This window comes from Anas acuta, chromosome 12, assembly GCF_963932015.1.
Source record: "Anas acuta chromosome 12, bAnaAcu1.1, whole genome shotgun sequence".
NCBI lineage: Eukaryota > Metazoa > Chordata > Aves > Anseriformes > Anatidae > Anas > Anas acuta.
Genome location: NC_088990.1, coordinates 20,412,627 through 20,700,984, shown reverse-complemented (window position 1 = coordinate 20,700,984; position 288,358 = coordinate 20,412,627). Strand labels below are relative to the sequence as shown.

Sequence of the window (288,358 nt, the reverse complement as noted above, 5' to 3'; positions counted from 1 at the left end):
TACAAATATGTTCTGCATTATACAGTTTACAACGGGACTTTTCAAGAGAAAGGACCTAAACCTGGGCAAACCATATATGTCTACATTGTGCCCAAAGTGATTCAATATCCATGTAGATACACACACAGAGCACATACTGCTGCTTGAATCAATTAATCACTGCCAACTTATGTGAAAGCAGACCTGCTCTAGACATCCACCAGCAAAATTATTATTCTCATACTCAGTAGGAACTTCTGCAGAGAGTTTCTGAGGAGAACAGAGCAACAAGCGTCTTCCTTTCAGGAATTCTTTTAAATTTCTCTGATGCAATGCTCCTCTGTAAAAAATTTTCTCCTTTCCTCTCCAAGTCAATTCCCAAAGAAATGCTGCACTTCACCCTTTGTGAGATGGATTTTTTTTTTCATTTTAAACAGCTGAGAAGGTGGGCAAAACAACACAAGAAAATAGCTTCCACATGTGTAAATGTTCTGTTAAAGTAATTAAAATAAAAACCAGAAGTCAATGATACAGACTCCAACATTTAGATCCAAAGATTTCAACTCTACTGTACAGAAAGAAGGGCCTATTGATATGAACAGAGGCTGTTGGAAAGGCTCTTTCCTATTCTGCTAACATTTCCATGGTGTTTTGTTATTCTAAATAACATGGCACATTATAAAATGGTGGCAGCAAGCTCTTGCTGAAGAGCTCTAATCAGCTCAACAAGCCTAATCTGTTCCAATTGCTCGTGTCTCTAATGCTTTTCATAAAGCTATCAGTTAAAACTGAGATTTAATACATTTTTGGCCTACAAAGCAGGTACCAAGTTAGTGTGAGATGGTTTAGAACTACTTATCAAATGGCTTATTTGGTTCATATGCAACAACAAATTTGCTGAGTGCAAAGAATCACTTGACAAAGTTGTGCTTCAAACTATCCCCTTGCAGTCACCTCCACAAAACCAGCGTCTCTTTATTTATTGGCTTCAGGACAAGGACTGCATCAGCATATTCTTCTTGGAAGAAGTGCTTGCCTAAAAGCAGATTCTGCCCATGAGAATGATTAGGATTGCTGTTTTGCCAAAGTGCAACTATGTTCCAGACATTGCTTGGTGGGGATTTTGGTGAGAGACTCAAATATTCTCAACCGTCTTAATCGGGCTTTTGTTTTGCACTGACTATCCAAAGTCTACTTACTGTATTAACAATTTCAGAACACTGGGGTGATACAGAATTCAGACAGCCAACATATGACTGACAGGTGTACAAAAGGATTTGCATGAATGCATGAATTACTCAACATGGTTCCATTAATAATTTGAGATCAAAATTATACTTTTAGTAATCCACATCTATCAAAGTAGAGTTTTGTATGTGACAATCTGTTTTCATGTGTGTAATGACTTTCAATCAGATATTGGCATTTACTGTTACCTCAAAAAATTCTCTTATGCTGTTCCAATACTCAAAATAGCAGATTGCTCAAAATACGTATGACATATGTATGACAACATAATTCTCCAGTTTTTAGATGCGATGTAAACACAAAGCTGTATTTTACCTTCCTAAAAACAGCTTATTGACATAAAGCTTACATTAGAGTAAGTACCAGTTAATATTCCATACCTGAATTTTGTGCTGGACAGGGTTGACAAGGCTCCCCAAAGGCATAGTCAGTGCTGGCACAACAACATTCCGATTTTGTAACTGCACCGGTTAATGGTCTTACACATTGCCCTCTCTTGTAGCCACCATAGCACGTGCTTCGCATATGTGTATCTGAAGAAAGAAATCCCTCTTAATCCTATCATTATCAACTATAGTGCCGTAAGTTACAACAGCTATTAAATATGGCTTGGTTGTCATAAATACTGTCAAAGCTGTCAAAACAAAATATTTTTCACCATTTCCCTATGTTTCTCAACCACCTATACCCTTACTATACTCAGGACAGGAAATTCTTCTTCCTCATGCTCCTTCGAGTTCAGACACACAAACTAGTTACCACATTTAATGACTTAACAAATGAACTACAGAAACTGTTACTATGGGCTCTAACATGCAGAAAAGGCAAATGTGTAATGCATTAGCTTAGAACTCTTTTATTGACCCTATAATGCATTTTAAATTCCCACTTCCTTTGCAACAAAAGTAAAGAAACAATTACTATAGCTCTGCTGACCACAGCTACTCTGTCAACCGGGATAAATAAACTACATATCTGAGCAAAATTTAGTGAAAAATCCATATTTTCATGGCTTCTGAATGTCAAAAGAGGTTTCCCTAATGACAATACTTGTGGCACATTACCGAGACGGCTTTTTAAAGGCAAATTGTAAACTGAGGGACTGGGGGGCAAATATTAAAATATCAGAACACCTTATTTTTCTACATTTTTGCATTACTGCCTTTCAGAATACTCAGAGATGAAACCTTACAATTTCTGAGTGTACCGTTAGTTTTCTGTTGTTGTTTACCTTTTCAGGATCATGGTTGACATTTCTCACATTTTAAAAACTGGCTGATAATGGCCATCAGACATACATGTATTATAATTTTAAAATCAAAGATCTCAAACCTCCTTCATTTAATAAGAAATAGATGAAAGGAGGAAAATTGATATGTCCAACTTTAAAAAGAGATGAAAGCCTAACTAAATCTTTAAGCTTAGTGAAAAAATGAAGTAATCTAGACTGACAAAAACGGGGCAGATTCTCACCTGCTCAAAACTGATACAATTTTCATTCCCAACAGCACTATGCTATATAGTCTACCTGATCTTGTAATTTGGCCCATACATTTTTTACCTTTAAACACAAAAAAAAAGTCAAATGGGTCATCAACATAAATATTCCAGAAACCACTAATCCATGAAAATACAGTAAATTCTACGTTCAAATTCCAATCTATCACTTTAACTTTAATGCCTTAACATTGGTTGTGACTCGCCTCACATTGAGCTTGTCTTACCAACACACACACGTCCATCCAGTCCTACTGCAAGGCCAGGGAAGCATTCACATCTGAAAGAGCCATCAGTGTTCACACAGCGCCCGTTCATGCATATTCCAGCTGTCTCACACTCATCGATGTCTGTTAGAGAATAGAATGAGCTTTATTAGAAACTAAGTTACATAGAGTTCAATGCTTGGCTGAAACTTGCATTTGTGCAGCCTATTTTCAGCTGAAACACATTCACAGCTGCTTTCAATGCATCGTATAGAAAAATATCAAATGAAAATGGAAACTAGTTCACATAAAGGTCTTATTAAGAATATCGATTAATTAATTCTGTAAAATAAAAGAAGAAAATTTAAAATTCAGGAGAAATGACAACAAATCAGAACAATTTGACTCTCTTGGGATTTTTCTGCTGCTCAGAGGTCTACACTTTCCCAACTTGTTCCCAAGGGGTACATATTCCAAAATAAGGGTCATTCAAGCAAAACCATAACAGAGAAATGAGGAAACTGTGACTGCTAAGACAAAAGACTTCTGTAGTGTGCAACTGCGTATTCCCTTTCTGTGTTAACAGTTGGTTTGCACTGTAAGAAATCAGCCCAGGTTGCAAACTGGATCTCTCACACCCTCACTGTGCTCCCCTCTATCAGGAATACCTTCATAGGGACACCAAAGAATTTCCCTTCCTCCTGCTGTGGGTTCAGTTTTTGCAAGCTCATCTGAATGTTCACAGGCAGACCCTTCCTGCACACAGCATCTCTCTGGTTATCTGCATGACAATTACTTTTTCCTATCAGATGCTCGTTACAGCCCATTTTATAAACTTTTAATGGGTGGACTATACTCCAGTCTTGAAAGGAATTTCCTAATGATCTGAGCACCAAGCAATTGCCAAGCACAAGCTATCATCTTTGCCCAACAACAGTACACTAAACAATAAGGCCCTTAGCAGTGAAATATAAGAGTAAAACCTCACAATATTGGACTATCACAAAGGGATGTCAAATTAGCAAAAAAAAAAATTTATAGGCTTCCTGTCCTAATAGTAAGATCATTCTCTAGACATGGAGATCATGGCATTATTTTATAAGTGATTAGAAAAGGAGTGTTTAAAATATTGTTTGGAAGTATGTATAACCTTTATAAAATAATCACTTCATAACAACTCTCCATAACACATACAAAAGACAGTGTGTGTGTGACAATTTCCTTTTTTCTGACCTTAAAAGGGCAAACTGAGAGTGAAACACCTCTATGTTTTACTTAGTTTGTGTTGTTTGGCATAAAACATGGCTTGTATGATCCAAGATTCCTTTTTCAAACTGCATTTTAAAATAGAAGTTATAGTTGAGTATATGGGCTCAATTCATTTCAACTTCATCCTGCAATCTTTCATTCTGTTTCAGGCAAATTTTAAATGCTTTTCCCTCTTCAAATGTAGTCTTTACTCAGTCTAAGTAAAACTGAGTCAGGAACTCAAAGTATGTCCATATTATTTAAAGGTGCAGACAGTTTTTGCTAACAATAATGAACTCCTTGGACAGATACATGTTCTTCAAAAATAAAAAAAAATAAAAATTAAAAACACTTTCCTTTTGCAAGGTTACTTACAGAAACAGAAAGGCAAAATTGCCTTTTTTCTTTTTCTTTTTATTGTTAAAAAAAAAAGAAATTGTAAAGTAGTAAGGGATGAAACGTCAATGTGTTTTGTTTTATACTCATTTAAAAATGTGTCTAAAATACCATCATTGATGTTTTATAGAAATATACACTTGGTCACTCAGCATTGCAGAGGTAGCTGAAATCCTGGCTCCAGTGAAAAAGAGGCAAAAATCCTCTGCTTTTACCAGGGCCTGGATTCCACCCAGTAAGTCAACTGCACATGCAGTCCAAATTTCTAACCCTGACAAGGGTCCACCGTCCTCTGTGGTAAAAGCCACCATTTTGACAACTTCAGAAATACTCACTTTTCTGCCTTCTGCCAGAATACCTCAACCTGGTTCTGGAAAACAACCTAATATATTAATTCTCCATGTCCAATCAGTTTTTGCCTTTTCTGCTTAGCTTGCTCAGTAGTGCCAGCTGGGTACACTAAGTCCTCTAATTTTAACCAGGAAAAATTTACTCAGACTACTAAGCTCCCACTTCCAGTTGCCTTGCAAGAGCTTTCAATAATGCTTTAAACCTCTGCCTGCCTGATATAAGTATTTCTGAAAAAGCTTCAGCAAATCATCAGTGGAAGAACCTAATGGTGAAAAAGTTTAATATGTCTTGTATTACAGGGAATACACAAGACTGTGGTGTAACATTCTTTTTTGGCATGTTACTTCATAAAGACTGAGTGGAATTTTTACCAGACAGCCAAGCATATGCCCTGTACTTATACTTAAATTCCAGTTTTATGGAACTGTCAATTACAGTATTCCTAACTTTGGGTTAGAAATTCTTAACATTTCCAAATTCAGCTTACAGTGCATCAAATGAGATGTTTGTACGAGTAACATGTTTCACACTGCAATTCTTGTATTCTTTTGTTGATCTCCTGAAGAATTTGGCAAAAATACTTGTCAATTCCATATCAAAATTGCTCAGGCAGGTAGCCAACTTGTTGCAGAAACGTCAGTTTGTGCATACACATGTTCCCAAAATGCGTGAGCACTAACTGCATGTTTAAGCTTGTGTAAGATCTTAATGCATTCACTTCACAAACAAATTCAGGATACACAGTGTGAAAGATGAGGGTTTCAGAACCTAAATGTTCTGTAAGACAGGAATTATTTACTCTACACATGTGGTATATACAGAGAGGACTCTACAGGGAGTAACACTAAAATGTAAAAGGAAAAAACATTATTAAGGATCAATTTTAAACTTTTATTAATGTGACTAGAGACATTTACCACAGAGTTGTGCTCATTCTAGCCACTACTTTCTCCTGGGACTTTCATGATGCTTTGGGTGAGTGGAAGAAGGAGACACATATGGGAATTTGGGAATATGTGCACTTTGGGTGTCAATGTCTCAAAATCTGGTTTGATTTTCACCCAATAGCAATTTCATACTTAATGATTGTTTGCATGCTCGTTCATAGAGAACAAGGCTTACTGTAAGTGTTGAAAAGCAGTGGGAGAAATCCTTTATTTTACTATAACATCTGTTCCAACTTCCAGTAGAAATCAGTTGAGTTGCCTGCAATTTTGGATAATTTTCAAATATTCTCCCTTTGAAGCACAGAAGTAACATTTCTCTAGGGCCAGAAACCCCTTTTTGGCTGTATCCATAGTCCTGTTTGGCCAGGAGGCATGTAAGAGAGGCTATGAAGTCAAGTATCCCAAGTTTGATTTTGAAAGAGTTGAAGCAATTTATGTACCAGTTTCTTGGATGGCATTTCAGTGAACAGACTGATGTAAAAAAAATTAAATAAAATAAAATAAAACTAACCAACAAACAAACACAACCTATCAACAACAACAAAAGGCCATACCAAAAGGTGATAAAGGCACAAAACAAGTTTTTCGGCTGAGTTTTCATGAGTTAGTCACATCCCTGCTAACAACACAGAGAGCAGCCAGTGAGTGGTCTTTGGGAACAAGACTGTCTGATGTGCCAAGGCCTGATAGGCATTGAACTCTTCCCTGCCAAGTCTGAGGCCAAGTCTCATTGCCTTCCCACACACAGATCAGCTTGAAAATAAGCCTTGGCAAAGTGCAGACATACACCCACTATTTGGAAAACAGGTAAGAATGTAAATACAGCTGATTGCTGTTAAGTGTGTGAAAGTTGCTGCCAATGCAGACAGTAGCTTGTAAACTAATTGGACACATGTACAGATCCATGCATTTGTTTGTCTGAGAAATTAAAGGACAACTTATTTTCCCAATCAAAACTATGAAGCAAGAATGGGGTCTCCTCTTGCTATAATATATGAATCCCCTGCCTGAAAGCTGGGTAGCCGTGGCTTGCACATTTAGTGCAAAAGGTAACAAATGCAAGAGAATTTCTGGATGTTTTACCAATAAATCATTGTCCTAGTTTGGATCCAAAGTCTAAGTCTAGGTACCATGCAGCTCAGATCTAAGACCCATACAGTGTTCAAGAAGCAAAAGGATCCAGAGAAATTCACCTTTAATGTCAGTAACTCTCAAAAACAAATTAATTCAAACATTTAATTTTGTAACTGGTCCACAAGATGCTGATGTATAATGCACTGTTCTTTTTTTGGTTTTGTTTTTTGTTTGTTTGTTTTTTTAATTTACTGAAGCGTAAATACTTTAGTTACCTCGATTCCTAGAGCTGAAAGATTTTAAATTTTTCAAAAGAAAAATCCTATGTAACTTGGCACAGCATTTGCTTATTCCTTATTTCAGCTTCTGTAAGTAAGTTGGCACAGCACTTGTTTGTTCCTTATTTCAACTTCTGGTTTGCGCCTATAAAACGCACTGAAACACAAAGATTTATACACACAAAACTTGCAGTTCCTGATGGGACAGAACAGGAACTCCAATGACATAACTAGCAACAAGAAGACTGCAGTGTCTCCCATGGCAGCTTTTACTGAGCTAGTGCAGCAAACACAAAAGACAATCTCGCTGTGGTGCTCATGTCTGCATCTCGGTCACAAGGGGTACTGCACGCTCCTTGGAAATACTGTATTGACTGGAGACACCCAGTCAGGAATGGGAGACAGACCCCAGGAAGGCAGTGAGCCAGGGTGTTTGGGTGGTCAAAGGCAGAAAACTTGAAAACACCAAGCACAAGAAGTGCTGGAGCCAAACTGCAGAAGACCTCATAGGCAAAAAAAAAAAAAAAAAAAAAAAAAAAAAAAAAAAAAAAAGAGTTAAAAGAGTTGAACTAGGTCAGATCACACAGTTGTTGATCAAAAAATATTTCCCACTTGTTGGTCAGGGCTGCTGCTCAGCAGTTTGAAGAAGACTGAGTGCTGTCTTCCACAATAACAAATCATTCTAGCTAATTAAAAAAGCATATCTGATGAGAACTCTGCCCCGTGTTTCTTGTCGCCAAGGATCACTGTAAGGAAATTGAAGCTACAAGAGTAATATAACTCTCATGCTTTGGGAATCCATTACTTATAGTGCTTACCTCTGCAATAACGTCCATCAGATGCTAACTGGAACCCTGGTTTACAAATGCATTTAAAACTGCCGTCCTCATTGATGCACATCCCATTCAGGCACATATTTCTTATGCTGCATTCATCCATATCTGAAAATGCACATAACAGATGTAATCCTTATACTGTTTACGTAAAAGAACTCCTACTAATTATATCCAAAAGGTAAACCTTAATTTCCTTCTTGGTTGTCAGGAGTACATGATAAATGGGAACATACAGTGGGACACAGTGCACTGCCCTCGGTTATTCATGAAAGCAGTAACTCCAGTTTTTCATGAATAGTTAACATACAAAGGTATGCATACAAAAGAAGTAAAGAGAATGACAAAATAGATGAGAGACTGGACAGTTTAAGAACTGCCTGTTGGTAAAAACCTTTAAAAGATTTTTTAGAAAAAAAGGGGGTGGGGTGGGATGCAATTGAAGAGAGCCTGCAAACTTGATGAAAACGGAAGCTAGGTTAGAAGCAGATTGCATTTGGAATGGCAAACGTATTTTTATATTACTAAGAACACCTGAATGGGCAGGAGTGGATACCTGTGTTAGAAGTAAAAACTTCTGTAACCTCTGTTTGATGAGTTTAAGATTTCCAGTGTGGGAGACTTCCCACCACTGCATTCAAGCATGCAGGAGCACATTGAACTCTGCTGCATTTTCATCATCAATTTCCATTTAAAATAAAACTCGCACCTTCCTGGATTTGGCATGACAGGTCACATAGTAGAGGTACTTACTAGCTTCATGCTGGTATTATTCACTCTCTGACCTAATGGCATAGAATAAGAATTCAAATAAGAACAGCATATACTGCTATTCTGAACCCTGCACAGTCAGTCAGTCTCTCTCTCATGCAAAGACAAGAAATTTCTGTGCTTGATTTGAGTAATATATTATGTGCTCTTAGTCTTTACTTCATGCTGGTGCAAATGAGATAAATTTTGGACATCGCATACAAGAAAATCAGTATTACTTAGCAATTTCATATAAAGGACTATACACAGTTACATTGAGGGATGGCACACGGTCTTTACCGGTAAGTGTGTGCGTACGTATTCCTAAGAACAAAACTCAATGCATTACAATGCCAGAGATGAAACTGTTTCATAAGCGGATGCAACAGACATTCTGGCAACATGTGCAATGGAATTAAAAATATTTTACCAGACTACCGATGTCCTGGTTCTTATTACTATTAGCACATGGTATTTGGTGGGAAAGGAAGAAATCAGAATCAAGTGTTTGTTTTTTTTTCCAAAATATATTCATTTTCAAGTACCTTTAGTCGATACAGATCCATAATTAGATATTTAAAAACTAACTTATAGTGCTAAACTGTGTCTAAAAAAAGAGTCAGGTAAAACAGTCTTAAAATGTCTGTCTCTACCAAGGATTAACAGAATCACTACAAGCACATAAAATCACTGGATCATAATGACATTACAATATATTCGGAATCGTGCTATTTTCCTTAATATTGCAGCTGTCTTGGACAGAAATTACACTTCTAGACATGGTGTGTTTTCTTTTTACTTACAGGCTAAGTCAGACAAAAATAATTTATGATTAAAAAAGAAAAAAAAATCATGTATCTATCCCAACCAGGAATTTTGGCATTAAGTCTTTGAGCTGAATCACTGAGATAATATTCTGCCAAAAATGTTTCTAAGAACAGTGCTTGAAATTCCTTTAATGTATGAATAGATCATTGGGAACCCTCCCAAGGACCTTGAGAAGCATGATAAAGAACATTTTCCCCCTCCCCCCCAACTTTGCTAAAGGTCTGGGAGGTAGGAACACATCAATTATGTTTACAAATTTTTCTTAAAAACAGACTTTATGGGTCAGCCCAGATTGCATCTGCATAAAACACACTGCTAGTCACACAGTTAGATCCCATAAAGTATGCTGTTAAACATACAGTAAAATTAGGCAGCATGTGACTTGTACTCCATTTTAAAATGTACCACTCCCATCAAAGAAACTGCATTTTGCCATAGTGGTATGTGCTATTTCTCCTGCTGGACAGACATCCTGTTGAGGTTTGCCAAGCCAAGGCTCCAGAACTGGCTGCAAAAGACAGTTTACTTGCCCTCCCAGATACAGCAAAAGGTATATAGAAATTTGATTCCTTGCTCCTTTCCTTTCCCTCTCACCAAAGGTCCTTTTCTTTTTTATTGATGTGAATAACCTCTTTCAACTGTATATTATTGCAACTAATATGGAGTAACTTCAGAAAAGTCTTACCTTCACAGTTTTTCCCATCAGCTGCCACTTGAAATCCAGCATTGCACACACAGTGAAAACTGCCATCTGTATTTATGCATCGTCCATTATTGCAGATACGACCATTCTGTAAACATTCATCAATGTCTGAAAGCCAAACAAAAAGAAAAATAATGTTTTAGGACTTTTTTATACTCAAGAGGATTTTTTCCCATTTTCCTTCCCCCAAGATTTTTAACCCTACATGGAAACAATATTCACCTGAGAAATAATTTAATTTGATTTCCACAACCAAATGCTACAGGTATGGAAAATGTTCTGTCAGCTTGAAATTTTAAGTTGCTGTGAAAGAATTTCAGTGAACATTACCCAGCAGCTTGCTCAAACAAGAGTCAGACCCATTTAACTGTTGTTGTTTGGTTTTGTTTGTCTGTTTTGTTTGTTTGTTTTTCCATTTTCAATCATCATTAAAATGCTTTTACTGAAATTTAACTTAAGAATAGCTAACTACCGAAGGAAAGACAGGGGAAGTTTGTTTTTTGATGCTGCTTTGTAAAGTAAGAGGAGAGTTTGAGACTTTTCCACCTCAGAAGGTATTTTTCATGCTTTATATTTGAAACATCAGCTCCTCATTTCCCTCTCTCTTCAGGAGGTGCTTGGCAAGTGCTTTGGAGGACCTGAACAGTGATATCACACAAGGCTGGCAGCTCTCCCTTGCCTCCAAACGAGGGGAGAGGAGATGCTGAGACAGACTGTCTAGACATTTTTCAGATTGCTCAGTGTTCTCCATCAAGGCCTGGACCATCTCCCAGAGATTCCTGCACACAGGGGACTCTGTTCACAGAGATTTCAACCAGCCTATGCAAATGCATCTATAGTACAATCACATCATCTTCCCAAATATTCTGGAGGTGCCCTTCCCCAAGCCCTCTCCACAGAAGGACATTGCTGTGCTTGAAGAAGGAACAGAGGACAAGGAGTCCTCCTGAACAGTGCCCCTGCTCTCTAGACAGGTATCTGAGGGGAAACTTATGTCTCTTGAAATTGTGATCCTAGATTTGCCTTCCCAGCAGCATGGTACTTCTAGGAAGCTAATAAGAAAGCCCTTAAAATACCTGTTTTGCCAGCATGCAACCAGGCCAGCAGAGGCAAGAGCTGCTTAAGTGGCAGTGGCAGCTAGCATCCCTCTTGACAACCAGCAAAAGCGTACAGGCTTGATAAACCTCTTCGCAATTGATAAACAAGCATCATTGATCAGTAATGCAGAAAGCGAGTTTTCTCTGTGCTCAGTCCCTTTTCCCCACTTTTGTGGCACTCAGTTGTACCTGAGCCTGACTTTAGTTACTCTGCCAGCTTTCTTCTTCGGGGTAGGCTGAATGCTAAATCAAGATTTTTCTGGCCTTTTAGTTTTTAGAGTTTGTTAGGATCTCTACCTTCATGGATCTGATAAGGTAACAGTTTTACATTGAAAGAGAGTAGGTAGTAGGTATGGGTTAGACAGTAAGAAAAATTTCTTTACTGTGAGGGTAATGAAGCACTGGAGCAGGTTGCCCAGAGAAGCTGCGGATGCCCCATTCCCTGCAAGTGTTCAAGGCCAGTTTTGGATGGAGCTTTGGGTGCCCTGGTCTGGTGGGAGGTGTCCCTGCCCATGGCAGGGGAATTGGAACTAGATCACAGAATCACAGAATTTCTAGGTTGGAAGAGACCTCAAGATCATCGAGTCCAACCTCTAACCTAACACTAACAGTCCCCACTAAACCATATCCCTAAGCTCTACATGATTTTAAAGGATGATTTTAAAGGTCCCTTCTGATCCAAACCTTTCTATGTTTCCATCTAAATCATGGTACAGGAAATTAACACAGAATTTTGGTGTTCTTTACATTCAGAAAGCTGACTGGAGACCCATCACTTGTTTCTGTTACCTTTAGAATTTTCAAGTTGCGAAATATCATTACGGATTTTTCTTTTTCCTCAGGGAAACTTCTAAAACTCAAAGTTCCCCTCTCACTGAAATGCCTGAAATTGCTGCCACCTCTGTGTGAGGTATGATCTCTTCCTTTTGAAAATATCAGGTAGATTATAAAAAGCACTTAACTATTAAAGCGTTGATTCCTGAAAATTCATAGTTAATCACCATAAAATTTCATTTTTATGGAGGTCCATTTTACATCTACTCTTCTGCAATTGAAAAGCATTTTTCATTTTGATCATTAATCATAGCTCTAGTAACCTTATTTATCTAAGTTCCCAATTAACATATTAATTTAGTGAAACTCCTACTAAAATTAAAAGGAATGCTATTAGCATTTATATTAGTAGCTTGTGTTACGGACAGCAATGTTTAATCAGACACCTATCAAACTTATCATGCAGAAAACCTTCCATGGAACCTCAGAGCAAGGAATAGATAAACATCTGGTCATTAAAGAGGTTTCATTTTTCAAGAACGGATGTAAGGAATACATTTGCAAAAGTGTATCGCCACAGACACATTTGTATATGCAAAAAATAGAACAATTTACAAAGTAGTCACACAAAGTAATTCTACAGTAAATGCTGATTTTGGCAGGCTCCAGTGCTATATGCATATTTTGTCAAATGTACCCCACTAGCCCTTTTCTTTTCCCTAGACTGGTCCTAAAAATTCCTTCAGAAAACAAAGATTCTGCATATCTTAGCACTTCATGAACTGTCTGTCAAGCAAGTACAGTTCCCATAGACTGCAAAGGAACTGCTAAGTGACCACACGTTAATGCCATTAAGCTACTGGGCTTCTGACAACCATGTGTTTGTGTAATGAATCAGTCATATTAAAAGCGTGTGACAAAAATGACTCATGAGTGAATTCATCACCACTGAGACTCCACTTCAGCACTCCTTCACCACTAGTCAGCTGAACTATGAAGATGCTTCCACAACTTGGCTGTTTGGCAGCAACTAAGTCAAATATTCCCAGCAACATGCAGCAGAGGTGCTGGCTCTGCATGTCCTCCTGGATTGGAATAAGCTTCTGTACCACAAATACCTTTCAGATTCACAAAGGAAAAAATAAATAAAAATCACACATTAATATAGATAGCTTTCTTCTGGCTCTTTAAGAAACTCTGCTTCACGATGACTGCATGTTCAGGGAATCCTTCTTTTACTCCAGAAAGCAAAATATTATAACAAGCTAGGACTTCGGGCATTCAAATTTATCCTACTCCATTTAGATGCCTCCTTTCTTGTGGAATATCAAAGTAGTCATTAATTCTTCTGCCCAAAGTCTCTCATTATGACTTAATCATAAAGGACTGCATCCACCTGTGTTGTCTAATTACCACCTCAGGGCAGTTTGGAAGTCACAGAGCCTTGACAGAGGGCTGAAAACTGAGGAGCTACACCTTCCCCACTTCTGAAGACAGGGTGAAGACCATCAGGACTTTTGTTGCCCTTGTTCTTCAAAAACACAAATGGGGATTCTACAGCTTCCCCACCTAGCCTTTTGTGTGCTCTGTCACTTCTTCACACCTTAGTGAGCTGAAATTTATGCTGATTTCTTCCTCTGTCAGTGCTTATTTTATCTCCTACCTGTGTTAGTCTTTTAGCAGTAGGTAAAGTGCTGTTTCAAATAAGGTATGTTTATTTGTCCTTGAGATCCTTGAGATGGAGCAAAAGAAGAAACGACTGAACACTTTTTTGTTGTTGTTGTTGTTGTTTTGTTTTTATTTTTTAAAAAAGTCTTCCAATTCAAAGCCACAAATGGTGCCAACATACTTTCAGCACAGGACAAAATGTCTGTTTTCATAACCCTGTCTGAGGAAGGCAGGTTAATCATTTTGGAAGAGCTCTTTTTACTGCTGTATTTATTTTCTTTTAGATTTTTTTTTATATCATACATAACAAGTGTTAAATGTTGCTTAAAAACTGTTTTCCCTCCTGGTATGTATACAATAAAACAGATATGTCTGTAAAACTGTGATTTACCTCGGCACTCTGTTCTCGTTGGTGTGCTCTGATATCCTATACGACACTGGCATATGTAGGATCCCTGGGTGTTCACACAGTCTCCACTGATACATGGATTCTTCTCACATTCATCAACATCTGCAAGACACAGACAGTATATTTTTATTAAGACATTGGTTGAAAGACATTCAGGTCCATAGGGTTATTTTACTGTTTTGTAGTTGGAGAAACAGTGTGCTGCAATCTAAAATGAGAGGGGATACCACTGAATTCCCACTAACAGGATCCCATGTTCTAAGCTAAGCAGGACCTGGGAAACTGGAGTACTCAAGACAAGATATTGTGGTAGAGGTCTTGATCCCACATGTCTGTATTCCCAGCACCACAGGACGGATTTTGACAGAAGCAAAATCTTGTAAGACAGCTAATCCTTGCTCCTTTCATCTAACTCCAGCTGAGTTCCAAAATCAAAGGCCTCAAGAGTCCAACAAGGTACTCCTGATCAGCTGAAAGAGGACTTGTTAATTTTACTGAGTTTAAGATCATGGCTGCTTTTATTTTTTTTTATTTTATTTTATTTATTTGTTTACAATAATTCTTTTGCATACTCAAAGAGATCGTAACTTTTTAAAGATGTCATTTTAAATCACTAAGAAACAAATTACAATCACAGATTAATAAGAAATCCTTAATTTGGTATAATTTTGTGACAAGTTACAAGATTTGTTATATGCTGTCTTAAGGACAAAACTGCTGTAAAAGTAACTCTGCTGTTGAAAGAAGTTTTGCTGTCTTTTTAAATATGAAGTTATTTCGGTGTGTTGTTGTTGTTTGTTTGTTTGGCAGGGGGTTATTTTATATAAGAACTCGAAGTTATTACATTGTCTAGAAAAGAAAAAAAGTTTAATAAAATTCCCTTCTGTGATTTACAGCAAAAAAAATCACATACCAATGCATTCCCCTCTAACATCCAATTGGAATCCTTTGTTGCACTCGCAGCGGTAGCTCCCAGGAGTGGGAATACAGCGCCCATTAAGGCAGAGATGTCGGAACAACTGGCAATAGTCAGTGAAGTTCACCGGCAAGATCACTGAAAAAAGTTGGAAAAATATTTTAATAGCTCATCATAATCATTTTTGGTAATCTGCAACTTGGACAGCATTTTCCGTTAAAAATAAACATTTACCTTCCATCACAACATGAATTACATAGTACAATCAGCACTGGAAGAGAGAAGACAGCACTTTGTCTCTAAGAGATCTGTCTGAAACCCGCTAACAACCACTGCCTTTTTCATTGTGGCAAATCTGATACAGTTTTCCTCTTTTGCAGGACAAAAATGGCCTAAAACTGCTTGGACCCAGGGGAAAAGCAGGTGTGTGGAATTGCAGGGACTCTGTCAAAGGCCAGCTGTAACAAGGAGAAGGAAGACTGGTTCAGTTATCTTCATTTTCAAACACAGCACAGCAACAGAGAGCAGGAATAACCTTGGAAGGTGCCTATACGGACTTTGGCAGACAGACATGAGCGGGTTCTATCCATGCTCCCAGCTGACCAGAAGCTGTGCAGCTACATCAGTGCAGTGTCAGGCCTGAGTTAGTATACTTTGCCTCTTAGGCTTATTACCTCAGATTGGAGCTGAACCAAGACTAAATAGTTTCAGCTGGTGTAAGTGCAAAGGGAGCCTGCCTGCATCTGCACAGAGCATGGGTCAAACGAACTTGTGTTTACTTGCAAAAGAAAATGTGGTTAGGCCAAGTGATTTTAGGTGGTACATGCCTACTGCAAACTATCTGGGTACTCAGTAAATTCCCTGAGAAAGGGCAGAATAAGGAATATGTCATTATTCAGCTCTGGCTTCTATGTTGTTCTAGTGAAACCGTACCTATCTCATGTGTATCACTGGAACAGTTCTTTCTTTACATTGGGTCCGCCTCAGTGCCCACCAGACTAGTATTTTTACCTGTATATCACCTGGCCAAGTGAGAGTGAGGAACACAACCTGAAAGAAGCTGCTTTCTCATAGACAAACTCTTTAAAGTAACTATCACAACTTAGTTCAAAAGCTATTCATGTTGCATGATGTTGTCATACAGCAAAGCTCACAATAGCCTTAAAATGACAGTAATGTAACTATTATAATACATACATCTCAGTACAGACAGTAAAGATACGATGTTGGAATCCTATAGAAAGGAGGAAGACACTAACAATGAGGTACACTTGCTGTAAGATACATGTTAACCAGGCTACAATTACAAGGATATCTAGAAACTATATGGCCACATAAAATATGTGATAACAGTTGAAGAGAACAAACTGCTCCTCAGAAATGCATGTTTGTATATAAACTAAATGCAAATGGTATAGGAAAAAGTCAATACTTCCTTCTTACCATGAGGTGGTGGAGCCCGAGATGGATAGACAATTTCTGGCTGTTGAGGGACCAGAGGAGGATAAACAACAGGTGGAGGCATGACTTCAGGACGACCCGGAGGAATGTCAGGTCTTGCTGGCAGCAGAGCGGCTACTGTGCACAATTTGCGATACTCATCTAAAATGTGAAAAACACGGCTGCTGTTTTAGACTCTTGTAGCTTTTCCATTTAATCCAACTCCCCCCTTTTCACAGCATGTCAGATTAGTAATACCAAACTCTAAATAATTTGGAAACTCTGAGCCTATAATTTTCTTCATAACAACAAGCTTTGTTCTGTGAATCACGTCATTAATCCAAAGAAGGGTATTAATGCTGCTTGTCAAAAGACTGCTCGTACAAAGCTAACATAACTGACTTTCTGGATATGAAATTGAACGGTCAAACTGGGACCTGATCTTAATTTCATCTTAATCTGATTTCAATCATCAAATCTTTGATGAACTCAGTGAAAAATTTACCAAAAGAAGGACTTTTGGACTTGATCCCAAGTTAATTTAACACAAAACCTCCCATAAAGCTATAAGAATACTGGACTGGTAAAAAACAAGCAAGCAAACAAACAACAGTTTCTACTGTACTTCTTAAAAGTTAATCCCCTAAAACAAAGAAATATAAACATAAACCATGAGGCAAAAGCAATTAGAGAATGAATACACTAGTGCTATTTCATTGTGAAAACAAAGTTTGCCCTTAAAGCAGAAATCAAATGAGGTGCAATCTAAGGAATGTAGTCAAAGAGAAACTGAGTCAGATCCACACCAAATTCATCCTTCCCTTAAGGGGAAAATGATTTGTTTTGCTGTAAACGCTATCTATACTGAGCGTTACACATTCTTCTATTGTTTATCTTTATTAGTGGCATCTGCCCTACTGACTCACTTTTCCTTGTGCCCCCAGCCCTTTTGTCCTTGGGAAGTGTGGGTTTGGAAGATGTGATGCAAAAAATGCGCACAATTAAAGACCACATTTCCAGCTGACCTGATTCTTGCCGACAATTCATGTGTACACAAATAATTATTTGTGCAGCCATTATATTTGAACTTCAAAATTGTACCGTTTATGGCAGAACTGGAGGGAGGAATTATATAATGAAAACAAAATGCTAATGATGCATGAATTTCTGAACCAATATAAAAAAATGAGAACTGAAAAACAAATCCAGTGTTAGAAGATCTAGGTTGAGTATTTCAGCCTTCAACACTTTCATCCTGCTTTTATTTTCACTTGTAAAATATGTTAGAAATTCTTCCTGAATCACGGAGGTTTTGTTAAATAAATACGGTAGCACCAAATTCTGCTTTTCCTGATTGTGTTTGTGTTTTGTCTTTGTGTTTATTTTCATATTATTAGGTGATCAGTTTGTTTCATACATCACTGCATTCCCCTCTACTGTTTCTTAGTGTGACTTAATCTTTAAATCGTTCATAAGATTGTATTGTATTTTGCTTGTTTTGTTCTAGTTTTCTATTTTGCCTATTCATAAGTAAGCTGAATCCATTCTCAGTCAGTGATCTGTGATAAAACAGACACAGAGACATTCAGAAGGAAGTGTCCACTTAAGTACGTTCACAAACAACAGCGTGCAATTTCTTTCTAACAACAGTAGTTTTAATAGTCAATTTTCTAATCATCCATTTTCTACAACCTAGTGATTAGTTTCTGTGAAAGGAAATACTTTATTTCTTTTTCACTCCAGATTGGTAATGCTCAAGTACCCAAAGGCAATTGACCAAGAGCTGAGAATTTCCACGCAAAAAGAAGTCACAGCATTGGGGCTGCCCACGAATACAATCAGCACACACGAGCGAATGGTTTAGGTGAGAATTGAACACACACGTGGCTGGGTGCCTGACACACCACTTTTGAATTATTTGCAGTGTCAATGCGAAGTGTCACTCCATATAAACAATTATTGCTGTGTTATGCAAAGAAATACAGTGCAAGCCTTTTTTATTGCAACTTTAATCTCCATGTATAATTTCCAGCAATAAACAGCCTATTTTATAGTACCATCTGGTCTGCTGCCCACATTGAAAATGCAGCTACTTGGTTACATTATGCAACCAGTACTCCACTTCATATCGCTGTGTGCTTCCATTTCAGAATTAGAGAGACTTTGGGCCATTGGTACTCTTCGCTGATAGCTCTAAATTCTGCATCTTGCTTTCTCAGGCTATATTGAGGAATAAATGAACATGATTAAATAATGACAGCAATACCTTGCACACAGGTAAGGCTTTTCAAATATTTCAAAGCACCTTTGAAAAGAGAAAGTTCAGTCTCAATCTATATCCCAAGTTAGAAGAAAAAAGTGGAATATAGCCATGATCTGGGAGACCTTGTATGGCTTTTTGCATCAGGAAGTCTGAGTTCTAGCTCTTTTTCCACCATATGTCTCAGTCTGTGGCCTGTGCCAAATTACTTCACTTTTCCACCCAGCTTATTCAGCAGTTAGATATGAATAATTAGAAAGTATGTAAAGAAAACAGGGACTGCGTTAAGATTGAGAGTTGTCTCGTCCTCTTCCAATTTCAGGTGATCATCGATAGATTATACTATGTTCTTAGCATTATTCTAGTCAATCTTGGATATTTAAGATGTTTAAATATTATTAACGAGATAGTGACAGAACCAGGAAGATACCTCCCACAGTTTTGATCTTATCTTTCTGCTTCAGTATTACAGTTTCAGTCAAAGGGTTAAAAACAAGAATAATAAGCACTCCCATATGTATTCTTTGACAATTTCTTCAGAGTTATACTGCAGTAGTGTTATGACCCCAAACCCTGCACCTCCCTTGAGCTCCTCCTAGCAATCCTTAAGCTTCTTGTGTTCTTCATTTCTAAAGTATTTCATTAAGTCTCCACTCCTGAACAAACTCAAAACATCTTTCCTCTACCCCCTCACACTTAGTTTCACAATCTGCTCACCATCTTCTGTAAATTCCAGATTCATGTTAACTGGGGATCTCAATAAGCAGTGAGGCACTAAAGCACAACACGTTTTGATGGCAGACAGAAACCATGTTCTGTGTCAAATTCCAGAATGGCACCTCGAACAGCTAGACATACGAGAAAGAAAACCAGTTTTCCAATGAGAATGAAATTGCAGATGAATCTATTAGAAAGCTCTGGACTAACTTGAGCCTAAAGAGGATGTTGAAAACAACACCTCAGTCAGGTAGGGTCAGAATATCCAGGCTACAAAACATCAACTAGCTACTGATAAAATCCTCTGATAATGTTTGCATGCCCTAGCCTATTGGCATTCCTGCCATAGGAGACCACGCTTTGAGCAGCGGGGCTGGATAAAACAATCTCTCAATGTGTCTTCTAGCCTCAACTGTTGTGTGTGATCCTGTGACAAAAATATTACTGATGAAAGAAAATGGCTGCCTAATTCAATGTTCAATCACACTCAGAATACAGGTGGATTCATACCAGTGGATCTGATCGGACACATTTCAGGAGCACCAGCTGCACCAGAAGACCAGCATCGGCCACTGTCACAGCAACACTGCATTTTGGACAAAGGCTGGGGGAGCTGATTGCTGCAGCGCCCATTCGTCAGGGAAGAGAAGCAGTATCCAGGACGCACATCTACCAAGAGAAAAAAATGGATACATAATCATCAGTTCAATGATGAATGTGACTTTAACAAAAAAGACATGTCCCATTTTTCTTCTTTGATTACATGATCAATGATATAGCATTTTCAACATTAAAAAGGAAAAAGAAAACCAAAGGCAGAAACCCGCAAAAATCTGGATAAAATTTGGTCTACGTGGGATTCAACACAGGTGAAATACCTCCTGTGTGAAAGCCAAAGTGAAATGTGGTAGCAATGAATTAGAGGAGGAAAAACAGAATGGAAATGGGTATTCAGTATACAAAATATGCAGGGCCTCCAATGAAAAATTCCAGTGTCAACTCTATAGTTAGTACTATATAGAGATAGATAGATAGTACTAGATCAGTTGAGTTTAAGCTTTATTTCAAAGCCACTGATACATAGCAAAAATTCACAGCATTGCAGATCTCTTTAAAAGAGTAATTTATATTTCATTTGTCACGCCTTCCCCAGCTGAAGTAGGTAGTGATTTGACAAGATATAGGCTTGCAGGCAAAAGAGAGCAGCACAGCTTTAACTAGTACTGTCACATTGTTTAGGGAAACATACTGTCTTCTTATCTGAAAAGGGTAAGCACGTGCTGTACAATGAACATCCCATACCCAGATTTCGTACACTCAGCTCTAACAACATTGTACAGAAGATACCCTACCTTAGAAATGGGAAATAAAATGTATATGGGAGCAAAAAATTAAAATAAAATAAAGTAATCTTGTGATAAATACAAAGCTCTGAGCAATTGTTTCACAATACATCATACCACGTCAAATTCAATAAAAACTGTAGAGTGATTTGATGCTGCATGATAAACCAGATCAAGTTTGTTTTTAAAATGCAAACATTTGCTGTCAAAATGTAGTGGAAAAAGTCACAGATAAAACCTTACAACAGCAGACACCATGCACAAAAGAAACAGTATCTCAGTTATACAAGGCATTCATCTGTCTAACCAGTGCTTTCCAGAGTTTACTAGATATTCTAGTAGACAAGTAAAAAAAAAAAAAATAAATGCAGGGAAGTTTCTTATTATTCTGAGGAAATTGATATATAGTGATATGTTGGGAGAGCCTGTGATGGTTCTTCGTTTTATTAGCTGGAACCATGAACACGGATATTACTGGCAGTACAGCTAAAACAAAAACAAAAACAGTTGGTCTTTGTTTTCAAACTTCAGTTTACTCTTGTTATGATACAATGGAATTCTGAAATAGACAAAAAAATTCTATTCAGTTCTGTTACTGGCCTCCTGGTACCCAACTAAACTGTGAAGCACACGTAGTCCTTGATCTACCATTTTGAAATCAAAGAAAGCTCTGATGCAAACTGTTCTCCACTGCGTTTGTTACACAGTCTCCTCTTCACACAAAGGAGAGGTACGCTCAGATGTTTGGTGTGATGGTGGGGTGCATGGGCAGAAAGGGAGGACTGTAACCACCCCTAACCCCTGTCATTCAGTCTTACCAGTTTTGGTCAGTACGAAGTTCTGAAGCAAGTGAATGCAGTAATGGACAGAAGTGGGAGAAGTGTCTATGTGGGTTCTGTGCAAGCACACAACGTGCCATAAAAAGATAAACAAAGAGCAAACATTTTTGTCTGCCTACAGGCATAAGAGCTTATCCAAAAGCTACACCACTTTCAGAAAAGGAAGGTAAATTTGTGAGTTTTTACTTATTAGGAGTATTTGCCATATTCCTAATAAGTAATTCTTTCCTTATTTAGTTCTTTTTTCTCTTTTATTTTCTGTTGCAAAAGGGAAAACACGCATAAGGTCAAAAATAGAGGGAAAAACATTTTTCTATTCACAAATACATTTTCAGAATTAACAATTATAATATTTTTCACTAAAAACTATTTTGAAAATTAAAAAAAAAAATCACTGAATATAGGTGTCAGGAATTTCTGGAAGGAAAAAAAAAAATGTAATCTAAAAGTAACACAGAGCAAACAAATTTATGAAAGCCAGAACCAGGTTTATAAGCTTTCTTAATAGCACTCTCGATGTACTTTGGTTGAGACGTTCCGCTTTTATTTCTACTCTCCAGCTCCATTTGCTTCATCTATTCTAATTTTTAAGATTTGTCATAATGGAACTCCCAGTTCTCCCTTCGGATATTTGGCTTCAGTGCTGCTCCATTTGAGTCCCATAAGGGATACATTTCTCAGAAGCATTTCCTCATCTCTAACAGAATAGACACGTTCAGCTAACACTTTTCACTTAAGACAGGCATGTTGTAATTAAATCAAGATTAAATGTTTTGCCCATCTCTAATACGGATTTGGGTTCCATCCCTGTTAATATAGCAAGTAAGCAGTCTGCCTATTAGACAAAATCCAAAATATCTGCAGCTAATTAACAATGCTTCCCATTTAGCACGTTTTGCCTTGGACACGAAGCCAAAATTTCAATGATGGTTCATGGTCTGGCATATTACTTAACATAGCCTGTCATCATTTAAATACCCCATTCTTTAGCTAAACTATTTCAGACTGCAAATACAGTGGGTAAAAAAGGCTGGAAAACTGCCGGAATGGAGGGGAATGTTGGGCAAACCTGACTGAGCAATGAATATAAAAAGTAAAACGCAAATAGCAGTTGAGCATCTCCACAGAAGTTTTTGCTACATAAAAGTGCAAAAATATCTTTCATAAATATTAACTACAAATGGTAATCAATGATTTAATGATTGTCATTTAGGAGCTATTCATCTGAAGCAATAAGAGTAATGCTCAGCCAGAATTTTAAGCGTATATAGTACGTCTAATCTACTAAAATTCTGTTCTTGATAATGCAAGAAACAGTCTATTTCTCACAACCTGCAGAAATAGAATGGCACTTACATAGAATGATTCAAAATGAATCATAACCCAAACTACTTCCAGAACTCTTGGGAAAATTAATATCATTTGGTACTTTTCTCTGTGAAGTTATTTTTGTTCAAATTTTTCCCAAATCATTATATACCAAAGGTACTAAACAACAAAGAGCTCAACCTGTTCCAATGCCTCACCACCCTCATAGTAAAGAATTTCTTCTGATTATCTAATCTAAATTACCCTTTTTGAGTATCAAGCCACTACTCCTTGTCCTATCACTACACTCCCTGACAGAGTCCCTCCCCAGCCTTTCTCTAGCCCCCTTTTAGGTACTGGAAGGCCACTATAAGGTCTCCCTGAAGCCTTCTCTTCTCCAGGCTGAACTACCCCAGCTCCCTCAGCCTGGTTTCACAGGAGAGGTGCTCCAGCCCTTAGATAATCCTCGGGATAATCCTCTGCCCATTCTGGACTCACTCTAATATAACATGGACTAAACCAAGTACAAACACAAGAGCAAGAATATCAAGTATAATTGTTAAATATGTTCTGCCTACTTAAAGAGAACAAACACGACATGACAGAAAAATTCTAATACAAAAAATTAAACAGAAGGTCACAACAAAGAAGGAAAGAGGAAACATCTTGTAAATGAAAGCCTCATTTTGGAATACAAATATAGGCACATTATGTACTTTTATATAAAAGAAGGATTTAAAGATCACAAGGTGAAATATGTTTCTGGTACAATGTTAACCCATTTCTGAGATTCATGAATGCTCATGACACCTACTGTATTATGATTTACAGTATTTTACTCACCTATGCATTTTAAACCATCAGGAGCTGTATAAAACCCTGGAGGACACTTGCAGAAATAACTGCTGACTGTGTTTGAACACTCTCCTCCATCACAGATTCCAGGAATGGTGCTGCATTCATCAATATCTTAAAGCAAAAAAGAGAAGCAGGGTCAGATTAGCTGTATTAGGCATGAGAAAAGTTGTTTTATAATTAACATTAATCATCAAATTCATAATCAAATTGATCATTAATGATCAAATTCAAGCCTGATACCCCTCTCAACTTATGTACTAGGGACACAATCAGCAGTTTCAAACCAGGATCAGGATCTTTTGTTAGCTATCTTATATATGCAAGTGACACAGAATCTAAGGTCATATTATATCTATAAACTGCAAAAGGTCGGTGTGTTTTGCTGCTTAATAATGATGAATGAAAATCTAAAGCTGCAGAAAGGATTTACTAACTGTAAGTAAGCAATAACTGCCGATTTGAATTCTGCACACTAGGATTAAGAAAATCAGTAGCGATCAGGAACATAACTGTTACGTCTTGTGGTATCTCCAGCTGCACAGCATCTTCTGGCACCAGACAGGCAACCCTGATTTAAAGGGATCTGTGGCACCTACTAAATTGCCTACCCTTACTGTATTTGTTTTTTCCTTAAAAATCCCCCATACAAAACTGACCAGATAGGTACTAGTTAACTAATGCAATCCAACGGGATTGTAGCACAAAGCACAATGACTACAAGCAACAAAAAGTACCCTTCTGTTCCTCACCTGTTTCTCTGGCAATAAAAAGCCACTAAGTGAATGTACTGAAATTTCAACAGATTACTTGACACTACAGATTTCTAGAAACTGAAATATCTACCACAGAAAGCACGTCAGATTTCTTTCTCTCCAGATTTTGTCAGTAATTAAAAAAAAAAACAAAAAAAAAAACCGTACCATCACTAACAAATTTTAAACCATATACTAAATCATCAGCATAGATCTATGCAGATTTTTTTTCAATTTCTGTTGGAGAAAATAGCACACATCTTATACCTGATCATTGCTGCATACATGAACAGAGGGAAGGTTTCTTCCATGCTTAGGAGTTCATGTCATTTACAGTCCTGCAAAAAACAGCCTATGCCAGTCTCAGCTGCTCCTTAATTACCATCAATAGCCCGCCTGTGCTGTGTTGTTACTCCCCCCCTGGTTTTCAGTGACTGTCTTAACATTGCAGCTGTATCTACTTAGCACTGCTCTCATCTAGGAACCTGGAGTCCAGCTGAGCTTGAAAAGAACTCACTTTTTTCTCTGGTACCTACAAGAAGAATTAGTAAAGCAGACCAGAAAGGCAGGTTACTTTTAGAGTGATCAGTGACAACTCGCTGTCACAGCCATCTAAGATCACTGAGCAGCTAGCTCTCCTGAAAGGGAGAATCCTGCCAGAAATCATGGTATCACAGGACTCTCCCTATACAACCTCTTCTCCAGAGATCTACAAACAGATAGACACATGGCTATAATAATGATTTCACCAACCACAAAAATTTCTGAGATGAAATACTGCAACACCACCCAACACGCCAAGGCAAGGAATGAATAATATTGTAGTCATTATAAATGATTTGAAGAATTTAAATGTAACGCCTAAATTGGAATTTGGCCCCAACAGATGGGGGAACACCCGAAGTCCCACAGGCCCATTAATGTGCTTTTTATCAAGTAGAGAGGATTTCTCTTTTCCTTTTCCTGGGAAGATAGTAATATAAAAATGATCAATTCTTTTTTCCCTAGGTAAAGAATTGGATGGTCTGCTATCTTTCCCTTGCCTTTCCGGGAAAGGAGTAAAGATTGTCCCATCCCAAACTGTGCGGGGCCCTGGACCCCCTGTGCACACATTCCTCCCTAGCATCTTGCTAGCTGTCGTGATGTGGGTCACATTCCTTGCTTGGGTGTGTGAGAGGGGTGTGACTTTTTGTTCAGTGCTACTTCAAGGGTGTTGCCAGAGCCTCCAGCCTTACTGCCCTGGGAGCACTGCTAAGAGACTTCTGGCTTCTGCTCCAGGATTATACTCTGCAGGAGTCCCAAAAGTCTCAGTGACAAAAAATGTGGAAATTGAATTTCGGTCTGAATAGAGCCCTTAAATAACAGAGAAAAATGCAGTTGTAAATGGATCAGATTCAAGCATCTTCTGACTCAAATTCACCAATGTTTATCTAAAAGTCAGTGTTGCCACTGTTTATATAGAGTCTGACCTTTTTAAAAGCAAAATCACCACTCTTTATTTTAGGGTTGAGCCTAATCCAAACAGTATTTCACTATTTATATTAGTGTTGACATTCATATAAGCAATATTGTCATTATTAAGCATGCAAGGTAAGTACACTCAAAGTACTCACAGACATGAATGTCACTCTAGGAAAAATTACTCCCTCCAATCACCACAGAAATATATCTATTTCAGCTTTAATGCAACTGCAAGAGGAATACTGATTTGAAGCAGTGAAATAACATAACACCTAAAATCTAATTTTCTACCAGCTTTGATAATAAAGAGGACTTTGTCTGACACTTCTCTTTTTCCCATCTTGCTCTGATGTCTCACTGTACCTTATGATTTCTGTCATGATCTTACTTGAGCTGGGACCCACAATAAAATGGTGCTAGTAATTCAGCAGGTAGCTCCCAGGTCTATGAAACCAGGGACCAAGGAGACGTTACACCTGCCAGAAATCCTATCTGCTGGACAAGAAGTTAAACCAAGTACATGATCATATGTTTATTATTATGTTATAGAATTAATTATAATTAATTGCAATAAGCCAAACACCTTGTCTTATAGTGGAAATTTCAACTTAAAGGGATAATTCAGGAAATCAGAATGGATATTCAGCTGTTACATCACTATGTTCTTAACTATCGAATCACTGTCCTATTTCATGCTGCTGGTATAGGGCTGCTACTTTCAATTCTTTCAATTTTATTAATACCTACAAGGCTTTCATGAAAATTGCATGGTACATTTTATATGAAAATGTACTGGAGGTAAATCTCTGTCTGCTGAAGTTCAACAATGCACAGGTATAAAATAGAAGAAAGGAAAGTCTATCCCATCTTTGCAGCTAAGAAATTTCACAAAGAGATTTCACATGATGGTGCACAAAATTTGTGGCAAGGCTTGGAAATGAACCAAGTTATCCCAGGTTCTTGGGATAGTCAATCATTCTCAACTGTTAGAAGAACTGCAGGCTCTGAAGGTGTTCTTTTCTTTTTATTTAAAAAAAAAATAAAATATGATTTCACAATCAAAAAACACCATAGCAATGTTTATACAATGCAGCAAGCCTGCGGTTCTCAGTTTTAATACTTAACAGTATTAACACTAGATGTAAAAGAGCTCAGTATTAATACTTAACAAGGCACATGTTCAGTCTTTCCTATTCGTCCTGTTCTCGATACTTCATCCACTGAAGGAAATACTTGTAATGTTGTTCTACCCTGAAGCTGGGCTACCTTCTGCCAAAACCATTGGCAGTCAATATGAAAGCCATGCTATGTACACACTCTTCTGAAATTGCTTTCCCTAACATGTAATTGAATTATGATTTTTTTCTTGAAATACGGATTTTCCTTTTGAAAGACTGTCATAATTCTTCCAAAATGACTACAAAATTTTGAGTACTTCCTTAAAGACACCTGACATAAGAAAGGGTGGTGGATGCACACCTCCCTTTCACAATCACCTTAAGCTGTAGTGGTCATTCTTCATCATTTCATCTTTCTGAAGGCTTAATCTGCAAGGTGCTAAATGCTTGTCAAGTAACAGAAAAGTAGGACATTCAGAAAATACTCTGAGGACAGACCCTCTGCCGCCAAAGTCAGTGGGACAGTAAAGAAGCCAGTGATTAATACTCAGATTTTCCCCTCAAAAATTAGAATTGCAGTATCTATGCCTGATTATTACACTACAGAGAAGAAAAACCATTATCAAATCACAGTTAAAAATTCTCAAGATTCAATAATCATGCAGTGCAAATCTCAACGCTAATATCTAGCACCTGCTAAACTTCCAAATTAGGATTACCAATAAGGAAAGACAAAATGTTTGCCCTTCTTTAATATCTGCAACCATAAGGATGAGTTTAGACCATAGTCCTGTGGTCTTCACTCAGCAGTGTAAAACTCCCATTAATGTCACATACAGTTTAACTGAGTAGGTGGGGATGTGTTGAACCTTCCAGTCATATATACTTTTTGGTTAAAAGATCCACAGAGAGACATGTGCCTCAAGCATTTTAAAAGTAACATATCAGTTAAAAACATTTTCAGCTTTAATGTTTAACTTGTTTCAGATGTACCTTTAAGTCTGCAAAATGTTACATGAATAAAAGGCTGGAAAAAGCTGCAGGGCCAATATTTAAGATTCTCTGTTTTAGAAGGAGAAATGACCATTATTCATATTTGCTGTGAAGAATGCTGTTTGCATGTTCATGGCAAAAGAGACTGGAAAGTTTGTAACAAACTCCTAAACAAAGTTGGCCCCAAAAAGAAGACTTCCCCCCTTTAGTTGCAGAAGAAAGTTCTGAAAGTTCTTACCATCACATTTTTGTGTCACTTCATTAAACTTGTGTCCAGCTGGGCATTTGCACTCAAAAGATCCAACAGTATTAATGCAATTTCCCCCTTGACAGATCCCAGGGATGGCTTGGCATTCATCCACATCTATCATATAAAAAAGGAAAAAACACCCACTTTAAATTTATTTCTCAAGAATAGCCATAATAATTTGTCTAGATAGAAATTAAAGTAAATATGCCTACATCCATCATTCACCCATGATAATATTATGATACTTGCTTGTGAAGTCAGACACTAATTTTGTAATTACTCTATGCAAAGTATGATTAAGTACAGTAATCTAAATATTTTCTGCAAGAAATTACATGGTTATTATTGTTACAGACATTAAACATCTAACTGTTATTGCTTTGTTTTTCCAAAACATCTGGGGAATGGTGATGCAGAGAACACAGCCTGCCACAACCCAGGTTCCTTTAAAGTGTCTGAAGCTGGGCACCCAAAATCACTTGCAACTTTGAAAATCTTGGCAACTCCATACAGCATATACCTGAGTGCTGAGATGCAGGAGCCCCAAATCAGTGGTGGGCAGTGTGTGATGTGCATGGAGAGGCCTCACAGAGGGAATTGCGCGGTCATTATTGATGGAAATGATTAACTCCTCACACTCCAGTAAGTTCAGCATCAATGACCTTAAGCTGTGGTTAGGATTTGACTCAAGGAGTTCCATAGCCATAATTAATGTCTCCAGAGGCATTATTAATCACCTACTTAGACATTCATAGCTTTGTCTATTTTTTGTTGTTTCTTTCTTTCTTTATAGCTTTTTCATTTACTTTCCTCTTCTTGCTTTTAATTTGTCACTTAAGAAAAAAATGACAAAGATAGTACCACAGGGTAGGTAGGAAACACAAGACAAACATTTTCAAGAAGCCCCACTTTCTGGCCTGACAGCTATTTTAGCACAACAACGTGTGTCATCACTAAGCTGCAGAAGTATTGCAATGGCTTAGGAATAGCTAGAGAAAAGAGATTAAAGGAAGAGGACTAACGTTGCCATAGGAGACAAGGGAGGTCTGGCTCCCAGTCCCCTGAGGGCTGCCCTGTGTCTGTGGCTCCCTAGTCCTTTGGGAGCAAGCAGAGCAATCACCACTCTGCACCCCAAACACCTGTGCTTACACACAGCTTCCCAAGGGGTACTAGCTGCTGCTGGCAAAACCCCATTTCTTGAAATCTTGGGCTTCAAGCTAGGATCAGTTTCTACACAGGACCACAGGCTGAAGGAGATGATGCCTTCCAATCTCCCTGTATAAATCCCAGAGAGTCAGCTGCAATGTGTCTTGCAGTCTGAAAAGCAAAGTATTATGTCTGTACAAAAGGCCAAGAGGCAATTTCCCTGGGAGCCACGAGTAGGAAGTTTCAGCAACGCCATGGGGCATATCTGTACCACATTGCAGAGCATTATGTAAAGATCCCCCGGTGACGAACTGGGTCACAGAGTGCCACAGCAGAGCCACAGCAGTGCTGTGCCTGAGCTAACCCAGGCGCTAGGAGGCACAGGCAATCAGCACAGCACCCACTGACACAGTCACACTGCTGCTGGAACCTGAGCTAAACCAAAATGCTGTGCTACAATAACAACCGTCAAGCCAGACTTCATGGCACTGCCCTGAATTTAAAATAAAAAAATAGAACTTATGCTCCTGAGTCACAATGTCTGTTTCAAAATCCCACGTTTTGTCTTTCATTTTCATAGTTTGTATCTTTAAAAAATCTCATCTGTAATACTAATTTAACTTTTAGTCAGACAAAGTCAAACTGTAGGCAGTGATATTCTATTTATTTTTTAAAATAAACTTGTCCTCCCCTCCATTTTATTTCTTCTGATTTCTCTACACAATAATAATGGTTTCTTTTCTCTTCAGAGAACCTGGATTTTATTTAACCTGCTTTTCTTTACTTAGATTGAATATGGATGTGAAAGCCCTGAAATGTCTTCAGTCTGAATGGATGTTATCTGATTTCAAAAGGATTGGATTTAGTACAATTGTATGAAAAATAAAGCTAATATGTGGTTCCATAGCAGATCTGTTGAAATTATGAACACATTACAAGAGAAAAGAAAACTGGAAAGTACAGGTCAAATATACATGGCCAAAACTGTGCTGGCACTGCATACAGATTAGCATAAATGTAGCTGCATGCAAAGAAATGTGCAGCAAGCAGAGGTAGCCTTATTGTGAACTGCACAAAACCATCGGAGAGGTCACCGCAACTTTTCCATGACACAAACAAGTGGGCTATAACTAGGTGTGGCATGAGGTCAGGGGTGTGGGCCACATATTTATGCACATAAAATCTCAGAACTGTCCAGAATGTTAATTTACAGATTTCTGCACAATTTAGTTCTGACTTTTAACAGTGAGAGGAGAACAGATTGGCTGAGGTCAGAATACGTACACATGCAGCATACGCAAACATGCCCATCTTGAAGTTCAGCATGCCTGTCTGCAGGCACCAACCAGGACTTAGCCTGCGACAAATATCTACATTTTTTAATACAATGGAATGTCTTAAAGTCCTTCACAAGAATTTGATGATTAAATAAAATTACTTGTAGATTTATAATCTTTATCTTCCCTATTTTAAAAAATACTGTAACTTATTAGAAAACGTTAGACAGATTGAAATAAACTAGTCCCAAAGATACGGCCCTGGGAATTTATAATCCACATCAGTTTAATACATAGCTGCCCCTGTTAACTTTCTCCTGTTTCCTGCCAGACATCCAGACAATAAAAGAATTTATACAGCTGGAAGTACTAGAATAAAAGCCAAAAGCAGAGTAAGGACTTTCTATGGCAAGGCATGCTTAGAAAGAAGTAAGCAACATCTGGGTGGATTTTACGATTTGAAACAAATGCAAATGCATTTCCAAAATTGTATAAAATTTACAATAAGTATAACAAGGCATTTGAAAATGTCATGATGTGCACTTTTCTCCAGGTTGAAGCAGTATAGCTCAAGAGATAAGACACCTAAGATGAATCCAAACCCAGCAAATTTTACCTAAAAAAATCCCACACCAGATAAATGGAACAGTATCACCACAGATTGATGCATGTTTTGAGCACTTCTTGAAACACAATAAAATCCTCCGTGGAATGGCTGAGTGGTATACTCTGAGAAACATGCTACAGAACCAAGGGAAAGGGCTGCTGGCAGTGAGAAATTCATTAAGATGCTGGCTGCTCTCACATGACCTAAGTTACTAATGTACTCACTTGAACATCAGACACTCACTGAATCATGAAGTAATGCATTTGACAACGTTTTTCCATACTTCACACGTATAGCCGAGAATGACTTAGGACAGGTTATTCACAGCAGTGCAACTCAATTAAGATTAATCCAGTAACAATTTCAGCAGCTTTCGGGTAAGCTTTGCTGCTAACTTACCTTGACAGGCCCCCGTTCGAATGTTTGGAATGAAGCCTCGGCGACAGGGATGCGGCTGGGCAGGACACATTTCACAGGGGTGGCCCCACGCTCTCCCAACAGTTGCACAGCAAAGGGTTTTTGTGCAGACTATTCCACTGAGCTGTCCCTGGCACATCTGGTTGGTTACCAAAGTGAAGCAAGGGCCGGTCCTGTAATCTGTGCCAAAGACAGGAAATGTAATCAGCATCACAGTAAAAATACACAACAAAACTTATAATAACTTACAATAAAGCAACAAGATTTAAGCAAGTCTTCTGCACATAAATTCCCTACTACCCCAATGATTTCACTTAGCAGTGCTCTGCTACAGGTTTTTCTCAGATTTACTTCTCATTCAAATCCAAGGAAAATACGCAGCTCCACGAATACATTGTGACTATTTTACCAGGGGTATTATATATTGAAGATTCTCCACATCCCCTTTGCAGCTTGGTTTAATCTCTAGTAACACTATTTGGGAGGTCTTTACACTACTTTGTTTTAAATATTCAACACATTAATTAAAATAATACTGATAAAAAGTTAGGATATGTTTATTTCCACAAGTGTTATTCTCAAATAAGCCTCAAGGGAAAAGAATACAGACTGCAGGAAGTTTTTCGAGGACAGCTTTCACTGTTATTGAGGCATATGCTGTACCAGATACATGGGTAAGCTCTGCCTACAGCTGAACGGAGGGCATGTGGAACACATCTGCTTTGATTTGTTTAATGGTAGGACAGGCCACTTATCCAACAGAAAGAATTAAACTAAGATGTTAATAAAATAGTGGTAGACTTTATTTTGTTCCATCCTCCAAGGGCAACAACCAAACAGTGGTACTGCCAATTCAGCTGTCTCCTGCACATCCGGGGTGCGCACTCCAGCTAATTTTTCACAAGTGACCCTAAAATGCTTTTCTGTTATGGTGCACCAGGACAGAGTCCATCATCCTGTAAGCACAGCCAGCAAATTCTAAGCCTGACGTTTGTCTGTACTGAAATAGTTACCAGCTGCATAAGCCAAGGTCACTAAGCAATCCACACTGCCTTGTAGAGATGACATTATAAATGCCTTCAATTTTCATGCCACTTCCAAACGTTAACAGTAAGATGTTTCCATTAAACCACTGATAAAAAGCGTTAAATAGGGCAGAAGTAAGAATGGACACTTTTTCCATCTGCCCCCCAAGTACTCTTGTCAGACAAGTATTCCAGGATTGCTCCCCGAACCAGGTGCACCTTGAAACTGACCACAAGTCCTATATGCCATAAAACAGTGCTGTATTACTACTGCTATCTTCAACAATTAAACATGATCCTCTCAGGAAGGACAGCAAATTAATTTGAAAGAATTATTTCTGATAAACTTGTACTAAATGCCACTCACTATCAGTGACCTCACATTCAGTAAAGGATGGAGATCCTCCTTAATCTTCATTTTGCTCTTGATGTATTTATAAAAGCATTTTTCATCATCTTTCACTGCACTAGCCAAACGGAGCTCCTGAGCTTTGGCCTTTACGATTCTGTAACTGCACAGCTTGCCAACAGCTCTAGAGTCCTCCTGAGTTGCCTGCCTGACTTTATATTAGGGGAGACACTGGTCTCCCCTGATTTAATGTAATCCTTATATGCTATTGGATTGCTAACACAAAATTTCTGTCCTATCCCCTCCAAATAGTGCGGCTACATTTATTGAACACTTCTCCATCGCCTTCCCCAGCAATTCTGTAAGACTCATCTTGAAATGGGTCAGAATCTCTCTTACCTCTGATTACTAAATTCCATTTCATCACCCTAACTTTTTTTTGGGTTGGCATTTCTCTTTCTACCCCTTCAATTCCCATATTTTTCTGCTCTACAACTTCTCTCCAGTTCTTTTCCTGTTTTTAAGCATTTTTGTAGCTACCTTCATTTTCCTAGTTAGATGGCCTTGTTTTGCGTTTGTCAAAACTAACACAGCTTTCTTTCTCATTTCTCATCGTAGAAATGAAGCTTTGGAATCACACAGTATTACTAACTTTATCATATTTCATCAGCCTACAATGAATACAAGTGAGTCAGGACAAATTACACCTAATCAATCAAAAAATTTTAGTTCTGAGATCATTCCTTCAACCTAACACAAACCAAGGTCTACGACAGATATCTACTTTACTGTATGCAAAACTCCTCATACTAGAACTCCTAATATTAAAACAAGAGATGACAATTTATTTAGAAACACCACAGTCTTGTGTTGGCAACATGAAACCTCCAGCGCACCTCCTAAGAATGAAATCCCTTATTGTAGATTGCCCCTATACAGTTTAAATATAGACAGTTAAAAAAGGAGGCATTTTGTTCTCTGTCACAGTGGGAAGCAAATGTCAGACAGCCCATCTTGTATTTTATGTTATGTTATGAATGGATCAGCATTTACAATTGTTTGATTTCAAATTATAAATGGCTTATCAGTGGCTAAAATGACTTAGAAATATTGTTAACCCAATGAAGTTCACTTCATAATCATGCAAATTTCCCTGAGGTTTGAGTAACAAGAAGTAGGACAAATATGGACTCAAAACCAAGCAAATCCATCTCCGATTTGTTATTATCCGATCAAAAGAGCTCTAAAATTAAAGTATTCCTAATGTTGTGTTTAATATCTTTTACATATTAAAAGAATAAGGCATACAACAAGGAAATGTGTTTCCGTTAAAATGATGGCAGAATAAAAATATAATAGTATAGCTAGTAATGAGGTACCCTTGGATTTACACCATCTTCTTTAAAACTGTTCAGATTTATGAATTATGTTGATTTCAGAAGACACTGTAACCCATAAGGCCTATGTTACAAAGCACGGATGTGGAATATGAGCTTAAAAAATCATTTTTATTTTGTTACAATAACATTCCCTTATGCATTCATGATTACTCAAACTACTTTATGAGTAAAGCTCAAACACAAGATGCCAAGTGATCAGTAAGGAGCTGAAAAAAGAGGCATGGATACTACCAGAAAAATTTGCACTTTTCCAGAGTAATTTTACTTTAGCTAAAAAAAAAAAGTTGAGGTTTGAAATTAATTTACTAAAATTATTTTTTAAAGATGTGCAACTGATGGTTCCAATGTTCCACATAATTTCTAATGTAATTTTCAGTATGTGCAAGCAGCCTTCAATAAGGCATTAATCATGGTTATCTAACAAATTTATCTGCTTCTTCACATACTTTTTAGCCATTTCTACAAGGAATAATTCCCCAGGGGGCCTCAGACAACTGAGAAAACAGCACAAACTGAAAGCACTTTAAGTTCATATACGTCAAAAAGAAAACAAGGGCAATGGAATGAAGCTGGTGTATACCACATAAAATCCTGTTTATTAAGTCCAAGGGAAAGAAGCAAGGTGCATTTTGATCCACAACTTGTTCCTGTTTTAGCAATAATGATCGGATAATTTTAGTTATCCTTTCAAAAGATCCCTTATATTCCTAAATCCATCAGAGAGGCTGCTGAAATATGTAGCACAGGAAGGCTTTGACCAAAACAAAGTACAGCAATAAATAATGGTAATTGTTCCAAGTAATGCTGGACAGCACCAAGGAGACTCAAACACTTGGTCAGTGCAAGACTTTCTACAGTATGCACGCTTCTTAAGTCCTCAACTCAGAAAACCCTTAAACCTTCAGCTCCCGCTAACCTCTGTTTTCAAGAACAATACATTTTTTAATGTTAAGATACGGTTTAAATATAATTTTGAACTAAGGGAATACAGATTAAAGAATTATGATAGTGCAAGGATGCTGGATGAAATTATGGTCACTCTCTCCTCAAAATTCATTCCATAGAAACATCCTAGAAAGAGTTCTTGATGGTTAAATTAACTGGCTGATTTCACAAACTGATAACCACCTATTGTAGAGGTTGCCAGACTCTTCCAGCCCTGTTAGAATGAACTGCAACTGAGTAAGTGCAGAGAGAGCAGGATCGGATCCTAGCAAGTCAGCATTTACCTTACTATGATGCTCATTTGGAACCTGATTTCAAACAACCAAAGAATAATGCTAGCTAAAAGATTGCCAGTCTGATTTTCAAGTAGCTGAATCCTTTCAACAGTACACAGCTTCATAGGTAAATAAAGTTTCAGGTATCTCCAGAGTTATGGATACCATGATACAAGTTTGTGCTTCTACACCCAAGAAGGTATTTGGAAAATTATCTTCATATTTTAGTAGCAAATGAAACTAAATACACCAGTCTAACTGAATGGAGAGACTACAAGAAAGGGTTTACTATGGTTTATTGAGAAACAAGATAGACGGAGAAGACTGCACCACATAACTTGCCTAGTGCTGTATTGCAAGGAAGAAAAAGAAAGAGAAAAATTGAAGCAGAAGCGAAACAGGTCACTTAATTGTAAGACTGGCCAAAAGCAACTGCTCACCAGATCATCAACCAATTTTTTTCAGAAGGAAATGCAGGTCTACATTACAATTTATTTAACAACACCTTTTGTAACCTGGACCATGAGTTTTCTATCATTATCCAATTCAGTAAGGAAGATACCACACTTATAGACTCCCATGTAATGGTGTCACCAAAAGCTCTGTAAAATGTAACAGACTGAACAGAAAAGACAGAAGAAGGTGAAAGGAAAAAAACAACTGAAGGGAGCGTCTTCAACTATTTAAGAGGTAAATTTCAACTTTATTTTATTTCAGTTGTATAAAATACATATTTCTAATGGGAAAAATTAATTTTACAGTGATTCTGTTTCTCAATGGCATTCCTAAAGTACAAGAGGGAAGCACAAATTTCAGATTAACAAAAATTAGGATCAGGAAAACAGATGATGGGAGTTCCAAAGGAGTTTTCAAAAATGTCCCATGATGGGACACTTGCATATAGCAAAAATTAATGGGGGAGAAAGGAACTCTGAATGCATCAACTCTAGCGTCACCAGTAAGAAAGGTATGAAAATCACATCAAGCAAATTATGTTTTTGAGACATAAAGACAGTATTTTATAAAATTAGCTTTCACTGAACCATGAATGAAGAATCTTAAATGAATCCTAAAAGTATGCACACATAATCTCATTTACCCGCATCAGAGATTCTAAGCTGATCCAGCTGTGCTTGCACAAACAGAGCTCCTATCATTTTCCCAAGTCTAAAAGCCAGGAATTGAATAAATGTATGTCTGCTACTCTGATATAAAATTTGAAATAAATGGTGACCTCACAGCAGTAGGGATATAATGAGAAGCACCAAATCTGAAAGTCTTAGTTCTTTGAGGAAGCCATGTTCCTTGACTGGATCAGAAACCATACAATACCTCCACTTCGGTACACTAACAACTGCACTGCTGACAATTAAAAAAAAAAAAAAAAAAAAAAAAGCTTCACTCACTGTATGTTTCACTGTACTTCCATCATTTCACACTCTTCAGAGTGTGAAATGCAGTTAAAGATGATGGGGAAAAATATCACACATTCTGCCTCATCTCAGGAGGCAAGATGCATTGTGCCCAAAATGAGTTTTTTTTTGCAGTAAAGTTCCAAGAATTATAGGGAGACTCCAAAGTGGCACCAGAACACAGCAAGGCCACGCTCACTGCAGCAGTAAGCAACACCATAGCACAGGGAGTTATTGAAAACAGAGGTTCAGCATTTCAGGCTCAATTTCCAAATGTCCTTTCAAGGGATTCTAGGTATTTCTATGCAAAAATCTCCTGATAAGGACAGAGGGAATAAACAGACTGCTTTATACACATACGACTCCCAAGACACTAATGCAAACTCACGTGTGCCACTTTACCAGAGGAATAGGAAAGGCCAATGTGCTTGGACTCTATTTGCACTTGTCCAACGTTCCCTTTCCATTGTGTGTAGGCTATCATGAAATCATGTTTTGTATTTATACAGGATTTCATGGCTTTTAAGCACCAGGCAGAAAAGTGAATGACCACTGTCAGGAACCCATGGGATAACAATTATTTACCTCCATTTTTCTTACTAGGGGACAGGCCACATATCTCGCTTCACAGACTGAATCGAGACCAGACATACAGCACCACGTTCCCATGTTAGCTTGATGTACTGACTTCCAACCATTTAAAAACTCAGACACCGTAAGTCTCAGTTCACAGGTGAGACGGAAATGCCAGTTGATAAATGCATTCAATCCCAACACTTTTTTTCCACATGGGCCATTTCCTCAAATAATTACTCACTGTTAAGCTCTCCCCTGTCCCCTCCTCCCTCCAGTCAGACACCATTACTCATCCCAGTCAGATCACAATGTGTCATCACTGGAAAGTACATGGCAAAGATATCTGAGGGTGTTCAGAAGGAAAGAAAACAAAATTTTGTAAACATTTTAAACATTACTTCCTACAATGTCCAAAACTTCTTACTAATGAGGCTTGGTGGATTTAGCTGTGGTATGTGAAGAAATTATCACCATGTCACTTCTGTCTGCTGCTTTCCAGTGCCAGAGGTGGTTTCACATATTAACAAGACTGTTTCTTGGTTGCTTCAGTGCACAGTCCAGCCCAGAACTTGAACTGCTGAGATTTAACACTGGTTAGTGCTGCAATGTCACTGGAGCTGGGGACCCAGAGTGCACTCAGTCAGCACTGTCTGGCAGGGGTATAAATCTGGCAGCAGGAAGGGCTCAAAATACCACAGCTGTGCTGTGGACAGATCAGTGCTCCAAGTTGCCTCTCATTATTTTAACGAGAGTAAAAAACATCCATGGAGGCATATCCAACACTTGCAATAAATAGCTTCCACTGGTATCATAACTCTTTATTCTGTATTAGTCAACCACAAAAGTTAGTTCCAGCCTCATATATTCCAGACCTAGGAATACTATCCCCTCATTCATGAATCTGATGACCCCATTTCTGCATGTCTTCCTCACCTTTGCTTGTTGCAAATTGTTCTCATATATTGACTTGCTGGCACACTTCAGCCCAAATTTATTTTCCATTCCGTAAGCTTCTTCACAAATCACTTTCTGCACAGATGATCTGTTTAACATGTCTATCTAGCAAATATTATCTAGTCTTCCTAGGATACTGGTTAAAGAACGGGACTTTTAAATAACAGTTTGCTAACCACATCAGACTACCATTATCAGCTGCACTGGATATAAAGAACAATTCAGGCTGGCCATTTAAAAAAGTATTTTGGCAATTCATTTTCAAGAACAAATATACAACTTTTTCATGCCAATTTTGTTCTTGCAACTGACCCAGTTCTTGAAGTCTGTGACTGAAAAGTAATAACATTACAGTAATAAAATAAAAAATAATAATGTTCAAAAAAATATTATAGAATTGGAGTGATTTGTTGCACACATTTTAATCCAACACGCAGACTAAGCATTTCACCAAAATCAAGGCTTTAGCTCTGTTGTTCCCAATTATGTGCGGCAGCAGTCCAAATACAGAAAATTGTTACCACATTTTATTCTTTTCCATGATGAAGAAAACAGTAAGCAATGCAGCTAAATGCAGAATAACTTCTCATTTCTGAATAATCAGTTACCTGACAAACTCTTACCCACCCTACTTTGCTATGTAAGCTACAAAGGAACATTTCTTCACAGATTTTAATTTTTCCAATTTCTTTCACAGGCTAACAAAAATGAAATAAAATTTTGAATTGATTTCCATCTCTCTTTTTGCAAAAAAGTAACTAACGTTGGTGACATATTTATTGTCAAGACCGGATGATTATTAAGGAGAATGGATTCAATTGAAGAACTCTGGAAGTTTCACTTAAAAAGCACAAGTTGGCTGAAGTTTATTACTACTTTTTAAAAAGTAGAGCTCTTAAGAAGTGCCACGTTATAATAACAGTCTTAACATACCACAAAGTATTAACCATTAAATAACAAGGTAAGGACAAAGCTAGTAGACGGGCTCTGTAGATTTTTTCTCTTTGGCTCCAGAAGACACTGACTATAAAATAGCTAAGACTATCCAAAAGTAGAGCAAACTGCGTAAGAAAAATAGATGCTAATGAGTTATAGTATATTAAATAGAGTGACATCCAAAGAAAGGGCAAATGCTTTCAGACAATGCAACATGCAGCATTTAAAGACATACTGCTCATATTTTAAAAGAAGGAGTGGTACAATATATTAGGAATAACTGTGTGTGGGTTTTTTTTAATGTAAATGTTTCTCTGCAGTGTCATGAAACAAAATACAATTGCAGAGCACTGGAATGAAACTCAGTCCAGGACCGAAGACGGGTTATAAATAAAAAGGGGAGGTGAGAGGAAGGAAGAGAGCCAATTTCACTGTTCAAGCTAAGTGAAATACAAAGAGTAAACATACAGCAGGAATGGCAAGAAGTCGACTCTGTTTCAGTGTGGATAACTTAAAGGGAAAGCAGTAAATGTAATAATGGTGTTTTGGGTGTCAGTAAGTATATATTATCATAATGACACATGGACAAATGTTTGTGGTCCTAACACAATGCAGAATTTCTAGAGTCCTGGCAGCTCTTTAACGAGGTAATTAGAGCAATCGACAATTTCTTCTGACTTGGTTGTAACAGCTGCCAGGAATCATCTAGCTTGTCCTAAGAAAGCTCTCTCTTTTCCATAACTGAAAGGGACCAGCACTCCTGAGAAATTATGGCAGTGGAAAAGCTTCCACCCAACACAAGCAAGGATCATGTTCCTGTGAAGATACTCGTCTCCAAATGGCTGCCAGCTCCCTGACCAAAGGGTCAGGCAGCCACTGGCCTGGCTTTTTGTATTTTCAGTACTTCTTGGGTACGTGTAGTTTTAGAGTTATGATTTTAGTTATGACAGATTTGATATAATGTAAATATTGATTTATTTATTTTACTAGTCTGAAGATTTTCAAATAACTTGCACTGTTCTTTTTTGAATAAGTTTATAATATGGAGTTTTATATTGTAAATAACCAGTTTAAAGCATTCAAAGTATCTGAAGAACAGTGATAACATACAAGACTTTGATTTTCACAGAAATATTTTAACTATGATTTTCCTTCATCATTGCACTATACTCTCCTCAAATCTCATAAAGTGTTACAAATTTAAACTGATAATTACCAAAATAACTTCAGACACGAATGTGTCACTTCAAACTCTGCAGCGAAACACATCAACTACTTAATTGAAATACCATGCAACCCTTTGTGTTAAAGGATCTGATTCCTTCCTCAATGAAACTGTGGCATCACTCTGTGTGTACACCACTATAATCATGACAAGAATCTGTCTCATTTTGCATAACCACATATATGGGATTCACATTAAGACCATGGTTCCAAAAATAAACACGGTAATAGCATGCACTAGTTAACTCTGTAAGTCTGATAGTATCTCTGTTGAAATGTTATAGAGTACATGCCATAACTCTGCAATTATCACATGTACTTAATACCTATTTCTAGAAGTAGAAAGCGTCGCTCTCCAAGAAGGCAAATGATCTAATCTTGACTGACAAGTATTTTCAGCTATGCAAGTATAATTTTAAGTGTTTGTGTGTATGTAAATGGGTGTGTGTGTATACATATCTATCTATCTATAACACCTACCAAAATACATTTTTTTTTGTATAATCCTGTAGATATCACTATGGACTCTACTTCTCAGTTGCCATTTTTCTGGTCTTTTGATTTATCAGGTTTTCAGAGAGCCTATGGTTCTCTCTTCTTTACTGCTTTCCTGTATTATCTACTAAAGCATTAAATTGTTGCTATCTGTGAATGAACTGCAGAAAATCTAATATATTCAGACAGCTTATAGGCTTCTATATTTATTGGAAAGAGACAATGAACATCAGTTATACTAGTATTTAATGAAAAGAAGTAAAGTCATTCCCTTCTTCATTGACAGCTTGGTTGGAGAAGTGTTCTTGCATAGCACTAACTAGGAGGTGAATACCGCCTCCAGTCAATGAATGACTGGCCTCAAATGACTGAGGACTTTCTGCATATACTACGTTTTTAATCTAAAGATCAGAAAAACTATTTATGGCAATTCTCCATTAAATAGTCTTTGCCAAAACCATATCAAAAGTCTGTTTTTCCCAAGAAGTAACAAAATACAATGCTAATTATAATTAAGTATCCTAAAGGAGAGAAATAAAAAAGAAATCGACCATTAGCACACTTAGGGTCAGATTTTCTTCTTGCATGTATGCTGCAGGTAGGAAGAGCAAAAGGTCTTTACTGACTAAGATTTCATTTGTCCTCCAATATGTGGCATAGCATGAAAACTTGGGAAACAGCCAGTGGTCTTGAACATTTAACATTCAAGCTCTGAAAGTTAAAATCCTTAAATCCAGGTTTCTGTTTCCTCCCTATTAGAAAGGACATGATGGCTTTTTAGGTACCCAAATGTGGACATCCAGAAGGAAGTCCAGGCCTCAAATACAAGTAAATGGTTAGACTCACTGACTTTGGTGAGACAATGACAATTCTGGAAAGAGCCTAGCAGAGGGACACCAAGATGATCAAGGGACTGAAGTACCTCTCCTATCAGGAAAGGCTGACATGTTCAGCTTGCAGAAGAGGAGGCTCAGGGGCGATCTTATCAATGTGCATAAATACCTGAAGGGAGGGTGCAAAGAATACAGAGCCAGGCTGTTTTCAGTGGGGCCCGGTGCCAGGACAAAAGGTGGTGAGCACAAGCTGGAAGTTATAGCATCAGGAACCTCTTCTGTGCTGTCCAGGTAATGGAGCACTGGCACAGACTGCCCAGAGAGGATGTGGAGTCTCACCCCTTGGAGATCTTCAAAAGCTGTCTGGACATGGTCAACCTGCTCTAGGTGTCCCTGCTTCAGCAGGGTTTTGGGCAAGATGACCTCCAGAGATCCCTTCCAACCTAAACCATCTTGCGACTCTGTGGGGAATCCCATTGCCTGTGATTGCACATGCAAACCCACACACGGAAAACAGCCATCACTGGGAGGTGACAGTAAGAGAGAGATCCACCCAGCATCAAAGGCCTCTTTCCAAAAGCTAGCCCATACTGGCTCAACCAAAAGTGACACACTCCAGTTGTGTTTCACTAACAATATGCTCACAGGGAATAGCATCAAACTCTTGGAAACCTCAGTTTGCACTGAACCGATCATTGTACCATTTGGGGTGATTTCTCACTACTTATTTTAGAGATTGTGTTGAAAAACAAGGTTTCTCTCACCTCCATTCTGCATAAATCACAGTGATTTTTATTTTTTGACTTGACAGTCACTGAAATTTATCAATGTAAATGCACAGAACATCTGGAATTAATAGTTTCAATTATCTGAGTGCATAACAGTGGTGCTCCAGAACATATGTCAGTGAGAATCAGATAAGTGATTTTTATTTGGGTGCTATGGGAGAAAGGAATCAGGGGTTCAGCAAATAAACCAGGTGTCTGTGAATACCTAATTATGGCACAGAGGGGAATGAACAGCTCTGGCCTCTTCTTTGTGTGCTTCAGCAGAGCACTGCTGATTTCATGAAAAAAAAGAGGGTGGGAGGAATATCCCTGTTGAATAAGGATGATAAGGATGATGCATGTCCATGGAGTTGCCCCCTCACATACTTGCACCTCCATCTGAGGTACAAAAGAAGTTTTATAATACTCTGGCTACACAGAGATTCTCCAAAAGATAAGAATATACTCCATATAATAGGAATCTCCCAGATGTAGGTCAGCTAACTGCTAGCCTCACCAGCTCCCAACACAGGAGTCCTTAACTTCTGAGGAACAGGGGTGCCTTAGCCTGTTATGCCCCTGCATCCCCCCCTCAGTTTACACTGCATGGTGTAACACCCCACAGCCTGGCGCTGCACATCACTGCCAACACATCATGATAAACGAGTAGGACCAGAACCTAAAACATATGAAAATTAAGAGAGCCAAGGAATGCAGAAGTCCTTTAAATATGTTTCTCATTCTTAAGAATCACTGAAATGCCTTGTAATTAAGGATACTATTTACAGATTTAACTACGCAATTTATAGATAAAATAATAATTTATGTTAAATTTACAAAGCCCTTACAGGCTTTGCTTCTGTTTACAGATAAAAGTATCTGTAGAAACTGCTGTTGATCCAGATGCCTGTCTAGTACATAATACCTCACAGCCTTACAAAATGCTGTGTATAAAAGGATGGAAATTGCTTTTTGGCCTACTTTCTACACTGACATACAGAAGAGGAGGGATAGTCTTGTGGTTGAGACACTTGGCTGGGATTGAGATGACCTGGGTTCAGTTTCAGACTCTGCTACAGACTCCCTGTATACCCTTACACAAGTGACTTAATCTCCCTGTATATTAGCTCCCCACATGTAACATGGGGCTGCCAATACTTCTGGACGCTGTTGGGTTTTTTCCTCTTCAGACTACACAGCCTTTGGGACACACTGTGTGTTTTGTGAATGATAAAGGGAGCCTCAAGCCAAGTTCAGGCCTCTTGGCATTACTGTAATAAGATGAGAAAAGATTTTTCACATAACGTTTTTTGTACTATGACCCTTCAAGTTATATATATATATATATACATATATATAATTAATTGTCTGTTTATAGTAAAAGACCAGAGGAATTAGCTCCTGAGATTTTCTGTGCTGGGCAAGCGCAACAGCAGCAGAACAAATTCCACAGAGGAACTCATGCACAATCAATTAGGTCGTCTAATTAATTTTCCAACTCAATAGATGCTATGAACTATTTTTTATGCAGAAATATGTCTTTACGGGACACACATGTAAAATCAATCCAAAAACTTTTAAAATCTTAGAGGAGAAGGATAGATGCTATTCGCTTGAAGGGAACAATGCCCTCTCACATGGGATTCATATTTCTGACATGAGAGAACACATATGGGGAATAACAGTATTTTCCAATTGACAAGGTTGTGTATTTAGCATTACAGACTGACTTGTTAATCACTATTTAGAATGATTTATGATGTTATGTACCCCATAAGTAGGGAGAATGAAAACACTGGCCATGTGGAAAGAAAAAGCAAAAGATGTGCTTAGAAAATATGTCCGAATAAAACAGGGACAAAATGTATGGATGTTTATGGGATTTTTAAGCTGAGACGACACGAGGCTACAGCATCTAACAACAGAGATCTGTTTATCCAGTCCTAATGCAGACAAACCTTCAATTAACATCAGCAGGAACTGTGTCTGATTAAGGACTGCAGAACAAAGTCTGAAACAAGTTGAAGAAGAGTGGCCACAGAATTTTATGTCTTTTCTCACAGGGTCTTCAGCAGCAAAATTTTAACTGCTGTGTGTTTCTCCTGCACTGCTTCTCCCATCATTGTGATTACCCCAAAATACTTCTTCCCCACTAACAGAATAAAGCGTGAGACTACAGTTATAACTGTGAAGTCTGGGTTAGAAATGTGAGTTGTGGTATTTCTAGAGTCCTAAAGGAAACAACGTAAGTTATAGACATATACTTGGTAATCCATAATTATAGGAAAGGTGGCACAGAAGCGCAGCAAGACACATCAGTCATGGTTTTATCATGGGCATTTCTGTGTAAACATGCACTAGGTTTATAAATGAACTTAAATATCCTATAGCAAATAAAAAGCAATAACCCTAACCATCTCTCCAAACTGTAACGCTAATCAGTTTTCAGTTAGTGACTCTACAATGTCCTCTGTTTCAAATGAAGTGGCTCCTAGATCAGACAAGTGGACAAGAATAAGAAACGGCAAGCTCTGGAAAAGATGCACACTGCCTGTAGGAAGGGGAGAGCCAGTGCAGAAAACTTGTAGGGAACAAGTGTGCAGGGAACAAGGATCCAGCAAATCAAAACAGCAAAAAGAGAAGAGGGAAGAAAAACAGGAAGGCAGCAAAGACAGGATGGAATAAAGTGAATCTAACACATGAGTGGGAGGCACAGAGACACAGAGAGATAAACAGTGGGAATCAGCAGACACCATGTGTGAAAAGGGTTGGAAAGGAAGGGAGGGAAAAGGCCGGCCGGCAGAGAGTTTCATCAGCCAACCAGGAGAGGGAGGTTTGCCAGGACAGGCCAGCCAACTAACTAGTTAAAAATGAGGTCCAGGGAGCCAACTAGTGAAGAGCAGCCAGCCAGGCAAAGACATCCAGGAGAGCAATGTCTATCGAGTAGGATGGGAGCAGTCCCGGCTCCACCCAGGATGTGGGCAACCTGCCACCAGCACCGTGACTTGCAGGGAGCGGCAGGTGTGAGCGGCGCTCACCTTCATGCTCTGAGATGCAAAAAGATGCCTGGGAATTTCTTAGCCGTGTGATAAGAGTACCGCTGATGCAGTACACAACAGCCTCCCATCTGGCAATAAACTCTGAAATATTATGTATTAGCTACCACTAGGTGACTACATGAATAAACAATGATTACATAAATTACAGATATTATCCTCATTTTTTTCCCAAATGGCTTTTTCTCCCTGCATCTTTTTCATATTCCGTATTTCCAGTTGATTTCCATATTCTTTTTTGCTATGATATTTTCAAGCTGCTAAGGTAAGAAGTATGTACCCCGACATTATTTATATACATCAATGTCATAACCCTAGATCAAGCAAAACAAATACCAGGCCAGTGATAAATGAGGATATTAGATTTAAAAAAGGTTAGAAACCATGTCAAGGATGGCCTAATCCAGCTGCACTGACAACATACTGCTTAGCTGTTAAATTAGGCAGCTCTTATGTATCCATCTCAAAGAACAAAATTGAGGCAAAATTAAAAGCTGTAGCTAATGGATTGCCAATACTTGTGCTGTTTTCTGAAACGTTTTTATACTGAAAGAATAATTGTATAACTGAGTTGGAGCTGAATAAACCATGGCAAGACCTAATCATAAGGTTTAAAACTCATTATTTCAAACCAACAGTCACCTTCTCCTTGGGAGAAGAGAACAGTATAGAATGGAGAGCACCTCAGGGTTTCCCTCAACTGCTAAGAGGGGAGAGAAGAAGGGAAGCAGGATGGACCTCCTGTCTGCTGCTGGGAGTTAAGATGGGCAAGCATACACAGTACAGCACAATGCTGTTTGAAGTTCCTCTGTGGGAGTTCCTGCATCTATCTGAACTGCACGGTTTAGCAATTCCAGTGCCAATTTAAAGCTGTACCTAAAAATATAGGAAATATTTTCTTTTAATATTTGATAGAATGGGTGTATTTAAAAATCTAGGTTGTCACAGATACACATAAGCATCACTCCCAGCAATGTTAAAGGAACAGCAGACTGTTCTGAGAGGTGACTAAACCTTCAGCTGCTTGCAAACCAGAATTGTGGAAAACTTTTAGGTGGTTTTAAAAAAATTCCCATAAAACAGTAGAAAGCTCATAATTTAAGACACGTTAGTGGGAGTGAAAACTTCCTCACAATTATCAGAGGTATTGTGCACTATATCCAAAAGGTAAGTAAGATTATTTCCAGAAATAATGTCTTTCATCCACATCACCCTTGTAAGGAAATATTTGTTTTAATAATTAAGCTTCGAGTTTCAGCTACACTTACAATAAATAAAATTTGAATTAGAAAAATGTTTTTAAAGCACTAAATAGTTTAGTCTTATAAAATAAAATAAGACTGTAGTGGTTAAGCTGCCTTACACATGAATGTTTTATTAGTGTGTGAGTATACTATAAACCTAAATTATAAAGATAATGTAAGGTAGCCCTCATATTTCAAATGAGATAACCACTGGAAGGAACTCTTGCCTGGCAGCACACCGGTCTCCTACTTTCCTCCATCTCATTTAATTAAGAACTGCAAATTGGATCCACATCATCTTTTAAACAGCTGATTAAAAGCCCTGTTCATAAAAGCGATATTGTTCATTTTTTCACACGAGCATCAAGCTAATGCCCTGCAGGGCAGAGTGCCTGCTGCCCACCTGGGATCTGATTCTGCTTAGAACGAGGTGCAGAGAGCTGCTGGCATCCTGTGCACTCCATCTGCACAGGATGGCATTCCTTGGAAAAAGAAAGGATGGCCCAAAACTCTTCCCAATCTACTCAAATTTGGGTACAACCTAAGTCCAGCTGAAGCAAATGAAGAGCCTCTTTGGATTTGAAAGAGGCTATTGGAGGACATGTACACATGTATTTATCCATGCATTCACCAATGTATATTGACACATCTTGCATTCAAGAAACATTGTAGAAATGAGAATATCAAAGAAAGATTGTGCATACAGCACATAAGCCCAAAAGAAAAGGCACACTGCATTTTTAAATAGAAAGAGACATCATATATTTTGTTTCTTACTCTATTAGAACCTCCATATTCATCACCTTGAAATTCAAAATTGCTGTTAAATACTATTTCAAATAACAGTATTTCTGTACCCTACAGCCAGAGATAATAGCCTTCTTTGCTAGACCTCGCTCATATTTGTGGCTTATGTCTGAGCACTTCTATCCAAAATTACTGATGGATAGTAATGCATGGTACTGCAGCACAGAGCTAGCCACTTTCTCAAAAACCTCTTGCTCTCTCTTGAAACCTGTCTGAAAAAAGCCTGCCTGTGTCAATTCTGAGGAAAAGGAAGAGAAAAAGAAGAATGATAAATGAATACACAAAGTGATGCACAACTCAACCGCTCACTACCCGCTGACTGATGCCCAGCCAGACCGTGAGCAGTGGCAACCCCCCACCAGTTTTCACACAGAATCACAGAATTTCTAGGTTGGAAGAGACCTCAAGATCATCGAGTCCAACCTCTAACCTAACACTAACAGTCCCCACTAAACCATATCCCTAAGCTCTACATCTAAACGTCTTTTAAAGACTTCCAGGGATGGTGACTCCACCACCTCCCTGGGCAGGTTTTGTTGTTCAGCAGGACGCCATACAGTATGGAACATCCCTGTGGCCAGCGTGGGCCAGCTGTCCTGGTTGTGTCCCCTCCCAGCTCCTTGTGAGGCACGCCCAGCCTCCTCACTTGCAAGGGCAGCACAAGAAGCTGAGTCCTTGACTCAGTGTAAGCACTGCCCAGCAACAACCAGAGCATTGGTGTGTTCTCAGCATTATTCTCGTCCTAAATGCAAAACACAGCACCATACCAGCTACTAGGAAGAATATTAACTCTATCCCAGCCAAAACCAAGACACCCACCCAAGTCTTTGGGTGTCCCTTTCTTTGACTTCAGTAGGGTTTGGATCGCTTCCATAGTTACTGAGAAGTTTAATCCAGGCTTTGCTTCCGTGAACAATATAAAATTTTCACCCCCAAATCTAAAATACTGCCCATATATTTGAATGTAAAACCAATATGCTTTTCTTGTTATTGTTGTTATATGTGAAATATGTGCATAATCTACCCTCTGGTCATAACAAAATGCAAAGTTGTGGAATAAATGTAATAAATGCATCGCCTGCAGGGTTTTGGCAACATTTTACAGTAAGTGGCAAATCATTACTGGTTTTGACATTCCCTGTGAGGTTAACCATCTTGACCTCTGCTGATATTTTTTGGATGCAGTGGCAGTTTCGCAGAAATTTTGTTTGTGCTCTTTAATGCAGAGTCATTACATAACATTTTATAAGATTACCCAAGTAATTATGAACAGGGAACAAAAGTCACACATGCGTATGCACAACAAACATCCTGTTTGTTTGAATGATCTCAGACACTAAAAAACACTATTCTCATATCAAGACTTCCTTCAGAAGACAAACACAAAGAACAATGGCAGTCTCTCAGCAGCGGCAGATGTCAATAATGGCTCCTGCAACCACTCTCTAGGCAACTGTAAGTAACGAATCAAAACTATCTCCAGTCTTCTAAATCTGTCCTAAGTCTGTCCTCCATCACATTGAATTCAAAGGAAGAGTTTCCACTGATTTCAACAGGACCGGCACACCACTCCTGGTATGTTTCAAGGTTAGTTGAATCATTGGAACAGCAGCAAGACTTTGCATAGGAGTAACAAAAAGAAATTCCTCCCAGCTTGAGACTGAACCAGACATCAACGATATAAGCTGAAGGAAGTTGTTATTTCTATTCAAAATTCTAAACAGCTGTTTTCAAGACAAATTAAAAGATTTTTCAATGTTTGGATTCAACTCAAGAGCTTTATCTAATGCATACTTTGTATTTGAGTATTTGTTGAATTAGAAATTTAATAGAGCAGCTGAGTATTTTAAAATCTTTTGGAAGATGTGAAAAAGGGATGTGAACTCTAGCACACCCTGTAAAACATAAATTTCTTAGCAAAATAATATGTTATTCATGTGCTCTGTACATTAGGTCAATTATTACTCACTTTCTTTGGAGAACAACCAAGTGCCTCCACCCTTTATAACAGAGAACTGTAATCAACTGTAGTAAGAATAGCAGAATTATTCTAATACACATTGGTGGCTCAGGCCCTAGCTGAGGAAGGCTTGAACAGTGACAGACTAAGATTGATTTCCGATCTTTTTATTTTTTTGAAATTGGGAAAGAAATTAATGTTTTCTTATATACCCTAGTAAATAATTTTAATTTAAAAAAAAAAAAAAAAGAAAAAAGCTTCTTAAAAAAAAGAAAAAAAAAAAGGAATGCTTTAAATTAGCCCTCCAATTTAAACACTTGTTACTTAATGACAAATTCCATAAACATTCTAATACCAATACTTATTCCACTGCACGTCTTTCCTTTCCACTAACCCAATTTAACCTCTCATCTTCCTTGGAGTCAGCAGCTGTACAAAGAAATTTTTTAATACTGGCATCAGCAAATGACTTAAGTGCTAGTGCTAGATTTAAAATGCCTTCTAAAAACATGACTTTTTGTATTGAATTTGGAACTGAGTCTGATACAACTTGTACTGTTAGTTTAATATAGTATCACCTTTCATGAAGCCATATCTTGTTGGGTTCCTGCTGGGACCTGAGAGCTGAAATAGCAAAAGGTTTAATGCATGGCACTTCATTTTGCCCAGCCTGGCTCAAGCCAAGAGAAGCATTTCAAATTATTTAGATAACCACACAGATTAAATACCCAGCAAGGTAGCTTGCTAAGTCATTCATCATTTGCCATTCCTGGACTGTGCTTGCGTCTAGCAATGTTTTTACTAGAAAAGCCATTCAGATGAATGGAATGCACATCTCTGCTGGGTTTCCCCTGCCTAAGAAGCAGTCTAAACTTCTCAACCTGCCTTCAATGCTCGCTTCCTGAGTGAAAGCATTTGAGGTGGCAGAGGGGCTAGACCCCCTCTGCCACCTTCCTCTCTCCTATCTTCTTCCCTCACCTGCTTCTCTTGTTTTTCTTTGTAACTCCTCATAAATTTATGTATTAAGAAATACCTCTTCTTATTTCAGCCCCTCAAAAAGCTCACAATAAATTGTCCTCTTATTATTCCTTTACTTTTCACCTCAAGGAACAAGTAACTGGGATAGTTCACACTGCGTGGTGCAATTCAATTCCAGACACAATATCTGCATCATTAAATTATACCTTAAAGGTTACTGGAGTGAAAGTGATCTAACATTGACTCTCCTTTCACAGCTACATATCAGTTCTCTCTTTTTTAACTGACCATTTCAATGGTAGGTCTTTTTGCCTTTAAAGCCTGCAGTCTGGAAGTCATTTTTGACCCTGTGGTTTCTTTTGAAGCCTGTATTAATCCGACTGTAAAGCTGTCACACTACCATTTTGTGAATCTCTCCAAGTTACCACCCATACTGTCCCACCAGGATGTGGAGGTTCTCATAAAGGCTTTCATCATATCCCAGCAGGACAATTATAATTCATTGCTTGCTGGTTTTACTGTTACCTCTTATAAACATTTCAAGCTCAAGTAGGACTCTGTCACTGTACTGCTCAGCTGAACTAAGATATCTGGACATACTATTCCAGCAGAGACTAGTTCAATGGCCCTTGAAGAAGCAGTTCTCATTTGAACACTGTTGAAGAAGATGTCTCACTTTAAGATCCATCTTGAAAAGAAATCATGATGGTGAATTATTTAAATGCAGCATTAACAATGTAATACTGCAAGCGCAGTAGGCATAACATGACAAGCATGAAGAATTATGACTGAGTAAATTACCTCTGGGGATTTCAACTAATCGAACAAGTCAATCAATAAGCAAGAACAAAGAGTATTTTCCTCACTTTCTTGTTGGCTTCTAATTTTAACTTCTTTAGAACTTGAGAAAAGCTGAAGAAAGTAACCAGTCATATTCCTTTGTGCAACATCTCATCTTTTCTGATTTGTGATAGGTTTTCTTGTGTAACAGGCAAAGGTAGTGCACTACTAAAGGCCTGTGAATTAGGTTTGGTCTCCCTATTCTTAGGGCTAGGACCTGAAGTAACATCAAAGCTCTTACAAAGCACCACTGAGTTAGCATAACAAAAAATCTAAAGAAATCTAAAAAATCTAAAATCTAAAATCACTGAAAAAAATGTTGGACAGAAGACTTTATTTTCCTTATTCTCCTATCATTTTTGAAGAGAATAAACATGAAGAAGTTTTTTGGAAGTGTCTAAAGCACAAAAGAAATTGTTCTTTAAGCATATATGACTAGATTGCAGCAGCGTCAGTATGAAGCCCTACATAGGTTTGATTCTAGATTGGACTCTAGCTAATGGATCTTCCCATCTTCTAAGTGACAGAAGTATAGAGAGTGTCAAATGAAAAGAGGAAAATCCCCCTGCTAGTTTGTCTGTAGTTACTAATGCTACTAGAAATTAAAACCATTCCTATCCCACACCCCATAAACCAGTGCAATTTTGTCAGCTTATATTTTTAAATAAACTGTTCCATTTTTAGAATTTTAGTAGGCAAGTCCACTAGAAATTATCAGCGTAACATGTGCTTTCATTTCATAGCTCTCAGTTAATCATTGCCACAGGACAAACACCCTCCAGACAGCAGAAAGCACAAATAAATAAAACAGACAAACAGAAACAAACAAAACATGCAAAAGATCCAGGATTATGAGTGCTTTGACACTGTTAGCCCTGGATCTTCCTTAAATCCCTGGCAGCCAGGAGGCCAACCACATCCTGGGGTGCATCAAGCATGGCATCGCTAGTCGGTCGAGGGAGGTGATTATCCCGCTCTGCTCTGCGCTGGTGTGGCCTCACCTTGAGTACTGTGTGCAGTTCTGGGCACCACAAGTACAAGGACATGAAACTGTTGGAGAGTGCCCAGAGGAGGGTGACAAAGATGGTGAAGGGCCTAGAGGGGAAGACACATGAGGAGCGTCTGAGGTCACTTGGCCTGTTCAGCCTGGAGAAGAGGAGGCTGAGGGGGGACCTCATTGCAGTCTACAACTTCCTCGCAAGAGGGAGTGGAGAGGCAGGTGACCTGTTCTCTGTAAACATCAGTGATAGGACCCACGGGAATGGTGGTAGGCTGAGGCAGGGGAAGTTTAGGCTGGACATCAGGAAGAGGTTCTTCACCGAGAGGGTGATCACACACTGGAACAGCCTCCCCAGTGAAGTAGTCACTGCACCAAGCCTGTCTGAATATAGGAAGCGATTGGATTGTGCACTTAGTCACATGATCTAAATTTTGGGCAGACCTGTGCGGTGCCAGGAGTTGGAGTTGATGATCCTTATGGGTCCCTTCCAACTCGGGATATTCTATGATTCTAAATGGCTAACAGGTTTGAATGACACAATTGGAGGTGCTACAAATCACAGCTTAACACACATTTTAACACATTTTCCACAAGGTGATTGGATATAGGCCTAGGCAACCTGCTCTAGCTGATCCTACTTGAGCAGGGGTGATCTCAAGAGGTCCCTTGCACCCTAAAGTGATTCTGTAAGGTGAAAAAATCTTAGAAATTATCCCTTCTGTCTCCAGTACTTCTTAGTAATTTTTCTCCATCCAGCCCATGGAGTAAGGAGGAAATAACAGCAGTACTGAAACTCCTGGGGATCACCAGGTAAACTTGGAAAAACTTAAGTGATAAGGACAGGGCCATTATAAAACAAGAGCAGCACCATTCAGTAAGGCAGGCCTACTCGAGTGAAATGCTCTTTAAAAAGTCACTCACTAAGTTAAACATTCAGGAAAGCAGTGCGAGGCCCCTCCTTCTTAATGGGACCTGAATTACATCACATGAAAGAAAATTAAGACTATGGCAGAGCAAAGTGAAGGTGAGGCTGCAGTTATGTTAACCTACCTGTGCTAGTATAGCATGGTTAATACCAGCAACAGTCACATAGTAAATGTGTAAGATCACAACCAAAAACCAGGTGCCCACAGGTTTCATATTTCTGTTCTTAACATACCTGAATATATAAGTACGTATATGTGTATATATACCCACACACTTTTAATAACTTTCATGCTTTTTAAAAAATTGCTTCTCCATAGCCTTTACATATCTTTTTTACAAAGAGAAATGTTGAATCTTTGTTTCTTACATAAAGAAATTCCCCCCTTTTCCAAAAGAGATTTTCTGGATAAGGAGTGCAAAGCTAGACTCTGTTTTACAGCAGAGCAGAGTTTGGAAAGTGATTCTCTCTCTTAAGGCTCCTTTCTTTTCAAACCTTATTTAGGCCTCTTTTCTTTTCCTACAGCGTTTCTCCAGAGTGCCAAACCGTACAAGCTGTCACAGAAAAAAAATTATGAAAACCACTCAGTCATTATTCCTGAACTTCTTAAGGCCAATTGGAAGCGTGAATGTGACTGTCCTTACAACTGCTCTTAGGTAGTTATTTCCTATAACTTTTTGCCACTTTCACGCTGAGATAGAATATAAGATACCTTTATAAATGTAACAGAAATTTCAACAATTCTGTTAAGAACACGTTGCAAGAAAAATTATGTGTGACAAAACAGTTACACTGACCATTTTGAGCACCTCTGCTTAAGATGTATTTTCATTAGCATTTTGTACCTGACCTACATAAAAGAATTGTTTTTCTTGGAAATGCCCTTGTCAGTTTATCCTTACATTATGTATGATCTATGATGTTTTTAGAAGAAGTTTTCTTTTCTTTGTTAGCACTGAGCATCATGAAGGCTTTAGATCACTTAAAAACAGAGGAAAAACAAACTCCCAACACAAACTTGACTTAAGGAATACTGTGTACTGATATTTCATTTTTGCTGTTGCAATTGTAACAAATTTTTTCAGCTTACCAGCTGAAAAAGGGTATGAATGGAAAATATTCATATAAATTTTCAGGGTGATTCACAAGGAAAACATTTGTTTTCACTTTAACAAATCAAAGAATTTTAGCTAGCTCTGCTTTCTTGTATCAAAATATATTGTGGTCCAGACAAAAAGGAACACTTTTCTCCATAAATGGCTAAGTCGGCACTGTTAGAATGAGTTCTCAACTTCATTTACTCATTCTTTGTATCATGTTCAGCTCCAGGGTCACCATTTAGGCAGCACCTCCTCTATCGAAAGCTCCATGAGAAATTGTTTGTGCTCACTACTTTATGTTCTAAAAGTTTTGTAGTGACCCACTGTTGTGGTTTAACCTGGCTGGCAGCTAAACACCACACAGCCGTTCGCTCACCCTCTCCCCTCCCTCTCTGGGATGGGGGAGAGAAATGGGAAAGAGAGGCCTGTGAGTTGAGATAAAGACGGTTTATTAAGACAGGAAAATAATAATAACAATAATAATAACGATAATGATGATAATAGTATCACAGAATCACAGAATTTCTAGGTTGGAAGAGACCTCAAGATCATCGAGTCCAACCTCTAACCTAACACTAACAGTCCCCACTAAACCATATCCCTAAGCTCTACATCTAAACGTCTTTTGAAGACTTCCACGGATGGTGACTCCACCACCTCCCTGGGCAGCCTGTTCCAGTGCCTAACAACCCTTTCAGTAAAGAAGTTCTTCCTAACATCTAACCTAAAACTCCCCTGGTGCAACTTTAGCCCATTCCCCCTCGTCCTGTCACCAGGCACGTGGGAGAACAGGCCAACCCCCACGTCACTACAGCCTCCTTTAAGGTATCTGTAGAGCGATAAGGTCGCCCCTGAGCCTCCTTTTCTCCAGGCTGAACAAGCCCAGCTCCTTCAGCCGCTCCTCGTAGGACTTGTTCTCCAGGCCCCTCACCAGCTTCGTCGCCCTTCTTTGAACCCGCTCAAGCACCTCGATGTCCTTCTTGTAGCGAGGGGCCCAAAACTGAACACAGTACTCGAGGTGCAGCCTCACCAGAGCCGAGTACAGGGGGACGATCACCTCCCTAGCCCTGCTGGTCACACTGTTTCTGATACAAGCCAGGATGCCGTTGGCCTTCTTGGCCACCTGAGCACACTGCTGGCTCATATTCAGCCGACTGTCCACCATCACTCCCTGGTCCTTCTCTGCCTGGCAGCTCTCCAACCACTCCTCTCCCAGCCTGTAGCTCTGCTTGGGGTTATTGCGCCCCAGGTGCAGGACCCGGCACTTGGCCTTGTTAAACTTCATGCAGTTGGCCTCAGCCCATTAGTCCAGCCTATCCAGATCCTCCTGCAGAGCCTTCCTACCCTCGAGCAGATCGACACACGCACCTAACTTGGTGTCATCTGCAAACTTACTGAGGGTGCACTCAATGCCCTCATCCAGATCATTGATGAAGATGTTAAAGAGGACCGGCCCCAGCACCGAGCCCTGGGGGACGCCACTAGTGACTGGCCTCCAACTGGACTTGACTCCATTTACCACGACTCTTTGGGCCCGGCTATCCAGCCAGTTTCTAACCCAACGAAGCGTGCGCCAGTCCAAGCCAAGAGCAGCCAGTTTCTTGAGGAGAATGCTGTGGGAGACGGTGTCAAAAGCCTTGCTGAAGTCAAGGTAGACCACATCCACAGCCTTTCCCTCGTCCACCCAGCGCGTCACTTTGTCATAGAGGGAGATCAGGTTCGTCAAGCAAGATCTGCCTTCCATAAACCCATGCTGACTGGGCCTGATCGCCTGCTTGCCCTTCAAGTGCCGCATGATGACTCCCAAGAGGATCTGCTCCATGAGCTTCCCTGGTACTGAGGTCAAACTGACAGGCCTGTAGTTCCCCGGGTCAGCCCTCCAGCCCTTCTTGTAGATGGGTGTCACATTTGCTAGCTGCCAGTCAGCTGGGACCTCCCCTGATAGCCAGGACTGCTGATAAATGATGGATAGGGGCTTAGTACTACTACTAATAATGTGTACAAAACAAGTGATGCACAATGCAATTGCTCACCACCCACTGACCAATGCCCAGCCTAACCCCGAGCAGTCCGGCCCTCCTCCCCCGGCTAGCCACCCCTATATATTGTTTAGCATGACATCAGATGGGATGGAATACCCCTTTGGCCAGTTTGGGTCAGCTGCTCTGGGTCTGTCCCCTCCCAGCTCTTGCTGCACCCCCAGCCTGCCCGTTGGCAGGACAGAGCGAGAAGCTGAAACGTCCTTGGCTTGGTGTAAGCACTGCTCTGCAACAATTAAAACATCAGCGTGTTATCAGCACTCTTCTCATCCTAAGCCAAAACATAGCATTCTACCAGCTACTAGGAAGAAAATTAACTCTGTCCTAACTGAAACCAGGACACCCACAAATTGGGAAATTGCTGAAATTTGAAAAATGGGAATGCTTCAATGGCACTAAGATCAAGAATGGTTTGAAGACACTTGTTCTGAAGGCTTTAAATGCAACGCTATGCAGCAATGATAACTAAAATCAATAAAAGCTGACTCAGTCTTTCAGGACAGAAAAAAATCTCACTTTCATGATACATCAGACAGATTCTTCCCATTTCTCCTTGGAGCTCTGCAGAGCGCAAATCTGGCAGCGCAGGCCATTCAGGGAAGTTACATCTTTCAACTGCCTACACTGCGTATATAAAAGTCATATATGTATTAGTGTAACATCCCGTAATCAAACAAACATAGACATCTCTTTGTGTATGCAACTTCAACAAAGCCTTCTGATGAAAGCACGGGCCTCCACTCTTTATTTCTTAAGACACCACAAGGCAGCTTGCAAGCACCATGCATGAGCAAAGCCAATGCAAGGTTCTATCTCTGACTGCAGGAAGCAGAACTGAATTTCTTGTGCAGCAAACATGTGCCCGCAGGCTGCCAGCACACCTGGATGTAGGCGTTGGGTGCAGCAACCCAGCTGTCTACAGGACGGGGAGAATGATCTCAGTGATTCTCATGTGAGTCCCTTCAGGACCTACATGCAAGACTCACATCTCACAGATTAAAACAATGCAACTATTTAATTCAAGCATTTGCAGTGTTATTTATTAAATCTATTTGTATTAACATATGCCATTACCACTTGAAAAACGTTTTTAGTTCTACCTCAACCAAAGCATGTGCTCCTCAATTTGTCATTAAATTTGTATGCATCTCCATTGTTACAGCTAAAATCAAATCAAAACAAAACACAAAGTCCAAGTAATACCTTACTGCACATCTAAAGGTCAGTGCCCTTAGCAGCCAATCAAGAAGGCATGGAAATACAGAGAGGGCTGCCAAATAGTTGAATGAAAACTTTGGATTTGGATTTGTTTGACTAAAATCAAAACTCAATTTGGAACAAAATGTAAATGTTCAGCTTCGTGTACAAAAGTTGGAGTCCTTACGTCTCACAAGAGACCTAAGCCCATATGTACTGAATCATTTATGGATCTTGATTAAGTTTTAAGCATATATCCAAAGGAACGTTTTAAAACATGCTATGTGGTATTTTCAGATGCACAAAGGATCATAACATACAGCTGGTTAGATAGGGTATTTACAAGGAGCAGAACAATGAATAAAAGCCTTCACATACAAAAGACCCTAAAAATGCTTTTTGGTCTTAAATAACAGACTGAGCTTAGCACTGAGTTCTGATCCAAAGATCTATTGATTATATTGCTAAGCATTATAAACATCCTTAAATCACACACAGTAATTCTGTAAAGACTGACTTCCACAGCATTAAGCTGCAGCTTCAGTTTTAAGACGCACAAAAATTCCTCATCCATTTAACTCAACTTCTTTTATAGGAAAGATAATCCTAGGTGCTGATACTGACTTTTTTGTTTTAAAACTCAAAGATATCAAGGGTGGCAACATGTATAAAAATTGTGTTAAAGAAAGTAAAACATGACTGTGACTGAACATATTAAACTTCAGCCTGAAGCCATGTTTCATAATCAGGTTATAAAATCAGGGGAAAAATAGTGTGCAAGAATACTTATTCCAGGCCTTCAAGCTTACGCATCTTTTAGTTTGCTGTTATAATACTGTACACACTGTATTCATGTTACAGGGCTGCAGAAACTACATGTCTGTGTCAACAGATGTGTTTCTTGGAAGACATCTACAAAAATCAAGTTTATTCAAATGTTTGCCAGCTACCATATGCTGCAATACTACTTTAAATGCAACATAAGGCTTTGGGAACATACTTTTACTGCTATCTACACTTTGTTATTTACTTTCCATTTAGACTAAATACCAGAGACGGGGCACACTAAGGGGTGCAGTGTCCTCTTTGTAAAAACATTCTACCCGTTGTAGTATTTAGAAAGAAAAAAAATATACACGGCTCTACACTGCTCTCGACCACTTTCAGCGGCTGCACTTTCATAGTGAGGCTCTGGGAAAGATATTTTTACATATGGCATTAATTCTGGGAACTTTTAATAATGGCCAAATATAATTAAAAATTAGGCAAAAATTCCTGCCATGGAGAGAGCAGTACAGAAACAACTCTGTTTGAAGAAAAAGCAATCATTTGCTCATATTCTGAGTCCAGAAAAAAAAACAAAACAAAACAAAACACACGTGGTACATTTTTAATATTTGAACTACATCAGGCCCAATTCAACTCCTATGTGAAGCGAGTGGCAAAACTCCAAAATGCAGCAGGATTGAGCCCCTGATGTTGTCACAAGCATTCAGATAAACAAACAGGGCTGTAACACATTCTAAGCTTCCACTGTGTTCCTCTAACTGGATCCAGACAGAAAAAGAAAAGCACATTTCATTGCATTTTTTCAATACCAGAACAACAACAATATACAATTTTATATTCTATGGAAGTGACCCTTTTATAGTATAATTATCCAAATGCCCAAAGAAAAATAGATTTGAAGAAGTCAAGTTTTTATGCACTCATTTGAAAGACATTGTTCTATCAAATCCAATAGGGATATCTGATCTCTCTGAGGTTGGTAATATCAATTCTGCCTCTGGACTTTTATCAAATGCATGATATAGCGATGTTTTAGATGCCCACTTTGGGGTCATTTGAATATGGCTAGCAAAATCCCCCAGACTCTTTACAGACAATAAAAAGTGCTGTCAATGTTCTGAATTATCCTCATGGGAACCTAAGCTAAGCCTTTGCCCTCATTCTCTTCAGAGACTCTAAAAGGGACTGCAAAATCCATAAGTAACTCATGTTATTCTGTGTTAAAAGACAAATGGTGTAAAGAAGACATCCTTTTTTTTTTTTTTAACCAGCAGAAGAAATTGTGCTTTGCTTGCATCTCAGTTTTTCTATTACCTGATTTCTTTTCATTAACAATATGACTAAATGATATGCTTAAACCTGAGTGCACCTCTTGGAATTTAACTGATTCTGAAAGCTTTGGCCAAAAGCCATCAAGACCCTTAAGCATTTGCGTTATTTTAAGAATACTGACATCTCAGTTTTGCATTTAAATGCATGTCAAAGCCCGTCATTGGATCACGGCCAGAGAACTCAGCACCTTCCAGAATGAATAGTTGAAGTTCAAATTTTAACTGAGTCAATATCCATGAAATATTTTCTTTTCTGGACTAGGCATATTAAATGTGTCTTAAATTGCTGTAGGAAGCATTTCCAACTCCACTATATTCTTACTGTATAGTTTACATCAAGTTCACCTTTTTGATGAACACTATCCCACAGAAAAAAAAAAAAAAAGAAAAAAAAAAGTCTATTGTATTTATAATACGCCTGCACATACTTGACGGTATGCCCAAGAAGCTTCCCCTACTCTGGAAAGGCACCAAACACCATTCGTGACAGTGTAGGAATTACAGATACATGTGTAAGACTTGACAATAGCGCAGCTACAGATCCAGCTCTGATACCATGTATCACACTGATAACACAGTACGCAGTCTCCCAGAACTTGAAGAGGAGTTCCACTGATACTAACGCCTCTAAATATTCATTTTGCTCATGTAAATAGTGTTTTATGACATCATTAACACTTCTAGGCCACACAAAAAGTAATTTGTACGCTGAAATTGTACCATGCTATCCTCTGAAAGAATGACTGAATAGATACATAAAAGTACTCAGGCCACAGATTTGATGTCACTCACTGCACTGTGAAAGAAGCAGGTCTTTTACCAGATAAGCTCCTTCATTACACATGTATTTGAAACTACTGACCTACACAGAAGTCCTGCAAATCTTCATTAACAACCATATGGTCAGCATTTACTGAGGTAATACCAATTAAGCTAATTTGTATTACAAATATGGGCCAAACATATGGAAAAACTAGTTAAAACAGTAGACAGAACACTGCAACATGCTGCTGGACTTAAGAAGCTGGCTCAAACTTTGATACAAGCAACTGGAACATTTTCATTGTTTTCTGTATTGGATTATTAGAATAATTCCTATGAATTTGGTTGTCTCAACATTGTTTTATTCAAGACAGTTCTAAGCTATGACACATCAGCAACGGCTGGAATATTCCTTGGTCTGTGACATACGTGCCACAAACACCCTGTGACTGTTACTATTAGTCAATGTTCACAGAGAAAAGCACTGCGTGATATGCAGTAGTAAATTACTTACATCACTGTTAGCATGTGGCATGGCACAGCCTAGAAGTCAAACCACAGCCAAACACATGGGGAATGTGTATGCCACAAAAGCGTATCACTTCACATCACATTTATACCCAGAAATGGTATTTTCACAATAATCTGCCCCTCCTACTTCTCCCAGAAATGGGATAACATAAGAGACTAATTCTTTTATTTATTTTCCATTTTTTCCCCGCTCCACATTCAGAAAAGCTTTAGTTTTGTTACTTTTTTTCTATTATCTATTTACTGGATAACATCCATATACATATACATCAGAAGCCCACTAGGGAATGTCACAAATCCACATAACATTCCAGAGCTAGATTCAAAATATGGACCTCTTTTTTAGCTGACAGATGTGTAAAATCATACGCAGCCAGCCAAAGCCCTAATGACTACACAGGTGCATGTGCTTAACAATGCAAGTTATTCCTACTAAGATCAACATTAGCTTATACTTGAAGTTATCTTCAGAAAACATTTTTCTGATGGCATAATGTGATTCTGCAACCAAAAACCACCACACCCTTTTTAGAGGAGGGGAACATATTAGCTCAGCTAGGTAGAGAGGCTGGAGGAAATCTCTGTGAAAGAAGCCAACTTTCAGAGGTTTTCTGGGGAGATATCACAGAATCACAGAATTGTAGGGGTTGGAAGGGACCTCGGAAGATCATTGGGTCCAACCTCCCTGCCAAAGCAGGTTCCTTACAGCAGGCTGCCCAGGCTGTCCAGATGGGCCTTGAATATCTCCAGAGAAGGAGACTCCACAACCTCCCTGGGCAGCCTGTCCCAGTGCTCTGTCACCCTCACCGTGAAGAAGTTCTTTCTCATGTTGGTGTGGAACTTCCTGTGCTTCATGTTGTGGTCATTACCCCTTGTTCTGTCCCCGCAAACCACTGAACAGAGGTTGGCCAAATCCCTCTGTCTCCACACCTCAGGTATTTATACACATTGATGAGATCCCCTCTCAGTCTTCTCTTCTCCAGGTTGAACAGACCTAGGTCTCTCAGCCTTTCTTCATAGGGAAGATGCTCCAGGCCCCATATCATCTTTGTGGCCCTCCGCTGGACTCTTTCCAGGAGATCCCTGTCTTTCTTGTACTGGGGAGCCCAGAACTGGACACAGTACTCCACGTGAGGCCTGACCAGGGCAGAGTAGAGGGGGAGGATCACCTGCCTTGACCTGCTGGCCACACTCCTTTTAATGCATGCCAGGATCTCATTGGCACTCTTGGCCACCAGCGCACACTGCTGGCTCATGGTCAGCCTGTCGTCCACCAGGACCCCCAGGTTCTTCTCCTCAGAGCTCCTCTCCAGCAGGTCATCCCCCAGCCTGTACTGATACATGTGGTTGTTCCTTCCCAGATGCAGGACTCTACACTTGCTCTTATTAAACCTCATTTGGTTTCTTTCTGCCCATCTCTGCAGCCTGTCCAGGTCTCCCTGAATGGCAGCACAGCCTTCTGGTGTGTCAGCCACTCCTCCCAGCTTCATGTCATCAGCCTGCTTGCTGAGGGCAGACACTATTCCCTCATCAAGGTCGTCGATGAAGATGTTGAACAAGACCGGACTCAGCACTGACCCCTGGGGAACACCGCTAGTCACAGGCCTCCAGCCAGACTCTGCACCACCGGTCACCACCCTCTGAGCTCGGCCAATCAGCCAGTTCTCAACCCACCTTACTGTCCACTCCTCTATCCCACACTTTCTCAGCTTTGCTAGCAGGATGTCACGGGAGACAGTATCGAAAGCCTTGCTAAAGTCAAAGTAGATGACATCCACTGCTCTTCCCTCATCAACCCAGCTGGTGATGCCATCATACATGAAGAAGGCAAAGAGGTTTACTATCATTTGGCTTCAATACTGCAATGAGCTTTAACCAGAAATACTGCAGCTCATTAATGCCTAGTTATCAATAAAAGAGAAAATACAGAATAAAAAAATGTGTTCTAAGTAAAATCTGCTTATGGATGATGCATTTAAAATACAGGTTTCCACCTCGTTCCATGGTGGTATGATTTGGCTCAAATTGCTTTGTGCCATCAGTTTCTTGTTCCACCTGACACAAAGCAGGAGCCCTGAGGGACAGGACTGAAGCTGATAGCAGGCTTCAGCCTTGAAACTTGCCATAAGTGGGTCGAGTGAAATCAGCCCGAATTCAGGCAATGTAAAAGCAGCTTTGAACAATCCTTTTTAGAACTTGTGCACTGTAGCTCCTCACCAGACTGAAGGCTCAAACCCTTCACCCACGGAGAACAAACAAGCACTCACTGCTTGAAGTTCAAAGCCTTTGCAATAATATTCAGTACGATCATTACCTATAAAGCTTTTATTCTGTGCAAATTTCAGACTTTTAACCAAAGACACTTAACATTTTCCATTCCTCTTATTCCTCTCTCCAGTGATGAGATCAGAAGGCTCAGAACACAGCTGCTCCTCAGTCTTCAGAAAAACTTCGGCATCAGTTTGAACTACTACAACATCTGAGTGGACAACTGGCAAGACTTCAAACAATGCCAACAAAACAATTTTATCTGCTGTAGGGAGTGCAGCAAATACCTGCTTCATCCTACTGTCTGCTCCAGCTCAGAGCGAAACATTTTTGTCCCCTACCATTTGTTATTCTGCATCACCACCTACGCTGCCCTTTTAGAAATGCCAGCCATCACTCCAGCTGCAGTACCAACAGCAGTGAGCACCTGGCATACTCACTGCCAGAAACTTTGTGTGCTAAACACATCCTGTACATGCAAGCCCAAAATCAGGTCAGTACTACCCATACTGTCCCAGGTTTGCAGATATGTAACACAACCTCTTGTATGGGTAGTATGTATGAATTTCCAAAGAAACAAATCAATCAATAACTCTATCAAATTAAAAAGTATTATTTTTAAGATTACAAAACTCAACAGAAAGCTTATCCCTAAACCTTGATTGCTGTATCTCTCTCAAATGAACCATTAAATTGGTTTTAATTCCATGGAAAAAAAAAAAAAGAAAACAATATACCAGTTGAGGTAGTTGGTATATCTGTCAGCTGTGATTATCACTATGGATACATACACACACACAAAAAAAAACAAAAAACAACAATAACAATAAAACTGTACAAGATGGAAATAAAGATTGAATGAACTCTGCCAAAAGACATGCCAAACACAGAGGCAACATGCTGCTTACCACTGGTAAGTAAATGTATCAGAGAGATATGAGCTTTTCTGATGACTTAAAAATTATTCAAAGTTTGTACAAAAACACTTATCAATATATATATATTTCACAGCTCTCCCACTGAAATGTTTTCATAGCAAAAAATGAACAAAACAAAGACCCTAAGCAGTAGCATGTTTATTTCATCCCAGTTTGTTACATCTGTACTTCACATTCTACAAGAATGCCAGTCCTATTTTACCTTACTGATAGACAGCAATACAACATTACTACCTAAATGTGTGGTGGCACTGGTATTTTCAAACTATTATTAAGCAAGTTTGAAAATCAAAATTTTTTCCACTGTTTTAGGACACATACCTCTTTCACACTGGGGTCCTGTAAAGCCATAGGTGCAAGCACATCGGTTCGGAGCCACACATCTCCCTCCATTTAGACATCCACTTTCACAGACAGCTGTATCAGAGGGGAGGCAAGAGTAGTCTTTATTGAGTTATTTCCAGAAAGACAGGAAACTACATACTTGACCAGCTCAGGTAAACTAGCAAACACTGTAAACATAACAGGCCAGGATACATTTTTTCCAGAATCTGCTTCTGATCTTTTGCTATTTCCTGGTCTCATTAGTATAATGAATTCATCTTTTCAAGGGAGCATAACATAAACATACTAACAAGCACAGCTTCTCCAACCTCTCAGAGCCTCTTTGATGACTAGACAATACCGTAACTGCAAAATAACATCTTTCAAACTTCCAATGAAACAACACTGAAAATGTAGAGATTGCAGATAGGAACTTCATTTCTGAATCCTCTAAATTGTTGCCTATTCAAACACATTAAAAAAATGTATTTGCTCCTCCACCATAATAAAAAAAAATAACAATCCAGTGTTAAAAGGCTTGTTGCTGATGCTTAATAATTCATATCAACTACAACAGCAAAACATAATCAATATCTATTTTGATTTAGTTAATCCAAGATATTCTTCCCTGTACTACACTGTGATAAAGTACAATTTTTTCTCATAATGAACTTCAAAAGCAATTGCTCTCAAAGATAATCAGAAAAAGGAACATTCACATGAAAAAAGGGTTTTTTAATACAATTTGATGCTCTTTGAGTAATGTTATTCTTTGTTCCATTTCACATTTCACTTTAGTAGAAAGAACGTTTCCATTTGTCCTCTTTTATCCACTTGATATTTCACAGAGAAGGCAGAAATACAATTCTTAATCCTTTCACCATGTGATCCTCTTCCAGATTATTAACGTAAATTCATGGTCTTAGTGAAGTTCATTTTAAGTGTGCCATTGACTTTGACAGAGCAGAGCACAAAAGGTTTTCATTAAATAGGCTAAACACATTTTCCCTGTCAGACCAATAGTTCACTAGATAGCAACATGACAGCCTTGGTTAAAAGCAGCGCCTGCATCCTTATTTAAGTTTCTTCACAGCATTCCAGCCAAGAAGAACAACACTACCAGAATCAGGCTGGTAGAGGGTTTATGCAATGGATCCAAGAATGCTCTTGGCTCAGGATTCATTGAGGAAGTAGATCAATTTGAGAGTCTTGATTACTCCATCAAGATAACATCAAAATAAGCAAGATTCCTAAAGCGTAATAGCTAATTCTGAGGCAAACCCTTGAAACAAAAACAAGGATTTGTATTAAGGAGCTCAATTTTGTCTATAAGACAAAAACTGAATCCTATATAAATTCTTTATTCATGGCCTATTGCCCTCAAGAATGTAAGGCCCTGTAGATCAATGGGAATTAATGTAGAGTGAGAACTATAGGATCAAGTTATATCCAATTATTATGAATTCAAATGATGTTTATTTTAATAGTCCTGATCAGAAAGAATTCACTCGGCACTCATTACAAAGTCATGTGTTTTCCTGTAAAATTCCACTGCACCCGATCAAAAACAAGCTCAACATCAGCTGAAATTTAGTGTTAAAGGGTGCCCAGTTCACACATCCCTAAATTATTTAACTGTATGAAGTATCTATACAAATAAAATATACTTACGCTGTCCACAGTGTGTTCCTGTATATCCCTTCTGACAGAGGCAATGGTCATCACTGCAGCTACCTCCGTTCATGCACCGGATGTTACAGTGTTGTACTTGAAAGGAAAAGAGATTTTCCTCAGTTAAGCCAAGACAGGAAGAAACACTTAACTATCTGCTAAGGGATTTTTAGGGATTGATTATATGAACTAGAAAGCAGTGCTAGAAACAGAAGATGCATATTTTAAAACAGATATTTAAAATGGCAGTACAGAAAACAATACGAATTTACAGTTCCTCAGGAATACAGGACATTGTGCAAGAATTTGAAACCACCCTTATCCATTGAAGTCAGCAGCATTTCATATGAGCATAGATGTGCAGAACTCATCTTCTAGTTTGCAATGGTAAAAAAAAGACCATCAGCAAGGGGAAAGTATTAAACTTCTGGCAGATACCACCAAGCAGAGAAACTTATCATCTGAGCAATGGAAAAAGGAAGCATTAAAGGGAAGGAAATAAGAAAGCTCCTGAGGACAGCCTGGCTCTGCCAGGACACATAACACAAGAAATGGGTCTGCCCAGGTAGGACTTCTTGCACAGAAAGGAAAAGTAACAGGGCACTTTCTTTCTGTGGGCTTACCCCATCACCACATAACGCTGCCACCAGGTCAGTGCCTGTGGCCTGAGGAGCTTACAGATAGCGCTTCCCCTAAGTCCTTCCTGCAAAGAGGAGAGACCAGGGTGTGACACAGCCCTCTCAGCAGCAGCCCAACCGTTTGTTATGATTAACAAACAGCCCAAGTCCCAAGCCAATAAAGCATAAAAGCACGTGCTGTGTTTTTCTAATAACAAGGACAAACATTTTTCAACCAGAGGTCAGGAACAACTTAAAGTATGTCAGACTTTTCATCAGGCACAGAGAAACACGCAGGTCTCCTGATGAAGTCCTCCTCACAGCTCCTGCTGCCTGACACAGCTGCTAACAGGGGCAGACACTCAGTACACAGCTGGGAAATGGTTTCCCTCTTAACAGGAACCACATGAAAGGCTCCTCCCCAGACAGGATTACAGGCAGATCGGCATTTTGGTAGGTTGTGATGGAGTGCTGGATACCTACACCATGCTGTCTGAAATGTTCAGGACTGAAAAATACAAATCACACGTACTGCCAGAGCCTGTTGTTAACAGGTGCTGTGCCAGCCACTGAATTTTTCCTGTTGCACAAAGCCCTTAAGCATCATTTGGCTTTTTACAGTTCAAAAGTACGTGTATGGAATTTAATTTTAATTTTTAAGCAGAATTAATAATTTTAGCAGAATTGCCATCTATAGCAATATGAATCCACAAAATATAACTTGAACATGCAATTGTAGAAATGATTTTAAATAATCTCTAGCATTTAAAACAATAGTACACTTGATTCTTCAGTTATAAAAGTAAGACTATCATTTCTTATGTGTCTCATATTTATGATACACCTTTGTTCTGCTTTGGATGTACTTCATGAAACAAAAATGTGCTAACATTCCTTAAAAAAAAAAGTAAAATTGTCTGCAAATACAGAGTAAGTATCTGGTGAAGATTTTTGGACAATGTCCTAAGTAGGTCAGAAAAAGGTATATAGTTACTTTAAAATGTGTAGTTCAACTTAGCTTTATACAATCTTAGAAAAACAGAGGGGATTACAAAAAGCATAGGAAATGATATCATCTGTCAAGCAGGGAAGGAACTTGAAAACCACAAACTGATTTCAATTAGAGCAAGCTATGCCAAGAGCTAATTTCCATTCCCACATGAAGACCAAAGCCATTTAAATACTTTGAACTACATTTGAGATAAAAAGGTTAACAGTAGCTTATATGATGATTTTCATATTATTTGTTCAAGTAACAGTAAAGTATATTTCCCCATTTTGGGATAAGGAAAGGTTTTGCACATAACACACACACACGTTTCCATAATTTGTCTTACTGCTTCTCAAAGAAATTTTTCCAAGGTAAAATATTTCTTCCTCCTTTTTAAACTAAAATCATTATGGGAGATTGCTGGGATACCCAATCATAATTATTAAAATGAACCATTCAAATCAGTGAGCTTTCTACCTTATAACTATGTAATAAAATCAGTGACATAAAGTCAGTAAGCTATTTATTTTCTGTCCTCTTTCGTGGGAATGTCCAAAATCATACTGACTATTCTGAAATATTAGCCTTCCAGAAGTTTATAGAAACACATGCAAAGGCTGTCTGGAGCTTAGATAAGGATTTTAAGATTGCATTTTTGACAAGTATCATATGAATGCAGGTGCAGTCTATTCTCAGTTATATGAACAATTCCATTAATGGCAGTGGAGATATTCCATTAAATGAAATAACCTATTCCAAGGTATCACGTTGACCGAGACTCAAGCAAAAATCACAGGAATCACCATAAGGCTGGTAAGTCAATTCATACAGCTTTGCACATATAGGAAATGTTAACAACATTAATAATTAATTGCTCTTAATAAATTTTCGTTCTCTTTCAGGTCCAAGTTGTAAACAGCCTGCACTGGAAATTTCTGAAGTCAAAACAGAGGTAACTGCAGGAATGTAACTTTATAAACCTGCAAAAAGATCCAGCAAGATCTAACATACACATACACTTGGTGTGTGGGCGATGTTTGTACTGACTATCCAAAGTGAAACAAACTACAAGCTGCACACTTAAACATAATAGTTTCTGACTTTCTTAGTAAATTCTCAGCAAAATTGAGTAAAAACTTCATCATACGGAATGTACCACATGACAACCACTCATGAAACATTCATGAGCTCACTAAGCAGCCAACAGGTAAGCTACACACTGTCAGCTCAGCAGTCCCAAACTAAAAAATACAAGGGTCTGTGATCATGACGTGAAGAAACATAATGGAGCAGCACTCTGGCACCTGGGGCCCAGGGCACCCTACAGCAGAGGGTACTGGCAGGAGCGGCTGCCACTTGTCTCTCTGTGCCACTGAAGAGGAAATGCTCCCAAGTCTGGTCGTGCATGACACAGAGCTTTGCCTGCCAGGAGCTGTAAACAAGGAATGATGGCCTCATCGCATCCCAGATGCTCAGCGTGCTTTCCCTGTCGAGTAACTGACTCAGGAGATGGCAGCTAGCAGCAGGCTGGGATGCTGGGCTGCGTCCCTGTGAGACAGCAGCTGCCTCACTGCCCAGGGGGCTGTGTAAACCCACAGCAGTCTTGAAAACTCTGGAAATGAGTTCAAAATTCAAGACCTTTTACCACCTCTGAGAGCAGCAGAATAAGTGAAGGGGCTGCGCTCTGGGGTTTTGATCAGATGTCTTACATCCCATCCCAGAGAGTGGCCTCCTGGGGGTACAAACCTTATGGCCTGGGCTTGGGGCCCCCAGAAATGCTGGGCATTCCCATTCACAGCAGGCATTTTCTGAGCAAAACCTCAGTACTATGGCTCCACCAACGCTCATGGACTTATCACCCAAATTGGCTCTGTTCTCTGCTGGTGCCTCTGAAGCCACTGGCAGGGGGAGCGGGGCAGGCCCCATTTTACATTCAAGTGGTGTAACTGGCCTGACAGGAGGCAGCTCCCCTCAGCTGCTACTCTCAGTGCCCACTGCAGCCCTCACTGCCTCTGCCATGGCTTCCACCTTCTGAGGCAGCCGTGTCAGCAAAAGTCTGCTCTGCCTTGGCCAACCCAGGCCATTCTAACTTGGAACACATTTGGAAGCAAGACCAGTCTGACCTGACCCATAACCCTGTGAGCAGCAGAAGGCCTGCAGCCAAAGGAGAGACCATTCTGTTCCTCACTTCCCTCCTCCCTCCCCCCCCCCCCCCCCAGCTTCCACAGGAACAGAGCAACTACTCTAACAACAGGGCAGGATCTAGGCATGTGTCTGCAGCACAAGGAGGTGCCAAAGCAGCCACGCCCTGGGTGGTTTGGGAGACAGTAGTATCCATCACAGAGCCAGCACCAAACAGGGCAGATGACTTCCTCCATCACTGCCGCATCAGAGCCACACACAGCAGGTTGGGGGATGCCTCTACACATGGCAATTTTATCTCCATGCCTACTGTAAACATAACCAAAATATCAAGAATTACCCAGAGATAACCCCTGCCCAGCCAGCAAGTTCACTGATGTCATGAAAATCTATGCTGAGAAAACCACACATTGATCTTTTCAACCATTAATCAAATTCCTAAAGCTGGTTAGTAACCAGGGAAGTCCCAACAGTTGACCTGCGTAGGCATCAAAGTTGGAGGCTATGTTTTGCTTTCCAGTCTGCATTAATTATTTGAGTTCAGCAGGTTGTCAGAGCTATCATGCATCTGGTGTCTGCTTGCAATTGTACACAATTCAAAACCTGTGACCATTACTAATTCCTTAAGTAATGAACACAGACGTAGCTTAAAATATCCAAAAGAAGACTCAAACATGTCTCACCTATCAGGACCCATTATTTTTAATTGTGTCAAGTCCCATTATTTTCACTTGTACCTGTTATTTCTATTTTAAATGTAACAAACTTGTTGAAGCCTGAGCTGTAATGTAATGTCTGCACACAGAAAAAGACAATCAGCATTCATCTATCTGCCAATATTCAGGACAACACACATAACAGCACTCTTTCCATAGTGTCACCTTCAGGTCTGAAAGAAAAAGAAAAAAAGTATCTATGGCACTACCCAGATTTTTATGCTGGATAAAAGGAACTTATAGATCATTTGACGTGATTCATTCAATCTGGTAATCACACTAACGTATTTGGTATCATTCACTTTAATTTTTTGTATTACTTTAGAAGAACTTTTTCCCATTTGTTAAAACATAATTAATAAATTGGTTTATGAATGCATATTCTGACAAAATATGAGTTGTGGCCAATGCAAGCTGACAGTAACCCTTTGATGTCAAACAGATTTTTTTTATGTTTATGTTTCTTTTGTTTCCTAATAGCATATCTAAGCCATTGTGGTCTGTTGTGTAAATATGTATTCATGGGTTTTGTCTACAGTGCCAGCAGACCAAATGACTTTCAAAAAGTGTACGTTCTGTAAGTCCTAATGAGGTGCTGGGTAATAAAAGTTATTATACAATAGTGCACAGAGGCAGTACAGTCATTTCTCTCTACAACAACTGAAGACACTTTTCTTTTTAGAATTGGTTTGCTTTACTAAATAAAGGATGTGACCACACAAAAATATATCTTAAGCTACTGCATATATAAATGAGAAATAAACAATGTATTTTTTACACCAACTGCTGAATGTATTGGTATAGTGTACAGAAAAGCAACATCTTAATGTAGGCCTTATAGACCTAGGCAGCAGTATAAGGAAGATGATCTTAGCACTGGTTAAAGCATTTCATTGGTAGAACATCTATACTTAGAAGTAATTAACAATTTCTGAAATAGCTAACAGGTATAATCTTTAGAAGCTGCTTCATTAAGAACTGTAGTGAAGTCGTTTTGGGACCATTTATCTATGCACACAACTCCAATAAAAGCTAAAACTAAAGAAGTCAATGGTAGAATATGTCAGAAGAAGAACCACAAGAACAACTTTATCTTTACTCATACTCTATTTTTCTTTTTAAGTCTTGACTCATAAAATACTTCATTGTGACCTAAAACAAAATGAGGTAATACTAAGGCCCACTTATTCCAACCTTTTACAAAGGTGCCAAAACACAAAATAAACATAGTAGTAGCAATATATCTCTTCTGTACTCTGAATGGGACTTGGGAGAAAGTCATGCTTTCCTTTACTAGATTACAGGCCTAAGGATTGTGCACCTGGTAAAACAGTAGCTGCAAACCCAGGCAGGAATGAACAACATAGACATTTCTTCAGCATTTTGTACTCTTTCTCCTTCCAGTACTCTATGGGAGCTTCACAGCTCCATACTCTCCTCATGCCAGCCTCTCACTAACAGACATCACAGGAGCATGAGAAAGGGGTTGAACTATGAACAATATTTACCATTTTAGTACATGCCATTCCATTACATTCCACAGTTGTTATAGTTTTTCCACTGTTAACTGCATGAAAAGGATGCTAAAGCCTCAAACTGAAGTGGTCAGTTATATAGGAAAGCTTTTCAACCAGGAAAGCAGAAAAATGGCAAGGTAAAATATGGGGACCAAGCAGACTACACACTGAGTCTGAAAAGATATTCAAAATGAAAAGGATGACAGCTTTTCATAATATTACAGATGTCAGTTGAGTGCATTCCTCACTGACTTTAGTCAGTATCTTGTTCAGATACTTATGGACATTTGCACCAAAAAAATTTCCCTCACATTTCATCCTCAAAACTACCTAGTTTGTACAAAGATCAAAGACTTCTATATCTAACAGACAAACACCATATTTATATGAGAACACAATTGAGATTACAGCTCAGATACAGGCATCTCAGATACAAACTGAGACACTATCCCAACCAAGATCCTACTTCATATCAGATACTCTACCCATGATTAACCATTGAGCTCTTTGTTTCATTGTATTAATTGCATTTAACTTATTTTATTATGGATCTAGGAAACCTTCCTTGAAAAACTGAAATTCAAACATTTCTAGACAAAGTCACCTCTGAAAATTCTCATTTTCAACATATCTGTTTTTTTTGCTGATGAAAAGTTGTTCCACTCAAAAACCTTGCCCAGTTCTGTACCTCCAGCATCTACAAAACCATCACTTCAATAAGCTCAGCAACATTAGATTCAGAAGATGCATACTGAGCCTGGCAAGGAAATGCTATAATACTCGATTAATTCATTGCAAATCAGTAGGCCTATGTCTGTAAAAGACGGCATAGTGTCTGGCTTAGTAACCCCCAAAATTATAGAAGAATTACAAAGCAAGATAAATTTAGCCAATTGCCAACAGTGACCTCTCTATTATTACAACTTCTAAATGGTGTGTCTATGCATATCTAGTGTTGAATAAAGATAAGAGATTTTCCAGCAAACAAAGACTGGAATTAGTGTTACAAAATGGCAAAAAAATATAACATCTAATAAAACTAATTTGGCAAAGAAGAGCATCTCCGATAGCTAGTTTCTGAGTCATTATTCAGTTTCGTCATAGGAGGCTATACTTTCTTTCCTGTGATCAAGTACATCTGGTAACTCAGAAGTAATTTGTCCTAAATATTGAGCACTGAACTATCTTACATACCTTACTAGTTTCACAGACACAAAACAGTATCAAAGACACAGAAGAAATACTTACTAGATTTTGAACCACAGGAGGGGGCTATCTGACCATTTGGGCACGTGCACATGTTTGGTCTAGAGCAAAATCCATCCCCACAGGAATGTCTGCAAATCGCTACAAACAAAACATATATGCCTTTAAAACATGCTTAAAAAAAACCCAGACACATAAAAAAAAAAAAAACACCACATAGAAAATATTCATTCAGTTCCATGACACCCAGTTATAAACTCATTAAATTGTGTACAACAGAATCCAAAAGCGTTCCTGCCATTCATCTCCAACTCTAAAACAACTAAAATTTAAACATCCAGTCTCTTATGAAAAAGCCTGGGAACATGCCACAGGCTGTGCTAGATTATGTAGGGAGATTTCCTTGGAAAAGGAAAACCGTGGTCCATTTTACCAAATGACTCCTGGAGGAAGGATGGCTCTTATGCAGCATTACAATGCTCTCTTTATTGCTGCACCACAGACACAGCAGTGTAATAATTACCATCTGAGAGCACATTGCCTCAGTATCTCTTGAGAGGGTCTTATCAGACTTATGGAATTATCCCTGGGACAGTGTAATATTACAAGTGATATGTATACAGCAACATGATGTACGTATGTATACACTTACGTTTCTGCATATATATTTCAGGGATATGGTCCAAACAAGCAGAGCAAATCTACTTGCTGGCCCAGTGCTGTTGCCTCCTTCCATTTACTTAAATAGATTAACGTATTCCACAGCTACTCACTCCTGAGAGTCCACACACCCCTTGAATCCCTCTACCACAGACTTAAACAGAACATGTGGATGACATTAATCCTTTGTTAAATATTGGTATCACATCACTATATTGTAGCCCACAGAACTCTGTATATTAGTTTAATATATTTGAAATGGTAAAGAAATGATGTGCAGCTGTTATTGAAACCATATAGAAACACATTTCCGTTCTAGTATACAATTAAAAAATATCCTGATATACAGGGACAAAGATAAACCCTCAGTCATAACATATAACTAGATTAACTTACGGACTATGCATTGGTTCCCACCAGGTAAAGTTTTCCATCCAGGGCAACAGTAAGCATTGTAACGTGATCCACACACATTTGGTCTGGAAAAAAATATATATATAACTTATTTTTACGCAGAAGTATGCTCTGTAGTAGAGTTATAAACATGGAAAAAGTAAATCATTGTAATATACATTTCAATAATTAAAAGCATTGTATGTTTTTAGCAGGACTGTATGCCTTAGATTGTTGTGCTTTTTTTATGTGACACACTGTTACAAATTGAAGATGACATTATAAAGCATGAAATCAAATCAGTAACAACTGAACAACAGGAACAGAATGGACAAAACTTGCCTCTTTTCAATCCATATCTGAAAAAGTAACTCAGAGTTTTCTAGCAAAACACCCACTTAAATACAAAATGAGGGATCATAACCATCATCATTAATGAATACAGAAGAAATCCAGTGCCTTTTGAACAATAACTTTTAAGCTTATTGTTGTCTTCTCTGCTTTAGTCTAAAGCACTGTCATTGTTTCCTGTTTTAACCCTGAGCAAAACTACATGTCTATGTATGAGTGAGACATGCCAATCATGACATTAGCCAAATGAGCCAAAATATGCAAACGCTTCATTAGCAAAACTGACTTACTGTCAAAAAAAAATCAAGGATGTGGGTGTATGTAGACAGATAGGGCCACATGAAATAAAAATGAAGGGCTACTGCAATGAGTATTTCTTGCAGTTCTTAAATTATGGATCCATAGGAATTTTTCTTTCCATCCCATCCCTCTCACCCATATTTCCTTTTTTTAAAAGTATACAAAAAGAGTTTACAACAAAAGCTGAAAGGATGTGGCAGTATTCCTATGATTTCATTGGTAAAAATAGAAAAGTTTAAACTGTTCTATGCCCCTCACTAATAGCTTTTTTTTTAATGTAAGTTGTCCCATTTACTTAATGCATAAAACGCATCCACGCATGTAAAGCTAGTAAGGCATAGCTACAAAAAATGAAAAAATAATGAAAAAATACGCTTCCTTTTGTTGTGTGTCTCAATCTTATCAGATTAAAATTTTACAATATATTACTATTATGAGCAATTACTCAGTAGATTAATGCAACTAAAGCTATCTATAAACTAGTACTTCCTAGAAACTGCTTTATTAAAATATTATACACAGATTAGAGACAGATTTAAAGTGTTTATTGTTTTAGGAAGGGGTTTTATTATTGTTTTGTCCTTGGTCGTTCAGAAAGTTTTTCATCCCTAGTATTGCAACTGCTAAGTAAACAACAGTTACCTCATATGGTGAGGCAACTTAAGAAAAACAGTCTTGGTATACACAAACATTTATTTATGCACATTTTCTAAATAACAAGATTTTTATACTGTATTTATTTAGGGATTTGCATTGTTAATATAATTTCAGGTATTCTGATTACAGCAACTTCAGTAACACCTAGTCCTCTCATTAAGTGCTTGGCCAGAAACTACTCAAGTCAAAGCAAACTACCATTATCTTTCACGAGATTTGTATAATAGCTAGGTGGTAACTGAGGCCGTGAGCAACACAACTGGGCATGTTGCAGGGCCCTTTTTCCTTAATGCACTCTTCTTATTCATATTATTCCGATATATTCAGTTTTAGTAATGTCAGCTACTTCCCTGCAGGGCTATAACCATGTAACTTTCCTAGAGTTCCCTGTTCATCAATGCCAAATGTTGCTCCATGATCATCTGCCAAGTAAGACTGGCAAGCAGACAAGTGAGATTGCTTTTCACCTTCTCCGGTCAGAAGAAATAGTGGAACTTACTAAGACAGACAGAATGGGTTTGTTGCTACCTGTTACAACCCCAGGTATAAACCACCCATTTCTGATCCAAGTTGGTAATAATCTATAACCAGCTGACCATAAAATGATACACAGACACTCTGTCAAATTTCTGTCTCAGCAAGCACGTGGTTTTGGGGACCATCTGGACCAAGTTAAGAATCAGGAGCAGACATCTGTGCCATGAAGAAACACAACTTTTAAAATCTGTTTCCAAAATGGGGTTCTGGAAAACCTAGATGTGCCAGCAACCGTGAAGTCAGAGACCCTGAGAGCCTTGAGGCTGTCCACATGGTAGACTACACCATATATCCCAAAAGCTCCAACTCTGGGGCAGCTTGCTTAGCTTTCAAAAAAGAAAATGAAAAAAAAAAAAAAAAAAGGAAGAAAAAAGTCACCAAACTGTACTTCCATGGAACAGTTTGAGTCTGACAAGTGCATTTTCCAGTGGAACAGTTTTTCGTCAGAAAGCTGCTGTCTTGCTCATAAAAGAAACCTGTATTAAATTCTAAGCTCTACTGTAGGCTCCTTTGAGAAGGAAAGGGTTGTTCTTTACTTGTGTCTACTTATAAAATGTCTTCAAAAGGAATTAAGTTTGAAGGTTAAATTCATTGATATTTCTGAGGTGATCAAACACTATAGCAATAAATGCCTGTAAATAAAGTATTTGAAAGGATAACAATTTACCTCATGTAAAATCATGGACGCTACCAATCATATTTCAAAAGGTTCTATCGTAGTATTTAATTTAAACAGTTAACCACCACTGGGTTTAATAGAACATATTTTCCTGCTGATATTATAGACTATGAATAAAAAAGAAGCATTTTATATTGTTATAAAACTGATTTCCTGAACAGCACTACAGAGCTCAGTAATAAAATAAAACCTGATTTGTAATGGTAAAATATGTAAAAATGCACCCACAGCACCTTCCTGTCACTCCCAAGCCAGAAGAGGGAGGAGGAGAGATGAGGGATCCTGAGATCCTCTCAGGACCAAAGGAGGCAGCAGCCCTACACCCACTTCCTAAACCCCAGCCTCGCTCCTCTTGCAGAGTGGAACACATTTCCCATAACACAGCGAGTTCTCAACATGGTGCCCGTCATGAAGACAGGGATGGCGAGGGTGAGTAAATTCACTATGTCTCACTGGGTGTTTATTAAAGCTCATGGGGTCCTGACCATTGTAGAAGTTTTAGGAGACAAGGAGACAAAACACTGAAAAACACAGGTTCAACATGCTCTCTTTTTTTTTTTTTTTGGGGGGGGGGGGTAGGTTGAGGTAGGGAGAGGGAAAGGAGGAAGGCTTTCCCTTTATTTTGGAGTCACTTCTGAAGTTGTAAACCATAAAGGATTTCTGTAATGGTACAGTGCTGAGAGACACTGACTGATCCAGTTTCATCAAAGGCATCCAAAATAAACAAGATATTATATCTCTGATGACATGCAAGTACAAATTCAGTAGCAAAATGAATTAAATAATTATCAAAGGATGTTAGTCATCAACTAGAAAATGACTGCAACAGTGAAAAGAAAAACATTCATCCAGAAATTCCAGTAATTAATGCTTAAGAATGACAGTTTTGGCTGACAGCATCTGCATGCATCAAAGTAGGTTTCTTCAGGAACAACTACAGGGAACCTCTACCCCTGTTAAGAAGAAACCACCCAGCACAGGAGCAACGGAGACACCTCCACCATCACGGCTGTCCTCTGCAAGGCCCCGACAGACACACAGCCAGAGTCCAAGCTGTAGCCTGCCTGGGGCTGTGCTAATGCTGTGCATCCCTCTTCACCCTGCCTGTGACCTCTCGAGGAAATGACAACCCACTCCTGAAGAAAGCATCACCCCCCAGCTGCTCCCACGGCAGGAAGAGTTTCCAGCATTGCTGTGAGTGAGGTTTCAGGCCAAAATTCCATCAGCAGCACTGCCATGTACTGACCAACGCTGGCGTAACCCAGGCTGAAACAAACCCAAAGCATGGGTCTCAAATTAGGCGGAGAGAGGAGACAGCGTGGGCAGGAGACAGCTGATCTCCAGATACGACTGAGCTGAGGTGCAGGGACGCAGAGGAAGGTTTCTCATCACTCCCTCAGCCCACTTTTCCTCTCCCTGTAGAAACGTGCAGGGATTCTTCACTGCAAGAAAATGCCTAATGAAGGACTTCAGTTAACTCCTTGGCTGCAGCAGCTGGCCTATGTTTAACATAACATAGGGACACAGTTTTCTGTCATGAGAGAGACAATTTAAAGCAATATCATCAGCCATCTGTTATTTTCAAAGGCTTTGCCAACTTTTCTTCTTATGTGGCTACAACTGTACCCAGAACTATTTGCTGATCATTCCCACCTAGAATTTGGGTGGTGTTTCCAAGCTTGCACCAGGAGTTCAAAAGAATGAGAAACAGTACCTGAAGAAATGGTAGTGTAGTCTGAAAAACGTGGCCCTCTAAATCTGGAGATAACCAACATACCAAGAAATAGTAGCCAAGGCTCCAGAATGTGAAAAGGAGTAACTTTCACAAGCTTTTTTTGCAGAGAAACCATCAGATCTATACCTTTTGTCATAAAGCAGCTTTCCATACCTCCCTAAACTCCTCAGCACTTCAGAGTAAATGCTGACAGCACAAAATGGCCCCACTCCGTTGACTCCACTGGAGCTAACACAAGACTCAAGAATTTCCATCCTTAGAGATGTCCTTGACTGGACAGAGCTAAGTGTCCAGTCAAGTCCTTAGAGATGTCCTTGACTGGACCCAGCCTAAGTTCACCTGCCCTGAGCAAGGGTTGAACTGCACAGCCTTCAGAGGTCCATTCTCACCTAAACAACCTAGAAGCCAGATATTTGGTGCACAAATTAGAAATCTTCTTGCTGCCTGACTGCTAGGAGGAGGAGTCTGGAAGCTACTTATTTCATCTGCCTAAAAGGAAACTCTAGGAAACAATGCAAGACTCAGAGTAAACAAACAAAAAATCATTCCTTTTATCCTACAAAGGATAAGTACACATTTTTTAAGCAAAATATGCTTTTTATATAGAAGGGATTGCTTCTGATTGCATTTTTGCCATGCAATAAGTGAGGCTGGATGTTTGTGCCACGCAGAGAGCCTAATATGATAACTATTTCTCACTCTGACAGTCAGGATACCACTGTCCCAGAATCCTGGCTCAGTTCAACTAAAAAAATAACATGCTGAGGAGCTCTATGAGTGTCTTTGGCTCTGGCCTATGTGCATGTCAAGAGTTCAGAATGACATGCAAGTTTTCTGCAGCAACACTGAGCGCTTTTCCAACCCTAACTTCCATCACACTGTGACAGCTAAATACAGCATTTTAAAACTGTCACAACCTGACAACAATATTTGACATTAAGTGAATTCTTCTGCACTTGCTCTGAAAATCTGCCTGTGTCTTTTCCAGGGGAAGACCCATCTAACTTGACAGTCAGGCATTGTTCTCAATCATAGCCAGTGACAGACATGCTTCTGGCACGTACTCCCTCCTTGTTCTGCATGAGAATGTCAGTGGGTCCAATTTGACACTCAATTCACATGGCTGCATAAGACAACAAGTATAAGGCGTGAGTACACCACCATAAAAACTATCTGCTGGGCCAGACAAGGATGGCTAGTCAGCAGGAGGGATCCAGCAGGTACTCTACGGTGCTACCCGCCATCCCCACCTTGGAGCACATCCCAGCACTTACGGAGAGTCTCATGAACCCGACAGCTGTATCAATGCTTGTCAGCAAATATCCTCAGGTGTTAAGCAATGCCTTTAACTTGTCTTTTAAAATGCTCTCCTTTAGGCTACTGGAAGATTTATTTTAGCTAAGACAGAAGTGTTCCTCCTCCTCCCTCCACATCATTCTGTCTCCTACCCTCTGACTCTTTCCTTGCCTGGACAGCAATGCTGTTCTTTCAAAAGGTCAGTTAACTGTATGTCTGCTGTCATGCAACAAGAAAACTGATCCCACAGTTATAGCTCACCTTGTCCCTAGCAGTCACTCGTAATTTACTCTGTATACAGGGAAGAGAAAAAGATGAAGAATCAGAGAGAAAAAACAAAGAAGGAGAAAAGAGAAGGAAAAAAAATGTTCCTGAAAGGAAACAAATCTTATTTTGAAACCCCAGCTGAACATCACTGGATACTCTGATGTCCTCCAGCAAAACATGAGAGGGAAGCTTGAAAAAGGGGATGAAAATGATTAAGACTGTAGACAAAAGAACTGTGGCTTTAATTTGGTATTTCTGAGGCTTTAATGGTCATGAATCATTTCACAAAATGAGAAGTAGAAAGGAAAACAACAGATTCTCCAGCAAGTCAACATTCAAAGTATTGTTCCAGATAAAAGCTAGAACTACTTCATACCTCAGTGAAGATATACGTGCAAAAAGAGAAGGCATGGGTTTTGATTTAACAGGCTTCATTTTACCTTCCAATGTACCTTCCAGAGAAGAGCCCAAATATTACAGAACAGTCACAAAACCAGAAAATGATTCTTCTCATGTCTCTATTTACACATCAGCCTTAACATGAATGAGGTTGTTCTGCAGGTCTGAAATCCTAAAAATAATAAAACAACACTGAAATGGGATAGTCAGAATCGATGTGAAAACAATCAAAAGAGACGTCCACAATACAAGACTGAAGAGATACAAACATATTTTCCAGCCCAGTGTGATGGATAATCAGAAACACTCCAGGCCACAATTGTTTCATTTTACAAAAATATTTACTGAGTCTGGGGAGAAAGACCAAAGTGACACACATGCATCTATGTCCTGTTCATCTTTAAGGATCAGGAGGGAGATAAAGAAGAGGAACGAGTTGGAAGGTGATCTTACTGCAAGCAAAAAAGCTAATGATTAATCGCTTACTATTTCCATACATACACAGGCAAAGATCCCTTGCTCCCAAGCTTTGTTTAAGGAGAGAGGGCCTCCAGTGAGCCAATATCTCCTACGCATCTATCAAGAGGAAGTTTTTCTGGTGATCCATGTAGCTAAATCGTTTAGGTCTTGGGTACTACTATTCTAATAGTCAGAGGCTTCAAAGTCAACATTTGCAGGATGGAAGATGAATGACAATAAATAAGACTGTCCTAAGTGAGCAGCACCGACACATTGCAGGAAAGGAAAACAGGCATCCAGGAAAACAGAAGCTGCAATTTTATTCAATAAGAATCACTGTAAACGAAGCAGACAGATAGACTGTCCCTGCCAAACCCTAACCAAGTGATCCTCCCATTGCTCCCAAAGAACTGAGAGAAGCCCTGTGCCTACTTCAAAGTCTGCATTGTCAAGCCCAGCACAGTCCCAAATGTTCTGTCACTGCAGTACTGTGCAGTTGCACGCAGAGGAGCTTATCCAGGTAACATGGCAAACACACCCAGATCAGACTGAATCTGGCGAACAACTTGCAGAACTGCCACTGAACACAAAATGTATCTTGTGTTGGCTAACAAGAAGTTTAGTTTTGCAAGCCTTAAACTGGCCCTTTACTGAAGAAAGTATTTTCAGAGCCACAGCTTGGCTTCTTTGGTCTCCTCCAAACAATTCTTTTTGGAAACCTGTGCTGCAACCTGAGGATTACTTCTCTGCACTGTGCTGCAATCAGATGCGCTCTCTGCAGGTGCTCTTCTTCCCCCCAGTCCTTTAAGTATCCAGTTTCTAAAGAGTGAACACCACCTGTCTCCCTCAACATAAGTTCAACAGAACAACTACAGACTGAGAGGCTCCAAAAGCTCCAGACAGATAACACCACACAAAATCTTAGATAATCCCATCTTATAACTGTGGAAGAAAATGATTACCTGGAACATGTGGGAAGAAACTGTGCTATCCACAGCATCTCTTGTTTTCTGAGTAAGAGCTGTAGCATAAATCTCCTTCTAACTGGCCAGCCAGGTAGTCATAGCCACAAACAGCCTTGCACTGGACATCTCCAGAATGGAGAACAGCAATGTACCCTCCTATGATGAGACACAAAGTGGCAAACCCAATGGGAAATTCTCCTCCCCTTTGGACACAAAGTACAAACCGATTACACCCCAGCTGTGCCTTACCCTGCAGCACCTGGGTGGTGTATCAGGCCAAGCTGGTATAGCTAAGGACTATGCAGGCCAAAATATCTAAATAAATACATAAATAAATAAAAGAAGGAAAGAAAGGAAAAGAACTATATCCAACTCCCGATTTCCAACATGTCATCTTGGCAAAGTGGGGCTTGGTGACAGGAAACTTGTTTCATCCGAGCCCCCTAAGCCAATTTTACAATAGTTCCAACACAACCATGTTTTATACAGCATGTCAAGAATATTGCCATATCATTTACTGTAGCCTGTTCCACTGTCTGCTCTAGCAGGGACTTGCTATCATCAAATGGGAAATAAATACTGAGTACATCAAAAGTACTTTTCTGATGACTACTGTCAGACAGCTTTCATTAAAAGTATCAAATGTAAATAAAAATTTACATGTAGTGGTTAAACTAGTATATTCAAAAACAAAACACATCATGGCATTCAGGAAGACATCTATCTATACAACCAGAATTGAAAATCATACATTATTCCTTCTTTAAGCATTAGCCCTTCAGCAAGCATAGATAACAGCTATTACCACCTGCAGAATAAATTATGTGCTGGCTTCTTGCTAGTCCTAGTCCATACATCCCACTCCCCAGAGAAAGTCACACCTACATCAAATCACATCATATGGCCCTACTGGGAGACAGGAAACATGTACACGAGACACGATGCCAAGATCTATGAACTCATTTCACTTTTGAATTAGATTTCCAGTACAGGATAATGTAACAATAATGATAAAAAATAAAATCATGGCCATTGGAAAATAAACCAGAAAGGTGCAGAACCTTACGCTGCGTGTAGCTGCCAAGAAGACCTCCACAGAGGCTTTATGCCGTGAGGTGCCGAAAACTGGAAGGAAGTCTGCCATTCCACCTGGAAGCCAGCTATTACAGTAATTTACATGTATTCTTAATTGCCCTATATTAAAAGTTATTGGCATTGCTTTTATATCTGAAAATTCACAGGGCTGGCAGGTGGCAATCCAAAGGGCTCTGTTTCTAGTGCATTTTTAATTACTTTTTATCCCCAAGTATCCAGGTTCCCTCCTGCTCCCGCATGACACGGACAAGGTGTGGCACCAGCAGCCAGTCAGAGGTGTGCAGGCCAAAAAGTGGCAAGAAAAATGTTTGAGGTTTTTCAGTATAAACCAATATTTACCGGTATGGAAAGTCTGCTTTTCTTCAGCAAGCTTTTAGTGGTAAATATTGGTTTAAAACGAAAACCAGAAGCCTTAATTATATAGTTGAATACTGGAATTATATTATAGATTTAGAAGATTTATTTTATTTCAGGGAGCAGTCATGCATAAAAAGGATCAAATCCAACTGAGTTTACTCAAGCAAGCCTATCAGTAAACCTGTGAACTTTGTTTTGTGAGTACAACCAACAGAAATTGTTCCAAAAGCCCAATCACCTGTTGAATAGCTTTAATCCAAGTGTGTTACGAATCTCACTGAAGCCAACTATTATGTTCTGCAATATTCACTATCATTTCAACTTCATAACAATTAAATTAAATCACTTTTACACAAATGTATTTAATGGTGTCTTAATTAGAGTCATGCCAAAATTTGGATATCTTGAAGAAATTTTAGGTCTCTCAAAATTTCTGCTGAGCTATTTGTTAGACAAATAATTGCTTTCTTTGGTCATTATATGGATAAAAAGGCAGATGAATGTGCTTAAAATATTATTAAGAACTGATTGATCATCATTAAATTTGAGGTCTTTGTCTAGTGTCATCAGAAAAAGGGAAATCCTAATTAATTCTAAGATACTCAAGCACAATATTTCTTGTATGCAGTAAAGCACCAATCAAATCACCAGTAAATTACTTTTGGTTTATATTCAAATGATTGAAATGTATATAAGTGGTTCACTTCAAGAATGTATTGCTTAGAAAGAACTTCCCATTCATGGCCCGGTTTTGTAGTCTTTATTTCTTCAAAAATTGATGCTATATTTTTCGGTGTTTAAGGAATAGCGGGATAACAGCTTGATGCCACATTAATGTTTGTGTTAAAGCCTTGGGGGTTCTGTGGATAAAAATGTCTCAATAAGATGCTTATTATTTTAACTTGCTGAACCACACCAGATTCCAGCAACATTTCTGTGAATGGGGAATATGCAAATGATATATCTAGTTACATGCTGAAATTAATTACTGCCTTCTTTTGATTGCTTTCTGTTCACTTAGAGGCAGCAGGTACCCGCACATAAACACACGCTGCCTTAGACCAAATGTACCAGGCACTACAAAGACTTCAGTGCTAATGCCTTCATAGTTGGATCAGTTCTAACTACAGGAGCAGCAAGCTCCAAGCCTTAAAGTGAGTACATAAAAGGCTTTCCCACATAATTTATAATTATTAAAGCTAAAAATACTTATAGAACCATATTATGTGCTCAGACAGCTAACAAGTATAAACAATGAGGCAAAGGTCACAGGGAAGAAAGCAAACATCTCCTGTAATCAACAGCTTGCAGTAAAAAATGTTAAGTGTGAAAAATCACCAGAATCAAATCAGATCTTAGACTTCTTCATTTTTACATAAAAGACCAGTATTCACATACAGGCTTTCCCTGATACATTAAAATGCTAAGACCCTTTCAACAGTAATTACAATCAAGCAAATAAAAAGTCTAAACTTAAAAGAATTTGTCTAAAAATGTAACCCCATGCTCCTACAATCAGGGCAAGAGTTCATTTCAAAAAAAGAAAAAAAGAAAAGCAGTCTTAGTCAACTACAATAACATCAAAATAAAGTTTCCCAGCATCTGTTATGATTTGCATTACAACTCTCAGATTCCCAAGTGTATTTGTACTGATGAACAAGTTAAAAAAAAATTAAAAATCTTGTAAAATCATATTTTTAGTGTTTTAGTCCATTCAATAGCAATGAATTTTCCCTGTCTAACATATGTACAGTTCCTGTACATTCAAAATACACTTTCCATCTGGGTTTCCAAAGAATTAGTTCCAACCTTGTCTGATAAAATGACAATTCTTTTTATTCATACTGTACAGTACACTACCACACCTAAGGAAGCACTCGCAATTTCTGAATTGGAAATGTCCTGCAGGGTTCTCCCAACAAAGATAAAGATGTCTGGATGTTAACAAAGGGATTTCCATCTCCTCCAAGCAGCTTATGCACTCTACTCTAAGCCTTGAATGAGAGTTACAAAAAAAGTTATCAATCGAACTAATGGTTCGTTTTGTCTTTACTGTATCTCAGAACATCTGGCAATCATATTTTATTTAAGAAGTTGCCTTCCAAGGGCACTCATTCAGAACTCTAAAATTCCAAATATTTGACCAAGACATAAAATACCTAAAATTGATATTAGCATTAACTGTAGATTTGCAGATCACTAAGCTGATATAGAACTCACAGATAATATACAACAAAAGGATGGGAATGAATCACTGCAAAGTACACAAGCTGAAGGTTTCAGTTAAATATACAAATCAACCCATAAGACTGAATACTTATCCTAACCCATCCTGGACTTCAAAAATTATTAAAATTGAAATACCATCTATGAAGCAGTACTATTACTATCTAAACAGCACAGTCATATTCAACAAAGAAATTTTATCCTCAGCTGCTTGCCTCTAACTCCCACTAAGTCCATCAAGGCAGCACACATGTTCTAGGTGGCATACTTTATCCCACTGATCAGAAAGTGATGCTTTTCAGCCTGATATTAACTCAGAGTTCTAAAATGAAAAAGTTTTTCAAAACATCATGAAGAAAAAAAAAGGTTCGCTCTAGAAAATACTTTTCCTTATAATTTTTTATTACTTACAATTAGTCCCCAACTAGCACAACCCAACAACCCCAATAGCCCCCGACTTCAAGAACAGCTTTTGTCAAAGAAAAGACCTACTCTGTCCAACTGTTCCTCTGGTGACAAGGTTTGAGGAAATGAAATAAGAGAGTCTGACCCTACAAAATCAGATCCTTGAAAAACAATACTGACAGCTTGCATCCATTTTTGCAGAACAAGGACCCTAAAACTTAAACCTTCTCCAATTAGGCAAACATTAAAAAGGCCAGGATTTCCAATCTGTATATAAATAATATGTACTACGTAAGTGTGAGGAAGTTAGCAAGAAATTAAAGCATATCCATCAAGGCCTCTAAAAACAAAGCTGTAATAGCTCCTCTTGGGGAAGTCAGGAAAACAGAGAAAAAATCTTGCATCCCTTACTGAAACATAACTATCTCTGTGTAATTTTTGCTACATTTGCTCTCTGCCTGATGAGTGAAAAAATCTTGCTATGGGCTGAAACAGGGCACCGGAACCCCTCAGGAAGGAAACCTCCTTTTTCCTTCCAACATTGCAACCTTTCACCTTTACCGTGAACTACGCTTCCAACTGCGCACACACGCAATGCCTTTCAGCTGTCTTAACAATTATTTTTGCTCAGGAAAGGTGTTCCATTAGGATTTGCAAAGCATTTTGCCTGATCGGATTTGCCCCTCAAAAAAACCACCCTGCTAAGCGTGTGCCATGATGCCCGATCATGAGTTCTCACTCTTGCATGCATTGCTCGCTCGCTCGCTCTAGGTACCGGGTAGCTCTGACACAAGCAGCAGCGCCGGGGCCAGGAGCAGCAGCGGAGAAGCAGCACAAGTCCAGAAAGCAGAGGCGCAGCGCACAAGGTTTAGGGGGTGAGGAGAGCCGGCAGCAAGCAGCGGGCCTCCCCGCTGCCCTGCTTTCAGCAGAGGGGACGCGCGAGGAATGCAGGAGCCTGCAGCGAGCCTTTATCTGCGCCCTTCCCTCGAGCCACCCGAGCAAAGCCCAGCCGCAGCCCAGCGAAGCCCTCGTCCCCCCGCACGAAGCACGGCTCCCCGGGGATGCTGCGGGCGGTGCCCCGGCCCTGTGGTGGGGGCATCCCCGAGCCTCCTCGGGGCCTCCCCTTTCTCCCCTTCTCTCAGCCACCTCCGCGGTGTCCCGGGGGCCCCGGCCCGCACCTACCCTTTGAGCGCGTCGTGCCCGCCGCCGCCCTGCCCTCGCCTCTTGGCCCTGCTGGCCCGCAGCTCCTTGCCGCTCGCCCCCTCGGCGTGCCCGGCGGCGGCGGCGCCCCCCTGGGACGCCCACAGCACGGCAACTCCCAGGGCGATCCCCAGCAGCCGCCCCCGCCACATCGCGTCCCCCGAGCCCCCGGGCTGCGAGCGGCCGTCGCCTCCTCCTCCTCTTCCTCCTCCTCCTTCTCCTCCTCCTTCTCCTTCTTCTCTCCGCCGCCGCCGAAGTCCGCCGATGCCCGCCGCCCTGCCTCCGCAGAACCGCCTGCGAGGCGAGCTGTGAGAGAGAAGGGAGGAAGGGGCGTCAGGGGCAGGGCGAGAGCGGGCACGGCCGCCCCGCGCCCGCCGGCGCTGCCTCCACCTCCCTGCCACCGGGACCCGCTGGGAGCCTCCCCCGGCCGCGACCCCTTTCCTTTTCCCGGCTCCGCCGAGCGGGTACCGGCGGCTGGGAGCGCCGGGGCTCGCCGGCAGCCCGGGGGAGAGCCCCGCGGGCAGGAGCCTCCCGGCCAGCCCGCCCGCCCCGCTCGGCGCCCGCACCCGCTGGAGCCGCCGCCGGCCGCCGTTCCCGCTGCTGTTCCAGCTGCGGCCGCTGCACCCACCGCGGTTCCAGCTGCGGCTCCAGCTGCCCCCTCCCTCCTCCTCCTCGTCCTCCTCCTCCTTTTTCCCCTCCTCTCACTCCCTCCCCCCCCCCCCCCGTCCTCTTCAAGGACCGCCCGCGCACCGCTTTCTCGCGAGAGAGGTGACAGAAAATGTTCCCCCCCCACCCCCAAAACGCCACCCCGGGGGGCTCCGGGGCTGGGGCCGGAGGTGCTTCCCCTTCCCCGAGGTGGGAGTGATTCGGGCAGGGCACCTGCGGCCAGCCGCCCCCCTACCCCTGGGCCGGGGGCTCTGCCCGGACCCCCCAGACCTCCGGTGCCTGCCCGGGCTCCCGGGGAGCCCCCGGGCTTGGAGCAGGGGGCAGCAGCTCAGGGTGTACCCCCAAAGCGCAGGGACAGGCACGGAGCCCTCCATCTGAACCTATGTAGGCGTCAGAGAGCTACAGCATCGCTGCGGCGACTTAGCGGCTTTAAAAAAGTAATGCAGAACATCTCTGTTTCCCTTATAAGGAAAAATTGCAGCGATGCTAGCTTCACCTTAAAGGCTGCTGCAGGAGGAATAATACGCGTGCTAGCAATTAGCAGGGCAGCGACCGCTGCAGGGATGCAAAAACCCGAGGGCAAGAGCTGAGCCTGGAAGCAGTGACAGACCAAACTTGCAATGCCTGCAGTGGTGGGCTAAGAAAGAGGCCTCATTTAAAGGGGAGAATTCACTTATTAACTGGAAGCCCTTAATTCCATAGTTCCATTATTGCTTTATCCCACTCTAGGAAGCAGCATAAGCATAGATTTGATAGATTATTTTTTGTTAGCCCCCTATCACAAGGAAACTGATTTTGGAGTAAAAGAGGCATAGTGAATATTTTGTGAATAATTACTGCTTTGTGTCTTATAATTCTGAATTTCTCTCTCTCTCTCTCTTTTTTTTTTTCTTTTTTTTTTTTTTTTGATCTCTGGGAACTCTTTGTCATTGACAAGAAATTGTAAATCCTGTGTGGAGTGGAAGTTATGCACTCCACCCCTTGCAAGGGAAATTCAGACACTAGGATAACAGCTCATCCTTCATTACAGAAAAACAAAAACAGTAAATGGGGATACTTCTAGAATCAACACAAATAAGTCCAAACTGTTAGCGGAAATCCAGTGGAACAACAAGATCTACACCAAGGAATACCCAGTTGAAACTAAAATACCTGCTAGATAGTAGGGGTACAAGGAAGCTCCAGGAATCAACTTCCAGATTTCAGCAGGAGGTGCTTTTCTGCTTTCAAAAGTACAAAAGTACACAAAATTCATGATAACATAGCTAATAACTTGCCTGTTGTTAACATCATCTTCTAGACCAAAACTTACTTAAGTCAATGAAAAACTCTCCTCAAACTCACTGGACTTCAGATCAATTCTTACAGGACTAAGGAAGCTCGAGCCATAATCCAGCCTTAATAAATAACAGATTGGTAGCATTCTCATGGAGAGCCTGTACATGCGCCTAATTCTGTACATCCAGTTCCAGAACAACTGCATGTCTCATCCTTATCAAGGAAAGAAAAAAAAAAAAAAAAAAAAAAAAAAAAAAAAAAAAGAAAAGAAAAGAAAAGAAAAGAAAAGAAAAGAAAAGAAAAAAAAAAAAGATCCTGCAGTTTTTACTTGTACTTTTGTGGTGTTTTTTGAAATTCTGAAGAACAAACCCCACTACGACCCTGGAAACATAAAAAACTGTAATATTGAAATTAGTGAGTGGTTAATAGAATTCAATCCCAGACTACCTACACGGGTAGTAGTCTACCTACAGGTAGACACATATGAGAATTATCCTATTTCAATGTATACAGAAAATACAAAACAAGGAAAGCAAGCATTGTGGACTGACAGTAAATTATATTTATGCATTCAGCTACTCTTCATTTAGAAGTATTTTGGCAGAAATGCTGGATTTCTTAACTTACATGTATTTTCAGCTTTTGTTAATTTCAGGTAGGTATTGATTGTGAATGGTTCTGTATCAGTGAGTCGATGTTGCAAAAGCTTAGCTGTATGATTTACAGAGTAGCTGACCATTCACCCACAGCAGCTGCCAAAGCACTTGCCAAAGGGAAATGGAGAGTATATACAGTGTGCCAGATTTTGATGCTATTTGAAATAAGTAGTTTAAATATCTTTTTTTAGCAATTTTTTGTTTTAAAAGGATAACACATATCTATCTATCTATCTATCTATCTATCTATCTATCTATCTATCTATCTAAATGTACATAGTATTTAAGCTAGCACAGGAAATGCAATGTTTGTATACTCGACCCAGTAACAGCATTCTGAGTATTTAGGCTGATTTTTATCATCAAGAAAATTGGTAGATGCTGTAAATTGTAAAATGGTTATTTGATTTTAGCCATTCCAGTGTCACCACTTAATATTTTAATGTGACAATACAGGTAAAATGTAGATACACAGTGAAATAATATGGGATATTGACAAAAGAAATAAGTAATGGGATTCAGAGTGTGGCTCTTCAGTTCATGTGAACAAGGCCCAAGCCAGTAGCAACACAAAACTTATATCCCTGTTTTGTAGCTTGTACAAAAGGAAACAATGGAATTAAAGTTGATTTTGCATGCAAAATAGAATTATAGAATTTACCTGTAAGCAAGTGTAAGTTATAAAGGGAATTCTCATCTACTATTTATTTAAACATTCTTTTGTTTTCAACATTTTCTTTTTCAATTGCTTGAATTTTCTAGATAAAGTACCAGAAAAAAATATCCACTTTATGTAACAGTTTAATAGGGTGGTTTTGTCATATCTTCTAGGACATTTTATGATGTATTATTTGGTATCTTGCATGGTTGCAGAAATATGGATTACACTATGTGAAGTAATGCTACATGATATGTGGGCTGTCCACTAATTAATCTAGTGAACTATGCAGCACTTCATCGACTTCTGGTGTGTCATTCTAAAGAACATGTTTATATACTAGAAGTATTTAAATTTTTCACAGCTTTAAAATATGCCCACCTGGGTTCTCAAACCACTAAAAAAATATACTGTCACAAGCAAAAGATTTAAAACTTCTGCTCTCTGCTGCTAAACAGAACTACTACTAAGGGTCATCCACAAAAGTTCCCACAGGCACTCGAGTGTTTTCAAATGTTTGGACTCTGAAAAACATCTGGACAAACAGATTCCTATATGGCCTCCAAAAGATTGGTCAGCCATTCAGAAGTTTCATTCAAGAAGACAAAAGAGTAATTCTTTTCATCCAGTTGATAACCATTTCTAATGAGAAAAAGCTGAACTCTTGGATTAACTGAGAATCAGAAGTTCAGTGATATTATAACTCCTTGGTCAAATATCAGGAATCAAATCCAGAAATAAAAGATACTGAAACAATAATGTTATATTCTTCGTTTATGTGCCTAGAGGAATTTGACATAACATATAAGCAACTGTTTTCAGTGGGAGTCCCGGCGGATCTTATTTGGAAGAGTAAGAAGATATGTATGGTATGGCTTATCTTGGAAGATATGAATGGTATGGCAGGGTGGCAGGGCCCAAAATCAGTGGAAGATAATTACAGTTCAATGAATTACATTAGCAAACATAGACAGACCACCTTTTGCAGTTGGGTATCAACTTGGAAGCAATGATCCCAAGATTTTCCATAGGTGCACATACCCTTTAAAACAAATTGGGTACATTCCTCTAATAAAAGACAAGTCCAGAAAGCAGGCTTGTATAGCTAGCCACGTCATAGAGCACTGCCCTGTGCTTATCAACATTAAAGACAAATATGTTAGTTAATTGTATACAATATGGGAATTATTACAATTTAATTGATTTTCAGAGGAATACCTGTTTATCCTGCTGTTTGATTTTCATAAAACCACAGAACTGAAGTTTTCAACGCTGATGCTCTATGTTCAGTAGCAGTGATATGACGGTTCTTACCTTTTCCTGGCTTTTACCAACCTGAACCTTTTTCTATTAGGCAAATACTCCTCCCTCTTGTTCTGTAGGATGCTGATCAAAATTTTCATATTCATTAGACATTTAAATTGTTTTGAACTTTTGCAAACAAAATATCTTACCATAATGAAGTACTAAGATAGAGCTGGGAGTTTATTTCAATTAGAGTTTATTTCAATTATATGAACTTTTGCTGTAATTGTAATTTTTAGATCTGTAAATTTACTCCAACCCACGTGAGGAAAAAATATGCCCATCTTACATTTTTCTTAATAAAGTCTTAATTATGCCAATGAAAAGAAATGGTGTGGGAAAATTTTGGCGTGCGTATTTTTTTAAGTACCTTACAAGCACAAACAGTAATTGCATCCAGACAAAAGCTGAGACCAATTAGCTGGTCTAAATATATTAAAAAAAAAAAAAAAAGTAACAAAACAAACTATCACCTTTTTTTTTTTTTTTTTAAACACTGTTTGATCAGATAAGCTGTGATAGCTAGCTACAAAATCTATTAATGATAGATTTTGGGGGACAAATTTCACTTAAGACTTTTGTTTTATTTTTATAAATGAAATATGTTTACTCTGTAAACTGAGTTTTTACGTGTAAGGGAGGAGGAAGAAATCTAATCTACATTAGAATGTAAATCCATAATTTGTGAAACTGTGTGCAGTGTTGGGGTAATATTTCTGTAATACAATAAGAATTAAATGAAAGACTCTTTTGGCTCAGCCACTAGGGGCCTATGTGCTCCTGGGGAAATTCCAGCATTTTATCGCAGTTGCATCCTAGATGACCAGAAAGCTACTAATTTTATATATATTCAGTACATCTCTCTCCTATTTATGCAAGTATAGAACAGTTTTAGTACAGAATTTGTCACCTTAAACAAGACAATTCCTGTAATCTATAAGAATTAAGCAAAATTTTGGTATCACCCCACTAGAGTTTGGAGAATAATTCAAACAATAACTGGATTTGTCCTTCATGAGGTCTGAATGAAAGGAATGTTCTTAATTCTCTAAACTACCTGGATTTTTAAGTATTAGTGACAAAGAAATCACAAGGAAACCGTAGAGATGCCCTAGCTCAGACACCTCTTTCTTAGTACTAACTTAAGGATGGTTCTGTACCATACTCATAGCTCTTTTCTTTTCTAGAACTGTATTTTATTTTAAATCAATCTTAATATCTCATATGAGTGACCTTTTTACGCTATATCTCCATTTGCTAAAAGTATATGAGATAATATTAACATGTATCCTTTCTTTAGGACACATACAAACAGCTAAGTTAACTATAAGAAAACCTGTGGCTTCTATTCTGTCCTCCAGGAAGGGGAAGCACAACTTATTTTTGTAAGACTAGTGCTGAATAGCAATACAACTAAATTAAAATGGAATGGAAATTTTTAATAAAATAAAAATACCAGCGTAATACAATACATACATGACATATATTTAATTCTATACACACAGCTCAAAATTTTTCAGTTTAAAATAGCATTTTTTCTTTGATTTAAATATTAAAAACCAAAAAAAAAAATCCAACTCTGCAAGAAAAGGAAATACACATTCTTGTTCTGTCAGCTATAATCCTGTCAAATTTAATGGGAATTCTGCCAGAGTAATGATTGCAAGACTAGTTTCTTCAATCTTACGTTTGTCCCTAATGACCTTTTAAATCCCACCTGTAAACTCAGAAGCAAAGTGGAAGAAATTTCATGGCTTAGCATGAAATGCCAACTGCTGGGTGTATTCTGGGGCCAAGACATTAAGCAAAACGGATACAACTTTTTATGAGAATTAGTACATTCCAAGTGGGTGGAAATCAGTAACTAGGAGCCTCTTCTTGTAGTTCTCATTTATGCACAACTCCCTACTGACTTGAACAAAGACAGCTGAATCAGGCCCTACATTCCTTCAGACATTGTGTCAGCAAGGGATTGGGTGGCTCTGCCTCTGTTTTCCATCCCAGTGTTCCTCTAGCTATGAGATGTCTCAGTTGATAGGGAGTTCCCCCATGATGCAGTTGAAATAATAAAATAGGTAATAAGAGACCAGGGATTAGACTCAACCCACCACATTCCATTTACAAAGCCCTTCCATTGAGAAATAACACTATCGTAGCATCACTTATGGACCTCTCGTAAAACCAAATATGAATTTAGATGGTAGTGACTTGTGGAGGTTACCTGGTCCAGATCCCTGCAAAGAGCAGGCCATTCAGGCCCAATCCAGCCAAGTTCTGAGCATTTCCAAGGATGGAGACTCCACAGCCCCTCTGGCATAACCTATTACAGTGTTTGACAGCTCTTATCGTGATGAATTTCCCTCATTATAACTTGTGTCTGTTGCCTCTCATTCTATCACTGCTCACAATCACCCAGCAGTCAGGCTCTGTCTCCTCTAAAGGCGTCACTAAGATCCTTTTTAACCTTCGCTTCTTAATATTGAATGGGCCCTCCCCTAAGAGGTCCTTGCTTTAGCTCCTAAACATCCTGGTGGCCCTCTGCAAGGCTTGCTTCAGGTGCCAATGCTTTTGTTTTGTTTTGTACTATTGGGGTACCCAGCGCTGAGTGCACTACTGCAGATACGGTTTCCCAAAAGCCAAAGGAGTGGAAGAATCAGTTCTCTCCACCACCTGGTTATGTTCACACTAACACAGCCCTGTCTGCAGTTGGCCTTCTTCACTGTAAGGGCACACTGCTGACTCATGTATGAGTGACTCCAGCCAGTGAAAAGTTCAGTACAGCTCTGCTCTGCACTTTCCTTTATTCAGTAACTTTCCAAAAGGCTGACTTCATTTCCTCAGGTTTTCTAGATACCAGTAAACTAAATGAGACAACCTCATCTGGAGTCTGTGACTCCTTACAGGGTATAATATCATTCAGGAATTCCTTTTTTTTCCACCCCGTCTGTTCAAAGTGCTAAGATTTACTTATTGAGAATCACTGAGGGGGCTGCTTTATCAGGCTCACTAGTATCAGCAGCCAGTCTTCATTGCTTCAAAATGCCCATCAGCTGTAAAGTCTTTTATACACCACACTGTATAGAACACAATCCATTTATTAGTGTATACTTCTTTAATATACTGCATGCCACAGTTCCAGCACTATTACTATGGTATATTCAGCTTACAAAAGTCAATAGGAAATGTCCTATTACCTTTTAAATTGTTTCATTATAAGCCCCTTCTCATTTATGTACTGACTCAGTGGGCAACAAGCTGATCATGTCCTAAGCAAGCAGCTATAAAGCACATAAATAATACAAATAATCTAGTTGCCTTTCTTTGTAAGGAAACACAGGAAATAATAATTTCAGTTAACCCAAAACCATTTTACAAGTAACCAAAGAAGTTAAGGAAGCCATTTGAGTAGGAAATTGCAATAAATTCCAAATACTGCAGCTCAAATTGGAAACAAGAAGGGACAGGAGGAAAGCTCTATATGTTTTTGAAATATTTTTTTTCTTCCCTACCAGGAGGATTAAGATAGAAGGATAGTTTAAAATTCATTATTTACAACACTTGAAATGTGAATGTTTACTTGTGTTTCTAGTATCAATTACAATAGACTACAGTTTAAAAGGGGGAAGAAATTCTAATATTAAAAAAAATAAATCTTTAAAGCTTCTTTTGTTTGTTTGCAAGTTATCAACACCAGTCCACCCAAAATTGCTGTTACTGTGGTGAATGGGGTGGAGTTCAGAAAAGATTGCTTTGTTACTTTTTTTTTTTTTTTTTTTTTAAATAAGATACAAGCTTTTGACACTACAAATTTTAAATAAAAATGTTGAAAACCATTTTTAGCTGTGTGAACTCCTTTCCACACACACAAAAAAAAAATCCACACAGCTAGAGACAAATAAGAACAGAGGTTGAACAGGCACACAGTCAAGTAGAGGAAATGTCATCTGACACCCATAAGGGAGAGACAAGGAAAAATACTCATAGCCAGGAGATGGTTAGGAAAAAATGGTATCTATATCTTATCTATCTGGAGATATATGGATATACAGTAAGGCTGACTTTTCCCACTCCTGTTCATCAGTAAGAGGAAGGAAGTCTAGTTTTATGGATGAAACAGTAGGTGATGTAAGTAAGGAGATTCATGCTGCCTTTTCAAGATAAGAAAATCTTTCAGAGGCTCCAGTCTGGACGCATTTTATGATAAACTATTGGGAAAACAGTTTCCCTGCACTGAAATGATCTGGAGAAACTTCCGTTGACAGTGTAAACCTAGTCCAAAGCCTGAGATCATTTTTTTCCCTCCATTTATTTCAGTGGTCTACAGAGCATGCTCTGACTTCAGTGTGGTGAATGCCTTTCCATCCAGTTAAGCTAAAATACAGCAGTGAAATTTCTGAAAACAGCATTACATAGATTCTGATGCATTATGGAGAACTGGAAAAAATTCCCTTCACACAATTGGCTACAAAATCTTTCTTCCTTTTCTACATTCTTTGGTCTACAGATGAGACTCTTTACCTACCTGACTTTTTGTCACTAATAGCAAAATAGCAACAAATCTACACAGTCCTGCTGACTAAATATTCAGAGTTCTGCATGGTGAAAATACAGAGAGAAATTTTTGCAACATTGTCTAAAACAATAAATTAATTAATTTTTTTGAATTGACTCCAACTCATAAAAATCAAGTATTTAGAGCATGATACATACGCACATTCTAATACATGTTTGACAATAACAAATTCAGAGGTAAATGTGTTAGAAAAACAACTGCACCATTATATCAGTTGAATGGATCTCTGATACTCATACGTGTTGACAATGATCATTCCCTATGGAAAACTGAAAAGGGTTGCTTTTTCTAGGGAATCTCAGCATTCGAGATCTTATTAGTCTTTTCCCATTTCTGCTTGCTTATTTTCCCTGCCTTTTTTTTTTTTTTTTTTTTTTGGGGGGGGGGGGGTAGGTATCATTATTCCCCCAACAGTATAATAAATTACATTTTAAGGGTGAGTTAGCCTAAGTAAAACCAGTAAGCTGCTTACCCTCCTTTGATAGGTTTGTTTCACATGTTGTCCTTCCTCTTTCTGTGGTGAAGAACTTTATCATGCTATTTGCAAGAGAAGGACGAAAACCAAAAATTAAACGTTTTCAAGAAATTTTTGTAATTTATGGCACTAGCTAAAGCCCATTGCAAGGGAAAGGTTAGCCCCATGCTTAACCCCAGTAACATTCTGGAGAAGACAGCTCTTCTAGCTTATTTAGAACTTAATTCTGTGTTCTGTTAACTGTGGTAGAAGGATTGTAATGGAAAATGTATGGAACTTCTTCCACTTATGTCAAATACATGTACATGGGAGATTTAGCCCAGGAAGATGCTAGGAAGTGCAACAATGTGTTAATCTGCAAATCCCAGCTATAAACCTGTTGAGTCTGCTTTGTTCAACCCTACCGCTAAGCCATCAGCAAATAGCCTTGTTTCAAGAAAAACAGTTGCCAGGTGTGTAAGGTGCTGTTCTTAAGGTGATCAGCAAAATACATTCCACAGTTGCCAGCACTTCCGCAAGAAAACATTTAGCAGGCAGTGTGGAGATTTAATTTATAGGGTTGTTCATATTCCAGAAGCTCTAGGAATATCTTACCTCCTTTCCACTTGCAAACGTGAATGATTTTTGTTTTGTTTGAAGAAGAGTTGAGAACAAGTTAAAGTCCCTGGCTGATGAATTGGTCACAACTTCCCCCAGGGACTGCTCAGGCATCCACAATAATAAATAGAGTCAAAGCCTTTACTGGCTAAGCTGATGTTTATGAGTACTATCTGCTAATGACCTAAAGGCAACAATGTTGAGAAATGTAGGAAATAGCTTCACCAGCTATTGGTTATTATAATATACATCACTGATAGGCAAAACATCTCTTGCAAGAGCAGGGCAGGAAGACAGAAGTTATGTTTTATGACGAATTTTACTTTCTACATTTGATTTCCTTCCAGCTTGGAAGGAAACTGAGGTATTTAAGTTTTCCACAAAAGAAAAATCATGAAGGAAAAGAAGACGGCTGTGGGTCTCTTAAACTGACTCATTTCAATTTTTACTTTTTTAAATTTGAAAAAGTTTTCAAGTTGAGACTCATTTTAAAACAAAAGGTTTCACTCAGATCACATTAAAATGTTTTGATACTTGGAATGTTTCTATTTTTTCCATAACTAAATATGAAGACAAACAATTTTGTGAAGTATTTTAAGAGAACTGTATTTTCTATTAGTAAATTGACAACATTTTCTTTATTGACACAATGCCCTTTTAATTCCCCCATATTTTCTTCCAAATAGTTCAAGACATTCTAGAAAAAAAACGGAAAAGTTCCAAATGTTTGAAAAAAGTTCCAAATAGTTTGAAAAGAGCAGCTAGCTTCTGAAAACCAAATCCTCTACATACATTTTTAGTATTTTCCTGATCAGGAAAAGGAGAAAAGAGGCAAATGTTTAATGACATAACCTATCCTGTAATAGCAAGTCATTTCAAAGCCTTTAAAAACAGACCCTAGAATGCAAAGCACTTAACCATTAACTATTGCTTAATTAAGTCTGTGCTGAACAACTCCATTGTGTTGATTACAACCTCAACAACTTGAACAAAGAGCAGCAGTTTCCATTCTGATCTCAGCTGTTTTCTAGCTAGTAGAAGCGACATCCTACATGAAAATGGCTATTGGCTAGCTTAAAGGCAGATAAAAACTAACCTGTCTCACAATGGACAGTCTAATCCCAGCTCATGTTCCCTATTAATGGGTGAACAATCCAATGCTTGGTGAATTCTGCTTCACAATGATAGAAAGAGCCGACATTGAAGGATCAAAAAGCAATGTCGTTATGAACATGTGGCCACCACAAGCCAGTTATCCCTGTGGTAACTTTTCTGACACCTCCTGCTTAAAACCCAAAAAGTCAGAAGGATCATGAGGCCCCACTTTCATAGTCTGTATTCATACTGAAAATCAAGATCAAGCGAGCTTTTGCCCTTCTGCTCCACGAGAGGTTTCTGGCCTCCCTGAGCTCACCTTAGGACACCTACATTACGCTTTGACAGGTGTACCACCCCAGTCAAACTCCCCGCATAATGCTGTCCCCGGAGCGGGTTGTACCCGACACGTGCTGGACACTTGGCGCCAGAAGCGAGAGCCCCTCGGGGCTCACCCCCCCACTTCACCAGGTAAGTGAAAACACGATCAGAGTAGTGGTATTTCACCGCCAGCCGGAGCTGCGCTGCAGTCATGTGACCACAGAGCCTCCCACTTGTCCTACACATCTCATGTTTCTTTACAACACCAGACTAGAGACAAACTCAACAGGGTGTTCTTTCCCCATTGATTCTGCCAAGCCCATTCCCTTGGCTGTGGTTTTGCTGGACAGTAGGTAGGGACAGTGGGAATCTTGTTCATCCATTCATGCACGTCACTAATTAGATGACGAGGCATTTGGCTATATGAAGAGAGTCAGTTACTCCCGCCTATACCGGTGCTTCATTTGGTGTACGCTTCATTGGGTTAAAAATTGGCTGGATAGCCAGACCCACCATGAGTCTTGGTGAATGGAGTCAAATCCAATTGGAGGCCAGTCACTAGTGGAGTCCCTCAGGGCTCAGTACTAGGGCCAGTCCTCTTTAACATCTTTATCGACAATATGGATGAGGGCATCGAGTGCACCCTCAGTAAGTTTGCAGATGACACCAAGTTAGGTGCGTCTGTCAATCTGCTTGAGGGTAAGAAGGCTCTGCAGGAGGATCTGGATAAGCTGGACTAATGGGCTGAGGCCAACTGTATGAGGTTCAACAAGGCCAAGTGCCGGGTCCTGCACCTGGGGCACAACAACCCCAAGCAGAGCTACAGGCTGGGAGCTGAGTGGTTGGAAAGCTGCCTGGCAGAGAAGGACCTGGGAATATTGGTTGATAGTCGGCTGAATGTGAGCCAGCAGTGTGCTCAGGTGGCCAAGAAGGCCAACAGCATCCTGGCTTCTATAAGAAGCAGGGTGGCCAGCAGGGGTAGGGGAGTGATCGTCCCCCTGTACTCGGCTCTGGTGAGGCCGCACCTCCAGTACTGTGTTCAGTTTTGGGCCCCTCGCTACAAGAAGGACATGGAAGTGCTTGAGAGAGTATAGAGAAGGGCGACGAAGCTGGTGAGGGGCCTGGAGAACAAGTCCTACGAGGAGTGGCTGAGGGAGCTGGGCTTGTTCAGCCTGGAGAAGAGGAGGCTCAGGGGTGACCTTATTGCTCTCTACAGGTACCTTAAAGGAGGCTGTAGCGAGGTGGGGGTTGGTCTGTTCTCCCACGTGCCTGGGTGACAGGACAAGGGGGAATGAGCTAAAGTTGCACCAGGGGAGGTTTAGGTTGGATATTAGGAAGATCTTTACTGAAAGGGTTGTTAGGCATTGGAACAGGCTGCCCAGGGAAGTGGTTGAGTCACCATCCCTGGAGGTCTTTAAAAGATGTTTAGATGTAGAGCTTAGGGATATGGTTTAGTGGAGGACTGGTTAGAGTTAGGTCAGAGGTTGGACTAGGTGATCTTGAAGGTCTCTTCCAACCTAGACGATTCTGTGATTCTGTGAAGGCAGATCCCACTACTTCAACAGCCTCTATATGTCCCACAACTTGCATAGGCCTAAACAGTATTGAGTGCACCACAGAACTGGCATGTCCCTCAGAACAACCATATAGCACTACACATGTGATTAGTTTCAGCTGATGTAAATCCTTGGCTGCAGTTTGAGTGAGTAACATGGACACCAACACCCCTTTGGACCAGGTTTGAGGGCACAGAAAAAAAGGCTGTGGGTATAGTTTGGCCTTTAACTAAACTCAACATATAAAGAACAGTTTAGTTTAGTGATTTACAGTGGCAAGAAATCCAGTCACTATGAACTGGTTTCTTTATTGGAAGAGAAGATGAGTAGAAGGAAGAAGTTACCAGAAGACTTTTTTTTTTTTTCTTTAACAGATTATTACCACTGTCCTTAAATCTATTGTGATGTGTTATATAAAAGTACATATGGCAAAAGACCACTAGAGGGGAGTAAAGTAACTTAAAAGTGTTTCCTCTACTCTGTTTTGCTGTATAAACTGCATTTGCATGTTAATTAACAGCTATAGTAAAACCAGGGTATTAAAGAATTGCATTTGCTTAACATTTTAAAGCAAAGTTAATTAGATAAATACAGTATTTCTGTACCTTTGTCCCTTCTCACTAGGCTGCGGGCTGACAGGGAACATTCATCATCTGGATGAAGCCAGAACACCAGGGATGGCATTGAGCCAGAACATTTGGCAGTAGACATGAATTTCTTTATTTGTATTCAAATTTACAAAGGAGCATCATTACATGATGGAAACAGACTCATATTTATCAAGTGTTAAAAAGGCACTGGGCTTAAAAGCTGTCTTGGTAGGTAAGCATGTACAAGAGGCAGGAAAACAAGAACCTTGGTTCTCACATTGATCACTGCCCCAAATCTACACAACACTGAAATATTTGCCCAAGCAAAAGGAACAGAGAGAGAAGCATGATTAATTTCGAACTGTGAAGTATTCTGCATCAGAATGCTGGATGAAATCTCACTGCAGCTGCAAGTAATGTGCTCCTGTATCACTGCCAGGTTACCATAGTCTGTCTCCATTGTAACCCATCTACACCATGGGAGAAAAGACTGTGCAGTGAATCTGCACAAAAGAGCAAATGTTTAAAATAAATGTCAATGGGAAATCTTAACAACTGCCACAGAACAAAGTGAAACATGAGAACAGAGTTCCAAAAGCAGAAGAATGGCTTTGACAGCAAATTTTAAGCATGAATGACTGAAATATATATATATGTGACTGTGTATCTTACTACTGCTGGGAAGTATACCCAGCTTGAGATTTTTATGGGAAAAGAGATCCTATATAGTAGTAAGTAGATCTCCAAACTTCACTGGAAAGTACCAACTTATCAATAAAAAGCTAAAATAAGAGATGAGGGGGCAATGAGATACAAAATTCCAAAGGTGCTAAGAAAAGCCTGTAAATGCAAGCTGGAGTTCTCCTTAGTCACATACCCACAGATAATACTTACTGAACCTTGATTTAATCATAGCAATCTTGAAAGACTTTCATCATCACAGATGGTTGTTTTTCTAACATTGTAGTAATTCTGCAGAAGAACTGACCATCAGTTGAACCAGTCTGAAAATTATCAATCATGGCTGGATCAATACTGTTGGGTCTATTTTTTTTCCATCTACTATTTGCTGTCATTTGGGCTCTTTCCACATTTGCATGCAACAATAGACCTATAATACATCTTAAAAGCTGACTTACACAAGAAAGATTGGTGTTACTTAAGTGAAAGAAAACTGAGGAAAGTAACAGCAGTTTTTAAACACATGACATACTGACAGATAAAAGAAATCCCTATTCCACGTACTTGGTACATTGCAGAAGTACTAACAGGCTTAAACTGCAGTGTAAGAGCTCAGGTAAGACACAAAGGGAAAGGGGAAGCAGAGGCAGCCTTCCAGCATTAAGGAAAACAAGATACTGAAAAGCATTTGTCTGGGCAGTTGTAGAGTCTCCGTTACTGGAAAACTAGAACACCATATTGGACAAACATCCATTAGGACCAACATAATAACTCCTGATTAAGTATGGTGGCAGGAATAAGGACTGGACAACTCTTTCAGAATGGTAAAGGTAGAAATCTGTGATATGTAATAGTAATTCATGAATATGACAAATCATGAATCATTTAAGACAAGAAAAAATGGTATCTATCACTCTGGTGAAGAAGTTTATAATGACAAATGTATTTCCCACAACAGAAGGTGGAACAAGGGGATGAGGAGGGGGTCAGGGGAGGAGAAGCAGGGGGCAAGGAATTTCAGAAATTACACGATGTTCAAGCAAACTTAAAAAAAAAAGAGTCCATACAAAGCCAAACATAGGCTAAGATTAAAACTAGGAAAAAAAAAGGAGGGGTAAGAAAAAGAGCTAAATAAAAACAGCAGAATTAAAGTCTAAGAATTAATAAAAAGTAAAGAAGATAAACTCAAATAGAACAGAATATGAATCAAAGAAATATAAAAGCATAGTAAAGTGTTGAAGAAATTAAAAAATGAAGGTAATTTAGTGGTTAAAGCACTAACCTACAATTTAAAATACCTGTTTTTAATTCCCTGTTCAGGCTTCCTAACTTTCTGAACAAGCTACCTAAATTCTCATGGCCTCTGGTCCTACTCATAACTACTCTTGTACACAGAAACTTGCTGTGGTAGGAGACAAGGTTTCAGTTGTGCACGTATGGGGGTGTTAAAACTTGAGTAAAATGGTATTAAACTGCAACATCGTTAGAATAAAAACAGAACTCAAGCTAATGCAGCATAAATACAATATTAAAACAAGGAACCATCTGAATGAAAAGTCATAATAGCATGTGATGAATTCTTGAACAAAACAGGTAAGTTCTTTTAGAGTATGACTGAGTTTGTGAAAATAAATGGCAAATTTATTTTAAAAAAATTATTTAGTGGCTATGTTACAGTCCTAGGTCAACTACACAAGTCCAACCACATAGATTGTGACAGTACACACCCCCCATTCCTAATGTCAGCTATCCAATTTCAGGAGTTGCCACTCTTTATGCTACCTTGTCCTAGCTTCATTCTCTCCTACTGATGTTAGAAGAAGGAGGGTTGAGAAATGCTTTTGACCAAGTTGTTGATTCTTGGGCTAAGTAACTAAAACTTAACTCACCAGAGAAAGACTGACAACATTTGGGTATGGATCTTCCCATCAGGCATCTGGAGATGATTTTCATTTTGAAATTCCCTCTGCAACTTCAGAGCTCTCCACAGACACAATAAATATTAGGTGAGCAAGGATTTAACTGTTTTTTGCAATCTACATTCACATTCTCACATGCATTGAAGCGCTAGTCACTGATGTTGTCCGGTACTGTGATGTGATACAAATAAAATAGCAAGTGTCTAGATTTAAACATTATCCCTTTTACTAGGTGGGATTGGAAAGACTCCACCCCTCCTCCCTCCTTCACCTGTCTGTTTAACATCTTCTACCTGTCCCACAGGAGAGAAAGGGAGTGCAAACCCAGCAAGTTTTTTAAAAGCTACAGAGAAACAACAAAATAAAGTTACGCTTACAAAGAACGCTGAGCAAGACAACAGAAGGAAAACATATGAAGGAAAACGTGCCATAAAAGGTTACATTCCAGAAAAATTTTAAGAGCGGTTCATGTATAGGCACAAAGCTCAGCACATTTCGGAGCATAGAATCATGGAATCATTGAATATCCCGAGTTGGAAGGGACCCATAAGGATCGTCAAGTCCAACTCCTGGCACCGCACAGGCCTACCCAAAAGTTTAGACCATGTGACTAAGTAAGAGTCCCATCGCTTCTTAAATTCAGACAGGTTTGGTGCAGTGACTACTTCACTGGGGAGCCAGTTCCAATGTGCAACCACTATCTCGGTGAAGAACCTCTTCCTGATGTCCAGCCTAAACCTCCCCTGCCTCAGCTTGACAGCATTCCCTCGGGTCCTATCACTGATGTTTACAGAGAACAGGTCACCTGCCTCTCCACTCCCCCTCGCGAGGAAGTTGTAGACTGCAATGAGGTTCCCCCCTCAGCCTTCTCCAGGCTGAACAGGTCCAGTGCCCTCAGCCACTCCTCATGTGTCTTCCCCTCTAGGCCCTTCACCATCTTTGTCGCCCTCCTCTGGACACTCTCCAACAGTTTCATGTCCTTCTTGTACTGTGGTGCCCAGAACTGCACACAGCATGTGAGGCCACACCAGCACAGAGTACAGCAGGACAGTCACCTCCCTCGACCGACAAGCAATGCCATGCTTGATGCACCCCAGGATATGGTTGGCCCTCCTGGCTGCCAGGGCACACTGCTGGCTCATACTCAACTTCCTGCCAACCACAACCCCCAGATCCCTCTCTGCGGGGCTGCTCTCCAGTGTCTCGTCACCCAGCCTGTACAAAAAGCCAGGGTTGCCCCATCCCAGGTGGAGGAACCAGCACTGCAGAGCAGCTACAGAGAAGCTACAGAACCCATCTGGAATGAAAGATTACATGGAAAAGTGTGCTCTGTACACACTTGAGATCTGGGGGCCTCAGCTGCTCTATCTGAGCCATCGGTGATGTCTGACAGGGTGGCTGCATGGTTTCTTCTGCAAGCTTTCTTCACCTGGCAAAGGTTTCTGGACAAGGCCAAGGAATGAGTCTGTCTGATCAGTTGGTTCAAGCACCTGTTCAAGCACCTCAAACAGCAATAAATACATCTCTTTTCCTTACTCGGGAAAATGCTTGAGCAAACCAGAAAAGCCACTCCGTGTTGGAAAAAGAAGCCTCCACTCAGGGATTAGAGGACAACCAGCAAAAGCTTTCCCCAGCACACAAGGCCACAGCTATTTCCTCAGTTTAGAGCTAGGAATAAGGCCCTTGAACTTAACCACTGCTCATGTTTCTTTAGGCACGAGCAGTCTCTCGTGGCCTTGTTTTGCTTCCACTGACAATGACAAACCCCAAACCTTCACTAAAGAGGAAGTGGGGTTGCATTTATGGGCAACATTAAAGGCCACCAAGAAATGCAGAGCTTTCTCACTTGATCACCTCAGTCTCCAGACACAAACCAGTCTCGAAGACCAAGAGCTGTAACACATTCTGCCTTGCCAGCTGGCCTGAAATATAAATAGGCAAGGCAGTTTGGTAAAGGAAATTAAATACGTTTGTAAGCCTTGTAAGAGATAAATGTTGTCGCACATAAAACGCTTATGTATCATGGAGGAGAATATTTAACCTTGGTTTTGTTTCTTCTAATAACACACAAGCATAACAGGCCAAATAGCACAATGTTGTTTTGTGTTTTTGTTTTTTGTCTGTGTTTTTTTTATTACCAGCGATATGAGTTGCTGAGCCATAATCATCTAATTAATTGCAACAAGCATTAACCACACCTTACACACGCAACACAGATGGAGTCAATAAAGAAAACAGAAAAATGTTTGTTTTCATAACTGTATCCCTAGAAATGAAATCCCACTCCAAGAAAAATAGTATTAAAATAGTATTAGACACAGACGAAACATCTAAAACATACATTTCTTCTCTCAAATATGAACAGGCTTTTAAAGGGAAGTTTTGAAACCATCAAAAGAAAAATTACTACATTTTCAGTTTAAATTGATAGCTATTTAAGAAACACCTGCTTGTGGTTAATTTAACCTATACTTTCTTTCATCCAGTAGAAGCTTTGTTTTTGTTGTATCCAAGAGAAGATTACATGATAGTTGACTTGATAGTTGATTTGTTTTAATAATTAAAGTAAGTATTTACACTTTTATTATGAAGACACATACAGAGGAAGTAAGGGGGGGGTTCTTCAAAATAGAAAGCTCAATTGAAAAACTTGTTTCAAACATTTCTCATTGAGTTCTGAAGGAATTTTCACAAGCATTTAAAAAGTTTACCACAAGCTAAAGTAGCTTTGTTTTAAATAAACACTGCACACTTAATATAAAAATAGATTCTATTTAATAAACATACATAATACACTATAAACAGCTGTGAAAGTGTTATTCCAAAAGTAAACAGAACTCTGCATTTATATTTCAAGCAATTGCATAGAATTAGTTCATGCAACACAAATTCTGTAACATTGGTCACGAAACAGTTTTTTTCCCCTCTCCTCACACTTACATATATATATATTTTCCTTCAAATGTGGAATCATTGTTATTGGTTCAAGTTAAAAAAAAATAAATCAAAACCACTATCTTACTGAAGAGACTGGGGATTCCATGACGTTCTTTTCCAAGTATTTCTCGCAGCATTTTTGTGCATTTGAGTTTGGCAACACATTGAGCTGTGTGACAGCAGAGTTTGATTTGTCAGATCTGAGGAATGAAGTACACTCTGGATTTGTTTTCATCTGGCCTCTACTGTAAAACTTACTACTGTTTTTCACTTTGAGATTCTTGACATGGCCATTGGTGAGTTCTCTCCAAGTACCACCAACACTTTCATCGGCAGTGGAAAAAGATTCTTCACAGGATACAAACTTTGCCTGGATATTTGCATTGGGTTTTTGTTCAGGATGCACCACAGGCATATTACTACTACCCAGACACTGACTTCCATTCACAGAATTCCATTCACTGCAGCTACTTTCATCCCTTCTAGAGATTTTGTGAAAATCTGAGTTTTTTGTTCTTCCAGTTGTAGTTTTCCAGTTTCCACACAGTGGTATACATTCATCTTCTTTCAAAACTAATCTTTCATTTTGATTCTTCAGCACTTGATGAGATGGCTCTGAGACACCAAGGCCATCTGTAAGGCTGAGTGCATGCATATTATCTAACTTGACACGAAAGGCAGATGGAGAGGTATTCTGATGTCCTAAATTACTAGTTGCACACAGGAGTGGTTTATTCACATTTATGATAGGGCTGTATTTTTCTCTTCTTCCATCTTCATTTGGATAGAACTCTAACAGATGATCTCTAGTAAAGTCAACCAGATTTTTGGTATTATTCCCATTCTGAATATTTGAAGCATCTGTTTCAGGAAGCATATGTTGTGTTTCAGTCTGCGTTGCATCAAATTGCTGTCTCAAGTCACGTGGAACACGCTTATGAACAACTCTATCATTAGCTTTTTCAGTAATACTTTCGCCACAAGATTTGCTTTCCATGTGGTTTAGCCGACTTTGAGATAGGCCATCACTTTTTGAGTACTCTCCTCCGGTTGGCAGATCAGAATTTAGCAGCAGAGCTACAAGGCCAGGGAAGGAAACAGATTAATAGAAGGAAATGTTAACACTGGAAGAAGAAAAGGGCAGGGGGTTATTTGTTTGTATGCCTTTTTAAATAAAGATTTGTCAGTATTAGCACTGTCAGAATGAGCAGCGTATATTTACATATCTGTTCAGAACTTATCGAGAACTAGTACATCACCATACGCCTGCCTTTTCATTACTGCATCCATTAAATCTGTATTGCTAAGAAGAAAACAGCAATAAAACACAACTAACCTGAGTGGGTAGTTTTGCACTGGGACGTGTGTCGAAGAGGGGTTTCAAGTCCTTTAGCCATTGTAACAAGCTTGATGGCAGCATTCATTATTTTCTTCTCAGCTCTGACAAGAACCACAGAACATGAGAAAAAATTCAAAAACAATTCCTTTCAGATTGTACTTGAAAGTATTGCTAGCAAGAGCCAACAAACACTGAGAAGACAATATGTCTGACTGCTCAGCAATACTCAGGCATCAAGCTCGGCAGTGACCCCGTGACAGCCTTATCAGACCGGCAGCACTTCAGGCTGCACCACTGTTGCTCCAACACAGCCTGAACTGCCAGCAGACGAACAACGCTACGCTAAAATTTACGTAGCTCTTTCAAATATAGATTTCCAAACATGCTTGAGCTTACCTTTCACAGTTCCCATTATCAGTAAGAAGTTGCTGAAGACATGTCAAATAGTATTTCCGCATTTTCCGTGCCGTCTCTTGGCGCTCTCTTAAAACCTCTGCTCTAATCATAGCAGCAGCCCTCTCCTTACTTCCACGGATATAATTAAGCATATCACCTACACAAACATACTTGATTAGTGCTAGTTTTAACTGGGATGGGGAGGAGAACAAAAAGCAAGCAAACAGAAGGATTTTCGAGCACACTTGGAACAAGGCAGCAATGGCCCACATTTACCTGCCAACCTTCTTCCCAAGTCTCTGCACCTACTGCCGTTGATTGGCTCTATGCCACTGGAAGACCCAAAGCCAACCAGTACCAAATATCAGACACAGGAATTAAATTAGCTCGCTCTGCATCTTCAGCACAATTTTGCCAGCAGAAGGGGCAGGGACCAGAGAAGAATGTTGGCTGGCATATCCAGCACCAGGTATTCTTCCACAGAGGTACAGCTGACACTCGGGGACCCATTGTCCTCCAGTAAGGCTTGGGGCTGCACTCGAACCCTCTCCTCAGCCAGATGCCTGCTGACTAAGCCAGAAGGGCCAGAAAGCAGGACACAGAACCAGAGAAAAGCAGACGCCCCCTCACAACAAGTTGCTGGGCTGGCAGCTGCTTTGTGAGAGAAAAAAGATCAGCACTCCAAATTGCCTTTACCATTTAACAACACATAATGTAGTGCTACAAAAAAAATGAAGGCATAATGAGGCTTTGCCCCTCAAAATGAAGCTCGCCCAGCATCATGCCAACAATTCCATTTCTCACATTCACTCCAACAAGAAAGCAGACAGTAGTTCTTAGGTGACTTGGCTGTCAGACTCCTGTGCAAGCTGGCTCACGGACAAGGAAGCAACTGAGGGAGTTATTTTGCTCTCCTACCGTTTTAGTTAAGTAAGACTCCAGGACTTACTCTTAATTTTGCTCACAGTTGTAATGTACAGAGCACGCATTTCTTCCAGCCCTTTCACAGAGCAGCAGGACGTACAGGGTTTTGAGACACCTCCATCTGACAGTGACCTGAAAAGCATACAAGTCACACAGCATTCAAAAAGTAGCTTAGACCTGGTGAGCATCAGCTATTAAATCTTCTAAAAAGATATTTTTTTAAAGACCTTGGTGGTGTTCCCAGGTCTCTCAGTTTAGCCTTCACCTCACAGTTTTCGGCAGTTAGAGCTTCAAGAAACTTCTCATTTCCTAGAAAAGCAAGTAACAAACCATAAAACACTGTACTTGTTTACATACTCCAGTCAAGTTCAACATCAGACATCACAAAAACTGTTGCCTCTGGTAGAAGAGCTCCAGGTCACAAAGCTTCACCAGACAACATTCAGCTGTGGCAGTAACTACCATGCAGAAATCAAACATCGCACATTTTAGTAAAGCCTCAATACAAAATCATCTCAGACTAATTGTCACTGGCCCTCAGCACACAGCCAGCATGGCCAAGCCATTCTGAATTTCCCTTAGCTGACTCCCAGTGAGAACCTTTGCACCGTGCTGATCTTCAACAGCAATTCCTAAATGTGCCCAAAATTAATCTAACCCAACCCGGCTACTTCCAGAGCTCTACTGCAATCTCCTTTTGCTGAGAAAGCATGCATACACTGTCTTCGGCTAATTAAAATAACCACATGAGGCTGGAACCCCATTACAGTATGGGGTGGCAGCACTGATTGAGTCACTGAGCCCTCGCAGTCTCAGCAAACTCCTGTCCATGATCATCTGAGTCTTCACAGAGGTCTCCAAACAGGCAGCAGCAGGAGACTCCTAGGCTGAATTCTCAACTGTTCACTTATTTATTTATTTTCCAAACCAACAGCCAAACAGGGGCTTCTGGAGTCAGCTGGAGGAAACTCTCCCAGCTGGGAAGACTCACATGCGGCTGACTTAAGAAACTCACAAAGACTGGGCCTCTTCCAGGAGAGCAACGGCTGCTTTCCATAGCCAGGACAGGGAGCTCGAGAGACAGAAGGGCTGCACTACTTGCATTGTTTGGTGTTTAATAGATGGTTTGTTATTTTGGTGTTGAAGGAATTTCAAGCCACATTACAGGCATAAAGCCAAAGGCTCTCGGGCTTTCTCACTCAATGCTTTTTGGTTGCACAAGAACTCAAGCTAAGCAGAAAGCCCGAGAGAGATTTGCATGCCTCCCATGAAGTTTTGCCACAGCTACACACTCTCTGGCTTAGCCGTAGCACATGTGACAGCTTTGGGAACAGCTACAATGCTCAACCATGCACAGATTACAAAAGAGGAGGGAACAGGAGAAGGTGAAAGGGAGAAGCATTGCCCAGGGGAGTCACATTTCCTCAACTAAACTCTTCATCAAAACACACGGAAAAACTACCAGGCCAGGTGAAGTACCATTCCCAATACAACCGTGTCCTTGACACGACAGCAGAATTCCCTGTCTTGTCTAACAGCAGCAGCAAGAAGTACGATTTGGTCTTCAAAGCTCTTGCTGAGTACTTACTCATTTCAAAACAGCATCTAGACCATACCCTGCTCAGCAGGCTCAACACCTGCTTGCTTACAGAACTGTCACACACCAAAGGTAGTCGCATTCCTCCATCTATGATGTTAGTCAGAACAGCTACCTCTCCCTCTACCAGCCAGAGGCTCACCAGCCAAGACTGCTACTAACACACTTAGTTGGACGGCACAGTCTGCCAGAGCGAAAACAAGCCCAATACCTCCATCTGTTCCAGTTCTCTGCAGGGGCAGACATCTCAGCTTTCTTTGTGTTTCTGCTTGCTGACCAATGCCATACAAAGGAGGTGTCACCAGGTCTCCAGTTTCTCCTGTGCCTCGGGGCATGCTAGGGTATGCATTTTGACTGACATTACTCAGTAGCTCTCCATGTTTCTGCAATTGAAAAACACTCTTTGAAAACCCAGCACAGAGCCACACAAAGAAGAGCTAAAGGCGTGCTACAGCATACTGCTTAATTGCTTTAACTTAACAGAAATAAAAGCAAGCAACCCAAAGGAGACCAGTAGACCTAATAATTGCATCCCTGATGCTTTAGCCCTGCAGAAGAACTGAAGACAGCAGCTCAGATCAGGACATGATGAGTTTTGAACAGGCTCCCAGACTTAAGATGGCAGGTGTACCTCCTTAATTTATCTGCCTCAGTACTAAAAAGGAATGCTCCTAACTTACTATTCCTCTTCTTCAAACATTGAGAGTGTTAACAGATATGCTTAGCCTCTTCCTTTTCACTTGCTAGCTCGGCCTTAGCCCTCCCTCACAGGTCTAAAGGACTCTTCCTACCAGTAAACGTAGGTACAAGTCATCTGACTTCTCAAAACCCTCTTCTGGGTGGCACTTCGCACTTACAGAAAAATTACCTCTTTCCATTCTCGCTTGGCCTTTTCCAGAATTGTGTGAACTGTTCTTCTGTAGGCCTTCTGTAAGCATGCCTTCAGTTTGCCTTTGCACTGATTATTTAATTGATCAGGAGCATCAGAACACCTGTCCTCCCAGGAACACTTACTAGCTGCGCACTCAACTAGCTCTTCGTGGACTTCTTGCAATAAGTGCTCAAGCTCAATCAGAATCTTCTCCTCACAACGACTGAGCTCATCCTGAAGTCTCTTTGTTTCCTGAGCTTCCCACTCCCGCTGCTTCTTGTCCAGTATCATCTTAATTTCCTCCTCTTTCTGAGCAGAGAGACTGTTCTTCTGCTTTACAAGATCCTCCTTTGCAGTGGCAAGTACCTCATTAATCTTGTTTCTGTGGTCATCCAAGAACAAACGATAGTCTCTCTCATTCTGCTCTTGTATCTGCAAGATTTCTTCTTGCTTTTCTTTGTTCCACTGAGCACGGGCTCTGGCTAGTTCTGCTTTGATAGCCGCAGGCATTTCTTCTTTCTTTAGCTCCAGCTCCTTCCTGAGAGAAACCACCTTTTCCTCCAGTTCTTTCATTCTTGCTCCAGATCTCTCTGTATTCTCGTGTTCTTTCTTCCACTTCTCTTCGGCAGCTGAGAGAATCAGGGCTAACTGATCAACACATAAAACAGACCCAATCAACAAGCACAGCATTCATATCAAAGCGTAACTGCGTAAATTATTAAGTGTACCTCAAGTAAAGGAATAGCTGAATATCATCACCCAAATGAAAGTGTTTTCAGCTACCTGCTTTGCTGCAGTCCCTTTGTGTTCCCTTTCACACTTTTCTTGGTCTGTCTTCAGATTTACTTTGTACTCTCTGAGGTCTCTTAATACTTGCAGCCACTTGTCACGAGCTTGGGTTAAAGCTTCCTCTACCTGTAAGCGGGTAAAGAGCCTGCTTCAGTCACCACTCCAGGAACGTTTTTATTATTACTTGCACACAGCAGTGAAAGTTGTGCATGGCAGTTACAAAGGATCCAGGCAAATTTAATTATTTTTTTTGTTACCTGGATGGCAAGGTGTTTACAGTATTTATTTTCCAGTTCTATTTCAAGTTCTCTTAAGGGCTCTTCAGAGGACATATTTTCTTTCAGAGCCTTCTTGATCTGCAGCTTCTGATCTGCAATGATCCTTGCTAACTCTTTAAATGAAGCATCATCCACTACTGTCACTCTGTCAGTTTGACTGCCACAATCATTGCAGTCAGCTACAGTTCTTCTCACTTCTTCCAGCTTATTTTGCCATTCTCCTTCTATCTCTCCAATGACTTGTTCTATATTCTAACGAAAAACAAAACAAAACATTTTTAAGACAATTTGCCCATTATTCAAATATAAACACACCTGCACTGGCATTTAACAAGCAACAGTCAGCTTACACTAGTGAGCTTCCCTGACAGTGGAACACCAAAACCATGCTCTGAGAGCACCGAGGTTCTTCCAAGCCATGTCTCTATATGTCTGAAAAATCTGAAAAGCATCAAAACCTAACGCTTTGAGGTGCTTCTTAGTCAGTGGGTCCCATCATGCTCTCCCACTCCCCTGTGCCCTCCAAATACACACTTCCCACTATCTGTTTGGTAAAGGAGATGATTTTTCTTCCTCCTCCCAGCTTTACTCTGTGGGGAAGGAGACAAAAAAGCACTTTCTCAGTATAACCAAATCAAACAATACAAAGCATAAACAATCATCACCCAATTAGTGTGGAAAACTCCAGCATGTTATAGTTGTGATTACGGTCTGCATGCTGCTTTACAAGGTCTAACTCTGCAAAGCATACATCATACCTACTGACTTCATCAGAAGTGCCTGAAACAGCAGACCCTTACCACCCACCTCAAATGGCAGAAGCACAATGAGTAAGTCTAGTGTACATACATACATACATACAAGTCCTCCTTCTCAAAATAAATTGGTTGCTTCATTTGAAATCCCCAGGTAAAAGCTCCACACCTTTTTTTCTTCCTTCTCCCAGTGGGCTTTGGCTAATGCAACCTCCTTTTCAACCTGCTCTCTTTTTTCTTTCAGCCACTGCTGCTTTGCTGCTCTCATAGAATCACTGTATTTCTCTTCAAGCTTGCTTCTCAGAAGGCTAAGAGACTCTTCTTTTTCTTCTAGAAGATGTTTCTTGAGCTTGGCCAAAAAAAAAAAAAAGTGGCAATAAATAATAAAAACACACCACAGATGAAGCATTCTCCAACATATAGCAAATTGCCAAATTGCTCTGGTACAAGGCAATGAGAATGCATGAGATGCACTATACACTCTTTAGAGCCTGACTTTAGCAACAACCCCTAGGACAGGAGATCTGGCAGCTCTCAGAAAGAGGTGTAGTAAGGCACAAGATCAGAGGTTACTACAGGCTATTGCTCTAAAGCAATATTCTCTTATCTAGCATCTGCATCTTCCAGCACTTTTTCAGCTGCATCTCTTTGCTATGCTGGACGAGCAAGACAGCTGGCCTCCCTTCAGTCATTCTGCGCTCATAGCTTCAGGAAAGCAACACTGTTAACCAATGCTGCAGACTCCATTCGCTATTACTTACAAAGAAAGAAAAACCCACAGCATTTGCACATCAGGTTTCTACAAAGAGAAGAAAACTTGCACTGTCACTAAGGTCTTTTGGAAACAAGCTCGAGATTGCAATATCTCATGCTGCTGGCTGAATTGTCTCCAGGAGTCCACTTTATAAGAAGGACACCTGCGGGAAAAGGCATTGCTACTGGAAAGGGTTACTGCCACTGTTAAACCACACAACACAGCAGTAGGCTAACTTAACAACCAATAGGTCACACTGCTTATCTTGCTGATATGGCCGCATCTCTTCCAATGCTCTGCTCCAAACAAAGTTCAAGCCACTCCTGCACATTACATTTTTAAAACAGGATGAACTGAGAGTGGTGTGTAGGTATGTCCAGTAGTACCTTCTCTTCTTTCAGCTGCTGCTCTTGCTCAAATTTCTGCCTTAAAGTAGCTTCCAAGGTGTCCTTCTCACCACAGACTGCTATGTAACATTCCTTCACCGCAGTCATCTCTCTGTTCAGCTCCTCTATGGTAGCCCTTCACAACACAGATTACTCATTAGCAAACAGTCTTTACACTCACAGGACACTCAGTCTGTTTTATAAAAAGCATAACTAGCACCAAGGGCCAGACAGGAGCAGGAATGCTTCAGGAACAATGACAATAAAGAAGAGGGGAGAGAAAAGCCTTACTTCAGCTGTGAGACCCTCTCTTCGTGACTTCGTAGAAGCTGCTGTTTTTCTGCAGCATACTTCTCGGTCAACTCTTTCTCAAACTGGGCTTTCATATCCTCATGATGTCGCTGATAAGTTCTTTCACACCTACAGTTCCAGGAAAGGAAAACACTCTTTAGTCCCCCTTGTAAATGGAGTTCTGCTCTTCTTTAAGAAAGCAGAAGAAGAAAGGTTTCTTCTTTAAGAAAATAGATTTCCAGTGCAGACCCCTCCACACAAACAGCTGGTACACACACAGAGGATAAAAATATCACAAAAAAAAAAAAACAAGACAGAGTTAACAGTCAACCTACCTGTCAAGTGCTTCTTGCTTATCCTCATCAAAATCTTGAACCATCTTTCTCATCTGACAGCAGAGATCCTGGTTTGAGTTTTTCAGTTTTTCCTCATTTTCTTTCAGTTCTTCAATAGTCAAAGTATGTTTCTGGACAAAGAGAAGTCAAGTAACAGGCCAGTTGTAAGGAACCTTTTATAATGCAGGCTTTGGCTCTTTTATTTTTTATTTAAATGAAATACACAACATTTTTGTCTCACCTGAACTTCTTGCAGCAAAGTTTCATTTTCCTTTCTGAGTCTCCAAACTTCTTCTTTAAGATTATCAGGAACTAACAGATTGGCCACCAAAGGATCATTTATATTCTTCACTGCCTACAAGTAAAAAAAAAAAAAAAAAAAATTTATGATAACTTTCAAGATTTATATGCTATGAAAACTGATACTTTAAAAACAGTTACAGCTGTTGAATATGTTGAATATTTTACTTATAGAAACTAAAAAACAAAAAGCCCGAAGTAAATTATTGCAGTGCATCACTGCAACATCACTGTTATCCTTGAGAAACAACAGTACAAATTTTTTAAAAAGCATATACTCAACATTGAGTTTAACAAGCGTTACTATCCAATCAAGAGAGCATGCTTATGAAGCATACATACTATATTCCTGTCCCACATCCCAGTCACAATGTACAGATTACAAAAGCAGAAATTATAAATCCCATCATATAGTTGGAAGTTAATTAAGCAGTCAAGAGAGGTGTAGTATCAGTGATTTTTCATGGATCACAGAATGGTTTGCATTAGAAGGGACCTTTAAAATCATCTAGTCTAACCCGCTGCCACGAGCAGGGACATCTTCCACTAGACCACGCTGCTCAAATCACAGCACTCTCAGACATATAGTTTGATTTTGGGATGGACTTGTTCAGAGTTGAATTTCATGATCCTTGTGGGTCCCTTCCAACTCAGGATGTTCTATGATTCTATGACTTGCAAGGATGAGACATCCACAACTTTCTGGGGCAAGCTGTTCCCATACCTCTACACCTTCATAAACAGAGAATTTCTTCATTACATCTAACCTCAATCGACCCTCTTTCCAATTCAAAACAGTTACCCCTTATCCTATCACTACATACCCTTGTAAAAAGTCTCTCCATCTTTCTTATGAGCTCCCTTTTACATATTTGGGAGGCTCCAGTAAGGTTTCCCTGGAGCCTTCTCTGCTCTGGGCTAGGAATCACCAGCTTTCTCAGCCCTTCTTCATAGGAGAAGTGCTCCAGCCCTCTGAGCATTTTTGTGGCCCATTCTAACAGGTTTGCACCTTTCTCGTGCTGCGGGCCCCAAAGCTGGATGCAGTACTTCATCCAGTAGTGGAGCAGAGGGGGAGAATCACCTCCTGGGACCTGCTAGCCACACTTTTTATGCAGCCCAGAATACGATTGATCAAATTAAGAGAGTGAATGCAATGAGAAGGCAATCTATTTAATGTCTCATCAACGATACCATCAGCTTTCTCACAGAAATTACAAGTCTTTTGAGATAAAGAAAACCTACTTTATCCAGTGAAATATAGTTCTTCTAGAAAAGCAAAGTGGTTATTAAGTGTTACCAAGCAAATAATCCATCATATCTTATTAGGTCAGTTCTTATACATTCTGCCGAAGTTCTGCTATTCAAGTCGTTTCTTTTTCATCAAGGATACAAAAGAAGTCATCATGAAAATGACTATTTTCCTTAAGATCAAAGACAGATTTCTTAATTGCTGTGACCATAGCTCTCATTAAATTCTTTGACCTGTTTTCATAGTAAGTTTAAGTGATTTGGCTTGCTAAAACCCAGTACATCTTTACAAGGACTTAAAAACGTGTAAAAAGAACAAACCTCTGACTCTTTTGATGCTTTTTCTGCTTTCAACAACTGCTTGAGTTCCTCTAATGTCTTCTGGCAATCCTTAAGATCATTTTGTAATTGAGTAATCTGGTTTCTCTTCATTTTATTACTGCTCAATAAGCGTTCCAATTCAGCTTTTAATTTTACAATAATTTCATCTTTAGAGAGTTCTTCATCCATGCCTCTGTTCTGTATTATACTGTTAGGGAAGACATAACCAGATCAGCATTTAAAAGACAAAACACACTTATCTGAAAGGTAGTGCTAGCAGAAGAACAACTAACAGTACCAAAAACACAGAAGTTCAACTCTAAGATGCAAGAGGAAAAAGAATGAAAGAACACGAATACAAAAGCCATGTTTTCTCATCAAGCTGCAATTAACAGCAGAAAGAACAAATTTTCTGTATGTTTCCACAAAAGATCCATTCTCACATGACAAAGTACTTCAAGACAATTTGATTAGTTGTTTTAAAAACAGCTTGGGCATTAAGTAACTATGTAGAATCTTTGAGTAAATAGGTATCCATGCAATAACCCCTACAACCAGCAAGAAAATCAAGTATTTCCACAGGCAAAGATACGGCTGCTTCTTATTGAGAAGTTACGTTGCACTCCATATGCAGTTCAATTGCACAAATATATATATCATAGAATATATATATGTATATATGTGTGTGTGTATATGTATATATAGATACACACATATATATAATGTTCTCTACTACATTCCGGATTTTACCCACAGAGAGCTACACTTAAAGCAGGGTTCAAGTCTTGATGAACACCAGGCTATTCTCACATGCCATGCAATGCTGACTAGGCATAATAAGTGAAAGTCCTCCTTAGTTTTGCTGCATATGTTAAATGCTTTCTAACGTATTCTCAAGGCAATTGATAAAAAAAATGGTTAGGGGGTGTTGTTTCTTAGCACAGGCTTCTAACTTATAACGTGAAGACAAACCTATTTCATTTCTACAAATTCCCCTTCGCTCCAGAAAAAACACCAAAAAGAAAGGAACAATAACATAGTCCTTATGAAACCTGAAAATTTATTGAACAGAAATTAGGCATCTAATTTATGGTATTAGTTCAGTTTCCTGTTTCCCAAATTACCTGGCAACACACGCAGTATTTCAAGTATTTACCAAGAAAACCTACGTATTGATCCAGTAACACCATCTTTTACTAAAGAAATCGAACTCACATGTTACTTGTATAATTTCTTGGGGATTTTAGATTTTTCTTTCAGTAAGAATCATTTAATACCTGCAGAACCCTGAGTTTTTCTGGGTGATTTTTTTAATTCCCAAATCTACATAGGAATCACTGAGGTTTGTATGCTGCTCTCCGTCTGCATCATTCAAAAATACTCCAAATTTGGCAGCAGATTCATACAAAGTTATTTCTTCTTTCAGTTCCATTAATTCTTCCTTAAAGTAAGAGACAGAAAAAATAATACTCAAAGAAACTACAAATAAACATATTAAGACTATTAAGCTTACATGTATTACTCTAGCACCTACTAGGATTCATTACTTCAAGATGATAGGTTTAGAGAAGTCAAATACCTGAGCTGAACTGGAAAAACAGATTTGCATTGATATTTTAGAGGACTCCTTAGCATCCCCTCTTGTTGGCAAAAGGTAAGTTTCAGAAGATAATACCTCTAAACATCCTTATAGGCCCCCTATATCAGGGCACTGAATTTACATTCTTTTTTCAGAAGCAAGTTAGACAGATGTATGATATGATTTCTGCTGTTATACTTCCCCACCATGGTTTTAATTACAAAAATAAAAAATAAAGTTCCAGACACAATACTGGAAGATAAAGTAGTAGTAGTTGTTTACTGAAGGGAGTGCTAGCTTCCCCAACAAACGAATAAGAATTTCAACCACCAACCTGTTAGCTATAACGCCCTTCCCTTTAAAATCCAAACCAAATTAAAATCAAATTAAACATTACATATTTTATAAAATAAATTAACCTGCAAAGCCTTGTTCATTTTATTGCTTATCATATGTGCAGACTGAGCTTGTTGCAACTGAAACCGTAACTGATTTGTCTCCTGTATTGAGCCTATTGCAAAGGGGAAAAAAAAAAAAGGAGAGAAAAGGTAAATCAAAAACTTGCAAGAAAGATTATGCAATCTGAAAAAAGATCACTGTTAAAAATAGCCATGTTGACTCTGGTAATAAGTGTTACTCTTTCTCTTTCCCTGAACTTGCTAATACAAAATACAAAGAACAAAGGCAAGAATACCTCTCACTATATCAAACAGGTGAACTTGCATTACTACAGTTCTCCAATTTAAACAGCAATTTGTTTTAAACTTTGGGAACTATGGTGACTGTTTTTTTCAAAAATTTTAGTCACTTTAAAATTAATGACATCAGGAACAAGATTTGCCAAATGTTTGCTGTGCCAGAAGTTAGCAAAAACAGGACCATCTTAGAAAACAGGCCTCTTTCACCTCCTCCACAGGCAAGGAGTTTAGCTTTATGAGCTTGCTAATTTATTATTGGTCTAAGGCATTTGATAAACATAGCATGGAGAAAAGTCATGGTGATTGGCCAATTATCATATGTATCACTTATGCTACATAGTACAGATCTAATATGTTTTTTCCCCTCCATCCTCTCTCTAGAAAAGGCTCTCTCTAGAGACTTTTCTTCTAGACTAACACAGTTCTCAAGCAGAACATGCTGGAGTTCATTAAATATTTGGACAGTGCTTTTAGACATAGGATTTCTTTTTTGGGTGGTCCTGTGCGGAGCCAGGAGTTGGGCTCAGTGATCCTTGTGGGTCCTTCCAACTCAGGATACTCTCTGATTCTGTGGTAATCCATTAAGAAAGACATTTTATTTACTTAAGATGTCTGGATCCTAAGAAAGGACATACCTAATTATTAGAAGACTTCAGTCTCTAAAGGTAGGCACAAGTCACACACAAAATCAGCAAAAAAATCCCACACACTATTGCTACTAATATAAATTCTCAAGAACCAGCCTCCAGCTACAAAAACAATTATTTTCAAATTAAAATCTCTCAGATTTGAATTTTGAATGGCAATTCAGGGTTGTTCTTTTACTGTACAAGAAAACAGCAAATCTTTGCTTCTCAAAGACTTATCTGTTGAAAACCACTGTTTATACTGAAACTTCTCAAAATTAGGAGCTTTAATTCTGCTACTGCTGTATTTGAATTGTTGATTCCATTTCAATAGGAACGCAGATTTGCAGTTTCATACTTCAAAAATTTGAGTCGTATCTGCAAGAAAAGATAAGGTATGAGTACAAGGCTGACCTGTTTGCAGTAAGTTTGCACACTGCTTTTGGCTTTCTTCTAGACTTCTTGTCAATCTATTTATTATTTCAGTTTTTTCACATTTGGTTTCTTCAAGCATTTTCTCCAGTTGGTTAACATGCTCTCCTAGATTTTTGCAGAGTTCTTTCTAGGAAAAATTATTATTTTTATTCATGTTATAAACATCTACCAATCCAGGACAGCTCCAGATACAGGAAAAAAAAAAAGAGGTAACACATAAAAGACATTGGAAGAAAATATCAGTCCTAAGGGGAAAGAAAGACCTTCTTTCATGGGAAAGAAGATGACAATTTATCAAGGTCTGCTCACAGTACATTGTTTGAATATATTAAATAGCATGATGGACTCTTATGATATAAGACGTAGAGTAAGTTGCATAACTATGTGACAAGGTTAATTCTTTTCTTTCCTGGATAGATTCCTAGGTAGTCAATTTAAGAAAAGATTGCTCACAGAATGAAAGCCCAAGAGGGACGCTAAGACACTGAATTCTTGCTTCCCCCAGTAAAACAGAGCCTCTTCTGCATCTGCTACTAACAGTTTCAAATTACAACTGCCTGGAAATGTTTACAAACACATACCACACAGGCTTCATAATATTGAGACTTACATGGAATCTTCCTCCCATTCAGCAAACACCTTCCATAAGGAGATATTTGGATTATAGGCCAAGAAGTGCAGTTTTGGAGATGTGGAGTTCTGCAGCTTCTGCCGCAAAGCACTCAGTGTCCTATAATAATTTCTCACCTGCTCTCGGAGTGCAGATTTTGTAGCATCAAGGTTCTGCTCTAAGGACAATACTTGCTTTTCATGCTTCTGCTTGAGTGCTGAAATAATGGCATCATGCTGTTCTCTGGCTCGTTGAAGGGCATCTGACCGCTGAAGTTCTAGCAGCTGCTTCTGCATGCTTTCCATGGCTACCTCTGCCACTTTGGATTGCTTCACTATCTGTAGGAAGAGTATTAGAGTAGCTCCCAATTACATTTATTTTACCTTTGCTCCAATATTCCGTATGTCAAATCAGTTTTTCATGCAAGAGTTGCTGAAAATCCTCAGATATTGCCTAGATTTTAATACAAGTTATTTTTCCACCAATACATTCCATTCATTCACCATATATTCATGCTTCTGCAAGGATTATGAACAGTGTGCTGTGAGATCAGCAATTATATATGTATTTAATGCAAATGCACTACAAATATCCTGTAGAGATCTTCTACAATAAACAGTTTAAAAATATTTATAGTACCTGCTCTTCCTTGGCAGTAAGAGTCTGAATTTGAGTTTCAAGTGCCTTTATTTGACCTTCAAGATGCACTTCCCGTTCTTTTCCATTCTGATAGAGTTTTTGAGATTCATGAAGGCTAACAGCCAAACCATCCTTTTCATCTGAAGAGAGAAACATAGTAATTGCATGAGAAACGCAGCCACAACACGGAATGTGGCTGTTCGGTACCCTAGCTCTACAAAACTATTCTGTGAGCCCCCTTATACTATAGGCAACAAGCAGAAGTCAGAACAAAGAAGTTCAGTTAGTCTCCATCTGGCAACCACTTTCTTCCTCTGATAGCTGGAAGCACTCTATGTTGTACCCTCAGAAGTCAGGTGGAAACCATCCTGTTAGCACTCAGAACTATCATCATTCCTTAACAATTCTTAAGGGAGAAACAAAGTAATTCCCCCACAGAAACAGTCAAGACATCAAAGTGGTTGACAAAGTCTTCTCTCTCTGACACTCTAAAAATTACATTCTTAATTCTGTAAGTTCTTAGCGTGTTTCTGTAAGAAAACAAGAGAACAAGACAACCACTAATCTCCACTACAGCTCTGATCACTTTGGAAGGCACATTTCTCCTGTTCTTTGTTGTTGTTTGTACTTTTAGCACACTACTTTTGCAAACTTCTCATTTTTCTGAGCATTTCTGATGCCAAACACATGGGAACTCTTAAATACAATGGTAGTCTTGAGAAACAACGCATTGTAAGTTCAGACAGTTATGCAGCCAAGCACTAATGAAGGGAATTTTCTTTAAAATAGTGTTGTGAGAGAGGGTTAGATCTCCATAATCCTGAGTTGAGCTTGTAAACATGATCGATACTTGCAGAGACGCTACATAAATCATAGTTGCTAGATATTATAAATAAGTTCGCTATAAAAAAGTTGCTAGATATGGATAAAATCTAAAAATCAGAGATCAGTATAATATTTTACCTTTGACCATTGAAAGCTGATGACTCAGATACCTAATCTGCTGTGCACTCTTTTCTAGCTTTTCATTAAATTCTTCCAGTTGTCTTTCTCTTGCTTTATTTAGAGCTTGAAGCTGAAGAATCTGCATATTCTCTGAAGAATCTGCCAAATTTCAAATACAGTATTCTGACAAGTCAGCACAGTCAATGGTCACAACTTGGTTGGCTCTTAAGTAATTACTGCCCCAAGGTATTTATTCCACATAGTGCCAAATTCAATATTAATCCACAGCAGTATATGATGTTTTATCCATGTTTGATTCACATCACCTGAGTTGCTCTGTTAGGTTTGAATTTCATTGTTAGCACCTACAATTCTCCAGCTATCAATAATAATAAACCCAGAGAAATATTTGCATGATGTGAATTCAGGCCCAGTTTAGTGGCAACTGTAAATTTTCAAGATGGACAACGAGCAAAGCAGTTCTGTCATATTAAGTGGACTTAACAGAAAAGCCTCAATCTGGCATCGATCAACGCATGACTCATCCAGTAGAGCACTTTTTTGTTTTCCAGTATTATCGAGACATAGAGCACAACACAACTTGAGATCAAGCCATCAGAAGGATAAAATGTGTTGGGGTTTTTTTGTTCTTGTTGTTCAGTCTCACCAGTCAATACTACATTTAAGTAGTCTGAAATTCAAATACCCCAAAGAAAAGCTGATTTCTAAATAAAGAAATCAAATAAAAATAGGCTATCCCAATATAAGTTCAGAACAAAATAAAAGATCATATATACACACATATCTCAAAATACTGTTAACGGTTCTCTAAAACTTACTGAAACCGATAGGTTTTCTGCTGATGATTTCCAATGGACTTTTCACACAATCTTATTTCAAGTCTAAATAAGAAGCACTTACTTTCATCATTGCCCAAGAATTCATTCTGCAAATCTTCAAACATTTCATTTCTTCTCATTCCTTCCGGGGTTACTGGATTTTTTTGGTGAACTCCATTTTGGTATGGTTTATATGTCACTTTGTAAGTTTCCACTGACTGGCCACTAACAACTTCAGATGCAACAAACTGCTGTTTTGACAATATATAAGAACAAATAAATGAAAGCTACAACTGTAGTTTTCCATCAATTAAAATATTTTTCCTTTCTGCTTCACAGAAAGGAAATTCAGCACACATCATTCAACTGAGATGGAAATTTCAATCAAGGTTTCTGCTTTAGCAGATTGGTGAGGCATCAACTTCAACAAAGTCATCACACATTTAAGTGCATCACATTTATTCTACCTCATGGACTTTTATTTCTTGCTCTTTTTGGCTAGCTAAGTATCACACACATGCAAAAAACCTAGATATCTAATGCTTTCTTGTTTTCATACACAAAATTGATCACAGAAGCCTCCCATTGCTGTTTTACCTGATAATAACAGACTGAAAACATTTGGAAATATTACTTACCAGCAGCTAAAGACCTATGAAAATTTTCACAAGGACAGAAAAATACGTAAGATTCTGAAATACCTTAAGATGTTCCTTTGAAGCATCTGGGAAGTTTATTATTTTACTTTGTTGACAGTTAAATTCTGGTATATGGCCATTTGTATATGGTCTAAAGTTTTCAGGAAGATGATACAAATTGTTCTGTTGGTAGCACCTTGGACCATTAAATCCATCTCTACCAAGAAAGACATTATCTGGATCCTCTTGAATGTTCTGGTTACAGTAATCTTCTTTAGCATCATATAAACATTTTTTCTCTTCATTATGTAGGCCATTCCAATTCTTGGCATGTTTTTCAGCATGATCATCTTGCTGGTCACACAGAAATTGTTCAGGATACAGATTTTGTCCTTCCTCATAATTCTATAAATGGATAAGAGGTTTAGAATTTGCTCTCTGAAAACTCAGATTTTTCTTTGTGGAGTTACCAGCCCTCAAGGTCAAAATACTTCAGATAAATAGCAAAGTAAGCCACCAACACAAGAAGAACTCCTCTAGTGAATTCAGAGAATATTTAGTGTGTTACTACTGACAAGCAGTTCCTACTCATTACACCTCTGCTTAGACAAACTTACATTTTGAGGATCAACGACCAATGGATGATCATTCCACCGTCCATCAGGCTTCCGAGGCTCAACTGACCTAGAGAAAGACGATACACTTACCTAGGGTACTCATGACCTAACGAAGCAAAACAAACAAACAAAAAACTACTTCATTAAAGTAAATGGCAACTACCTTATTTCTCAAAGAGCCCCTGCCATACTGCCTACTGCACTACAGCACTCCTTTTACGTGCAGTGCTCTCATTTACCCCATCAGCTGAGACTTGGCTCTGCTCTTAAAAGCACAACTTAAGAATAACAAAAATAAAGTACAAAGGGACTTACTGCTCCTCGCTCTCATGAGTGCTACTGTCTGAATAGCTGGAGAGCTGGTCTCCACTGTCCTCCAGCATATCATGGGGAAGGTCTGTCAAGAGTTGTTGCAGCTGAAGCAGAACAAACCATATGCATTTCAAAAGATCATATACGACTTCATGCAAAGACAGGCATACACAGATGAAAGAGGCCACTTGCACAAAACCCTGACTTTCCTCCTCCATTGAAAAGGACATCATTCTTTGACAACACTGGAATTCACAGAGATTTGCACCACACAATGCTTAAGAGACTACAGTTACCAACCTAGGAATTTTTCTGGTAAAGTCCTGTGACAAAAAGAATCACACCCAGAACAGTTAAGGGAGAGGCTACCGGAGAGATGTGTCCTAGGATAATCGGTTAGTGATCATGCTGAGATATCTCTTCCCTTTATGCTGGGTAAGAGGTACTGGGCATTCAAAGCCTGCTCTTACTGAGAGAAATACACGTGTAAAAAAGCGTTTCCTTACTCTTAGAAACTCCTGTGTTTCCGTTTGTGCTCATTGCCTCTTGTTCTATCACTGGGCAGCACTAAGAGCGCAGCTATGTCTTCTTTACACCTTCCCTTCCAATATTTACATACAATGATAAGATCACCCCCAAACTTTCTCCTCTCCAGACTGAACAGACTCTGCTCCCAGCATTTCCTCGTAGGAGAGCTGCTTCTCTCAACTCCCTGAACAATATTCTTTATCAGAGTAGAAAGTTTTGGGTCTGAAGTAAAGTTCTCTACCATGTTTGCAGTAACATCTTTAGAAGTCACGCATCTATTGGTTTTGTACATGTTTTTGTGAATTTGTCTTTACATTACCTATGCTAAAGAACGGGACACCATCTCAGGGAAGCTACCTCATGTGAACATGATTTACCAACCCATACAAAACCACTTCACACATTCATATCAAATGCATATTTTTGCTAATTTCCTTTATGAAACAAACAGAATAGAAACACCTAAAATATTTCCACTAAATAAAAAAAAAAGAATATATTTTTCTAGGTATTGGAGGATCTAATTTATAATCAGTAGCTTATAAAAGTGGTTACTCGTTTTTTTCTGGGCTAAGTAGATTTTCACAGAGAGCAACACTTTTCTTTCATAAGTAATTACAGTAAGCATAAAATCTGTGGAAAAAAAAAAAAGACCAGAAAAAGTAGAGCAACTGCACCTTTTAGCGCTCTATCTACTGCCTCAGCAACAGATTACAGCCTTCCAGTCTCTACATATGCCATTGCTTAAGATGCACCATCTCGTTATCTCATACTTTATATGTCCCTTTTGCAAAAGTCTGTACCCTGTATTTTGCTCATATCAAAGAGAATATAAATCTAAACCAAAATGGTGGTATGCTAGTTATGAAAACCATCACATAAACTTTTTTTTGAAACCTCTTGTTCTCTTGCGTAGTCCTCTTGGTCATAGTCTTCATCATCATGTTGAGTTTGTAGAGCTCCACTATCAAAGTCAAGGGACATCGTGGTCTAGCAGTGTTTTTGGGTATCCAGCAAAGCCTATCACAAGACAAGACAATATCATACACGGGTAAAAAAGTAGGGAGGAAAAAGTCATATACTGAAAAGTACCACGCTCCCCTCCTAAATTAAGGAACCAAACACAAATATTTTTGGCACAAACACTGCAAGTTATCTGTGCGGCTCGCTTGAGTGGCTTTTTGTTTCTAGGTGAGAGGGGTGGTTTTCGTTTCTGAGCACCTCCTAGGTGACGCCATGAAACGACACCAACCCGAGCGCCGCGGTGCCTCCCCCGGTGCCCTCACGCTGCGTTCCAGAAGCCCTGCGGTGCCGACCACGGCCCCTTCCCGCCCGGAGCCGCGAGCACACAGCCGCCGGGCCGGCTCCCCACCGAGCTGCGTGACGACGAGCCTCGGCCGCCCGGGGACTCGCCGGCAGCGCCCTCCTCACGGCACCGGGAGCAGCGCGGGGCGGCGGCGGCAGCCTCGAGCCCGTGCCCTCAGCGCGGCCCCGCCGCCGACACCCGCCGGGCCCCGCAGCCGCAGCCTCCGCCGGCACCGCCGCTTTTCCGCGTGACAACCGACCCTGCGCCCGCCGCCTCGACTGACAGACGAGAGGGCCAATCACCGCCGCGCTGCGCAGGAAGGAGGCGGGCCGACGGGCACGCGCTCCCGCCCCCAGTAGAGTTGGGCTGCGCCGCAGAGCTCCCGTCCCGCCCGTTCGAAAGCAGGCGCGGAAGGAGGCGGGAAGGAGGACGGCGCGCCGATTGGCTGAGCAGGCGGCCAATGGCTCGTGCGCGGTTTGCGGAGGGGGCGGGGATTCTGCAGTGCGCACGCGCGCGGTGCGGAGCTTGGCGGGAGGGGGCCGGGCGCCATCTCGCAGCAAGCCGGGGCGGTTGCCAGGCAACGCGCCGTGGCGTCGCCGGAGCGCAGCTCCCGGGGCTTCCAGGCAGGCCCAGCGGGGCGGCGGCTCGCTATCGCGACTTATGTCGTGACGGCAGCTGGCAGTGTAGCCCTGAGGGGGGATCTGGAGGGCCCGTCGTCGTTCCGCTCCTCCCACTGGCGTGCCAAAGCCGCCGCCCCTCGTCGGCTGGCCCTGCCCGCGCCCACAGAGCGCGGCTGGCACAAGATGGCGGCGGCGCCGGGCAGGGGGAGCGAGCCTCTGTCCCGCCGAGCTCCAGCCGGGAGGGCCTGTGTGGGCTCCCTGGTCTCCCAGTATTGTAATCTGATTTAATAAAATAAAATAATAATAAAAGTAAAGCTTCTGGGTTCCCAAACTCCTTCCACAGAATAGCCTGTAGCAAACATTCCAAAAAAAAAAAAGATCAGGAAGGTTTCTCAATGAGTGTTCGATGATGAGGATGATATATAACATCTCCATCTGGTGACACTTACCCTCAGCTGTAAAAGTGCTTCCTGCCGTAGTGATTGAATCATTTGTTATAATGTTTTTATTGATGGGTGCAAACAGATACGTATGTTAATGTGTTTCAGTGAAATGTATAGACCCCTTGTAAAAGAATTAATATGCTAAGGCAAATTTTCCCACAGCATTCTCCTCAAGAAACTAACTGTTCTTGGCATGGACTGGTGTGCACTTTGTTGGGTTAGAAACTGGCTGGGTAGCTGGGCCCAAAGAGTTGTGGTGAATGGAGTCAAATCCAGTTGGAGGCCAGTCACTAGTGGAGTCCCTCAGGGCTCAGTACTAGGGCCAGTCCTCTTTAATATCTTTATCGACAATATGGATGAGGGCATCGAGTGCACCCTCAGAAAGTTTGCAGATGACACCAAGTTAGGTGCGTGTGTCGATCTGCTCAAGGGTAAGAAGGCTCTGCAGGAGGATCTGGATAAGCTGGACTAATGGGCTGAGGCCAACTGTATGAGGTTCAACAAGGCCAAGTGCCAGGTCCTGCACCTGGGGCACAACAACCCCAAGCAGAGCTACAGGCTGGGAGCTGAGTAGTTGGAAAGCTGCCTGGTGGAGAAGGACCTGGGAGTGATGGTTGATAGTCGGCTGAATGTGAGCCAGCAGTGTGCTCAGGTGGCCAAGAAGGCCAACAGCATCCTGGCTTCTATAAGAAGCAGTGTGGCCAGCAGGGCTAGGGAGGTGATCGTCCCCCTGTACTTGGCTCTGGTGAGGCTGCACCTCAAGTACTGTGTTCAGTTTTGGGCCCCTCACTACAAGAAGGACATCGAGGTGCTTGAGAGAGTATAGAGAAGGGCGACGAAGCTGGTGAGGGGCCTGGAGAACAAGTCCTACGAGGAGCGTCTGAGGGAGCTGGGATTGTTCAGCCTGGAGAAAAGGAGGCTCAGGGGTGACCTTATTGCTCTCTACAGATACCTTAAAGGAGGCTGTAGCGAGGTGGGGGTTGGTCTGTTCTCCCACGTGCCTGGTGACAGGACAAGGGGGAATGAGCTAAAGTTGCACCAGGGGAGGTTTAGGTTGGATATTAGGAAGATCTTTACTGAAAGGGTTGTTAGGCATTGGAACAGGCTGCCCGGGGAAGTGGTTGAGTCACCATCCCTGGAGGTCTTTAAAAGATGTTTAGATGTAGAGCTTATTGATATGGTTTAGTGGAGGACTGGTTAAGAGTTAGGTCAGAGGTTGGACTAGGTGATCTCAAAGGTCTCTTCCAACCTAGATGATTTTATGATTCTGTGAAACTAGTTATTATTCTCAGGGTGTACTAGTAACTGTTATAAGTTGCCCCCTTAATTAATTTTCAGAGAGCATTGCATTAATAATAGAAAGGAATTTATTGAGTAAGCAACAGCAAGCAAAACAGCGCTGGGCGGCCGGGGAGTCTCGGCTCCACCAACAGCACGCACCTCACCCCCGCCAGGGTCCCTTTTTATATCTTGGTAATTCCGGGATTACGCAGCACATCCTGGTATATTCTGCAACTGCGTGCACTGTTGCTAGGGGGTCATCTCTGTCCCTCTGGTGGTCGTGAAGATGAAGGCCGTAGTCTTCCTCAGCGTTGTGGTTCAACTTCTTTCTTTATTTGGTCATGTTGGCCCAGCGTGAGACAGGAAGGCAGGATGTTGATACACTAGTTTAGCAACTTATCAGGAGATGGTTACACGAGCTTTGCAGCAGTGTCTTTAAACAAAAGAGGTAACTGAGATGCAGAAGGAGAGAAGAGGGGGGGGGGGTCTCTTTTTTGTTACATTAAGCAAAAGAATTTTCATAGTGTCTAGCCAAGCATTATACAGCTCCTTACTTCAGCAGGGAGTTTTCACAACTCCCGTTCCTCAAACAGAACTCCTTGTTTTTTTACAAAAGACAGTGAACAAACATTTATTGTGTATTACAATCCCTCCTTTTTCTTTTAGTTACTCATTTTGTTCATTGAAGCTCTGCAATGCCTGGCTACTAAGAACTATTTCCTCAACATCTTCACAAGCATTTTTAAATGAAGTTTAAATTAAGTTGTTTTTAAAAGAAGACTGCATGTGCCTGAAGGTTATATTAACCTTTTCAAAACCAATACTTTTTTAAACTTTCCAGAAATCAAATTATTTTAATATAGCATAATTAATTCCAAATTATTTTAATATAGCATAATTAATTCTAAGACTTCTACATGGGAGATAGTGTAGTTTACATGAGATGGCTGGTCCATGGAGAAGAAGCTGAGTAAAGGTGAAGCCAGCGATAGAAGAATGGGGGCTTGTTTAATCACATTAATGATTTATAAATAATTGTTATTATTAAAGCCAGGAATGGAAGAACGGGGGCTTGCTTAATCACATTAAAATAGATGTTGCTGAGTGTCTTTGCTTACTACTGTGCAAATTAACCAAAACAAGGAGTCACAGGGCTCCTCACAGAGGATGTTTCCTGACAAAAATGGGGAACCTGTCTCAAAATCAGCTGAGATCGACCTTGTGGTTTGGACAAGAGCTAGGAGCAGTTGAGTCTGGCAGGGGGTCAGCTAGTGGTGATGAAGAAGCATTATCAGCCTTCATCCCCAGAACCCTCTGATGACTACCACCAGGCGCAGATGGGAGGAGTTTATGGAAATTACTTCTTGGAGCTAATTTTAATACAAAGCAGGGATAGGTTATGCATATGTATAGGTGTATTGGGAAACTTCATGCATATGTAACTCTTTACTGCATGTAACCAACGCAAGTTGCCGCGTTAGGGTGTGTGTGCCTTTGGGAGCTATCCCGCATGTACCCAGCGCTGAAACAAACCACATATCTACTTTATAACTCATTTGCTTTGAGTTGTAGAGTTCTTCAGCAAATCAAAGGCACGTAAAAGTTAGGAACTCTGAATCAAGTTCCTAGTTCCATTCCAGAAAAAAAAAAATATGGATGGAATTTATTCTAGGAGAATGCCTGTAATTGTTTCGATTCTTTGTTTTCTCTGTTTTGCATCAAGAGATTTCGAGTTACTTGTTTATTTGTATTGGGTTTATGTGGTAAGGTTCTGGTAGCAGGAGGCTGCACAGGTTGCCTCCGTGAGAAGTCCAGAAGCTGCCCCATGTCAGATCAGAGCCAGCTACAGCCAGCTCCAAAAGGGACCCCACCACTAGCCAAAGTTGAGCCTGTGAGCATTGCTGTTTACGCCTCTGTGAGAGCAGATTTAAGAAAGGGAAATGGCACTGTGCAACAGCAGCTAGGAGAGAGAAGTCAGAAACTGTAGAGAAACAACCCTGCAGTCACCAAGGAGGGCAGGAGGTGCTGCAGATGTTGAAGCAGAAGTCCCCCTGCAGCCCATGGGTCTCACATGAAGCAGATCTCCACGCTGCAGCCTGTGGAGGAGCCCCCAGTGTAGCAGGTGGATGTGGCCTGGAAGAGGTTGCGGCCCATGGAGAGCCCCTGTAGGAGCAGGCCCCAGGCCATAGCTGCAGCCAGTGGAGAAGAGCCCACACACAGGCAGGGAATCTGGGGGGAGTCGCAGTCGATGGGGGAGTCATGCCGGAGCAATTTGCTCCCGAAGGATGGACCCTGTGGTGTGGACCCATATGGGAGCAGCTCTTGAAGAGCTGCTGCCTGTGGGAAGCCTCTGTAGGATTAGTTCATGAAGGACAGCATCCCATGGGAGGAATTTCATGCTGGAACAGCTGCCAAGAGTGACCACAAAGCAGCAGCACAGTCAAAGTGTTATGGACTGACTGTAACCACCATTTCCCAACATCAGTCAGGGATGTAGGAAAGGGCAGATGGAAGGAAGGCATTTTTAGTTTGCTTTTAGTTCTCACTGCTGTAGCCTGTTATGAACAGGCAATAAATTACATTAATCTCCCTTATGTTGAGTCTGTTTTGCCCATGACTGTAATTGGTGAGCAATTTCCCTCTCCTTATCTCAATCCATGAGCTTTTTTTTCTGTTGATTTTTCCCTCATTCCGTTGAGGAGGAGTGAGAGAGCAGCAAGATGGTGTTTAGCTGCCTATCAGTTAAATCACCACATTATTACATTAGCACCCAGTTAATTAATTTTTCTTCCCTTTTTCCTTCGGAGTTTTATTTCACATACAAAAGAATTGGGAACAAAACAAAGATTCCTGTCTTGCTTCTGTTAAAGTTAGTGATATTCAAAGAGAGAGACTTGGACTGTGTTGTACTGTGATCCAAACATCACATAATCGCTGTGGCTGTTTTTGCCCATTGGTAAACTGAAAATGGTGAAATGCAAACACTATTTTTCTAGTTGTCAGTAGCTTTGATTTATACTAAAAACAGAGACGGAGTTTCACACATTTGCTTTCTATGACCTGTCATAAAATTCAGCTTTGATGAAAAATATCAAAATTACCTTATGCAAGTCATTCTCTTCTCATGACATGCCACAGAAATAGCTATTTTTGTTTTGTAGTTTGCTCAGTGAAGTCATGTCAAGCATTGTACACTATATTAAGTTTGGTAAGATGTATGAAAATGTATACTATGCAGAAACTCTGTATCCCACTCACAGTTTCTTGCCACCTGTCCTTGCTGTGGCACAAAATTTGAACATGAATTTCTATTGGGGGCCTTTTTTGCAAGTGGGAACCTTGGACATGATGGAACAGGCATAAACTTGATATGTTCTAAAGCCCTGAAATATCACTAATGCCAGACTATTATCAAAGAAATGAGTTACCAACATTTTAAAGCTTCTCACCACTTCAGTATATGCAATTGAGTTTTTTTAATCACATTGTTATCAAAGAATGAAATATATTTTGTGCCTACTAGCTGAGGAATGGAATAAAGCTGGTTTTAGACTGCTCTAAATGTGGCTCTTTACATCATATTCTCCCCTTGAAGAAAGTGTATCTTAAATTATTTTATTTTATGCGTATGACCCCTTTTGTTTTCCAGAGGAAAGAGCTCTTACTATACTATCCCATGTAACATGAACACAGGCAAAATAACAGAATTTATTCTTTTATAGTCAAATCTTTTCTTCCAGCAATTGGTGACTATCCACAATTGTCTGCCTTATGGAACTAAGTTGGTGGGCTGGGAGACAGAGAGAATGTCCCTGCTGGTGCCAGAAGACATCACTTATCGGGATAACTTTCTAAGGGTATCACCCAGGCTACCAGTCTCGTTCTCTAGATTCTCCTTCCCTTTCTTAAGCTGCTTACTAAATCACTGTTTCTTCAACAGGAAACCCAAGAAACCTCTGTTAACTCTGAATATAGGATTGTTCATATTGAGAGTATTTATTGTGACCAAACAATTCATGTTTCCTTTAAAAGGCTTTTTGGGAACAAATGGACTCCACATGATTACAAGTAAAATCATATATTGTTTTGGAAAGAACACTGAATAAGGGCACATGCAAAATTCAAACAGTCCTTTAAATAGTTCTCTCTCAAAATGTATCATTAGTTTTGTTCAGCTTTTCTAGTTTGTAAACAACTATTTAAGCAATGAAAATATATTTTAGCCTACCTTTAAAAAGGGATGTCTCCAGTATTGATTAGTAGTAATACTAAAATCATATGCAAGACAAAAATATTAGGATCTAGCATGCCTGTCCTTGTAACAAGTTCTATTCCAAAATTATATTACATATATTAATTTCAACTTTGTAAATGTTGCATAATCTCAATTTTTTGAGTAGTCAGACAGTGATAAAAAAAAAAACAATTAAGAAACCAGACAAACCTTTCTGTATTGCGAATGCCATTCATTTCAAATATTACTTGCTAGTAAAGTGCTGTTACAAGCAAAGTGAAATTGTTAGTGTCTATCCAAAGCAGATGACATTTTAGTAATATTCAAATTGTATTTGTTTTGGCAAACAGTTAAAAGCTTTGACATGTTTGTTTAACCACCCAAAATTAATTCAGTATAAATAATATTGGTTTCCAATAATTCTATGCTAAAAGGCACATACTAATGTTCCAGTAGTTCATTCAAGTGAGCTTTTGCATGTAGAGGTTTAATTGTGCTTTTAAAACGTTACTGATTCAGTATGACCTTGAAAGTGACATTTGTGCATGTCTAAAAAACCTTCTCACAAATGAATCTCACACTCTGAAGGTGTAATTTTGCTAAGATTATATATATCTACATAACTATGCTTATTGATCTCTATAGATCTACATAGATATACACATATACATATATTCATACATACATACACAAAAGAATATCTTCTGGAACAGCAGCAAAAAGTGCAGTCTATACTTTTTGAATTGGCTTCATAATATAAAGTTTTATAATAGTCAATGCAATTTTCAGATACAAATTGTCTTGGGATTTGTGAAATCCAAGGGGATCATATGTGATATTGCATGTGTCCCATGTTATTCTCTTTCCTTACAGGCTGTTTCAAGCTCACTTCACTTCCAGAAGAGATGATTGGCAAATTATTTTCCATGTGATACTGAATAAGATGACTCACACTATCAAATATATGGTCTTTGGTTCTCACCTAATGAAAGAAGCAAAATAATTTAAGATTATATTGTGCTTGTAAGTGGTTAAACATGACCCTAGCCCACTGAAGTCAAAAAACCATTTAAGCTACTGAATTCAATGGAGCAGGATCATTAGGCTATAGCAGTAAGTCAGATTTATCCTTTGACTTACCATTAACTGACGTGAAAATTGGAGGACTGAGTTAAAGGAAACAAAACCTTTTTTTTTTTTTTTTCTTCCTCCACAGAAGAGAGATATTTTTTCCTAAATCCTACTAAGAATTTTGCTTTCTCATTTACTGTCTCCTCTGAGAAATGTCACTTCAGAGCACTCTTCTAGTCCTGAGCAGAAGCAGGTAGAATAGAACCGACATCAAACCACCTCTACCTTTTCTGTATCCAGAAGCATGTTAATAAATCAACTTAATTATTTAGCATTAAGGCTATTTTTCCAGAAATTTAATAATGAATCAAAGGATATATTAAGTTTGTACACTAATTATCAGCACCTGGACTAACAATTATATTTAAGCACCTCACTTCTATTTCCATGGTGCTTAGGTGCTTGTAAGTTCCTGAACTGAACTTTTAAACCTACTTTACTCACTGGCTCAATTTAAATTAACCTGAAGGGAATCAGATCATTTCCACGTCCAGGAATGCATCCATGCATTCTGACTGAAATACCTGAGCAGCCTTGAAATTTCCATGTATGAAATGTTCATACCTTGCCCTCAGGATCCACCAAGAGAAGATGCTTTGCTTGCCCTCCCTGAAGCCCACTGAGGACGTACTGCCCAGGTGATGTTGCACTCTCTCGCACCAAAAAATCCCCATCGTTGACTAAGAGACTCTCTGCTGCTTTCCTGTTTAATTTGCCATGGTAACAATCTTCATTCTTTAGCTGTTTTTTTATTTGTGGCAGAACACAGACACCAGCTGTGTTGCTTGTGGCACTCTGCTGAACAGCTTCTGGTAACTCTGAAATGAAAGGGAAAGTACTGGATACTTCACCTAGAACTTCACTCTAAAAGGAAGTAAGAGGGTATTTCTCTGGCTTTTAAAAATTCAAATAATTCAGTCTTGAGGCTATGATCAGGCTAACCTTACAGCCTGTAATAATACGCATACATGAATGCTCATAACCCTCCAGAGCATTAGGTAATGTTATCATGAGATCTCCTCCCGTACCTTATATGGGTAAACCTTGTGTCGCTAGGCAACAGGGATTGGAAACTGGATTTTTTTTCTGATGCTCTCATGCTTTGGTTTTGTATTTCTTTGGTTTTATTAAAAAGTCAAATCTTCCCCATAAAAAAAATAAAGACTGCTGTTGTTTTTAGCCTCTAAGATCTAGTTTTTCCTTTTTCCTTAACAAGCTCTGAAGAGATTGTCACGTCTCGTTGGGAGAGTCATGTTGAGTGGCTCCAGCTATGTGCAGGAATGTAAGACAACATGGCCAGTGTAGCCAGAAGGGAAGGATTACAGCATGATGCATCTGCTGTGAAAAAACGAACAATTACTGAATGTACTAGCAACTGGGTGGTTTGGGATATAGCCAGTCAGACTGCAAATGATTCACAGGCAGGATTTTTCTAAGGAAAATAAGAGGATACCACTTCTTCAATGAAATTGTGCAACATTAGGCTCCTGAGGATATAGCCAGTTCCTTTTAGAGCATAATACAGCCCTGGGTTGGAAATGCCTCAATGGTCACAGATTTCCTTTGCTGTAGAAAGATCTATCCAGTCCTTAGCCCGCTGTTTTGTATGGAGCCAACTCTGACAGAGAAAACACTCAGTGGGAAACTATAAAAGGTAAAGCTCTTTCATAAAGTGTTTTCAATAATAAGAAAAATCAGTAGCTACTGTATAGTCATGGATATCCACCACCTGGAGTCTTTTAATCAAGACTTAATTGGACATATATTTAATAGATACCATTGATCAAACAATTTGATTTAGAAGTTATTGGTTGAGATTCAATGGTCACTTATGCAAGAAGTGAGAAAGTGTTCATAACGATCCCATGTTGACCTTGCACGCTACTGACTGGGAAACAAAAGAATCTGAGGTCATTTCTAGCTTACAACAAGTGAGATAAGCACAGAGGAGAGCCCTCTTCCTTAAAGCACAGTGCAGTCCTAAGCTTCCATAATATCTTAAATACTTGCTTATTACCACCTGTGGAATACGGGACACTATTTGTTGTCATCAAGCAACTACAGAAGATGAAAGGTTACTCTATGTGCTCACACTCACTGTCAGCACTTTTCATCTTTGTCTTGAATTTGAAAATCGTTCTTGAATTTGAAAACACACACAAACTCTGTATTTCTTATGGGGAAACCAAAAGCTTTCTCTTTGCCCGTGGCTGAGAAGTCCCCTCTTTTCAAAGCATAGAAAGATACCATATAGCAACAAGCACCTACTTGCATGATGCAGTGGGCTGCCGTGACCCTGTGCTGCTGCTGTAGCACGGGCTGTACAGGCTGCAGACTGCAGGGCCTGTGTGTTGATGTAACATGGATCATCAAAAAGATCTGTTTTGTAGGCAGGCTTCATTAATGTCACATCTCTCTTTGTCTTCTGTGATCTTTCACCACAATGGCCTGCAATTAATAAACAGTATGCATAGATCATTATTTTTATTTTTTTAAAGAAAAAAACCTCAAGTTAAAATAACTGCAAAAGCTAAAATACAAATATTGTTATTCTTGTATATCCTATTAAAATCACTCAGAAGGAAAACAGAAATTGGCAAATGAACTTTTTTTCTTTCCTTTTTTCCCCCCTTATGGCTACAAGGCACAAGGTACACTATTCAGAATCAGTTAAAATGTTTTCAAAAATGTGCCACACTGGTTCAGTTCTGCTTCATTTAATGTCAGCAGTAAAACCCCCACTGATTGAAAATAAATTAATACATATGACTCTACAGAAACACAAGCTGTATGCATTGTTTGTTGCAAAACCCCTTCCTTCCCCTCTGCACCACAAGCTTTGTGGGAAGCTGAACAATTCTCTCCCTTGCTGTTCTGGTGGAGCATGGAGATGGAGGAGGTTGGTGCTTTGTGGCTCTGTCTACAGAGCCAGAGCCACATCTGTCAGGTTAGGATCCAAGCCTAGGAAGAGGCTAACAGAATATCCCCTGCAGGGTATGAAAATAATGCCGCTTCAGCTAGCCAAATACACACATACTTTTGCTCTTTAGCAAACATTTTAGTCCTAGATCTATTCATTCATTCATTATTTTTTCACCCTCTCTTTGTAGAAACCATTTGATTTTTCCTTTTCTTAAATCAGAAATAACATAAGAAATTGCAGTATCCCCTGTAGACAGTAATTGATCTCCTTATAATAGTGGAAGTGGGAATTCAAAAAGGATGTCATTTTGCAGTGAAAGAGATGAGCTGAGGAAACGTCCTTAGGACATCAGCTGTGGCAGGCAAAGTCCAGAAAGGGATGTAGGGTGGTAATCCCTTGGGGACCCAGAGAGCAGATTTTGCTAAAGCAGGACTGGGGGCACAAAGCTCCCCAAGGGAAGGGAAGGACACAGTTAAACGCAGAAGCTAGTGACACTGGAATCAAGGCCACAGACTCCACTGGAACAGCAACCCAATGCTGACAGCTGGGTCTCCTAATGTATTTGTAGGGGGTAGGGGTATTTTCAGAGACTGTTAAAGCAGAGAAATATCTTTCTTCTTCAAAGAGTAGGAAAGAATAAAACAACAAAGAGCTACTGTACAGTATCATGACAAGTAAAATGAATAAGTCTGCCAAAAGACATGAAGACAGATTAGTGCCCTTTTGAAAAGCTGTAAGGCTTTGTTGTCTGCCCTTCATCTAGGGAATCAAAAATGACCCACTAAGCAGGACACTTTTCACCATTGTATGGAAAGCAAAGGCACAGCCCTTCCAGTCAGATTGCCTTGGTTATTTTATGCATACAGAAGTGAAGGAAAATAGAGTACATACCCACAGTTTTGTTTCCTTCTGGGCAATTTTCATATAAATTGATGAACGTCGGGCTGCCTGTCTGCACAGAAATCATAAAGAGTCACATACAATAGTCCCTTGGAAACCTCCGATAACTGTAACATGCATGCACTAGTTAACTGTGATCCAGGTAACTTAACAAATCTTCACAAAAAAAATCCTATCTCCTCAATATTTCATGCTGATACTTTCTCCAGGATATCACATTTGGACATACTCCAACCCCCACTGAGACTGTTAACTGCCCAGTAACGTACCTAAGGCTTAATGTACCTAAATCCTGTGCCCTAACTGTCGGTCCTGTGCAGATGCACCAGGTGTAGGTTTCAGCAGCTGAACTGAGTCCTAATTCTTCTTTGATGGATAACTAATTTTTTCATTGTCATTTCTACAGATGTTATCATGAGGGTGAACTCTGACTTGCTCTGATACCAGGTCTGATTGAGCTGGAGGAACTTTTTTTTAATCAAAAGTCACAAAAGTAACAGTTTCAAGGGAGATAGTTTTGAAGTCATAAACTGAAATATGATGGTGACGTATAACGAACATGCAGCAGGAACAGATTAACTCCTAGGTAGAGTTCCTATTTCCTTATAACTGTTCCTTGCAATAAAAAAACAAGGAAGAAGAACTACAGACAACGTGGTGTGAGTGAAACAGTCACCAAGTTGTCTAAGCAGCACTAAAAGAACTGAAGGGAACTGAGAAGAAAAAATTAACACCCCATGGAAAGAAGGCAATTGCAATTACATGTTGCAGGGTAATTCCTTGCAACCCTGGAGAGCTTTGAATGCAAACTCAGGATAGAGACACATACCATTTAGAGAATTGTTTGGAGGCCAGGGCTGGAGTCTATCAGGCCCACAGCGGACATGTGGACTATGGTTTAAGTTAACATACTGGAAAATTGATGGAGCGGTTGCTGCCAGAGACAAACCACCACTGGGAGCAGCAACTTCTGAAGCGGCACTAACTTGCTGCCAGCAGGCATGGCCAAGTATGCACCCTCTTAGCAAAGTGATAGTGCCTGCCTGCTTCCCTGAATGAGGAAATGACGGTGTTTCCTGATTTATTTATTTTTTTTTAAATTTGTGACTATCCCAGGCAAAAGCCATGGATATTTGCATTTTTACTGCCCTTGAAAGCTGAGGCTGATTTGACAGAATCTCTTCAAACATTCCAAATGTAATTGATGTTGCATATACATTGCAATCAGTTAATGCTGTATGTATAGATTGTAGAACATAATGGACAAGATGGAATTCTTATCAGATCACAGAATTTGGAGCCAGGAAGTCCCAGATTTTATAAATGTTCTGTTAGACAAGCTATTCAAGTCTGTATCTATTTCCTCACAACTAAGAAGTGAACAAGGGAATATTACTTGGTCTCCTAAAAGTACTCTAAAGACAAACTAGTTAATCTTCAGAAAGTGCTTTGGGATTTAATTATGTACTAAGCATCATTAAATCTTGCCTAAAAAGAACTTTCCCAGGATAATCAGGACCTGGTTCTGATGTTAACACCATGCTTTATACCACAATAACACTTTATTATTCATTCCCATAATAGGTAGTGAATAGTTATTCCAGAAGATGATGTACTTACTGAGCAAGGCTGCTTTCTGCACTGTATAAGACAGCAAGCCCTTTGGCCTGTTTGCACTTTCATTCGCATGTCTAATGTTCCACCAGTGGGAGACTCTTTCCCTGGAATTTCATTGTAATATTCATGATCCTCCCTCTCCTGTAAATTCCCAGCTGATCCATTAGTATTTGCTGCCTCACTGCAAAAATATGGAAAAAAAAGAAAAGAAACTACTGTTACCATATGCTTTCTAATGCAGGCAAACGTCCCAAGTGTTTGTGGATCACACAATACACAGATTAGCCATACAGTCTATAAAGGAGTTTGGGTCTAAACTTTTAGAGTTATTTATTTTTCCAGGTACGTCTCTCCAGATTAAAAATGGAGTCACCATAGATCAGGCTGCCAGGAGATGATCTTAGCACCAGACAGCCCAGATCCCTGAGATGCCGATGTGTTGTTCGTTAAGGTATCCAAATTGTTGACCATAAAATTGATTCCTCTGGCTTCTCATCTCACCTGTATAAATCTAGGGACTGGGGGGCGTGGGACAGGAGAGAGACATGACTTGCAAAAGAAAATTAAAACCTCATGCATTTAGGCAGACAAGACTGACACTGTTTTAGAAAACCAAACATTGCTACAAAAAAAAAAAAGTCGTTTTCCCAGGTGGAATGCACTCTGATTTTAATAATCAGAATCCATACAACTATTCTGTTTCTGCTTGAAGAAAACACTGAATGACATGAAGGATGGTGGCCGAAGTTTTTCTTGAGCTAAAATAGAATGATGATAGCTTAAATGTACAGCTGATACACTGCAAAATAACTAGGCGCTTCCTGTATCGTCTCCGGTCCTGAAATAAAAAGCTCATCTCAAATCTTACTTCTCTGTTTAACAAGAACATAATTGGATAAAAGGCCTTGAGCAGGAAAGAGATAAAGTTCAAGTAGTCGATTATGTGATATGCAGTGCAAGTATTTGATTATGTGATTCATAGTAGTTTGGAGGTGGGTGACTCATTCACACAGCAATATCTGAGTTCTCTGTCTGAGGACCATTCTCGAAGAATGGCTGTGGTTTTGGCTCAAGGAGGGAATTTAATTAGCATCTTCCATTTCTCCTTTCTGCAATTTACTTGTGGCATAACCTAGCAGAGTTTCATAGCACAGACTCTTCCTCTGGCTATTGTCTCCAGGGTAAACAGACTAGTATTAGCAGTTGAATGGCTAGAAACACTATATAACGAGATAAATATAACCTGGAGGTGGTACTGCTGTCATGGAATAAAACCAGTTTTGTTGCAGTGTTGGGTACTGTAGCAGTGACATCACCTGCACACTAACTTCAGGGTTTCAGGAAGCAGCTAAGCAGTTTTACAGGTTTACCTGCTTGCAGGAGGTAGCAAGGGATCCAATTCACTAAAGAAAAGCCTGAGAAAAATAGACATGGCTAACCTGTGAGGAGAGCCATAAGTCAAAGCAAGAATTGTGTGTCCAGTGCAATGGGAAAAGTGTAGTTGAAATGGGGAATTGCAGTCTGAAATTTAATCTGTGTCCTGTAATTTGAACAATGTGCAGAGGACAGGACTGCATACTTGAAAATGCCAAGTAGTAGCTGGGCTTATTTCAGTATATGATGCTGATTCAAGTCATACCAGGTGGAACTGTAGGCCCCTGCCAGGACACAAGCAGAACAGCACAATGGTGAACTACAACTGCTTTTTTCCCCCACCACATACTTTCCACAGCTGCAGTGAGCTTAAACTTGGCATGGCTTGGGACTGAGCTCAGTGTGTGTGCATCATATTTATAGAGCAGAACTTCTCCACTTCATTTACTCTGCCCTTGCTTGGGCAGAATAATTTGAACATTTGCTCAGTTTACTTGCATCATTTGAAATAAGGCTGTTCCAGCTAAGAAACAATACAGCTGAATTCTGTCTTGTTATGCACCTGTACAAACGTCAGTGGAATCAGTGACATTTACTGGAATAAGCTAATTTTCATCTATTATACTCTGTACATGCAGCATATATTACAATTAGCATATGTCCAGAATGCATATCCAAAGCATCTTATATATGGAGTGTACTGTTTTCTTGAAAAGTAGTAAGAGAAGAAAACTGCCAGTGAAGTGACTGAGAATATGCTGACCTTTCATTAGATGTAACCAGGCTGGAGGGATTCTTCAGGTACTGCTTAAACCGGAGCTCAAAAGCCTGCCCTATGGTGTTTATTACTTCCTGCGCCATCCCATTGGGACATTCCAGTATGTGGCATGCTGCAAAGAGACACCTTGCTTTAACTAGGTAAACGAACTTTATACCAGAAAATAGAGCCAAGCTGTAATGCTTACAGCAGAAAAGCTGAGCATGAAATGATGCATCTGGATAACTTTAGGACATTATGCACTTAGGAAGTTGCACTAGGGGTATCTTAATCATAATACCAACTTACACTTCAATAAAAGAAACTCTCCATTTATGGTTTCTTCATGGAGTGCTCCTGCACCTTCCTCCCCAAGCAAGGCAGAGCCCTGGTCTTTGGCTGCCTGGGGAAGAATCCTGCCCCAGCGCAGGGTCAGCACCTGGCACAGGTGTAGTCCAACCCATGGATCCTCACTTAATTGCACAAAGAATATGATATCTAAAGCCACAGTCTGCATACAATCACTCCCATCCATACATGGAAGATGGAAATTGTATAGACTATTGGGCTATTCAGTAGTTCTGATTTTGAAACTCAAGGAATTCCTTAGTACAGATAAAGCAATTGCAAAAACATGCATGATAATCTGGAAATTGTTTCCATACCTCTCTGATTAACGGGATCTTTTGCTACATATGCAACATAGTCTGTCGTATCCTTTAGGAAAGAAGAACACAAGTACTTTAAAATTATCATCATGGACAGTAAGGATTGTTCAGCTATCACCATAACAAAGCAACTGAGTATACACAGAGATTTTCAGCTTTCAAAAAATACTTCATTCAGGAAAAAGTAGAGGTTCTAGCAAAGGGGGCTAAGGATTAGCGATACACTGGTGGATCACACAGTCATTGTGCAGGAATGTTTTTCTTGTAATAAATGCAGTAGACCATTTTGCATTCTTTGGGTTTCCAATAAACTGTGTTTTCAGTTCCAAACTCTGCAACAGAAGAAATTCAGCTGGTGCCTCATCAGCAGACAACACTGCTCTCTTCTGCTGCTCCCACAAAGCTCAAAGCCTCTTCTGTGGAAAGCATCAGAGCTGCGTGACCTCCAGTCACATCTTTTAGCTGGGACAGTCCTTATCGATATCTGTGGAATATTAAAAAGTGCAAAAATACTGCAAAGAGTAAGTTAGAATTTTCCCGATTTGTAGCCTGAAGATTGACTTTCAAAGGCATCTTAGAGAAAAAGTTGATCTTTAAAAAATTGCAGAACACGATGCAGATCTGATCTCAATCACTGCTGCCTGATTTTAGGCTGGCTAACATCAGGTTAAATTACCCTGGACCTCAAGGCTGCCGCTGAGATCAGACGACCTCAGTATAATCAGTTGTCTGTTTCAGATTTCTTTTTCCAGCCAGCACTGAAATAATAATCACTTTTTCTTGTGAAACTGAAAAGGGAACTGGCATGGAAAAATTAAAATTTCTGGTCATATTGCAAAAGCAAAGAGTCACTTGATGATTTAGTGTTATAGTAAAAATGGTGAGGTAATGAATAACATTCTTTTAATAATTAAAGATGCATTTTGTTATTTTGGATCTTTAAGGCTGAATGGAGAAAGTGCAATTCGAAGCTTAAAGGCATGGCTCTCTTGAGGGAAGATGCAATCAGCTGGCAGGAAACAAAGGCCCCCATTTGCAATATGCACAAGAACAATCATTTAATAATTCACAATGAATGACACAGGAGGCAGATCTCAGGGTCAGCAGATCTTGCCCTAGATCATTAAAAGCAAAAAAAAACAACTCCAAACTTAATATCATTAAAGCAAAGAAAGCTAAATATTTCTCATGCATTTATTGAACACAATTTCCTTCCTTTTCCTCTCAGGGTTTTCTTAAGGCTCATAAATATTTTAGCATACACTCTCAAAATAAATTAGATCTTGAGAGCAACTCAAAAACTAAAGCAACTACAGCAGTACCTGCTATTTTAATATCTTTACAATGTTTAAGTACTTGCATGGATGGCTTTGCTTTAAAATAAAGCCCCCTCTAGAGCAGAATACTGCCATTCCTTAACAGTGAAGAGCAACAGTGAGCTGTGTTCAGGCCGTGAATGTGGAGACGGGTGGAGAGACATGTCCTATGGAAACCATAGCTAGCACATGTAAGGGGAGTTTCTGAAAAAAGCTCAACAAGACACCAGAATTGCCCTGTGTGAAGTGCCACACATAGTTCCCTCCCCTACCAAGACCTCTGTTTTACACATTCTCTCAGCTGCACCACCAAAAGCCTGTAGCACATTGTTGTGCTAGCACATTCCTTGGAGGTCCTACCACTTAAGCACTGACCCAGCCCTTGTGTATCCTGTGAGATCTGATGGGATCACTATGTAGGACCAGTGCAGGATAATGATAACAATAATAGTAATAAAAACACCACCACTATAAAAAGGTAAACAAGCCCTGTAGAATTACCCATCCAGCCCACTGCATGTAAGTCACTAAGCATAAGTCTGAAAATGTATCCCTGAAATTTCCAAAGTGGAGATGGTATATAAAGACAATCTATTTAGACAGCCAGCATCTAGGACATAGTACATACTTCAGAGGCAAGACAGATTAAGTGACTACACACATGCTCCCTCCTCACTTCCCACCCCAGCTCCAGAAAGCTCCTGTTTTCAGGCAACTTTGGGCAAAACCTCTCAGAGGGCTCCTTACATCACCACGATGGCCCTCCAGAGAAGATCCATCAATCACACAGGGCTGGTTCCCAGCTATTTTCCCTTGCTTGGTCCCAAATCCAGAGGGGCAGATTTGGTATTTTCCAGTCAAAGCTAGACCTGGTGTCAGCCCCCACGCTATCAAGAACATGACCCAGAGCCTTCTATTTTCCCTGTTTCATAACACAAGAACAAGGAGACGTTTAACAAAACTGAAGGGCAGAAAATTCAAAACTGATTAAAAAAATACTGTTTTCACAGAGCATGGAGTGTGAAATTCAGAACACTGGCAGAGCTAGGAACTTGCTGACACTGGAGGAAGGAACAGGTCATGTTTATGGATGACACATTCTTCACTTACAATCATTTCCAATAAAGGATTTGGAAGAGGATAGAAAACTTCTTGTGTGACAACATCAATGAGTTCATAACTATAATACTAGGAGAAAACCGCATGTCTGCAAGCAAAATAATGCCACGTTTGTCTTATAGGAGTTTTGTCTGACTTGAAATTTGTTTAAAATTTACAGGCACTGGTGCTGACCACTTTTGTGGCTCAACATAGAACTGATATAATTCCTATGTTTGTGTGTTCTTACATTTAGGGCCCCAAGTCTGGGGACTTCTGAGTGAACTGAGGCTCACTGATGGACAGTGAGAAAAGTAACTCTACCTAGCTATCAAACAACCACTGAATCTCTATTCCATGTGTCCTTTTCCATCTCAGGCCCACTGTTTTATTGTTATCCTGGTCACGATGCAGAAGCATGGCATACTGTTAGTGCTTGCGGATAGGACAGGATGAAATAAAGTATTTGCAGGTACTTCTGTTCTCATAATAATTTCATTATACCTGTGGAAATATATCTTATAAATCAATACTTACTGGGTCACCTCCAGAAGCAAATGAGATGGACTGCATGTGATGGTTGGCAATAATCTGAAAAGCATGACAAAGTAGTTAAACATGCTCATGTGCCACGCATTTGGAAAACAGCAGAGCAAGCAAAAAAGTTCATCACAACCCAGTCTATTAATACATGGACACATTATTTGTGAATGAAGAAACTAAAAATAGGAGTATTTTTAGAGACATCCTGTTCACGCTTGGAAACGTCTGATCAAACTTCCTTAAAGGTTTTTTCAGAATGAATTAAGCCAACAGCTTCTAACCTGGTCTGTATAAAGCTACATGAGTCTCTTACAGGAGAAAACTGGAAACACTGGATGCTTTTACAAATTCTTGAGAAATTAATTCAGTTTAAAATGACCAACAATTTTGTTTAAATGCATGAAGTATATAACAGTTGCATTTTTACTAACAGTAACAGTACAAACACTGATACTCTGATCACATTGTCTCTCAGCACTGGGACCAAGCTTTTATGTGGTAGAAATGTTGGTGGCCAGATCATGCATCAACTTTTCTTCATTTCAAACACTACCTCATCTCTGGAGACAAACCGCAATTTATTATAAAATCAAGTGCACAAGATTACACAAGTGGGAACACAGTGAAATGTGGCAGCAGCACAGGAATGGAATAAACAGGATTTCCAATTTGCAAAGGCATAGCAAGAGAAGATCTAGAAAGAGCTTCAAGACAGTCCCCCGAACACCCACATCTGCGGTAACAGGGCACATGAGTGCCTTTGCAAAGAGATCTGTCTGTCCGGCTTAGTCCTGTACCAAACAGGAACAGCTTAGAGGGCCATACTTTAGCTGCCAAACCCCAGTGCTTCGTCTGACATAGGGAAGCCCTTTGCTGCTGTAGCTGAAAGGAAGGGAAGCCTCAGGCCACAGACCCTTGCTCCTCCTAGCACAGGAGAGCCCCAAGTGCTCAGCCTGGCCTCAGGGCAGTACAACAGGTCCTTAGAGTCAGTGAATCAAAACTACCTCCCCGATGCTCCCCTGCTCCAGCTTGGAAGAAAACCCGCTGCTGGCCCTGGGTGAGATCATGCTGGGAGCTGAAGCCAGCAGCTGAAGGAGGAATTAGGTGGGCAAGACAAAGCTCCCAGCTGCATCTGCCACGGGGGGTGCACGCCCCAGTCCCACAGTCCCAGGGCAGACCCAGGCTCTCAGGAACATGCCTCAGTGGAGCCCAGGGAATCTGTACAGCAAAACTGATTATGCACATATATTGCCCAGCTGTAAAATAGCTTTGAACGACTGCAAAGCCAAGCTCTGACTCATTATTTATGTCAATTTTTTCTTTCCCCTAGGATTTGTCAGAAATTCCAGTAAGGACTAGTGCCTTGTTTATTAGGCACAGTACAGACAGTGACACATTGAGAGAAACAGTTTGCCAAGTGCTTAGAGATCCCTGGACACAAAGGACACTAACACAAACAAAAAGAGCATGTGCCACATCTTGAATTCCCGCAAAATACTCTCATTTTTAAATTCAGAGGAATCACACGGTTCAGCTTCATCAGGCATGCATGGGAAGACTAGAGGGTGCTCCTTTCCACTCAAGCACCCAGCCCTTCTTACAGACATCACAAAAAGAGGAGAATATAGTAGCACAGAGAGAAGGACACTGATTTACATGTATCCTACCTGCTGTGTGTCAACATTAATCAATGTGAGGCTGTTTGTTGAAATGGTCAGCTTTATATTCACGCCAGAAAACTGAAGATTACTTTTGCCAAGTACAGAAGACAGAAACTTAACTGGAGGCTTTGAATACAAACAAAAGAAAGAGACTGTCAACTGGGTTTGTCGGGGCAGAAGTATATCTGAGTCAAGTAGATTTTACAGCTTTTGTTGAGAATTTAAAGGGAACAGGGATAATGTCATGGTCAAACACAAGTAGACTTTCTAACAAATATCAGCTTTGAGTATGACTCGTGTACATGTTTATTATGTCAATAATGGGGAAAAGTTTTAAAGAAACAAAAAAAACAGGGAGATAAATGTTATAGCTGGCTCAGGAGTTCAGAATGTGTAATTTTCCCACCAAACTCAGCCTCATTTCCTGAGGATGAAGTGTTTCAGAGTAAATTAAGAAATTCTCTCATTCATTCATTTTTCAGGAACATGTTGGTTCACCCTTAGCTCCACTGTTACAGGAGGAAACCAATAACCTCCCGTGAACACTGCCCCACAGCAGCACTTGCACTGACTCCCTCTGCATGCTAGCTATTAAATAGATGACAGGCCCATTAAACACTGCCTTTCTCATTGTGCTTATTTTTTTCAGTATAAATAAAAATCGGGTAATCCTCCAGTGAAGGAGCTCTCTTTCACTGTCCAAAAGACCTCCTACATTTTACCTGCCAGAACCTAGGATTTGCTAAGCACTGAGCACTGCAATGGCTGGTAGAAGCAGGAGCTCCAGGCAGAGCACTAACCCTGGTGAGAAGAGGTCCAGCACAACCTCAGCACCCAGAAAAAGCAGGCTAAGCATCCTGCTACAAACACTTCCATGTTATACCAAGCTCACATGAATTAACATGCACTCCACCACGGGCTGAATCTTGTTGGGGTATCATGTATCAAGTTTATCAGAAGCAGATACAGAAAAGTAATCATTCAGCTAAAACTGTATTTACCTTCCGCTTCTTTATCGCTCCATTTGTACCTGATACGGCTTCACACAGTCGACTTATTGCTTCCCTACAAATAGAAAAATACAGCATAAACTGTTGGATCATTTAACATGCATCAGCTGTAACAGGGCCAGCAACGTTGTGATTTATTGTTATAATTCCACTTAGAAACACTTAAATCTTCCGGAAAGCCTTTCACAGTTGTTTTTCCTTCTTTATCCCAGGGTTAAAAAAAAAAAAAAGTATTACAGTATTTAATGAAACACAATAATTCAACAGCCTGCTTTGGGTTGATTCTTTTTCTTCACAAAATGTACCAGTGTCACCTAATGAAAATTCTTTGTTAAAAAACCAAACAAACAACAACAAAAAAAAACAGCTAACCACAATGAAACTCCAAGGACCTCATGCCTTCAAGTCCTTTTTCTCAGTAAGGTTGGCAGAGCTCTTACTGGCAGGGAGGGCTCCTGCCTGCCTTAATCCATTTGATTTAGAGCACCAGGGGTGTGCTGAGTGAGCCCAGCTGGGTGCTCTTATGGGCTTCCTGGTGTTTGGGGTTTCTCTTTAAAAAAAAAAGAAATATTTCATCTGCACTTCAGCCAATTTCCCACACTTTTCTCTCACAGGAACATTCTTGCTTCCCAGCCTACCCTGTTTGGGAGTTATGCATGAACATTTCCCAGCACTGCCCTTGCTAGGCGTGGCAGTCATTCCAGGATTTGGTACCTGGGCTGCTGATAACACATCTCTTTGTCAAACTGTGACATTCTTGGCCAAACCACTGGTTAGATATATACATGCACACCAAAAATAAGAGTGTCTTTGAGTGTTGCTATCAACAGTTCTATATCCCTCCATGCAGAAGACTTTTCTTGGGGAATACTGCATAAATCTTTCCCTTTATAAGGTGCAGGTGCATGGTTTGCTCAGCTGAAGCTAGATTTCAAGGCCACTTCTCCAAGGCAAGGGGTTTTATGATAGTGTTTTGAAAAGTCATGGTTCAGGGGGGGGAATTTGGTGCTGTAATCAGCTTTGCAACTTCTGTTCCAAATCTGAGGTCTCAGTTTCATATCTTTCCATCTCTAGCAGGTATTTCCCAAATCAGATGTCCTTTCCCAGACACACAGTCATCTCTGTGGTGCTTCTTAGGAAGCATAAGCGTAAGGCATAAAGTACCAGTGGTCTGTACCAGAGACAGCTAAATTACTCAGTATATCTAAGTGTCGTGCTGCATCTATTTCCCACGTTTCATGAAAGCAAGTTCTGATACACAATCAGTCAGGCGACTGGTTTCCACATATAGAACACTTGACAGTCCTGATGGAGGTTAGCAGGGCAGCTGGGGAAAAAATCTTTTATTGGCAGCCATAGACTTTTCCTGGACTGACACTTATTGTTTTGAAGCCAATGGAAAAATGGTGACTGACTGGGTTGGGATGTGCTTAGCAGATTTCCTTAACTTTCCTGGACATCCTGGAGACAAGGAAAGGCTGGGTCTGCTGCAGCATGCCACGAATTCCAGGATCCAACCCAATAGCCTTATCTTGATAATCCAGGAATCGCAGGTGTTACTGGTGCAAATTTTCCATGTGTCAGCCTTGGACAATGTCTGGGGAGCCAAAGACGCTGCTAACAGCACAAAGCCACCTTGATGGGTCTGACCTGCAGCCCGTGACCCTTCTGGCCACCCAGAACCTGTGCCAAGGTTGTGGGGGGCATCCCACAGCCCCATCCTGCAGCCAGCGCTTCACACTGTACCTCCTGTATGGGCTGCCTTGGCCCGAGTTCAAACCTGGGCTTTCACAGGTTTGGATTTCATTTCATGCTTGAGGGGAAAGGAATTAGTTTGTTTATTTTTTTGCTTATTTACTGCGTTATTACCCAACAAGCTAATTAGGAAACAAGCTAGTTAAGAAAGTCCATCTATTTTTCAAATACTGGCGGGTGCATGGGTGGAACATGCTGCTGGGCTTTTCCAGAGAAAGCTTCCTTTCAGAAAGGCTAAAAATTGCCAGGTACATCCCAAGCAGCACTGTCAGCCTGAGGCCTGTGCTGGGCCTGAGGAGCAGGGGTGGGCCGCAAGCACCCAGCATGGTGCCGCTGACCCCTGGCATCTCTGCTGGCCCCAGCACGGCGCCCCACAGATGTTGCTGAATTATGTGAGCATAAAGCACTGGAGATTGCTGATATTAAATGGAGTCTTCCCGTCAGATGAAGTCCTGAGAACCTGCAGACTTCATCAAGGGCAATGTAACAAAAATGTAGTGAATATGTTCTGAGTGAAACCAGCAACAAAGAAGATGAGCATTGTAGTGGGCTACACAAGATGTTTCAGATTCAGTTTACAAACACAGACTTTTTTTTTACCCTTTTAAAGCAAAGCATTTCCCCCTACACAACCAAAAATATGCTTTTGAAGTGAAATCCTGGCATCCCTCTCGTTTTGTTGCTTTTTTCTTTCGGTGTTACCCATAGAAAGGCCAAAGCTAAACAAAATGGGAATAGCATCCTGCAGGATGATCTTGCAGATTCCAATGATCCGTTTGGAAAATGAGAGCTCATCTTCTCATTCAATATTAAAGGAAATTAAAATCAGAGCCAAGACATTAAGGCATTGGAGCCTTCAAGTCTAGCTCCACCTAGAAAGAAAACCAGATACTGAACAAATTGGAAAAACAGGGAAGTCTTCTATTTTGGTGACAAATGAGTTCCTGCATGCTTCAAGCAGCCTATGCAGAATAAGGAGTTGCAGGCAAAGCCGTCCACAGCTGATCCCATTCTGCTACAAGAACATCTTGTCACTGCCCATTTCACCCTGCTCTGAAGCAATTGTCCAGAAAACAGGAACAAAAATGTAGGCAAATCATTTCTACTTAATAGTTTCTATTTCCTCTCTTTACAGAATCACAGTAGAGGAAGTCATCTTCTCACAGCTATTCCTTGCTGTTTATCTGTGGATGGTTTTCCAGATGATCTAACAAACCTCAAATGTTATTTTAAAGATGTGAGAAGCAGCCATTTGATAACACCTTGTCCTGCATTCAGTTAGAACAGAGTTAATTTTCTTCCTAGTAGCTGGTAGAATGCTATGTTTTGGCTTAGGATGAGAAGAGTGCTGATAACACCCCAATGTTTTAATTGTTGCAGAGCAGTGCTTATACCAAGCCAAGGACATCTCAGCCTTTTGCTCTGTCCTGCCAACAGGCAGGCTGGGGGTGCAGCAAGAGCTGGGAGGGGACAGACCCAGGACAGGTGACCCAAACTAGCCAAAAAAGGGGTATTCCATACCATCTGACGTCATGCTAAACAATATATAGGGGTGGCTAGCCGGGAGAGGGGGGCCGGACTGCTCGGGGTTAGGCTGGGCATCGGTCAGTGGGTGGTGAGCAATTGCATTGTGCATCACTTGTTTGTACATATTATTAGTAGTAGTACTATTATCATCATTGTATTATTATCATCATTGCATTATTATTTTTATTGTTATTGTTATTGTTTTTATTATTATTATTGTTATTATTATTTTCCTGTCTTATTAAACTGTCTTTATCTCAACTCACGGGCTTCACTTTCCATTTCTCTCCCCCGTCCCAGAGAGGGAGGGGGGAGGGTGAGCGAACGGCTGTGTGGTGTTTAGTTGCCGGCCGGGTTAAACCAGGACACACCTTGCTGCTATAACTGAACACCTCTCCATTTCAGTCACTCCCATGGGGCAGGCAGACCTGACCTGGACACTGCACACTAGGAAGAAAAGAAATTCTGGAAATAACCGTGATAAACTGAAATAGGATTTTCTGTGCCTTCTTCCTGGAAACCTGCTACTAATTCCTTCATACAGCTGTTTGTTTTCAGTCACTTGCTTGGGCAAGTCTCTCCTTTTAGATCTGCCAGACGGCATACACCTGTGTAGGCCTTGTAGTTAATCTTGTTCTCAGACGAATGTGCAGCTTCATGCGTTCAGGCATTTGCTTGTCCATTTTACACTTGCCAAATCGGAGACAGCAGCAGCAGATGTGGCCTTGTTATTCCAGTCATGTTGCTGCTTTTCCTTTCTCTCCTCCTTGTCACTCATCCCAAAGCAAAGCACTTTGCGTTTGTTTGTTTTTCTTTTAAATCACACTGAATGAGGTAACTCCACTGACATACTCTGTGGCAATTCCTCTTGACCCCGGAACCACAGAATGAAATCAGGAGAGCTGCGAGGAATTTAAATCGTTCTTCTAGGCTAAGGTAAAGAAAACCTTGCTCCTCAACAACTTGGGCATCTCTTGCCATGTGAAGTGGCATCACTGTCTGTCAGTCTTGTGGTGCCCATGCAAAAACAATAAACCAACCACTGGTAATTTGCATGGAAAGTTTTTGCTTTTCATAATGAAAGGGAGAAATTTGGGTCAGCTCCTGAGCAAGCAACCATGGTCAGCTCCACAGCTCCGGGGCTGAGCTGGGCCAGCACCACAACCCCTTACAGCCAGTGGGCGCTGCAGGAGCCGGGGACAGAGTGGACTTGTGGTTGCTCACCCAGGCCGAAGGGCTCTGCAGCCCTTGTCACTCCCATTTTTGGCACCCGTAACCTTTAGATCAGCTCAGCTGTACAGTCAAATCCAGACTTCTACTCTGGGGCTGCACCTCTGGAGTAAGCCCCACCACAGACGCTCCTTCGAGCGTGCGTGCAGGAGGGGAGGCACAGTGCTGACAGAGAGCCGCTTTGTTGATTATTTCCCCAAATGAGAGCAAAAGAAGAGTGAAGGGCTGATGTAAGCAAGTAAGCATGCTGCTTAAGATTTGCTTTTAAGCATCAAGGGCTCTGCCTACACTATCTAACAGAAAGGGATTGTGTGTCTCAACAAAGTTGAAATTAATCTCCCAAACAAAGTCAGCCTTCTTCGACCGGTTGCCCCACCAGCCTGTTTCAGCCACCCCTCACCCCAGCCTCGCTGCCTGACTACTTCCAAGATTGCAAGTCAGTGCCCTGACCTGGGATACAGAATCCCCTTTCCCATAAATGTCCAGATACCAAGCTTGATTTAACAGAACTGGAAGATGCATAAAAGGAAAAAAGCTGGACAAGGGGAGGGCAAGTCAGGGTCCGGCTTAGGTGTGGGACAGGCAGAGCTGCCACCTCCACAGCACAGGGGCTCCAGCCCCAGTGCCTTGTGCTGTCAGCAGAAAGCACGGCGTGCTCACAGTGACCGCCCTTAAAAATAAAAAGCCTCTCGAGCAGAGGAGCCTGCTACCCTTATTGTTATTTGTTGGCACTGCTCTTGTCACCTCCATGTAACTTGGGTTCGCACATTTTTGAGAAACAGAAGGGACATAATAAGAGCAAGAGAGTGCTATGATGAGTCTCCCACCCTCCGTTAAACAAAGATGTGTGGCACAGCGAAACCGCCTGGGCAGGGCTGACCTGGAAAATTGACAGCATCAGCCTCACATCGTAGCCCTGGGAGCCAGGCACACAACTTGTGGCTGGGTTTGACATGGTGTCTCCCTGCACAGCGCTCAGCAGTGCTACATGTGGGTCTAGCCCATCCCAGCAAGGCTTCAGCTGAATGCAAATGACCCTGAGTTTACTACAGACTGGATTTAAAACCAGCTGATCCAACTGGTGTGGAAGGGAACAAGGATTTTCTTAAATTCATCTAAATCTGGAGTATATTTTCCTACAATGGACAACAGTGAGGTATAAATCACAGTGAGATGATTCAGAGCCACCCACCCTTGTCATTACGTCTTGCAGCACTGGCGGGTGAGTTCTGTGAGCTTTAGCTGCAGGACTTCAGGATGTTGTCACCCCAGTGCTTGGACCAGCCTGTCTGCTAGAAGTCACCAGCCCAGACTGCAGCTCTCCTGCACCACGGGTGAGGGCAGCATCTCAGTACTGCATTAGCCTGCTAATTTGGGTTGCAGACTGTCAGAAAGCTAGAAGAGAAAACTGCTGCAGCGAAACCTCCTGTGCCAAGCTCCTCACCACACAACTGCCAGGGCCAAGGGTAAAGAGCACCCCAGTGCCTGGCCCTTCCCTTGCTGCACTGCAGTCATTCTGCCTGAAGGCCCCCACGGTCTCAGAAGTCATTCACATCACTGGGGAGGCCACTTTCACCTTCCCTCGCGCTGTGCCAGGTCCGAAGGTAGGTCTGCATGCTGCCCAGAAACATCACACTTATGTGCCCAGACAGAACGTATTTTGGAAGTCCCAGTTCTTACCATCTCTGGTAAGTGACTCTGAAAGTGCAAGTATGGCAATAAACTGGAAAGTAAATCCTTCACGCTCAACTCCTTTGACTCCTCACAGCACTTCAACAAACATCAGTTTGTTGATTTTTCCAACATGCGTGTTAGGTAGGTAAAAAATAGCTTTAATTTTAGAGATCAGGAGACTAAGAATGAAAATAGACATGCAGCAAGGCAGGGAAGAGACATAATTAGAGACCTTGTCTGCATTACTTTAAAACAGAGCATGGCCGCATGGCCCTTTGTTTACTGAAATGCCATCAGAGAAAAATACGGTTTTACCAGTACAAATAACACAAATTATTAAAATGGAACCATTTCCAATAAGTCTTTGGTTGTTGTATTGAGCAGGCCATCTATAAAGTTACTCGCCTGGGAGAACAATAGAATAATCAATGCTATTGTCACTTAGTTTGTAATCGATCAAACTTTAAAGTTCACATGCATGAGCTCAGCACTTCAACATTCGGTTTGCAAACAGTTTAATTTTGAATTTCTCATACACAAAAGAGCCTCTTAAGGTCAGCAGTGGCATTTTTTGTAGGTGATGGAAATATTTCCATTGTTAAGTTTTCACATAGCCCTGTTTAACAAAACCTTACTATTTGGGCCAAATTTAAGTTGGCAACTTCTCTTTAGGCAGTAATTCATATTCATTATTTTCCAGACAAATCGTCCAAATCTCTGTTTTCTAAGTGTAGCAATACACACAGTCCATATCTTACAAACAGGAGATAACCTCACTTTCTGGCTTATGCTGTTGATGAATACGAGTGGGTCTGAACATGCCAGCCTGATTACTCTGGGCAAAAAACTACCACATTTCTGGTTTTGGTCAGTAAACAATTAGGGTGAGGGAACTATATTTGTATCTCAGGCACTTCTTCATATACATGTGCAGGAACTGGGTCAGTGTGTGCTTGTGATGATTGTAATTGTCAACAACTGCTGATTGAGTGCAATATATAGGCATTTAAGGACTCCAGTTTTTCAGTTTCTTCCTTTTAGCTGATAACTCTGGGAGCCAATAGGTAGAAGTTTAACACTTAGCTCTTCGTACTCCTTTCCTGTCTCCAGACCGTTTGATATGAACACTTCAGGAAGCAAAAGAGCATCTGTAAATCATCTGCCAGCAGGAAGGAAGAGCTGGGCAGACACAGGAAGCCTAAACCACACTTCTGGCATCCTCAGCATGAGCCATGCCAGAAGAATGGCTGAGGGGAGGAGGGAACATGTACAAGGCAGCGCAAAAATACTCTGCATGCAGCCAGCCCTCCAAGAAGCATTTGGAGGCACAGGGGCCAGGGTGCTGGGAGCCACACTGCAGGACCATGAGTGCACCCCAGTAGCATGCAGCTCTGAGCTGGGAAAAAGGTGTTTATTTGGAAAAGTACTCCTGCATGCACTTACAGACACAGGGACTATATGAGTAAAAATAAAGCTGGGCTGCTCTGTTCCTGACAGGACGTTTTAAGAACCCCACACATGCATACCTTGATAGTCTACACCCAGTGACTGGCAGCGATGCAAGCTGCAGAAGTTGCAAGCTTCTTGAAAGACCACCAAAATATTTCATGTTTAAACTAATTTCCAGTGTATCTGAGACCAAAATATTCATCTTTTTCTGATTTGCAGCCTGGAAGCTTAGGCTCAAAGTACTTCTGGAAATGACTGCATTTCAGCATGTTCTCCCTGTGTCTCCACTTCCAGCTGAATCTGGCCTTGGTGCAAACAGGGCCAAGCAACGTCATATCTGACAAAAAATCATTATCCACTCTGCATCAGGTGTGAAGCAGAGAGAAGGCAGCAGCAGAGATGCCTGTGAGCACCCAGGCTTGGCGTCTTGGCCACCAGCAGCAGCACCGGGCTGTGGCATCACCCACAAATTCACCCCACACCCCGGGTGAGCCAAGTGGCAGTGCTGAGCCCACACTCACAGCCTGGCTGCTGCCAGAACCCAAGTCGCTGGGTATGTCTGTACCGTGCTGCGACTGCAGGGGCATTCTCTCCACATCCAAAGCAAGAACTGGGAGAGAAATGAGGTCTGTGGCTGAAACAATTCAGTCCCCAGTGCAAATAGCCTATTGTAATGATCAAATATTTCAAGTCATCACTTGGGGAAAAGAAAAATAAAGCATGCAAACTCCTATTCAAAAGAGTCTATGAGCTTGGCATGAGCCTGTGGCTTTATACAGAAATCAACACTCAGGCTTTTAATTCTTGTGCTGAATTTCAGTTTGACAGTGCCTACCTGGTGACTTGCGTTCGCGTGCCAAAGTCCAGGGACCTCATTGACTGCAGCACTTCAATGCAGCCCATGTACTAGGGAAAACAAAGAGACAGAGAGAAATGATGACTGTGTTTATATCTGCAAAACAGGCAAGAGGAAGGGTCACAGAAGAAAGCAAATGTGATTTCAGTCCACTGAATATATGCAGAATCAGAGTCTAAATGGAAAATCAAATCAGCCATTCTAAAGCAACTTCCTAGTGTATCTAGTTTTACCGAAAAGTGTACAGAACAGAACTTCCACAACATAGCACAAAAAAGAGGTAAAGCACTCTGGAGACACAAAATTCAATCCTTCCTTTTTCCTAATTCAGGTTATTCTCACTGATTAGCCTGAGTCATTGAGCTGGGAGGAATACATGAACACTGGAGGGAAATTCTCCCATGAGCAGAGGATGTCTGGGTGTCTGCAGGACCACTGCACTCAGCCTCTGTGCAGAAGAGCTGAACGTCCCTTTGGGCAGTGAGAGGCATTACTAGGCATGAGGAAAACCACTGGCTCCATGCTGCTGCAGGTCTGATGACAAATAACCTCTGCAGAAGATGAAGGAGGTAGGGTTGCAATTCAAGATCATAGCAACAGCTCGTAAGAGCCTGCACTATAAACCAACCTGCTTTGAATTAGAGGCTGAGTCTCACACTTCTCTTGCATGGGGCACAGCTGGGGGCTCTTTCTATACTCATTTGGGATTTGCATAGGACAAATTTTCAGAAACATTGAGACTGTGACAGTGTATGAGCCCACAGACTCCTTTGACATTATGCACAAACCTGTGGAACATTTTCATCTCAATGAAGTGCACCAGGCTAAATCTATCTGCTGAGTTTACCTCTACTAAAACACAGCTTAGTAGTTCCTTCAGCATTTTTGTTGATAGCCATCTCTGTTACTAAAGTGCTCAGGTATCTCCATTCCACAGGGTCGGCATAGGTCTGTGCTTCCCAGTTGGCATCCCCTGCTCCATTATGAAATATTTGCCTGGGAATGGAGCTTTTGGGAGCATCCCATCCTCACCATGGGCTGCAGCAACAGCCCACCCCTGCAGACCTCTCCTGCAGAGAGTCAAAGCTTCTGGGATACATCAGAAAGACTGGAAATCCCAAGCAGACGTGCACACTCTGTTCTCTTGTTCTGAATGGACAGAGGAAGCACTGTTTGCCCATAGAAAGGCCCTGTATTTACCTCCTCTGCACCAGGCTGCCCATGAATTGATTCTTCTGCTGGGATGTTCAGGCGAGGTTGGATTTAGGTATCTGTTTCAGCTTTGTAGATTTTCAGAAATGACTGTGTTAAAAAGAGAACGTATGTCTGCAGTCAAGCAGGGATTCCACAACAATGGTATTATCCCTGGTTTGGTTTCTTTCCAAATAGCAATGCAACCCTTGGGAGAACTCCAGAATTAGGTCAGAGCCCTTGAAGGACATCGATAAGAATCTGAAGGGTTTGCAGAACTGCTTCCCTAATGAACATTAAATGACTTTGTAAAGGACTCGGAGAGCTATCTTACTTGTTAAAGGTATTCCTGCTTAACGGGAACAAAGCAAACACAGAAAATATGTCTAGAGCCTCAGCTTATAGCATGGCAGAGTCCTCTGATCCTACAGGATAAGGTCAAGCATCCTGTAAGTTGTTTGGGTGCTCATTGAGAACAGAAATATTTAGAGGATTAGGTGAGTCATATGCTGATAAGTGAGTCCCCACTGCATCCTGAGCAGATGCGTGGGAAGCTACTCTAAGCAAAGATGTAAAATCAATATTGTTTTTTTGCATAAGTGACCCTGAGCGAAGCTGAACTTATCAATGATTCACAAAAGACCTTTTTTTTCCCCTTAAAAGCCTAAGTAGGGGAGTGCATTACCATGGCACCTCACTGCATCTCTCATTTGTTTCTGTTGCCACTGACTATCTAAACACAGCCAGTAACAGCCAAACCTCCCCATCCCAGCAGAAGGAGTACAGCAGAACCACAGAGCCCTGGGGCAGGGGGAAAACAGGCTCACAGAGCTGGGGAGAAGCCTGGGGAGTGCTTAGAAAAGACAATGGGATACTGGAAGCCTATTAAAGAAAACAAAAGACATCTCTGAGGAAGAAACAAGAATTAAAAAACACAGACGGACAAGATTAACCCCGCCACAGAAGGCCCTGCAGAGACCAGCAACACAACCAACGTACCACAGTGTGGCAGGCAGCTGCAGCCGCGCTCAGCCGCATGAGAGCCGTCTGCCCCATAAGGGGCTACAGCTACCCACAAGGCGTTTTTGTAACACAGGGACAGTGGTATCGAGGGTTCAACCATGGTTTGAGAGGGGAGGGAAAGGCAACTTGTGCCTAGGCTCCTGAGCACATGAGGTGTGGTGTCCAAGCAAGGCGTTTTGCCTTCCAAAGCCCACAGATCTGACAGCAGTGGGATCAAGAGGTCTTGCCAGGATGAGCAATGGCTCTCAGGAGAGAGAGGAGACACTCACTGGCCCCTGCTGGCAAGGGAACGGCTCCTCTAATGGCAACATGTGCCAAGCTCTGTTCCCCATCTCCCTGCCGGGGCTGAGGAGAGCATCTGCACTGGGGGAGCTTCGTCTCTCGGGGTTTGAAGGGGATGATGATCTGGGTATGTTTCTGTTTCATCATGCTGCAGGGTCGGAGGGAGAGCAGGGTGGTTCCTGGAGATGCACATCTTCTCACATCTCTTTGCAAGAGATGATGGAGAATGACTGCAGGCAGGATGAGGGCTGTGTGGGAGGAGATGTGAATGCACCGGGCAGGGCTTGCATGAATAAGCTTTTGAGGCACCCTCTAATAGAGCCCCACGTCTCGTTTCATTCCTTTCCATAACACAGTGGCTCCAGCTCCAGCCTAAATGTCAGCCAGTGATTCACCGGCACCAACAATACCGGCAGCAGCTGATGGAGCTCCTGATTAAACAACACGGCTGTAGCCTTGCAATTGGACTTACTAGTTAGCAGGCGCTAATTCATAAGTAATGCCTAGGGCAAGTACTACAGACCCCAGAGCCACCTGATGAGGAATCCAGGTGATAGGTTTTGCTAGCAGAGGCAACGAGGTAACACACTGCTGCTAAACAGCCTCTGCCCAAATGTAGGTTAGGCTGCACTCAAATTCCCTAAAAACAGTACAGATGCCAGGGCAGAAACCCATCTCGAGCAGCAGCATTGTGTGCAAATGAGCATGGCGGGAATCCTGCTCCCATCCAGACATTTATTTTCCCAGCACTGCTTTAACAAGGCATTTCTGAAGTAATGGGACAGGATTTCTGAGCCACCTACCCCCCTTTTGCCTTGCAGGGTGAGGGCTGCCGGGTGGGGAGCACCTGGGTGTGCCCCTGGGCAGGGGCTCTCTGCTTCTCAGGGCTGGGGTTGTGTTCTGCTGTGATGGTTTTGGGCAACTCACCGAGCTTGTGATGGATCCGGCAGGAAGGGAAACCGGGCATAAATGAGCAGCAGCCAGCAGCACGTGGCAGGAGCGTGGTGCTGGAATTGAGACTGGCCTCTACCTCTCACACCAACAGCCCATGCCTCTAACAGTAAGAGTGTGGCATGCTTGGTTCGCTTTAGCACTTGCTGCTGGCGCGAATCCCACCACGTTTCTGGCTCCCTTTCCTTTCTTTCTGATAGGGTGCCCCAGGTCGTGGAGGGGCCGGCTACCAGCCAGGGAGCAACACAAATTGCTGCAGACAAGCACCTCGCTCCTCAGCATCAAGCATGCTGCCTTCCCCCAGCAGGCAGCAGCCCCTCCCCACGCTGGGAGCAAACTCTGCTCTCCCATCCCTCCTGAAACCAGCAGAGAGGCAAAGGCAGCCCAGGACAGCAGCCATGCACAGCAGGGCGTTGGTACCCTCTGGACCAGAGAGCACAAAAACTCTAGCAGAAAGGAATGGCTACCAGCCTGGACAATGTCGCAGGAGAAAAAAGCTCATAAAAGCCCATTAAACATACCAAAAGCCACAACTGGTTTGTCAGTGTTGGCTTAAGCTTCTGCACTGCAGAAGTTTCTGGGGCTGGTGAGTGCTGAAGGCCCTCCTTGCGTGCCTGTCCTGTGTTCATCTTCCTGCTAGCAGCACATGGACAGGCAGGTCTGTCCCACTCCTCCTGGCCATGTGGCACTCCTTCTTCAGGGGCAGCAAGCTGCAGCTTTTGTTTCAAAGAGTGGCTTTTGCTAAACAGAAAATTTGCTGGAGAGTTTGACCCTTCCATTCAAGGGTTTTCAATTTTTAAATAAATGTTGAGAAAAAAACAGGGGAATTTTCATGAATGTATATATGTGTGTGAGTGTGCACATATATACACATTTTAAATGTATGCACACACTTTTTTTTTTTTTTTTAATATATACACACATACATTTTCCCTTTCTTTTTAGTTTTGTGCTGAAAAAGCACTAAAGCACTTCCTGCACTGGGGCCAGGCTGTGGCAGACATGGTTCAAAAGGAACCTGACCCAGAAAATGAGTGTGGGCCACGAAGGTGCTGTTTGCTGTTAAGGGATGATTACCCAGAGAAGAGCATCGGTCTCGGAAGCCATTATGGCTGTGGGACAAGGGGTGCCCCAGCAAGTGCTGCACCCCTGAGCCCCCAGCCTAGCCCAGCATCACCATCCCAGCACCCTGAGCCTGTGGTTCATGATTCATGGCTGCTGCCCTGAAGCCATGAGCCACCAGAGCTGATCTCCTTCCTTCAAGAGGAGCACAACCACAAGTCCAAGATCCGTTTTTAAAGATAACTGCACGGGGATAACTGCACTGGCTCTCTTAAAATACCGATATTTGGGCTCTTTATTATTCACACAAGCGGTTCAGGGGAGCAGGCACAGTCAGGGGTCTCGACATCCTTGACAGAGCCCGGGTGACGTGGCCGAGAGACAAGGGGCCAAGACACCAGTGGCCATCTCCACCTGGAGATGCCACCCCTCAAAACCAGCCCCAGAAAGATGATTTCTGCCTTGCTCTAGTCTGTAGGTGACAGCTTTTGATCTTTTTATTCAGCAGATCACTGTTTTTCCAAGATACCTACAGATGCTCTCCATGTAAGCAGCAAATCCTCTTCAGCCTCCACTCAAGATTGTAAAGCCAAAGATCTCTGGAGAAAGGAAGCTCGGGGAAAGGAGTTTAGCATCCCTTGCTGTGATGATAAGGCTCTGAAGCCCCCAAGCTTCTTCCTTACCTACCTGCTTGTCATTAAAGGGGCTGGTTGAAAAACCACAGTGTTTTGCCACAATGCATTTTGACTCACATTAGCAGCACTCCCGCAGCTCTCCTGGGCTGGCTCGTGCAGCCCTGCGCCACCCCAGCAGCAGCAGCAGCAGCAGCAGCAGCAGCAAGGTGCAGCAGAGTAGCAGGAAAACATTTCCCTGCTGTCCTGGGAGGTCCCTGCCAGCAAAACCCTTTCAGAGAGCTTTCCCCATGAAACATCGTGACTCCGGAAAGACCAGCAGAAAAACATACTGGACCTGCAGCCTGGGGAGCAGCAGGAGGGGACGACCCCTTCCCCACATCTCTCGACCTTCCTGTCAAGCTGGGCTCTGGTTTTGCTTCTCCTTCTGCGTTTTTTGTTTGCATGGTCTCTGGAGGGTAACACCTCGCTACCTCTGCTCTCGGGTCTGGGCCACCACAGAGACCTGGGAAATCCCCCTGCGCATTACCTTCTCCTCCCCGTGCCAGAAACCCCTTTCTGTAGGTGCGCCTGTGCCAGTAGCACCTCATCATCTGAATCCCTGCAGCTACTTCAAAGCCTCAGATGTGGGCGCTGTAATATCCGTACCACGAACAGGCAGGTGCCACAAGCCTGTGCATCGTGACACCGAGACACCACGACACGACACCGTGTCACCACGTCAGTCAGCTGAGCAAAAGCCCAGCACCAGGAGCCACATTTGGCACTTATGCTGTCAAGTCAAGTACTAGACTTTAAAGAAAAATAAACACAAGAGGACAACCACAATGATAGTTCAGTTTGTGAGAGACTCCCCCCAATCGCAGGCCCTCTCCTACTTCTGTCTTTAACAAGAGGACAAATGCAAACAGCACTTGTTGCCATTTCCCATGGCTGGTTTTCTGCTGGTGCCAGTCTCACAACTAACGAAAGCCAGAGCGACAGGAGCCTTTGGCCTGCCCAGCCATTACACTGGTATTTCTGTAGTTGTCAGACTACGCTCTCTGCGCTGCACTGGCTCTGGTTCCCCCATGTGAGCAGCGGGCAGTTTTCACCTGGCAGTGCCTTTGTCAGGTGAGACAAGCACTGAGGTGTGCAGGGTCAGAAGTTCCAAACACAGAGCATGGGCAGTGGTTTTCCAAATGGCCAGTTCTGAATGCAGAAACATAAAGCCCAGTGAGAAGAAAACAAGAAAGCTCCTGAGTGCGGCACAGGCAGAGGGAGTGAAACCCTGAGCCCAGGCATTCAGGCCACCTGGTCCCCTCTCGGCCAGCCACTGCTGCTCAGAAGGTGGCACGTACCAGTGCCAGCACACAGTGTGAGAAATACCCAGAAGCCTATTCCAGGGTGTCTCAAGAAGGAACGGGCAGGGTTTTCCATACCTGGAGAATCACACACAGCCCTACAGCACCAAAGGAGATGGGCAGCTGGGGCACCCTGCACCCTGGGAAGGTACTGCAGGGAGCAGCACAGGTCCTAGAACCCACCCTGACAAACGGCCCGCCAGCATCAATCTGATGCCTTGGGGCTGCTGGGAGGGCTGGGAAGCCCTCGCTGTGGTCCTTTCCACTCCAACATGCATTTTATGACAGAACAACCCATTTGAGCTGCAGGTTGGCTGTGTTCCTCGAAGAGTCTGAGGATATTCTTTTGGAAATGGATGCTGTGTTAGCTCTGGGGGTGGCCGCTCCTTTTAACTCCCTCAGGTCAAATACACAGCCCTACATCCATCAGGAAACAGGAGATACAAGGGATGGGGCAGTGGCTTGGGGCTGCAGATGTGGGAACACAGAGGTCACAGCGCAGCCTCCTGCCCTGTTTACCCCAGAGAACGGCAACCTCATGCCAAGTACTCACCCGCACGCCATACATCGCACCTGGCTCCCCCACGCTCTCACCGCTGCGCACGAGGGCCCCATCCTGCCTGCCCGCAGGAGTGGCCTCCTCCGCTCCCCGCCTGGCACAGTCCCCCACAGGCTTTGGGTTCAGGTGCAGCTTGTCCAGGTCAGGCTGTGGGTACGATGCTGCGAGGCAGCTGATCTCAGTTGAGGTGGGGCTGCTGGGGATGGTAACGCACTCCGTGAGCTTAATCCTTGGCACCTCTTTCATTCCCAGGCAGAAGCTTTTCAGCACAGGCAGGCTGGAGGGGTTGGCGAGTTTAATGTTCGCCATGCGGGGGATCAGCGTGCACAGGGTGGTGCAGGTGTCCTGCGGCCCCAGAGGGCCATCTTCTGCCAGCAAGTTAGGTGATGAGGAATGGGAAGAGGAGGAAGAACCTTTGATGTTTAAAGATGTATTTGGTGGACCTTCATCTAGAGATGTTATTGAATCATTCCTGAATCGGCTGTACTTAGCCCTGTGCAGCATTCCTGGATGTCTGAACAACCCTACATACAGGACGTGTCCACTGAGGCTCTGCTGGCTGCGTTCTCTCATAGCCTTGACAGTTCTGTAACTGGATACTTTTGCATAAATTGCTCTTGTAGATAAATTATATGAAAATTAGGCAAGTCAACCGATTTTAAAAACAGAAACCTATTGGATATTTTTGCTGACTCTGTTCTGAGTGGCTTATTTTCCTCAATGAGTGAGGCTTAAAATTGCACGGACATCTGGTATTCTGTAAGCAGGAATAAAAGCAGTGTACAGGAAAGCACATCGGTGGTACAGCTGCTTAGGCCAAAGTGCTGCTACCCCAACCTGCCTTCATTCCCACCTCAAGCCGGACACTACAACACAGCCAGCTCTGGAGACTCACAGTTGTAGCATCATTGATCGTGGAGTCCTGGCTGCAGAAAAAGCCCAAGCATATTCCACACAAAGCAGGGCAAGGCTACAAGCTCAGACACATTTTCAGACCCGCAAGAACCCCAGAAGGTACCCAGTTCTTGGCATCTTCAACTTCGGCTGCCCCAACGGAAAAAAAAAAAAAAAAAAAAAAAAAAAAAAAAAAAAAGCATCCGTGTGCTGCATCGCTCCTGCCCGGCAGGCAAGCACCAAGCCAGGTGTATTTCAAGGGAGGCACTGGTGTGAGCAGCGGCAGCGCTTCTCAGCATCGCCCTCCTTAATTCTTGCTCCAAAGCCCTTCAGCGCCGGAATCCGGAGCGCAGGGACCGGCGCCGGGACCATCGCTGTCCTGGCCTGTCCTGTCCTGTTCTGGCCCGTGCTGTCCTGGCCCGGCCCGGCCCGCCCGAGGCAGCAGCTGCGCAGCGCGGAGGCGCCGCGGCTTTTATGAATGAAGCGGGGTTTGGGTTTTTTTATGAATGAGCCTCGGCGCGTGCAGGCGGGCAGCGCCGTGAATGGCGCTCGGCGGGCGGCCGCGGCCCGGCGGCCCCCGGGGTGCTGCCGGCAGCCAATCGCCGTCCGCCACCGGCTCACGCGCCCTTGGCGCGCGCGGGTTTTGGGGAGGGGGAGAGCGGGCGGGGCTCCGCGGGCGGCGCGGCGGGGCCCGGCCCCGTTGGAGCGGGGGGGGCCTCGGGGCTTTGGGCTCGGTTCGGCGCCGCCGTTGCCGTGCGGGCACCGGGAGGCCCCGCGTCCGCAGCGCCCCCGCCCGCAGCGCCAAGCCTCAGCCTCGCCATTTGCACGGCCCGGATGCAGAGCGAGGCCGCGGGGCCCGTGCAGGTGAGCGGGGGCCGGGGCTCGGCTGCTGCCAGCAGGGGTGCGGGGTGCTCGGGGAAGCCCCAAAGACCGCAGCCGGCCCGCCTCGGCCTCTGCTTCCTGCGAGGCTGAACTCCCCGTCCTGCCCAGCAGCGAGGGGCTGCCTGCCTTCCAGCAGCCCCCCGGGGAGGGCGATGGCACCAGGAAAGGGGCTGAGGGACTGGGATGCTGCCCTGCACCTTGGCTCAGGCAGGGCTGGATCCATGGGCCGTGGGATGGCCTTAGCCAGTGCTGGTCCTCATCGCAGCCCTCTCTCCTGCTGCCTGGGGAGACTGGAGCACCTTAAACCAACCTTTCTGGGATGCAACTGGAGCACCTTACCGAGGTGTGAGGTCCCTGCCTACCCCAGCAGAGGTGCACAAACACCTCCAGCCCCGCTAATGGAGGCTGGGGAACCTGGAAGTTGGAAGTGCTGAAAGGACTGGCCCTAAACCAGAGTGGCAGAAGGGGATGCTGTCAAGGAAAAGATCCCGCAATGCTGCAGCCCACTTGTTATGAGGAGCCTGAGATCTGTGTCCCAAGGCGTGCCTGGGGCTGGGGGCTCCCCACGGAGGTGCAGTGTAGCACTTGGCAGCCCACCAGTGCGGTGGTGGTGCGGGAAGCGAAGAACCGGCTGTGGAAAGTTCTGATTTCAGCAGCACTACAGAAACACAAGCTTGAGAACAGAAGCCAGCAAAGAGCAGCATTGTCCAAGGATTATTAGCAATGGCAGGGAGGGGGAGGAGGAAGAAAGAAAAATGCCATGCCTTTGTAAATTAAAAAGCTTTTTCTTGAGGCTAAAAACAAGATTTCTGTTTAAGATACTGGGAAATCAGCCTCTAACCAGCACAGAGAACAAAGCTCCTTTAAGCACTGGTGAAACTGAGCCTATAGCCTTGCATGAAGCCCACAAGGAGCCTGTGTTCCTTGCTCATGGCTTCAGTTCCTGGTTGACCCAGTGTCTGGGAGCTTCAGGTGCTGGCCCAGCTTGCTGCCCAGCCCCATGCTGCCAGGAAAGCATGAGGAAGCAGCGTTTTGCCCCTTTGCAAGGGTGTTGATGTGCAATGTGTATACTTCCAAGAGGCTGGAGCCTGTGTGTTTTCTCAGGCTACAGGAACTGCCTCCTGGCACGCAGTTAGGAACCCAGACCTCCCTTGGTTAGAGTGGCTACAACCCCGAGCCCCCAAATACCCTACAAGAAAAAAACTGTGAGCAGCCCCTGTCACATGTTACTGCAGGGCCCAGGCACTTTGACAGGTGCCACCACGTTGAGGGGCAGCAGCATTTAGGGGAGGGAGCAGGCAGCTGACACCAGGCACCTCCAGCATCCCTCCGCAACAGCTGCAGAGGCGGCGGCAAGACAGCGTGGAGCAAACAGTGCTCACAGGAGCCAGGACAAAGCTGCTACATGCTTTTTGCACCTGGCAGCCTGCCCACCAGAGCTCTGTGTTTCTGTCAGAACACAGAGTATATGGTGGATGTTTTTTCCCCTGTATAAATGGCAGCAGCAGCGTTAATTGATGCTGAAGTGCACTGAGCTCACCTGCCCGCTTACTCCTTGACATGCCTGGCTGCTGCAGGCAGAAAGCAGCCAAGTGCTGCGGGGTGGCAGGAAAGCCCCCGGACCAGCAGCCTGGGTGCAGGGAGCTTTGGGAAGCCCTGGAGCTCACTTTGCATGAGTGAGGGTCACTGCGCCCCTTCAGTCGAGAGAAGTGGATTTTCCCACCTACTGAGTCATTCCCACTGCTTCTTCTGCAGGCACCTTGGTGGTGGTGTCAAAGGCCAAGCCCAGGCACCTTTGCCAGCTGCAGGCCACTTCCCTCGTTTCAGAAGGGTCAAAGGAGGGGCGTGGGTTGAAGACAGGGAGCTGAGAGCTGGATGGGCTGGCGGAGGGCAGAGGTAGGGCTGCCAACATGTCCCGCCGTGCAGGAGGGGAGCCAGTGATGAGGCTGGTGCTGTTCTCCTGCTCCAGCTCTGGAGGGTCTGCCCCAGGAAATACCTCGTGGGGAAGTTAAAGACAAGTTGCCCTTCTTCTAGAGCACCACACTGCATTACCTAGCCCGGTGTAACCAGTTGCAGCAACACTGCCTTGCTCCAAACCAGGCGGTCCCTGTGGCACAACCATCCCTTCTGCGATGGGGTGATGCCAGCCTCTGCAAGGCCCTACAAGGGAGCTGCACCAAAGGGATCTGAGTTACGGGCAGAGCTGCTGTGAGCCATCGGGAACCCAGCGTACCCAAAGGGCAGGCACAGTGCCCGAGCTTTCTGAAAGGGGAGATACAGCCAAGGAGCCCCAAGGTGTGTCCCGTGGCACTTGCTGGCCTGCCCAGCCCTGCTTGCAAGGACAAGCCCATGGGAAGTCACGAGAAGCCCATCAGGCAAACAACTCCAGATCAAAACAGCCTCTGATGGCTGTTGTCCCACAAAGTGCTGGCAGCAAAGCAGATGCGGCATCGCCTGCCTGTCTCTGGCTGCCAATACAGTCCTGCAGCAGGAGGGATGCAAAGACAAATCTTGGCTGATCCCAAAATAGCCTAAAGCTCCAGCTCTGCACAACCACCCTCCATGTGAACCAAGTTTCAGCAGCAGCACCACAAAACTGCAGTCAGCTCGCAAGGAAGTTGGAAATAATCATGCTTTAGCAGCATTGGGCAGGTGGTATCCCTGTGATAGCGTGTAGGGAACATTCCTTCCTGCATTGCAGCTTGGAAGTGGATTTTTGTAGGGCAATTCACAAGCACATGTTTGGAGAGAATAACTCCAGCAACAATTTGAACCTCTCCCAGTAGCTCCTCAGCATGCAGAGGCTACCCAAGGAACCACCAAGATCGTACCCACACCATCTCCCACCTCCACCTTTAGCGGTTGGTTAGCTGTAATTTGGCATTACGTTGTCATAGCAAATCTGAAAGGAAACTATGACTCGGGGACGTTTCTTATTGCTTTTTTCCTGCCAATTTGCTCTGGTCCTCTACCACCATCTGAAGATGTGTCCTTCCCTCGCTTAAAATGCATTATAAGAATCTCAGTGCTTTAAATGCCTTTTGTCTATTTTTTTTTTTCATGTAAGATGCCACCCAACAGAACTTTTACTGCAGGTGTTTTCTTTTTCTGTTTTTTATTTTTAAATGTACAACCCCCCCACCAGTTTAGAATGCCTATATTTAGCACTGCTTTATGCCTTTGCAAGAAATGCAGAGCCTGCTCCATAGGCACACAACACACAAAAACACAAAGTTGGTTTAAATTTAGCATGGATGCATGTTAGCTCTATAAATACAAACTGCCTGCACGCATGGTGTCACTGCAGCCTCCAGGGGAAGCCGAGCAAACAGAGCTGCGACACTGATAACTGCAGGAAATGCAGCTTGCTCCAGCCCCCCTGCTCCTGCTTGTCTTTATATAAGAGCAAGTCTGCTATCAGTGTTACATGATTACTAAATTCCTCATTACTCATTTAAGCACTATCCTTGGATAAAAAAGGACATGACAGATAGCTGAGCATTTCAGAGAGCGCCCAGATGGACACCCACACACATCCGCCTCTCAGCCAGTGCTCACCAAACCTCAGCGGAAAACTGCAAGGAACCAGCTATGAGCACACCAGGGTCCTGTTGCTGTTGCCAGAAGGCACGTTCCTGCTCAGGCTTACCTGACTTTGTACTGTTTGCTTAGTCATAAAACACCTGGGAAGGTACAGTCTTCAGTTGCAGTATTACCTTTGTCCAATACTACCAAAAAAATCCCAACCAAAAGCAAAAATCCACAGAATCACAGAATTTCTAGGTTGGAAGAGACCTCAAGATCATCGAGTCCAACCTCTGACCTAACACTAACAGTCCCCACCAAACCATATCCCTAAGCTCTACATCTAAACATCTTTTAAAGACCTCCAGGGATGGTGACTCCACCACCTCCCTGGGCAGCCTGTTCCAGTGCCTAACAACCCTTTCGGTAAAGAAGTTCTTCCTAACATCTAACCCAAAACTCCCCTGGCGCAACTTAAGCCCATTCCCCCTCGTCCTGTCACCAGGCACATGGGAGAACAGACCAACCCCCACCTCGCTACAGCCTCCTTTAAGGTACCTGTAGAGAGCGATAAGGTCGCCCCTGAGCCTCCTTTTCTCCAGGCTGAACAAGCCCAGCTCCCTCAGCCGCTCCTCGTAGGACTTGTTCTCCAGGCCCCTCACCAGCTTCGTCGCCCTTCTCTGGACCCGCTCAAGCACCTCGATGTCCTTGTAGCGAGGGGCCCAAAACTGAACACAGTACTCGAGGTGCGGCCTCACCAGAGCCGAGTACAGGGGGACGATCACCTCCCTAGCCCTGCTGGCCACGCTGCTTCTTATGCAAGCCAGGATGCTGTTGGCCTTCTTGGCCACCTTGGCCATCCAAATATCTCTTAAAACAGTACCTTTCTTCACGGTGATTCTAAAAATCTGAAAGCAAATCTGAAGAGCAGTCTTTGTGGCACTGAGTGCAATTTGAGTGTCTTGGGTCTTTTCTGATGCAGAGTCTTCAGCTCCCAGCATTAAACCTGGTGTCTGAGTTCAGGTCGCTCTGCATGCGTGGGCAGCACTAGTGCTTGCTCCCATGAACTTCAGTGCAGCAGGGCAGGAAAACAATCTTGCATATGACACCGTGTAGCAGTGCAAAATGTAGTTGCCATCTATGGTTCCATTATTGGAACTTCTCAACAGAAGCTGGGAAATTTCCTCAGGAGGGCTACAAATTGTGCAATGCTTTTTCTATGGTAAATGAGAATGGAGAGAAAAAATTCATAAGGCTTTAGGGTAATTAATTGTTACCTTCATAGCACATTACACAGTGCCACCTGATTCTTTTCGTACTTTCCAGAATTTGCATCAGGTTGAGGTGTGTGCAAAACTCAGGCATGAATAGTGATTTTGAGGTAATCTCACCTGCTGCGCTGCCTAAGGCAGATCACAAAAGCATTTTCTGTGGAGACAACTCCAATAGCAGAATTCAAACATGAAGCTAAGGCACAGAAATAGAAAATTCGAAATTACAGGATGAAGCTGCATCCTTTTGAGTTGCTCCAAATATTCTCACCCGTAGGAGTTGCAAAACCAGTTAATGACACTGTTACTAGAGACGCAGAAGCATGAGCAGCTCCAGTGAGTCACTGGGGAACTGGGGGCAAGATGCTCCCAATGCCCTGCTGCTGTTTGCCAAAGGAAATTTAGCACCCAAATATAGCAACAGCAGGAGGTTGACTTCAGCTCTCATACATTAGCAGTATGCACGAAATCCACTCTTTTGGAGGTGCCTGTGGTTATTCGCACTCTTCTGCTCTTAAATAGTTACTTCCAACACGATATGCTGGACCTACTTCAATCCCGGGATGCCTGTACAATGGTAGCATTTCTCTCTCTCACGTGGGTTTATGGTTATGGTACAGGGTGGTGCATGAGTAACAACAAGGAACTGGACTCCCTGCTGCCAAAATCCCCAGCTGATCCCCAGCCCCTCTGCCAGGGACTGCTCCATCAAGGCGACTGCCCAGGCCCGAAGCTCATGGTGTGAGACCCGGGCACAGGGCGCTGCCCTGACCCAGCAGGGACTCACAGGTGGCGCTCTGCTCTCCCCTGTCCTGCCCAGGCCACCTTTGGCAACCCAAACTCAGGATGCAGCAGCAAGGAACAAACATCACTAATAACACCACACATTTCTACAATTGTTTTTATTAGTTATGGAAGAATCCCCCACTAGTATTTACATAGTGCAAAAAAGCTGTTATTACTCCAAAAAGTACGGTAGACAGAACAATCATCCTTCATACAGCAAAAAAGAAATGGAACAAAACCCTTCATATTGTATTTCTTAATAGTTTTTCTACTGCTTTAACCTAAGTATTACCATAAATTTTAAGACATTAAAGATTAAACAGCTTTCCTAATTAGAATCTATTTAAAAGTAAAATACACGAACTATTGATGAACATTTAGAAGGTGGGCTGTGCCAACTGGGTTTCTACTTTCAGTGTTACCATTCACTGGAGTGGAAGTTTTAGGTTAGACACTCTTTTTTTTCCTTACTTGAGGCAGCGTGGGTTGGAAACCCATGTTGTTTGTTTCTATGGCTTGCTTCTGCTGGTTTTTGTTTCACAAACAAGTCGCCATGTCTACTTTTTAAATGGCTAACATTGAACTCAAGAGTTTCACTAGTTGGCACAACTTCACAGAAAATACTTAATGACAGTTTCAGCAAACAGCAGCTTTCCAAACAGTAATACTTTTTACATACGTATTTAAAGTAACATTATTAAAATTTAAGCTTCTGTTAAAGAACTGGACAGAATCACACTGTGTAAGCTCCCACCCACCCCAATGAGTATAAAGACACCTCTTATCTTTACCATACGAATACCAACAAGTGCATCATCGAATGTTTTCTATAATTAATTTTTAAAACACAGGTCAACACCCTCAGTCACTGTTTAGCTCCAATCTTGCAAATACCTGCACACAACTGAGGCAGAAAAATAGGCCACTGTCCTTGGCCAGTGGAAGTAATGCTGTCAAGCATGTGTTAGCAGGATCAGGTCCTTAACCTTAGTCATTTTTACTTGGTCCAACTAAGGACAAAGTTCTTCAGAATTCTTCCCTTTTACATATTTGCAATCCATATTTTATTATTTTTACAGAGATACTTAAAGTATTTATATAAATAGGTTGTATACATAGCCACCTCTATCAGCTTTAAAGATCCCTACCCCTACCACAGATACATTATTTTTGATTTTACCAGATAAATTAAGTGGTGAAATCATTTCTACAAAGAATGTCTTAAGAAAAGTAGATTCATTTTCTGAATAATCATTTGCACAACAAAAATATCTATACACCTATAACTACAGAAACATCTTTTCTTGGGAACCATAACAACCTGTATAACAAACTGCATACTTTTATACTGAAATAGAAATTCAGCTAAAAAAAAAACAAAAAACAAAACCACATGGTATTGTAAAACATTTGTATGCTTTTTTTTTTTTTTTTTTAATTCAGGTGATATTAAAATTCAAAATTACCACAGTGAGATACTCTTCTCAAGTGCTTTAAGTGGTAAGGAACTTCCCTAAATTTAGATGCAAATGGATCTTTAGATGCAAATGGGAATTGCAATTTCATTCTCACAGTTATTGCTCATTCCCAGCTTATCAAAAAAGGAAGCACTAAAAACAGTTTCCGTAACTCGTTTTCAGTTTGCTCCTCTAAGGGTGATCTGCCACATTTTTAAAAAAAGAGATTAGTTCCTCATTTGCTGGCAAACAGAGACATTAGAAGTGCTGTATCATCTTCAAGAACTCTATTAAACCTGTAGCAAAATTGCAGGCAGTTAAGTAATGGGCTGAATATTACAAGTTTTTGTTTTTTTTTATAAATGTCAAAAAACCTTAAAATGACAGTCCAAGTTCAGAAAAGACATACAAAAAGATGCGTCTGATGCTAATACTTCAAGATCAAAAGTTATTTGAATCACTGGCACTGAAAAAGCAAATGGAAAAGTTACAAACTTTTTTTTTTTTAACGTTCTGGTAAAGTTTTGCCCTCAGTGTATACACTGATCTCAGTGAATGTTGAGACATGCTTACACATCCAAGGGCAAGTTTTGCTTGTCAGCAGTTCAAACACCTATCATTTCCTAAAGCAAAAACTGTTTCCAAACACACAGACAGTAGAAGTCTGCCATATCTATACAGTAAAAGGTTTAACATTCAGGAGGCATCAATCCTTAGTCTTTGTTTTCCTACAAAACGCCTGTTCTAATATCTAGGAAGAGTACATTAAGGAAGTAAGAATGTGACAGGACAGCCAGTTGTCCTAGCAGCTCTCTACACTGCTTATCTACATAACCCTTGCTATGCCTGTATCTATCAAAACACTATTTACATAACACACACAGTTTCTATTATTCTCATTAGCATCCAAAAAACCCAGGGCTAGATGATTTCTAAACCTGGAGTCTTATTTCCCCAGTGCAACCTAAAATGCCAGCATTGCTAATACTATAAGCGCTGGTCCCATGTTAATAAGTGTGGACTACATATCTAACTAAGCTATCAATTTCTTGTGTTTTTCTTTCAGCCAACCCAAATGAATTTAATATTTTGATACAAGTGATCAAGAGAAATGAAGTGGAATTAAAACAAACATATGTTTGCTATAAAAGTGTATTTGTGTGTTACTCTTTGGCTACTCTTGTAGTGAAGCTCCTGCTGCTGGCAGTTTCAGTATATCTCTCATCAATATAAGACAAGGATGGAAAACAGATTCCTTGCATGCGAGGTTTAAACATACACTCAATCTTCAATCTGAAATCAATTAACCACCAGTTAACAGATTTCACTTCATATTCAAAATAAAATTAAGGAACGGTTCTGTAGCAACATGTATGTTTCAAGGGCGTGGGGGTCATTCCTTTTACCTCAGGACCACTGCAATACCTCCCCGAATTACAGGGCACTTCTCCCTTTCCTGGGCAAACTACTTCCTTTTCTACTCTAGAGGTCAACTCCTAAGGCTGCTACAACTGAGAACAGACAAAAAGAGGTCACAGTTTGAATACAAATTGTTAAGATCCATCTTGAACTCAACAAGAAAGTGACCAGGACCAAAGCATGCCGATGAACTTACCAAGAAATTGAGCCACTGTGTCATTTGCACTTGCTGTTAAAATAATTACTCTTCCTTTTTGCAATGTTATAAATTACAATATGCAAAAAACAGCATTCCTGAGGTAAGCAACAGGAGAAAAAGGAAGTCATCAGTTTGCTAAAAGCCCTGGGTAGGGATTATGGTTAATGATTCACTTAGTGTGGTTTGGCAGGCAGCAACTGTGGTGAGCATGGGGAATTTGTTTTCTTTTCCTGCTTTTATGTAATATTTCCACTCTGTAAACAGACTAATAACAATAATAAATACATTATACCCCTGTAGTTTAAAGTTTCTGGAATAAAAAGTTGGTATAGCTTATTGTAACAACTGCAACCATCTCAACTATCAGCGGCTTTAAAAAGCTGCATCTATCTTAGCATAAGAACCACGTACAGATTTCTCTATTTACTCTTCATGAAGACTGCAAACAAGGTTTTCCAGCTTTTTCTTTTTTTAATGAAGATAACCAAAACCTTACTTCTATTTCTAGACAGAACTAGAATAATCACAGCCAAATACACTGACATGCCTGGCATAACACCAATGTGAAGCGCTGGTAACTTGTCAGTCTTAAAACGTATCTTATCTGTTTGAAAATCAGCTAAGTGGTCACATCATAAAATAATTTTGCTTAAAACTGGTCAGTTATAAAGTGTTTCCTTTTGCAAAAGATTTAATGAATACTCACTGACAGATTTTCCACAGAGTTTCTATTCTGGGAAATAGATACTGATTAAAAGCTAAGCTAGTTTTTAAATCAACCAAGTAATGGACAGCTACAAAAATATTGTAAATTAAATACACATTAAATGTTTAACAGTGCAAAACGTTGAGATGAAGCATATGAAATAATGGCTGCAACTTTTATAACAGTTAGTTTTAGTATAATTTCTAAAAAGTTCCTGAGTTCCTGCTGATTTCTATGGCATGTAGATGGAATCTGTGTGATCTTTATTCAAAGAAGTGCAGATAGTGGGCTTATGTTGAGTGTTACTTGCATGCTTGTCATTTGTCCATTCCTCACCATCAACGACTGGATCAACCTGCTCAGAAATCTCTATTTCTTCCTCCTCACTTTGTTCTGCATTGTCTTCTTCGGCACCACTAAGGGTCTTGCCAAGCTGAAGGGTCTCCATAGTTCTCTGGGTCTCTGAAACCCAGGATTCAATTCTGCTGTTAAGCTGAACCTCAACAGAAATTGGTTCATGGGCATAATCCTCATCATCTTCCTCATCTTCCTCATCCTCCTCTTCTAGCATTCCTGGCACAAGAGTACTAGTGGTACTGGTCATAGAGGAATTCAAAAGATCTTGGCAGCTGCCATCTAGTGATCCTGTCTCTGTACTCTGCTGTGAGGCCTGTTCCAGATTGTCATCTGGTTTCACCTCCTCCTTCTCACCTGGTATGGATTTTCCGTGATTTGTTGCTGAGGTAGTGCTGGATGTAGCCAGTGGTGGTTGTTTATTAAGGGTAGATTTTTCAGTTTGACCATTACCTGCTTTTTCTGGTACTGCAGCCTTGGATGAGGATTCTCTCTCATTTTCAGAGGTTTCTAACCCATCGGATGTTTCTACCATATTTCTCCAGTTTGTTTCTACAAGTTTCAAAAGAGATTTAGGTAGGAAACAGATTAGTTCTTTCTGTATAAAAATATTTCTCCTCAACATCCCTCAATTATTAAAACAGAAGTTGAAGGTAATCACTTTAATATTACACTTGCTATAACAATTTGAACTAGATAATGGGGGAAGAAGAGGAAGGGAGAGAGAGAAAAAGAAAAGCTGTTTTGTTAATAGATTTTAAGACACATCATTAAGTTGAAAGTTCATGCACTTAGCTTTCTACATACACTGTGGAAGCACTAAATATAACTGAGTATAATCAAAGAGGTAAGACAAAATATTTTAAGCTCAAGTATAAATTAAAAACAGACTGCCACAATCTTAAGTCATCTGTTTAATGATTTCTCAGAAAACACTTAAGTGAAGTAATCTTAAGACACCACAAAAGAATTAAAACAAGACAGTTTCTTGCAAACCAAAAAGGATACTAATAAAGAAGTTTCTGACTTCAAATAAACATTCTCCATTTTCTCCCCGTCAACTGCACCTATGTTAAATAATCCGTCTATTGCTCACAATATATTCATTCATTATCTCATATTTCAAAAGTTAAGCTATACATCCTCTCTTCAGAGATCTCAGTAATTTAGTTCATAACCTGTCATTTTCAGCCTCAATCACAATCAATTCTGTGTTCGAAGAGTCTTGTTACCATACATTTCTGTGTTAGTTCAATAAATCTGGAAAATCCACCTCCACTAATGCAAGTAAGCTAACTGTAACACTTATGAAGTGTAGAACTCCAAATTATGGTTTTCTGTATAGTTCAGGAAAAATTACTTCTAAAACTAGCCAATTCTGTATTACTCCCAAAAGCTGTAGAAGACTAAGGAAGCTAAATATTTTTAGCTGCATTTTTCAGTAAGTAGCATTTGGAAAGCTCCAGCTTCTGATTATAAAATTAATTTTTTAAACACTTACCATATTCTTTCTCATTCACTTCAGATATGGGTTCAGAAATAACACTACAGAACGAGATAGCACTTGCTGCAGAGGGATTACGAGAATGACCCATGTGATGGGGCGCCTTCTTGACATTCTTCAAAGCTTCTTCTGCCTGTTCCTGTTCCATTGCAGCAACCATATCTCTGTATGCTTTTCGGGCCTCTTCAGTCAGCGATACCAGCTTATTAAATAGATCCTAAGTATGAATACAGATTTATTTTGTTTTAAATAATCAGTAGTTCTTATTGATAATTTTCACTTTAAATTACTTCTTTTAATCAATAGTATACCACGTAATGAATTTTAAGCCTACTAACACCAAATACCTTTACTTCAACCAAAAACTAACTCTGCTCTGTATTACATGTAAATAAATGCCACTCCACATATACACAACTCTAAAATGTGCTTACTTTAAAACACATTGTTTTCCTTACAATTTTAAGCCTACTAGAAAATTTCGGATGGCTTTTCAAGTCTATGAAAGCTACAGAAATGTCACGACCAACATTTCAACACATAAGCCTCTCAGTTACATAAAAAATACTGAATTTCAAAGAATAGATCAGGGATCAGGGCTGGGCCATTATCAAATGGGTAGTAGCTTGATGTGCTGCTCTCCATGTCAAAGTAACTCTTACCTACAAGGAACATACATTGTTTACTTCACTCATACATTAAGTGAATTACTCACCTCAGCACCTGAGTAGTTGAAGATACCCACTACACTAACAGGAACCAGCTTGTTCACACAACGGCCGAGAGCTTTACGTCCAAGAGCAAAGACAAAAGGAATTTCCTGTTCCCGTGCCATGGCTATTACGTTATACAGAGCTTCATCCAATCCACCTTGAAGACATTAAATTTTTAATGGATACCTAGTCAAAGCCATAATATGGTGAGACATTCTGTACCCCAACTTTACCCCAACTTTAATTGTAACTAGTCAGCAAAATCTCAATACACACAAATCACCAGCTACTATGTATCACAGGATAACGGACTATAAATTATGAGTATAGCACATGAGTATATATCAAGGCACTTCTGTTCAGTGATATTCGATATTCTCTTAGTATATATTCTCTGTTAGTCCTGCAAACACTTTTTTTTCCCCACTCTTTTGTTCTTCCATTGAATAGATCTTTACTCTTTTGATATCTCAGGAAGAGTCTCTCTGCATTTCTGGCAGAGGCAAAATGTGTTGTTTGGCTAACTGACATTTCCACATGAGGAATCCTCCTTAAGAGCACCCAGAACTTAGGACTTCAGGTATATTACAGACATAACGTAATAAAATCAAAGTCTACAGTATCTATCATTCTTTATATTATATTTATATTTTTATATTCTTTATTATTATCTGTTATTGTTCAGCTATTTGTTCCTCATGAACCAGTTTCTTCCAGAATGGAAGATGAAAAGAATTAAATAAGTAGAGACTGACAATTGTACAATGGATCCATGAAGTGTTACATCCTGCATAAAAATGCTGTTAACCTTGCTATTTAGTGCTACGCAGTCATACACACACAAAAAGAAAGGAATGAAATTAAGCCCATCACTTGCTTTTTATTAATTATACCTTTTGACTGGATTTTTTCACAGTTGGGAGATATAATTACACACTTTATCTTGTTTAGCTTCATATGCTTAGTAACTTCACGCAGTCCCATAACCAGTCTTCTCCTTGCTTTAGCTCTCATGGGATCTTTTTGATAAATCCGTTCTTGAAAGCTGACAAGCTCTTGCAATAACAGAGTCACACATTCATCTATTTCTTTACTCAGAACTTGGTTACAGTACCTGTTGTAAATTCAAAGAAACAAGTATTAGCATAGCACACACTCAACTGTTTCCACTGAGCCTCTCTTTAACCAAAAAGATGTTATTTTTTATCATAAGTTTTATGGAATTAAAGTTATTTGAAGTGGTTAAAAGGGAGTTAGAAATCAGACTGTATAAGCAAAGTTTAAAAAAATTTTTGACATTTCCAGTAATATCTGTTACCTCACAAAGTCAGACAAATGGAGTATTAAGAAATGCACAGAAATATTCCAGCAAGTGCCGAAATAAACAGTTCTTTTCCTTAATTTGATACTCTTAAAAATAAAGAATATTAAATTAACGTACTAAGAGTAAATACTACACTACTTTCAGCATTCTTACGTATTCCACCTCTTTCCCATCCACAAAGTAGACTGTACTCCTTTAAATAAAAATCTTCTACAGAGTATTTTAAACTAGCTTACTTGCATTGCAGCAAATGAAGAAAATCTAAAGTGTGCATATACATACACAATATATATACACCCGTGTGTGCACACACCTGACATATATATATGTAGCCATCAATCTGTAGGACAATAAGTAATAAGAAAATACTTACACATACTTGTATTGACGAAAGGCTAGTTTATGCTTATTCAACTCCTAAAACTATTAAACCTATCCATGCTTAAAAAATTAGGGGGACTGAAGTGCAGAACTTGAATTTAAATTAACAATGCAAGACTCTTACTCTCTGAATCTCTTGCTGTGAATTTTGGTTATTGCAGAAGATGCCATTGGACTACCTATTCCAGAACTAGCAGGTGAGCCTTGTGACACCGGGGTCATACAGTAGGGAGAATTCTGACTTGCTGGTGAAAGTGAAGCATCACTAGGCATACTTAATCCAGTTTCTGAAAAACAGTTTTGAAACATTATAAAGTGTAAGGACATTTTCACATAGAAGAAAGAAAACTGCAATTCCTATGCACCTTTCTCACTTATGCCAAATTACATTTGAAAAACACTAAACAGTATTCTTCTCTGGATGGCTAATTCAAAGGCAGAAAGCAAAATAAGCACATAGCAGATGCTTTGCATGGGTCAGGTAACCAAGCAATATTTGAGCATTCATAATCAAACATCTAATGCCAAGTTTAAGGAATACAACAAAATAGAAAACCTACCTAAATGCTACAACTTCTTTCAAGAACTCTTTACTATATGATGTTTAACTACTTTATTCATAGAGTATTTAAGATTTTCACACTTATCTTTAATCAGGTGAAGTCAAGAAGATCAAGCAGAAGAAAAGTTCTGAAGCAGGACATCTGGACACTTGTTAGACAACCTGCTTCCCTCCCTCCCTCAATCAAGAACATGGAAAATTCTTTGGAACTTCCCAGTTGCTCACGGCTGTTTGCTGCAAACTGACAATCCAGACACTACAGTTTATTGACAAAGTGTTCAGCAAACTGGAAACCCCCTTTGACAGTTTAACTTTTCTAGAAAAGTTTCAGTTTGCAAAAATTAACACACACTGTGACCAATGTGGCATAGCTGAAAAAAAGTTTTATTTATTTATTTTGATAAATGGACAAAAAGTTATCAACGCTGAGAGATTTCAAGTAACCACTCAAGAGAAATTTATTAAAAGGCTATATGGAGATTATCAACCTAGAACACATACTGCACTGAGGCTTCCACAAATGAGGGACAGACAAGTCATTTTAAAAAAAGGATTCTATTTTCTAGTATTTCATGATGTTAAGAAAAATTGCAAGATAACACCAGTAGACTGTATTGTATGAAAGAGAGACAAAATAAGTAGGTTAGTAGAACTGGGGTAGAGTGGGCAAGGGGAAAAGAAGAGAGAGACTGACCTTCTTGAGAGGCCAACTCCTGAGACTGATCGGTAGTCAAACTTATATGAACCTCTTTCTGTTCATCAGATCCCAAAAGACTGTGGTCTACTGACAAACGGCCTTTCTTCTCTTCTCTTTCTTTCAAAATAATCTAGGAACAAAACCAGCAGCTATTAACATTAAAAATAAACAGGATACCTTTACAGAAAAAGGCTCATTTGATTAAACAAAACAAAATCAACTAATTAAAAACCTTCCTACTCATAGTGGTATAAAGAAAGCTGAAGTCATCTATGTTTCCTCACTGACCACAAACAGTACTTCAATCTAGCATTTTACAGATGGTATATTCCACACTCCTGTACTTCCACATCAACAGTACTTCCAACAGTTTTAAATATTAAGCACTTTTACAGTTTCTTTCTGGTACACAATACTTACTCATTAAGAATTCCTCATTTCCATTTCTGCAAAAAGATTCTTATGCAAGAATATTAGTTGTCTTCATGAAGACAACATATGAAATACAAACAAAACCATTTCTTTTGCATCGAAAAAGCACAAAGAAGCAGCTGTGGGTGTACTGCCATTAGTATAAATGATAAAGACCTTAAGAGAGGTGTCCTTTTTTCCACAGGAAGCTGTGGATTTCTATCTCATGTAAATCCCAGATAAGATGGGGGGGGGGGGGGGGGGGGGAAGAGGGAAGTTACCAGTGAGAGGAAAAAAGGCAACTTAGCCTCAGTCAACCTTTGCACGTACACAGCTTTACCAGATTCCAACTGCCCACCTCATCAGGTAGGCAAATCTTGATTAAGATCTGTGGTGTATTAGCACCAGTAGCTACCACTTCTTTAATGCTTACCCACTGTCTCTTTGGTTTTTTTTAGGGGTATCTTTTCTGTTTTACCTTCTGATTTCAGAACATATTGTATTATCTGTGTACAAACCTATTTAATATATACACATATATATATACATATACAAACAATTAGTTCTAAATTCACTCAAAACCTATGTGTTTGCTTCAAGTTATACAACCATTTCTAAAAAAAGGTATGGAAATCTAGCATACTACTTTGCATTACAAACTAGAATTCAGCAACATGGAAAGAAATACACAAACTTCTCCATATATTCTAGTGCTTACAGTTAAAATATCCTCAAAACTCCTATTAAGATAAATTTATACACCCCCAACTAGTTACAAAAGTAGAAATGTTATGCATGTTACATGTCTGTATCAAAAGGACAGGACATCAGCATAATAAGAACTAGAGGTAGAAGCTCATGAATCCTTCCTCAAGGAATAGTGACCATGAGTTTATGGTAAGAAAATTTTTATTTTTGAAGTATGAGTGCAGATCAGAACAACCTACAGTTGATGCATTTACCTTTTTAAGTGCAGTAGGGCGTTTCAGTTTTGAAATCTCTCTTTCTTTTCCTCTTTTCACTTTTGGAGCAGTTGAATCCAAAGGATTAAGGCAACCCATAGATGGCTGTCCCTTTGTTAAAGATTTTCTGCTGGCAGATTCTTTGGTATGAAAGGGAGCAGCACTGCCAACTAAATACAAGAAAGATAATAGTTTCACTAAAAGACATGTCAGCTTTATTTCAACATTACTTTCAGAATTTCCACTGGTGAGTTCTCAAAGTGCATTTTCCTTCCTTGGAAAAAAAAGCAGTTCATAATGACAGGAAAATTACATCATCAGATATTGTCAATTCCAGATGGTTTTAAGCTTTCTTCAGTTTAGCCTCATGCTTTAGGAAGCTACAGATTCCAGGAAAATAATTACTTTACAACACTTAAAATGGATCTCTCAAATGACTACACATAACATTATTAGTAAGATCATAATAGTAAGATACAATGCAAATATTTATCCTTTTTCCCCCCTGAAAAAGACTTGGTTAGTCAAAGGAGAGAACAGATGAGAGTACAGCATGTAGTTAAGTATCTTCTGTGAGAAACAGAATAAAATAAATAGTCTGAAATGAAAATGCCAACTGTTCTTTGCTGAGCTTTGTTTGATATAACCTTGCCAACTTTAATTAATGTTTGAACACAGATGAAACTCAAAGCAGGTAAATGAAGTAAACATGGTAACTATGTGCATAACAATGGACTCTAGGCTACATACTACTGCTCAGGAATGAGATTCAGGGGGTTATGATAGATAACTATGAAAGTATCTGTTCTGTACTCAGCAGCAAACATAAAAAAATAATTTAGCATTAGGTGTTGATAAAGAAATAAGGAATAAGTGTAATTAAGCTGGTGCATACATTTGTGATAGAACTATAACTTAGTATTTTGTGTACATGTGACCTCCTACATTTCCAAGTAGATACTGTAGAACTACAAACAGATACAGAGAGGGCAATAAGGATGATCAGAAAGACCAGCTTCCACACACTAAATAAAGAGACTAGGACACTAGTGAGAACACTAGTGAGACTAGTCAGAACTCACTACTGTTGGACTTTATGGACAGTAAAAGCATGCAACAGAAGTGACAGATAGCTTCGGAAGCAAATTTGGTTTGAGAAAACCTTGGGTCAGGAGGCACTGAACTACAATCAGTAGAGGTTTGAAGAATATCCTGGAGAGGTATCCCTCTGTATCATAGTCACAGGTATCTTTTCTAAGCTGCTTTCGAGGAGAATTAGGTAATATTCTGTAATAATACACTTATTTTCACACATTCAACACTGAATCACTCTTAAGACAAATGCTGCATTTCACTAAGTGTTTATCTTCAGTTCTAATATGGACTTCCACTATTATATACTGCAGCTCAAAGGAAGTTAGCACAAGTGAATTTTTGGAGAAATAAACGCATCAAGTAGATCTTCCTAGGTTTTTGTTATGTTTATATTCCAAAATAAGAAAAAGGAAAAAGCACGCTTAAGATGCTCAGAACAATGACATTTCACACTTATATTGTCACAAAATACATTTTGTGATAGTCAAGATGAGAAGTACCTGTGTATGAAAGAGGCCTGGTGTTGGTGATCTGACGAGCTTTCATTGCTTGCTGCTGCTTTTCAAGAGCTGCTAACATGTCCCCCAAATCTAACTGAACAGGGGTCTTACTCTTCTTTCCAGCTGCTTTTGATAAAGCCTCCTATAAGATGAACGTCACATACGGATAAATACAGAGAAATAGTGCCTGCAGAACAGTCTTTGAAAGAGATTCTTGCTTTTACAGAATAGAAAGGAGTAGCTACTATAAGATATTCTACTTTACCAATCTCTGGTGGGTGGGGGTAGGGGCACACCTGAAGTTTTTTCTGTTCCATGCTTATCTCTGAATACTCTTGAGCTGTTGCAAGTGCTGCTGCCAAGGCCTTCTTCTTCTGACTTTTTGCACGCTTTGGTACGGAAGTTGTAATGGGAATTGGAGTTTGGACTATATTGATTGGAGAATTCTCTGGTAAGTCATCCAACTAGGATTTTAAACAGCACAAAAGACACCATTAAAGACCTTTCTTTTGAGACTACAGGAAGCATGATGCTGATGAGGTCAAACGAACCATTGTTTTGGTCAGCAGTATGATAACCCAATAATTAAACCCAACTAGATGACCCAGTAAACTCATAGAACAAGTTCTGTGTCTTTCATTTTTGTAAGAAAAACATTATTCTATTTGTCTCCAATTATGTCAGAGGGTTTTCCAGTCTGATTGCTAAATAAGGGAAATTTTTTGCCCCTCAGAAGATTTCATGTAGGACTTGATTTTCGTGGAGATCAGCCCAATAGATTAAATAGTTTACATGTACGATTCTACAACAAAACATTTAAGTAAATCACGTAAAAGAGCATCTTCACAACACTTATTTCTAGAGTCTAGATGCAGATATGCTTAGCTCATTGTCCTTTCAGGATAAATTAGGACAACTGTAGTTATTTTGGAGAATTGAAACTGTTAACTATGCATTTGCAGATTTAACAATTCTGCATCAAAGCTTCAGTCTGAATGCAGGTCCTTGTGAGTCAGAAAGAATAACCAGGATGTGATCTATTAGCCCGAAGACAGATAGATAAAGCTCCGAATAAGTTTTAATATCAGAAATCCGTCTGTATCTACTGTTCATCCAAAATTCAGCATGCAACTTCAAAAAGCACAAAATTCATAAGAAACTATTCGTGAAATGAAGAAGTGTTCATATCTCTTACAGTCTCTCCCATTAACAGACTCATTAGAAGCCAACAGCAGTCTTTTTAAAATGTTTTCTCTGCACCATTTAATTGGCATTTCTTTAACATCTAAAACCAGTAATGCAAATACCCTAAGAACATCATAATGTCCACATCATAAATATTGTGATATGACTTCATAAAAAGACAAATTTACGTTATCTCAAAATAACTTCCCTTAATTTAAATATATTTTGCAAAACAAAAGAGTTACTTACCACTTTGGGTGAAATCTTTTGTTGGATGTTACTACTTTTGCTGCTACTATTGTCACTATTTAGCTCTGGGAATTCATCCTCATCCTAAACAGTAGAAAAAATTAAGAATGAAGAGCACGGAACCAGAATTCACATGAAAAGCATTAACTAAAACAGCTGGAAGTACAAGGATGGATTTAATCCTAAAGTTCCACAAACTAGAAGAGCTTAATAGTGGCACAAACAGAAAGCGACAGGAAAAAAAAGTTAAAATAGTGTATCTGTATCTGCATAACCTATTTAAAAAAAAAGAAAAAAAGATTTTACTAACACTTAAATTAAAGAAATTCAGCTATATTAAGAAAATAAAAAAATATCAGAGAACGGTATTTTTTTATCTGCAGGAAAACAGAAGTTTTTCACCTTCTCCCTGTTCATAAAATCACTTATTCCACAATTATTTCACTAATGCATAAACAGTTTTCAAACAACATTACCTCAAAATACAGAGGTTCAGGGCTCTGTTCTGTTCTACTCGACTGACTTGGAGTCAGAGGCTTTTCATGTCGTTTTTGCAAATTCTGCCTTCTTTCTGAAGATGTGCTGTGGCCTCTGCACCTGAAACCAGACTAAAAAAATAACAAATATGGTCAGCATTCTGCAATTTTGATTTTTCAAGGTGTGCGCACACATAAGACATCCATGTCCATTAAATACAAACTAAGAAGGAACAAGTTGTATGTAATTAGATTTAATAAGCAGTTTGTTTTTTTAATGCAAAAACTATTCAACAGATAATACCTACTCCATTTCAAATTCCTTATTTTCATGTGTTACATGAAACATAACAAAAAAATTCTTCAGTTTAGAACCATTAACAACATACCTGTGAACTATTTCTTTGCTCAGCTTGTCTTCCACCTCTAGAAAACGTCTGAGTTTTTTCAGCCCAAGGTTTTTTTTGAGTTGCCTGGGAATTTACATTAGTCCAACTTACACCAGCTGAAAGGGAAGCATCAGCTATGACAAATGAATCAGTGTGACAGAATGCATCAGTGACATACATACCACCAGAGGTAGAAACTCAAGTTTGATACAAACACAGTTCTCTGAGAAGGTCTAATTCTCCTCTTATAATTTTAACTTCTGTTAATAGCTACAGAAATAATGAGAATCACCTTTATGGAAGAGTCCCATGACAGATATTCAAACTGCTAAAAAACGATCACTAGGAAGCAGTCAAAGGAAATATCAGATTTGCATCCCTAACAATTTCAGTCCAGCCATAAATAATAGTCACTAGCATTATCAACTACTATCAGAGTAATCACATTTTTTTGTGTGTGTTAAAGTACTTCTAGAACTTCAAAAAAAAAAAATGTGTGAGCACTTCTTAAATAGTTAACAGAGTGTAGAGTAATGCAATTACCACCCTTATATGAACTGCAGTCCAATAGAGTAAGGAAAGAAGATAAAACACAATACAAACACAGCTTTGTCTGAACGTTTCTGTTGGAAAATTTAGTTTTCCCTCATTTGAAGACACAGTTGATAAATTATTAGCAATAGCTACTTAGATACTTTCATTCAACCACCAGCAGGGAGGCATTGGTGGGGATGGTAGAAGTCACAGTAAAGAAAAATCTTCAGAAGTATTTGATCAGTTACAACAGCATCCTGGAAGCAGATCAACTGTTCCCAGCAAAATGTCAAGCGAAAATACAGAAGTAGCCCAGCAAAATATGATATAGCTCACTAGGGAAATACTTACTTGTATTTACTGATGGTTCTACAACCTGAAAAGGAAAAAACATTTTAGATGTTTTCTTTTCTAATCTGCAGGATACAAATACAGTTAAATTATTCAGTTATGTTTACATACATTCACTGCACAAGAATCTGTATTCCTTGAAGTCATGGCTGCAACCTGGTTATTGCCATGCTTAGGACTACAATATCCACTATCGCTGTCAATGTCTGCTTCACTTGCACCTTGTTCACTAGATGACTCTGCAGCAGGGTGAGAAGCTCTTCTGCGTCTGCCTTTTGATTTCCAAAGCATGGTAGAGGTGCTTTCAGAAAGTGACTTATTAGCTATATCCGAAGGAAAGTCTGCAAGACAAAAGGTAACAATTCCTGCATAAATAAATAATTATGAAACATGAAAAAAACATACATGATAAAAAAAAAGAAACAAGCTGGTGTCTTTGCACACGACCATTTCCCTTTAATAAAATTAACAATAGCACTGATTTTCTTTTTTTTTTCTTTTTTTTTTTTTTTAAAAAAGATGATTATTAGTTGGATCTAGACAACTCCCTCAACAAGGGAAGAGTTCTTTTTTGACATTGGCAAGATCTCTGCAGAAGCACACAATCATTGCAACATTATAATCTGACACATAAAATAGGTCTCTGCACACACCAGCACCTTTTCTTCATTATCTTACTGATCTGCAAAAATCACTCTCAGAAGCTACCTCTGAAACTGGTCCACCTTCTTTTAGGACAGACAACAAGTGAGATATAGTTCTAGTTATTTTGTACACCCAGAAAATAACAAGAAATTACCTGTTTGCTGTGATGCATCAACCAACAAAACAATCTTTGATCTGTTCTCAGGACCTGATGAACTAGTCTCCTTTTGAGTGGCTACATTTTTCACTGGGGGACGTTTATTTCTTATGTGCATCTGTAGCTGCTGTTGCTGTTTTAAAAGATAAGCCATACATACTCATAAGCCATATGATTTGACTTCATAGTTATAATCAAACTAAAGAAACAAATTGAAAGTTCTAATGCTCTTTACAGAAGCCACATATTTGAAGACGAGATTAAGGGAAATATTCATAAAGTACTTGTAAGAACATTTTCTGCACAAACTTTTTTGACGCTTCCACCTCATTACAGTAAACAAAGTCTGAGGATATTTTATTCTCTAAGGAAGTAATTCTAAACTCAGACCACACCAGCAGAGAGGCAGCAGGAATTTCCCATATTACATTTACAGATTTTATACGCTCATCACGTATTTTAACCACAAAATTGTCTCTGTATACAGAGTTAAATGTCTCTCTAAATAACACCTTTTCTGCCCACTTTTCTTCCATTTATATAGGCCATACCTGTGCTTACTCAAATGAGAAGCATGCTTCCGTGCAAAGACACTTTCTTTCTACAATTCTATTTATCCTGTTAACAAAGGGACAGCATCATGCTTACTTTTTGTATGACGGGTCCCCTGTTACTGCTTCTGCTCCGCTGACTGGATAATGGAAAGACCTGGCCCGATGGGTTGGGACGCTCTGTGCATTCTGTAGTAACTGCATTTACAGCATTTGCTGTTTGAAAGGGTGCAGAATAGGGAGTAGGGAAAGGATGATAGAAACCCATGACCTGAGCACATGGTGCTGGCATCAACTGATAGTATGTGTATTCTGTAGAAACAGGTGGTTGTGCAGATATTATAGGATAAGCAAGGTATGGTCCTGCAGGATTTGGGTTGGGTTGTTGCCATCTGATGTCACTGTTATATAATGGAAACTGTCTGAAAAAAAAAAAAATCAAAAGGAAAGAAAAAAAGATTGCTCATCACATTTTTCCCTCAAGAAAATTCAGAACATGCAAACACCACCCCCTTAAAAAAAACATTTCATAGGCTATTAGCTTACAGTAACTGAACTTAAATTTACTAAGACTTCTTAGAAATTCCAATTAAATTATGTTCACCAGCTCAAATTACATTCAAGAGCAAAATAAAGAGTTTTATCTTGTCATCTGTGTAAACTTAATTTCTAATATTAAATTTAGAAATTAAGCATAGGCATTTCCCTTAACAAGTACTTTGGACCTACTACAAATTTAATTGTTTTGACATCTCAAAAAGCATATATAACTTTAGAGACATAAGTTTAAACAAGGTAAGCCGGCAGAGAGATGTAAGAGTGAAGTTCATCAGCTTACTCAGGGCTGAGTACTTGAATACACCAAGAAGTTGCCAACTCACCCTTGTTCAAAATTCCTTTGAAATGCAGGCCTCAACAAGCACACATGAAGACAGGCATTTACAAACTCAAACTTTCAAACTCATTTCATGAGAGATTATCTTCCATGAAGACCACAATCATGTATTACCTATTGGACTGATTTTCCTGTACAAATGGATAGCAAGTGATCAGATAGCTGGGGATAGGAGTTGGTTCCACACCATTAATTCCTCCGCTGTCATTAGGAAGCGCCATTGGGATCATTAGTGTTTCTGGACCCTTCTTCTGAGGAATAAATGGTTCTACTTCAGCTGACAGCTTGACATTCTTTAGAAAGAAAAAAAGAAACAATGACTTCATTAAGTACAGAAAAGTATAAATTGTTCGGAAAACTTAGATTCATGAAGTTGTATGGCATCCATCACAAACAGCAGGCAAAAGGAGGACAAGGCTACAAGCCTTCTGCAGTAAACTGAAAGACACGGAAAACAGTTGGCAAGCATTTGTTGGATCCTTCCAGTCAACACAGGCTGTAACACAGATCACCAACACCTAATGTTTATGTTAAACTTTACATAGTGCTGTACAAACACCGACTAATTTAGAAAGGGGCTGAAGTTCAGATCTTGCAGAGGAAATACTAGTCTCAACACGGAAAGAAACAGACTTAGCACTGTAGGTGGAGCACGGTCATGTAGGCTTGCATAATTGAAACCAACATATGGAATAAGTAGTAATGCCTGGTCTACACTACAAAACTGGCCATGTTTCTAGGCAATTATAGAACAGGTTTTTCAGCCACCATAAGTTTACTGCTAAAATAGATGGAACATGTGTGGGGTTTACTTCTGTGATACACCATCTGAACAAGTTGAACATACTTTAAAGTGTTAAAAATGATTACTTTTTGCCACGAAGAGGGAATTAAAGACTGCTTAGAAGTAAATTCTAAATTGTGCTTTCAAAGGAAAAGATCAGCCCCAAAGGTAGCCTCAAAAGTTTATGGCTTTTTACCCACTGTTTTCATCTTTGTAATAGATTAGCTAGATTTATGCTTCAGCAATGAACAACGCTCTGTTCAGCCAGCCAAAGCCTTAGTCTGAGACAAATGCAGATCCCAAATACCCTGAAATTCCATGCTCCAATATATGTTACAATTAGCCAAAAAAGATCTTTTTGTTCAAACATTTCAGCTTCAATATGCTTGCTTCTAAGTAGATTCTTTCTAAAACAGGCAAGGAGTCCAGAAACGTTTCTTTCCATTTATCCAGGAAACAATTCCAAAGGCAATGTATAACCTGTAGGAGGTCGTGGTCTTATTTTACAAAAGGAGAAGCTTGAAGGTTTGCTGTGCAGTAGACAGTTTTACATCCTTGCCACTACCTCCACAACATCCAAGCGAGCAAAATCAGTTAAATAAAGTGAGTTCTGAAAACATCATGACAAGTAGTCATGTCTGCCACACCTCTCAGTCCACATCTTCGCTCTGTGTCAAGCCCCCAGCCCATACAGAAACATTTCAACCTAACTGTCCAGAATCTGAAACTAAACACTTATTATACCCTCCCTCCAATTATTTTTGGAAACAAAGCACGTGAGCAGATCAGGTATTTCTTTATCAGCATGGGGTGGGGAAGCGGGTGGAAGTTGGAAGGGGAAAGTCCAAAAACGTTTAGAAAATACAGTTATCTGAAGTCAGTAGGAAACTACTTTTTTTCCTTGATGAATAGGCACATTTAATGTAATAGACTGAAAATGAAAAAATCCTAGCTTAAACTAGGAGTTAAATTTATTTGAGCAACAGTGAGGTTGTGCAGATTTGTGCACACTTGTGCAGATTACTGGTTCTTCATTTAGTTAGTCTGATACACTTAAATACAATGAAGTTTAATTAACCAGCAAAAGGCAGAATCATCATCATCAACCAAATGACTAAGAGCAGTCGACCAAGGGAAACCAGCTGATGTGATCTTTTTGGACTTCAGCAAGGCTTTTGACACGGTTTCCCATAGGATCCTACTAGACAAAATGTCCAGCATACAACTTAACAAAAACATCATGCAATGGGTGAGCAATTGGCTGATGGGCAGGGCTCAAAGGGTTGTGGTAAATGGGGCCGCATCTGGCTGGCAGATGGTCACTAGTGGGGTCCCTCAAGGCTCCATTTTAGGGCCAGTCCTCTTCAATGTCTTTATAAATAATTTGGATGGAGGACTATAAGGTGTTCTGAGCAAATTTGCCAACGACACCAAACTTGAAGGAGTTGTGGACACGGATGAGGGTGGAAAGGCCTTGCAGAGAGACCTGGGCAGATTGGAGATCTGGGCAATCACCAACCATATGAAGTTTAACAAAAGCAAGTGCCAGGTCCTGCACCAGGGACAGGGCAACCCTGGCTATACGTACAGACTGGGCGATGAGAGGCTGGAGAGCAGCCCCACAGAGAGGCATCTGGGGGTTGTGGTTGGCAGCAAGTTGAATATGAGCCAGCAGTGTGCCCTGGCAGCCAGGAGAGCCAACCGCATCCTGGGGTGCATCAAGCATGGCATTGCTTGTCGGTCGAGGGAGGTGACTGTCCTGCTGTACTCTGTGCTGGTGCGGCCTCACATGCTGTGTGCAGTTCTGGGCACCACAGTACAAGAAGGACATTAAACTGTTGGAGAGTGTCCAGAGGAGGGCGACAAAGATGGTGAAGGGCCTAGAGGGGAAGACACATGAGGAGTGGCTGAGGGCACTGGGCCTGTTCAGCCTAGAGAAGAGGAGGCTGAGGGGGGACCTCATTGCAGTCTACAACTTCCTCGCGAGGGGGAGTGGAGAGGCAGGTGACCTGTTCTCCTTAATCACCAGTGATAAGACCCGAGGGAATGGTGTCAAGCTGAGGCAGGGGAAGTTTAGGCTGGACATCAGGAAGAGGTTCTTCACCGAGAGGGTGGTCGCACACTGGAACAGGCTCCCCAATGAAGTAGCCACTGCACCAAGCCTGTCTGAATTTGAGAAGCGATTGGACTGTGCACTTAGTCACATGGTCTAAATTTTGGGCAGACCTGTGCGGTGCCAGGAAATGGACTTGATAATCCTTATGGGTCCCTTCCAACTCCGGATATTCTATGAGTTACACTGTAATCCACCAAACAAATGAGTTAAAAACCAACAGTTATTTAATTACTTCATTGTCACATACTCTTAAGAGAGAAAAAAAACACAGTTGAGACTGTAAAAGCTAATGAGAAATATAGTCACTATTAAGTCATCATAACTACCAATGATCAATGCAATGTTTTTATAATATAGAAATATTTTTTCTGCCTCTATCAAACTGGATCTGAATTCCCTGCCAATCTTGAAAGTAAGGCCAAAAATTTTGCTCACTAAATTCATTCTGTTACACTCCACACGACACTCAAACTAACTGCAGAGTCTCTAAGAGCTATTCTAATGACTTGCACAAATAGAACCAAACTATTCCTCCAAGTGTAAATCTTTTATTAGAAAAATCACCTGCCTGTTTTTAATTTTATCCTTCCATTGTCAAATTTGCTAATGGTCCTGGTTTCAGTTAGAACAGAGTTAATTTTCTTCCTAGTAGCTGGTAGAATGCTATGTTTTGGCTTAGGATGAGAAGAGTGCTGATAACACCCCGATGTTTTAATTGTTGCAGAGCAGTGCTTACACCAAGCCAAGGACGTTTCAGCTTCTTGCTCTGTCCTGCCAATGGGCAGGCTGGGGGTGCAGCAAGAGCTGGGAGGGGACAGACCCAGGACAGGTGACCCAAACTAGCTAAAGGGGTATTCCATACCATCTGATGTCATGCTAAACAATATATAGGGGTGGCTAGCCGGGAGAGGGGGGCCGGACTGCTCGGGGTTAGGCTGGGCATCGGTCAGTGGGTGGTGAGCAATTGCATTGTGCATCACTTGTTTGTACACATTATTAGTAGTAGTACTATTATCATCACTGTATTATTATTATTATTATTGTTGTTATTGTTATTATTATTTTCCTGTCTTATTAAACTGTCTTTATCTCAACTCACGGGCTTCACTTTTCATTTCTCTCCCCTGTCCCAGAGAGGGAGGGGGGAGGGTGAGCAAACAACTGTGTGGTGTTTAGCTGCTGGCCGGGTTAAACCACGACACTAATTCATAATCCTTCCATGAGATTTTCTGTAGTATTGGCTCAAATTTCATCATTAGCTACTGTTCCCTGTAAACATCATCTCACTTCCTCAAAGAGCCACTGGGTAGCTCCAGGGCGCAGCAGTGCTCTGCTCTCCGACCTCAGGCATATTGTAGAGCTCCCCGGTGACTCAAGCACCCACCTGCCAAATTCCAAGGCATCTGATCCAACACAGCTCCACAGCAACAAAAGCTTTTTTTAATTATCAAACGCTTTCATACAGCGATCCCATCATAACCAACAAATACCTATGCTCAATTCCCTCTCTGAAAAGCAAGAGATTTTGTCCACAATACAGAAAGAATTCCAGACAGAATTACTTGCAGAAGAATTGATTCAGTTGTGGACTGGCCTACAAACCCAGATGGCAAACATGTTAGAGCACCAAGCTAAGGCTGTCTCACCCACAGAAGACTCAACAGCATAACGGGGATGAGCTCTTTACAAATACAGCATTCTTATGAAGTACCGAAAACTTCCAAAAAAGTATGCCTAATCTGCTGGTCACCAGCTTCCAGGAGAACGTCAACCCAACTTTAGCCAAGACACCAATTACAAACCACTCAAGAACTGACTAGGAAAACAGTCAAAATATACTTGTGATTCAGGTGGTACAAGATTCCCTATTTTGAAGGGCTTTCTAGTCTCTCTGCTCTTTCCCGATATTACTTTGGAAGACTGATGTGGAAATACAACCAAACACAGACACACATACACGCACACATTTCTTAATGGTGATTCACTTGCAGAACTGTCTTAGTCTTATCACAATAATTTGTACTATTGTATTATATCATCATTATTACTCTTATGAAGGAACATTCTTTCACTTTTTTTTTTAAGTACATGATAACTGATCAAAGCAGGAGCTGAATGACTCCCATCAGCAAACCTGCCACAGCAGAAGTATTTCTTACCATTTGGGAAAGATAAACCCTTTCCTGTTAAGGTAACTTTTTCTTCTTCCCACCCCCTCACCCCCCCCTTTTTAAGGGATTTTAAACAATGCTGAGAATGTAAAATCCTTGATTTTAGTAGTAACATTTTCAAGATAATGTGTTATCCAAACTGCTTTTGCAAAACCAAGAAAAGTGACCTTGGTTTTCCCTCTAAGTATTTTGCATAAAATGTATTGGATCTCTTTAAACCTTTCTAGTAAAAACAGGATTCTCTCCTCATTTTTTTTCTTTAAATAAAAAACAGTCATATATTTCATAAATTCAGCAAAATTTCATTAACATTATTGTGCTTAATTTTGGTAGTTTCATACAACTCAGAGATATCCAAAGTAGAAGGACAATGTCAGTGGTTCTCCTATTGCCCTGCCTCTTATGCAGGTAATGATTAACTACTGCTGTGACAGAGCAATTGCCTGATATATTTAATTACCATTTTCTGTACAACTCGTCATATATTTAACTTATTTATAGTAGTAAGATAAAGATAGAAAATATCCTGTAATCATAAACAGGTATGAGTGCATTTGAAAATTAATGCCTTTTTTTGCCTGCAGCACTTTGACAGTGTCTGTTATTAAAAATAATCAAAGCAACACTTCAGAAGTCTTTTACATGTATTATAGCATAAACTCTGCTTTCTTTTGCAATCGAATCTGTAGGAGTAGACTTTTTTCATTTTAGTTTTTAAATGTTTCAAAGATGTTTGCTTCAGCAAAAGAATTCAGGGTAAATCTTACTTTATTTTTTAAGTTTTACATTCTGTTCTGTACACACTTTGAATGCTAACTCACCAAAAGAGAAACTGAAAACTTAACCTTAATGCAGGTGTTTCAAAAACCATTCTGCAAGCATAATACGTGCAATCCCCTGAATGATTGATACATCTTGTCAAACAACAAAGCTCTATTTTCGCTTCAGGGTTAAAAAGACAACTTTGCTTAGACAGTAATACACTAAACTTCAATGTATTACTTCCTTAAGTATTCCAGAGAGACTGGTAAAATACTACTGAAGTACCTTTTTACATGAAATACGTGTACCTAAAAGTTCATTAAACCTAAAGCAGAAAGTGGAAACAGACTTAGTGAGGCAGGTCAGACTGCTAACCAAACCAAAATAAAAGTAGAATTAACTCTCCAATGTTATTATCCAGACATTTCAGTACATTTCACAAAGGGCTGGTGGTTTCAGTTGACAAGCAAAGGAAACAAAATAGCAAAGTTAGGTAATTGGCCCAAAATTATCTAAGCAGGATTTTTGGGGGGTCTGTGATATTCTTGGCTGGGAGGAAGGACTGGGAAAGACAGAGAGCAAAATAACGTTTTAATAAGAGGCATTTTAGGTCACCTGGTTCCCAATATGTTGGGGAACAACTGAAATTATCTTCTCCTTAATAGTGTAAGAAGAGAGTGAAAAAAAATAAAAATAAACAATCAGTTAAAAGGTAAGGATGTTGCTAACTACTTATTGTACTGGACAAGCAAAAATATCTTAGACTGAGCCTCTGTATTTTGTTTACATGGTCATCTCCTGTGCTTCTTTCACGAGATTCTGAAATAATAGTGCCAAGTAAAACAGTTCATCGTTGCTTTTTGTTTTATTTTTAAGTACAATGTTGACATATTTGAGACTCAGTAGAAAACATAACCAACTACAACTTCAGTAAATTCTAGATGAGAAGATGAGATCCCTTTATTAAGTGACTATTTGCTTCTGAAACAAAATGCAGTGCACAAATCAAAGCATGTGGATAAAAAACAACTCCCCAAAAACTACAGCCAGACAGTACGACAGGAGTGACAAGTGCAGATGAATACAACACAGCAGGATTGATCACGTAGCTGATTTATAAACATATGCAAACAAAAGGAATTGAAAAGAAAGACCTAGACCAAATGCCAGAGAACTGGAGGAAGGCCCCTACACTTCTGGTAAAAACAACAGAACACTTGCAATAGTAATTTATGCTATGATTGCTCTCACAACATAGACATTTACATCACCCTGCACACGCTAAAAATCAGCATTTTGCTGCTGACATCACTGACATAAAACAAAAAAGTATGTTTTTGACCGGGCAATCTAAAAGCAAACATTGCAAGACCAAGTCTAATTTTATTCTGGCGTGTAACTTTTTCTTGTTTATTCAACCCTTCACATCATAAAGCTGAACAAAGCTTTATTGAAATTGACCTTTGATAACCAAACTCAATCCTAAATATAAATTTAAGCCATGATGAAACACCAGATTTTCAATCAGTTGCCCATTAACACAAGCAGACCCCTTCAAATGAAACCAAGATTTATACACGAGTTGCTTTTGTAGATACCCCTAGTTTCAATTTGTGAAATGTTTTGCACTATCTCATTACATATTTCAGTCCAACAATTACAACTCTTTCAAGACAGCATATATACTGAAGAGATCCTTTGTTTCCTATATAAAAGCTACTGTAGTCATCAACAGCTGCAAAGACAGAAGATGACACAAGCAGGAACAGACTGGTAAACTTTGTCCTATAGTTGTAGTACTGTATGTTTAATCTTAGAAAAGTTTTTGTTCATTGTATCTTAATGCCATTCAGCACTTTCCATTAAAAGGGATCTCTTTCAGCTTGCTGTCTTAGAAGAGAACACTTGGGTATCTATCTCACCATTTACAGGGGGAGAAAATAGGCACAGATGCTGCATTTCAGAGGGCTGTAATGAAATCAGCTGCTTTGCTGCCTCGAAGTCTGGAAACAAGAAGTCTCATCACAGATGTGATACACAAACATAGCTCAAGTATCTTTTTCCTTAAAAAAAAAAAAAAAAATCCTGATTCTGAATTTTGGATTTCAAAATGCAATAGCCATTTTAGTAGTAAGACAGGTCACATTTCGTCTGTTGAAGATAAACTTTACAAACATGGAAGCCATTGTTTCTATAATTAGTTGCTTCTAAGTGGCAAATACTTCAGGAATGGTAAATATGCAGTCCAACTGGAAACGCCAGCAGCAGGCCATTTAACAAAGCACAAAATTTAAGCCTATCCTATTTAGATTAAACATCATAATTCTAATTCAACACTTAGAGCAAACAGGCTAGGAAGTTAGCCTTTCCCTTAGCTCCTGTACACAATTCTTTTTCCTTTTGCTAAAAGGAAACCCTACTCAGAAGCATGTAAGTTAATGTTAAAATTTTAAAAGTACTGAAATTTTTCTGCATATGCTGAACGTAAACAAGTGGCACAACATGACAAGTTGGCTGGCTTTTTAACATTCAAGACCAGAATATTAAAAAAAAAAAAAAAAAAAAAAAAGAAAACCGCAGCATTTAGTTACAAAGCTTGTCCAAAAGATAAAAAGCTACGGACAGGATCCTCTCCACTTATCTAGTTTACAGCACTTAACAGGGCATGTAAACTTCTCAAGTATGACTGCTTTGTAGTCTATATACTAAAGGTGTTAGTACAAACCAATCACATATGTCTGCTTCCTCATCATACACTAGTCAATGATAAATAAAATCTGTGATCAGAAGGCTTAGAAGACCTTCACATGTCATATCAATAACATTTTAGATGGACTGAAAAACACATTCTATAATAAAATATAAACCATAAACAAAACTCAAATTCTTCTGCTCTCGCAGGGTTCAAGAGAAAGTAAGATGCAAAACATAGAACCCAGAAAAACTGACCTTTTTCAGTCTGCTGACAGTTGAAAATTCTGCCATGCAAGAAACATGGAAGAAAATTAAATAGGATAAGGAGCACCTAGATCTATAGCAAGCGTTTTATCAAGCCAGCTGTTGAACGGTCAAATAGAGTAGAGGCAAGCAGAACAGGCAGTATTTAAGCAACAGTAATACAGAACACAGGTCATCGATTTCACAACTTCACCTAATTTCTCAACTGCACTAATAGAATCAAATACCTTAATCATAGGGATAGATGTGTCTAACACTTGGAAAATCAAAACACATCAGTGCCCTTGAGAGGGGAAGTTGATTCTCTTTAGATTTCTACCACAATCAGCTTCAACAGAAAGAGTGACAAAGGTCACATGCTGAATCTTTTTTGTAGGGAAAGACAATACTTCACAACCACTGAAAGCCTTAGGCTTCTCAATGAAAGAAGTTTTGGTTAAAAAATAATTATTTTATAGGAGGATACATTACAAACAGCTTTATTATATTTTCCTCTTTGTTACGCGCCAAAAAGCTCACTGGGAATACCATAACAAGCAAAGTCACACCAGAATTCAGGTAACAGAAACCTGAGGAGTGACGTGCAAGTGACACCTTTTTCCTCATCTGGGTGCCCAGACGTTCTTGGTGCATGACAAAACTCTGTTCAAATATACCTCCACCAAAAGCATTTGCATTCCCCCCTCTACCCTTGAAATACCATACTTTAACATAGCACAATATTCTACTTGCTTGTGTTCTAGTTCCACAGTAGTTATTCCTATCTGCAGGGACAATTACCCTATTGTGGCTGACTGAGTAATCTGGGGAAAAGGAAAGAAGAAAATTAAGTACTGTTATCATACATCTACATGCTTGAAGATTCATTTATCAGATGTCATGCAATACATGTGCCCAAAGCAGACCAAATCAAAGAAAACGTGGAACAGCACCCAGAACTGATGCAACCTTACCAAACACTTGCACAGATAAAGGAGATTACATTTGATCTCACTGCACAAAAGGTTCAAACCCAAAGCACTTTGGAATCTCCTAATCAAGATGTTACTGCATAATGAGAAGACAAAAGCAACAAGATAATTTAATAATTTTAGAAACTCATCAGCTATTAATTTGTCTGCCTAGAAGCCTTACTAGCAGATGAGGAACCAACAGGATGAGATATGCTGCAAACAGAATAAGCAAGAAGACTGTTCCTGCTTCAGAGAGCTTAACTGCACCTCCGAGTTGAAATATTACACAGTTAAGATAATCATAGAGACAGATTAAACACATTACGTTATGAGTAACTCAGAGATTATCAGCTTTTCTGAGCTATTTCCAACAAACAAAAAGAGACTGGTTTGGTAGTGGCATGAGCCTCTGGTAATGAAGAGCTCAAGCAACAGGGAATAAATATTTCACAAGGGTGCCACAGTCCTAGTTACAGATGAACTGAAGGAGAAAGATACAAGATTTTAAAGAGTACAACAGGCAAATTCAGTAAGCTAATGTAAATTTTTACAGAGTGAGATCAATTTCTCTAAATTAAATAGACAGTGGGAGCCAGAAGGTAGTAAACTGCACTGTTCACTAACTTCTTTAGACATACGTACAAAATAAAAAGCAATACATCTTCACAGAATGCATTGTTACCATCTACAGGAGCTTGTACTATTTTATTGATTGACTCTCCTATGGGAACCCCTGGACATGCCAAGATCTTAAGCTACAAGAAAGGAATATCTGAATTCTGTGTATGAGTTTTGAAAACATTTTGCTCAATCAGAAGCTTAAAAATAAAGTCACGTTGTTATGGAGAGCAACATTCACTTCAGATCCACCTTTTCGAAGTGCCTCCTGCCCGTGAAAGATTTTATTGCACAGATGTAAACACATCACATGATCTCTTAAGTCCCAGCTAAAGCTTCTTCATACCTATAATTTGAAGGGTGCTAAGAATAATGCAGGCTGATTACTTGGAGAACAGCAAGTTACCTATTACAGAAAAAGAAAACATTGGTTTCTAGAATTAGTGACCTAAACCCAAATCTCCCCACTCAGCTGAACGGCCAAGACCTATCAGCAGTGGCTCTAACCCTGAAAACTTCACCCAAACCCTTATGTTTACATTACTCCAACAGGCGACAAGCCTCACGCGTCGCCAAGTTCTCAAGAAACCCACACAGGACTCTTGCAGTGAGCACAGAGCTTTCAGTCACACCTCACTGACCGCGACCACCCCACGAACACGAAGCAAAGCCCGTCAGCAGAAACGGGGCGGGGGGTGGCAGAATCCTGGAACAGAGCCCCTGGGCCCTGCGGGAACACAGGGACAGCCTCGCAGCCCCCCGAGCCTCTCCCAGGAGCCGGGCTCCCGCTCGGAGCCTCCAACAGCCCCGGCTGAAACCGCTCCCGCGGCCGAGCAGGGACCGGAGGCAGCCGCCCCAAAACCTCCCGGTACTCCCAAACCCCGCAGGCCGCGTCAGGCCCCGCACGCGTCCCCCCCCCCCCCCGCCCCGCCGGGCCGCGCCCTGCCCCTCCGCGGGGTGCCGTGAGGGGACAGAAGGGCCGCGGGGCGGCCGCCCGCCCTCACCGCGGTGGCCGCCGGCGCCCGTCGGCCCGCACCTTGTCGGCTTTGTCCATGGCTCCGGCGGGGCTGGGCGGCGGCTCTACCGAGGGCGGCGGAGGCTCGGAGCCGCCTCCTCCATGGTGCTCGCTTCTCCCCCCCTCCCCGCCGCCTCAGCGGGCTACACCGCGCTCCCGCACACGCCCAGGGCGGCGCTGGCCCCGCTCGCGGCTCTCACGGGAACCGCGCCCGGCTGCGCCACGGCCGAGGGCGGGCACCGGAGCGGAGGGGAGGGGAAGGGAAGGGAAGGGAAGGGAAAGGGGGAGGCGGCGGGGAGGGCTCAGCTGGGACGGAAGCCGGGCGGGCCCAAGCGGCGCCGAAAGCCTTGTTTCTCCTCAGGGCTGACGGGGGGGGAGGAGGGAGGCGTCCTTGAAATTAAAATATATAAAAAAATAAACAAGTAATACTGTCAGTTCTTTAGTCGGAAAGCTGAAAATGTACAGGAGGGGCCGGGCCCACGCCCCGTTCTCTGCCCGTCCCCGGCTCCCCACAGGGTCGGGCCCGTCCTTGGGTGCTCCGAGGGGCTGCAAGGCTTCTCCAGGGCTTCACTGACACTTCTGGAGTACGGCAGAAAAAAACAGCCTAAATGCCTATGTAAAACAGAATCAACTGCAAAGGATGTGCTGGAGCAGAGCTGAGTACTTCCAGGTGAAATCCAGAAATCCATTTATAAAATGTATTAATGCAAGAGGCAGGTTTCTGATTGATTTTTTTTTTTTTTAATTTTTTGGTGAGAAATAAGGGCATAGCTAATGGGAAAGGTAAGCAAGCCTGTATTTTGACACAGTTAAAATTAAAATTACCAACACTGTTTCTACAGAGCAATCTTGATAGAGCTTCCTAGATTTAACCTTCACTTTCCAATTCACTCTTTCCCACGTTATGTTCAGCATGCCATGTAACAAGCTGTTGGACTTCACAAAAATTTTGTTGGATTAATCCATGTTACCCCTTTGTATTTTCTTAGCATAGCTTTCCACCATTAGAACTTCATAAGTAACATACGGTATTTTGAAGATGGCTATTGCACTGCACAGTAAGATCTCATCTTGCAAACAGATGACATGAATACAGAACTTGTGCAGACTGTCACTTGTGTGCTATTTTACATAAGCACACACAAAAAAAGTGTAACTTTTGCCTAGATGCCTGCAACATTACTTACGTTCTGTGAATTAAGTTTTCATGGGGTTGCAGCCAACAAAATCATAGGTCCCATGGATCATATGTGAAAGGGAGAACGGTGAAATTGTAATCCCAATGAAATCTAACTGTAGGATTGCTGTTGACTTCAGTGAGGCCACTGTTTTACCACAAATGAAGAGAACAGGAGGGCTGTTCCTGGCCCCTAATTGCTATAGAAACCTCTCTTAGCTGGAAAAGCTGCAGCACTCGCCCACTTTGCTTGTACTTCCATATCCCAATACTTTCCTTGACAAGATTAATAGAAGTCTTCATGGTCAGTGTTGACATATACCATCCTGTCTTTCAACAGTATACAGCAGTAGCGTGGTAAAGGTCTTCAGCAGAACTAACACACGTGTTCATAACCTTAGGAAGCTGTTTAAAAGTAGCAATACTGATCTAAATTTGAGGTTATGATGTTATGCTCCCAGCAGCTTTTACACAATGACATTTCTGATTTTGACACAAGTCAGGAAAGTAAAACCAGGGATTAAGCCGGTTGTATCAAGAACTTTCAGCTGATGCAACTGAACACCATTTCATCAGTCACTGCTGAACTTAAAAATGAGATGTAAATCTATAGATAAATAATGATGAAACATTGAATAAGCCACTTGAACCTTAGTCTTCATAAATTGAACAATGCATCTCTACTGAGTGAAGTGTATTTTATTCCCAATTGTTGAATATGTTTCACTTAAGTGAATACAATTTTGCTCAATTATTTAAAATCTAGTCACTTTTCATCTCCCAAGTAATGTGGGAGAACTTGCCTGACAGGACAGAAAACAGTGAAAATATCCCACTGAAACCACTACAACAATTGTCTTCTTGTATTAGCACACCAGCATTTTAGCATGGAATGCAGCTTCATTTGTCTAATATGGTGCTGACCACGGAATATATATTATGACATTTGCTTAAGATACTTGCTGTATTTTCTTTTTTTTTAAATAATGACTCATTATGGCAAGGCTGTTCATTGTGAAATCCTTCTTTTGTTCCCAAGATACATACCAACAGAAAGGTCACACTTGAAAGCTCTGTTATGCATACTTAAACAACAATAACAAGAAGTTCTAAGATCTAAATTGGGCAGTGGTTAAATAGGCGTCAGATCTACACAACTTATACAATATACATAGTACAGAAAGTTTTGTTGGGTGACCTAAGTAGCCACTTGGGTGAAAAGAATTCAAATCTCCCATAAAATTTAACCCTGTATTATCACAAAAAAAAAATAAAAATAAAAATATGCCAAAGCACTTAGAACCAGTTATGTTAGATCTTCTATCCACAGCTATTTACAACTAAGCCAGCCTATCTGGTTACATCATCATCTTCTTGATTAAGTGTTGTGTAAGTGAACTCAACAGTGTTACTGGCCTTAAAGAAGCCATGAGGGGGAGAAAAAAAAAGGCAAACAAAACAAGCAAAAAAACCTGTCCAGTTTAAGCACACTAGTAATTGCAGTAGCTGCTTTAGAATACTCAGTCCTAAAGGTCCAGTTCTCAAATCAGTCAATATGTAAACAACTATTGCTACTTCTCTATCACAACATAGAGTAAAGGGAAGCAAAAATGATGCTTGAAATTAGTGGGTGCTAATTGCAATTTTGCTAATAAGTTGTTGGGTTTATTGCTGCAGCTGCTGGATAGTGGAGTTATCCTTCCTGAATACAATGAAGAACACCAATCAAATGAAAATCTAAGCTGACATAAAAATAAAATGAAACAAGGAGCCTAAACCTAGCTATCTCAGCAGAGTGGAAAGGCACTTCGTAATGGCTGCGTTCAGAAGATCACAAGCAAGTCTAACAGCACACATGTAGCTACTCATGCTCCCCACTTACAAAGGCTCTACTTACAACCACTGGGTGGAAAACCTCACAGAACCTGTAGGGAGGCAATTAAGCACATCTCACTGAAATCAAGGTAGTTTCTTCTACTGAAAGCTGAACATACACATACAAGCTTAATTGCACTGGCAAAGGAATATGAAGCAAGGGTTGCTTGCTCAATTACAACCGCTCTGTTCCCAGGTCTCAGCAGGCTCAGGCTGAGCTCTGTGGCAGCACAGCCTGAACATGGAGCACAGTGGAGGCTGCACAGTGAGAAAGGGAAAGACGCAGCAGGAATGAAGCTGGCTCCAAAATGACACAGCTTTACTGGACTGGAACTAAAATCTTCAGTATAATCATAGAAAAAGAGAGGTAGAGAGCAAAGCAGAACTTGGCAAATAAACATTTGTATGTGATGGGAGATACAACGTGTCACGTCCTGCACAGGCAGCTAAAGGCAAACACAACAGGGAACACACTGCAACCGAGGTGGGAGCTCGTCTACAAATCTGAGAACCACGAATCTGATAGCAAGAAGCGATTACTACCTGCCAGCAGTCAGAGCACGCACAGCACTCCCACTGAGCCCAGCTGCAAACTGGTGTTAGAGCCGAGGACAGATCCTGCCTTGCATCTCCTCATAGCATGGCCATGAAGGGATTAGCTGTTACTCTTGCTGTAAGGCTTACAGTTATTACATCTCAAACGTAGCACTATGTATGCACCTATTTAATGCAGATATAGTTTGCAATCTACCTTTGCACTGATTTAGAAGCATTAGAAGGTGATAAAGCTTTTTTGTCAACATCTTGATCAAGATTTAACTATGACTATGAAGCTGTAATGTAGTTTATCTAGTTCTCTGATTTAGGCATTTTCTAGATCTACAATGGTATGTCCAGCAATTTGAAAATAATAAAGTAACAGCTAAATTTTTATGATTAAAATCAGTATGGATGAATATATATATATAGAGAGAAATTTATGTCAAATAACTGCTCTGTTTTTACGAAAGCCTGGGGTACTGTCCAGAGTGGTATCATTTTACTATTAATACAAACATACATGCTTCCTGCTCAACCAAATTAATCTCCTCCCCACCCCAAAATTAAATGTGAAAATACAGTCTTCAAATACAGACATGTTTTACAGCTGACAATTTCTGAGTAGCTACAAGAATGACAGTGTTTGTTATCAGACTGCAATTCAAATACCTCTATTATATTATTCTGCCAGGTGCATTTCAACTTTTTTTTTTTATTGTTCTATAAACTTCTAAGCCTAGTTAAAATGAAAAGAAATTAAACTACTCTCTACATCAGGGTTTCAGATCAAACCCATGATAAAATCTTAAGATGAGAAATGAACTCCTCCAAAGTACGTTTGCTAATTAATAAAAATTTGCTAATTAATAAAAAATCAAACATGCATCAGACATATCCTCCCAGATTTCATTCGTGTGACATTCAGTTTTAATGCATAAGCTGCCAACAGCTCAGATGAGGGGTTTATATACAGAGTTTACATCACGCTATTGTAACCCTACGTAAAATAATCAAATTTTCTTTTGCAAATTAAGTTATTTGTACTAACCAAGGTGCCAGTTGGTCTTGTGTCCACATCAGCAAAACTAAAGGTATATAAAAACAACCAAAAATTGTGAAAAGCATGGCTCAGTGATTGGAACTGAGAATGGAGAATGTAGTGAGGTCACTTAGTGTTTCCTGAACCTGCAGGGCAACATTTTTTGGAAAAAAATAATTGCCATTCACCATCCTTCCTTTCAATTGCTTGTTTGGTTTTCCTGAGGAGGCAGAAACTGCATCTGAGACAAATCTACCACGTGGACTAATGTCAACTACTAGCACATTCTGTTGCAGCTGTTTAACAGTGCATCTCCCTCATATTTCCCCAAAGATGATTCTAATTTTTGAGTTTAAGAAATATGAAAAATTGAAAAAAGGTTAGAATCCCCTAGGGATTCTATAACCCTTTATTATGTGCTTAGAGCACTGATGCTAAGAGCTGAAGTACAAGTAAGAACTAAAGTATGCCAAAAATGCACAACAATTTATAAGAGGTAGACTGATACTTTCTCAGTTTAAAAACACACAGTTATCTCTCACTTTTCAAGGTAATAGTCCTTTACCAGTTGGCCCAGGCCTACTATTAGTCTTTGTGAGCAAAAACTTAAAAAGGAGACTAACTGCATATGACATATTTCCTCCAGTATTCCCACTTCCTTCCAGGAAGCTCCAAATATGCCTCCCCAACAGACATATTTGGGATGGGAAATGTTACATCAGTTAGAACTGGCAGAAAGGCAGGAAGACTTTTTTTTTTTTTTTTTAACAATACTAAGTTCACTTTTTTTTTTTTCCTCCTTTAGAGGAGAGTAGTTGTTCCTACCCACAGCAAGAGTGGCAGGAAACAGCAGAGAAGGCAAACACTGAAATAGCTGTCATAATTCCCTGTCCCCATGGAAGACTGGCTACTGAAACAAAAGTCTCTGGTTCTGTAGCTGTGGGGCCCAATGCTTGCAGAGGATGATGCTGGACATCTATTTCACTTACTGTGAAGCACTGGCGTACCAATTTGTTTTTGCTAAGTTCAATTTGACATCACCAGATCTCAGTGGAATTTTCCAAGCAAAAGCTATGTTAAACACCACAGCACTTTAAGGAAGCATAATACAATGTCTTTCAGTGAATGTTACCTAGAGATTTTATGAAGGAAAGAAAATCAAAAAAAAAAAAAAAGAAAAAAAACTTTGCCTCTATTTAAAAAACTAAGTTCAATTTATATTCATGTTTTACTATTACTTTAAGACTTCGGGTAAATTAGAAACACTGATTGTAAAAATACTCATCAGTAAAGGAGAAACGTTCATCCAACATTCAGTGCCTTGCTATTCCTGCAACACATTAAGTTTTAAAGCTTTACTGTGTAAAGGAAAAAAGAAATCACTCACATTGACAACTACAGAGCAAAATAATTTTCTAAGGGAAGTAATTATCCTTCAAATGAAAGTTAATTTTATCCCATTTAATTATACACTGATACTGATTTAAATCCTGCTCTAGAACATTTAGTTTACCATGCCACCTTGCACATACATGATGGACGTATCATTTATTAGGCACTTTTTCTTGTGTGCTAATTGCTCTACTTAGGTATTTTTCCTTTTACTCTAATGATGACTGTCTGTGGCACTGCTTTGTACACCACATCATACCCTCAGCTTTAAATTGGAGTACTTGCAGTTATGGAAGATGTTAACCCTACAAAATTTCTTAAACATTCCTGAGACCTGAAAGAGAATTTATCTGTCAATACAAAACAAGCTACCACAGGAAGAAAAATTGCTGTGGCCAGTACTGCAGATCTGTATTTTAAATGGGTCTGATGATCCCAAAATCTTAGGACGTGAGGGGTATGTACCTACTATGTGGTACAACTGCAGCACTTGAATAGTGTCTCTGAAGGGATTACAATACAAAAACATTTGGGAAAGAATGTGTTCCTTTACTCCTGAGGTTACTGTACTGGGTACCCGGTGTCTTTCTATATACACTGAATTTGGTCAAAAAGACCACAGATTAGGCAAAAAGATATAACAGGGTCTGTGTTTCTATTCACAGGGTGTTGTGTGAAAACCTTGTATTCTTAGAGTACCAGAATCAAAAATGAGCATATTCCTGAGAAATGCCAACTGTCCACCAACATCAACCAGACAGGACTAATAATTCACCATCTTACAAGATAAAAATCTTAGCCAGACTGCTAAATGTCAGCTTTTGAACTTTTTAGTATTTATATTTAACTACTTCAAGGAAAAAAAAATAAATGGCACGCATACCGAGGTTTAGACTTAAAATCTCCTTATTGTCCTTCATATATGAGGTGAGAATGAAGTAATCCCTATCTTCTTTTAAAAATAAAATAAAGTAAAAATCAAGTATAATGAAAGCACATCAAGAAATAAACTGTACAATTTCTGAACTGCACTGTTTATTTTGCTGCTTGAAACCTAAGTGACAGTATGCCACTATAATTATGGGGTTTCTTCTAAACCTTTACTACACTGCAGGTACAGAAATATATGGACACATTTTTGGAGAACTGACATTTTGCAAAATGCAGCAAACATTTCAATTTATACATGAGAAAAGGAAGTGTTCAATAGGGTATGCATTTCAAGTTATTGCAGGTTATTTCTGTGAGAGAATTTCTGCAGGTAAAACATGTTTAAATTTAACCAACAGTAACATGTCAGTGTTTTTAAAATCATGACAAAAATCTTCTCTCTGGTCATTAATTGCCCTTTGACAAATTACTAGGATGTTGTGTGTTTAGGGCAAGATGTCAACACAGCATAAATCCCGTGGCATTTTGGTTTTCTTCTGGAGATTAAAGCTGTTTTTTTTTTTCTTGGGATAAATGCAGCAGCAAAACACAAACCAGCTGATCAAAAAAGCACTTCTGCCGTAACTCCAATAATTTCAGGGCACACCAACCGACAGTAGTTTTGCCATTCCCAGTTCTTTTAAGGTTTACATCACTGCACTGTTGCCTTAAGTACATTTGTGAAAGCTTGTTTTCTGTTAGGCCAGCTTGCTGACTACAGCCTGGTTGAGAGAATTTAGTTGGTTGGTCCATTTATCTAACGCAGTATACCGTGCACCACCTCTCTTCTGATGATCCAGTTCTAGGAGCTGGTTGACTTGATCAATTCGGCCATGTATAGTGCTAAAAGGAAATGAATAAGTATCTATAAATCATTAATGCACATGAAAATAGGAGCAAACAATAATCAAGAGGTAAAATAAGAGGTCTTCTTACATAAGAGAGAGACACAGTGTCCATTTCAGAATTCAACTATCCCATGTAGTAATGCCTTTTATAGTTGTCAGCCCATTTAGAAACCAATTTAACTAATTCATTGCGCAATGCGTATCTTACTTGCCTAAGCCATGACCCACATATTAAGTCTGAAGCAATATGATGTAAACAGTTCTTCAATGACATGGCATCACAAATTATGGCGATTCATATACAAATAAATTAAAATTCGAACCCACATATGGATAGTATTTTCCTAGTAGATGTAACAAGCTACCTTCCAAAAAAAGATTTTACAAATTGTAGTTGAGCTTTTCCAGTCACGGAGAACAGACTACTAAAAAAAATTATCAGCTTGAAAGTATACTTGAAAATATAGATGGGTATAAGCAGCATTTACTAAGAATATATCATTTTCATAATCTCATTACAATTCAAGTAATTTCTTGTGTAATTTAAAATTATAGTAAAAAACATGCTACTCAATCTCTATATAATTAATTCTCTTGGCTCACATCTTACAAATATACTTTATTGCTTTATTGCCAAGCAAGTAATAGTCAAAATCATTACTTTTTGGTTTTAGAGTCAAACAATATTGTCATAAAGCAGAGAAATATTTTGTTGTTTATAATATTCTTTAATTATTTTAAAGTAACCAAAGATCAGTAAACAAGAAGAAGGTACATACTTATCCAATATGCACTGCACAAGCAAGCTTTCCACATCAGCTACATCTATGTTTAACTCCTAAAATAAAAAGAAATCTCATTGTGTTGGTATTCTGGTTTGCAACATTAAATCCTTCCAGTCTTTATTTTCTGATGTAGAATTTGTTTTGACGTATGTTTCTTAATGTTTGAAAGAATTAATTCAATAATGATCTGTCAAGCAGAAGTACTCCACCCAAAGTATATATGGCCAATGATCAAGAGAAAGTAACCTTTCAGATAAGGCTGAGGAGGCTAAAGCAACATTTTTGGAAGCTCCAGAAAACAGTCCCTTTGCTGACTGTATTTAAAACAAACGAACAAAAAAAGAAAAACACACCGCAAGATGAAATAAGGCAATAACCATCAGAAAAGAATTAGCCTGTGCTCAAAACCATTTAGAGAGCTAAATGGATCTTTTGCTCAAGTAAATTCTGGAAATGAAAAAGTTCTGAAAGGATATTATGCTATTACAAGTTAAACATAACTATCAGGTTTATTTCATATTTCATGAGATATTTTGGAATGCTGTGAATTTTTGCAAGAAAAATCAGACAAAGTCTGAGAAAAATCAGTCTCACAGGAGATGGAAACATACATCTATTATCATTTATTGCTTTTGCTCCTTCCAGATTAGAGAATGAAACCAGTAGTTCTAGTCTTATAGTCTTAAAATACAGACATCTGAAAATATCTTTTGAACACGAGATTAAAATTTGGATTTTTGTATCAATAGAATTTATTTTCACTTTTTATACTTTTCTTCAGAAAAGTCTTTTTGTACACCAAGTAGAATATGGTAATTGAGTTTTTAATAAATATGTCATAGTGCGTATTATAAAAAGCATTTGGAAGATGCCTTAAATTTACATTTTCACACTGCAAAGCTGCCAGGACTGCATCAGTACAATGTTACAGTTTAGATTATATTTTAGATGTTCTATTTCTGGAACCACTGTATTTATTTAAGAACTTTTATTCATAATTAATCATTTACTTAAGCAAATGTAAGGCTCCACTAATACATACCTTAGAAATAAAAGGAATATGTATTCTTGTGTAAGGCTTAATTAATTTTATAAGCACTTGTGTTCTGATGTTTCGCAAAAGCTCTGTAAAAAAAAGAAAAACAAAACTGTAAAAACAATGGCATTTAAGTAAGGGTGCAATACAGCTCCTTATAGAAAGATATCCTAAATACCAAGATCTTTTTAGGTCGTAGGTACTGTAAAATTTAGTGAGGTGGAGAAACACAACAAAATAGAGATCCTCTTTCTTTCAGGGACAGTATGGCAATACGCAACTCTGACGATGGATAGATAAAGCTGAAAATTGTTCAGAGAGCAATGTATTCCCTAGTAAAAACTTTAATGATTCAAATTAATTGCCTAAGTCATGAAGGTTACTACATGGTACGTCTGTCCCTCTAATTTATGGCTGTAACGCTTGCACTGTACTAAAGCAAAAAGAGGTATTCTTAAGGCTCTGAAATTTAAGCCTGCATGCATTTAACTTCATGAGAAGTATTAATACTGTAAGATAAAGGTCAGAGCCTAATGGCATAATTACAATGAGGAACAGAAGAAGAATGATAAAAACAGAGCCTTCATAAAGTGACTGATTTTGGTTAGGTATGGTATTGCAGCTATTGTTTTAGTAATTTTTACATTAAAATAATTTTGTATAAAATGAAAGCATGAATTACTGTTGTAAATTAATAGAAAAAAAGCTAGATCCACTTTTACCTAACCAGTTATGCAAGTACTGTTTATATAATGAAAAATAATACTGAAGACCAGATTATGCATCTCAATATAACCAAAGAGATTAAACAACAACACAAAGTATGTAAGCATCACAAACATAAACATGCACTATGTATCACTACAGACTGAAAAAGATGAGCGTCTTTTTTTTTCTTTTTTCCCTGCAGACCATTGTCATAGAAGGGGTGAAATTCAAGTTCCCTTGCTCTTTAATTCAACTGTCCTCCTTTTCTTGCTTTCCAGTTCTGTTATACTCCCTTCTTTAAGAATCCATCTCTCTAATCTTACTGAGTTTCCCTACAAGACTTTGAAGCTTACCAGCAGTTGACATGTAACAGCAGTAGAGGGATTATATTTAGTTTCCCCTGCTGTTTGCTGTGCTCTCTTTTACAAACAAGAAGCATAAGAAAACCAGGTCTCTGAATTTAACTCTTTTCGTGTAGCTATCCAGCCAACTGGATAGCTACACGAAACTATTGTGGAATTGCCAGATCAAGTCCTACTCTTGATGAAAACAGTAGTTGCTTGAAAAATGAACGCTGTATTCAAGTAGAGAGACTTTTACATTCTCTCTTACATACTTGTGTAAGATACTAGTACTTACCTAAGTGCTGGGGATAATTTTATTTTGTCATAGCAATGAAATGGATGGGCAGGTTTTAGTGTGTTCCCATTTTATTAAGTATAGGTATTATAAATCCAACCACTGTTTTCAACATATACATTAGAATTATGTAACAATACCTTCTAACGTATATATACATGTTTTGTTGCTACACATTTATTAATCCAACTTTCATTACATTGTCTACGTGTTATATCTTTCATCTGCAGCAGAAAATTTCCCTTATCAACTAGTGAACTTCTAACTGTTAAGACTGACACAGCCTTTACAACTAAGGGTTGCTGTCACTTAATTCTTTATAAATGAGGGTGGACACACCTCAAAATATTCAGTGCCTAAAACCACTGTAGATATTATCTTAGAATATCCTCTCTTGCTAGAAGTTTATTCATTATTCCTGCAATTCTTAACATTCCTCTGTATGCCTGTTGGCCATGACCAACTTGAAATTGGAAACAGCAAAGGAATTGTCCATAAGCAGTATGGACATAAGCAGTAATTGTCTGCAAGCAAAATAGCAGAATCACAAAGAATTGTCATTCCGCCAAAGAGAAAATAAAAAAAATAATCTTACCAAGCAGTGAAAAAAGGATTAAAATAGCCTGCAAAAATACCTTCAATGTGCTCCCTTATGAAGGGATCATCCATGATGTTGCTGTGATTTGTTTTTAGAATCTTCTCAAATTCAGCGATGTCGTTGTTCTGATAGGCACTTCAGAAAAATGGGAGACTGAATTACTGTCTTTAAAATTAAAACCAGACATAAGACTTCATTCTGCATCTTGTAAAAATCTATATTAAGTTATTTAGTGTTGGTGATAAATAACTATATTCAGAATCTGTGTAAAGAAAAGCTATTTCAAGTTGAGATGCCACAGAAATGACCTTTCTCCAGTTCCAATTTTTGGTAACATTTACAAAACTATAGTAAGAATATTGAGTTCTTCTGCAAGTGTGCTCTGTTTTCCAAATCCTTGTACAAAAAAAAAAATAATTAAAAATTAAAATAACCCTAAGCCCAGCCAGTTTTGGACAGTATAATTACTTCTATTTTGGCTTCATGAAGCCCTATTTTATGTAGAAAATAAGAGGTAAAAAGATTTCACGGGAGGTGTTGTTCTTTCTATAATGTCTTAATCTGAATTCTGAAAATACTGGAAGATGGAAGAAACGCCTGACTTCCAGGATTAACCATCGGTAATTTTGGCCTATTACTGCTTCGATTTTTATTAATAGTGTATTTTTAGTTTAATTGCTCAATTGTTATCTGAGAAAAGGTGACTAAACAAAGGTAGTTTAGACACCAGTTATTGTTCAGTAGTGGTACCTTGACATCATTTAATGCTAAGAGCTGTAACCACTGAAACAAAGCCATTTTCTTCAAATATAACAGTCTTAAAATTCCCATCTATTATCTTTTCTTAGAGGAATTGTCAGCTGTAATAGGGACTATCTACTCACCAATCAAACTTCCAGGCTTAGTTATACTAAGCTACTGGCTAACAGTATTTAACCTCAAAAGACGTACTGGTCAATACATGTTTTCAGGTTTTGCTTAATAGTAAGATAAAACACTTTAAAAGCAACATCTATTCTGCTGTTATGGTCCCTGTATATTTTCAATTGTACAAATTGGCCAAAAAAAAAAAAAGTAATCCCTGATTATCAGTTAAAGGGGAAAGAAAAAGACCAGTTAAGTTTAAGGCAGAACTTGAAGAATTTATAAACGTAGTCACATGAGTGTACAGCATTCTATCACATGAAACCATTAACTGTACTTCACAATTAAATACAATCTCAGTTAAGTATATGTTACTGTTTATTCCAGAAGTCTCTTTTATACCGTATGTAACACATTCAAGTTCCCAATGTAGAATATAAGAAGAATGAAAAACATAATTGGAATCTTTGTAATTGCTTTTATCTCCTGCATATTTCTTCTCTGCACCACTTTAATTGTATTATTAACTTTAAAGCAGCAGTTATACTCAAATGTCAAGATAAAAGTTATAAATTAGGAAATATGAATAAAATCAGATTGGGTAAGGCCACCTCGAGTTCCTTATGCCTCAAATTCACAGGAAACTATAAAAGTGAAATAGACAAGCCTGAAGTGGAAATATTCCCTTAATGATGAATAAACAATTTGGCAGTTTATTATGTCAATAATTAATAAACTTTCAAAAATCATTTGTACGCATACAATGGTGCAGCACCATTGTATATCACATATCACAGCAAGGTTCATTCCAACCTGAGATTGACCGTGTATTTTAAAATGCAAGCACATGTTACTTCTTATACAATGAAAAGGTATGAAGTTCTCCTATTTTTTTTTTTTTTTTTAACTTGATAAAGCAAAGGTGGGTAGAGTGGATGGAACAGGTTAGCTTCACAGCACGATATAGAAAGACTACCTCAGTTCAATTTATTTCGTCTGATGATCTTAATACCCTAAAAGTCCTCACTTCACAGTTGCCTCAAAGAGGTAATGAAACATTCTTTTGATATTTATGTGTATTTGAAGGATGCTGGAGAACACCTTAGAAATTAATTTCATATGCCTAAATTATGAACCCCCTTTAATAATTGTGAAATATCCGTGCATTCAATTATTCTATTATCTTTAGTATGAGCTATCAATCACTTCAGTTTCTCTTATCTAATCAACCAAAGCTGAAAGTGCAGTTGCAGTATTAGGTAACGCAACTATCTTTAAGGAAAAAAATGAGTTTTGTGATTGCACAAGAAACTCATCATAGTAGAGGATAACAGCCTGTTTCTGGTACAGTACAGATACTTTGATATGTCATGGTAAATAAAAAAACAACTAATCCACAAATATTTTCCCCATATTTATACATAAAAAAAAAGTGTTTATTGTGCAGAGAAGACCACCTCTAAAAATATTCCATTCCCGGTGTGGACACTAGAGTTCTCTCCCCCCCAGCCTCGCCCCCCACCCCCAAATAAAAATCTTACCTTACTAAATTCGTCATTGCTAGAATCTCTGGATCATTTTTGTATGGTTTAGCCTACAAAGAATAGAAAGCGTGATACAATGTTCAGATTTAAAATATTTTTTTCTGTTGTCATATTTAGAGTAACATCCCTATCAACTCAGCAAAGACAAAAAAAAAAGGACAAAAATAGGACAATATGTCTAATTGACTTAATCATATCTCTAAAAGTACCTCCTGAGAATCAAACGGATTTATTCCAGATTTCATCAGCATGTTTGCTAAGACCAAATATTTTAAGCAAGTGGTTCTTCTGGGGCTCCCTGATTCATCATAATTCTTGAATGCTTCAAAAAAATCAGTATGTGCCTTTTCAAACTCTCCTTCTCTTAAGTGCATTTTGCCTCCACATTCTGAAAAGAAAACACAGATGAAGAGAAAAAGAACATTGCGTGCTTGTTGCTGACTACAATAATTGTACTAAAAAGTTCCATGCTACTTCTAAATAGATCACTGAAATATTTTTGGGAGTCTTTTCATTCTCTAAAATTACTAGGAAAAAAAAAACACTAGGGCCTTCACATACAGCATTGCCATTTCAACAAACCTTTTCCAAAGAAGAAAAAAAAATAAAGCCCAACCCACACTATAAATGTAAAAGAACACTAATCCTCACAGCCAGTAATTATTTTAACCTTATGTTAAAATACTGTAAAAAAAATAAAATAATGGAATCTACCTTGATTTTAAGGGCAACGTACTTCCTATATTTATGGAATTTTCCCAAAATATTAACAAAATTATACATAAAAATTGAGAAACGCTCTTCATTTCCTTTTATTTTTGAAGCGCACCAACTACTTCAAGTACCTATACCAGAGTAAGATGATGGCACACATTTACAAAAGGGGACTACAGAAATAGCAGTCCCTTCCACAAGCAGCCTGTCAAGCCTTGTGCATTTATCCTTTGGTGCCTGCCATGGAGTCAAACAGCTCAGGTCTTCCCCACGTTCTCTGTTGCTTCTCTCCTGCACTATATGTAGCCAACTGTTCTGTCTGGCTGAGCAGTGTATCTGGTACTTGGGCACCAGAGCAGCAACAATCCCATAGTCTCAGCATTTGTAGTCCCTTATTCCCATAGGGTTTGTCTGCCTATGAACCTACAAGATCCTCTGTCTTTCTAGTTGAAACTGAAAAAAACATTAATTATCGGATTTTCATTAAGCTAATTACAACAAATTAAATGAAAGATACAAGATTAACTTGCCTCTGATAACTCCCATGATCAGCGGATGAGGAATGGCTGACTTGATGTGCAATGACTGTTCATATAGTGCTTTAAGTTTTTTGTTATTTTTCTGTGCTGTATACATTTGAATTTCCAAAGCATAGATTTCCAATAGTTGAGTACCTTTTTTTAGATCATCTTCCCCATCATCAGTCTAGGATAGATTAAGTAATAAATACTGTGAAATTTTAAGAGAACAGTGATTTCAGTTTTACACTGACAGAAAACTCATTACCAAATACTCTCACTAATTTCCTATCAAAAATAAGGATTTGCCTGAAAACTTTAAATTTTGATATAAATATAAAACACAAAACATAATACTCCAGCCACTTGCAGTAGGCCAAATTCTCAAGCCCTTTCTTTAATAAAGTCAGTATTTTTGTTTAATTGTTTGTCTTAAAACAACTTTAAGAACTTTGTTCTTTATTCTCTTCCACTCTCCTTAAAACAAAACACCAAAAAAAACCCACACTCTCTCAAGTATACAAACAAAATGACTTATACAGACAAACCTATATATATTTTATATATAGTGTGTGTGTATGCGTGTGTGTGTGATACATACAACTATTCTACTGCCTATGACAGAAACAATTCCCAGTTATTTTTAATCCTTTTTCCATGCTGGAGGAAAAAATGGGGGCACAAACAGGCACAGGGCACAGCAGGCTGCACAGCTATTTTTTTCCCTTCCACCTTGGAAAATAATAACTGTAGCTCCAGTTTGCAGTAACGCTCGTTTGGAATCTTTGCTATATTTTAAACTAAACATCTACAATTTTAGATTATTTGTATGTGCTTATCCTTTCCGTACATGGCCAAGATGAAACTTAATCAATAGTTATGAATTATTTTTTAAAGTCATCCTTAAGTAAGGAATAAAACATTTTTCAAATCACATTGCATTGATGTTAACAAACAGAAAAATAAAGCAAGTATAACATTTCTTTCCTCTGTACTAAAAAAGCTCAACAACATGCCTCAAAGGCCAACAACTGATATAACAAAATCAATGCTGTTTACAAAGCTACAGTGATTAGAGTATAAAGGTACCTGGCATGACTGATGCAGCTGGCGCAAAATCTTTTGTAACTTTCCATATTCTTCTCGTTCTAAATATAATTTGCCAAGCTGTAATAAAAAAAAAAAGTTCAAGTACTAAGGTCTACTAAGATTTCATAATTATCGTTTATTAAATTTAGCTGAAGATGTCGCAAAGCAAAGCAAAAAATGAGTTATATATTTTACCTTTGTATTTGTCTTAAACCACAATCTATCGTTCTTAGCATCTTTCAGAGCTTCAAGTGTTGTTTCATAAAATTCCTGAAGCAAATCCATCTGACATAAAAAATCAGAATTCTATAATTGTAAACAGCAAATTTGTACCTGTTAATAATGTCAATCTGAACAAACTAAATGTGCATGCTTGAACTTCAAAACAAGAAAGGTATCTGCATTTTATTAAAATGTAAAAAGAGCATAAGTAACAACACTAAGAAAATTTCCTTTCCTTATATTAAATAGATATTAAAAAGCATTCACATTTTAAGATTTGCAATCATCCTTCATGCTACTTCAAAATGAAAGCTACCTTACAGAAGCCAGTCTTACATAATAAAATTCTTACATTGTGTAACTAAAGACAAACATTAATGGGCATTGCTGCTACTTAAAAAAAAAAAAAAAGAAAAAAAAAAGAAAAATAGTAATCTACATATCATATAGAAAATAGATTTATGAAGAGAAATAGACGAAGATGCCTTTTGCATTCTAAGCTACCAACACCATGTGAAAGAAAGCTCTCAGCACATCAAACTATTTCTTTGCTTAAAATACAATATCCAAAATGGAAATCTAACTGCTGAATGCAACCTTTAACAAAGGTTCTTGCAGAGAATTCAGTAGTATTGTTTCTGGCCACTATTCTTTTTTTTGGAATAGCACATCTGCAGGTATGAATGAATTTGAATTGAAGTTCCCTCCAAGTCTGGTTCCAAGTGCATTCACACAAAAAACTCTGTCAACAACGTACAGCCCAAGTCAATCCTTTAGACCTTAAAAGTAAACCATCCTTCATCTATTCAACTTCCATTTCTTTTAAGTGGCAGGACAGGAAGGACTGGGATAATGACAAAGGAATCATCCCTAAAGACCAATGATCTTCTATATGCAGGTACTACTTCAAAGTAGTAATTTATGTAAGTTTTCTGTAAATCTGCACATGGCACTAAAGTAAAGGAGCTGGAATGTCTCTCTATAAACATGTACCTAGCTTGAATAGCACACTCAAAAGAAAATATTTAACACCAACACCTCACTGCAAAATTTTTCATGTTTTTTCCCCCCCAAAAGTATTGTTTAATTGCAAGTTATATTTGAAAAGCCACTTAGTGTGTAGCTACAATGCTAAAAAAATATTTACTTTACTTATTAGCATCACAATTCCAGATAAAAACTGCCAAAAAATAATTCAGCCCTCTTGAACCAAAAGATTAATTTTTAAAAAGTTACGTATATTCATAGAAACCATTAGATGTGGGAAATACAGTTAAAATACGATGAAAAATTAATGTTGTGAACACTCTCTAATAAGGTCAAAAAACAAGCAAACATGACCACCATATATACAAATAAGTCCACGATTAAGAATGCAAAAAGGAAAACCACCAATGGACGAACTGATGATCTAACCTGCTTGGAAGTAGAGATATAATCAAGAATAGAATTGATGGATTTTTCAGAGTAATTCCTTGTAACTGCACTCCGTATGTAGGTCAATAGCTGTTTATATCTGTTCATCATTTCAGGAAAGTTAGTCTATAAAGAAAAACAAAACTGTTATATTTTTGTCTTAATGATTAAAAAATGAGTTACATCTTGGAACACACACAGAAAACGAAGCATAACAGAAAGGCTAGGCAGTAATGGTTGCTGCAAGGAACTTTTACATCAGCACTTTATTCATAAGCAGCAGAATCAGGATTAACTTAAGCAAGACTCTATAGAATAGATATTTAAAATATTTATCATTATTAAAAAAATAGAAATGGCTATAAAACCTTTTGGAATGGTCACATACGTAGCATAAAAGTACTTTCACTTATTTGTTCTGGGGAAGTACGCATATATAGAAACGTTCAAGTTTTCAATGGTGTGCTACCTGACGATAGCACAGGCTGAGTGTCAGACACTCAGAGTCTCAGCTGACTACAGCAGGTATTTTGCATCCATTTTGCCTTGGACTTGCAACCACCACAAAATCTCTCTGCCATGCCTGTAGTAGCCATTAAAGTATGTGAATGACAAGTTCTGGCAGATTTAGATGTCATAGCCATAAATTTGAACAATAAATTAAGACCTCTGGATGAGATCTGTATTTAAACCATTTCTTCTCACGTGACAGCGGAAATTCTTACCAATTTAAAGTTTATTTTAATCATCTGTTTCAGAGCTTTGAATCCCCATTCTCCTTTTTCACCTTCAAGCTCCAAAACCTGAAATAGAAACAGTCTTTTTTAAACAGTCTTTATAAAAATTTCATAAAAAGAAATGTTTTACTCTGCCATGTTCTTCAGTTCCACTCTCCCCTAATATTATTGAGGAAGTTAGAGGGGGATAGGTATCTTATTATTTTTCATACCTTAGGTGATGTAGGGATGGTGATTTGTTATTAATAGTTTTTTTGTTGTTGTTGTTATCTAACATCAAACACTAAAAACTTTAGCACCATTCCATGAATATATATGCATGAAAAAGTTTTAACACCACCCAAAAATGACTCAAACAACTCCCCAACTGAATTATTCAAAGAATGAACACTTCTGAATTGCTATACTTTCTTTACATATCAGGAAGACTTATAGGCTGCAGTCTTCAATAATATCATAGTCAAGTCAAGTTTTGTAAGTTTTTTTTTCGTTTTGAAATCATGTATATAAATACTGCTACGCACTATAAATAAGCCAAAAGATGCAGAATTCTACTTTTTTCCTTAAAAAGTTATAGCTAACGTATTGATGTCTTGTGATGGTGTTTGCACATTACAAATTTAATACTGACGTGAAGGAAAGAAACAGTCATTCAGTATTTACTCATTTAAAGTTTTGAATTCATATAGCAACCCAAACACTATGTAAAACACTGAGGAAAATGCCACTTTATTTTAAAACACAAATTGATCTAGTTTCTATAGTTGCCACATGAAAACACACTTAGGACTAATTAACCTAGTCACTTTATAAAAATTAAAAACTCAGTTCTGTAAAAAATAGGACTAGCCTATTGTCCTACTTATGCTCCCTAAGCATGATCCTGAAAGGCAGTCAGCTAGGAATCCAAGTAGTCCATTGATAAACTTAGCACATTAGCAAGTTAAAATATAAACATTACTCTTACAATTAAATATCTCAAATCATAAGCAAATATTTAAAAATATGTATTGAATATACTTGCAGTCTACAGAATCAATATAAAAATAAGAGATAATATAAAGAAAAAAACCTTCTGAAAACTGCTTAGTGCTGCTTTTGGATCATCCTCCTTCAAAGCTTTGGAATTGTAGTATTGATTTTCCAGATCCACATTGGGTTCAGAGTTACTGTCTTCAGAATATTCCTACATAAAAGACAGGAAAAACAAAACAAAACAAAACAAAAACATTATAAAACAGGAAGAAAATAAGGTTTGGAACATCTAATATTTCACTGAAAATAGGTAAACTGTAGTAAGATACATGACACGGAAAGCCTGTATACTAAAATCTTGAGTTTCAAAGCAGGTATCAGGTACGTACTCCTGAGATGATTCTCTCTCCTCCATCTCCAGGCCTGCCTTGCCATCCACCACCACCTGCCTGTCAACACATTTGTTTCTGAACTAATGAACTGACTGCCTTTCTGACAAGTACAGTCTGTATTATTAAAATTCAGCCAATTTTGCTGCATAAGGACAGATGCCTAATAGTACGTGCCATTTCTGTACGAGAGAAGCAAACACGAAGGCCACTAGTCTCCTACAAGGTGCTCTGTTACATGACCTTTGCTACCCACAGCGAAGACACTGGCTGAGCTGCCAAACAAGTAATGATTCAGCAGCGGAGGGTATAACAGGCCTCCACGAATGTCTCATCTGCCTTTTTACATCCTAAAGATCCATACTCATCTGAGGAAATACGAACAGTAACACCAGCTGTTTCTTTGCTGAGCAGCAGAAACTGATTGGGAAAAATGCTAATACTTCCAGTGGGGGCTGGGGGCACTGGCACAACAGTTTAATCAATTACCCCTCACATACACTACCACCGAATAAACTAAAGAACTTAACTTCTACCATTCCTTTATTTTTATTTTTTAGTACCCTGGGGCTTTTCTGATGAAAAAACCCAAGCCAACAAGCAATTATTCTATCTTTCTATGTTGAAGGACTATTGCTGTGTGTCAATTACAGACCGCTAACAAAGTCAAATCTCAGGTAAGCCTCAGAATTATTACACGAATCAAAAATATTTCACAACACTGCATTTTTAAGCCAACTTCTGTCAACGGAGTGCTCAGCTATTAGGAGATGATCTGTTTAACAGAATCTGTTTAAACGTCCAAAGTTACTGTCATTGCAGTAATTTTCCCTTTTAACAACAGAAACAATATTCAGGTGCCTTTCTTTAAGTTGCCATTTCTTCTTTGCCTGTACTTCTTCAGCTACACACACCTGTTCCTTCATTCACCCATATATTGCCAACTCCTTCTTCAAAGCCACAGTAGAAGTTTTAAATTAGCTCTTTAGTCTTCTGAAATTCTAATGGAAAAATTAATTCTGCAAACTCACGGTTGGCCCAAATTTTAAGAAACATGGTCCTTGAGCCACTGATCCAACCTTCAGAACACATTGCTCACATTTCCACTCATTACATGTGGACAAGGTACTCACGTATGCGTTTATTTGTACTCGCAAACCACTCTAGTCTGGAAAGCATAGGGAGGGCCACAAGCCTGTTTTCTGCATTCCCATACTTAATATGGAGAACTCCAAAGAAAACAGCAAGCAACTATCTGTTTTCACCGGGGAGACTTTCCTTGTGGTTTGCTTATTTTCCCTACTGATCCAGCACTGATGGAGCAATGCAACACCTACAGGGTGTCGACAGCTGGAAGCCTACGGGGCACCTCAGGAAGGCAGCCACTTCCAAAGCTTAAGCAACCTTGCATTTAAGGTACCTGAGGTCAGTTGATGCCTTGTTTATTTTGTATTGTTGAAGATTAGCATATTTTTGGTAGAAGTATCTATTTTTAAAGAGAAAAGGTAGGCAAACTAAATTAATTCCTTTTAGGAAGCAATGGGCTCTGTGAGGCTGAAGCCAGAAATATCTCATTTTCATCTTGGCTCTGGCAGTGATGCTGGATGTGGACTCCTGCAGGAAGCTCTTTTTCAGATCATTTCTCTTAATGCTACTTAAATATTCATAAAGCTGTTTTCATACTAATATTAATGCATAATAAAGAATAAGTGTAAGTTTATAGATTATTTTTTCCTAATGGAATCACTTTGAAATTCATCAAAGGAAGCGTTTTATATCCTTGTAGCTACGTTTTTCTTTCAGTTGGTGCCTATTTGCCTCACATCAGTTTTAGGATGTTGATAGTGACTCAAAGCTGTAAGGGAGATAGGCCTTTCCTATCTTTGGAAACGTGCTTTTCTTAATGACACATGTTCCTAAAAACAGAGGTCAGAGACCCCGGACTGGAATCATTTGCAATTTAAAAGAGAATTCACACTGGAGTTCCTGCTGGAAGCAATGCTTGCTCCTGAAATGCTTGCTACTGAAAAGTGTGAAGCTGTCTCCTCAAAGTTCAAACTAAGAAAAAGATGTATTTCCTTCCTACTACTGAAAACAGAAAAGTTCTTTAAACAATAAATTCAGATCCTGAACACCTAACATTTCCTCTTCATTACTGTTGACTGCCCTGCCCCCTGCCCGAACAATTTCCCCAACTCAACATCTTGCACCTAGAAAGTTTGTTTCCCCAGCAAATGCAGTACCAAAATAGAAGTGCACAAGACTCTGTGTTGAATAGCTAGATATAACTCTAAAAATCTCAACTATACCACCTAGATCTAGCATTCTGCATAGTGAAAAATACTCATAATTAGAACTTACAGGCAGAAAAGCACCTGTGTGCTACATCTTAGCTGCACAAGTCCTGGGCGATGGCTCACCCTGCTGGGTTAAGAGAACAGTCCCACCAACACAGGGACACAACGCTAGAGAAATTGCATAAAGCTCTTGAAGCATGGCACCTCTCCTCACAGACAGAGGTACATCAACTCAGAGACTGTAACACTCCATCAGCCACATTTAACAGCAGATTGTGGCATTCCAGAACAGAGTGGCACACTAACCTGATAAAGTGAAAATCAAAGAAAGCAGTATTTTGTGAAAACCACCTTTGACTAGCTGTTAATTCTCCTCTCCTGCCTACAGCACTTCCCTGAATTCTGTATTACATGTGGAGCAATAACCTGAACTTTTGTTTTCTATATGTTGTTCAGCAAGCAAACTACTTTGCAAATCTTTTTTCAATAAAAAGGGAAAGTAGCTATGCAGAGGATATGCTCCTCACAAAAGACACAATACAAAGAGTTCTATTTCTGTAGAAATTAATCCTCTAAGTATTGTTAACAACAAAGCCCTTATTACCGTCATTTTCAATTGCTGTTAATTTTACCAAATTTCAACCATTGGGATGACTCAAAGCATTCTTTTTTGTGAAGTTCAATTGTTTCTGAGAACAAGTCTGGTAAAAATTTGATTTTACTTCAACTAACTTTGTTTCATAACCATTGCATTTAGGAGGTCTAACTCTAGGATTTGGAGCAAGGACCTGATATTTTGCAAGAGCACTAGTGATGTGGGTTTGGTTTGTTGTTGTTGTTTTTTTTTTTTCCCCAAACACAAAAATGCCAAAATGAGGCCAACTGAAAAAACTCTGAAAACAACTGCTCAGTACATTAATCTATTAGCTTGCCAGCTAAATTTTGTGAACGTTTCATCTAAAACGAACATGCACTATTTTCACACAGCTCACGGGCACTGTCCCCAGCAGTGACCAACCAAACACACAGGCCCCAAGCCCCAGGCCAGAAAGCAAATAACAGTTTCTGTGTGCATTTACCACTGGTATCCAGGCAGATGAATAAAAAGAAAGCAACCACACCGCAGTGCAAAAAAAGGAGGAAAAAAACCCGAGACAAACCATGAGGGTAAAAACAACAGTGATTTGTGTGACAAGCCTGCAACTACTCAGCCACATGTTGGTAGTCCTGGTTTTTGTTTCCATGTTCTGAACTTCAGTACTCTTCTGCTCCTATCTGCTACCTCTGCAAGCCATCTAGTGCCTGCTGGCTCACACTAGGGCTCGTAACAGCCTGTTACTGACACCAGGAATAATTAGTCTGCGAAGCCAGAGATTCGCAGTGGGGCCAGTGCAGTTCCACAGAAAGGCAGCATTCTGCCTTTGTGTTATTGTCTCAAGCAGAAGTTGGAAGATGCAGAGAAATGAGACAGAAGACTGCAGAAAGGAAAAAAAAAAAAAAGGTATTATGACATGTAAACTGTATCAGAAAAAAGTGCCTTTTCTTCCCATCGCTATCATACAGCTCTCCTATAGTTCTGGGCATCCTAAGAGTCCATGTTGGGGTAACTAACATCTAATTTACTTAATTTTAACACCGAGCTGCGTATCAGATCCTAGGGAGCTCTGTTCTGAACAGAGTGATAAATACTATCTCTCTCTAAAATAATTCCAGTAACAATAATCAAAACTTACATCAAACCTATCCATGTTCAGTTTGAAAGAATGTACTAATTATTCTCATGCTTTTTGCCTCGATACTTCCTTTTGAGACATTATTGTAATGAGGAAAATAAGCCCCAACTTTATTAATTCTGTGTTTGTGGATGAGTCCAAAGAGAATTGCATAAAATAAAGTACCAGGACACACACATTGAATCCATATAAAATATGAAATGGTAATGAATTCAGAGAACTGTGTATCCCATGTCCTCTGTAAAGCACACTGAATGTTTTTTCAGTCACATACTAATGTAATTAAATATAACAAAGAAACAGAAGAGCATAAACTGGATTTGCCTGATTTGGTATTTCCCCAGCAAATTATGAATTATTTATATATATACATAATATATAATTATGAATGCTCAGTTTTGCCACCTTACCACTCTCTTGCTTGCAATATATATTTACACATATTTAAGAAAAATAATGGCAATACTGAAATGTAAAGCCCTGGAAGAGGTAACTATCTGCATGAAATTTCAATTGTATCTATTATAAATGCATCGATATAAAGTAGGAAAATTTCCTTTCTTTACTGATGAGACTGCTTATCAAGTCTGAGAGCATACAGAAATTCTTTCTGAAATGGAGTATGTTTCTCAGGGTTGGAAAGAAACAGTGAACCAATTTTGCCTTTCTGATAGCTTGAAACAAAAAGCATGACCACGTACTTCTTAATATTGATACAACATGAAAAGGGAACCCCGCAGTAATTTGAAAGCATGTTGCCCGTATTTGAACCATGCTGATTCTCATGAACCTGTGGCAATGTCACTTTTGCTCTTGAAAAGTGAAGTCTTCATGCGAATTGTACAAAGCTCTTCTCCTGAAGTCACTAAGATAATACAACTACATAACAGACAAGTTGTTCAGCAAACAGTATTTGTCTACCTTCCCCCAGATTAATTTTGAAGTTGAATAATAAGCATAATAATAAGCATAATAAGACATCTCATTAAGAATGCCACAGACAAATTCATTACGTATCTAAAACAAAAACAAATCAAAACAAAGAAGTCAAGGGATTACAATAACTGTCAATGTGCTAACATTTTGCTTGCAAGGATCAATTTCTGGAGAAAGGCTGAGTTTAGTCTCAAAGACAATTCTAAACACGGTTCTCTGTCTGAGAATGAAAACAAAAATGGTAGTTAAAATGGTCATTCCCTCTCCACCCTCAAGCTGAAACAAGTAAAAAGAACCGGGGCTGAAATCAGCATGTACCTAACAGCATCAAACTGGAAATTAAAATTCAGCGGCTTTCATAATGACCAGTAAACATTATTCTGTTTACTGAAGCATAAAGTGCAATAACCCGTGTTATAATCAAAGCTGTCAGTATATATTATTAGTAACTTGTGAGCTAGGTTCATCCACCCATAAAAATAAATGGTTTTTGTTGCTGATAGAAAGATCTCCAACAGATAGTTAACTTCTGTATGAGTGGCTAAGGTCATTCATTTATGTGAAAAACCTTGCCTTCTATCTCAGTGAACAACTAAGCTGAAGCAGTAAACTCTGGTCTGTGTAACAGGCAGTGTAGTAGCTCCTCCGGTTATAAAAAAAATCCAAGATGATGAAGCTGGGAAAGAGTCGGGCCTTCAGAACATCAGCTGAGTTTCAGTTCAAATGCAAAACATTTGCATACTAAACATAACTGACTGATTGTACTCAATGGGAAGGTCAAAAGCACACTTAAAGAGGCACAGCCATAACCACCTTAAGTAAAAACTAACAAAAACTTAGGACTTTTTTTCCCCACTACTATTTTTATGCTAGCAGTTACCCTAGGACACTTGAATGTACTCTATCCTGACAAAATAGCTATCTATTTCTGCATCCATTAGTGCATTGTGCAATTCCTGCCACTCTTCCTATTTGTGACAAAAGATTTACCAACGCTCAGGTATGCTCTTTGTTTTCAGTTCTGTACTTGTCTGAGTATTGTCTTGTACTCAGTTCTTCATTCCACATCCTTCTGCAGCTGCTTTTACACTGAACTTGAGAACCAACCATCCCCTTATAGTCTTCTGTTAATGTAATTAGATTTATATCTACATGAAAGGAAGAAATCGGGCCCTGTCTCCGGAAGAGGTTTATTTAACTATTTTCCAAAACAATTTTGTTGAACACTTCAATTACAGTCTAAAGTACATCTGAAAACATCATACAATCATGGTTTGCTATTGCAAGAATGTAGAAACTAGTTCTGCTATCTTTATTCTTAAATTGTTTCTTTCCTTGATCTATTATAAATCAAACTAAACAAAAAAAAAAAATCTGTTTTATTTACCAATGGAGTGTAAGTATTCTTTGATGGTTTACCTGGATGAGGTTTACATACTGAAAAGAAGAAATGAACATGCTCCTAACAAGAGGTATTTTTAAATTTGGGAAGGTCTGGGCTAGAGGCAATAAATGACGATAAAAATGTTCCATGAGAGTTAGCTGCAGTCATGTGCCCTAAGCAAGAAGTTTCAGGAAGGTTTTTCCAATAACGGAGTAAACACTTAACACAGGAAAAAGAAAAAGCATCACACCAGCAATTATTCTTGGTGAAAGTTGACTGAATGTATTTTGAGCATGGAGTTGCACTGACTTATTCAAATTTATATATGCATTTAAATATTGAAAAATGTAATTCCAATGATTTCTCTGTATGTCCAGTTCTCACAACATGCATATTCAACATGAATTCTGCTGTTTAGTATTACTTTGACTGTATCACATGGAAAAAAAACAACACGGTATTTTATACCAGTATGTGGATTTAAGTGTTAATACAAATGAATGGAAACTGATGTTGGATTAAACTGACACAAAATATGTTTAATGGTCTCAGGGTACTTCCTTCAGGAAGCTCGTTTATAAAAATCTGTGGATTCATTCAGGGAGTTAAGTAGATCATTGGGAGCGTTATGTCAAGACTAATCCTGGAATACTGACACAGGTAGATGACAATGCCTGTCAACCAAGCACTCTCATCTGAACTTGAAACTCAAAAACAAAACCAGACTTTTTCCTTTTCTGTGTTCAGTGTCATCCAGCCATTCTGGGCTGTTCATAATAAAAAACTGACCAGGATGTATTTCAAATGAAATCAGGTGAGTCTTTTAAATAAATTTGTAAGTAACACTGGTCATTGAAAATTCATTACAAGACAAGCCTTCCATAAGCAAGCAGCTGGGGTTTTCAGTGAGAGTGCAGCACTGTGAGTACAAGCTCAAGTGAAAAAGATGAAATAGACTCTTAATCCTCAACTATATGGAGTTTTTAAGAAATGTGTCAGTTCTAAGAACTTACGCAAAGTTCAGAAAAACAAAACCAACAGACTCTCAAACCCCAATATATGATCATGGCAACGGGATTATAACTGAACAGAGAGCACAGCAAAGATTTTTTGTTTCAGAGGACAACTATTTCGTTTATTAACCCACCTTGAAATCACTTTGGTAATTGTAAAAAAAAAAAAAAAAATAACAGAAAACTTTAGTAATTAAAAAGAGACTTGTTACATCCAATTTCATTATGTTCTCCAATTTTCCTGGACTAATTGCTCTGTCTGCTGCTAACTGTAAGCAGCACTCACGTTTTATTTTTACCTGCACGAGCTCAGAGCAAAACCTGATGTGAAACACAAGTAGACGCGCCACAGAAACCCCGAGCCCCGCAGCGCGGGTACCACAAGAGCAAAACCCTCGCTACCCCCCCAAGCCCCACAGGCTGAGCACGAGGACCGCGCTGCCGGGCCGCGGCCCCTCGCTCCCCGCTCCCTTCCCCGCGCTTCCCCTCGGTTTGCCGCCGACGCCCGCGGGGGGGGGGGGGCGAGAAGGGCCCGGGGCCGGCCGGGCCCGACACCGGCCCCGCTCCGTTCGTCCGGGGCCAGGCGGCGGGAGCCCGGCGGGGCCTGCTCCGAGCGCAGCGCCCGCCCCCGGCAGCCGCGGGGCGGAGGAGGGCGCCCGGCGGCCCGGGGGGGGGCCGGCCCGGGGGGGGGCCGGCCCGGCGCTGCGGCCGGCGCCGCGCCCCCCGCAGGCCGCCGCGGAGCCCCGCGCCCTACCAGGTCGTAGTCCTCCTCGTCGTCGCACATGAAATCATCCTCCATGTCAGACATCTTGGCCGCAGGAGGGGCGGCGGGAGCCGGCGCAGGGAGGAGACGCCGGGGCCGGCCCCTTCTCCCACAACGCCGCGCGGCGCAGGAACGGCGCGGCCCCGGAACCCGCCGCCGCCCGCGCGCGGGGAGCACGGAGCCCGAGCGGCGCGGCACCGCCGCCGGCTTTCTGCCCCTCCCCCGCCACCGGCCCTTAGCAACCGGGGCTGGGACCCGTGCCGCTTCGTGTCCCCGACAGGAAATTGCAAAAGGCCGGGCGCTGTGCTGCCGCAGCCCTCTAGGCCTTAGCGCGTCGTCCTGCCGCGTTCAGTGCCTCAGCACTTTCTGTGCACTACCATTACCGTACCCACGTCTCACCCAACCACCCGTCCTAACTGGGTTTTACCTGTGAAAAGCACAGGCTCCGCTAGGTGTGGAGTCAAGGGCTTTCTGACGACTTACACAGTAATCGCCGCTGCCTTCAGCTGAAAGAGTTATATATGGAGTGGTAATTCGTGTCGAGAAAATGGTTGATATTAATAAAGAAGGGGGAGATTTGGGAGTGTGGCCATGGGGGTTGGAAAGCCCCGTGGTTGAGATAACATTAGACTCTTAACGATGAGGCCATCAGGAATATAAAAGAGTTTAGAGGGAACAAAGAAGGGTGATTCAGGAGACTCCATGCAGTCTCCGGTTTCTTGTTCCCCAGCTGGTTCTCTTGTTCTCCAGCCGTTAAGGCATGGATGTTTCTGGGTGTTTGCTGCTGTTGTTACATTCAAAGTTGTTTGACCAATGAAAAGTTGTTTGGAAAAGGACTGCTGTGGAGAGAAGGGTATAAGAGGGGAGCCTGCCCTCAAGATAAAAAAAAAAAAAAAGAAAAAGAAAAAGGTAACACGATGAAGTTACATCAATAAAGAGCAGGAAAAAGAAGTGAAGAGGAATAGGCTGGTAGAACAGAGACCAGGACGGGAACAGGCACATTGATTGCCTCATGAAGATAGGTTCGGCCAAACTCAGCAAACCGCTCAGAGAAGCTCGTACTGAAAGTCGCTGGAAACAGGCGCACTGGAGCTGGGAAGAAGCTCGAGCTGAGAGAAGCGGAGCTGCACACAGAGCTGCCCCTCGCTGGTAAGCAGTTGTGCATTATGGGGAATCATACGTCCTTAGGAACAAAGACTGTCCTGGTAACCTTACAGCTTATCCTCCTTATTAACAATTGGACGGTTTATGAGCCTGAGATATGGGACCAAACTGAGGTCAAGGTGTGGGACTCTGCAACTAAAAATGACAAGGTTGCAGTGGGATTGCTCGGCACCTGGCGAGCAGTCTCAGAGGCCTTAAAGAGCCATGTGGGACCACAATCACAAACGTGTGGCTTGCCAATAGTGAGGGAGCTGCGGGCTCCTTTACTGATCCAACTGCTACGCCATCGCCATCCGCCCCTCTGCTGCTACAGCCATCGCAGGCCTTTGCTGTTACGCCCCCTGCTGACCTGGACGTGCCTTTTGACCCAGGCCTCTTGGCCTTCACAAGGAGATGGACGTGTTTTTCTTCAATCTGGGAAGAACGGGATACATAAGGCCTGAAGCAAGAAAAGGAATGGAAAACGGGGACTGTTGTTTGTGCCAAGAAAAGGAATGGAAAATGGAGACTGTTAAGTTACGGAACTTAAAAGATTGTTTGTTACCTATCCTGACTGTATGTATGTATAGGCATACTCGGGTTATTATGTAAAGCAATGTTCTGTATATTTAGAATGTTTGATGTTCGTGTGTGCGTGTTGGTGTAGCGTAGACTCCCCGCACACCCAGCGCTGTTTACTTGCCTTTTATACCTTTTATAGCTTTTACACCTTTTAGAAATATTTGTTTTATAAATATTACAAAATTCAGATTGAATTGAGACCTCGTTTATAACAAGAGGAAAAAAGCTGGGACATGCAAACGTTGCCCTTCCACACTGGGAGGCTGATGGATCCTGCAAGCTCCTAGACAAGTTTGCAGTATTTATTGTCTCCATTCTTTTCTGTGGGTCATTTTATGTTACAGTTGTTATAAATGAAGATACAACTCAATCTGAATTTAGTAATATTTATAAAAGGCAATTAAACAGCGCTGGATGTGCAGGAAGTCTACGCTCTACCAACATGCACACAAACATCAAACTTTCTAAATATACAGAACATTGCTTTTACATATTAAACCTGTGTATGCCTATACATCAAAGTTTTAAAAGGCAAGTGTCCTTTAAGTCTATTACTATTAATGTCCATGACTGGGGGAGCATAGTTGGAGTTGGGAATCCTGGTTGAAGTGCTCCCGTGTCTTCCATGGCTTCGTTAATTTTTCTCAGCTCACTTAAGTCTCCATTTTCCATTCCTTTTCTTGATTACAAACACCGGAGAATTCCAGGGCTAGTCGTGGGAACAATGTTTCGCTTTAAGTTGTCAAGCAACTCATCCTTCGGGCCTTATGTATCCTGTTCTTCACGGATCGAAGGGAAACAAACATTTCCGCCTCCTTTTCAAGGCCAATAGGGCCTGGGTCAAAAGGCACGTCCAGGTCAACAGGGGGCATAACAGCAAAGGCCTGTGATGGCAGCAGCGGTGGGGGGGCAGTGGCGTAGCTGTCTGTACGAGTCCGCAGCTTCCTCACTCCCTGGCAAACCGCACTTGTCTGACTGTGGCCCCATACAGCTCTTTAAGGCCTCAGAGATTGCTCACCAGGTGCCGAGCAATCCCACTGCAGCCCTGTCGTTTTTTGTAGCAGAGTCCCATACCCTGACCTCAATTTGGTCCCATGTTTCAGGATCATAAACTGTCTGACTGTTAATAAAGGGCATAAGCTGTAAAGTTACCAGGACAGTCTTTTTTTCTAAGGACGTATGACTCCCCATAATGCGCAACTGCTTACCAGTGAGGGGCAGTTGTGCGCGCAGCTCTGCTTCTCTCAGCTTGAGCCTATTCCAGCTCCTTTTTCCACCGATTTTGAGCGGTTTACTGAGTTTGGCCAAACCTGTCTTCATGGGACGATCAATGTGCCTGTTCCCGTCCTGGCCTCTGTTCTGCCAGCCTGTCCCTGTTCTTTCCTTTTTTTCTACTTTATTGATGACATAATTTCATTATATCGTGTTGTCTTTTTTTTTTTTCATTTTGAGGACAGGCTCCCCTCTTATACCCTTCACCCCACAGCAGTCCTTTTCAAACACCTTTTCATCGGTCACACAACTTTGCCCGGCAACAGCAAACACCCAGCAACTTCCATGCCTTAACGGCTGGAGAACAAGCAACCCCAGATGGCATGGCGCCTCCTGAATCACCCTTCTTTGTTCCCTCTGAACTCTTCTACATTCCTGATGGCGTAAGAGTCTGATGTTATCACCAACCATGGGGCTTGTCGACCCCCATGGCGATACTCCCACATCTCCTCTTTCTTTATTAATATCAACCATTTTCTTGACATGAATTATTACTCCATATATCACAAGGTTTTGATATTTTTTTTTTCCTCTCCTGTGGCTACTTCTATTTCAGTTCTGCCCCTGGAAAATTGCTTCAGAAAGGCATTAATCATAGAATGGAATATTACTATATTTTTCTCAGTCCAGGCATTTAAAACTTCCTGAGGTGATTATTGAACAGCAAAATGGACAACAATGAGCTGGGCTTGTAAACACATTCGAAAAGCTCCAGCTCCTCAAAGTTACTGCTGCCATCAGTCTTGAGGGGTAACAGGATCTGTGAAGCTACTTGTTTGAGGGAAAGCAGCAGACCCACACGCCAGAAAACCCAAAGGATAAAAATAATGCCGGGGGGAAGCACTGCGGATTGCCCTACCATTTTATGACCGCGCTGCCCCAGTGCACCATGCCGGGGCGGCTCTGGCCTCAGCACCCCGCACCGCGCCGGGGGCTGTTTTTAATCGTTCTTTGTTGCCAGCTAAATTCCGACAGGAATGAAGTAACAGATCGCCTTCTGCACGCGGCTAACAGCTTTCCAGCCACCTGCAGACCGCCTTGCGCCAGGAGCTGAGCGGCCCCACCGCCAGGAGGGCTGCGGGGCGCCGACCCCCTGCGGCACCGGCCCGGCGGCTGCACGGCGCGGCTGGGACCAGCGCCGGGACCGGGGCCGGAGCCGCGCCGGGGAGGAAGAGGAGGAGAGGAGGAGGCTGTGCCGGCAGCCCCGCCGCCCGGAAGGCCGGGGCCTGCCCGTCCCGTGACCGCGAGCCCGCCGAAGCCACCGCCCGCCTCCAGCAGGGGCCGGCGGGGGGGAGCCGCCATGGCGGGGGACACCCCCAGCAGCCTCCCGGTGCAGGTGGTGGAGCAGCCCAGGTGGGTGCCTGCCCGGCTGGCTGAGCGAGCCCGTGCCGGGGCGGCGGCGCCCAGCCTCGGCCCTGCAGCCGCCGTGGCAGCGGGGGCGGGTGGCGAGCGGGGGGGCCGGGGAGGGGGCGGGCCGGCCGTGTGAGGGACGGGCAGCCTGTGGGTGTCCCCCGGCCCCCTCCCGAGGCAGCCCTCGGAGCCCAGCGCGGCGGGAGGGAGAACGGCGCCTTCAGCTGTCCTCCCGGCGTCTTCTCTTCGCAGGGCTTTGGGGATACTCGGTTATCCTTTCGTCTTGTGTGCTGTAACCAATGGCCCGTGCGCTTCGCTGGGACGAAGCGTGCTCTTGCCCACGGTGCTGCACCTGGTGTGTGGCAGTAGAACTTGCTGGCAGTTGAATGAGCCCTTTTACCCGTGTTAGCGCTGGCAAGGGGAATTTTCTAAATTTGTGATCCCCACAGATCACAGAGCACAGTGTATTTCCGTGTAAGTAACGTGGAAAGGACAAGCTCAGCTTGTCTAGATTTGGAGGTGTGAAGTTGCAAGGGATGCATTTGCTTAACAGTCTTGACAATCAGCTTTGATGTAGGTGCTTACATTGCAGCATGTTGCAGCAAAAAGGGCAAAGAGTGTAAATAGCTCTTCATCAGTCAACACTAGGGAGGATTGTAAGCAAGTTAAAGAGGGCCCTAACACAGCTTTGTTAGTGGGCTCCAAGGCAGAAACGTACAGAAAGATCTGTTACAAAAATTCACAACAAATAATGCTTTGTAGCTTTCCATTTAGAGAAATCTTACAAAACATTTGAATGTATATAGTTGGACAATAACAGCTTTTACAGAGAAGTACAAGCTAAATAATTGACTGTGAAATTTTGTAACATCTGTTCCTCATTGCTGTCTTCTTACTTAAGCTTTGCATTAACTAGGCTTCCAGTTTTAGTTTTAGACTAAATGTAAAAGGCTTAGCAGCCTGAATTTTTCTTAGTGGACTAAAACCCAAATAATAATAACAACAATAACAACACTAATAATTTGGTACATGTTTTAAAGTCACCAGGGTATGCTGGCGAGATATTTTAAGACTTGTTTTAAATTTTCTGTTCTTCTTACTTCTCGTTTATCATTTTAGTGTCTTGCATACGTTAAAGAAAGTTAATGGGTTAGCGTGTGCCCTAACGGTAGTTTTGAAGTGAATCACTATTAAATCACTTATGCTTCACTAGGATAATGGCTAAATTTCTTCTCAGTCATTGTTTACCCCACTGTTCCTGCATGACATGCTGAAGCATCCTAAGTTTGCAAGCACTGTGTGGAAGCTAAATATCTTTATGGTCTTATGAAACAAAACAATATGCCAAATCTTTCTCTCTTTTGGAATTTTCAGTGACACATCTAGAACCTCCAAATGGAAAGTCTGAAGAACTTTCTGGGAACTGTTGCTGTAAAACTGTAAATACTGTCTAAATAAGTCATAGGGATAATCGGTGGTTTGGAATGTTAGTTCTCTTCATATGCATTGGTACAGAAATGGTGCTCATACAAAGGCTCATAGGAAGTTTAAAAAAGTCAAAATTTAGAAGAAAATCCATTTGCTCAGGCCTGGTGTAATCAAATCTGGCTTTGAAGAGGGTGCCTCCATGTGTGTTTATGTGACAAAACCAAGTGCCACAAACAAGCCATTCATGCACACTGCTGCAGGTCTTCCTTACCTGCGAGCAGTTTTACAGAGCTGTAGCATACGAAAGGTAGGTGGAGGCCATGGAGTTTTGTTACACAAGGCAACACAAGGAGTTTTGTTACACAAGGCCTTCTCTGCTTCTGGCTAGAGCCAGCCAAGGTGGAGGACTTAAGTAAAAGCGGGTCCCTTTCATCCTTTTCAAAAGAACATACAAACAATAGTTTACCTTTGGACATCTGACTCCTGAATTAGTTTATGACTACTTGTATTTAAAACAAAATTCTTATCAATTAGGATACCTTAATCTTCTCTGTCATGTGTTATGTGAGGAGCAGGAAGAAGCAGCTTAATGTAGCTCCTGATATAGGAGAGAAAACCCGTTGTACTTCAAAAAGTTAAACCAAAATTACTTTAGAACACATTTTAGACAACAGGCTTCCCATCTTTTATGCAAATACAGTCCTGCTAAAGGTTTTCAACCTGCCTTTCAGATTGCTGAAGCTGAAGGAGAGTTTTATAGCAAAATTTGGATCAGCTCCCAAGTTTTATGTTCGTGCACCAGGGCGAGTCAACTTAATAGGTAAGAGAAATATTAATATTTTATCATTTTATCTGACATCACAGAAACCTAGTAATTTAAAACACAGAATCTAAAATAATGTTGGATTTTATTTTATGTTTTATTTTATTTTTTTTCTTAGAAAAGTTGCACGTGATAAAAGGAAAGTAGAATATAATACTTTCCTAGCTTTTATAACACCTTATTATAAATAATTTCACACTCAAATATCAGTTTTGGAAAAAATCATAGAGAGCAGTGATGATTTTGAAAAGCTGAGTAACATTCCAATTTATGGTTGGATACAATTCTTTTGAAAAGCTTTGCAAATCTAATCAAAGTAGTTGCTGAACAGTACATCCATAAATGAAATCATTATTTTTTTTTTCTCATTCATTATAATTTAAGTGACCAGATATAGTTAGCCAAACAGGAATGCATATGAAGGTATGAAATGATTCTACCAGGATCTCAGCAATAGAGATGCATCCACAGAACAGAAGTTGGTTGTGATTCACATGCTTCCTGGAGAGACACAAATACTGTTTATCTAGGACTTACCTGTGTTCCTGTGGCTACCTTATTTTTTAGATTTGTCTATCCGTGTTAGGATTGTTCTCTCTCTAGAGCTCAATTTCTTGTATGGTTCCTCAATGCATATACACATTTGAAGATTTGTAAGTAAAAGGAACCTGGAAAACAGAGCTTTAAAATTAATTAGTCCATTGTGCAGTTAATGATGATTTTCATCTTGGTGTTCTTAGTGTTGCACCTATATGTATTAGTTGTTATTTACATATAATCTTCATGGAAAAAAGTCCAGAAATTTTATGAAAATAAATCCACCACAAGCCTTATCCAGTGGCCAATGAATCTGTCACATGAGCAGAGGAAATCACATTATCGGAAGTCGTGTACTGACTTTATCTCTTCCAGTCATCAGTTAAATGAAATAGATTTGAATTATTTTTCCATACCGACACAAAAGTTTACAGATAATGCAGGTAGTTGTTTTCATTCTGGACAATAATATACATAGTGCTTTTTAAATTTTTATAAGCCAATGTTAAAACATGAAGATTTATAAACAGGTGCAATAGATAAAATCGCTAAAAATAAAATATTTGTGTAGTAATACAAAATGGAGGAAATGCACCCTAAACTTTCAGGTGTACTTTAAATAGTAAGAATTGAGACTATACTCAGAAGCTGTCTAGTACGGTAAACAACACTGAACTCCTGTAGGAGCCCTGTTTCTGTTACTCAAGAAAGACTTACTCAAAAATATTTTTAATCATCTGTTTCTTCATTAGGAGAACATATAGACTACTGTGGTTATGCTGTGCTCCCCATGGCTATAGAACAAGATATACTGATTGCAGTAGAACCTGTAAATAGTGATGTTTTGCAACTGGCGAATACAAATTCTTTGTACTTGTAAGTAATTGTTTGTTTATTTATGAACCTCTTTATGCAATCGCAATACAGATTAACTTTTCTGAGGTTTGACAGATTTACATTGCAGTATGGATTTTAATTGTGTACATTGAATGATACAAGCAAATGGAATCCCATTTGAACAACTCTGTGCATATTAGTTTAGAGCAGGAGGTTCACTGCTCCTGTCTGCCACCTGTTTGTTTGGATTTCTCTTGCGAAGCCTCTGATTTTTCAATCTTTATAAAAGTGCAACCCACTCACCTCTTTTAGCTCATCTTTCTTGTAACCCTATCAGCTGGCAGCAGTTCAGTTTCTCCTGGGGAAAGGAGTGAAACGTTTTGTAATCAATTGCTGCATATGTAAGCTAACACTCCCCTGCTGTTGTCTTTGGGACTACACTCTGGAGAACCTGCGGCTGTATTTTCACAGCACAAGGGCCTTAGCAACAATCCTGTCTCAAAGAGCCTGTATTCCCTCTTCTACTTCCTTCACAGCTGCTTGTTTACAGAATTGTAGAATAATTTAGGTTGTAAGGGACCTTTGGAGATTATCTAGTCCAATCTAGGACTAACTTCAAAGTTACAGCAGGTTTTACAGGGACTTTTTCATTCAAATTTTGAGTATCTCTAAAGACAGAAACTCTATAATCTCTTTGAGCAACCAGTTCTCTAGTTTGGACACCTTTGCTGTGAAGAATATTTTATAAATGTCTAAGTGGATTTTTTCTTGCTGCAGATTACCTGTTTCCTCTTATGCTCCCTTCATATACCTCTGAGAAGAGTCTGGCTTCATCTTCTTTGGAGCCATGTGATGAGTGGTCAAAGACTCAAATGAGATTTTCCCATTCAATTTTCTTCTTCAGGCTGAATAAAAACAGCTCTCCTAGCCTGTCCTTACACATGATGTGCTGTAGTAGCCTTGTAGCCATCTTGGTGACCTTCTGCTGGACTGTTTGGCAGTTTGTCAATGTCTTTCTCTACTGGGAAGCCCCAAACTGGAGACAGTATTCCAGATATGGTCTCACAAGTGCTGAATGTATGGAAATATTCTGGCCATTCCTTTCAACTTCAGCCACATTATCCTGCCTTCTTCCTTGCAACTGACTGATATTTGTGTGGTAGCCAGGTAGTTCAGAGTAGGTCACTCATTTACATGAACTTTAGTGGTCATCTTGCAAAAATCAAATCAGCACCAACTCAGTTGGCTTAAGCCAATGATAAATTACTTCCTGAAGGTGCAACATACGGCAGGCAGCACAGGCACATTTAGGTTGGAAAAGACCTCTAAGATCATCTGGTCCAACCTTTAACCTAGCACTGCCAAGTCTGCGATTAAACCGTGTCACTGAGCACTACATCTACGCATTTTTTGAAGACCTCCAGGGATGGTGACTTAGCGACTTCCCTGGGCAGCCTGTTCCAATACTACACAACACTTTGAGTGAAGAAATTTTCCCGAAGGAACATACTGCCAAGAGTGGGAACTAGTTAAGCACATATTCCTGGTTAAAGCTGAGATATTATCTGAGCTTTATCTTCTGTTCTTACCTTATGTTCTGAGCTGCTACCTGCAAGTTAGGCAGTTAAGAGGAATTTTCACTTCCATGCAAAGTATAAATACGCTAATACTTTATACTCTGTGGAGTATGTTCTCACTATATGGCTGGGCTGAATTAACAGCTCACCACTCCTGAAGGGGGGTGACTTACTTCTTTCACCCCTGGTCTCCCTATTCCTGCTTCCAGCATTGATTACCAATCTTAAGGTAAAGTGTGCCCTAATTAATTTTCTGTCATTTTAGTGAATTGAATTGTCATGAATTCAGCACAAAAGCTTACTCAGGATAAACAGTGGAAACATACAGTGATGAGTGGGGGGAAGGAAATGGAAGACTTTACTTTTCTGTGACAGAAACCTGCAACGGGGCTTCAACTTTGTTGCAAAATCATTTTGCAAGAGACAAGAGTTTCAAAATTGTAACAGCTTCGATTAGGAAAAGTTATTACAAAGGACGCTAAATAAAGCAGTAACCAAAAGGTAAACATATTTTTGTGCTTATTTTTTTGAGCTTTGGCTCATTACATGGCAATTAAAATAGCCTCCTGAGGCACATACAGTTCTTACCAGATATAGAATTACAGCCTTTGAATTCAAATTGTGTGTACAGTCACTGTATTTTTATATCTGCCTTGTTTTCAGTTTAAAATCATATGTTTTAAACCATAAACCAAGAAAAGGTTTCAGATTATGGTATGAAGCATTCTCTGTTTTGTTGAGACACTGTTGCTTAAAAACAAAGCTAAAACATGCCCGTAATTTCATAACAAAGAAATATTTTTCAACACTTTGAATGTTATACCAGATAACAAAATTGTTGAGGATAGATCTTTTTTCTCCCAGCCTGTTCCACTGCTAGATGTTTATGCCTGTGGTGAATGCATGTACATGTATATAGGCCTTTGGCTAGCAAGGACTAACCATAAGCCTTTGTAGAACCACTGTTACCTATTTCATTCTTGTTTTGTGAACTGTTTAGCAGTTCACGTAATATGTAACAGTTCTGTAGCCCTCATCCACCCTGATCATTCATATTAACTTTAGGAAGAACAGAACAAAGGATAGGCGGCAAAAACAAAACAAACAAAAACTTTCTGTTTGTTTTTCATCATAAAGCATCTTATCTGATCAGATGTTTTTTTAAATATATTTGGGCTAAAATGGTATTCAAAAGTTAAAGTCTCTTGAAGATCCAAATAACTCCTCTTCACACAGCACCTTTTTAATTGAGAAAGAGATACTCTCTGAGTATCTGACATCACACATCTCAAAATGCTTTCAGAAATGTCAAAGCATGGTAATTAACAATTATCATTCCATCTCATAGAATGACCTGAAAATCTTTTTTTTTTTTTTTTTTTTTAATAGATTTTTTACAGAGAGTTCAAACAGAAAAACTAAGAAATTGCCGAGACAATGAGGCTCTGTGTGAAAAAGCCAAATTGGTCTCCCAGAACTAAGGATTAATTACTACTCAAGCAAGGAACAATACCTCAACCACATTTTTTTCACACTACTCAAGAAACTCACCTCTTCTAATTATATAGACCAATTAAAATGTTTATATATAGTCCTGGAGGAGGGAAAACCTTACCACAAGTCCTTTAAAATGGAAAGGTTGGAACAGACAATATCAAGGTATTTTTATCTCAAGGGGATGTTTTCCCCTATTTTTTATTCTACTTGTTTTCACAACGTACTTATATCAAACTTCGTACCTTCCAGTAGTAGGACTGAAGGCAAGATTGAAAATTTTATGATTTAAGATATAGCTTGGGCATTTAGGAATGAGTTTTTGTAACAAATCAAATGTGATAATAATAAAAAAAAAAGACTTAAGGATTCTGGGGACCTTGCCAGTTCCACATCCTGTGATTGTATGAATTATGTGCATGTGAAACTTGCCAAGTTCAAAGCCAACTTTTCTTTCTTTTTCTATGTGACATTACAGAAATCTGCAAAATGCACTTTAAGAAATAGTTATTTTCATTTATCCACAGAACCAGCAAATATATACCATAGTATATGTCTTTTCGTTCATTTCATTCTAACTTTGTCTGATTGCATAAAAAGAATTATGCAGATAAAATATTTTACGACCCTTTTTCGAAGAAAAGAGGACTTTAAATTCACTTTATGATAATCACTTTTACACATTGATTTCTAGCATCCTTGCTTTTTTAAAATAATAATTTAAGGTTATTGTAGAAAACAAACATAAGTAAACAGAGGATTATTTTATTCTTCATTACTTTTGACAGTCATTTTCTACTGTACTTCTGGTTTTTGATTATATTCAAAAGCCATAACAAAAACAATTTGTTTTATTCTCTGGAAGATTGTTCCGAAGACATGTGAATCTCAAACTGGAAGAATTTACTGCTGTCCTTGAACTCTACTTGTATTGTACTCTCAACACTCCCTTTCAGATCTTTTTGTTACTCTACAATCCCCAGTATTTTGCACTTAAATCTCTACAATTCTTCAGTGCTGCATTGTTGATGAAGTCCTGTAAGTGGCATTATTTTGAACAGTTCAAATGGGAAGACAGCAACTTACACGTTAAACTGTATAGCAATCTCTGATATTTCTGCACTGCAGTGAATGTTGAAATTGAATGTATAACTGAGAAAATGGTAATTCTAAGTTGATATTTGAAATGTGGTATCTGTCTTGTAGCATTGATCTGGGAATAGGTTGTAGATCGGCAGTACAAGTGGAGTAGCTCATACAACATAGCTACCATTAAAACCTATGTTAGCGTAAACACAAAAATTGCAGCCTTTAACTGCATCACAATAAAGTGAAGTTTTCAGCCATTATTTGAAGACAATTACATCACTGTAAAGATGCTTTATATTAGTATGACTAACATAGGCTCTCTATAGGGAACAGAATACTTTACTGATAAAGATACCTTCACAGTGGTATTTTTTTTTACAGGTATTAACTAGCGGTATTATTTCAGATAAAAATAAAAACAGCACGTCACCAACCTATATAGTTTACAGAAAAAGACTGGGACTAGCATAAGAAAGAAAATTTGTGTTCTCTTAAAAGCTGTGAAGTGTCTCCTTGCAAGTAATTTCTTGAAAGTTTTTTTTTTTTTTTTTTTTTCCTTCCATTAAGACTAAATATTTCCAGGGAATCCAGCTGCCTCTTTTCATATTGTTTGGCAGACCTTGCCTTGTAAAGCACAACTTAGCCTACAAGGTTTGAATAATTTTTGTTAGTTTTTCGTGACATTCTTAGTGCCTTTACTCTTTCTTTGTTGGACATCTGCTGTACTGGCATCAGGTAGATACAGTTATTAGGTGTTTGACAGTATAGACTTCTAAACAATCTACCCTTCCTGATGATTAATGCATGCCCCTCCAAGGCGTCTGCACACCACTCCATGTATATTTTTAAAGCATCTATCTGTAGCATTAGTTTCTTCAGGAACATTCAGGTTTACCATTTTTATTATTTTGAAGTGCAGTAGGAAAACTATTATCAGTGTTATCGTGGAGGAAATAGATAAACTGTTATTTTAATTATATCTTGTAATATACACGTACATAATACAATTTTACAGCATTAGGCCTCTTTTAATGAGCTGCCATTCACAGCGAAGGTAATGAAGATGAATTCCTCAGCAGGGATTAAAGAAAGCCTAAAGTGTATTTATCTCTACTCTAGGCTTGACACGTATGATTAGTTAGATTTATACTTTTCTAAGAGATTTAATAGAGCATGTACATGTGATGGAAGCCATGCTGCCTTGATTACGGGTGCTAAAGGCAGTTTAATTTCTGTAATTTAATTTCTGTAATTTCTGTTAATTTTGTGTAATAATTTCTGTTGCTTTAGGAAATACTATTATGCTTCTATCTAAAATATAGAATTGATTAATAAAGAAGATCTGTACAATAAAATATTGTACTGAAAAAAATGATTAACAGAAATGTTTTTGTTCATCAGCAGGTGGCAGTAATAAGCCATGTTTTTTCAGATTAAATTTACTGACAAGTTGAAACCTCAAGGTTTTTCTGTTTTTGCAGGGATTTTAGTGCTAGTATTAATGACATTCAGATTGACAAAACCAAATCTCAGTGGCATAACTACTTCCTATGTGGACTGAAGGGTATTCAGGTAAGCCCAAACTATTTAACTTATGAAATTAATGTGGAAGTAAAATATGACATGCATATCCATTCATCCTGAAACTACTTCCCTGCATCTCTGTCATTTCTTGATATACAATTATTTAATGATGAGATATGAGTGGTTTTGTTTTAAAATATTTACACAGCACTATATTAATATTTATTAAATAAATTATGATACCAAATAATCACTTATTTAGTAAAGTCATGATCAAACTTGTGTTAAGATGACATTGTTGTATTTTAAAAGTTAAAAAGAATGCTTCCCACTGGACTCATGCGATTAGAATTTGCTTTTTAGAAAGGTTTGGAGTCATGTCTGTCAGGATACAAGGGTCATATTTTAGTCTTTTTCTTCCTATGGAAACATTTTAAAAAAACAGTTTCCATTAATGTTGGAAACATACAAGTAATGCACAACAACTGAGCAAAACTGACTCATGCAGTAGGCAAAAGAAATCTCAGAAAGTACATAAACCACATACAGAAGGAATTATCCAGTAAGAACCATTACTTATCCAAACTTTCAGTGTGTGGAATCTGAATGGGAATTTCAAAATTTCCTAAGCGAGTTAAGAGTAGAGCTATGCAGGAAATGGCACGCTTATGGTAAAGGGTGGAACACTGAACAGACAGACGTTTTCCTGTCTGCTCATTTGAGCTTTATCTTCTCCTCTGTGAGCTAGCCTGTCTCCGGACTGACTTGAAGACTGAACTGCTTGTGAAACCAACTGCTGATTGTCAGTGTGGCCCTGGGAGACAGCCTGAACTCAGAATTGAGGCTTCCTATAAATCTCACCTGTCCTTTGCAGATGATTCATGGTCCTTTGAGTAAAAAAAAAAAAACACAGTGACTTCTCAGCCTAGTGCCAGTCCAGTGACATTTCTTGAAGGGTCAATGGGATAAAGAGTGACAGCAAGGTAAGGTCACCACAGCCAGCCCAAATTATGGGTAAATGTGCTTCTGAAAGCACATGAAGCTTGTCTCTAGTTAGGCCATCTGGGTCGCCCCACAGGGTGATGCAGTAGATAAGCACTGCAGGCAGCCAAGAAAGCATGCTTTAGACCTGGCACTGATGTCTTCAAAATACGATTTTTGGAACAATCAGTGCCACGAATCACTTCATTATGATCCATAGTTCCTAAACAGACCCCCCGCTATGTTTAGATCCCTATAAATTACTTACATTTGCAGTAACGTGAGTATTTTCAATTTTATATAGCTCAGTAACACATGCATTTAAATTGTATTGACTGTAGATATATAGATTAAGTTTATTTTCAATATATCTTTTCTTATATTAAGGCTAGCATGACCAATTGCCTTTCCTTCTTTTGCAGTCTGCTACTGAGATTTGTTTCCTAAGGACAAGCTTTTATACCAGAAGGTTAATTTGCAAAGCAGGTTTTCAGACTCAAGCACTGGCAGAAAATAAGCATGAATGTTACAGACTTAAACACTGAAATACAAGTATTTAGAGGGTCCAGCGGGATAATCTGTTTATATTAAATTGAACATGCTATCCTTTTGGGACAGAACTATTGCAGAACTTGGCAAAGTCCATTTTCATTTTTGAAACCAAAATACGTTTTCTATTTAAACATTGCGTGATAAGTTTGCAAGCCTGATTCACATTCAAGACAGTCCAGAAACTGTGGATCAGTTTCTGGTTACTCAATCATTTTCTGTTTTTGAACAAGCCTGTCTAGTGTTCCTCATGAAGGGCAGCAGTAGTATTTCAGGTATTAATTCCCTTCTGTTTGGAGAAAAGGAAATTTAAAATTTGAAGTGATGCTAGAAAACATTAAAGGAGGTGCTTTGTGTTTGCGGATCTCTACCATTGGTATTTATGGTTGAAGATACTTCAGGAAAAGTAGTAGAAATCTTTTGAAGGTGGGTGCTTCCGTATGGAAACACTGCCATTTTTCTCATTATTGATTATTTTTCTGATTATTTTAATATAGTTCATTGACATATAAGTCTGTATCAGAATATAGTTGTTCATATACCTCCCATACATGTGCAAAGCTTTTTTAGTATGTACTGCGTGTTTACTTCTAACTAACAAAAGAGAGAAATTTATATTAAAGTTATGCTAGATAAAAAGACACAACTAAAAAGTAATTAAAAGGATATGTACACAAGGATTTATGACTTCTCTATTACATATATTATCTGTGATATTTGTTATGTATGTAAAAATGTCTCAAATTTTATTCTAAAATTAGCGTGACAGATCTATCATTGCTGGTGCCTCCTAAAGCATAGTGTTCTTCAAATACCATTATATTTTTTTCAGTGCCAGTCCTGTGGGTGCTTCAGGAGATAAGAGTATCTGGCTCTGAACACAGCTGCATGGATACTAGTTCCTAATCAGCATGATTAGCTCCCTAATACTACATGCCAGCATTAAAAGTGAGGCATGAAGTGGACTGCAAACTCTTTGGGATGCATTTAGTGAGGAGTTGAGGAAAAAAGGATGAAAGGAGGGTGTCAAATGATTGGTAACCTCCGGTACTGTCACCATGACAGCTCAGAGCTGAGCCAGTGCTGTAAAACCCACCCACGAAGCTTGGTAAATTCTTGGGCACTTAGCCCACACTGAATTCTGCTTGGGGTGCAGTTCTGTCAGTCCATGTATGTTTGTGTACAGGAACTGCAGACATACCTTTGGCTGAAGCCTTACCATTGGCTTTGTTCTTAAAGAATAGCATGAAAATTTCACTTTATTTTGGAGATACCAGAAGCAGGTCTTTGGTTCCAGCAACTCAGCAGAAAGATTCTCTTTCTAAGTGTCAGATAATTGCAAGCCTGAGCCTGTCAGTACTTGAAACTGAGATTGTTTATTTTTTCATTGTTAGGAACATTTTGGTCTTAATAACCCAACTGGAATGAATTGTCTGCTAGATGGAACCATCCCTCCAAGTTCTGGTCTTTCTAGCTCCAGTGCTTTGGTGTGCTGTGCAGGACTCGTGACACTAAGAGCTAATGGAAAAACCCTCTCTAAGGTAATTTACTGTAAAACTCAAGAGTGTCAGCAGTAAAATTCTACGTAAAATTAAATATTGTTAATGCCTGTAAACATTAAAAACACGATACAATTGTTTTTGCAAAGAGTTGTTGGATATAAACTTAAGATATTGCACAATTGAGCAAACATCTTTGGCCAAATTTTGGCAGGATTTGATTTTGGCAAGAAAACAGGCTTACATTAAAGCTGAAAAAAAGGAGCGTTATTGTAAGCCTGTGTTTTGGCCAACCATGAGGTCCATGCCTGGACCAGATGTGCTATTTGCAGGCCAGGACTGAGGATATATGTGCTAAAGCATGTGGACCACACCCCCGAGGCCTTTACCCCTCTCCCTGAATGACTTTTCATGGCTGCAACAGCATAGCATCTGTTGGAGGCCTGTGGAACAATTTCTTGATAAATTATATAATCAGCACAAAGCAGAGGTAAAATTCTTCCATCTGACTCTTCTTATTCTTTTCACAGTTTTTTTGGAATGAACATACTTATAATCCAAAATGTATTCCTCACTTTTTTAAACAAACATTAGTCTAAAAACAAACCCCAAGTATGTGACCTGTTACCAATACAAGTGTTAGCAGAATTTGGCTTGTGTAATAAAAAGTTCTGGAGGAGTCATGGTCCTTGAAAGTGCTGTATGGGAATGAAGTTCTCTCCAGTAAAAATGTCTGGTTAAGTGAAACTAGGATCTTAAATTAGAACATTGTCAGGAAGAGAAAAAAACAGATCTAAATGTGACTGTTACACATATTTGTGCCTATTGTCTAATTAAGTCAGACATTCCCACGTTGTGGTACAAAGCCAACTTAAAGTGGTACATGGTGATGGCAGCTGTTAACAGTGCTTGTATACAAGCACTTATCGGAGCCATAAGGTAAACAGCTCCACACAGAAAGCTTTTTCTGATCCATTGTGGCTTGCTCCTCGATGTTGCTGCAGCTGCAGCAATCTGCTCAACAGTAAGTTCTCCAAGCCACATTGCACAACTCAAAGTGCTTCAGGAAGGTATCAAGCAGGGCTAAGGCAGCAAGAAGCAGGGTTGGCAAGGTGCACTGGCTTTCCAGGGAGGAGGATGTGGCTACAGTCATTGTCACCCTGCTTTGTGTTGGTGCAGCGTGTGGTCAAAGGCTAAGTAAGGGAGTGGGTGTTTAACAGAGGCTGTAGTTTGTGAGGTGAGACATAGTGCGATGGTAGAGGAAGACATGGAACTGGGGACCCCCGTTAGATGAGTGCAGCTTTGCAAGAAGAGGGTTGGAAGTGACAGATGTGCTTCTTTATAGTATAGATGTGTACCTGGCTTGCCAAGAAGCTTTTGGTTTTGCAGAGATGGTCTTATCACACAGGTCAGCACCATCTCTGATGGTGGTAACCAAAAGAGCTAAGCTGGGGAACTCCTGATCAAAGTCACTGGAGTGCGTGTGTTCAGAGAGGAATTGGGTATCTGCAAAACCCATAAAACTGACAGAAGTCAGAAAGCCCAAGTTTTACTAGGTAGTAGAAATCTGTAAGTGGAAAACCAGAAGCCAGGTTTTCATTATTCCAAGAAATACTGCTTTCTCCCGAGAATAAATGATACAGTGTGTATCTTGAGGTAAATTTACGCATGGCTTGGGAGTACTGGTTGGCATTATGCCAGACTTTTTTTCTGAAGAAAGGTGCAAAACTCTTTTGGCATTTTTATAGAAACTTGTGGAGGAACAAAAGGAAGACAGAGACTCTACTGAATGTCTTTCCTTCTCCTCGTGTGTCCTGTTCAATCAAACCAAAATTCCTTCTGCTTGCTGGTTGGAAAAGGTGCTGAAAGTTGATGTTGTGTCTCAAATATAGTTGCACAAACACAACAGACACAATTTCACATTTTTGCCAGGAACTCCAGCTGTCTGCAGCCAAGTATTTTGCACTTGTGATGAAAAATGAGCAATTAATGTACAGATGAGAATTCCCAATAGCCAACACAGGAGCAGTTAAGAACATGTCCAAGATTTTGTGTGCTTGTACAGACAGAGACACGTGGTTGTGCTGGGTAAGACAGAGGATGGCAGCTCTGTAGACTGATTACTTTTGTTTAGGCTCAAACTTTTCCCAAATCTGTTGTGTTCTTGGTTAATTTGTTATTTAGTGTTAAGAGACCTCTTATATCTAGCCAGATCCAGGTTCGCTGTTGCACTGAACTTCTGCTTAGTCTTGTGGAACTGCCTCATATAAGACAGTGTTAGTCTGAGTATAAATTAGAGTAATCTAGGCATGTGAGCCCTCAGAAGTATAAAACGTGCTCTCGTGACTTCTTTACAGTTCCTAATGCAGCCTTTGCTGGTGTCAAATGGTATCTGTGCAGGATCTAGTAATACTGGCTGTGTATCAGCTGGGAGCTCCCCCATGGCAGGGAAATTTTTAGCTGAACAGAAGTAGGGGTATTCCAGATCCTTTCTGCTAGAAAGCAAACCAGGATCTTACATTTTTAGGGCTCTGGATATTTGTTTCTGTTTAGTTTTAAGGAAGAAATAGTCACTTATCTTGTCTTGTCACCCCCATCTTTTTTTATTATTATTATTATTTTATTTTATTTTTTATTTTATTTTCAAACGCTTAGATTTGCAAAAATTGTAAATGGTAGCATTTATAAGTAACAATATTTGGTCATTAGAGTAGGCTGTCTTGGTAATTTTATGAGAAAAGATTGACTTTTTACCCCTCATTAGTCTGATGGACTTTGCAAAATCTTAATACTATGGGCTGTAACAGCAGGACAGAAACTTTTGGCTTTGGAATCAAATTTGGCTGAATGGTAGGGCTTCTGTAGCCAAAGGTATGAAAAATTGACCTTTTACTGAATGGAACATTTATCTGTTTTGCTTCTGTGAAACTGTTTTTATTAGAATATTTGAGTTACATGCTCTCTCTTTCCTGATAAATCTATGTTTAAAATAGTAGCTGTAGAGTAAAAATTGCTGAAATTTAGAGCTTTTGTGAGATAACACTTCCAGTGTGATGTTTGGGCCTATGAGATTAAGACACCAAAAAAAACCAAACCCCTAAACGAAAAATACTGTACAAACATAGTTAGAATTTCATGGTGGCTTGATTTAAAAATAGTTTGTGTTTTTTTTTTTCTTTTCCTGACGTTGAAAACAAAATCAGGAAAAAAATATGCTCTCTAATTATTGTGTGTAGCAGTCTGCAATAGGGCATTGTTTCAGTTTGCATACAGTATTTTTTTAAAAACCCATCACACACATACACAATAGTTTAGGGAAAATACTAGTTCAAGACAATTCAGCCAGATGTGCAGTGCTAACCAGTTGCAGCAGTGCAACAGCATTGAAATAGCAAGATGGAAAATTTAGAATGCGATCCTTAAAAAGAATCCATTTTTCTTCTCCAAACAGGATACCAGTCTAAGACGCTGCTGGCATCTCTCAAAGAACAGCAATGCTCAGTATTAGCTTTTGATTTTAAAGTGATTTTTATTTTAGTGTTACAAAATCAATCTTTTGTACAAGTTTTCATCAGGAAAAGATACTTTTTGTAAAGGAAATGGAATAATGCTCTAAATTGTCCCAGCTTTGTGTTTCATGGTAGGAATTAATAAGTACAGAAAATCATTTAGTACATTTGAATAACTATATTTACTTGAAAGATGTGATGATAGTGTTGCTGTCCAAATGTTAAATCTTGTGGTACTAAGTTCTCTTCAGCCACCCTAATATTTTTTTCTGTTGCTCAAGACTGGGCAGCTGTGCACATACTTATTGGCAAAAATAGATATAAAGCCAATTGGGTTTATTTAATTTAATGTGAAATGTTGAGCATAGGAAGTTAAATTATATTATAAGTCAGACAGAATTTTGATTAAAGGACCTAAATCTAATCTGTAGTGGCATTGTGTCTATGGGCTTCAATATTATCACACTACAGCTCAGTTGAATTGGAGTGTGGGATTGTCAAAACATTCAATGTTGTCTTGTATTTAAGCAGCTACACTACATGGTAATGTCATGGATTTCAGTGGGAGAAAAGAGGGACCAACATGAATCATCTCTACTTTATTTCTGAAGCCTGTATATGATAAGAAAAGGACATGAATTGGTTACTTTACCCCTTCCTGATAATTTTCCTGATATGCAGTAGGGCTTTAATATTTGACAAGAAAATCTGTGAGTAGTCATACTGATAGTGTGACTTTGAAATTATTAATGTGCGCTGGTAATTCTGATTAGGATCGTTTTATAATATTGCTGCATCAAAAATGTTTGATAGATTCATGCTCAGATGATTTATGTAAGAACCTCAGGTTGCTTACACAGAAAATGGTACCTAGATGCTGTATTTTAAAGTACTTTTAATATTGAGAAATGTTAAAAATCCTTTCTTTTCCTATGGAATTAAAGCTTGTGGTTTTTTAACTTGTTAAATTTGACTGTGTGTTTGTAATCAAGGGGAAACTGAGTACTTCAGAGCAACAGTAATCAAAGGCCATAATCTCTCATCAACCAAATTGATAACCTTTTATTTGAGTATGTTAGAGGGCAGACGAAGTCAAGCTAAGATTTTTGTGGTTATGAGGACATTCAGATGCTATCTGACAAATTCTTTCCTATTTCTGAAAAAAGTAAGGATAATTACCTTGCAAAACATATATGAAGTTTAGCTAATTGGGATTTTGTATGCAAACTGGAAGCAGATGGTAACTTTCGGCAATCTATCCCTAGTCAAGACTAGATATTAAAAATAAGGATATTCCTGGTCGTAGAAATAACCTCAAAATTTGGGCATAATTTTATGCCCTAATAAATGAAACATGGTGTTGTATATTTCAGAAGTTATTTTCATGCATATATATATATAATAACATATAAAACATGCAAAGATAGAAATAAAAGATCAACATCTAACTTAACTTTAAATGTGACTTAAGTGATGGAAAATGTTTTTTTACTCTTAGATGCGTCTTCTCACTTTTCAGTCCTGTATTCTGTGAACCCCAAAGGATTTCACAGAAAATCTCCTGGGTGCTAAACTTGCCATAAAATGACCAACGTTCTGTAAAGAGAAGTAACAGAGTCTGACTTTTAAGATTAAACCAGAGAAGGCATTAATGAAATTGCATTGCAGAGCCATTACTGTATTGCTGTAGAGAAACTAAATGTACATGCAGGACTTTGGGCTCAATAGATCAATAGATATTTAAATACTCCAGTTAGTTAAATATGCATGCTGAATAGCTTTTTGGAGCACTGAAAATGACAGTCTAAAAATAACTCTCATTAATGAATTCTTCTCTTCGTAGAGCTTCCCTTCATGAATGGTAAACTTTAAAACGGGATTTTTTTTTTTCCATTTTGAACATTAGCTATCACTATTCCTGCCTTGTTATACATAGAAAATCTAGCATGTTTAACTTTGGCTGGAATTAACTTACATAAAACCACTGAGGTAGATGTAATTTAATACTATCATTTTATAGAGAAGGCTGCTTTATTTTGGTTGCTGTCATTCTGGATTTGTATATATCAGGTTTCTGGGTAATGTAGAGTAAGCTGTTCCAAAAAAGTACTAAGCAACACTAATTCTGTTTTACTAAGAAATATTTGCCTGTCTCCTACTCACTAATTGTCTTACTCTTTTAAGAGGTTTAAGCTTACACAAGTTTACTTCTTTAAAGGTCTGTGTGAGATTGAAAGGGATTGATCAGTGGTATGGAACATATTGACAATGACAGTTATATAGGGACAAATTCTGTCACAGTTCACATACTGTCCAGACCCATTGCACTGAGTGAAAATCAGAGCAGTTGGCCCTTGGCCTCTTTGTGAGCAAGGGAACTATTGAAGTCGAAACTCCCTTGTCTGTTCTCACTTAAATAATTCCCTAGGAGGCTGCTATTTTTAGGAAAACTTCTGTAAGTGTTTTTTTGTTCATTTTTATTACACGTTTTATTACACATTTTATACCTAAATATCTTTGCCTGTCTAAACCTTCATAGTCATTATCAATAATATCAAACTGAAAGAAACTAAAATAAATGATAAGACAATAGAGAATCAAATAAGCTGTACTGGGTGGTTCGTGAGTTGACATGCTACTGAAGTATCAGGGTATAAAAGGTCAAATGTAACACAATGGTGGATTGTGCCTGGAAATAGAGAAATACTCTTCTATCAGTTCTTCAGCATTTTTGAAATATTCATTTGAAAATTAAAACCTGAATTGTAGGTGTTTCATATTGAAAAGTAAACACACAGTGAAAAATACACACTAGTGAAAAGTATCATTTTACTGACAATCCACTTTTTCCATTAAAAAACAACAAAATAAAGTAACATGATGCAGCGCTATTGATGAGGGCTTATTACAAGTAATCTCTCTATCTAGAGTAACTACACATAAGGCAACAAATAAAAAAAAATCACAACCCTTCTTTGTCAGACTAAATTATATCTCCACTAATATGATTTCCCAGATTAGACTTTCTGCATGCTGGATAGGAAACCTTGTGGCTCAAAGATAAAACAGGTTTAAGTGTTAGTAATTTCTTTCCTTGTAACCCAAGATTGACTTGCTCCTTATCAGGGAGAACCTTAAATTGTTTCAAACAAAAAGCAGAGGTAGGTAGTAGAGCTCTTAGATCAAAGGCTAGCCTATGCCTGCACATGGGGGCCAGTTGTTTGATACACAAAGTGGTAAGTGCTGCCTCCTGCAATAGGATACATTCTGAGCATAATTTAGAATTAAGCTTCTGAAAAGAGTGCAGAAGTAAGGAGCAGCCTGAAGAAGGTTTTGTATATTGTTAATTTTCACTTTGTCCAAATGCTCCAACTAAAGATGTCTAAAACCTGAGTTGAGTTTTGAAACGCTTAAGAGACAGCAGCTTCCTTGGTAGGTTATTGCTTCGTTTATATTTCTAAATGTGTAATTGCTTATCAGGCAAGTGAGTGAAATGTATGCACTGAGATTTGACTCCTAATGATGTTGCTTTGTATTGTTTTATTCTCATCTCATCTCAGGGATATTCTCATTTATTGTGCTGTATCTTTTATATTGGATAAACAACAAAAATGTTAAACTTAGTATCTCATGTAACTCCCTGATACTAAACATCCCCCATGCACACACAGCCAATCTGGCATGTGTACTTGCCAACAGATATAAAAGTACTGCTTGTGTTTGTATGTATCATAGCTGGTCTGGCATTCAAGAGCTACAATATTTAGTGTTTCCTGACAGATCAGCAGGGAGATTTCAAGGTTTAACTCACTACCAGCTACTATTACTGTCATGTTTTGCTCGTCCCTCTCATGTGCTCAGAGCCTAAACAAACTAACTATACAAAATAGCTCTAGGTTAGTCTTGCTAGACTAAGTTTCGATATTTAAGTTTCCATTCCAGCTTCCCTGCTTATTATGGCTCATGTTTACAGCCTTCACTGTGGTCTGCAGAAAGTAGCAGTGTGCTTCACCCATGCCACTGCAAAACATGTTTAGCAAATGGATTTTGCCATGGCTGACGTGGTTGCATAGCCTGTCCTATTGACTGGAGTGTCAGGACAGTAACCTCAGTGAAAGGGGTGGAAGAGTTGAGGTTGCTAACTGGTAGAGGCTGCATTGCCGTATGTACCATATGAGCCACCATTTTGTGGCTTGTTTGGCTTGTTTGCCACATAAAGATAAAAAAAAAAAAAAAAGATACAAATATACAGTGAATTTTTCTCCGAGATAGTCTTAGAAAAGCTGGAAGTCTGCCTCTGTCCTTTCTTACAAACCAAGATAATTAAACTGGAAAAGGTTCAGGTAAAAAGCCACAGGGACAATTAAAGGTACAGGATGAACTCCATAAAAGTAAGCTAGGACTCTTTGGAAGAAGGAGCTTGAAGAAGAGGTGAGAGATAAGTGATAAGGTGAAATGATTAATGCAATTGGTATAGTGAATAGGAATCAATTGTTCATTACCCCTCACAATGCCAGAGGGTATCAAATGAAGCTAGTCAGGTGTATGTTCAAAACAGACACGGGAGATGCTTATTATCTGAGAAGTTGTGGAAGTCCTTGTTACTGGATGTTCCACATGCTAAAACTGTGAATGGGTTAAAGGGGAGTCTGGACAAGTTCATATACATGTATAATAAATCCATCATTGGTTTCTAAGTGTACAGAATTCATGTTCAGCTCAGGAAGCCGTGCATCAAAAAAAAAATGTTTCGGGGAAATGTCTTCTATACTTGGCCTTTGCTCCATACTAAGATGCTACTTTCTGTTATAAGATACAGAACAAGATGTGGCTTTGGTCTGACCTGCTATGTCTCTTTTTGTTAATATAGTCTACGTTTTGTTAATATAGTCTACGTTTTTCTATTCTGACCCAAGACTTTTAATTTATTTTATCTAACTGACAACCTGTTACTTACTCAGGAGTATTATATATACCTCCATTCTTGGCTTGGGTTAGGATTTAGGGTGGAGGGAATTTGAGGGTGGGGATGAAATCAAAGAAAACATATCCTGGTGTTTGAGCTTTACTTTTTGAAGTATGTTAAATGTATCACTTTGCTTGTTCAAAAATGTAGGTGATGGCTTAGGACTGTCTTCATGATAGATGTTCTTCACAAATGATGTCCTAGTCTAGCCTGCCCTGTTGGAACAACTTCCCTGGAACAATAATAAAGAAATTTGGAGGGCAGTAGCATATGTGGATCACAGACAGCTGGGACATCTGATTAACGAAATCATTTGTTTTCTAGTTGTAATGCTGCTGTTCAGACCCCTTTGTACTTTGATTTTGGTATCGTTTTGTACCACTTTTCATTACCATCATCTTAAAATGATTTTAAACCCATTCTGCAGTGGTTTCCCTGAGACCATATTCTTTGGAGAAATAAACTGCAATACTGGAAAAAGGGAGTTTTTTGAATTCTTACTTGGGCTTTGTATGACTTTGAACAAATCATGTAAATATCTGTACTGTATCTAAATTGAAGATAACAGCAGCCTTATAGGAATGCTTTTAAAGTAAAGTATGTAAAAATCTATGGAGACTTAAATGATGATTTATTAATGTTTTTGAAATAGTGCTTTAGGGATGGCATGAGACTTACACTCATGAGTCTCAGGTGCATAGAACTATTTATATTTTGTGATTAGCAGAAGGTGATCTTACATATGGATCATAATTTAAGGGATGAAAATGTAGTCTATGTGCAGATGGGGTTTAGTCTTTCAATGCTATTTCCCATAGTGAGTCATGAAGAACAAATGTCTCCTTTCATGTAGCTCTGCAAGAACACCTGTTTAGGGCTTATTTCTGCTACTGGAGAACTCAATAGGAATGACGTTAGTTATTCCTGATAGTTGTACTTTTAGCCCTACTGAGGAGTGGCTGGCAACCTCTGAACTTAACTGCCTGGTAGGTGATGCCACAGTGGAGCCTGGGGTGAGGTTCCCCTAAACCTGGCTATGAGAACGCTCCGAGTTAACCCTGCAGGAACCACGGTGTAGCCAGGGGGAAGTAAATGCTGCATTCCAAGGTACTGTTCAGACATACACTTGAGATGTTGCCAAACTGTGCAGTGAAATCTGGGATCTGAGAAGCTCAGTATTTTCACAGGTGAGACAAACCCTGTCATGAGATGCAAATAACAGAGGATTCATACAGGCCGTGCCTTAAGGGGCTTCTATGTGTTGCACGTTGAATGGAAACAAGGTATTGCCCTGGGACAGGCACTCATTATCTCCTTTTATTACACTGTTCTAGCAATTTTTTCCTTTGCGCAGTTTTATGTCAAAGCCTTAAGCCAGAGAACTCATGTAGCAAAACGTTTTTTCAGTTTCTAGTAATGAAGTCACATATATTTACATCATTATCATCTAAGAATCCCAAGCAGTACTTACTAATTACCAAGAAGGGGAAGATACTTCTAATTTTATTGAGGAAATAGAGTGATGATGAGTTAAAGGGACTTTCCCTGAATCACAACAAACTTAATGTGGAGCTAGAAACTGAGCCCAGACCTTCTGACATTCAGCTCACTGTTTCAGCCATATGACCGTCCTTTTCCAAGTATCAAATATGTACACAAAGCTCTCCAATTTAGTCTTCACATTCAATTCCAATGCTACAATTCAGTTCCTCTGAACTTTGCCCTCTCACTCATTTTAGCAAAAAGGCAATCATTTGCCCATTTGTTTCAATAGTAAGTAGAAACTGTTTTATATACAGATGATGCTTTCCCCTCCATTCACATGCTTCTCATCCTAGTATTAGAAGGCCAGCCTGTGTCAGCGAGGGCCTGTTTAAATTAGAAACCAAATCATGTTTCAGGGATGCCTTGGGCTGTCTTGTGGAGAGGGTTCTTCTCAACCCTTGCCAGTTACTACTTGGTGGTCCTGCCAATCGTTGCTGAGTTTCAAAACAAAAATTGCTCAAGCTCAGGCAGCACTGTTACCCAGCGTACGCAGCTGGACAGCTGGTGAGCTGGGACGAAGCAAGGCCCAGCGCTTAACCAGGCACAATTCACCAGACCATGTAAAGGGACGGGGGAGTGGCACTGTCCTAATTGCTAACATTCCTCCTCTGCAAGACTTCTGATATTTATTTAATAAGCCCAGGCTCATAAAGTCTAAATGATTTGAGCAATCAAGTGGTAGCTGATTTGTATATGGAGATGACATGCAGTCAGACTAAGTGAAGGGTGAAATGCTCAACTTCTGACTTCTGCAAAGTTTTATCTGGCAATTGCGAATGAAATAATACCTCAGGCAGCTGTGCCCAAGAGCGGAACATACAGTGAGAGTACCTAGGAGCTGTACTTCAGGCCAGATTTGCAAAGCCGCAGCTCCTATTTAAGGGTGCATGACCAGTGTGCTGGCATGGTCTTTCCAGCCACTGTGGAGACGTTCCTGTTGCTGCCAGTGAGTAATATTCATGAACTCCAGTGTGGTGTCTCCTGCCAGTGGCAGCAAAAGTCAGAGATGTGGTATTGCTCAGTTCTCAGAAGGGTGAAAGGCAGGTTCAGCAGAACTGTCTGGAACACGCCTGCATTTCCACAGTTCAGCAACAGATGTTTGTAAATAGGCACTCCTTCACATGTAGAAAGGAGTTCATCAAGAGACTGCCACGTGTGAGAGTTTGTTCTTTCTTTCTGTGGGACCGTTGCTGAGAGTTTTAGCATTAAGTGGGGAAAAAAAACAGCATTACATTCATTAGCATTTCATTCAGAATTATTCCCAATTTGTAGTGAAACAGGGACACATGGTAGACTTCCAGGTTCAAACTGGAAATGGACTTAATGCAGTGGATGTGGGACGAGCGAGGAAGAACAAATTTTGAGGAACCTGTTCTTCAGTAAAAGGCACTGGCAGATGTTTTTAAGTTCCTATATGTTCCTATATGTTACATATATTTATATGTATAAAAGAAGTATTATCTCCTTTTCAGTTCATTTTTAAAATACACAAAGGAAAGGCAGAGTAGAAAAGGAGAGTATTTTTGCTGTTTGTTCTTTCTATTTTCTCTCATGAATGGTGTTACAAGTGGCCGTTTACCCTATACAGCACCCATATAAGCTGAACAAACCCTTTGGTCTTTTCACCTGTATAACAGGATCCACTTAAACAGAAACACCAGCGTGGGTCTCTGATGACAACCTAAACTCCACTGACGTTTCATTCAGATAGGTAGTTTGCATAGTTTTAGAGTAATTTGTTAATGTTCTTTTGATAGCTTCTGCTTATCAGCCTGAGGCTTATTGACCATAACTGTATTGTGAACTGAGTAAATTGGTTGTTACTGTGTTTGCAAGCAGTTCAGCCTGATTACACTGATGTAAGCACCATTTTTACAACGTTGTCTCTGGTGCCATTACAGAAATTAAGCAAGCAAGCAGGCAGGAACACTGCACATACCTTGTTCTTAGTATGGTGATTTACTGCCTCTATCTGCTGCCTTTTACAGTTGTGTACTGGCTAATGTCCCTGCCCTGCTGCTTAGCTGAAGTCATGTGGTGCTACATCCGCAGTGTGGAATCTGAATCTGACTTTGCTACCAGACTGAGAAACAGGCTGCAACTTTTCTAAAGTTCTTTTCTCATCTTCCTGTGGTTACCTTGTGCTTAGAAAAACAAACTGGTAGGGGTTATGGTGTGAGGACATGTATGCTTTTGACCTACTTCCTTTTGAGAAGTTTATGTTCTTCAGCCATTCTCCATGGCTTCTCTGTGTTCTGTTTTGACTTGGCCTGATGGCTGAAAGCTTTCCTGTAAATTATTACTTTTGACAGTTATGATAGTGATATTCCACACTCCCATAGTATCCTCTGACCTGCAAGTATCAGAATGCACAAAGATATGCCTAAAATGTCAGAAAAGAATGTGAATCACATATAATTACAAATGATGTCAGATAAACAATGTAAGTGGAGTACAGTATCTCAAAGCAAACTGACAAGCACCACTGATTAGAGTATTTACAGTGAGAAAGAGTTTCTGAGTTAGCTTCAATCCATAATTTCTGATTATTGAGTTAGTGTATTAAAATAGTATAAAGTATCAATTTACCATCATTCTGTAAGCTAACAAGATAAGTACATATATGGATTCAACTAATAAATCATCAAAATATTGGCTATTGGGGTGGGGGAGTGTGAGGCAAATAAGGAAGGTGGGAAAGCTACCAACGTCAATCATCTAAACAAAGTTACTCTGGAAAACATCTGGCTGCAGTGGGTCTCCTGGAGGCTGCATAGTTGATTCTCTTTTGCTTCAGAACAAGAGGAAAAAGGGGACATGTGGCATCCTGGCTGATACCAGCTGATACTGCTTGGTGTGTGAGAGAGAATGGTCTCACAGCTCTGCCGTTTATCTCCTTCATTTTCTCACCAGTTCCTATGTAAGCAGTGTAAAAGTATCATCATTAATCTTGGCTGAAGGTTCACATTTATTGTTTTTTCAGGTGGAACTTGCAGAAATTTGCACAAAGAGTGAACGTTACATTGGCACAGAAGGTGGAGGAATGGACCAGGCAATCTCTTTCCTGGCAGAAGAAGGAACTGTATGTGGATCTTTCTAATCTAAACCAACAATGTGATATTTGTTAATGTAAACGATGTCTTCATATCTAGCAGAAAGACAAAAAAATAGAATAACTCAGCAAGCAGGATAAGCACCATTGCAAACAAAACAGGAGTTATATGTATAAACTTGTGCACAATTGGGTACAACGGGTTTGAAAGAATAAGATGGTGAAAAGTAGAAATGGAAAGAAGGAGAAAAGAAAAGTTGTGGGGAAAGATGCACCCTAGAAGAGCTCTAGGTTTCACACTATGTGGCTAATTGATCACTGAACTTAGATTTCCCATATAATGAAATCTGAATGGCTGGTATGCCTTGTATTCAGTGCAAATGGGATAATTATTATAAAAATGCTTTCTTGAAACTTCTTATAACCAAAGAGTTCTAGGAAGTTTTGCCAGGTCAAGTTAGAAAGACAATGGAGATTTTTTTTTTCCCCAGTTTTGGTAATTCCAGACAATTCTGTGGCTGAATTCTGATGTAGAAGGTATTTAGCTGTCTTAGACATGGTGACAGAAGGTGGACTAGCAATGATACACAGGACCTGACAAGTTATGCATGAGTGTTCGCAGTGGAATTTACAATGAAGGTCATCCACTGTCTCAGAGGGTGCACAGGACTGTGAACATTCAAACCTAAAAGGTGTCAAAATACATTTACTGAAATGAATGCAGCTTTTCATGGGAGACCTTTACTCTGCTTATAATCTGTTTGAAGTGATTTTATATCTCTACAGATTTTGTGCTTTATTGCCATATCTTGGATGAGCTTATACAGAAAATAAACTTTCCTAGAATTACACCAAATGTCTAGTGCCCTCATGACACATTTATTTTCGATTTCACATCACCTGTGCCTACTCTGTACCTTTCCTTCATGCTTTATACTGTTAGTAGTAAACATGCGGCTACATTAATGCTGAAGAAAGTTGCATATTTTCCTGGCAAACACACAGAGGATCTTATAAGTGGAGACTTTTCAGATACATATAGGTGGTGGTCAGAAAAGCAAAGAAAATGGTAGAAAAGATTAAAAAAAAGAAATCGTAAACTGAACACAAAGCATCCTTGCTTCAGTATACTTGCAGCTGAATGCAGCTCTGGCCACCCATGTCAAAAAAAAAATAACATAACTAGAACAATTTGAGCACTGACTGAATAATTTAAAACTTCAGCTTGGAGAAACAGTACCTTTGATGGTGAAATTTTGAAGCTTTGTAAAATACTGAAAGGGTTAGAGAAGGTAAATTGAGAATTCAGTGTTTTTCATAACTGAAGCGCTAATAGAAACACAATGACATTAGCAAGCAGCTTTTTTAAAAACAAACAAGGAAGTTGTTTTTCAAAACATTCATTGTTAAATTGAGAAATACTGTACATATTGGACGGCAAAAGTTTAAAAAGGGTTCAAAAAGGATTTTCTTGGATATGCTGATAGAGTACTAGTCTATTTGTGGCTATTAAACATAATAGTATGATGTATATTCCAGTGTCAGTATAACCGCCATAATTTTCCAGTATGAGAAGCTGGAAAAGTATACCAGAAGAAAAGATTGCTTTGTATATGACTTATTTATATATTTCCTCTAAATATCCATGTAAGGCTACTGTCAGACACAGGACACCAGACCAGGTCAGTGGTACATTCTGATCTAATGTAGCAGTTCCTAAAGGGTATATTGAAATGTAAGCAAGCCTGTCTGTCTTGATAGTAGTTTTGTGACTTGGTCCAGAATCTCAATGGTAGGGAGTAACACACATGCTGTACATAATGTACAAGCAGATTTGTCATTGTTTATTTAGCACTCTAGCTGCTCAAGGAACTCTCTGGGGGTGAACAATGCCAAAACCAGTAAGATGTCCCTGCTTGCAGAGTAACAATCTATTCTAAGGAGCGAAAGCAGGGCACATGATTTACAGCTTACCCCACTGAAAAGCCAGATGTGAGTTTAATCTCTTGATTACATTACATCCTGAATTATTTAATTAATGCATGCCTAGCTTATTCCACAAAAAGGTCACAAAATGTTGGGAACATCTTACATAGCCTGTGTAAGGCATCTGTGAGGCAAGACAGTCTCTTAGAAGAAAGGAGACAGTAACTACTTTTTATATATCATTTTATTTCATTTCTCTGATTATTGGTATGTAACATGATCATTGTCTCCAGGCAACCCTAAAATTTTGGTAATACTTAGTACCTCAGTGAACTAAATCTTGATTTAGTGGAAAATTAGAAAAGTAAGGGGGAGATGGACACTAGTGTAGGGGAAGCGAATGTGAAGCTGCTTGTTTCTAGTAGCACATACATTAGCTTCAGCCAGGCCTGGTACTTTTCTGTAGATCAAAGAAAAACTGTTGTCTTAAACAGGCAAGAAAAATAGGTTGGGTGGGGTTCTGTGAAACCCTGAAAAAACCCAAAGACTTAATGGAAACATTTTAAAATCCAGCTACAAGGGAAGGGTTTGAAATGTATGTGCAGCTTGGCCAATGAGGTTAAGTCTCTTTTCTTGCTGTTTCATGTCAGTTTCCTTCATTAACTGTCCCTGGATTTCCAAGAGAAAAAACATGCAAATTTGCATATGATTTATAGAACTAAGTGCACTGCTAGCTAGTAGTAAATTAAAACTAACCATTCATTTTTCTTCTGATAGGCCAAGTTGATAGAGTTCAGTCCTCTGAGGGCAACTGATGTTAGACTTCCAAGTGGAGCAGTGTTTGTTATTGCTAACAGTTGTGTTGAAATGAATAAAGCAGCAACTTCTCATTACAATACTAGGGTAATGGAGTGTCGTCTGGCTACAAAGGTAATGTATGGCTTATGTCAAACTCTAATGAAACCTTCATCTAAGTATGTGTTTTTCTCCACTTCTGACCAATCGTATCTTTAACACCTGGCTAGGTGCTACTTTAAGTAGCATTTTTCTTTCCAGAACCAGATACTTCCATCTCTGCAGAAACAGGACTCCTGCTAAGTTTAACGGAAATGCAGAGACAGTGCCCTTATATAGAAGATTATGTGATTTAATTCTATTTATTTTGTATTATATTTGAATGGAGGAAATATGTCTATTTTTCAGCAAATAAATATTCTCAGTTAATGAGATAGACTGTTTCTAATTAAAGCTGAATAATGATAAATAATGGAAAGCAACCAGTGTGGTCACATGTTTATATGTATATATGGCAGTAGATGTGTATTTTCAAGGATTTAGAGGACATCAAAGCTACTAGTTGGAGGCCTGGAAGTAATATTGGAAATGCTGAATAGCAGCATGCATGTTAGTGTGAAGTTTAAAACAGGCTTGAATCAAACCCCAGCATTTAGGTTGCGCTGCCAGTTTGTAGTTTGCAATTATCTCTAAAATACATGGAATCTGAACATGACAAATCTAAGTTCCACTTTAATTATAGATTTTGCCGACCATACGTTTAGGAATATGTAGATACAGGGTTTGATTTAAGTCTGTTATAAAAATACAGTGGATTTTTCTTTGATTAAATTAAAGGACAAGTAAGCATAATGATTCAAAATTATACCCAACATAGAGTGCTGTGTGAAAGAAGAAAAATTGGGTCACAAAGTATAGGTGAAAGTTTTAAAAAGTGCTGCATGGAACTTCTTGCCACAAAACATTTGGCCAAAGTCTAAGCAACACTCCAATACTCAATCTAAACAAACAGGTACTTTGAGCACCTGTTGGCATAATAATTCCATGAAAAAAATACCATACTAAATGCTAAACAAAAGTGAGAGTTGAAGAAATTATCAGGCAAAAGTAATATAAAATATGCTAGTTGAGATATTTTTCCAGGAGGGAAGCTAAACTTCAGGTAACTTTTAAAATGGGCTTTCAACTGGCGTATAAAAAACAGCTGCATTTTAGGTGTTAAGTTAGATATTAAAGCTGTTGTTATTGAAGTTATTGAAGACTCCTATGCCTTTAAGCAAATCAAGTTAAGCGTGATGGTTCTGACATAACTGATAAACCTCTGACTTAGGATAGCTGATCAACTAAACACGTCTTTTAGGGTCCAAAATGATCTGTTTTGAAAAGCAAACTGTAATAAGTGCATTATGATGTAAGACCTTTTAAAGTATTGTTCCATATGCCAGCTTTGGCAAATTGAATCATAGTTTTTTAAATTGCTTTAAATTACTGAACCTGTGTAGTAAACTGCAAAAAGGGGCAAGGAAGAATGACTTTTTACACTCTTGTTAGCTATGATGCAATCCCTAAATAGGTACCTTCAGCAGATCCATGATTTTAAGTAGACTAACAACATACACCTGTCTATTTTTAAACATATGCTACCCAGATGGAAAGCTGCACACACTATAACAATATGTTTAGCCAAGAAAGATTGTCTTTAGGAACAGGTCACAGTGGGGTGAAGGAGGGCAGGTATGTAAGTGGAAGCAGGGAAGTCTTTTATGCACCATTAAGCTAATGGAATTATGAAATAACACGCAGAGCTTCACAATAATATTTTACAAGAAATGCCCATTGGTAAGTGCCTTAGGATGGGCTTTTTTCCCCTCTTCCAACTTAGGCCATTTTCATATTTCTTATTCCTTGCAGAAATCTGTGTAAGTAAAGATACCAATACAACATGTCTCTGTTGGCATTAGTACAGAACGTTTTGATATCAGTCTGTCTTACACCAAATGAAATCTTGAGCATCCTCACAAAATTGCCTGTCTCTGGTTCTATGCCTTTCCCTTCTAGACAGCCATTTATTTGATTGATTTTTTGCTGTTCTTGTTTGTTTTTTCTTCTTTTTAAATTTTTGCTTTAGTCTCTGAGTGCTTTCCTGTACACCATTAAACAGCATGTTTAAAGTCAATTACATTCCTCAGAACATTCTCAGTTCCACAGGAAATTAACATGTACTTTATACCTCAGAACTCTTGCGCAGTAGGTGTTGCAGGGTAAGTATGCACATTAGTGAATATTCTGCTATCCCTGTGTTTCGTAGGGTGTGTTTCAGTTCAGTTTCAGCTATAGCGGTGCCGAGAATGTCTGCAAATGGGATGCCATGTAGTTAATCAGCCAGTGTGTGTTAAGTGTGGGCAGACACTCAGATGGCATATAGAAATATAAAGTGTAAGAAAATGGTGTTATATAAGGGCTAAGTATCCCAATACTTCTCAGCCAGGCTTTCTTTTATTTAGATTTGTCCCATCATTCACTGAGTATGTTGTACTGTCAGTTGCATACCGTGCTCCAGTGTGCCTGTGTTGAACAGTAAGACAATAAGGGCTACAGATCCTGTATCCTGACAGTTAAGAGCCAGCTGGATTATGTCCACATCTTTAATCCATCTAGTCAGAGATCATCAAGAAAATATCCAACTGTGGGGATCAGTGCTGGGATTACATTTGTACATTTAATAGATGGGATTTTTCTCATTTCTGTTCTGTGTCCGTTACAATTTGAGGTGCTGCAGCTAAATATTAAAAACAATATATTAAAAAAAAATCTTTTTGCCCATAACATTTTTCCCAGTGCTGTTACAATTTAAATTTCGCTATAAGCAGTATGAAATTTTACAAAAAAGCCCTGCCCGCAGGCCTGAAGAGGTCAGTTTCCATTTGGAACATCTGACGTGTAAAACTCAATGTAGTTAGCTCATCTAAAATACAGCATCTCCACTCAAGAATAGAAAATAGAGTAGATGGCACAGTGCGTGTGACAAATATTTATAGCTGGATTATTTATTTTACAAGTAAGTAGAAGGACTTTTGTTGCCTTAGAGAGCATTATATTATTTTTTTTCTAAATGCTTAGTTCTATTTAAATTCTGGTAATAAAGTTTAGGGGATGCTGAATGTTAGGATTAAATTATGAGAGGGAAATTTCCATTCATTTAGCATCTTGGAACAGATCTAAGTTTGTGTCATAAACATGCACCAACATGCACCAAATATTATTGAATATTTAAATGAAATAAGTGAAGCAATAATTGTTACTGTACCTGATCAATAAGTAAGCCAAAATACAAGTGCATTAAAGTAACAAAGGTCTACATGCTCAGTGCCTTTGAAAAGCAGTCCAGAAGAGACTTAAGCAGTCTTTCTCCAGAAAATTTTCTCACCTTGATTTCTGCATTAGCCACCAGACACAGCTGTTTCTTTCTCCACCACCACATACAACACTGTTTTAAATGACAGCAGTGTCATATGATTGGGATTTTGATTGGATTTTGTTTGTTCTGCTCTGCTAAGCTTCGTATAAATTTTAGCAAGTCACTAGATGGCACCAAAAGTAGTTAACTTTTATGTGCCGTAATAAAGCACAATTGGAAAAGCCCCTGCAGAAGCGCTGTTGGAGGAGAGCAGGAGGTTGAGAATCTATAGTTGGACAGTAGATCTGCTTAAACATCCAGTTCAACATGGATTTGAATGGGAAAAGGAATTAATTCCCTGATTTTGCTGCAATACTTTAAACTCTCTGCAAACATAAAGCCTGATCTGGTATATGTGGAAACTTTAATCTCAATTTAAATGGTGCAGAATTAGAGGCATGTTGTGTATTTATCAATCCCGTAAAGTGACGTTGGCACATCCCTGCTAATCTGTCACAATAACCACTTAATATCATTCCATCACTAATAACATTAAAAATATTCCACCTCATGGAAGCATTTGGAAAGCTGCTTTGCTCAGGTGTTTTCATTAGGCACTGGGGAGCATCATCACATGCAGCAACCTTCTGGAGAAAAGCCTCTTTGACATATTTCCTTTTAGGGTTCTGGTGTGTTTTTCAATTGCCAAAACATCAGAAAGATACATAACACATGACATCATTATCTGGAGTGGGAAAAACACTTTTATCTAGATCTAATTAGCATAATAGCAATCATGTAGGAACAGAACAGATTCTGACCAACACATAGTAACTTTGTAGAGCTCAAAATTTTGAATTTTGTGTTAAAAGAATGTGCTTATTTGTAATTTACCCTAAACACTAGACATTGAGAACGAACACAGTTAATTCTCCAGCACAAATCTTATGCCTACCTACTTTCATATTTTTAGGACTATTATGAGAAAGGTTTGTAGTGACAACGATCATTAGGAAACTGCAGGAACATCTTGGAAAGATCGATCTCTGTTTCCAATGTTAGAGCAAATTAGTGCAGAAACAGACTTCTTGGGGACTTGCAGTGTTACAATATTTTAGCATTTGTATAAGCAATAGTCTGAATGTGGTTTTGAAATATTAGCAATTGTTTGAAGTAATAACATCCATGGAAAAGGATGAATCACTGATTTGATATCACACAATGTCAGTAGGGCTTTCACAGACAATGTCTCAGGTAGGGGAGTGTATGTGTATCTGCCATTCATAGAGCTTTTATATAAAAATATAGTAATTATCTGCTCTGTGTGGATTGAAAGTGGCTGTTGATGATTCCCAATTAAGAAGTGAAAAGAACAAATGGGTCTTAAAGCTGCTAATGGACAATTTAATGTTAGTTTTAAACTGGAAAGCACAATATGTTTTATTTTTTACATCTTAGCTTCTCTCAAAGTCAAAAGGCCTGGACTGGAAAAAAATGTTGAGACTCCAAGATGTGCAAGCCAAGCTAGGAGTTAGCCTAGAGGAAATGCTGACCATTGTCGAGGAGGTATTACATCCTGAGCCTTACAGCACAGAGGAAATTTGTAAATGCCTGGGAATTAGCCTGGAGGACCTCCGCTCTCAGATCCTTAGTCAAAACACGCAAGATGGTAAGCATATATGAAATGGCGTTTTTTACTGCATGATGTTTGTGTTATATAAAATAGTTCTGTATTAATATTAGTAGGTAGTACACAAGTCTTGCCAGAATAGTTCTCCAGAATCTTAGGTGTCAAGATGCTAAATGGCAGAATGAATCACAGAATCACAGAATTTCTAGTCTGGAAGAGACCTCAAGATCATCGAGTCCAACCTCTGACCTAACACTAACCAGTCCTCCACTAAACCATATCACTAAGCTCTACATCCAAACGTCTTTTAAAGACCTCCAGGGATGGTGACTCCACCACCTCCCTGGGCAGCCTGTGCCAATGCCTAACAACCCATTCTGTAAAGAACTTTTTCCTAACATCCAACCTAAAACTCCCCTGGCGCAACTTTAGCCCATTCCCCCTTGTCCTGTTGCAAGGCACGTGGGAGAATACACCAACCCCCACCTCACTACAGCCTCCTTTAAGGTACCTGTAGAGAGGTACCTTAAGGTTTCTTAAATGGTAAAAGTAGCAGATCACTTACTATTTTAGAGTAGTCTGTAATATTTTAGAGTCATCGCTAAATAATCCAGGCTTTATTCTAGAGAAAAGACTAAGCTAGGCTTCCTTTTTAAGCCATAGCTCCAACAAAACCAAACATTTTGGATGGTTACAGCATTGATCAAATGAGTCCTGTTTGTGGTTCTTTAAATGGTGTTCAGGGATAGCACAGGTGGAGCTTGTGCTTCTCTTTTCGAATTGATAAATACACAGTCACTTCATAAAACAAGCAACAAATCTTCTGGGCCACTCTTTCCTGAGAAAGAAGTTTCTGTTACCGCCAATATATATATTTATTTATTTTATAAAAACGTTGGTGCAGGTAAATAATTTACTACTAAATGTATTTCCCACATATTCTCGCATATAATTATACCATGTAGTCTTGAGTATTGGTGTATATGACTTTTGAAAGATTGACTGGTTTCTGAAAGAATTGTCTTGGATGCATACAGTAGGATTGCTAGTAGTACTTAATAGAGCATTTATGAAATCATTAGTTTGCCTACATAGTCATTTCCAGTTGAGATTAGAATTTTACTTTATGCATTTAAAATAATGCATACTTCTTTGTTTCTATCCTGTGGCTTTAATACCTCTGCTATTCTCCACAGCCAAATTATATCCTTGCCAAGACTGCTTTCAGGGAGGTACATATTTTATGCATATAAATTAGTAACATGTATATATATATATATATGCATAATGGTGCATATATTTAAATAATATGCATATCTGGAACAATTGTAAATGTTACATATTGAACTGAGATCAGGCCTGAATCTATAATCTGTTTTGCAAGACAATGATATCAGAGAGCATAAAATTATCTTACTGTCTAATTACACTGCCAGAGGGGTACCAGCATGGAATATGATATCTTACTCCAGCTCTTGATCTTCACAGAAAGAGCTATGATCATTCTGTGCTGTATGTACAAGACTGAACTCTGTAGATGTACTCTGCAGCATTTTCATGGGGAACTACAAAGTTCTGACTCTTTTATGCTGTCCCCTAACTCCCCTTTATGAAGCAGTACAAGACTTACAGATGTTTATAATCTATAGACCTGGTTTATAAAATAAAATTCTACAGCTCTGTAGAACCGAATTGTTTTATTTATGTTATGTTGTGTTGTCCGTCCCTCCCTCCCCCAAAACTTGAATAAAAAATTTAAACTCAAAAGTTATAGAAAAAACTCAAAGGAAGTGCTATACTGTGGCTCTGAATAGTGTTTGCAGATGTTTGCTGAACGGAATCTCTTAAACTTGCATGACCATGATTTCATTTGATAAGGCCAATTACAATGGGTTATGCTGGAAGTCTCTTTGCATGTACAATATAAAATTAAATAACAGCTTTCTGTAAAACTATATACAAAGAAGAAACAAGACAGACACAGAAAGAAAATCTAAATGCACGGTGTTTTTTTCTTTTTTGTTAACACACTCAACAAAATTTCATTTTATGTTGGCTTTGGAAAACCAGAGGGTGTTTGACAAAAATATTTTCCTTATCTCCCCTCTACTTTCCCACTATACTTTAATGACAAAGCCTGGCTTCTTTATGTGAGAAAACCCACCAAGAAATAAATGATCTCTGCAGAGGATTTCGGAATGTTGAACTTGTGTTCAACAAGAACAAAGAGAGCTCTAACCTTTAAGGTACCTTTTATTCCTTTGTATAGGTTTTATCAACTTTTCTGATAAAATATTACAGCATTAAGTGTAAAATATGTGCATGAGAAGTATACTTAGATCATTTACTGGAATCCAAATTTTCTGTGGCTGAATATAAATTGTCAGTAGTTTTAATTCTTTTGTATTACTCAAAGCCCAGTGATAGTTAACATTATTACTGATGCTGTATCTCATGTTTAAGGATCTGACAGTGCTATGTATATTATTTCAGCCTTCAGTCCAGCTTTCCTTCCTCTACTGCTCCAGTGATGGTGCTGTATACTTGCACAAAGTTCTGTGTATATGTAAGGCTGACCAAAGAAAATATCCAGATCCCAAAGAAAAATCACATGGACAGGCTTTGGGCAAGTCCCAGGCTGTGGCTGATGCATAGCAACTTTACATCCCTTTTATAGGCAGGTACTCAAGGATTCCTGCGGTGCCTCACTGTACAGCCCTACTTGCTCCCCAGGTTTGGAGAAGCACAGATGATGCATAAAGCCTTTGTAAACTTATTGCAGTTGTTCCTTGGCCAACTCAAAATCCTGAGTTTAAATCCCCCTTCCAAATGTTTATACATGGATTGCACTCATGGCTTCTGAACATCTCCAGAGAAAATAATATTTCTTACATTCTAAGGTGCACTATATCATAATTTTGTCTTGGACTTGTGCGCTTCACAGAACATTTAGTGTGTGGTTATTGTGGGACATTAAGTATTTATAAGCCTCACCACAAAAGGACACTTTTACAGGAGAGTATATTCCTTTGAACTATAAAAAGGTTTTTTGTTCTTAAGTGAGTTATTTTTAAACTGATTTTTCCTTTTCACATATAAAATTGTAATTTAATTGTGGCATTCAAACCTGGGAAATGAGTTGTCATGGGAATAACAGGCATCCATTTGTTGTCGGGATTTGGCTGTTGAACGGCCCTCCTATTTGTTTCCTGGAATGATAATTCTAAAACCATCCTGTAGCTTGACGAAGTGGTGTTTCGATAGCCTTTCATTCGCATTGCCAAGTTATCTGTATTAATGGTGATCTCAACACAAGAACAATTTTTACTTTATTTGCACAGAAACTAAGGCACGGCTGTATGTGAAGGTGGACTCTCAGACATGCTGCTCAGCCACACATAGAGCTTTGTTGTGTGCAGCTGTAGAGTGCCCCTGTTTTACAAGAACAGAAGTTACCTCCAAATTGGTGAACCTAAGAGCACTTCCCAGCTTCAGGATCTGGGTGCCTGTCACAGCCTCAGCGTGATCCCTGCTATGGCCAAATTGGGGCACACTTCGTCTCCTTCAATAAAACCACAGCTTCCTTGGGATGAGCCCCAGGACGTCTGCTCCAGGCAGACCCCATACAGGTACTCAGCCGAGGTAGGCCTTTTGGGACTGCCACAGGTCAGGCACAGGCAGTGAATGTTCTAGGTTAGTCACAACAGCCCTGCTAAAGCTCACACGTCTCTGGAGAAAAAACAGCTCAAAATTGGTAGTTACCATATTCTCAAAGCAGGTGTCTGCTAAAAGGGTTGCTGAATCCAGCAATGGCCGGTCCGTCATTTATTTTCAGAAAGCCGGATTACAAACAGTCACTTGAGCAGTCCCAGTAGAGTAACTGTTCCCCACTTTGAGTAGGGGGGTTCACAATCTGGCTCAAATTAAAGCCATCTGGCAGCATTTTCTTGTATATATTATGAGCCAGAAACCTTCACCCTCTTCATGTTCAATCAGCAGGATGCCTAACAGAGAAAGGTACTATTCCACATGAGTAATGGTGGTAGAAACTGTCCCCTCCATGATTTTGCATTGGTGAGTTTTTCCTGTTGTAAATTTCTAACAGTTCCATCAGCCATGTGTAGCTCGTTAATCTACAGTGAAACACATCGTAAGAAGCTGCCAAAGCAGCCAGAAAAAAATATACAGCCTGAAGAGGCTGGTCTTTAGCTAAAGGTCAGATAGAATTGTACAGGAAGTCCCTAAAGAAAGGAATCTGCTGAAACTGAAATTACAACAAATCATATGAGTTGCTGGGAAGCCACAATGTTTAATTGTAGAGAAAAAAATCCATGTAAGTGGAGTGGACAGGTTTACACAATTTTAATAAAGTTAAAACAAAAAATACGACGATACAGTTGCAAACCCACAGTAAACTTCTCTGTTACATTTAACTAACTGTCATTTTTGTTTGCAACAAATAGCCTGGGATTTTTGTTTGTTTTAAGAGATTCTGTATGGATCTTGAACGAACTTTCATTAATGTTAGTTGTGTCTTAACAAATTACAAGGTTCTTGCTGCAGTGTGAACTATTAGTGCACTGGAAAATGTCACTGCTTCTTTCAAGGGCCTTTCGTGGTTGGTAAGTGGGTTAAGTCTAGCTGCTCACAGATGGTATTACAGAGATCCTGTGCAGAGGAGCAAAGCCCGGGTGCAGAGAATGCACAAAGGGTCAGCAAGAGTCACTGACATTCCCTGAAAAATGGATGTTGACTGGTAACACAAAGCAGTTAACAGTGGATGAGATTCCTTGTGGACTGTGTTCTCTTTGAAGCTTCAGAAATAATTACTGAGGCCGTGACTTGAAAGGTGGATTAGCTCTGCCAGCAATAGGCTGACTGCTAGTGAACGTGTTAAAAACTTAGTGACAAAGCATCACTAAGAGTAGACTTGGGTGTAAGATTCCTTGTCCTCCCCAAAGTTTTCTTTGGTCTCATTTTGTCTTTTCACATTCATTGTAACAACTTCTGATCTGTATTTCTTTCAGCCTATAGAAGGTATAGCTCACTCTCACTTCAGTCCACAAGAAACTTTGTGCGTGTGCAGCTGATACCATACAACATAAATCACAATCGCCACATTGTCTCTTCAGATAGGGACAACAAAGCCCCTGAGATTTTGATTGTGCCAGCATGTCTAGGTCTAAAATCAAACAGCTTTCTTGCATGGCAGTGAGCTACACAGAAAGCAACAGAGAGGGAACACACAGCAGTGTGAACAAAGAGCTTTTGACAGCATGTTTCTGGTCAGAGACACAATCCTTAGTTGATATGAATCCCCATCACTGCAAACAGTGCTCCAGTGTTTTATCAAGCTGAACACCAGGACTGGATACTGCACAGATCCCTTTATGGGAGAAACATTACTTCAGACACGTGCTGGACAATTGCTCTTATGTCAGCATGGCAGTCAGCAAAGCATCATTGCACCAGAGATTTTAACGTCCTCCCTAGTCACAGAAACAAGTACTGTAGGGCAACTCATGTCTCAGGTGAGATGAGCAGTTACCTCAACTGCTAGAGTGAGCATATCCATACCCCTCAGCTGGAAATAAATATAAGTGTGTGAAACCAGGGCTTAATAGTTTAAAGGTTTAAGAAAACATTTACATTTTTAGTCGGCTTGAGTACCTAATTTCCATATACAATAATAGATTTAAAGACCCAAATACTTTTAAGAATGGGGCATGATTTCCCTAAATCCTGCCTTTTTGCTCTCCTTTGAGCCCCACAGAGGGCAAGACCTTACAGCCCAAGTACTGTACAACACTGCCCACTTTACTTTGAGGGCTTCAGTTTCTCTTTTTTCATAGCCCTCCAGCCCTAGCTCAGATATAAACTAAGCAGTTGTGCACACTTAAGTTTTCTTTTAACCATGACAAAGTATGGCGTATGAAATAACTCTTTTTTAATTGTAAGAAATATGGTTGCTTTCCCATGAAACACGCAGATTTTGATCAGTTCCTGCACTCTTCTAAAATCATGGGCTCTATAGCTCTTTGGCATGGCCTGGCCTGTTAATTCAGATCTGCTTATATTCAGTATACAGGCTGTGATAGAGTAGGAAGGTTCAAATATAAATGTAGTCTTGGGGAATATCATGTGTGCTCTGCTATCTTTTATTATATGGAGATGGTTTGTTGGACCACCCATCCAAACAGAAAGAGATCCAAGAGGGTTTCTCTATTACCAGAAGCATTTGGTGTTGATAGCTGAAAATATGTGAATCATTTGATTGTTTTAGAATAGCACTCAGAGAGTACAGAGGTGTTTGCTGTCCTGAAGATAACTCTACCTGAACAGTAAACATGCTGCCAGAGAGGAAAAGCAAACTAAACACGAACATAATTTTCTGAAATAAAACACTGCCCATAAACAACCAACAGCTAATGTAATGATGCCAGGCTTTACCTGATACCAGTTCTGTAAACAGACACAAAGAAGTCTGAAAATAACATACAGCCATGCTCTCGTTTGAGACCTGCTTGTCAGGGTTGCTTTCCCAGAGAGAAAGACAGCATCAAGGTAGCAAATTCTCCCCTGCGCTGCTGGGCTCTCCACCAAGTGAACACTGTCAAGAGCTCAGCCCAGAGTTGCTGGCTGACAGCCAGGGGTTGGAGTGCCCGTTCCCATTCCAATTCATAACATGATGAGCATAACACAACCCCAGAGATTTTAAAGGTAATCTGGCCAGTAGAGCATTGCTCTACCAAAGGGTGGTCTCTGAATCAATCACAGCCTTTGGCAAGTCTGTTGCCTTACAATTGAAAACAGACATGTTTTCAGTTCATTCTTTCGGTTACTACTGTTCAATGGTGATTTACAAGAGAGTGTGAGCTATGGCAATCTCTCACGCAACTTTAGATATTCCCTAAACGAATGCACATTTATAAATCTCCTTGCTGTAAAACAATGGCTTATAAGAAACGAATATTTAAAGAGAAACCATCCTTAAAAAATGCCACGCAGCCATTCTCCAACATTCAGAAATACCGAGACGTTGCTCTGCAAAACACAGTGCAAGTAATTTCAGCAGCAACAAAATACAGTGGGGCAGGACACACCTCTAAGTGGTAAAGCAGAACATGCTCTTCCTGAGTGGCGTTTCTGGGGGGCTCTCAATTTTGTCATTTCTATCCTAACTTTAAATACGTTTAGAAGGCCTCCTCACAAGACAGCAACACAGTGTTTCTCAGTAGCAGTCTGTATTGAATTATGAAATAAATATCACTAGAAGCAATATCATCAGTAGCAGAAAACTTCTGTGTTCCATGCTGCTCTATCATTTTAGACCATTTTTGTGTATCAGCTCTGTGTTTTCAGCATTTACAGGTGTGATTTACACTTATTCCGGAAAGATACAGAGATTGTATAGACAATGTTGAAGTTTTAGTAAGGGGTTCAATCAGAAGTGTGTGTATATATATATACGTATGTATACATCTATATCTATATCTATATATATATATGAGAGACTACTTCCTACTGGACACAATTTCATTTCCAGTCTTTCAAGGAAGACTTCTACGTATAATTGCAAACGTAGACTGCCAAAATCATCAGAAGTGGTTCCAGAACTCGTCTGTCTCCACACAACAGCCCAGTAGGAAGTGCATGTGCCTGGGTCAGATAGCAAGTTCTGTTAGGAATACAGGGGCTTGCCTGTCCTCTTGTCCTTTTGCCTGTGTTTGAATATTTCATCAGCAATTTTAAAAAGTAAGAGACCAGAAGCTGATAGGAGGAAAGAGTCCTTGTTCCAAAGGAGAATTCATGTGTAGAAAGAAAATGAGTGATATTCCAGGGGCTTGAGTTGTAACAATGACACATACTGTAGTAGGTGCTCCCAATAAAGAATAAGGTTCACTTGCTAATATAAAAAAGTTCAAGTGATCTAGTTTTATCATAAACTAAATTGTCCTGCATGCTTCTGTAACACTTCCTCAATAACAGCAACAACTCCATAGTATTGAAACAAACAGAACTCTATTGGCTGAGGAAAATAATGGACTTAACAGCCTAACCTTGGAGTAGCTCAAGGAGCCTTTAACCACAGACATCCCCTTCCTGGTTTTGCCCCACTGTCCAGGCTTGGCAAATAAACCCTGAAAACCAAACTGAAAGCACCTGTGTTCTTCAGCATACCTTTAACCTAGTGGTATTTGCAGTCACGTTGAGCCAGCACTGAGGAAATACCTGAGAGGGCTTCCTTGCCTATGCACCAGGAAGTATGGCCAACGGTATTTTTAGTCTCAGTTTCAAAATAAACATTACATTTTTATTTTTAAATAAAAGGTCTATCTGTGACACAATGGATGCAAATTAGGCCTGGAGCAGTTACACACAATGCCCTGGGCCAGCAGGTGCCAGCAGCCATCAGCCTGCAGGGCACTGGGCACCTCTCCGGCGTTCTCATGACTCAGTTTGGCTCCTATCTGAAAACCTGAAAGCATTCGCTTAATGCCCTAATGCACATCAGTGCTTTCTGTCTGTCAGCACATCACTGCTAACTTGTGTGGCTTGTATCTGCAAAGTAAGAGGGAAGAATGAGTCTCTTCAGTGACACAGCAATGAACTAATTCTGGGGCTTGGGGCTGACCTGTAGAGTTGGGTGTACGAAAGTCTGGTTTCATATTTCACGTATCAGTTCAGTGCATTAAAATCTCTTCCTATAGAGATAAGTTTTAATCTTGTATATTTTTTAAAATTATACTTTTTGTTATGTGCATAATGTTATAAAAATGTGCCCATCATATTTTGATGAATTCTGAATACTACTTTATTAGCTCTTTTAAAGATGTAGGTGAGCCTTTGCAGAAGACTTTTAGCTTAGTGTTCTGATATGAAATAGGAATTACTAAAAATAACAATTCTATGTTTTTATGTTCCTTTTGTATTAAATAACAATGGATAACTCTACTACTTAATGTTTTCATTTTGTTTAGTTTCCACCTTCAAGTTACACCAGCGTGCAAAGCACGTGTATAGTGAAGCTGCCAGAGTGCTGGAATTTAAGAAGATATGCAACGAAGCACCTGCCAATGCAATCCAGCTGCTGGGAGAATTAATGAACCAGAGCTATATCAGCTGCAGGGAAATGTATGAATGCAGCTGTCCTGAACTGGATCAGCTGGTAGACATCTGCCTGTAAGTCTTGACCACAAGGAAGAGTAATCGCCTGTTGAGAATATTGTTTGAATTGATGAGAAAATATGACATCGTTGGCTATTGCAATGTTAAAATGAAAGTATTCTTGTCTCTTATTACAAAATTAATCTCCTGCAGGGACATTACATGGTCAATTGTTTCCCTACTGACATCTGTGTAATACTTTCAGATGAAAGCTGCAGTTTATGGCTTTATTACAGACTTTGCTTTTGGATTGACTCATCATCACAAGTGTTACGTTAGGCTGTGTTGGCTATTCTTTTTTTAAAAAATGTAGAAGAAGTCATAACTGGTTTTCTTAAAACATTATTTTAGTTGTTTTATTTGAACTCTCTTACTTTTTGTGTATTTCTTAGCCATGTAAGAACTGCCACCATGGGAATTCTAGAGAGTAAGCGAACTGTTCTACATTCCTAGGTTGCCTTGAAATCGTAATGGTATATTGTGAAATGCTAAGGATTTTTTTTTTTCTTTTTACTTAGAAATTTTATCTACAGCACCCGATAGGTTGGAAAGCAGTTTACCATTTAAACGATGAGCATATTAACTATTACAATGTCTGACCTTGCTTCTACTCTCCACACTGTGCATCTGAGCCTTCTCTACATTATTCAGTCTCCATCCCGCCTCCAGCCTCGTTCTTTTAGCTGGGTTCCGTGACTCAGTTGGGCTGCAGTAAAACAGGACCTGTGAACTCCAAAACATATTCCTTGTCATTTTGTCACTTCTTTTCCCCCTTTATTCCTCCTCAGTTTCATATCCTCTGGCCAGAATAAACGGAGTTTGAAAAGTGGAATGAAGGGGCTGGAAATCACAGGTTGTTGCATGTAGTAGGCCATTATTTTCATAACTCTTTTACAGTGGGTAATGAGATCTGCTATAACCATGTGTTAACAGAGAAAGTAAAAATGAATACTTAGTACATTTAATGTAGTATTTCATCCATACCACAGCACTGGCATGAAAGGATATACACATTTCAGCCCCTCTTATCTTCCATTTTTTTGGTACATTTAATCATGGGACAGACTTCTTGTGCTAACTTTGATCTAAATTCAGTGCCCGTAAAAAGAATTCAGTGGTTGGTGATTATTTTAACATGGGCATAGGGGAATAAATAGTTGCCCACCCAAGCCTACCCACCACTATTTCATCCCTGCCACTGTCCCAGCCACCTCTCCTGGCTGCTTCGCTCATTCAATTCATCACAAATCCTGGTGGTGCCCTCTTCATACTGCTGCTCATCTTTAACAGTTCCTGCTTCTCCTTGGAGAAGGGTGCTCATAGTTTGGGAAACTGGCCTAAGTCAGAGCATTACAAGGTTAAAGGTTATTGTCCTATTAGAAGGGAAATACAGTGTGCCTTAAGTGTTCGTAAACCTGAGGTCAAGGAATGCTGTTTCACTGTCTTTCAGAAGCAGGGACTCTATAAAAGTATAGAGTTTCTTTCTCTAAATCGTTGAGTCTTGGAGAAGACAGAAACCGCCTCAGTTTGAAGTTAAAAAAAGGAAGGTTACAAAAATCCTTTACCAGCATTTTATTTTATTTATTTATTTTTGACTAGGAAATTAGTCTGGTTTATAACAAAAATATGAATTTTACAAACAGGCAATGTGCCATATGCATTCTTACTTTTATAGTCATATGCATTTAGTAAGTTGTAATACCTATTTACCAGGTTTGTAAATTGATACAGTATGATACAGATGATTATTTAATAAGCTAGGTTAGTCTCATTAATTTTGCAGACAAGATGGAATGGCTTCGAAGCCAGAAAACTACAATCTCAAAAACCAAATGCAAGACTTCTGGACATTCACAGATTATTTTGCATATGAGATACACATGCTGTTTTGTGATAAATCACAGAAGGACAATCTGATAGTAATTTAACAATGTAATTTGTGCTCTTTCTCTTGGGAGCCAATCCGATATGTAACTCACAGGCCACATTCAGTTTACTGGATCACATAATGGAGTAAGCTACGACAGTCCCTCAGTTAGTGGAGTGATTCTAGCAAGGTTGTCCCAGCTACTCAGAGGGGAACCATCTGTCCACGTGAGAGAAGGGAGAACTGGCTCTGGAGACAGCTGAAGACAAAAACTATGCTCCACTCAGTTTTCAAAAGCAAAAAAGTCAAAAAAAGCTGCAAAGTCTTGATCCAGTGCCAGGTACCAGCAGCCTCTTTTGGGACCCCATTGACAGAGGAAAAACCTTGCAAATTAACATCTGCATTATTTTTAGTTACAGTAACTACCCAGCATTGATGCCTTAGTCCGAAGTCCCCGATGACTGCGCCCTGCAGAAGCGACTAGCCATTTCAAGTGTCCGCACTTAGGGCATGCAGCTGGAGTCATACTAAAAGGGCTGCTTTTCAGAAATGCTGAGAGATAACTACCCTGTTTCAAGTAGAGGAAAATAAATAGGTATAAGCTAGTAAGTTTTATACTACAGCATAGAGTTACCTGTGCTACACTGAATAAACTGGCATGGATGCTAGCAGCAGTGTATTGCAGCATGAAGCGTAGCACGTGGATGGAAATTCTCTGTTTCTGATTTGTGCTGAGCTCTGTGCTTTCACAGCTAGGCAGCTGCTACTCTCTGAGCTAGCTTTGGTATCGTGACACTAACTCATAGGCAGCAGCATAGACATAGCCGCAGAACCAGAAGGAAAGGAGCACACAGTTAGGATTTTACTAAATTGAATTAAAATTAATCAGAACTGAAAGTTCCATGGACCAAAAATAATGAAGAAAAAGAGTGACGTGTGTGCCCATGTTACTTCAGATTTCTAACTTGCCAACAGAAGCACCTATGGCTAGTATGATGAACAAAACTACGCTTCACAGTGGAGCAAAATAATTTTAATTGGTATTTTTAAATGATTGTAACTGTTCTATTATATTCATTGCAAGCAAATAAGTTCTTAGTTCATTATTCCTTACAGTCTTGTCCCACTAAGAATATTTCTTGAGAAATACATCCTTCTCCAGAAGTTTCATATTCATGAATGATTTCTCTAATGCTATGATTAGATTTGTAGAAGCATATAACTATTTGAGATGAATACAGCTTAATCCAGAGCATAAGTTTTGAAAACTATTGGGGAAAAAAAGCTCTAAACTTTTCTTGAGTTGTGCATTAAAAAACTAGGGCACGTAAAAATCACTAGTCACTCTAGGAAAACTTGGCTGATGTGATTATAGAAATGGCCAGGAACTACATAAATTACATTCTTTTCTTACAATGATATACAGCTGCCCTGTAACTTTAAAAAGCCCTTCCAAAAATACATTCCACAGAATTGCCCAAGTCTACTGCTGTTCTCTCCTTACAAGGTTTAAACTGTGAAGAATAATCTGCATATCCAGATGTTTTCTGTTTTGCCTAGATCTTTATGTTTTACTGTACAGCATCTGCCAAGAAAGAAAGGGATCCATACTTGCTGTGGTTTGTAGTGCTGAAAAGAGTAACCACCAGTTGGTCAGTATTTTATTTTTTGCAAAGACAGAAGACTTGTTCTTTCTCTAACCTTTCTCATGCTATTAATAGCCATTTTACCTGTTAGCCTTTTAAAACACAAGAGGTTTACTAAATAGGTAAGGAACAAAACATTGGAACTGAGCTCCCAAATTCCTGAGGTACTTTCTCCCTGAGTCCCTGAATTTTACAAATAACTTTCATTCCCTTATTCTCCATATCTTGGGGGTATAAAACCCAATAATTTTTGTGTTACCAGCCACGTGAAGATGGCTGAATCCTCTCTGATCACTTTTAAAATGCAATTTTTATATTACATCCAGGCACATTATGGTACAGAGACAACTGCATTTTATCAAGACTCTTATCACTGATGATTTTCCTAAAGCTGCAAGGCCTGGACAGGTTCATGGTATAGTTTGAAAAATGAACAAACAAAAACCAATGAAAAAGTTTGCAGCTCCAAAAAACCTTAATTATGTTACTCAAATGCACACTAAGCTATGAAACAGAAGTATGCACCATACCACCACCCCCAATTTATATTTAAATCTCATGTTAATTCTGTACTTCCTGAATAGCTGGTTCATAATTTTGAGTATTTCAAATTATCAATATTGCTGATTTTTTCATCTCTCACAACAGAACTGTTTTCAAAATGTCATACTGCATTGTCTTACCTATCACTTCTATATACCAACCGTGCAACTTTCATTCTTGATCTTTCCATTCTTAATCTTTTCTTTGCTGTAGAATTCATGTTTTCACTCTCATTTACACACACACACACACTCACAATTCTCTCTTTGTCCTGTGAATACTGGAACAAGGTATGCAAGCTCATAAGGAAACGAGGAGCAGACCCCAAGACTCAGCACCAAGTGCCTCTAACACTGAACTGTAGACATACATTGCTTTTTTTCATCATCATCATCATCATCATCATCATTATTATTATTATTATTATTATTATTATTATTATTATTATTATTATTATTATTATTATTATTATTATTATTATTATTTAACGTGCTCCTTCTAATCCCTCTGTTACTTTTGCTCATGGGTGCATTATAGCCCAGGTAGTGCACATACTTTCCCACATGTTAAATCCATGTCACTCACTGTGTAAGTGCTCTGTCTGCAAGATTGTCGAAAAAGTGACTGTCTGCTTACTGCTCTTTTCTTCATAAATGCATAATTTAGATGCTGGTGCACAAGAAGAGAGCGTCTGGTTATGAATCCCACTTTACCAGAAGAGTAAGTCCTAGCTTAGGACTGAATTGACTGAGACTCAATGAAAAAAAGTTTCAGACCTGTTCCAAAATCACTTCCTTGTGTTTGACCTAGATACTTCCCATGCACCAACCACACCTCCAGTATCAGCAGAGTTAGGTGCTCACTTCTGAATTCTTTCAATCTCAGATACCTAACTTTCAGGTGTTGCAGCACTGCCTGTCAAAATGCCAGGTTCCTCGGCATTACACCCCGAGCACCACCACATTTGAAATCAGTAGCCACAGTATTTTGAAACACAGTGACTTCAGCTCTGAAACAAGCACATTTTCTGCCTACTTTATGCTTTATTTCAACTAAGTATTTTAAAATGACTCAGTAAAAATGAGGCATGAGCATGACTGCAGAGAATTATGAAATCAATAAAAGGTTCAGAACAATTCTAAGGGGATTTCAGTTGCCCACCAAAATAAAAGCCAGACACCAAGTGAAATACAAAATTCTGACTGAGGTAACAGACCAGATGAACACAGACAGTTGATTTACCACTCTGAAAATTGGATTGGGCTTTATGAAGTCAATGGGAATTTCCCTATTGATTGCAATTGAGACTGGATTGTATCTTGCTCATTTTAGGAGGTTGCTCCATAGGCCAGAAACAACCGAAAATTGCATCAGAGAATGAGTGGCTTACAGGAATCATAAGTAAAATAAAACACCAACAGGAAATAAAGAAGGAACATAAAATCGAGTCAATATGCAGGGTGGCACCACACAGACACTGAAGAAAGTGTTTCTATTCAAGAAGATATGTAAGCATGTTTAGAATGAAACACATATGTAAATACTTGCTTGAAATACGACCTAAACTTCTTCTTACCCAGCAGTATACCAGACTCATTTAACATAAAATGTACATGCAAAAAATCACAACAGCCTGCTCAGAATGAGCTGTCATCTTCTAATACATTATTCACATGAATCTCACCCTTCCTAAAACCGATTTTATGACTAGTAAGTCACAAATGCATGGATATTGAAAACATATCAAAAATACTTGTTGCAAATCTGATTAGACCTCTCATGAGGATTAAGATTTCAAATGAGTTTTCAGAAAACATCCAAAAGAAATTCATTACATGGTATTTTCCTACTCCTTCTAAATCTAACTAAAGATAAGGAACACAGGCAAGCAAAGTAATGAAAGTAATTCATCTAAATTCTAATGAGGTGGCATCTGAATCTTGCATGGTAACAGCATGAGATTCGCTGTAGGACACTTCTAGCAGGCCAGTATCTTGAGGCTGGGAATGATTTTATCATTTCATGTCTTTATCATTTTTTTTTTCTCTTTGCCCCCATTATTAAAGACATTTTGTTCTTTTGAGACTATATTCTTATTTTACCTCTACTGCTGTAAGTCTGTTACGTTCATGTGGCTCCTCTAAAGATAGATACCTAGCTCTGTCCATTCAGCATAAACAGATGTTTGAGTGCAAAAGACTTCTTTTTTTTTTTTTCTTTAAAAAAATGAGTTTATGAACTCTTATTTTCTTGACCAGCACTCTCTGCAGTCCTGCAGAAGCCTGTGAATCTTCAGCATGTTTTAGATCTGCCCTGGAAGAATAGAGCTATTCATCTTTGCCACATTGGAAAATAGCTTGCATGCCTACATCCTGTGCAATTAAGTTTATGAACCCTCTTTTGTTGTTTTTATCATGTATTGTTTTCACTTCTGATGTCTTATGAACGTTGCTAACACAATCCCTTTTCTTCCCCTGCTTTCTTCATCTCAGCTGTACTGTGATCCTTAAAACAGTTGATGCTGAAGCACTGTAAAAGACAGTATCATAGAATTGACAGAAATGACTACATTGCATCTTAAAGTGACAGATTTTTTCTGTCCAAAATGGTAAATACAAATTGTTGGTATATCATATACAACCAAGCGAATTTCAGCAAGTCAGATAACACAGAGGTATTTTGAGTCCAGTATTCACTAGTTTTCTATAGGAATTTAATATATGACCGATTACTCCCTTCTGGCTTATTTTTCATGATTTTTTTTTTATTTTGTTTTAGGCAATTTGGGGCCGTTGGGTCACGTCTGACGGGAGCTGGATGGGGTGGCTGCACTGTGTCAATGGTGCCTACTGACAAGCTGAATACTTTCCTAAAAAATGTTAAGAAAGCTTATTACCAAAGTGATGTCCAAAGGTTAGCATTGGAGAATAATAGTCTGTTTGCTACCAAACCTGGAAGAGGAGCTTTGGTTTTTGTTGAGGCCTAAAGAACATAATTTTTTTTAAAGAAACTATGTAGGGCATTTAGAACTGGCAGGACTTCCAATGCCACAGTAAATGAAAGCCTTCTCTGTTTTTTATTATAGTGAGCAGTTGCTATTATCAAAATACATTTCTGAAGAAGTGATTAAAAGAACACTAAGATCTATTTTTTTCCCAATACTAAAAATAGATTTCAGTGTAAACATTCATTTACAAAAAACTATTGACATAGAAAACTGAAATTGAAATAATTTGTTATAGCAGATGTATTTTCTTTTCCTTTTTCTGTAATAAACGTAAGACCAGGTGGAGCAATGAAACATTTTATTGTAGGGTAGGAACTTTGAAGTGTTTGCAGAGTTTTCACTGCTTGCTCACTTCAGCTGCTGGATGTTGTTCTGTTTATAGAATCCTGTAAAGATGAAAGATCAAACTAAGGAATTAAAAACAACAACAACAAAACAAAAACAAAACAATGGAAGGACCTTGCTAAACATTACAAGTTCCATGCTAGTCTCAAATATGATTTTTGTTGCAATTAATGATAATATTGGAGGAGCACCTGCAGGCCAAATAAAACATCAGGAGCCCAGTATGTTAAGCAGGAAAATGTTCCTCCTAGCTATATTCTTCTGTAGCGTGGTGCAAGGGTGACTTAATATGAAAGTTTTAAGTGAAAATCAATGCTATCTGTGAGCTGTATGATACAATGTACTCCCCCTACTAAATGAATGAACAAATAGCGAAACAAAGTTTGGGGCTGAGTTGTCCAAATACTGTATTTTAATTGTTCAATCCTAGCCGTGCATCTCTATACTGTGGATGAATTTGCATTTTCATGCAAGACTGTTACAAAGGATTAGATGTAACTCGTTCACCATGTTAAAAAAAATTTATAAGGAATAACTAAGGAGAGAATTCACTCAGTTGTACTATGTAACAGTTAAGTAGGTGTGACCAAGAGTTAGTATCATTAACTTCTTTCTGACAAACTGTACTCTCTCCCCTACTTTATGCAGTGCCTAAGGAAGTTACTAGCAGTCTCAGGATTATAACTGCAATGCATTGAAGTGTAACATCCACTATTCATAGCCCATCTCCTCAGTAGGAGAAATAATTATGATTACCCAAAGAGATGACTGTACGTTAAGATACCCCAATAATATTCTAGCCATGCTTCTAAGTACAAGATTAATTTCCTGTGCCCACACTAATTTGCGCTTCTGTGCCATCTACAATGAGAACTCAGGAGTTTTGCTCATGTCATAACCCTTTTGGCCATAAAAGATAGAACAAGATTTGTCCCTCTGCACATTTTTATGATGCTAAGCACATGTGGATGTCTAGAAGTCTGCATCAAATTAGGGATCTCTCAGAAGAGATCCTCTGGACATTACCCATGCTAATTCAGGCCAAATAGGAATTCTTAGAGGCTACTAATTCTGTGAGATGACTCTGCCAAATTTGAACACAGCCAGTGTAGACTGCCAGGTCTTTTCAGGAATGTCAGAGGGGACATACAATGGTAATACTATTGCTAGAGATCTTCTTTTTGTATTTTGACAATCAAGAAAAATTGAACAGAGAATGCTCTAGATCAAGCAAATCAAGTACTCAAGAGGAAAAGGACAGGGTCTAGACAGAAAGAGGAGAAATGAAGAGACAGAATTTGGAGGGAGGACAGTTAAAAGATATATTTGACAAGAGCAAGGGATAAGAGAAACAGGAGAGCAAGAGAACAGGATCTAGAACTACAGGAAGGTTTAATCTCAAAACATTCACTAATACTATTGATGGAAATGTAGTATCTTGTAGCCTGTTTGTAATGTACAGCAGATGTGCTCTATGTGCAACCAAATCTGTAAACAGGACTCCAAAAATCAAATAACAATAGCTAAATATCTTCAAGAATTTTCAAATTAAACCCGGAGATTTTAAAGAAAAATAATGCCATGGCCTTATTATCACTGGTCTTAATAAATACAGTCCTTAGTTTGAGTGAGTCTCTCCTTATAATCCTGTCATAAAAGTAGTGTACTCCTTCATATATTTGAGTTAAACTTTAGTTCAGCTGTATTCGTGGAAGCTCTAACCAGTCTATGAGAAGAATAAGGATTCATTTTTTCAAGTTGAATATATCACACAATCACGGAACCTTCCCAAAAACATGCAGGCAAACTTTTGGGCTGCAGCACTTTTCAATGAATCTTATAAATGATATTCTCATAAACAAACTGGCACAATAATAAAAGAATAAAATCAAATGTTCTGAACTTCTGATTAATTTATTTCCTTTCCTTTTTTATTGCTTCAATTTTTTGCCATACTTTTGCTGTAATCTGCAAATAAAATTGAGACATAACTAATTGAAAGATTTATGGCATTCAGAGTATATAAATTAAAGTTTTGTTGTTGTTGTTGTTTAAACTACCAATAGGAAGTAATCGTTTCTTTTTAAATAAATTTTAAAAAGAATGAATTGGTGTCTGTTTTTTATTATTATTTCCTTTTGAAGACATTTTTATACATTAGTAATAAATACATAAAAAAGCATGAGAATGATATAGCAACAATGTAAAGTAAGCAGCAAGGACATTAGTAGTTTCCTAACAACAAAGCAAGAAGGTTTAGGATAACAATTTCTGCATATTAAGCTCCAACATCTAAACGTGTTATGTCTTTCAAGATCTGCATTTTAATAACTATTGCAGTAATGCTGCATTAATTAATAACTGTAATACATTTTAATAACTACTCTACCTGTATTTTCAGTCTAAATAAGCTACATTTTCTGCAACTAAAATAATGCGAAACAGTATACACACGCACACATGGAAAACTAACAAAAACAAATGTTGGAGACTATATGCAGAGGTGAAGCATGCTTTAAGCACAAGCTGTGAGTATCAGTGGAGTGTGATTTCATCTTACTATAATGTTTGCCTGTAATTCATTCAATTGTGGGTTTAATCTTACTGTGCAGTAAATGGGTTCTAAACCTTTCCAAAAAGGATTTGGAATGGAAACACTGTCAGACATCTAAGTGCAACGACACTGCCTGGTGCCATATTAATACTCTGCATTATCTTAATCCCATTGACATGTACTTCTTCATCATGATAATGCAGACAGCAAATATCTTGTATGTAGGAACATGCTCCCAAATAGAAGGAGAGTAACTTTATCGTTCACTTGATGGGAGGGGATCATGACTTTATGTTTGACATTTGCTCTGTTGGACTCGAGATACACAAACACACGCATGTCAACCTAATATATAGTAATGACTTGCATAGCACCTTCAGGATCATTAGTTTTTAGATTAATATGATCTGAATGTCAACTTTTATTTTAGTAACTACTGTATACTTACTCAGTGTAATCCTTCTGAAATTCTTCTGAGTCCATGCGGCTCTTTAGTAACATCTTGATATGTCAGAGCAACTGCTGTGCTACAATTTCAGTTAAGTGAAAGGTTTGCATTTTCAGCTAAGAAGGAAGTTTATCTGTGTACTAAATCCCAACTAGATATAGCAAAAGATAAACACAGCACAACATTCACAAGATTTATCTTGTTCTAAAAAGAGATACTATGCAAATCAATTCTGTTATGGAAAGGTCTCAAGTAGTTCTTTCTGATCCTTGTGACAATGCTTAAGTGAGAAAAATGAACTACAGAGGACTTACATCGTATGTATAGCATGAAAGCCAGGCAAGCAAGGCTTGACATCACTAAATCTGTGAATCTCACAGCATATGAGATTATATTTTAAATGCTAATTTTGAAATGGAAGCCTAGGTATTAGTAAGAGGCTAGCTGACATTGAGTCTGCGATACAGAAAGCAGTACAATGTAAAACACTCATGCATATTGCTCCCGGTGATGCAGCCTAGCCTGATAGGCTTTCCCAGCGTACACAGGATGGGCAGTGAAAGTGCTGCCACGCAATATTGCCATCACATCTGCGCTACCTCTGCTTTTCTATTCTTTGCTGAATGTTCTTCTAAGATTCAATAACACAAAATAAACACAGACGACTAATTGTGTGCTTAATCTTCTCTCCTATACTCTGCCCTCTTGTTTGGGACTTGGATCAAAGTAATTAACTACAAGCTAATGCTAGACCCCCATCACAGCCTATAACATGAGCACAGCATTTACCAGGAGACAGAATCTGCCCCTGTCCTGTCAAGAGTACCTCAACACCTCTGTAATATCATCCACTTCAACGGGACTGCAACATTCACGCTAAGATTGTAAGACCATGTTGTAATCAATACACTAGGAATCTGGACAGATATTTTTCCCTCAGGTTAGCCACTTCTGTTTTACCACTAAAGCCTGTGGATGAACACGTCCTAGAGCCTCCTTTCCTAGAGTCTCAGCAAATCTGGCCATTGAGTTCAGCAGAACCTGGATTCCCCCCAGCTCATACTCCCTAGCAAATGGTTATTCCCATAGGATAACACACAGTGTGTTTGCATGTAAGACTAACTTGTCTCCTGTCTAAATTAAACAAAAATGTAATTAAGACATTTGTGCCAAATTCATGTGTAAGACTTACTAATGGAAAAACCGCAAAGGATTAAAACAACAACAACAACAACAACAACGAAAAAAACAAAAACACAACCTTGAAGCTAACAAAGAAGTAGACACTAAGAAGCTTTTGAGAACTAATTGCCAAATAAAATGCTTGAGATTGATTCCCAGTAGCAGTGTTCCTGCGAAAGCAACAAACAAGATGAGGATTTATAGTGAAGTATTTGGTGTATTTATTGGATTCTAAGTCTAATGCGTTTAGAGAATTTCTGTTGTCTCCTGAGCTCTACTTTGTTGGCCAAAATCAGACATTAATATTAAAAGAAAAAAATCTCCCCACAAAAGCATGGCTTTCCGCAGTTGGTACACAAGGCTCAAATAACTCAATAAAGATTAGACGTACTTCAAACTGAAATACACTAGTGCCCAAGCAGCTGTCTTCTTTCCACCCAAGCTGTGTGTGATTCAGGAAGGGAATAAAAATATGTTCTATAAGCAAATGATCAAGAGAAGTTTATTTTTTTGTTTTGTTTTATTTCTATCCAAATTAATTGTTCAAGTACCACTGAAGCAAGTGTGTATGAAACTCTTACTGCGGTACCTGATGATTA

General features: G+C 39.7%; 6 protein-coding genes and 2 long non-coding RNA genes across 25 annotated transcripts in view; 2 read left to right on the top strand and 6 right to left on the bottom strand.

Annotated features, from left to right (window-relative positions):
- Positions 1 to 88,826, bottom strand: part of FBN1 (fibrillin 1) — a 159,886-nt gene extending 71,060 nt beyond the window's left edge. For 2 of the 5 annotated variants that reach the window (XM_068695254.1, XM_068695257.1), the window contains exons 1-17: positions 88,676 to 88,822; positions 88,092 to 88,415; positions 75,185 to 75,267; positions 74,171 to 74,269; positions 66,940 to 67,035; positions 65,266 to 65,361; positions 31,971 to 32,168; positions 28,530 to 28,655; positions 23,953 to 24,078; positions 20,130 to 20,288; positions 16,646 to 16,804; positions 15,200 to 15,340; positions 14,269 to 14,388; positions 10,321 to 10,446; positions 8,043 to 8,165; positions 2,952 to 3,074; positions 1,608 to 1,760 (exon numbers count right to left, since the gene is read on the bottom strand). In XM_068695254.1, coding sequence (XP_068551355.1) covers positions 1,608 to 1,760; positions 2,952 to 3,074; positions 8,043 to 8,165; positions 10,321 to 10,446; positions 14,269 to 14,388; positions 15,200 to 15,340; positions 16,646 to 16,804; positions 20,130 to 20,288; positions 23,953 to 24,078; positions 28,530 to 28,655; positions 31,971 to 32,168; positions 65,266 to 65,361; positions 66,940 to 67,035; positions 74,171 to 74,269; positions 75,185 to 75,267; positions 88,092 to 88,261 — 2,098 coding nt within the window. In that variant the 5' untranslated portion in view covers positions 88,262 to 88,415; positions 88,676 to 88,822. Of the gene's footprint in view, positions 1 to 1,607; positions 1,761 to 2,951; positions 3,075 to 8,042; positions 8,166 to 10,320; positions 10,447 to 14,268; positions 14,389 to 15,199; positions 15,341 to 16,645; positions 16,805 to 17,176; positions 18,863 to 20,129; positions 20,289 to 23,952; positions 24,079 to 24,986; positions 25,112 to 28,529; positions 28,656 to 31,970; positions 32,169 to 65,265; positions 65,362 to 66,939; positions 67,036 to 74,170; positions 74,270 to 75,184; positions 75,268 to 88,091; positions 88,416 to 88,675 lie in introns of those variants that run through there. The other 3 variants (XM_068695255.1, XM_068695258.1, XM_068695256.1) reach the window with 3 other exon arrangements.
- On the top strand, positions 10,052 to 18,507 carry LOC137862845 (uncharacterized). The gene is made up of 3 exons (XR_011100549.1): positions 10,052 to 10,185; positions 15,583 to 15,745; positions 18,386 to 18,507. It is a non-coding gene; the product is annotated as an uncharacterized lncRNA (long non-coding RNA).
- LOC137863313 (uncharacterized) lies at positions 67,525 to 67,998 on the bottom strand. Its single transcript, XR_011100863.1, has 2 exons — positions 67,826 to 67,998; positions 67,525 to 67,642 (listed from the first exon to the last, which is right to left on the bottom strand). It is a non-coding gene; the product is annotated as an uncharacterized lncRNA (long non-coding RNA).
- An 18,184-nt stretch (positions 88,827 to 107,010) lies between the features above and the next one.
- On the bottom strand, positions 107,011 to 128,176 carry CEP152 (centrosomal protein 152). Of its 7 annotated transcripts, none has more exons than XM_068695567.1 (27): positions 128,032 to 128,176; positions 127,364 to 127,486; positions 125,942 to 126,042; positions 125,627 to 125,693; positions 125,073 to 125,414; positions 124,454 to 124,622; positions 123,551 to 123,691; positions 122,588 to 122,727; positions 122,086 to 122,286; positions 121,318 to 121,465; positions 119,999 to 120,090; positions 119,278 to 119,441; positions 118,001 to 118,208; positions 116,373 to 116,486; positions 116,132 to 116,262; positions 115,797 to 115,925; positions 115,506 to 115,641; positions 114,535 to 114,714; positions 113,590 to 113,862; positions 113,327 to 113,458; positions 112,541 to 113,191; positions 111,884 to 112,055; positions 110,303 to 110,384; positions 110,101 to 110,207; positions 109,152 to 109,308; positions 108,753 to 108,856; positions 107,011 to 108,493 (listed from the first exon to the last, which is right to left on the bottom strand). In XM_068695567.1, exons 2-27 carry the CDS (start codon positions 127,448 to 127,450, stop codon positions 107,493 to 107,495), a joined length of 5,229 nt encoding a protein of 1,742 aa, XP_068551668.1. In that variant the 5' UTR covers positions 127,451 to 127,486; positions 128,032 to 128,176; the 3' UTR covers positions 107,011 to 107,492. The 7 variants fall into 7 exon arrangements, with proteins under 7 accessions (XP_068551668.1, XP_068551665.1, XP_068551664.1 ...); XM_068695564.1 differs by lacking the exon at positions 128,032 to 128,176 and adding an exon at positions 127,688 to 128,025; XM_068695563.1 differs by lacking the exon at positions 128,032 to 128,176 and adding an exon at positions 127,719 to 128,025.
- A 5,912-nt stretch (positions 128,177 to 134,088) lies between these two features.
- On the bottom strand, positions 134,089 to 166,369 carry SHC4 (SHC adaptor protein 4). The gene is made up of 12 exons (XM_068695995.1): positions 164,877 to 166,369; positions 157,819 to 157,889; positions 149,340 to 149,403; positions 148,345 to 148,464; positions 146,672 to 146,725; positions 143,718 to 143,769; positions 143,059 to 143,185; positions 140,925 to 141,102; positions 139,296 to 139,356; positions 137,750 to 137,929; positions 136,046 to 136,299; positions 134,089 to 135,332 (listed from the first exon to the last, which is right to left on the bottom strand). The coding sequence occupies exons 1-12, from the start codon at positions 165,453 to 165,455 to the stop codon at positions 135,177 to 135,179; spliced, it is 1,896 nt and encodes a 631-aa protein (XP_068552096.1). The 5' UTR covers positions 165,456 to 166,369; the 3' UTR covers positions 134,089 to 135,176.
- Positions 166,370 to 172,341: 5,972 nt separating this feature from the next.
- SECISBP2L (SECIS binding protein 2 like) lies at positions 172,342 to 201,615 on the bottom strand. 4 transcript variants are annotated; one of them, XM_068695992.1, is made up of 18 exons: positions 201,323 to 201,615; positions 190,071 to 190,249; positions 189,159 to 189,483; positions 188,508 to 188,643; positions 187,820 to 188,049; positions 187,709 to 187,733; positions 186,824 to 186,957; positions 186,435 to 186,566; positions 185,959 to 186,042; positions 184,821 to 184,988; positions 184,525 to 184,666; positions 182,930 to 183,099; positions 181,554 to 181,686; positions 180,422 to 180,584; positions 179,486 to 179,706; positions 178,595 to 178,749; positions 177,877 to 178,096; positions 172,342 to 176,927 (listed from the first exon to the last, which is right to left on the bottom strand). In XM_068695992.1, the coding sequence occupies exons 2-18, from the start codon at positions 190,184 to 190,186 to the stop codon at positions 176,254 to 176,256; spliced, it is 3,228 nt and encodes a 1,075-aa protein (XP_068552093.1). In that variant the 5' UTR covers positions 190,187 to 190,249; positions 201,323 to 201,615; the 3' UTR covers positions 172,342 to 176,253. The 4 variants fall into 4 exon arrangements, with proteins under 4 accessions (XP_068552093.1, XP_068552091.1, XP_068552092.1 ...); XM_068695990.1 differs by having other exon boundaries at positions 201,355 to 201,615; XM_068695991.1 differs by having other exon boundaries at positions 186,824 to 186,939; positions 201,355 to 201,615.
- Positions 201,616 to 208,369: 6,754 nt separating this feature from the next.
- COPS2 (COP9 signalosome subunit 2) lies at positions 208,370 to 229,643 on the bottom strand. Of its 2 annotated transcripts, none has more exons than XM_068696002.1 (13): positions 229,486 to 229,643; positions 221,077 to 221,190; positions 219,993 to 220,070; positions 219,268 to 219,393; positions 217,825 to 217,935; positions 217,630 to 217,707; positions 216,553 to 216,727; positions 215,518 to 215,696; positions 215,306 to 215,358; positions 212,938 to 213,035; positions 210,962 to 211,044; positions 209,914 to 209,972; positions 208,370 to 209,129 (listed from the first exon to the last, which is right to left on the bottom strand). In XM_068696002.1, exons 1-13 carry the CDS (start codon positions 229,537 to 229,539, stop codon positions 208,985 to 208,987), a joined length of 1,353 nt encoding a protein of 450 aa, XP_068552103.1. In that variant the 5' UTR covers positions 229,540 to 229,643; the 3' UTR covers positions 208,370 to 208,984. The 2 variants fall into 2 exon arrangements, with proteins under 2 accessions (XP_068552103.1, XP_068552104.1); XM_068696003.1 differs by having other exon boundaries at positions 217,825 to 217,914.
- A 3,048-nt stretch (positions 229,644 to 232,691) lies between these two features.
- On the top strand, positions 232,692 to 285,683 carry GALK2 (galactokinase 2). Of its 4 annotated transcripts, XM_068696000.1 has the most exons (12): positions 232,694 to 233,844; positions 234,094 to 234,315; positions 235,216 to 235,280; positions 236,001 to 236,089; positions 237,382 to 237,505; positions 243,108 to 243,198; positions 246,075 to 246,221; positions 259,183 to 259,281; positions 261,955 to 262,107; positions 266,828 to 267,038; positions 275,981 to 276,182; positions 283,002 to 285,683. In XM_068696000.1, exons 3-12 carry the CDS (start codon positions 235,237 to 235,239, stop codon positions 283,207 to 283,209), a joined length of 1,368 nt encoding a protein of 455 aa, XP_068552101.1. In that variant the 5' UTR covers positions 232,694 to 233,844; positions 234,094 to 234,315; positions 235,216 to 235,236; the 3' UTR covers positions 283,210 to 285,683. The 4 variants fall into 4 exon arrangements, with proteins under 4 accessions (XP_068552102.1, XP_068552101.1, XP_068552100.1 ...); XM_068695999.1 differs by lacking the exon at positions 234,094 to 234,315; XM_068695998.1 differs by lacking the exons at positions 234,094 to 234,315; positions 235,216 to 235,280 and having other exon boundaries at positions 232,698 to 233,844.
- The last annotated feature ends 2,675 nt before the right edge of the window (positions 285,684 to 288,358 follow it).

Excerpts from the sequence above, each read along its gene's own strand:
- GALK2 (XM_068695998.1), top strand. The coding sequence starts at position 233,792 with ATGGCGGGGGACACCCCCAGCAGCCTCCCGGTGCAGGTGGTGGAGCAG. Across the intron at positions 236,090-237,381 it reads AGGGCGAGTCAACTTAATAG|GAGAACATATAGACTACTGT; the intron begins GTAAGAGAAATA and ends TTTCTTCATTAG. Across the intron at positions 267,039-275,980 it reads TAGTCAAAACACGCAAGATG|TTTCCACCTTCAAGTTACAC; the intron begins GTAAGCATATAT and ends CATTTTGTTTAG.
- SECISBP2L (XM_068695990.1), bottom strand. Across the intron at positions 188,644-189,158 it reads GGGGACCCGTCATACAAAAA|CAACAGCAGCTACAGATGCA; the intron begins GTAAGCATGATG and ends CTTTTAAAACAG. Across the intron at positions 178,750-179,485 it reads TGAAAAAATCCAGTCAAAAG|GTGGATTGGATGAAGCTCTG; the intron begins GTATAATTAATA and ends AATGTCTTCAAG.
- COPS2 (XM_068696002.1), bottom strand. The coding sequence starts at position 229,539 with ATGTCTGACATGGAGGATGATTTCATGTGCGACGACGAGGAGGACTAC. Across the intron at positions 217,708-217,824 it reads GGTTTAAGACAAATACAAAG|CTTGGCAAATTATATTTAGA; the intron begins GTAAAATATATA and ends TTTTTATTACAG. Across the intron at positions 215,697-216,552 it reads GATCATGGGAGTTATCAGAG|AATGTGGAGGCAAAATGCAC; the intron begins GCAAGTTAATCT and ends TTTTCTTTTCAG.
- CEP152 (XM_068695561.1), bottom strand. The coding sequence starts at position 126,171 with ATGATGTCCTTTTCAATGGAGGAGGAAAGTCAGGGTTTTGTGCAAGTG. Across the intron at positions 120,091-121,317 it reads TGCAAACTTACTGCAAACAG|GCTCAATACAGGAGACAAAT; the intron begins GTCAGCCTTGTA and ends CCTTTGCAATAG. Across the intron at positions 110,385-111,883 it reads GAGAACTGGAACAGATGGAG|GAAATGAGAAGTTTCTTGAA; the intron begins GTATTGGGCTTG and ends TTGCTTTTCTAG.
- SHC4 (XM_068695995.1), bottom strand. The coding sequence starts at position 165,455 with ATGAGAGAACGCAGCCAGCAGAGCCTCAGTGGACACGTCCTGTATGTA. Across the intron at positions 157,890-164,876 it reads GTGCGATGTATGGCGTGCGG|TACATGGGCTGCATTGAAGT; the intron begins GTGAGTACTTGG and ends TGTTTTCCCTAG. Across the intron at positions 148,465-149,339 it reads GAGCGATAAAGAAGCGGAAG|CCTCCAGTTAAGTTTCTGTC; the intron begins GTAAATACAGTT and ends TTGTATTCAAAG.